This window comes from Lepidochelys kempii, chromosome 1, assembly GCF_965140265.1.
Source record: "Lepidochelys kempii isolate rLepKem1 chromosome 1, rLepKem1.hap2, whole genome shotgun sequence".
Classification (NCBI taxonomy): Eukaryota; Metazoa; Chordata; order Testudines; family Cheloniidae; genus Lepidochelys; species Lepidochelys kempii.
The window spans coordinates 252,633,239-252,895,157 of NC_133256.1; the positions used below are offsets into that span (position 1 = coordinate 252,633,239).

A 261,919-nucleotide genomic window follows, 5' to 3' on the forward strand; every position below is an offset into this window, starting at 1 on the left:
CCTATTACCCCCATCCTGATTTTTCACACTTCCTCTCTGGTCACCCTATCCCCAAACCATGCACAAAGTTTTCACAGCAGCAAACACGGGCAGGCTCCAAAGATTGCTCACACTGGAGCTTGCAGGGCTAGGAATTCAGGGACCGGGGAACCTTGTTTTGTTTTATTAAATCTAATACACTATTTCTATTTTACAGTGTTCTAGTCATAACATGAGGAAAAATAAACTCTGAAGTTGAGAGAAAGGGAGCAGCCAACTATGGAGCCCTGATTCCACCTTGCAGCTGAGCAGGAAACCCCCAAGTAAAAGCCCTGGGCTAACCCCTGCTCTGGTACACCTATGTTTGCGGCAGTGTAAGTGATTGGCCCTGTGATTGGAACAGAGGCCATGTCTACACTACAACATTATGTTGACCTAACTTTCGTTGGCCAACAGCCACTGCGGTTTTTACATCGTTTGTGCACATGAGGCTCCATGGGTTGGCAGTGCATGTCTTCCCAGGAGCGCTTGTGTCGATTGTACTATCAGGGTGGAGTATTGTGGGATGGCTCCTGAAAGCCAGCAACAGTCGAGGGGAGTAAGACAGTGTCTACACTGACGCTACGTCAACCTAGCTCCATCGAGCATGACTGTGCACAGGAAGGGGGTATTACTAAATTGGTGTAGAGAAGCACTTGTGCTGGTTGGAGCCAAATGTAAGTAAAGACGCTTCTACAGCTACCTTGACACAAGGCACCGTACATTGGCCTACCCCTGTGGTGCAGAGCAGGCCTGAGTTAATGATGCTGTGGCTGCGCAAGAAGGAATAGACCCCACCCTCTGCTCCCTCCCTCCCAGTTGTGCTGGCCCTAGGAGCCAGAGGCAGGGCAGAATTCCTTTGCCACTAAGGAGGCTCTGGATGCCCAGAGGGCAGGTCTGGCAGTACAGAAGAGCCAGTTTCACAGTGCACTTTGCACTGGAGAGGAGTCTCCTGGGGGCCTATGAGAGACTGTGGCTGGGGGCTCGCTCTCTGCTGCATTCACCTGTGAGGCCTAAGGAGCAGCGAGTCCTGCAGGAAAGGGGGAGGAGAGCAAGCCCGTCCCCTGCCCAAGCTACAGCTCCCTGATGTCCAGATGCTGGCAGCTGCCCCCCATGTGCCCCACCATCACACACAGGCTGCAGCAGAGCCGGACCATGGATGTGAAATTTTGACCATCTTAAAAAGGAGAAATCTTGGCCCCAATTTTCTCACCCCCACCCCTTTTCACTGCCTGTAAGACAGTTTCTGTGCTGATGGCCTTGGAGCTCCGAGCCCTCATTCCCAGACAGACACCCGCAGGAGACAGGCCGAATGCCCCCAGCTGCTCATTGCAGCATGATCCCACTTTAACCCATCACGTGTTTCCTAGCACACTCCGGCGAGGACAAAAGGCATTCTTCCAAATACAGCTGCTGCAAACCTTTGGGTCTCTCTGGCCCTGCCGCCACCCCCCACCCTCCATTAGCCCTGATCAAAAGAAATGGTCAGTGTCTAAATCATAATTCAACCAGAAGGGGAGGAAAATGACATTCTTTCAAAGGAGGGCAACAACAAGCTGCTGTCTCTAAATTGCCAGATTCGACTTCCCCAAACACGTGGGAGTTCACTTCTTCTTTCAGGAAGAAATAGGGGGGATTTGCCTCTGTGGAGCAACCTAGAGAGACAATCCCCCACCCGTGCCCAGCAGAGGAAAGGTTTGCTTTCTCGTTGCTATTGCAATTCGACCCTCGTTCCCACCTTTCAACAGACATAAACAAGCTGGGCACAGCGCAGTGTATCGTTCTTCTTCACACCAATACGGTGGCCACACTCTGGTTTTACACTGTACCAAAGTTACAGGAATTGCTGAGCCTACGACACTGGGATTTCTCTTTAGGACTCTCCCGATTCCCCCCCCCCCCAAAAAAAAACAAACAAACAAACAAACAAACAAACAACCAGCCCCATACAATATGCTCCTTGTCGATACTGTGTCCCATCACCTCATTATCATCTCATCCCTGGCATTCAATAGTGGCCAAAGGATCAAAGGGGTCAGTTTGTTTAAGGTGTAGGTGATTCCAGCCCGCAATAGCCAACCTCCCCGGAGCTCCGCCGGAACAGCTGCTCTGCCCCTGCTCCTAGGTCTTCTGGGGGAATGTTTTTGCAGCAGGAAGCGTTTGTGAAATTTAACAGGCCAATTTCTTTACCTTTCCCTGAAGGCTTTTTCGATCCCGTTGCTTCAGACGCTATTTTGTCACAGTCTCATTCTTTTGCAACCTCTTATTGAGCCGCAGTTTGCTTCCCCCACAAACCCCCCTTGAGTTTTCCAGGTTTTGCTCCTCACTCCTTTGCCCCAAAGGACAATCTTTGTGTTTATTGTCTTTTAGGCAAAGCTAACAAGTGTGTCAGCATCTCCCTGCTCTGCACAGAGACTTTTTGCAGGAGTGCTCAGAATCCGAGCAGGGCCCCGCGGCAGCCGACTGGCAGCAACGCTTTTGTCTCCTTTCATCTCTTAATATGGATTTGAAGGTACTAGGAGATGTTCGGCTTCCTGTTTAGCAGAAGCGCTGCTTGTTTCGCTGGGTGGTTGGTTTTTTGTTTTTTTTTTCCAGGGGAAGGGAAGGAGGGGGGAAGTCTGGGTGTGGGGGAGAGAGTAGAAAACGTTGGCTCTGTCCATGGTCAAAGTAATTCAGCTGTAATCCCCCTTTCTCTTCCTCTCCTGGAGCTCTATTCATATTCTAATCACAGCTTTTCCTTCCCTAAACCAGCCACTTTATCAGAGCCCGAGCTTTGCACTTTTACTTCCACTTCCAGCACCTAGAACCGCCTTCAGAATAAGCAACTTTCTTTGCAGTCCAGCCCCCTTGCACCCCTAAAGGGAGCCCTACAACGTTGTCCTAAAAACCGCAGGTAACATTTTGTTCTTTTCACGTACCCCGGAGAGCACACACAACCGTCCCTTCTTTCTTGGAAGCGCCGCCTGGAGCTTCCCTTCTCTTCCAGACTTGCACGTCAAGTGCATACAACGTGCCACCGCCCTGTACAACACATGCAGTTTATGTGCAGTCCCTGGCGAGCCAAGCAAAAATGCCTGGGGGTGGGTGGGTGGGTGTGGGTGTGCGCCAGGGACACAGAACTGGACCGTCAGCTCTGTTCATGGGCAACTTTCTCCGTCACCCCTCCCCAGCCAAACTGAGCTTGCAAGACCTGGGGGGAAGGCAGCACACAGCCTCCAACTCCATGTGTGTCTGGGAATGAGCCCAACTTAAAGCTCGGGGAGGGGTCGATCGATGGGGTCTTTACACACACCGCAGACCCCGCACCCAGATCTCCTGCTTGTTTGAGGAGCTGAGCCAAACTTGAGCTCAGGCTGTAATGAACCAAAGACTGGGGGGGGGGGGGGGAGTGGAAAGGCCCCTGGAACTTTAAATCAGAAGAACGTTTCTAATGCTCTAACCGAGGAGGGAAGTCGGAGTGTTGGGATTGCGTAGATCTAAGGCCCCCCTTTTTGGAGGAAAGCTTTTCTTATTCAAAACAGCATCACAATGGGCTTCACATTGAGCCTTGCCACATCCCCATCTGACTAGCAGCCATTCATCAGGCTGGCTGGCCTATCAATGACATTTCTCCCATCAGGGCTCCTATAAAATGATGCTTTTTCCCATGAAACATCCGCAAACATTTTGACGGGTCTGGCTTTGCCCTGCTGGATTACTGAGTGTCCCTCTCTCTCTCTCTCTCTCTCTCTCTCTCTAACCTCCCCCCCTCCCCTCTCTCTGTTCTCGGTGTGCATCTCTGAGCTAGGGGATCTCCAGACCCCGGGACTTTGGGGCTTCTGTACTGCCCATGGGAAGAGCATGCATTGTGGGTTACTGGAGGAACCCGACATGGATTCCACAGGTTAGTCCAAGACTCGAGACAACAGCCTCCCATTGCAGCCAAGTGGAGACTATTCAACTTGACAGTGGAGGAAATATACTAGACTCTAATAGGATGATAAGTTACCCGGCTTCTAATCAAACGTGCATTGGTGTGTGTGTGTGTGTGTGTGTGTGTGTTTTCAGTTCACCAGAAAGAGAGCCCCAAAAAGTTGTGTTAAAAATAGACAGGGCTGGCTGGAGCCCGAAGTTTGCCCTTGCAGCTGAGGTGCAGGCTGGATTTTTCCTCGGGATATCGGCAAACTAATTCCCTCTCTGCTTTCAGTTTTAGGCAGTTGACTAGATTTGAGCGGAGCCTTTCCAGGGCAATACATTACGGTATTAATAAGGAAGGGGTTGTTTTTTTTTAATGACCTCATCCAAATGGCGTCTTGTGGGAATAGCTAGAATTCAAGCCGGTTTGGAAAGCGAGTCCCTCGCTGGGGTGGACTGGCTGAGTGGGAAGTTTTTCTGATTTTTTAAAAAATTCAAGCCAGGGTTAGGTGTAAAGACCTTGGTTGGAATGAAAGGGAGACCGTGAGTAACCTCTTCCTAACCGCGGCAAGCAAAGAAAGCCCCAGGCTTCCTTAGACTAGAGGGGATGGATGCGGAGCTCAGTCAGAGGAGTACACTGAAGTGTATTTGTCCAGCTCAGGCTGCAGCTTCCTGCCAGCCCCTGGCACCGCAGCGTTGGCAAGGCTCGTGCTTTGGAAATCGGGTGGCGGCGGATTGCAGTTTCGGTGGCTGGTAATGTTGTGGACAGGTTCTGAGAGTATCCCCTGAACCACATGCGTTATTAGCTCCCTTAACTTAAGGCCTTCCATTTCTTCCCCACGCCAGCTGTCAGCTACCTTCCGAAACGAATCCACCCCCCTTTTTGCGCCGGTTCACCTGGCGGCCCCCTTTTTTCCCCATCATGAAATCGATTTAATAATCTTGCACCCACAGAAACGACATTTCTAGATTTTTTTCTATGTCCAGCCGGATTTTACACTCGGGCCACACCAGCCTGTCCTGATGCAACCTATGACATAGGAAAGCAATTCCCACTCAGAAGCAGATCCCTGAATCCATCAGTAACCTTTGCGCTTTTCTAGGAAAAAAACTTTCCAAACAGGTCGCTCGCTCGCTCTCTCTCACGGCAAAGTCCTCTTTCGAAATAAGCCCAGCGTGGAATCATTTCCATTTTTCACCTGAGAAATCGTCAGTGGCCATTTGCCCTGATTTGCGGCTTATATTCGCCTTGTGCAGGTTTCTATCGAGTTTTAGGTTTCAGAGTAACAGCCGTGTTAGTCTGTATTCACAAAAAGAAAAGGAGGACTTGTGGCACCTTAGAGACTAACCAATTTATTTGAGCATGAGCTTTCCTGAGCTACAGCTCACTTCATGCATCCGTTAGTCTCTAGGGTGCCACCAGTACTCCTTTTCTTTTATCGAGTTTTAGTAATTTATAATTAATTATAAATTGCCGTGCTGAACACATACTGGGGACCCGATCCTTCCCCCAACGAAGTCAGTCCGAGTTTTGCCGTTGACTTCAGTGGCTACAGGATCCTGCCTTGCAATGTTGACCAAAGAGTAATTATGGGCCAGATTCTAGAGACCTTATGGGCTCAAAACTCCCAGCGACTCCGTGAGAGTTTTATCCGATGAAGACCTACAGGATCCACCCTAACAGAACTAAAACTTCTCTTTGATTTGGCTCCTTCTCCCTGACCGTGCTATATTTTCCACTGGGAATTCTCCTGTGTATGTCTTTCACTCAGATGCAAAGAATCTCTCTCCTCCAGCTCAGTATCTTTAGGCAGTTCTGAGGGAAGGAAACTAGGGGAGACTTATTACCGCTAGCATTTGGAGGACTCTCCAGAAGTAAGTTGTGAGGGGGAGGTGTGTGTGAAAATATTGTAACATTTCAGAACCCCTGAAAGCCTGTCTGCTCTCTACCAATTATCACCGGTTCGGGTAGGAGTCGATGCTGTGTTTTGAAAGGGGCCATCGATGTAAAGAAAGCCTAAAGTCTCCTAACGGATCGTATGCAAGTTTCAAGAGCAAGACGCTTCCTCACCTAAATGTGAACTGCTTTCCCGCATAAGCAGACGCCAGATATTTACATCTTTAATAGAATTTATTTTGTAAATGCAGAGTGTGAGATCATTGCCCGGGGTTTTTTCTGTTGAAGCTCTAATTATTATGTGCATGCATTGAGAACTAAACGCAACAGCTGGAACTCAAAACCTTTCGGGGGGCGCGGGGGAGGGAATAGTCTGGCTGGGGCGAATTTACAAAGATGTGACCCTTTAACAACAACAAAAACAAAAAACCCCGGAGTTTGTTTTCTCAGGATGAAAATGTTTTGAAATGAATGAAGCGTTGTACTCGCTGATTTGCAACACTCGCTCTGAGGCAGCCCACACTGCGCCTAGTTTTCAGTGAAGAGTCGTTAAACAGTAGGATAAAGTTGCCCCTCTTAGCAGGGACGCAATCCAGACTTATTTATGGGCACTGCTTGTTACTTACCGGTGGCACAGGCGATTGGAATCCCCGATACTTTCAATCCCAACGCTCAGACCTGTGCCCTGCGGCCGTCTCTGTGAGCTGCCGTTCTCTAAATGCAGCAGGGTTATGATAAATGGCAGCATGATTGATGAAGATAATATTAATCAGAAAACATTTTAGCCTTGCTAAACAGATGGCAAGAAAAGTGGAGCTTTGCAGTTGTCTCATTCAGACACCTTAGCCTCCCTTTCAGAGGACTTAATCCAATTAGCTTTTCTTCTGAGTTTCAGTTGTTATGTAAAGATCCTAGGGCATTGGAGGAGTAATATAGCTTCATTGAAAAAAAAACAAAAAACCCAGCCATGTTTTAATTTCTCTTTATCAGTTTTATTTTCTTGGGTTTTTTTTTTTAAAAGTAACGGGGGAAACAACCCAACCAGCCCGTAACTTTTAATGGCAAGGCACTGAAATCACTTAATAATCTTTGCTTTATAAAATAAAATATCATCGGCTTAAATCTAGCCTAGCGAATCGTCAACTAAGATACAGCGTGCGTGGAAATTAGTTATTTTAAAACCAATTCAAAGAAGAAATCGATTGCTACAAATCTGGAAGTATTACAAAATCCCTTCTCCTTTTAATGAGATCTTCCGCATCGTCTTGTGACTTTTTAGGAGGATTTTTGTTTTAAATAGCAACGGGCAAAGCTTCCCCGCCCCTTAATATGCAACAAGTGCTCAGAATCAAAGGCAAAATTTTGCTGGAGTGAAAGTGAAGGATGCATCCACACACCGAGGGAGAGATTCCGTTTCCTTTTTTTTTTTTTTTTTTTGTCCTTCTAAAGAAATACCCTTTAGCTGAGGTGTGGACAGGAGGGAAGAGAGATGATGAAGAAGAAGAGAATCACTTCTTACTAGCAGCAGGGATCCAGGAGCTCCGGTCTGGAAACTAATTGAAATAGACAAGAGGAAGCAGCGCCGGGACTGGTGGTCCTGGCTCCTGATAGCTGAAGCGTTTCCCGATTGTCCAAACAAGGCTGTACAGGGGATTGCTGTGTGGAGGGAACCCAACCCGTGTTCAGGAAGGGAAAAGCCCCCAGATTTCTTCGCTTGGGACAGACGGTTATTAGTGTGTCTGCCCTTCCCCTCCCTTAATCGACGATGAAGATAGGCTGTTGATATTCTTGTAAGGGGACCCCTACTCTTGCTGGCGATGCTGTTTAAAGGCACTTAAGGTCTAGCGTTGGGCAAAGACCCAGAAGTTTGGCGGAGTGAGTGATTTTGTTTTCTTCTGCAAGGCGCTGGAAGTTAATGTGTAAAAATCCAGGCCCTGCAGACGCACCGCTAGCTGGCGGCTCACCCTGCCCTTTGTTTTAGACTTACAAAGGAAGAGCAAGGAGTAGGGGGGATCTTCACAGGGGGGTTGGGTTTTATGGCTATAATCAGAGAGAGCTTTTCCCCCAGGGCGCAGCCTGACTCATTAAAACGGACCCCAAACAACCAGCCTAGTACTAGTACCTGTTTGCCCGGAGGAGAAGGAGAGAGACTCATAGAGTCATAGAATATCAGGATTAGAAGGGACCTCAGAGGTCATCTAGTCCAACCCCCTGCTCAAAGCAGGACCAATCCCCAATTTTTGCCCCAGATCCCTAAATGGCCCCCTCAAGGATTGAACTCACAACCCTGGGTTTAGCAGCAGGCCAATGCTCAAACCACTGAGCTATCCCTCCCCCCATGGCCAGCCCCATCCCACCCCGGCAACCAAGCCCCCGCCTAATCCTACCTCGGCCTCACCTCCACATGCCCTTTACCTCCCCAGTCAAAGGGGGAGACCAACACCCACACGCCCTATGGTGGATTTTCCCCAAATCCCTGCCAGTTCCCCCCTTCTCTTCCTCCTGGGTCCCCTTCCTTCCTGCGCTCCAGGCAGTCTCCTTTGCCATCCAGCTGGGATCTTTCTCTGGGGGCTGGAGGGGGAGCCGCTCCCCAGGGCTGCTGGCCAGGGAGGAAGTGACTCGGTGGAGAGCCAGCCGCAGCCTGGCCAGGCTGCATTGCTGCCACATACACATTATGAACCAAGCCAAGGGTCGGATCCTGCCGTCTTTCATTCCGCCCCCCATCACCCACCCTGCATTGCAAGGGTCAGGGCTGGAGGGAAGGGCTGTCATTTCTATACCTCTCCCAGCATTGACTCCTCTGGACACAATTCTCCAATCAGGGACAGGCTCAGACACCATGGTGATGGCTGCACAGCAAGCACCCAGAGAGACAAGGTGGCTGGGGTACTATCTTTTATTAGTCCAACTTCTAGTGGTGAGAGAGACAAGCTTTCCAGATACTCAGAGCTCTTCTGCAGGAAAGCACCTAGGCAGCTAGAAGCCTCCTTATAGAACTGGGCAGTCACTTCTGTGGTAGGGATGTCTCACAATTTAAGGGCCAAAGTCTACCCCCCTTCGACGCAACCCCACTGAAGTAAGCAATGTGTGAGTGAGAACAGAATTTGGCCCTGAAATCATCACCATCTGCTCCTGCTGCTTTGAATAGCCTATTCCTTCCCATCCACCTCTAGGGCCTTTGAGATGGTGCAATTCTCCCCAGGGTGGGCCAGTCCCACTGCAATCCATGGGAGTCCTGGCCAGTAAGGGGCCTGCTGCAGGGAGAGGGCTCAGAGCTACCGCGCCTAGAATGCGAGTTGGCTTCAGTGAGCCTTGCGCGGGCAGAGCGGTGCCTTGTGCGCGCTGATGGTGCCTTGCGCGCCCTGAGCGGTGCCCAGCCGCTGGAACTCACAGGACAGCTCTGCGCCTTCCCGCACACACCGAGAGAAAAGTTTGCAAGGCAGTGGAAGTACTAATAAGATGTTTCCATAGCCACAGCCCTCCCCCCGCCCCCGACATCACCATGGTGACTGCAGGGAGCTGGGGGGGAGGCAGCTCCGGGAGTGGGAAGGGGGTAGCAAAATATTATAAGTTTTCTGGTTTTGGTTCTTTAAAAGGCGTTTGGGAGCAGGGGGCACCAAGAAAGCAGCAGCGAGTTCACAACAAAGGGGGAGTGAGGGAGTGGAAGGAGCAAGGATCCAATGGAGCATGCATGTCCCCCTCATACAATGTAGGAGCCCCTGCAGCTTGCTGTGAAATAAAACCATGCAGAAGAGAAGGGGCGAAACCCTGCTGAACAGCTCCAACAAATCATTCTTAATCACTCATTAACAATCCTGTCCAAACAAACTTGGGAGGGATGGGCATCTAGAACCATCAGTTCTCTGGCCACCTCGGAGAGCAATCTTCCTTCCAGCCAAATGATTAGTACTACCCACTTCCTTGCATCAGCTCACACAACGCAGCTGGATTTTGCATTGCACCTTTGGTTGACATAATCTTCTAGATGCTTCACAGAGCTACCTAGCAAATGATCAGTGACAGAGAGAGAGAGAAAAGCAGAGGTGTAGAGGCAAAGGAGAAAAGTGATGTGTTCAGCTGAGATTTGAAATGACTCTGTCTACTACCTGTTGAATAAGCATGCTAACAGTATTGCTTTTATATTTTCAGGACTGGGCAAAGAGCTAGTTTTCCCATAAGTAAAGGAAATCTCTCATGTCATCTTAATATTGCATGATACACTGTGCGATATTACTGAGTCACACAGACACCAAACAGGCCTCACACCCAGAGATTCCACAAGAAGCAGGGGTCTGCAATGTATGATTCCCCTCCCTCCCCCTAGATGACGTGTCAGAGTTTAATCCTTTCATCAAAACAGTAGCTTTGTTTTGGTGGCGGTCATGATGTGTTTAGTTTATTTATTTTTAAGGCAGTTGTGTGTGTGCTCTCCTCTTTCCTAGGTGGGTAGCTTTACCTCCACATACCTTCAGCCATGTCCCAGAGGTCGAAACCCCCATCACTTCCCATCCTTTTGGGTTCCAAAAGAACAGCATGTCTTTCCTAGGACAGGAACTGGAGACCATGCTAGTGTTGCCATCTTGCCAAGCATTATAAAACCCTCTGAGAACGATCTGTACCACAGGATGTCAGGGCTGGGGGGGATAATGGAAAGGAGATCGTTTTGCAGTAGAATGTTTCTGCTGGATGTATGTTTAAAGTATGGAGACACTTGTTGTTACAGTTTTTTGGGCCCCGTGTTGCTCCAAATGAAATCAATGGCAAAACTTCCACTTACTTCAGTGGGAGAGGGATCAGGTCCTTTTGGGGGTGGTGGGACCTAAAGCTGATACTTCGGGCCTGATCCAAAGCCCATTAAACTCAATCAAAAGGCTTACATTTATTTCAGAGAGTCCTTAAAGCACTTTTGGTGTGAACCCTGAAATGCTTAAATCACGTGAAATGATGAAAGCATTTTAGCATTAGTCAAATTTTGGGATATATGATCATCACTGCATGAGGATTATTATGATTCCCTGTGAATGAAGATGACATTATAGCTACATATCTTTGTTACTAAAACATATCAGTTCATTTTAAACATTCTGTTTTATTCATTTGCATTTTTTCAAAAAAATCTAGAATGTAAACATTCACTTATAATAGCTATAAAGGCTTTCATACATTGATTTTGATCATGAAAATTGGTATAAAGATGTAACCACTTTAAATCTTAACAAATATTAGTGCCCTAGTTGGCAAAGAGATTGATTATAAAACTTTAAAACATTTGAATAATAATACAGTATTTAACCGTAGATTTCCAGATTTTTGAAATTCAAATTAGTGGTTTATTTTGTTGCTGGAAAACTACCTATCTTTTCATAAGAAGTTTCCAAAACAATTTGCATTGTTATCTAGGAGACAAACTGTTTATTATGGCTGAAGCATGTTATATTTCTTTATTGATTGCTTATGCTGTGGTAGAAATGTGCTTGTTATATTCTGTACTTCCATATACATAGTGCATTATGTTCATGGGGCTGATCCTGTATTCTTTTTGCACCTTGAAGTTGATATGGTGTGGATATACAAAGAATAGTGCGTTGAGTCCTATAGGGTCTAAATCCTGTTAACCACATTATCTGATTTCATAGAAATGCACCAGTGAAAGAGGTAGAAGTGGTTTTTCATGTTTACTATTGTGGTGCTGCTGGCATTATTTTGGGTATTATGCTGGCAGAACTCTTAGTGAGAACAAGGAAGGCGCTAGGATCAAGACTTTACATTGTATCCATGAATTTATATTAAACCCTGCTTTTCAGAGATTTTTGGACTGTTAGACATTGACTTTCAGAGTTCTAGTCAGGGGAAAAGATCGTCTACATTTTCTTCAATTGCTATGGAATTATTTCCAAAAGTTCGAGGGAAAGACGTGTTAGTTTTCTCAGCTGTGTGTGTGAAATGAGTGAAGGTGCTTTATTTGCCTGCTGTTTATAAATGGTTGTTTTAAAAACAAAAATACGCACACGAATAGCCTGGAGAGTGGCACAACTGTGCCTCATTTTGCAAAAGTAGAGTGAGAAAATATTTTTTTTTAAGCTACAGTCCTCAAGGTTTTACTTGGGCAAAACTCCTGTTGAAGAAAGGGCTCCAGAACTGGGCCCTCCGGACGTGTGTGAGACTGTAATGGTGCTTCCAGTGGACATTGTGCACTTGTGACCCCCCTGCTCTCATCTGATATACAGAACAGTCCTCCTTTACTGTAGTGTTCTTGTCTATTGAGTTCAATATTTATCAAATATTTAATCTGTTTATACAATGACGACTATTTTAACACCCTCATGCTGAGACACTAGGGTTCTGTGCTACATATCAGTATTATTAAAATATAATCAAGCATAATTTGAAAACACCCTTATTATTTTAACCCCCCCAAAGAATAATCAATCTGTGGGGAGGCGGGATTCAATAAAAATAAGGGCAATATGGAGGAGAGGGGGAAAAGCTGGGTGGGACAGCTGTGTCTGACTGTAGAACACCAGGCTTTCTTGTTTGTTTATAAAGAAGGATGAGAGGAATTGGGGTGAATGTCAAGGGGAACGGGTTCCACACTTTAGAGCCTTCCCCAGCAAAATCCTGACATTAAGGTGCAATGCTGGGATCGCTAAACTTGGGGTGGTGTCTGAATACACATCCCCCTTCAGGTCAAGACTCAAAGAGGTGGGCTCGAGTAAAGCCAGAACTGTAACGACGCCTTTGGAGCAGTGGTGGGCTGTCATGTACCTAATGCAGGTATAAAGTCCACACTTTGAGTGGTATTTGACATTACATGACAAAAAAATAATCAGCTTGCTATTGCATGAATATTGAAGTAGGTGAATTTTCTGATTTCCCCCCTCATGTCTATTTCCATAGATCTGTGCTGAATTTTATACATTTATGCCATTGTAACTGAAAATGAATACTCTCTAAGACTTGATCCCGCTGGAGCCTGAAACTCATAGCAGCTGAGTAAACGGACTGCTGACATTCTAGCTAGGATGATGGGTGGTATAATGGGTTTTGCCACAAGGGATACAATAGAGAACAGTAGTAACGAGGAAGGGTAATTGGTGATGATTACGCCAGTTTGGGCATAGGGAATGTTTTTTAATATGTACATAGTCAAACATTTGTGCATGCACACGTGTGTGTGTGTGTGTGTGTGTCTCTGTGTGTGCATGTCTCATTTGCATTCAGATGTAAGTGTGTGTGTATAGTATAATTTTCTACTTGATAGAGGGTCCGATCCTGCCATTTCCATCCCCCGCGCTTCCATGGAAATCTCCTGTTGAAATCAATGGGAGTTCCTCATACAAAGAGCTTGGCCTATAATGAGTTTTTATAATGCTTGTGAATATGTAATTTTATTTTGCATCCATGTCACATGTGTAACTGGCAGTTGTGGCTTTGTCCCCTTCCTGTTTATTTTGTTCTTAGAGATTTGCATGCAGATCTGTTCATTAGGTACAAGACATCAGCTGCTGTTAGAAACTCTATCAATGGCAAAATACACTGACTTCAAACAGGGCCAAGATTTCACCCCCTAAGTATAATTGATCATGCTAAATGTTTTTGGCAAGTTTTCCCCTTCATATTAAACTTGTCATAGAGAAAGAAAGAGGGGGTCAGCAGGAGGATGGGGTCCACTGGCTTCAATAACTGAGAAAAGGCTCCCTTGCAGTTTAAAGTTCCCCCAACCTGTCCAAGAAAGGACAAAATTCTCAGCTCAGGAATGTTTTGTTTATTTCCCTGTGACTGCAGTTAAGTGTGTGTGGTGGTGGGGTGGGGAGGGGTTTGGAAAGTGAAATTATGTCTCTAAAATGGTCTTTGTTATGTGACTGAAATAGCCAGTTCTCAGCAGCTAGCGCACCAGAGTTCACAATTAACAAATTCTCACCAGGTTTTCTAAATAAGAGCTCCTATATTATGATGGGTTTCAGAGTAGCAGCCGTGTTAGTCTGTATTCGCAAAAAGAAAAGGAGTACTTGTGGCACCTTAGAGACTAACCAATTTATTTGAGCATAAGCTTTCGTGAGCTACAGCTCACTTCATTATGATGATGAGCAACAACAGAAGTACCAGGATAGCAGGATAGACAGGTGTCTTTCCGAGAAACAGTCCCAACTAAAACCCACAGCATTAAGAAAGAGTCATTAATTCTAAAGCATTCAGCTCTTGATATGCATTTCGATTTCATTATTTTTCTATGCTATTCCTGGCCTGATCCTGCAGTCATTAGGTGGACAAAACTGCCATTGAAGACAATAGGAACTTTGGGCAAATCAGTAGTACAGGGTTAGGATCTTATGTTATGTCAGCACATCCATTGTAAACCCTATTCTTCAGGGGGGAGGGTTAATTCAGTTGCAAAGTTGATAGCCAGTCTTGAAAGAAATGGGAGTTTTGCCTGAAGTCAGGACTTAAAGAATAGATGATTAGAAATTGTTGTGGCTTAAGGACAAATGTCCTGAGACACATTAGTATTTGAGTCACTTCTTTTTTCTTTCTTTTTTTTCTTTTCTAATCAGTACTCACTTTTAAAGTTTTTGTAAAACCTGCTCTGGTCAGAATAATACTAACGGGCTTCCGATAGCCAGCTTTCCCCAGCACAGCTATTTCAGGTGATGCAGCTAGTTGGGGTCTGACACCACAAACCTGTACTCGTGAGCTTTCCCATTACATTGGATAGGGCTACCTGCAGGAGTAACAGCTACTCACCTGAGTAGAAGTTTATAGGATCAGGCCCTGAGTAAGCAAAACACTGAAATACAGATGCTGTGAACTTTAGGTTGCTATACAGATTTACAGGGCCTGAACCAGAGCCGAATGGAGTCATTCACTGGGAGTCTCTCCATTGAAGCCAACAGGCACTGGATTCTATCCTTAGTCTGTGGTACATTTATACTGCAGTAAAATGGCAAAGAGAATTACAGTAAGAAATCATCTTGATTACAGCAGATAAAAGAGATGTAGGGTGAATAGTGATACACTGAATGGAATGATACATTAGGTTAAAACATACTTTTCCTGTATTGTATTCATTTCCGCACAATATTTGATGAGTACTAAAGCTACACAGAGACAAGGTGCACATGCTATTGGTGATGAAATCAAGTTGCCAGAGGTAACGCTGGGGGGAAAGGCCTAAATCAGCACAACGTACGTCCAGCTTCCGGAGAAGCCTGTTCTCCTGGACTTCTAAAATCTACCACCGGACATATATTATTGTGCCATGTGAGGGAAGCCCTGGGCCCTGAAAGGGGTTCTGCTTGAGTGGGCCCCTTCACCTGCACACAGCCTCATTGCCCCAGCAGAGCTCCTTGCAGGTTCATGGATTTACTCCACCCACCCCGCTGCCCGCTCTGAAAACAATGGGAGCTGCCGAGTCCTGAACTCTTCGGAAGATCTGGCCCTCTGTTTTGCCTTTCTCGTCAATGGCAATGATAACGGAGCCCAAAGTTGTGGTTGATTCTGTAGCCCAGGGTTTCCCAAACTTGGTGCCAACATTCCTCTCCTAAACACAGGGTGGTAGAGACAATACTTGCCCCCACACCTCAATATAAACTAGGGCTGTCAAGCGATTACAAAAATTAATCGCGATTAATCATGCAATTAATCACACTGTTAATAATAGAATACCATTTATTTAAATATTTTTAGATGTTTTCTACATTTTCAAATATATCCATTTCAATGAAAACACAGAATACAAAGTGTACAGTGCTCACTTTATATTTATTTTTTATTACAAGTATTTGCACTGTAAAAACCAAAAGAAATAGTATTTTTCCATTCACCTAATATAAATACTGTAGTGCAATCTCTTTATCATGAAAGCTGAACTTACAAATGTAGAATTATGTATAAAAAAACTTACGTTCAAAAATAAAACAATGTAAAATTTAGAGCCTGCAAGTCCACTCCATCCTACTTCTTGTTCAGCCAATTGCTCAGACAAAGAGTTAGTTTACTTTTTCAGGAGATAATGCTGCCTACTTCTTGTTTACAAGGTCACCTGAAAGTGAGAACAGGCGTTCTCATGGCACTGTTGTGGCCAGCGTCACAAGATATTTATGTGCCAGATGCGCTAAAGGTTCATATGTCCCTTCATGCTTCAACCACCATTCCAGGGGACGTGCATCCATGCTGATGATGGGTTCTGCTTGATAACAATCCAAGGCAGTGTGGACCGACACATGTTCATTTTCATTATCTGAGTCAGATTTTCTTTTTTGGTGATTCAGGTTCTGTAATTTCCGCATCGGAGTATTTCTCTTTTAAGACTTCTGAAAACATGCTCCACACCTCATCCTTCTCAGATTTTGGAAGGCACTTCAAATTCTTAAACCTTGGGTCAAGTGCTGTTGCTATCTTTAGAAATCTCACATTGGTACCTTCTTTGCGCTTTGTCAAATCTGCAGTGAAAATGTTCTTAAAAGGAACAAGATGGGCTGGATCATCATCCAAGATTGCTATAACATGAAATACATGGCAGAATGTGGGTAAAATAGAGCAGGGGACATACAATTCTTCCCCCAGGAATTCAGTCAAAAATTTAATTAATGCGTTATTTTTTTAACGAGCGTCATCAGGATGGAAGGATATCCTCTGGAATGGTGGCCAAAGCATGAAAGGGCATACAAATGTTTAGCATATCTGGCACGTTAATACCTTGCAACAATGACTGCAAAAATGCCATGCAAAAGCCTGTTCTCACTTTCTGGTGACACTATAAATAAGAAGAGGGCAGCATTATCTCTTGTAAATGGAAATAAATTTGTTTGTCTTAGCGATTGGCTGAACAAGAAGTAGGACTGAGTGGAACTGTAGGCTCTGAAGTTTTACATTGTTTTGTTTTTGAGTGCAGTTGTGTACCAACCCCCCCCCCCACGTTTGTAAGTTGTAGTTCCACGATAAAGAGATCGCACTACAGTACTTGTATGAGGTGAATTGAAAAATACTATTTCTTTTGTTTATCATTTTTACAGTGCAAATATTTATAAGCAAAACTAATATATACACTTTGATTTCAGTTACAACACAGAATACAATATATATGAAAATGTAGAAAAACATCCAAAATATTTTATAAATTTCTATTGGTATTCTATTGTTTATCAGTGCAAATAAAACTGTGATTAATTGTGATTAATTTTTTAAATCGTGATTCATTTTCTGGAGTTAATCACGTGAGTTAACTGCGATTAATTGACAGCCCTAATATAAACATTTTAATTGGTGTGGGTCGGGGCAGCAAAGAGCATTCATGGTGGAGGGGAGGAGGGTTCATGGACTGGGAGGCTGCAGTTAAAAAGCATTTTAATCACATGGACGGAGCAGCCTGTTTACTTCTCCAGCTTGCTGGATCATTTCCACTTGGAGCTCCTGCAAACAGCCCATCTATTGAGCAGCTAGCATTCAGCGCTGAATATTCAGGACTAGATTCTTGTCTTAGCCCTTTTCTTTTTTCCTGTTCCCTGGCCTTGCTTGCACATTGTGGGAAGTGGAGCCTTCTCCAGGAGGTCAGCCTCGCAGTTTGAGAAACTTGTGCTACTTTCTGAGGGGAGAAGGAGCGGAAGGAATTGAATTTGCTCTAGGTTTTTGAATCTCTAATTTGCGTATATTGGGGGCAGAGTGGAGAGCTGTTAAGAAACCTCTCAGAAATATATTTAGCTGGTAAGCTCTGTGGGATAAAACATAATGGCCATAATGGATCAGACCAAAGATCCATCTAGCCCAGTATCCTGTCTTCCGACAGTGGCCAGTGCCAGGTGCTTCAGAGGGAATGAACAGAACAGGTAATCATCAAGGGATCCATTCCCTGTCACCCATTCCCTGCTTCTGACGAGAACTCTTAGTGTGTATATGTACAGTCCATAGTACTGTGGGACACTGATCTTTGCTGGGACCTCTAGGATGGCCTAGAGCACATTGTTTATTAATTAATTAATTAATACATATTATTTTATTTATTATTGATTACCACCCCTTCTAATTTTGTAAAACAAATATGCTCCGGATGCATTTTTAAATTCTAAAAGAAATACTGTTCTCTTCTCTTTTTACCCTTTAGTATATCTTCATTTCTATTGCTTTGTTTTGCTGGGGGTTTTTTTTTTTAGTATTTGGGTCCTTCCATATTGCTGCTGCCAATCCAGATGGCCCATCTGGACTTTTTTGAGAGTCAAGATTTCTGTATGGGTCTGGCAAGTGGTGCTCTTTTTGATGGGACAGATTTCTCTGGCTCTTGTATAGTTTTTCTCTTTTCTGCTGGTCTCCCTTTTCTCTGTTTGTTTGGTATCTTCTCCATCTTTATCTTCTCTCCCTCCATCCTCCTTTCTTCTTGGCTACCTCCTTTTACCAGTCCCACCCCCCCACCGCAATATTTCCTCTTCCTCCCCCTTTTCTTTTCTTTCTCAATTGTCTTCCTCATCCCCCATCCCTATTGTCATTGTTTTCTTGTCTCTTCCCCCTCATCACTTGTCTTCTTGCTTTGTCCTCTTTGCCTGCCTGTCTTACTGATGCACCACCTCAGTGCTTAAAGTGTGTGTAGGAGGAGAGGTCACAAGGGATCACAGACCTGGCAAAAAATAATAATTAAGAATTGAACCATGTCACTGAGGGGCACACTTTAAGCACAGTTTTATAGAAGTTGCACCTCCCGGATTATTATAGACCCCCCACATTTTTTCAGACCACTTTAAGCACTGATCACTGTGTTGGGCCAACTTGGCTTGCTGTTAGATTCAGCAGCGCCTGTTGCAGGGAAGGAAGCATAGCGTGGGCACCTGGTGTAGACCTGCTTCTCATAGATATTGTATCCAGCCAACTCACTTTAGTTTTGTACCCCTGTGGGACTGAATCAATGGTCTGGGGCTTTCATGCCTCTTTGCATGCGCTAGTGGGTTGAAGTTCAAGGGTTATCATGATGATTTTCCCCCAAAAGCTACTAATGAGTGGATACCCCTGCCAGGTGACTGGGACTAAGAAACAAAGACCAGTCTCTTATGAACACTCGTGTGTGTCACACATTGATTACATGGGGTTCAAAGTAAATGGAATTTTTGGCAAAAGTGCAGAGAGGGAGCTGTCCTTCGGCCTGGGAATGAACCTGGCACAGAAAAGGAGGAGGTGATTGTGAACTTTCAAATGTTCCTGGAAGGAAATGTTGCAGAGAAATCAGAGAAGGTAAAATCTTCCATACTGCTATGTGCGGCAGACCCAGAATCACTGGAGATCTACATAATACATTAAAATGAGAGCATGAATGTGGCTGCAAACTGACAAAGTCATCCAAAAAATTCAGGAATACATTCAAGGTATATATTCTTTAAAAAAAAAAAACAGGTGCTGGGGCAGATGATTGACCATCATGTTGCAGAGCTAGGTAATGACTAAGTCAGGTGAATTTGAATAGTTAACAGATGGATCAATTAGATATCAGTTTATTTCTGGTATAACTGATCACTAGGTCAAAGCAAGGCTACTGTGAGAAATGGACTTGACATTGCAAAGAACAGTGCATGCTTACAATGCTGGTGAAAACTACTGCCCAAAATATGTGGAATGCTGGAGAATGGCTGTCATCATAATTCCACGCAGAACATGAGGTCAGATATACCAAACATAAATCACCATGTGGTTCCTGAGGAGGATAAGGACAGAGTTTGAGATGTTCCTGTCTTGCCAGGCATAAATGCTGCTATGAAAAATAAGATCTGTAGTGAAATAGAGGAATCAGAACGCAAATGAACCATTGCAACCACAAAAGATTCCTGAATGTCCTTGGTTCAAGGTTTGGGCCAGTCTTTTAAAACTGAAATATGCCCTCTTGGGTGAAATATTACTCCAGATTTTTAAAACTGAGCTGTTGCACAACACATGAAGTAACAAGGTAATAGCACAGTGTAAACACGATTTGCTCACCATGAGATTCCAGATGAGTTAACAACAAATAATGGGCTATAATTCACAACTCTTTCAGGTGTATCAGTTCAAGCACAGCAGGGCAAGCCCATACTACACACCATAAAATGGGTTAGCACACAAGTCAATACAAAGAGCAAAAAATGAATAAACAGAACAAAAGGGCCCCATTGGATTCACAGGGTCCATACTTGGCATTGTTGGAATATCACAACACCCCTCACAATGCTTCATTAGGACCACCAGTTCAGAGATTTATGGGTGGAAGGACAAAGACCTTTAGCATGTTTCTTTGACCAAAGACAATTAACTCTGAAGTAGTTCCAACAGAACGATAGTCCAAGAAACTAGAACATAAAGAAACTACTACAAGAAGAATGCTAGACACTTACCCCTGTTGCGAGTGGGAAAGAATGTTAGATTTCAAAGAGGCCGTATCTGGCAACTTGCCAAGGTAATGGGCACCCAAGATACTACCAGCAGTGCTCCTGGATGGGCTGACATAATGCACATCCAGTCAACAACAATGAAATTACAAAAAAACAGCAAACCCAGGATCAAGGTAGCAGATCCACCTAAAGAACAAGTGGCCGTGTGATCAGAAAGCCACTGAGCTTGAGAGGTAATCGTTATTGACTAATGGTCCAGAAGAGGCAGAAGAATACTTTCATGTGCCCTAGCGGTTGACGTTATCTACTCTAACCAACAGCCTAAACGTCTCTCCATGTTTTATTAATTGTCCATATTAATTTTTGGTGGTTGGTTTGGTTAGTATATTAGTTGCATTTGTTTGTTTGACTGTTTTGAAAAAGATGTACCATCAGCCACTAGAATTGGTGGCAACTGACCCCTGCCATGTACCAGGCGTGTAATTGTTTGTAACCCAGTCCCACGTCAGGTGGCTGGTGCTAGGAAATAAATCTCAGTGTTTTGGTGAAGTTTTCAGAGCGATCATGATTTTTTTTCCCCTTTAGGGACTCTTTCAAAAGCTTCTAATGCTCTGCTGTAGTCAACCTTAGGACACTTCCAACAGTGCATACTATAGTGTGCTTCTCAGGCGATGGACGCCTTTGGTGTACGCAACAAGCAACTAAACAGCGTGTGTTACAGGAGATAAGGAAGGAGCAAGACACGAGTGGGTTTCTCGTCAGAACAAGTGATGTATAGCTAGCTCTGGCTATAAGCCTGACCATGACTTGCTGCTTCATAATCACCTGTAGTGCACACTATTAGGGAACTAGTCCCAAGTCTGCTGGACTAGCTGTCTGTATTATTGGCAGCAAGGGTTGAACTGGGGGGGAGAATATTCTGGTGGTGCTTGGCTCATGGCCTTGTTACTAAGCTTCCACCTTAGTTTGCTCTCCCCTCAACTCTCCCCACACCACCTTCTTCTGTGGGCTGCTACTTCCTTCACCTTTCCTCTCATAGATGCTGTCCCTCTTCCCTTTTCTCTTTCCCCCTCTTTCTGGAGTGCTCACTCCAAGCCTTGGAATAATAACTAGGAGTAATGGGATGAATTTAAGAAAAAGAAACATTAGGCTGGAGATACACTTCCTAGCAGGGAAGAGTCTATTAGAGTGAATAATAACCATCTCCAGGGAAGCGATGGAACATTTAAAACTAGACTAGACAAAGCCCTAGAGAATGCACAGTAGGGAACAACCCTAGCAGGGCCCCAGAACATGGTTAAAGTGACCTGCCAGATCTTTTCCAGCCTAATTTCCATGCTACTCAACCACAGTGGCTAAGCACAGCTAGATGTTAATGCTCAGATGATTAGCACTGAAATAGTTAAATGCTGTCAATTTAAAACTGTTGTCGTTAGGCTATGCAGTTGACGCCCCTTATGATAAACTAGAGAAGTCTCTTATAGCTATTGGATCAAATTCGATTCAGAGGTAACTCTGTTAAAGTCAGGGGAGTGACGCCAGGGATGAGTTTGCTCCATTGTTTCATCTGTTTGCAGACTCATGAAATAACTATAGACCTGTTACATTCTGGTCCCTGCTAGAGGGTTTTCATCACCACCAGTAGCATTCATAAATAAATAAATAATAAAGACGCTGAAGGCTTAGCTCCTGGAGAAAACGGAGCCACTAGGAAAGTTTTATTTATATATAGGTAGTGCTTTATGGATTTAGCATCTGATCCAAAGCCTGTTGAAAGCAATAGAAAGACCCTATTGACTTCAGTGGGCTTTACTCAGCTCCCTATTCCAGTAATGTTATGTTCAACAATTAGATCCTATCATGTAAACTTTGTGTTTCGGTTGAAAGCTGTTAGGCCCTGTTCCTGCGTCTACTGAAGTCAATGAGAGTTTGTCCTTTGACTTCAGTGGGTGCTGGAATAGACCCTTAATGATTTGCTGGGTATACTCTGGTGAGGCTGTCCTGCAGAGACCAATGGCCAACAGTGTTTTGTTCTGTTACGGAGAGTAGGGCTTGGGAGTTTAAAAGTCCTGACTTGTCCTCTGAGTTAGTATGGTTGATTGATTTGGGTCGTGACAGTGTTGTAATGCGTGGACTTCTTTTTCCCCAGAAGAAATATTAGAATAAGATGTACTATTGTTTTTCCTTTTACTATCATTATTACTTATTTGCATTGCAATAGCATGCAAAGACCCCATACCAGGATTGTCGCTCCATTGTGATAACCACAGTTGTGGAGGCTGAAGTTCTCTATCCACCCACATGGGCAGCAGGAATGCAAGGGTCTTTCATATCAACGTGCTTCAGGCTAGAGATGAGAAAAGTGTTCAGTCTCCATAAACTACTCAGTCAGCAGCATTTCTCCAGAGACTGCTACCACGGGGACCTGTTAGAACCATGTTTTTTCTGATGTGAACACTTACCCACTAGGAACAGGTGTAAGATCACCAAGTGAGTTCACGCAGGGCACTGGGCAGTCTTTCTCCAGTAACGATATTTCGTTAGTAAAGTGAAGGGCTGCATTTGATCTGGAGAACTAGAGATGGAAGATTCCATATCCTAGGGGCAGTCCCCTGAGCTATCCAGTCCCTCCTTATATCCACCATATTTGTTGTCCCAAGCCACACCCTCTTGGCTTGAGATGTCACAAGAATAGCTAATCGTGGCTGGCTGAGTCAGCACTGGGATTGGCTGCAAAACGAGGTGGTGGTGACTGATGTAGTAGATGGAACTCTTCCCTGTGAAAATGTTGAACCAATACCACAGCATAGTAGTGTTGTGGAAAACGAGTCACACCATCTGTTTGGTTCAAACAGTCTGAGGTCCTTTCATTTTTGAATACAAGCATGCAGGGAGAAGGAGACAGAGATGGTCACACACAGGAATTTCCAGGAAAGGTCTGCACTTTGCTTGTGGCATCGTTTTGTCTCAGGGCTTTTGCAGGTTTGGGGGGCGGGAGTTGCATATAATGGACAGCTAGGGACTTGAGCTAGGCTAGAGGTTGGCCTACTTTGTTATCTGGGTCAAAATACCATGGCCCAGCATATGCAAATGCTCTTAGCTTAAGCTAAGTCTTACAGGATGCAGGCCTGTAGGCCTCTTGCGTTACCGCTCTTGCCTATGCTGCATATAGTGCATAGGTCTTGTCACAGAGTGGGATGGGGTCAGGTCAACAATACTTTCCCCCACAGTAGTAAGGTTCAGTGTGTTGCAGGAACTGCCATCTCTCAGGTAAAATGTATAATGAAGTCTCCTTGACTACATCTGGATATTAAATATCTCATGGCACTCTTTGCAAGTGTAATGGTGTGCAGGCCAGTTTCTGCTTTCAATATTCACAATCTGTAGACCTACCTTCCCCTCTACTTCAATTGCTTAGCACGCAGTTTTAAATCTGCTTTGTAGTATTGTTGGAAGGTTATAACTAAAGCGATAAACAGAAAGTAGGAATGGATCGCATTCAGGTTCAATTGCCAAACCATCGGAGTGTGTGGGTGGTTGAATCAAAAGTTTTTCCTTTGGCCCATTTCTAGCTCTAACAGCAGCCAAATCCCACTTCAGAGGTGACTCAGCAATCAGCAAATTGAAGCAATCCATATAGGGTGAATCCTGAGCCCTTGTGCAAAGCTGAATTAAATGGTCCTATTTATTGTTATCAAATCACTTGAAAATTCTGAGTTCAGGAGCCAATCACTCCAGGTTTACAGAGTGGAGAGATTTGCACATTGGCATGATGGATATCGAGACATAACCATACAATGATTATGCCAATCATACAACCACATTCAAATTGCAGAATATTGCATAACTGGTGGAAAATCCCTGCACTGTGATTGGTTGAGACAAAATAAAGGCCAGATTAGATGATCATAATGGTCTCTCTTGGCCTTAAATCTATGACTTTGTGAATTCCCCTTCAGTACAATTATTCACATATATAACATCAACTACAATCTACTCTGGCAAACAGTCATTATTAGCCAGTCAAATGTAGGAATTTACATAACCACTGTCTATCTCAATCTCGATAGCTAGTCTTTGAATATACACATTTACAAAGTCTTATTGGTTACAGTAATCTCTCAGCTCCGATTAGCTGCTGTACTGAGAATTTTTTCAAGCTGTTTGCCAGCAATACATATAAGAACATAAGAATGGTCATAGTGGGTCAGACCAGTGGTCCAGCTAGCCCAGTATCCTGTCTTCCAACAGTGGTCAATGCCAGGTGCTTCAAAGGGAATAAACAGAACAGGCAATCATCAAATGATCCATCCCCCGGTGCCCACTCCCAGCTTCTGGCAGTCAGAGGCTAGGGATGCCCAGAGCATGGGGCTGCATCCCTGACCATCTTGGCTAATAGCCATTGATGAACTTATCCAATTATTTTTGAACCCTGTTATAGTTTTGGCTTTCACAACATCCTCTGTCACTTCAGCGTCTCAATCCCTTTAGCTGAAGCAGAAAAATGCCAACATTTACATGACAGAGAAGGGAAAAAACCAGGAAAGAAAATTATGCTGTCAATCTTCTGTGAGAGAGAATTTAAAAAAATAAAAGCTTGAGTTTAATTTAGAACATTAAAAACGTCCACGTAGAAACAATTTGAGTGTGCTTTCATTAGACACAATAATAAAAATATTTGGGGCTAATAAATACAGTGGTTTTCAGCCTCATTCTTTATGATAAATACCTTGGCAAATTTCATTTAGACCAGGAAATGCTTATTACTTTGAGGAAACACCTTCAAACCGTCTTTATGAAAGTACTCTGAAGTTAATTGTCCTATTCTCAAATTATTTAGCAAGGGAATCAAGAACGAAAAATTACCTCAGTTTTAAGAATCTGCTTCTTTCGGTCATACAGAAATGGTGTAATATTTATAATGGGCTTGTCTTCACTTACATACCAAAAAATATACAATTGCAAAATGCAGCATGTAAAATGACAGGTTGATTGACAGTCCACTTTTAGTCCCTGATATATTTACTTATTATTTAAAGAGGCACCGTCATCTCAAAAACTATATTTAAAAAAATCCTTACCTGTGTTCTTTACTAATAGTGTAACAGAGTTACTGTATTGCGTTACTATACAGAGTCCCCATGGGGTGACTGTGTTAAATATTACTAAGCACACCCACAGACAGCCCATAAAACGTCTGACTCCTCCCATGTGGGAAGGACTTCCGCCTTGGGAAGTAATTATTAGAGGAAGTTTAGGGGCGGATGGGTGTGCATGCTTCCTGTGGAAGGGAGAATGTGAAACAGCCCTCGTAGGAGGAGGGGAGCTGCCTTTGTACTCTATTCCTGCAATAAATAGATGTGCTTTTGTTGTTTCATGGAGCTCATGTTTGCATTGTTGTTGTGGGGACTGTGCCTGGCTATGCTAACCAACCAATATGTAGACCCCAAGGTCACAGAACAATAATTAGGCCTCAATCCTGAAAAGACAACCATACGGTGAGACTCAAGGCCTGCCTAGAGCCCTGCTGAAGTCTGTAGGGGTCTGTGCACATTCAGGGGTCTGCCTATATGGTTGTTTCTATAGGGTCATGGCCTCTATTATTAAGATCTGAAAGAATTTAAAAATCAAACTTACTTTTCACTTTTTAGTTCGTTTTTTATTGTTTTTTTGTTTGTTTTGGTTTGGGTTTTTTTTGCTCAGGTGAGAAACTAAACTAGACCAGCCAGCTTCAATTTTGTTTCTAGTCAGTTTCTCTCTTGCTCCTTTTTTTAAAAATTTTTTTTCATTAGCGCACTGCTGCCATATTTGGGCTTTGCAAGTCCCTGATGGCAATATTTAAATTTCTGCAAAAACATGTTTGTGCTTTTTAAGAAATGCACGAAAATATTCTTATTAGTGTTGGATGTTAGGTTTTGTAAAAACTTTAAAAAAAAACAACTGTTAAAAATAGTTTCCTCCACAGTTAATTTGGGGCCAAAACTACCTGGCAGGTGGGCTCTACAAAACAATCTAATATATATTCTGTCCTCATTTGCAAATCTGTGCCCTGATGCCACAATTAGATCCACATGGGCAGAGTCCTGCTGATTTCAAGCAAAAATACAGCAAATTATTGTTGCAACTTCAGTGAGAACTGGTGGATGCTCAGCCCTTTTGCAAAGCTCATTTAATACAGATGCTAAATATGGTTTTAGGAGCCTAACATTAGGGACCCAATTTTGGAAATCTTGATCCAGGTGCACAGGAAATGTCTGGCTGAATGTCTGAGTGCACCAATTCGCACTGGCTGTGATAGCCAGATCTCCATCACTCATCTCATAACGCCAGTCACATCATTTAAAGAAGCAGACCTTTTTCAGCCAGGTTCTGTAATGTGCTCTGTTATATGGTAAATTTGCCAGTAATCCTCTGAACATTGAGACTCAGGGTTAGTTTCCTCTATTCTTTGCTGCTTGGCAGGTCAAATAATTTTTCATACTGGAAGAGGTTTGATAGACACTTGAATGTGAGACCACAGGGGAAAACCCAGGGTGCTGCAGATAGTGGTGTGTGGGATCTGCCACTAAGTTTAGGGTTGCAGTACATTGTTGAACAGCAACTGGGCCTCATCCCATAGGTGACTGCATTAAGAGGTGGGGGGATTGTGCAAATTATAGTTTGTCAGCCTTCTAAATGAATCTAAGTCATGGTATTGATCGAAGACAGTGGGTTCAGTATGTGTAAAGATATTGACAAGCAAAATACCACCAAATAAAACCTTGAAAAAGCTTTGCCCCCAGTCCAGCGCCAGGCCCAGGCACTGAAGATAAATACAGATGGCTACTGCCAGCTCCCTGTTGCTAGGATGACTCACACAGTTCTTGTTAGAAGGATGAAGAACAGAGGATCAGTCTATCTGCTCAGAGGTGGTGGCAGTTATGTTTGCTTTTAATCCCAGCAGCTGAGCTCAACGCCATGAGATGCGTATAAGCAGCACAGGCTGCTTTCTGAAGAGCTCACGTCAAAGAGGTGGGGTTGCCTTTCTCATAGGCCTCTCAGACCTCACTCTGCTGTAATCCGGAGTGCCTGGTTCCTCTTTGCTGCTGAGGGCCTATCCCTCTGCCCCACTGCACTGAAGGAGCGGGAGGGATTCGCAGCACCACTGGGCCAATTTGAGCATGTGGCAGGAACACCAGATATGGTGCAGAGAATAATGTGGCATATGGCCCTTAGCCAGTGTACTGGATCTACCTGCCACAAAACTTCAACGGGATCTTTTCTTCTGTGAAAGCCAGACTTGTGGTTTGCGATTGGGTAAAGTACAGATTAGTTATCAAGGTTCTATTGTAAGGTTGTAAGCCACTGGGCTCAGGGTGGTCTTCTGTATGGCCATGTTGGATGTGATAGAAAGAGGAATAGCTTTCCGGAGAGGGTATAAACCTACCAGAAACAATAGCTATATGTTGCTGCAGTGTTTGTTTGCTTGAGCTGCCTTCCTGAAAAAGTGTGGAAAATCCTCATCTGCAAAGGGAGTAAATTCTAGGAATGAGAGAATTACGGGTCTGATACTTCTTGGGTGCTCTGCAGTCTAATGGTGAATGTGTTGCCCCTGTGCACAGAACCTGCAAACAGTTGAGAAAGGGGAGGTGGTGCATGCAAATGTGGCCGTAATTAAGGGAATGAAGGCTGCATTACAACATTATTCCTTTCAGGAACCCACATGGAATAGAGAGATGGGGTGGTGCAACATGAAGCTGCTGCGACCTGTGGCTCAGGGGCTAACCAGCTCGAACAGCATGTGCCCAACTATAACTGAAGGCTTATGGTAGGGTCCTGGCAAACATGTGATTTGCTGCTTCCCGTTGCCCTTCTTGAGTACTTCTGTATGGACCCCTGTTGCGTGCGTGTGTGAACACCTGGGCGCATGAGGCTGCTCTCATGGGTGTTGTCTGGCCACGATTGCTTACGTCTTTATTTATTCAGATTCAATTCTGAACCAAAGTTGTACATATCCTGTTTTTATAACTTCAAAGTATACCTACAAATTAGCATTCTAAAACCACAGGATACACTTAGCAATGCAGTGAGCTGCCCGCAAAATGCCAGTGCTCTCATGTTTACCCACTAGGATGCTAAATCTCACAGACAACCATCCCCTGGACCTCCGCCAGCCCATCACTGCACCCTGAAATTAATGTTTTAGGTCTCTCATGTAGGCTGTGTGGTGTAAAGTGAGTGTGTGGTCATCCAGATCCCTTTCAATACTCTTGGCCCTGGCTATCTGCTACATACTTCACTTACTCTTAGTCTTTTCTCTGCAGGGTTGCTACCTGCTGCAAGTATGGGACCACTTTTGCAGCCTTGTGTTCACCCTCTTCCTACCCCACCTATGGCCACGGTCAGTTCCACCAGAGAGGAAGAATTACATTAATTGCAGTAGTGTCCAAAGGTCCCAGCCAGACTCAGGGCTCCATTGTTCTAGGAGCTGTACAAGCACACACATGAGAAGATTCAATCCTTGCCCTTAAGACCTGGCATCTAAGGCCACAGTCCTATAATCAGAGCTCCATGGCCAGACCCTTGTATCTGCTGGGAGGAGGAATTCGTGAGGGGATAAAGTGTCCACCTGAGTGTATCTGATTCCAGGATTGGGCCTCTGTGTGGGTTCTAACCCTGTCAAGACTTGCACACTTGGTTAACTTTATACATGTGAAGAGTCTCATTGAAATCATGCATAAGTCTTTGCAAGATTGAGGCCTAGAAATGTATGCATAGTGCATTTGTTTCAATTCCCTGGATAATTTTGAAAGCATTTCAGGAGAACAGGGCCCTTGATTTGTCTTGTCATATTAAATTATGTGTCAGAGAAATTATTGGTCTCCATGAAGAAGACTCTTAATGTACATGGACACATCTCACTCAGCCTGTGTAGTTTTTTAAAACAGAAATCTGATAGTTGAAGGTGGGAAGATGATTTGGCTTGTATGTGGGTTTGGGCAAGGTTTGAGTGAAATCCAGCCGAAAGGCCTCTAGCAAAACCTGTGGTTCTGTGTTGTATTGAGAAGAGCGAACGATTATCCAGGGAAATGCCTCGTCTCACTGTGATGAGACGGAGGCGCGGTAATGCGACCCTTTATCTAGTCTGCCGGTACTGGCTTCACGCTGTGCAACCCGAGCCATTGAGTCTTTCTAACTTCCTTTGCCTCGGGTAGCTAGGTGCAGCTGCTGCCCTGCATCTTTGCCGCCTGTGTTAGCCATCATTTTCAGGGTTTACACTGGATCTGGCCACCTGGCATAATGCCCAAGGTGATATTTCGGATAAGCCTTCATCGCTGATGGCATAATTCCAATGAGCAATCCCCGACTTCAGATGTTACACCTCCTCTACCCCAATGAGGTACAGGTTGGACTTTGGGGGGAGACCTCCAATACAAGGGTTCATCAAGTCTGTTCCGATGTTGGACTCTCAGGCTGTCAAGCCTTTGCGGTTGTGCAGGAACAGACCAAATGGCAAATTATTGCTACGGCCGACTGTCTGGCTAAGCACTGAAGAAGAAAAGATTCTATTTAGGGTTGCCAAGTGTCCTGTTTTTGACTGGTCGAAAAGGGACCCTGGTGGCTCCGGTCAGCATCGCTGACTGGCCTGTTAAAAGTCTGGTTGGTGGCACGGCTAAGGCAGGCTCCGTGCCTGTCCTGGCTCCGCAAGGCTCGCAGAAGTGGTGACATGTCCCTGCACCCCAAGGTGCAGGGGCGGCCAGGGAGGCCATGCATGCTGCCTCTGACCTGAGAGCCGGCTCTGCAGCTCCCATTGGCCGAGAACTGCGGCCAATGGGAGTTGCGGTGACTGTGCCTGTGGGTGAGGGCCTCGCACAGAGCCTCCCTGGCTGCCACTGTGCTTAGGAAACAGAGGACATGTTGCTGCTTCTGGGAGCCGCCGCAGGTAAGTGCTGCCCAGAGCCCGTTCTGCACTCCCAACCCCTGCCTGCATCCCAGCCCTGAGCCTCCCCCCCACGCACCCCAACTCCCTCCCATTTTCTGCAGTCAGAAAGTTGGCAAGCCTAATTGTATTATAGACTTCAGATCATTCAAAAGATTTGTATTTACACAAAAGACAAAAAAGCAATTTTGTTATTTTGCAGAGAGCTGGATTGAAAGATGTCTCAATGAAAGTGAAAACAAACGGTATTCCAGTCACACCTCTCTGGGGAATGTTTCTAATGATGAAAGTAAGTAATTTTTCATTCCATTTAAGTGAGGTTATGGGTATGCCCACGTGCAGAAGTTAACTTGTTTAAACATGCCATTGTAACATTGATGCTTACATTCAAAAACTATCTTTATTTCATCATGACATTGAATATATAAAGAAAAAATTACATGCCTTATAATGAGGGTAGGCCTACACTGCAATACAAGGGGCGATTGCAGTTCAGGTAGGAATGCCCATGTTGACAGAGTTAAAAATAGCAGTGCAGACATGGGGTCACCGGCTTCAACAGGGGCTAGCAGCGTAAGTACATACCTTGGATTCTGGCATGTTTGTACAGCCCTTGCTAAAGCCTGGGCTACCGCATCTGTACTGCTATTTTTAGCAGTACGGCAAGCACACCTTGGATCGCAGCATAGGTGTAGACTTAGCGGCACTGTGCTGTTTTTCAAGTTGATGATCTGGTAAATGAAGTGAATCTTGTTGTACAGCACAAAAAGGCAGTTACACTATGCACGTGATTTAAAACTATTAGTTATTATTTGTATTGTGGTAGCAACTACGGACACCAGTCATGGACCAGGATCCCACTGTGCTAGGCACTGTACAGACAGACAGCTGCCCCAAACAGCTTACAATCTAAGGACTGTAAAATAGTGTATATTCAGGTTTCCAAATCCAGTCATTGTTGGAATGAAAGAGTGTTTCAGTTGTGTAGTCCAAAGAGCCGGGTTACTGTGATATCTGATAATTTTATACATGTTTTTCATTAGAATGTTTGCCATTAAAAATGTATTGAAGAGGAAGCAGTGTTGTCTGTTGGTTAGATCAGGATACTCGGAGTCGGGGCTTCAGTAGGGCTCTGTGTGGGCACAGGGGTCTGCCTGAATAGAATAGGTTGCAGGATTTGGGGTCCACTGTATAAAAAGTTATGACCTGTAAAATGCAACTGTCAGGATTAGATCGAGAGCAAAATCTGTTTTGTTTTTGACAGGTGACCACCAGACACTTGGAACACAGAATAAAACAATAAACAGTGGCTTAATAAATCCTTCCTAATGTGTACATTATGTGTTTAAAAATTAGACTCTCTCAGGTTACAATCACATGTTAAATATGCCCTTACCAATGCTACTAATACCTTAAGTTATTAAAAGGACAGTGTCAATTTTAAATCTAGTCAGAAGAAAAAATATTTTAATTATCTTCAGTGATAGCAATTTTAGTTGTTGCTTGTAACAAGTTTAAAAATCAGGCAGAAATGATTTTTAAGGTGTTTCCCTTTAAATTTTTTTTTTTTAATTCAGCATTTACTTTTCCCCATTTGGGTTTTTTCTTTTCATTGTACTCAATTTGGGGAGAGAAAATAAACATCATAAGTCATTTTCCATCTCTGCATTTTATGTGTTAGCCCATGCTACAATATATGTTTGCATTTCTTACCCTGCAGGCGATTGCTTAGGTCTAAACATAAACACTCTTAACTGAATTTTTTTAAAAAGCTATTTTTTTTACTATGCTTTTAAAAACTCAGAAAAACAACCCTTCCACCCCATATTTTGCATCCAATGTACCTGACTATCTTCCCCCCGTCACACACACACCCTTTTTGCATTAAGGGAGAATTAAATATTCTGAAGTTATCCAGTTGCTATGGTATTGATGATATGACAGTACAATAATTCAGTGGTCCTTTCTACACAGGGTCTCTGCTCCCCTCTGCTCAGGGCTGTAGGGGGACAACCCTCTAATTTAGAAATATGGGAAGAGAAGAATGGTTGGAACCTCCTGACATTTGTTTGTGACCCCGAAATTGAGAACACATGCTGTAATTCACTGAAGCAAACTGATGAGTTTAGCTGAGGACCACTTGTTTGCCAGGATTTATTTTAGAAATTAAGGAGTTCTTCTAACTGAGTTTCTCTGTAAATAATTCTGGCAGATTCACAACAACCATTTGTTTGCCCATGTTTTATATAGATGGAGATCATTAATATCTTATAACCAGGGGTGGCAAGTTTGTAGAAATTTTGGTGGTGCCCAGAACCTGCCCCTGCCCAAACTCAGCCCCCCACCTGCCCAAGGCTCTCGAGGGAGTTTGGGTGGGGGAGGAGGTCTGGGGTGCAGGCCTTAGGCTGGGGGAGGGGATTGGGGTGCAGGGTGCAGGTTCTGGGAGGGAGCTTGGGGATGGGAGGGGGTTCGGAGGGAGGGGGTACAGGGATGAGGGCTGTGGGGTGTGGCTGCAGATGAGGGGTTTGGGGTGTGGGAGGGGCTCAGGGCAAGACTAGGAGTGTGGCGGGTGAGGGCTCTGTCTAGGGCTGAGAGGTTTGCGGGGTTAGAGATGCTCAGGGCTGGGACAGAGGGTTGGAGTGCAGGGGGATGAGGGCTCTGGCTGGGGCTGGAGATGAGGGGTTTGTGGTGCTGGAGGGGGCTCAGGGCTCGGGCAGAAGGTTAGGGTGTGGGGGGATGAGGGCTCTGGGTGGGACTGGGGATAAATGTTTGGGGTGCTGGAGGGGCTCAGGGCTAGGATAGAGGGTTGGGGGTGCGGTGGGGGGATGAAAGCTCTGGCTGGGGGTGTGGACTCTGGGGTGGGGCAGGGCTGGGGATGAGTTTGGGGTGCAGGCAGGCTGCTCCGGGACAGGGGCCAGAGAGGAGGACTCCCCCCAGCCCTTTCCCTGCCAGCAGCAGCGAGCTCTGGGGGAGGAGCCCCCCTTCCCCTCCCCCCCCAGCAGCATACTCACCCCCACCACTGTCACTGCATGTGCTCCTAGGGCCCCTCTCAGGTCCAGGAATCTCCCTCGCCTCCCCCGTGGTGGGTGCCAGGGGGTGCTGCGTGTGCCTCCTCCCCTGCTGTTGCCCCTAACTGTAGCCTCCCTGGGGGTGGGGGATGGGGCTGCCTCCTTGCCCAGTATGGGGCAGGAGAGGTGACTGCAGGCAGAGGGGCCCCCTGTGCTGGTGGAGGGTCCTGCCGGAAAAGGGAAGGGTCTGAGGTGCAAGGGCAGGCTCAGGGTCAGTGTGCCCTGGCAGTGGAGATGGGGGGCACTAGGACCTTGCAGCAGCAGTTGCTGCAGGGAGGCAGCATGGAGCTGCATGGAAGAGGCAGAGACAGGGATGCTCTGCTCCGGGACCCGGGGGGGCGTGCAGGAGGGCTGGGGGCAGCAAGAGGGGGCCGGGGGACACTCAGAGAAGGCACAGGGGGTGCAGGGAGGCAGGTGGGGCTGGGGGAACACCCAGCCCCAAATATTGGTGGAGCTGGGCCCCTGGGCTCTGAATATTGCTGGTGTTAAGGCACCACATGGAGACGTAACTCGCCGCCTATGCTTATAACATCAATTTCACACTGTGTGCTAAACCTGAGTATAGCCATCTTTCAAGTGACGCCTGATATGACTTAATTCCTAATAGCCAAAGAGTTCAGCGCTGAGCAGTCCTGCTTTTCAGAATGCTCACGGTCTCTGCAGGCCCAGTCCAAAGCCCATCAAAGTCAACGGAAAGACTCCCATTGACTCTGGTGAGTTTTGGATCAGGCCCTTAGTCCAAGCCAGTCGGATTCTTTCTTTTAACTTTGAGCTCCGGATCAGGCCCTGTCTGATGAATGCCCTATAGTACGGGTAGCTCTTACTCCAGAGTTTTCTGTTCTGGATCTGCAAAGAGTATGTTGGTGCTGGGCAGGTTTGGGCTTGTTTGATTGGCTAGTCCTTCCACTACAGGTGGAGTTAACTGGTGTCGAGGTCACTTTGGGTAATGTTCTTTTGCTTTATGGCAAGTATTAAACCTCCTCTAACTCCCAGGTGTCCCTTGAGCATCTAAAATGGCCACTTCATTGGTGAGCCAAGGAAATTCCATTTGTATTGTTTATCGGTATTTTGCAATGGGTCTTCCATCTGTATTCCATTGTTTATCAGTGTATTGTAATGGGTCTTCTGAGAATCAGGATCAGGGCAAGAAGTGCCATATTTCAAGTGTCTCTGTGCTGATTCCACTTCCCGATGTGCCTTTAAATACATGAGGAGTGAAAGGAGCTTGTATGAGTGTGTGTCAGTCACTCATATATCTGGTAGCTTGTTGGGCTGATGTGAAGTCATTGGCTCAGCATCCATACCTAATTGCAGGCTTTTCACCTCAGCCACAGCAGTTTTAAGGGTACTTATTCAGACCGTTGGGACTGATTTCTGAACCTCAGGACTTTCTGTGATGCCATGCCTGCAAAACCCACAGCCATAAAAGTGACATTGACTCAATGCACCTAAATTAGCAGATAGATTTTTCTCATTTTTCTTAAATATCTGTAGAAAGGAATTGCCATAGCTAATCAGAACTGAGGTCCCCATCTAATCCAGTATCATGTCTTCCACAGTGTCTCATATCCGATATCTCCGAAGACATTTGCAAAAAACCACAAAGTGGGCAATTATGGTATAATCCATCCTTGAGAGAAACTTCTTCCTAACTTCACGTTAATTAGAGGTGGGGTTATGCCTTGAAGCAGAAGGGTTTATATCCCTTAAAAGTCTTCCCTCCCCCCCCCCCCCCGCCATGTAATGTGACTGGTGATGGTTTTTGTCCATATAAATGTCTTACTGCCTTTTTTGAATTCTGTTTAGTTCTTGACTTTAGTGATAATTGTGGCAGTGAGTTCTGTCAGCTGATTTTATTGTCACAGCCCCTGGTAAAGCTTCCCCTGCCAGAGACACACCAGGCTGCTGTCTTGGGCCCACACACTGAGCCGTTGTGCTTTTAAGCTTCCTGTGTCTGAGCAGAGCCCAGGTACTGCCTCTGGCTTTGGGTCTCTAGGCACAATCCTGGGGTGCAGATCCTCTATCCAGCACCCCCTTCTGAGAGCTGAGCCTAGGCCCTGTTACTAGAGCCAGCTTGCCCAGGCTCTCCAGTAGCTTAAGCATGCCCCTCCCAGAGCACCAACTTTGAGGGCACTGTGGCTTATGGTTACCCCTTCGGGGACACGAGAGAGATGAAAGCACATAACACACAGACTGTGCAAAGGTTCCAAAACCAATTGCTCTTTACTTTGGATAGCAAAAGAACTATACAGATCCAGCCAGAGCAATAAAATATGTATATGCTATTCCCTCCATCACTTCCCTCCCCATCCTGGAGTATTCTTCAGGGTGTGAGTCAGTGTCTTTGCAGGGCCAAGTTTCCCCTCTGGGATTTCATTCTTCCAGGTCAGGCAGCTCTATGATAAAGAGGAGAAGCCCATCTTGAAGGAGGGGAGTCCTGAAGAGGGGACCTGGAAGTCCAGAAAGATACTGACCCAAATCCTGAAGAACACTCCAGAGTGGAGAGGAAAGTGAGGCAGGAAATGGCATATTGGCGTATTTTGTTTTGTCTGGATCTGTACATGTCTTGTGCTATCTCAAGTGAAAGAATGTTTGTTCTTGTGAGCACCCTGTTTGCCTTTCACTATAGTTTTCCCAGCCTTGTTTCCAAGGTTTTGCTTTTAGTGAGGCTTTGGGCAAAAGCTATACAGTTCATTTCCCCCCGACACATCTTTCCTATAGTTAGATTATGCTCATAAAACCAATACCCTGTCCAAGACCACAGCCTGAGAAAATAGGTCTTTCCCTAGGGGTCTTTCCCCAGCCATTTTCCCTCTTCCCCCACCCTGCCCATCAAGGCTGCTGTACTCCCCTGCTTCTTTGTGGAAGACAGGGATGACTAGTACTAGTCGAACTGTGTAGCTGCAGATTGACCAGCTTCTCTGCCCCCCCGCTTACCCTGTTTACCCTTCATTCAGGGTCTTTTCTGCGCATAGCTGGCACATAGTATTTGGCCTAGCATCAGTGTTCTAGATTAATGCCTTATCAGCTTCCAGTTTTCTAATACCTGCACTCCCATTGTTCAAAAATTCTAGTAAAAGGGAATGGCATCATCTCCTGTCAAGTAAACGAAATGAAATAACTTTTATTGTTTCCTCTGCTTTGGCATATTCTACAGAACAGCAGGATTTGGGGATGGGATATTACAATTTAGGGTTTTCTGAAGGTTTCAGCTTTAATGTTCTGTGGCAGAATTATAGAATCATAGAAATGTGGGGCTGGAAGGAACCTTGAAACATCAAGTCCATCCCCCAGTGTTGAGGCAGGAACAAGTAAACCTAGACCATCCCTGACAGGTGTTTTTAAGAATAGGTTGGACAAACCTTCAATGATGAGGATTCCAGAACCTCCCTGAGAAGCCTGTTCCAGTGCTTCATTAATCTTGTAGTCAGAAAGTTCTAACCTAAATTCCCCTTACTGCAAATTAAATCCATTACTACTATACATGCTATAAAACCACTATACAGAGGTATGTTGGAAATATTCCTTGAGTTGGAGACGTCGAAAATAGGGCCTCTCGGGGCCTCTCCTTCTGCCCCTCCACCCCCACGAACATGATACAGTTCTGTGACCTAGAATCCTATTTTCGACGTCTCCGACTCAAGGAATATTTCCAACATACCTCTGAACAACATACTAATCCACAGAGACCTCCCTACCAACACTACAAAAAAAAGGATTCTAGGTGGACTCCTCCTGAAGATCGAAACAGCAGACTGGACTTCTACATAGAGTGCTTCCGCCAACATGCACGGGCTGAAATTGTGGAAAAGCAACATCACTTGCCCCATAACCTCAGCCGTGCAGAATACAACGCCATCCACAGCCTCAGAAACAATTCTGACATCATAATCAAAAAGGCTGACAAAGGAGGTGCTGTTGTCATCGTGAATAGGTTGGAATATGAACAAGAGGCTGCTCGGCAGCTCTCCAACACCACTTTCTACAAGCCATTACCCTCTGATCCCACTGAGAGTTACCAAAAGAAACTACAGCATTTGCTCAAGAAAATCCCTGAAAAAGCACAAGATCAAATCCGCACAGACACACCCCTGGAACCCCGACCTGGGATATTCTATCTATTACCCAAGATCCATAAACCTGGAAATCCTGGGCGCCCCATCATCTCAGGCATTGGCACCCTGACAGCAGGATTGTCTGTCTATGTAGACTCCCTCCTCAGGCCCTACGCTACCAGCACTCCCAGCTACCTTCAAGACACCACTGACTTCCTGAGGAAACTACAATCCATCGGTGATCTTCCTGATAACACCATCCTGGCCACTATGGATGTAGAAGCCCTCTACACCAACATTCCACACAAAGATGGACTACAAGCCGTCAAGAACATTATCCCCGATAATGTCACGGCTAACCTGGTGGTTGAACTTTGTGACTTTGTCCTTACCCATAACTATTTTACATTTGGGGACAATGTATACCTTCAGATCAGCGGCACTGCTATGGGTACCCGCATGGCCCCACAGTATGCCAACATTTTTATGGCTGACTTAGAACACTGCTTCCTCAGCTCTCGTCCCCTAACGCCCCTACTCTACTTGCGCTATATTGATGACATCTTCATCATCTGGACCCATGGAAAAGAAGCTCTTGAGGAATTCCACCATGATTTCAACAATTTCCATCCCACCATCAACCTCAGCCTGGTCCAGTCCACACAAGAGATCCACTTCCTGGACACTACAGTGCTAATAAACGATGGTCACATAAACACCACCCTACACCGGAAACCTACTGACCGCTATTCCTACCTATATGCCTCCAGCTTTCACCCTGACCGCACCACACGATCCATCGTCTACAGCCAAGCTCTGCGATACAACCGCATTTGCTCCAACCCCTCAGACAGAGACAAACACCTACAAGATCTCTATCAAGCATTCTTACAACTACAATACCCACCTGCGGAAGTGAAGAAACAGATTGATAGAGCCAGAAGAGTTCCCAGAAGTCTCCTACTACAGGACAGGCCTAACAAAGAAAATAACAGAATGCCACTAGCTGTCACCTTCAGCCCCCAACTAAAACCCCTCCAACGCATTATTAAGGATCTACAACCTATCCTGAAGGATGACCCAACACTCTCACAAATCTTGGGAGACAGGCCAGTCCTTGCCTACAGACAGCCCCCCAACCTGAAGCAAATACTCACCAGCAACCACATACCACACAACAGAAGCACTAACCCAGGAACCTATCCTTGCAACAAAGCCCGTTGCCAACTGTGCCCACATATCTATTCAGGGGACACCATCACAGGGCCTAATAACATCAGCCACACTATCAGAGGCTCGTTCACCTGCACATCCACCAATGTGATATATGCCATCATGTGCCAGCAATGCCCCTCTGCCATGTACATTGGTCAAACTGGACAATCTCTATGTAAAAGAATAAATGGACACAAATCAGATGTCAAGAATTATAACATTCATAAACCAGTCGGAGAACACTTCAATCTCTCTGGTCACGCGATTAAAGACATGAAAGTTGTGATATTACAACAAAAAAACTTCAAATCTAGACTCCAGCGAGAAACTGTTGAATTGGAATTCATTTGCAAATTTGATACAATTAACTTAGGCTTGAATAGAGACTGGGAGTGGCTAAGTCATTATGCAAGGTAACCTATTTCCCCTTGTTTTTTCCTACCCCCTCCCCTCCTCAGACGTTCTTGTTAAACCCTGGATTTGTGCTGGAAATGGCCCACCTTGATTATCATACACATTGTAAGGAGAGTGGTCACTTTAGATAAGCTATTACCAGCAGGAGAGTGAGTTTGTGTGTGTGTGTGTGTGTGAGAAAACCTGGATTTGTGCTAGAAATGGCCCAACTTGATGATCATACACATTGTAAGGAGAGTGATCACTTTAGATAACGCTATTACCAGCAGGAGAGTGGGGAGGGAGGAGGTATTTTTTCATGCTTTGTGTGTATATAAAAAGATCTTCTACACTTTCCACAGTATGCATCCGATGAAGTGAGCTGTAGCTCACGAAAGCTTATGCTCAAATAAATTGGTTAGTCTCTAAGGTGCCACAAGTACTCCTTTTCTTTTTGCGAATACAGACTAACACGGCTGTTACTCTGAAACCTGTCATTATAAATTAAGCACTGCTTCCAAGTGTTAGAAAGGAATGAAAAATGATTGCAGGATTCATATATATTATTGTTCTGGAACCAGCAACAGCTCCTTCAGATCTCAGTTTCTTGATTTTACTGTGATGTAACTGAAACCAGTGTGTGGGCTGCAAAGTCTGAAAGGAGGAACCCAGGAACAGACAACCTTAGGAGAAGGTTTTACCTGGGGTTTGTGATCTTATCATTAATTTTTGGTGTTAATAAAATTAAGTGCATTGGAGGAATGAGTTTGGACTATTCATAGTGTATAAATTGTGCTTGCTATCAGATTGGATAAGGCACCTGTTCATAGTTCCTTACATGAAAACACAGCAACTAAATGGATGGGGGTAGTGACTATACTGCTGTATAATTTAGATATTGGTAAGATATTTCATACAGTTCCACGTGATATCCTAAGGGAAAATTAAACCAAGCTGGCATAGATGAAAATATAATAAGCATCTAAAGATAGTCCATTGAACAAAACAGAAAGAATACATTTAAAAGTTGAAGTCTGTGGAGGGAATAGCATCCACTGGGTTTCACGGGTCAGATACTTGTTCCCATTTTGTTTACCATCTTTGTTAATAAATTAGACAATAAAATAGAAAGTACTAAGTTAATGTTTGACCTTACATCTGGGGAGAATAAACCTGAACATAACAGGAAGAGGAGGCTTAGGGACAAATTTTGGCCTCTTGTGCATGGCTCTGAAATAATAACTGAGGCCACCTTTATGCATCTGTTTATAGATTTTATGTCTTAAAAATCAGCAGCATTGGAAAAGACATCGGTGTGCAAAAAAGCTAGATAGTGCCATATTGTAGGGGGACTGGTAGTGATATCTGTACTTGGGTTGCCAAACACTTTCCATTATGAAAGATTCTTGTGATCTGTTCTCTGCAAACTCTCTGACCTCTATTGTTTGCAGAACACTTTTAATGTTCAACGGGAGGGTTGCCCTCCAGCTACAGAAGTGTCTCTTCTTTGTCTCACAAAATTCTGTTTACATTTTGCTGAGATATAAACTGCTAAAAACGGCCATTTCCCTTCTCTCATTCATTTTCCCTCAGGGAAATGTTGGCAGCCTGCTGGAATAACCACACACATACTCAATTCTAAGGGTCTGTCTACACTGAAATGCTACAGCAGCACTGCAGCTGTGTTGCTATATGCCACTGTGGTGTAGACATTTATAACAGCAATGGAAGGGTTCTTCAGTCACTATAGTAAATCCAAAAAGAAAAGGAGTACTTGTGGCACCTTAGAGACTAACCAATTTATTTGAGCATGAGCTTTCGTGAGCTACAGCTCACTTCATCGGATGAAAGCTCATGCTCAAATAAATTGGTTAGTCTCTAAGGTGCCACAAGTACTCCTTTTCTTTTTGCGAATACAGACTAACACGGCTGTTACTCTGAAACCTATAGTAAATCCACCTTCCTGAGGGGCAGTAGCTAGCTCAACAGAAGAATTTTTCCATCGACCTATTGGTGTTTACGTGGGGTTTAGGTTGATTTAATGACATCGAATGGGATGTGAAATTTTTTGCAAACCTGAACGATGTCGGTTAAGCTAACCTAACTTAGTAGTGTAGACCTGCCCTGAGGCTGACCTCACGCTGCCCATGTCAAAGCTGCAGCAGACTGTGTCCTGGGAACGTCTGGGAGATTCCAGAGCGGCTGTCATGGGGGAAAACTAGGTTGGGCTCCCCTTCCCTTCCCTCCCTGGGTGTGGTCCGTAACCCCTCTGCGAGCACCATATTGGGCAGAAACCAGCTGGGTGCCCCCTGAGACCCAGCAGCATGTTTGCTCCCCATTCCCCAGGGGCACCTCAAGGGGCTGGACCTTGTCAACTTCCAGGACAGAGAGAGAGAGAGTCCCTCAGGGCAGACTCCCCCGGTGAGAGAGTTGTTACAGTTGCACATAACAGGTTTTGTTTTCACCCTTTTCCTTTTCAAATAAGCCCCGTGAAATTACCTTTTTAAAAACTGTATTTAAACTTGTGCAGCTGTCCTGTGCGCGGAATGAGGCAGGTGTCCTGTGGAAAAAAGCAGTATGTGGTAATGTAATTAAAGACTGTATAATATGCCTATGCACAAGGGGACAGAATTAAGGTTGCACAGATGAGCATAAATCTGACGTTTCCTAATTTTCAAGTGAGAACATTCCTTTAATATAACCTAAATCAGTCCCCTTTAAGGAAGTTTTAAGTTCAACACTCAAAACATTCAAAAATCACTTTTGAAAATTTTGGCCTAAGTGCTGGGCAGTATTAAGTAGAGTAGTGTTTCCCCATGTGTTTTCTGAACCCGCCTGGCTTAGCTGAGTAGGAGGAAGGGCACGGAGAGAGTCTACAGTTTCTGCTTTCATTTGAAAAAATGTTGGTCTCCTACTATGATGATTGCAAAGAAAACCTTCAAAAGGTGAAGTGAGTGTAACTGAAGGAATGTAGGAGTTTGCAGAGAGTCAGAAACAATAGCTCTAAGATGTGAGCTGAGCCATTCATTTAAGTGGGTGCTAACTGGGATGGTGATACTTTAAATGGCATCATTGTTAATTATTTCACTGCTCATCAAAGCATGTAAGAAAGGAGAGGAAGCAATATTGCCAGTTTTTGTGATTGTGATTTTTTTATCTCAAGTATTGAGGTATCTGGTGTTTTATTTTAATTCCCAACTTCTGGAGTCCTGTGATTATGGGAGGCTCTCCACTTTCAGGTTTTTTTAAAAATCCAAATTTCTAGCCCTTGTGGTACAGCAAGAACCTGGAAAATGTGGCACTTCATGATTCAGAAACCTGGGGGCAAATATTTGTTGGTTTGTTGTTGGTTTTGTTTTGGCCTCTGACTCATGGGTTTTGAACATTAGGAGTTGACAGGGCTGAGGAAGTATTATATTAAGAAGATCTACACCATTTCCCCAAATGGGTGTGGGGGAGCTAGGAGGACTAGCCAGGAGAAGTGTGGAAGATGTATAAAATTAAGCTGTGTAGCAACACATTGCAGAATGGTGCGGGCCAAAGTTCTAGCAAATAGGCTGGCTAACACAGGGGGTGAATGCAGTCCTCAAGAAGTACCCAATAAGATCAGGAACTACCACTAGGTGCCATTCTGGCTCCCCCAGAAAGTGCCAAAAAGGCATTCGAGAGCATTCTGGCATGACTCAATAGTTAGTTAGTATCCATTATGCCTCTGGCATTTAGGGCAGCAATGAAGCTCCTCCATTCCTGTGTGTTTCTGGCAAGTCTTTCAATGGTTCCCCAGGCGTGCCCCAGGTTTTTCAGCTCAACTTCCACAGCTCTTTGCCATGTCATTTTCAGGCAGCCTTGTTTTCGCCTGCCTTCAGATCTCCGTCTTATTGCTATTCTGGTGATGGAATCGGTTTCCATCAGAAGCACATGGTCAATCCGTCTCCAGCGCCTCCTGGTAATGATGGTGCTCATATCTGCTTGGCTGCAGTGTGTGAATAGGTCTCGGTTTGAGATTGTTCTGGGCCAAAAGATTCGGAGGATTTTTCTGAGACAGGTTGTATGGAATGAAGATAGTTTGGACATATACTTTGTCATTCCCCTGCATTCTGCACTCTAAAGCAAGGTTGAAAGTACACAGCTCTGATAAATCTTGAGTTTGGTTTTGGTGTGGTATTTTGATGATTTCCAGAGTCTGTGCCGGGGAGGGGGGCTTTTTGCTCCTGGCAGGTTCAACCAGGCTGGATTGGTCTGTGCGGGAGGGACCAGACAAAACAGACACCCTGGTCCTCCAGGTTGGGGGTTAGGCACAGGGCTAATAACCCTGTCCCATAAAAACCAAAATATATTATGGAAACAGCGCAGAGAAATTGACCATTACTGCATGTGATGGCCTTCAGACATGACTCAAGGGCTGGGTTAAATTGTGAATATTCTGTAGTCAATCCTGCATATTGAGGAGATGTGCTGTCTGATCTATGGTCCATGTACTGTTACAAACTAGGAAATGATGAACCTCAATATCAATACATCTGGGGGTTCTGGTGACAGCAGAGATGTACTGTACATTACTTAAAAATCCCTTCTGAGGGGGAGTCTGATACCATCTAACACCCCTGAGTATGTACAGCCTTGCAAGTCACATTTGCCCAGGAATTATTTTAAATTTATTTTCTAACTGTTATAAGAATTAGTGGGACTTGAGGAACAGTTGCTCCATTATCTCGAGTGGTTGTGTGCTGTGGTGCTGAAGGTCCCAGATTCTGACTCTTCTTATGACCACGTTGGGGTGGGGGGTTTGTTACATATGACATAACAATAATCCCTATACACAATTCCTCTCTAATGGTCAGGGCCTGCTGCAAGCAAAATATGCATAGTTTTGGCAGCATGTATGTGAACTAGTCTAGGGGGACCGTTTTACACATTTCCAGAGTTTAGTCTCTATTTTTGGAAGGCTGTGAAGTCTGACAGAATTCTTTGAATAGATGGTTCCTTATCAGCTCACAAATGCTTGAGCAATTCCCACTGAAATGACATACCATTTTTTATTTCTCAATAGATGAGGAAAAAGAAAATAACAGAGCATCCAAACCACACTCAACTCCAGCTACTCTGCAATGGTAAGACTCCTTTTTTTAAAAAAACCCTTTGATAATTCCTTATCATTTTCATGCTCTGTCCCCAAGTAAAAAGATTGTAGGTCTGAGAAACCTCACAAAGCAATAGTGTTTTCACTGCATGTGGGCATTCTATGCAGTTACACTCTATATGATAATGTGTCTTGCTGGTTGTCCTAATTATGCTTTTTGTACACGGAGCAAGTTCCGATCCAGTTTGCATAAGTCTTTTGGGCAGATGTATTTGCCACCTAAGCAATGAGGGTTTTGGTTTGTTTTGTTTAATTTTAAAAAGATAAAGAAAAATAAATGCCAAGGGTTTTTCAGTTTTCAAGACCCTGATTCAGCAAAGCACTCAACCAGGTGCTTATGTTCATCCCTGTTAGATTTAGGGTTGCCAGGTGTCCGGTAGGGAATGCCTGGTTAAAAAGGGACCCTGGTGGCTCCAGTCAGCACCACTAACCGGGCTGTTAAAAGTCCAGGTGGCGCGAGGCTGGCAGGCTCCCTACCTGGCTCTATGTGGCTCCCCGGAAGCGGCGACATGTCCCTCAGCTTCGAGGCAGAGAGATGGCCACGGGGGCTCCATGCACTGCCCCGCCCAGAGCAATGGCTCCGCAGCTTCCATTGGCCAGGAACCACGGCCAATGGGAGCTGTGGGGGCGGCGCCTGTGGGTGGATGCAGTGCGTAGAGACGCCTGGCTGTGCTCCGCCTAGGAGCCAAAGGACATGTCACTGCTTGCGGGGAGCCGTCTGAGATGAGCGCTGCTCGGAACCCACACCCTGAAACCTCTTCTACACCCCAATGCCCAGCCCTGAGCCCCCTCCTGCATTCAAAGTCCCTCCCAGTGCCTGCACCCTGAACTCCCTCCTGTGCCCCAACCCCCTTCCTCCACTCGGAACTCCCTCCTGCACGCTGAATCCCACGGCCCCAGCCTGGAGCTCCCTCCTATACCCCAAACCTCTCATCCCCAGCCCACCGCAGAGCCTGCACCCCCTGCCCCAGTCCAGGTCCCCCTCCTGCACTCTGAACCCCTTATTTCTGGCCCCACCCCGAAGCCTGGACCCCCAGCCCAGAGTCCATACTCCCTGCCACACCCCAAACCCTTCATCCCCAGCCTGGAGCTCCCTTCTGCACCCCGAAACCTCGGCCCGAGCCTCACCCCAGAGCCTGCATCCCCAGCCAACACCCTCACCCCCTCCCACAACCCAACCCCCTGCCCCAGCCCGGTGAAAATGAGCAAGTGAGTGAGGGTGGGGGAGAGCGAGCGACAGAGGGATGGGAGGATGGAGTGAATGGGAGTGGAGCCTTGGAGAAGGGGTGGGGCCTCAGGGCAGGGGGTGGGGCAAGGGTGTTGGGTTTTGTGCAAATAGGAAGCTGGCAACAATAGTTAGATGCGGTCCAAATGCTTTAAGGTAGAGGAGGAAAAAGAACAGCTGGAGTTTGACTGTGTGATTCACCTCACATGTCATAATCCCACCAGGGAGAAGGAGGACAGGAAGGAGTGAGAGGAGAAATTAGGTGGTGGAGCAGGGAGGGAGGGGGCAAGGAGGGGCAAGGTTGAAAGTAGATGAGAATGCATTAGAGCATTATTGTGTCTTGTACTGTGAATAAGTGAGGGATGGTCCACCTGTCCACACTTATTTACTGCAGCATTTTCATTTGTGTTACGATGACACAATCTTCTGAGCTCTATTTCTGTAGCTTGTGTCTTCTACTTTGGTTGTCTTTTTATTTTTGTTAGTTTTATTTCAGAGAGAGTTGAGGACACAAAGTGCCTTGCAGGAAGTGCTCTGCATCTCATAGGATTGGGCTCTAGAATTGTGATCTGAAGTCAACTGAAACAGTCATTGGACTTTGGATTGGACCCTAGGTACCCTGTTGGAAATCAGTGTCCCCGGACTTGTTTTAATACTTTCCAAAGCAAATAACTTGAGGGGCTATTGTTATCTCCACTCTACTTCAGCTATCAGTAATTTTCAGTATGTCAGGTAACAAATGGATTATTGCCATACAATATCTCACTTAGCAAAATGTTGGAATACTTACCTTGTTGTGTCAGCCTCTTGAGACTCATGTCTTTAAAGGGACATCAAGCAAAGAGCCAGTTTTCAAACAAGAGTACCCAATTTTGCACTTGGACCCTTAGATTGTCACTTAGGCACTCAAATACCCATTTTAGGTTTCTAAATGCTAATTTGAGCACCCAATTGCAAAATTTGGGGGTTCTCATTTATCCATCCCAGTATAAAAATTGGGTTGGTGGTCTACCTCCAACATGCTTCACTGTAGACCTGAATGAATACGTTGCTAAGAATAATCTATCCAATGAATTTGCCTCTTTTCCTGCATGTGGAATATTCATGAGCAGATTGCTGTTTCCTCACATCTGTTGTTTAAAGTTTATTCAATGAAATTTTTCATTTTATTTGACTATGGATCGATCCAGAGCAACTTACTGTGAGTATTCAGTGTTCTGACTGGAGAAACCCATGAACAATTCTGATGCAAATACTCGCTCAGACTTGCAAATTTAAATTGATGTATAATTTGACTCTGAAAATCACTTTCTGCAAGTATCTATGCCAAAGAAATTTAGTCTCTCAGATGTTTGTGGTCAGTGAATGAAAAGGGTGAGTGAGTGTGGCCAAACAGAATTCATTAAAAAGTGAAGAGTGAATATTCATAGGTGTCCTGTTATTATGCATTATTCCCCCAGTCTACTTGACCTCAGTACAAGGTAAACAATACAATGTAGGACACTCCATCTAAAATAAAATAGCCAACAGTACTTAGCAGCCACAAATGCAGGACATTGTTTATTTTGTAGTAGTGCCAGTTAGAAGTCTTTCCCCCCCCCAAAGGAGCAAATAACATAGTAGCCAAGAAGTGAGATTGAATTGGAACACATGGCGGTGATACCGCTCTCAAAAGAAAACATGCAAATACTAGAAACAATATTCAGCCAAACACTTTCAGGCTTCCTCATTCACAAAGGTTAGTAAATCCCTAAACTCCTGGGATATAGAACTCTGCTGGAATGCAGTCTGCACAATAATGCCCGTTCAGAAGCATTTGCCAGAGAATCCTAGAATTTAGAAATGTAAAAGGCTTGTTGCGTCATGCAGTCTATCTGCTTCCTGCTACCTACACATTACGTTATGTTCGCCCATGTTTATCTAGTGCATGCATTTTTGCAGAGCATTTAATTCCCTCTATTGAATATTCCACTGAAAAATATGGGAGGAGAGCAAAATACACACAGCAACTTTCTTCTGTGTTTTTAAAATATCTTTTTTTCTGGTGTCAAATTAAACAATTCAATTAGCATATTGATTGACGCCCCAGAGCTTCACAGTTTAGCGGCTGTGCCACACAACAGTATGTGGTGTTTCTTCCTTTTGTTTATCTTAGTATTATCTCTTTGAATGTTGTTGGTCTCACCTGGAGAAGCTGTGCTACTGGATAGATTATATTGTATACAAGCAGACACTCAAATATCTTGGCCACTGTGCTGTAAAGTGCTAAGCTTTCATGGTGTGAAGATGTCGTTTTGCACTGTTCTAAAAAGCCTAACACGTTAGCATCAGATTAACCATCATATTGCAGTAGCACCTAGGAGCCCTAGTCATGAACTAGGACCCCACTGTACTAGGCGCTATACAAACACGGGACAAGACATGCGTAGTAGTTTTAGTTTCATGTGTTTGTTTGACAGCTCTGCCTGCAATTGCCTTGGACTCTGCCTTTGCATGATTGTAAAAGAGAGAAGGCCAAATTCAGTTGGAGACAGCCTAGTGTATAAACATGTGCAACTGCCATGAAAGTCTGGGCCAAATTCAGCAGTGACATAAATGGTGATATAAATTACTCATCGGGCATAAGTGGCAAAATAATGTAAAAAGGACTAGGAAAGGGGGAAAGAGAGGATGATAAGAAATAGGCCTTCCTTGGCATAGTAATTCCATCAATAAATATAGGAATTAATTGTAGCTACGTTGCAACAGTTGGGCATATTCTTTTGCTTCTCATTTCAAAATAAAAGTCTGTATGATCAACACTTACAAACATTACTCAGATGCAGAATAATCCCTTTTAATCTAGCAGTGCATAAGTAACAAAGGGGAACAGTAATAGGGGCAGATAAAATTGTCTTTCCTATAGACACATTAGGTTTTTTTACTGCAATACCATGAGTGGTACAAAAGCTCTCATAGTGAACTACTGGATTGCTTTATTAGGACACACATATATTTCTGATAATGATTTATTAGGCAGAAGATTAAGTTCATTATCTTTCCACAATACTGTAGGATGAAGCTGAATTCAAAATATGATAAAGTTGTTAAATAAAAGGCAGGAAAATAAAAGAAGTGGAGCAAAATGGGGTTTTTGATCATTTAAAAAAAAAGTCCAGGTATAATGGAGCATTCTTCAGTGTCAGACTAATGACTCCCTGTGAAAGAGGGGAGAAAAAGAAAAATTCATCAGATATGAACAGAAATAATTAACTGCTTTTCTTTCTGTCCTGTCTTGGTCAGGGAAGCTGACATGCCAATTAGCAGCTATAGTATAGAAATGAACTCACTGGGTTTTGAAAAGAGGTCTTGTTAAAGGTCAATGAATTTGGGGAACGATGCCGTGATGATATTCCTGTAGAAACCAAGGAAGAATAGATGTTGCCCTTACAAACCAATTCCATTCATCCAGCCAGATATCTTATTAAAATAGTTTGCAGTCACAAATGGTCACAATAACTGACATGGAGGGAAGGTCTGCCAAGGGCAGCGAAACAGAGAAACTCAGGTTATTTGGAGATCTGAACTTTTACAGGTAACTACTTAAAGGGCCATGTTTGCTTTAAAACCCAGGTTTCCTGAGCAAATATTGATTCCAGCAATATAATTAACCAAAATAATGGAGTGTACCCTTTCTGACCCTCCTTCAGCAAGATAGTATAGTAGGAGCATTGAAGTCAGTGGGACTACTCATGGGTTTCAAATTAGGCATGTGCTTAAGTACCTGGCTGAACTGGGGGCCTCTATTCTTTGGGAAAGATCAGCCTTCAGAAAATAATTTTCAAAGCAACATGTTCTCAAATAGACAGATTTATAATTATTCAGTTATATGGAGAGTCTCCTGTTTTAAAGGCAAAGCGTGTGTGTGTGTAAAATTAAATATATTGCGGGGAATTATTATTTTCTATGAGGTAGAATAGAACAATATCTTAATGTTGCATTCAGCACTTGGTAGATTCTTCTTATCCTGTGTTGTTCATCAGCAGCTGTAAGAAACTGTTGTACTAAACTTGATCTGTGGAGATCCTTACATTGATGCAAATATTTTATTTTTAGCCACTCCTGTTTACTTTATGTAAAGAATCTTGCAATCAGATAGACGTGAAAGTATTTAAAATATTTCAGGATGTTGATGGTGGCACTGGCTTGGACTCATCAGAATGCTCATCAGGGTGCATCAGAATGTTGCCACTTAGTGATTTCTTTATTCTGTGATTGTGCATTCATTCGTTTAACCCAATATGATTTAAAAGTTTTATGATATAATAGTATTAATTATTAAAATAGCACCTAGGAATTTCAATCAAGGATCAGGGCTCCAGTGTGCTAGGTACGATACAGAGAAGTAACAAAGAAGCCCCTGGAGCTCACAATATATATATATCAGATAGAATGCAACAGGTAGACAATACAGACAAATGGGGTGGAGGTGAATTGGAAAGATGAGATAACAATAAAACAGAGGTTAGCTGAAAAGTGAAAGTCACTTAAACATGCAGGTTTGCACACTATTTATAATTCAGGGCAGCCAACATATCTGCAGTTTTCTTTGTTTGGTATTTGCTTTTTAAGGCTGGAGGAGAACTATGAGATTGCAGAAGGCGTTTGCATTCCTCGAAGTGCTCTCTACATGCACTATTTGGACTTCTGTGAGAAAAACGACACGCAGCCTGTTAACGCTGCCAGCTTTGGGAAGGTGAGTCTAAACTGCAATGAGAAGCCTTGCTCCCTAACCTTGCTCCAGTGAGATTTTGATATTTTAAAGGATAAAGGCTCTAACCTCAGGAAAACTGTCACTTCAAGTCAGAGGTGGTGATGCATCAAAGGAATATGGTGTGTATTAAAACTCCAAGAAAAATGTGAAGCATTTTAAACACTCAGGAGGTCAGGATCGCTTTTCATCATGGTTAAAGTGAAAATGCATTTTAAAAAATTGATGATTTTTATGACCTGCCTGTTCGTGGCAACCATTTTGCTTCAAAATGACATTTATGGCATTGGCAATATGGAAGCCAAATACAAGAGAGTGTAAGTAATTCTGTTATTCCTTAATATTGCTTTAACAATAACAATAATTTTAAGAGTTAAACAGCAACAATTCAGGTAATAAAAACAGAAGTGCACATTAATTCTGCAGAAATATTGGAATGCCCATTGACTTCAGTAAAGATACTCCTGATTTACACTAACATGAGTGAGAGGAGAACCAGGCTCATTATATGTCTTGTGCTGGTCTTCTGTGAGTGAGTGAATTTCACCCACAGTACAGATGTGATCAATAAATCTTAGTTGTATATTTCAGTACCGAGTTTCATTGTCTTTTTAGGAGCTCCCTGTAACCCTGAACATTACCAGATGTTCTTACTTTTTGAATTTTCAAATAGGTGGGTGTCTTAAGTGCAAAATAGGATTGTGTCAATCTTTATTTAGTTATTCAAGAGAGCACCCTGGACCTTTAAATCTTGTATTTTGTGATACAACATGCTGAAATTTGCCAACCATTTTTGAAAAGTTTGCAAGCATCCGTCTGAAGCTAATTTCAATTGAAGCTAGTCTCATTTAATGTTTACAACATTAATTGTATAGTAGTGCTATATATTTACAGAATCGAAAATGTTTCCTAAAGCAGAAGCCAAAAGAGGAGAAAACATTTAATGGAATGTTTTCTTTTGTATTTCATGTTTATTTAAGTAGTTTAGTGAGGCAAGTAAAATGCATTGTGTGGCAATGTTTTAGGTGAATTAATTGCTATAAAGCCCTAAGCAGTTAGGTTGACTTTGTGTTAAAGTTTTGTTTAGATATAGTAAATGAAAAATTATTTTTATTCAAACTTCTGTTCATCCTATTTGCTATATCATTGCTACTAAGTGGTTAATATTGTTCCAATGACTAATTTAGAAACAATGGAAATTAGTTACAAATTTCCTACAGATTGACAAATTTGGCACACAGGTAAAATTTTTATTATACCTTTGTTGCCTTTACAAAAATGTCTGTAAATGACGCATAAGCTGTAAAATTTTAAATTGTTTAATCAGGAAACAAACATGGTTTGCCTGTCTGAAACATTACGCCACACTGGTGACCTCTCAAAGTGCACTGGTCTCTCCCGTCATGTCTACATTAGGTGGAGAGGCATTTAAACCCTTTCCCTTCCCTGAAGCACTAGTTGGAGTATCTTGAACTTGCAAAGCAGGTGCAGTTGTCCCAAATGCAGATTTTTACCAGCTGGTTGCAACATCCAAACTAGAGTCAGGGCTTTAGCTCAGATCCAGCGGTTTCTCTCCATTGTAGACAGGAGCCAACACAAATGAGCCTTCTCACTGCATCCTATCATGCAGTGTTTCATGTGTGCAAATTACCCCCAAACCCATGTTCCCAGCAACAGGGATATGTACATCAGGAATCTGAGTGCACTGGTACAGCTATGGTGGTGAGGCAGTAGGCTATCTGTAGGAAGCTGAACGTAGCAAAATGGCTCTGTCAAACCCAGCTGTTGCTGTGCAGAGGTACTAAACAGTTACAAAGACCAGTGAAGCCAACAGTCACTCCATGCAATCAATGACTCTGCCGTCGATTTCTCCCTTAGTGTAGACACACCCTAGAGCTCTGACAAATTACGCTGCTGTAGCGTGGCAGCTGAAAAAGCAGTAATTTTTAAAGTGTGTGCGCCATAAGTGCCTTGGAAGTGGGGCTGTCCTTCCAGGCACAAATGAGTAGTGCCAACTGAGGGGTTTCCATATTTAGCTGGCTGAACAGAAACCCAGACACATTTGCCCTTACTGCGACTCATCAGTGCACTGCAGCTGTCCTCTATTCCAGAGAAAGAGGCTAGTTGTTCTGTGAAAGCTGTTAGTGAAGTTATGGACAGTTCTCCTTTGAGTGGATCTCACTGAATTTATGATTCATCTTTGAACTTTGAACTTTGTGGGCAATGTTAAACATAAGGGCTCCTGCTTTTTGATTGATTTATTTTATTTTTCAATAGATTGTTTTAAAGCACAGAGCTCTCTGTCCTGAACTAAAAATTACCCATGTGCAATGAGTAAACCCCTAGCACACTACCTCTGAGTCAACTGTTTCTTCTCGATTAATATGCCAGCACTGATACCACCAGTACACGTAAGGTTTCATTTATAAATGCCATTTTGGGGGGATCTCTGACTTGCCTATGAATGTTTGGTGTAGATCAAGACTTGGGGTTCAAGGTTTCAGCTCAGAAGTGCCTTTAAAACCTCCTTTAAATGGAATACACATACAATGGAGGCAAAAATAAAGAGAGTTTAAAAAAGAGCAAGAGACGTGATAAGGAGTTGGAGGAGCAGAATTACTATAAGAGGGATGATTAAGAGAGTCCTCAGTGGCACTTAAGGTGTATCCACATGAGGAAAAAGGGTTTGGTAACAAGTAGTAAAAAAACCCACCCTTTTTTTTCCTAGCGAAGGCAAGGCCTTAGGCACGCTTGGCAATTCTACCTGTATAACTTATCTAAGCAATGACTAAAGAAGGCCAGGCTTTGACTGAGGCTGAAATCAGGGCAGTCAATGGCAAAATTACCAATTACATCAATGGAACCAGGCTTTCACCCTAAGGAGGGAGCAGTATTAGTTAGATTGGTACTTGCAGCCAGTGGGAGGGGACAGGGAAGCATTTAACTAGGACCAATGGGGTACAAGTAAGAAAAAGGAATTTGGGCGGCATGTGAGGAAAAGTTTTTTCTGACTGTGAGAGTGTTCAGCTTGTGAAATAGTCCTCAGGCAGAAATACAGGAAACCCCATTATTTGGACAAAGGACTCAGTGAATCAAACATTTAATTAAAAAAATCTTCCCAACTGTTTGACCCATTCCCAGATCTGTCAGTAATCTCAGGTGAGCATTGATTCATACTGTAGGTTTAGAACCACTGCTATAAAGTTACCAATAACTTCAGCCTTGTCCCCTTTCCATTCCCCTTTTCTTCCCCAGTGTCCTCTCACATAGCTGCTTCCTTCCTGTTTCTTTCATGACCCCATATGCTCCTCACTCTCTTAATCCCACCTCCTGAAAATGTAATCTCCCCCCACCGCAACTTTCCGTTTTAACACTTGTCTTGGAGATCCTGAATGTCTACAAAGGGGAACTCTGCAGTGTCTCGTGATGGGTTTATGCTCCCTCCCAGTGTTCTTCATGCAACTCCATTGTGCAGCCTGGAGGTTCTATATCTCCTTCCATTGTTTCCTTATTTTGATGTGATGCTGCTGTGTCTTTGGCCAGCTGCAGCAAATAAATATTTTAAAAGGGAAAAAGAAAGAACTCGGCATCCAGAAGAATGCGAAAAATTATAGGCTGATTCTCATTCATACTAAGGCCACTGTACACCACCCTTGGCAGTGTAAAGCATACGCTGCCAAAGTGGTGTAACGTGGTCTGGATGCGAATGAGAATTAAGTCCCACGTTTTAAATGTAAAGGGGGAGTAGAGTAATGTCACCGATTCTTATGACATTCTACACTGGCACAAGCCTCTGAGTAGATGCAGTTCTACTGGCATAAAAGTCCTTGTGCTGGTATATCTTATTTCATTTGGGGAACTGTATAAACTTCACTAGCAAAAGCACTTTTATTGCTGTAAGCTGCATTTACACTAGGAGGCTTTGCCAATATAGCTGTACCCAGCAAACCCCTTCTAATCTAGACAAGGCTTTAGTGTAAACAAGAAACAAGCCTTCTCTATTTAAGACTTTTTTTATTCTAAGAACTTGAAAAAGTTTTTCAAAATCAAACTTTGCTAGATGATCAATCCACGGTATTGTCAGAGTTCAAAGCCAGAAGGAACCACTGGATCATCTAATGCAGGGGTTCTCAAACTGGGGGTCAGGACCCCTCAGGGGGTCGCAAGGTTATTACATGGGGGGGTCGCGAGCTGTCAGCCTCCATCCCAAACCCCGCATTGCATCCAACATTTATAATGGTGTTAAATATATTAAAAAGTGTTTTTAGTTTATAAGGGAGGTTGCACTCAAAGGCGTGCTATGTGAAAGGGGTCACCAGAACAAAAGTTTGAGAACCACTGATCTAATGTGACCTCCTCTATAATACAGGCTGCCAGTAAATATTATCTCAGTTTTACAGATGGGGAAACTAAGGCACAGAAACGTACCTAAGGTCACACAGCAGTTCAGCAGCAGAGCCAGGGTCTCCTGCAGTGCTTAATTGGTAACGAAAGAGGTGCTGGGGCTCAAGCAATTAGGTGCCGGGGCTCAAGCAATGTTTTTACTTTCATAATTGACACAGCAAGCCTAGAGGTGCCGGGGCTCAGTCCCAGCAAGTCCTGGCACAAATTAAGCACTAGTTTCCTGACTCCTGTGCGAGCACCTTGTCTAGTGGACCACACCGATCCTTAGATTTAAACACCTTTTCCCCCCCTAGTTCTTTTTTTTTCTTTTTTCTCCTTCCCAGTATTGGCTGGAAACAATATCTAATAAAAATGTATCTTCTGTGACAATTGTCCATACCAAAGACTTCAGGTCCAATACTAATGAGGGCAGTCACACACAGTACGTACGTGTTTAGCAAAATATAAAAATACATCTGTGCCGTCTCACCAGTAATGTTTCCTTAGAGTCCTGAGAGCCAATTGGCTTGGGACTCAAAGATGAGGGAAATGCGATTCCCTCATTAAAGCAAATGAATTAGTTTAATCGATCAGAGGAAAGGACTGAAGATGAGTTTGCCCTTGTTAAAGGTTACTTTACAGGCAAGGCCCTGTGTATTAATCAGGAGTATGCATTGTAAGTATCCTCCTGACAAGCTTGTCCTCATGTGCAACAGTTTTCAGACTGCACATTTCAGTGGTTTTAAAGTGCAAAGGCAAAGACAGCCAGGAAGTACTTCCTGAAGAGGCCAGAGCAACAGAACCCTGCGGCTGCCTGATTGGTCCACACCAACTGTTTAATCTAGGAAATTGGCCCAGGGAGCTGTCTGAGCAACAATGCAGATTATGGCTTGCTATGGCTACAAACCTTGTTTTTTGCTCTGTCTTGATCCTGACATTGACCCTAGGCTGGCTTGACCTTGGAACCCGTCTCCTGACTTTGCCTGGTAACAACCCTGGCCCAACAGACATTACTGGTCCAGTTGCCTACACCCTGGCCATTACAGGCAGCTACAACTCAACTGAGAGTCTGGGCCAAAGTGTTCAATGGTTCTTTAATCTTGAAAAAGCAACAGTCTGTTTGATTGTGCTGTGACGGGGTTCCCCTGGCGTGCCATCTGGAACTGGGGTACCACTGAGCCCCTGACCCACCAGCCTGTGCTCCCTCTCACAATGTACTGCTCTGTCAAGCTGCAAAGCCCTCCAGCTTGCACTTTCACCAGCATTCATACAGGTAGGGACACACCCAGCTGCAGTTACATGCAGGCTGTCTAACCACCAGCTTCCCACCCTGGGACCCCACAGCAGTTCCATCCTGCCCTGGTCAAATCTTGCCAGTATATGGGTTTAGTACCTTGTCCGCCTATCCCTCAATGTGAAGAGAACAATGCACACTTGTGGTAACCAAGCAGAGATTTTCCCCAAGCACTCCAGTCAGAGCTCACTGGTTTAGATTAAAGCAAAAACAAATTTATTAACTAAAAAAGTTCATTTTAAGTGATTATAAGGGATAGCAAACAGATCAAAGCAGATTACCTAGCAAATAAAATTAAGATACTGAATAGATGAGATATGAATTAGTCAATTCTCACCCTGAGAAATGATACAAGCAGGCTGCAGATTCTTAAGGGGCAAGCTGTGCTTGCTTTACAGCTTGGAATCCCCAGGTGTTTCATACACAGGCTAGAAATCCCTTTAGCCTGGGTCCAGCACTTCCCCCAGTTCAGTCTTTGTTCCTCAAGTGTTTCCAGGAATCTTATTGTGTGTGGAATGAAGAGCCTCTGATGATGTCACTCCCTATCTCACATAGCTTTAGCATAAGGCGGGAACCCTTTGTTTCAAAACTTGGCTCCCAGAGCAGTCTGTGGAAAAATACTGACATCCCAAGGTGGAGTCCAGCATCTTGTGGCCTGGTCACACATTTGTAGAGTCATAGCAGCCATCACTCACAGGCTGTCTGTAGCATTCTCAGGAAGGCTCACCAGGTGAGAGATAAACCTCTCCTAAGGCCTATTGTTCTTTCTAATGGCCCGTTGCCCTGAATAGGCCCTTCCCCACCCTTTATCTAGATTGAAAGCATCTTGTCTAGTGGGCGTTACCCAGGTGTAACTAAATTTGAAGTACAGATACATAGTCAATATTCAAAACTTCAGATACAAAAATGATACTTGTATATAAATAGGATAATCATATTCAGAAAATCATAACCTTTTCAATGACACCTCACATGTCTTATCTTGTACAAAATGCATCATAATTATGCCATAATCCTATCAATAATAATATCACTGTGAAGAATATGGGGTGCAGTGTCACATGTGAATTAGCCTGAATTTCATCTGGCCGGATGAACTCTTACAGTGGAAGATTTTGTACATACCTGGATTCAAGCAAGGGCTTCACAAACTTCCCTAAAGGACTCGAGCCAGTAGGACTGTTTGCAGGGTAAGATCCTACTGAACAGATAGTTGTCAGAACAAGGGCCAGTGATTAAAGTGGGTGCAAAGAGCCTGCCTTATCTTGCTTGATAATGTCAACTGGGACATAGCAATCCTCAATGTAACAATCTAGATTTAGGGTTGGATTATAACCTCATTCCTCCATTGGAATCACACAGCTTTGGGAGCAGGGGTAAAGTACCTTCCCAATGCTCCCGCCCTCCCCCATCCCTCGCATATAAGTGGGCATGGAGGCAGTGAGGAGTAGGCACAGGTCATGCCTCCTCCCCCACTATGCACGGGACAGCAGAGCTGTATGGACGCTGGGGGCGGGGAGTATTATTTTACATTGGGCTGATTTATCATGCTTCTTCCCACCAGTGGAAAAGGGGTGCTCTGGAGGAATTGCATCTCAGTGGTGTGCTTCTGCAGCACAATGCATTCCTTCTGTTCTTCCTGGGGCAGCACGTCTACATGATGCCCTATAATTAGGGAACTGATCCTAGAATATGTATGTGGGGGGGGTGGGGGGTTTCAGGTGGGATTTTCAAAAGCACTTGGCATTGGAGTGGTAGGTAAAACTTAAATGGGAGCAGAGTTAGGTCACAGCGGCGCACTTGTGAGAACCCCACCTTTCCTGTATAGGATTGAAGGTACCAGTAGTATTTGTGATTCGAGTTTTAACACTAATAGGAAATACAGATAGCCCAGCTCTGAGAGAGTGAGCTCACCCTTGCAATGAACAAGAGGAGAATGACCACCCTGGCAGAGTTGTCTTAGACCAGAGCAATAAAAATAATTACCCTAAAACTGGGGAATAGCACACACTGTGTTTTGTATCTCATTTCACACAAGCAAAGAATGTGCTCTGGGTGCAGTATTGGAAGCCACAGGGAGTGCACAGCTCATCAATCAATGTTCAGTGAATGACGGGCCCTGCTGGGGAAACTGGGGAAACTGAATGGAAGGAATTATTAGCAGGGGTAAGAGAATTTCTCTTACCTTGTTTAGAACGTGATAATCATGAGTTCTAGACTGGCACTCTGAATCTTAGTGGTGGGAGTTCTGTTTTGTTCCGGCAGAGTTCAAGTTCTGGGCTGTTACTATATGAGTTTTTGTTTTATTCTAAATTTATTTAGTTGCCCTTGTTAGCGTTAGGAGCATGGCAAGAATAATTTTCAAATTAGAAGTAGAAAGACTTGCAAAGTATAGCACAGGCTTCTATTTAGCTCAAATGCACTTGTAAAAATGAAATGTACCTTTGAAAAATAACAGTTTAAATGGAGGGGAATCTTTCTTTGAAAAGGTTTTGCAAAATCCAACATTTTAACTAATAAACCAAAAAGTTCTAGAGTCTTCACAAGACCTCAAAGATGGCTGGTCTCTCCCATCCTTAGTTGTCAGTGTGAAGACTGAGGCCTAAGCTGTTTTTGAGCCTCATACCAGGGAAGAATTTAGGTGGAATAATTGGGAAGTAGAAAGTTCACAGCTCACTTGTGAATGGGATAAGGGATGATGGCCCCTGGTGCAGGGGTTAAAGGTAGAATAGACAATACACTTCTCATTTCAAAGATAGAGAGGACCCTGGTTGTGTTTGAGTCTCATACTGCTGAGGCATGTGTGATGCAATAATAGAAATTACAGATGGTATAAATCGGAAGGGCAGGGTGTACCTCGGCAGCATAGTTATATCTTTTGCAGCTATCCCTGGCTGATGCTTACATGGCTCATGCAGAGTACAATATAGATATCTGCACTTTTTGTATATTTTTCTATATTATTGTTTATAAAACTTTTGGTAACTTGCACTGAGCCTTACATATGACTTGTTTACTGTTTATTTCAACGTCTTAAGAGTTACCAAAAGTGCATTTAATTTGATATTTAAATTAGATTTACTCAGGCAACTATTCTAGGTTTCAAAAATACCGCTGGGTTAAATGCTTCTTAATGTAATGGCTATATAATATCAGAGGGGTAGCCGTGTTAGTCTGTATCCACAAAAACATTGTGGAGTCCAGTGGCACCTTAAAGACTAACAGATTTATTTGAGCATAAGCTTTCGTGGGTAAAAAACCCACTTCTTTTCTCATTTTTGTGGCTATGTAATAGCTATTGTATGTTACATTGCAACTGTTTAACCTCAAATGTATAAGAATGATTTGAGGGGAGCCCTTCTCCCATTATCTCTGGTGTCCTTTATAACCTCAGAGAGGAAAGGTCACCTGTCCCCACCAGACATACAGAAAAAAGGGTCCCTCATGTACTTCTCACTGATAACATTAAAACACAACACAGGCGTTCTGTCCACTTTCATAAAACCACATTTCAGGATTAACATCAAAAGGGTTAAACAAACACAGATGTATTTGGTAATAGTCCAAAAGAGAAGAAAAATATACAGCTCTGATTTTTGGATGTAATGCATCCTGCCTTATCTAAATCCCAGGCACTCGCTAATAGGGGCATCAGGTATGACTATTTAATTGTGTGATTATTTTACAAAGTGGTGAGGGAGATGTTTAAATAGCTCATAGGAAAATACACAAGATTCCCTCTCATAAGAAGGAAAGACTAGAACTTAGCTAAGGCACATATGAAAGGGGCAGAGCTGAAGTTATTAAACAGGGAAGGAAATCAGTGGAGCACAGGCTCCTGAGGTGGTGTTGAGAGCACAGATTATCTTCAAGTGAAATTCCTGGGCCTCATCTTCCTAAAAAAGCCCAAGTGAAACTTCATATAAAAGAAAGTTTAGTGTAAAAATGTGGTTTTAGTCTTAATAAGTGACAATGTAAAATGACTCCTCCTTATTCAGCAGAGCTCTCTGTTTTCAGATTTATATTTGCTCACTTTAGGGACATATGGGGTGAAATTCTGACCTCACTGAAATCAATGGCAAATTCCCACTGGCTCCAGTATTGGTACAATTTCACATGATATCTTTTACGTCTGTTGCTACCGCAGAGCCAACATTGCCGTGCGGCATGCAGCTGGATTCTATTCTTGTTCACACATCCCCAACAGAATTATTAAACAAGTTCAAATTGTAGAGTCAGATCTTGCCCTCACTTGTATCTGCAGCCGCCCCACAGAATCTTCTTTACTGGTGATGGGAAGGAAAGAACCTAGCTTAATTTTCAGATCCTAAGCTGAATTTTCAGTTCTGACAGCTAGAAAAAAGCATCTTTACTTATTAAAAAGAGCAAATTTTCTCTGTCAGTCACTGAAAGTCAATAAATATGAAACCCCATATTGCTGGTTTTTATCATCACTTTTCAGAGTGGAAACACATTTTAAAACCAACAATCACACATGTCTGCTTTTCCCATTGATTTCAATGCACAGTGATTTCAACCTACTCAGCCTCACTTCCTGCCACTTGGCAGGGAACTAGCTCCATCCATGGAGATAGAACAAAATCATCTATAACCATATAAATATAAACATTTGAAAATAACAGTTATTTTTTAAATAACGACATTTGTTGTGCTTGAAATTACACCCCCCCCCCCCATACCTCCCCCATAACGTTTGCTGGAAAAATCCTGGAATTTTTCTTTAAGGTTTTGCTGGACTTCTAAAAAAATAATTTATACTGAATATTGTTATAAGCAACACACACTTCAGCAGTGCTCCAGAAAGTATATTTTACTGCTTAACGTACTGGATTTGGGAGGAAAAAAAAAAAAGGCAAATCAGCTGATGTTCTGCTTTTATTTATTCTTTTCTTTTCCTGGTCATTTCTGCCCTGGTATGTAGAAATGTCTGATTTCTAAATTTCAAGAACTCCCACAGAATATGGTTCATAAGGTAACATTTACAGTGTGCATTATAACACTTAATCAGCACTTGACAGACTTTGAAAGTTATTCCATTGCTTTTTTTGTTTGGTTTTGAAAGAAAAATTAGGGTAAAAGTAAAATGGAGTAAGTTTGCTTTTGAATCCACTGCTGTAATATTCAACTTTGGGAGTGGAATGGTACGTTCTGAGTGACGGCAACCACCAAAAGAAAAAAAGGAAAAAAATCCCCAGAAAGTGGTTCTTCAACACTGCCTTTTTTCCCACAGCCCTGTGGAGCCCCCAACCTTGTCTGCAGAAACTGAAAGAGAGAGGGGTGGGATTAATGTGTAATTAAAGGGAATTTGGAAGGTTGAGATGTTGCGGAATGTTAGATCAGTAGCTGGAACAGCATGTGGTGTTCTTTAGGCAGGCTTCATTGAATCCATACAAAAAAAGAAAGAGGGGCTGCTTGCCCGTCTGCTCATTTATCAAACAGCTAGGCTGTGAACTTTCACAGCTCCACAAAAGTGTTTTACTGTTTGCTGAAGTTTTCCTCCAGAAATTAAAGCTGAACAGCCTAGTGAGTGTGAACATACGTAGCATTTTTGACACAAGCCAAAGTGTGTGCAAGGTTCTGAGAAAGAAACACAAATCGATTATCTGTTGCACAAGGAAAACCATTGGTAGATTTGGCAAGAAATATTTGTGAAGAATAAGCCAAATATGTGATACTGTAATAATCTTTATAAAACACCTTTGATCCAAATGCCCGTTCCATAGCTTTTGATCATCAGTCAGGGTTAGATATTGATTGCTGATACCAGTTGTGGTAAAATACAACTTTATGGGAAAAGTCCATATTATGTAATTAATCTTTAATTGACATTTTCTTCTGTTTGAACAGCTCCTTTTATCTTTGTCTTCAATTAATTTTACATGGCTTTCATGAAGTATGAGAAAAATTCAGCAATAATCTAGGGTGGAAAATAGAATGCCTAGGAGTAAAATAAAGGAAGAAATTCCTCCTCCATACCAATCTTTAAGGCCTACTGTTTTCTTTCTTGAATGGCTGTTCTGCTGAAAGAGTTTTCATCATGCCTCATGTGACACTGCAGACTGAGCTCATTCCTGTGAGGGGGTTCCACTCACTTGGACCTCGGTAGGAGTTGGGCAGACCCATACAAAGGGGCTCTGCACTGGTGGAGGGACTAGACTGCATGACGGAATCAATAGTTATTGAAGGCACAATCTACTGTTTGAATTAATAATGATCGGAGTCCTAAATGTTGCTAGCACTGAAGATGTGGTGTTGGTTACCAGTCCTCTTCATTGTCTATTGGGCATAAATCAGTGTTCAAATTCTTTGCTTAATCCTGTTTGCGAGATGGACCTTTATTCTCCATCCAGAGTGTAGATTAAGCCTATGTTAACACTACCCTATCCCTGTAAACACAACTGTGAACCTCATCTAGCAGAATTGTGGCCTCTGGCAAACAGCAACCTCTTTCCAAGGAATCTTCTTGTAGCAGTGTGAGTATTTTAATAACAGGAATGTGGGGGCCCTGAAAGAATTACTGCATTCTAAGAAACATTCTGCTTCCAGAGCCATCAAGATGAGATGCTGCCCACAAATTAATATTCCATAACCAAAAGTTACCTAAATTGCAAAATCTCAGGCTTATTTGACCAGAACACTGAGTAAATTTTCCAGTAATTAGTGTCTTATTCTGATAACATGAAGCCCCTGCTCCTGCAAACGCATACATGAGCAACTTTAATAGTACGCCCAATTTTAGGTGAAACTCTCAATAAGCTTAAGGGCAGAACTGTGCCCTTAGAGTTTACGAATCATGTTTCACTCTGGTATAAATTCAGAGCAGCTTCATTTAAGTGAGTGGAGTTGTTCTGAATTTTATTTGTTATTTTGCCTCATTCAGTAAAGGGATTAAATTAAAACATCGTTTTTTAGAAAAGGCTAATTTGGTCCGATTTCTCCTATCACACTTTACATGTACTTGCAGTGGTGCCCACAGCTCTGTTTGTACACATGGTGCATACCATTGGCAGGGGTGCCAATGGGCGAGGGTACAGCTGCCTAGAGAGGGGAAAATAGGCAGGTTGCCTGGCGCCCCCATTTGGAGGGTCCCAAAACTGGGTGGTGGTGTGACCCAGCATGCAGGGTTGCACTGCCACTCAGAGGGGCTGTGAGTCCAAACCTATCATGATGGAGGGTCGCAGGGCCCATTTCAGTGAGTGGCGTTGCAACCTGGCACCAGGCCAAACCAACCCTGGGCACCAAGTTGCAACACACTGGAATGGGAAACTGGGCCTACGCGCTGTTGCAGGGTGAGTGCGATTGTGCACACTAGGTGACAAATTTCTAGTGGTTCCCCTGATTACGTGCAATACAATTTCTCTTCCTTTCCCTCGTGCTGCCCAAAACAGTCTATATTAAAAATACAGTATTAGCGTATGTGATTTTTTGGATTTGTTAACGTGTCACTATATTTATTTGCAGATAATAAGACAACAATTTCCACAGTTAACAACAAGAAGACTCGGAACCAGAGGCCAGTCAAAGTGAGCAACGTATAGTATTATTTCACATTCTCACCCAGGGACAAATTTTGCCATTTGGTTTCCTGTCACTGAAGATAGGGGCATGACACCAGGGATGAATTTTCCCCTGTAGCCTTTTAGATCCAAACTTTGCCTGAAGATTCTACCATGGAGTTCCCATTGACTTCTATTTCTGTTGCTTTAGAAGCCATTTCCAAGTAATATTTTCTCTTAGTGGTGTAGTAACTAAGGTAATTTATAAATGGTCTAAAAGAGCATCTTTTACTTATTTCACCATTCTGTGCTAACTTTCTGAAACTTTGTAGAGTTATATCATTTATATTTCATATACATTTTATATAGCATGTTTCTTGCCAAAAGGTTCTAGAGCACTTCATACACTATTAGAGATCTTCACACCCACCACTGAAATGCAACCATTTCTGGGGTGCAATGTGACAGTTATTCAACAGCATACAGTTTAGGACATAAATGGCAGAACACTATATCAAAAAGAGGTTCTAGAGGGAATTTAGGTAGAAAGAATCCAATTGCCCAAACTGGAAATTGGCCAGGAACCTGGAGTTAATACCCTCTGCTCTTGTGAGAAGATGAGATCTTTAAAAAACCATAAGTGGTCAGGATATGAGTTTTCTGTCTCATACAAAAGATGAAATTTCCAGAGTAAAGTGCATCCTAACATCACAGGAATTGGTTCTGTACTGATTCAGAAAGAAGAGTGAATGCAACATCACTCCCTGCAACACCTAGGTTTTCCTTGGAGATCCACATATTGTCCAGATCGGACCCTTAATTTGTAAAATATAAAATGAAAGCCCTAACTAGTATGGCTGCAAAATTTTGTTGGTAAAACTTCTCATTCCCACATAAAGCCTACAAGCACAATGTTACTAATCAATAAGAAAAACTTATAAAATGATAATTAAACCTATCTATTAACATATAGTAAGGATAGAAACCAACAATAACTCATGCATTGAAAGATATTCAATCAAATACCATTTTAAAATCTAATTTCACTTCCTTCTCCTTCTAATAAATGGTTCCATGGTGATGCATCTCTAGCAGGTTCTCTTCACTGAGATCAAAACTAACTGTACAACAACCCACCACCGTCTCCCTGAGGCAATTTTTGTGAGAATTTCCTGTGTTTTGTAACCAAACTCTTTTTCCAGAGTGATAACCCTCAGACAGTTTTAAAATTGAGATCTCATCCCAAAGACCCAGCTACCATAATGGTTAATAACCCAAAATATTATTCAAATGAAATTGATGGGCTAGCCCAGCTGCACATTAGCAAAAAATTGTAGGCCAAATGGACATGATTTCTGCACTGGTTCAGCAAGGGCAGTATGTATGAAGATGTGACAGTTTGGTTTTGGGTAGTATGCCGTGAAATTGTACACTGTCTCACACTGGTGTCAACTGCAACATCATTTGGTTAATTGCTTTTCAGCTGAAAGGAAAGGGTGAGTGCTACCATGTTTGACGATAATATTAATTGCCTTTAGAAGACGGTACTTCTGTCACTCGAGTGCTGAAACTAGCCATTCATTTGTGCTATAATGGGGACACTCAAACGTGACCCATTTGAGGGAGCCATATTAGCAGTTTACCAGGAGCCCCAGTTCCATGCTTAATTTGCATAAACAGAAATAGATGGCAATTACACTCCTGTTTAATGCAGAGGTATGAGCATATTTTCACATTTAAAGTTGGTTGTAGCCATAGTCCTGCTGTAGAACTTTGTGGGCAGCATTTGGCCAATAAATTTGGCCACTCCAGTCAATAATACTGCCTTTCAGAGGGAACACCTTCAGGAATAGCATCCAGTTGAACAGGCCAACTCATTACATAGTTATGTGGGTGCATTTCCAGGTAGACGTGGTTATTTTAATATTTACAGGACCCATTCTTGGTGACGTGGAAGTGTCAGTAGGATACCTAGTGGCCATGTGTCATCTCACTGGATTGTCCAGTGAGATTCCCATCCTGTTCAGACTTGGCCTGGGTTGTTGCTAACATCTGACCTTAACCATCTTTCTAAATAAGGAAAGGCAGGCAAAATAAACAACAAAATAATCAGAGCAATCTGCAGGGTTTTAGGCAGTCAGCATAGAAACAAATGCATGGCCACATAGGGAGTTCATGATTCCCACTGTGCTGGATGTCTTTCCCTCTCAAAATTTCACAGCAACAGGAGGGGTGAAATTCAATTCTTTCAGATCTACATCTCTTTTAGCTGTTAGCAGTGTAGGGATCACAGCACCCAGATGAGTAGTTCTGATTTTATCCAATGAAAGGTGAAGATCTACATGCACAAAATACAGTCCATCACAAGAAACACACTCTCTGCCAAATGCAGTACTGCTCTGACTGAGTTCTGTTTTTGTTTTCAAAAATATCCAATCACATTCAAATTAAATGTTCTATAGAGAAATTACTGAAGAACTATAAACTAGAAGGTCGGTCTCCCTCTCAACAATTGGGCAGACCAATTGCTGCCAATATCATTTCACTCCGCTACCCACCTATTGCCAAAAGGAACTCCAGCCGTACAAATGGTTAAGATTATCTAGCTTCACACTGTTCTGCCTTCAGTCTTTTTATAGAAAAAAGTAACATTAGGAAGTTCAGCGCTACAATGTCACTATGCTTCTGGTCATCAGCTGACCAGCTTTCTTCTTTGCAATGGGGTTTATTGCCTGTAAGAACACAGCTGTGTTCTATCTCACTGAGCTTAAAAACAGTTTCACAACAGGTGAGCCATGAGAAGGCAGCTATACATAAAAGCCAATTTCTTTCTGTATGGTACTGTAGCTTGAAACTCTTCAATTATATGAACAAGGGGTTACTTTTCCCAATGGAAACTACATGGTGTGCAGGGAATTTTATTTCTTTCACTGAAGGAGTACTGCAGGTACTCAGCCCATGAAAGGAAAAGTCATTCCGCTCTGCTGTAAAAATGTTTGTGTATGGTTGGCATTTTATTCTCTTAAAGCTCAAACTTTCATATGCTGGCCATTGGCTTAACTCTTTTCCACAGTAACTGATAGGAAAAGTTAGAAAAGAATATTTGCAGAGTGCACTAAGGAGTTTTTGTCCTTTGGAGCAGTAATCCTAATAAGTTAATTTTGAATATTGCCATTTCTTTGATTTTGTGGCTATTGGAAAAACCCTCTTTTGTAGTGTACTGCTAAGTGAAATATGCCAGGAATGAAATGATACAAAATAAAACACTATCAAATTCTTCACACTTTTGTTCAGGTTTTGATTTTGAAACAGGTATAGCTGAGAACAAATTGAGCTTCTGTGAGTTGCTGAATTTATTAGAGGGAAAGGCCTCTCGTAGGATGCCACCTACATTGTCCCAGTAATTCAGCAATTAAACTGACTGTCCTAGATTGTGATCCCCTTACTCATGGTGAATAGTATATACTCCGTGTATAGTCCTAATAGTCCTAATGGAGTCAATGAGGTTACCTTTGGAGTAAAGCGCTACCCAGTGTGAGTAAAAGAATCTAGCCCTAAAGGAATAATTTATTGATAGAACACAAGGGGTGAGATTCTGTGCTGTGCCCCTCAGGCACTGCAGAAAACTTGCAATGCAGGGAAAGTGGAGTCAAAGGTGGCTTTAATCCATTTTTGTCAGGGCCGGCCCACAACATTTTGGCACCTGAGGTGGGGAGCTCAAATGACGCCCACATCCCCCTCACTTGGGCCAAAACTTTGAAACTCTGGGTCCTAGTGTCCCCCCTCTCATCCCCCACTCTGGCACCTGAGGTGGCCACCTCAGTTCACCTCATGGTAAGGCCAGCCCTCCTCATCCTGGGGGCTGGGGCCCTGCCTAGGTTACTGCAGCCTGCCAGGGCTGTTCAGAATCTCTGCAGTGCTGCCTGTTACAGCGTTGCCCCCAACATGCCCTTCCTGCCCTCAGTCCCACCTCTGGCATGCCCCCCGCATCAGGGCTTGCAAGGAGGCTCTCAGGAGGCAGCTTTATGGTTGTCTTCCACAGTGCTTGTGCTGGGGGAAATTCTCCCCCAGCTGGAACCAGGGCTTGTAGAGCCCCTTTAGGTTGCTACAGCCCTTTTACACAGCATAAGGGGACTAGAGCCAGTGAGAGGATCTGACTCATGATATAAAAAATGGAGCACATCAGTGTGTACAGCAGGTGGTAGCTGAGCAGGAGGGCACGATTGTCATCTTAAATATGGAACAGGGTTAGGACTAGAGCTGGTCGGGAATTTTCTGACGCAAGTTTAATCAGAAAATGCTGATTTGTCAAACCCAAACTATTGTGCCGAAATGTCTCAGGTTCGATGATCTTTGCTTAAATCCCAAGCAGAGTTCTGGTGGATCCTTGCCTGGTTTCCTGGCGGGCTGCTGGTGAACATGTGTTTCCAGGGTCTGGCTCTGGGGCAGCCCCACTGTGTGGATTGCTCTGGGGGATCCCAGCTGACTCCCAGGACTTCTGATGGATGGAGCCACCCCAGAACCACAGATCCTGGGAGTCCTGGCAGCTGCTGAATGAAGTTGACATGATTCTTGTCAGTTTATCTGTCGCTGTTGTTTTCAAGTGAGTCCCTTTTGGTTGACCAGTGGAGCATCACTGATGGGCTCCCAGAGGAGCCATACCCCAGAAGGTGTCTGTGACACTATGCCTATGAGAGGACATGAAGATGCCAGACAACTCTCTCTAGGAAAAACAAAGAAGTGAATGAATGTTTCAAGAGAAGGATATTTTTGTGACATTGTCTATTTTCATAATCATCACAATGAGGTAGCGATGGCTGAGTTGCTGTGGTCAAGGTTAGGCAAGTTGATGGAAAGAATCATATTGTCCATCCTGCTTTGATGCAGGGGGTTGGACTGGATAATGAGGGGTCCCTTTATCATCTATGATAATGCTAAGCTGTAGCACAAATTTGCAGTGATTTAAGAACAGTATTAAACCTATTCTGTTTTCCCTATGTATTGTAGCACAGGTGATGTTATTCTGTCATGTAACAGCCCTCATGGGTCTCAGCCTAATGAGGATAGCAATCCAAGCTACAAACAACTTTATCCTGAAATTTACATTCCTGGGATTTGCCAATTTGTGCCATACTTTGTTAATGTTTCTCTTTGAAATTTTGTTTCATCTGAAGTTTTCCAATCAGCTCTATTTGTGATAAAGACTTTTGCTCCCCAGGATCCAACCAGCACACAGCGGCCTGAGAGTCAGGTAGCTGGAAATATAGCAGAGGTACTAGTCCTGTTGGTCTGGCACTCTGTCTCTGCTCATAGCTAAGCAGCTTTACTCTTCCTGATTAGAGCTATTTTTACCAGCAGGATTGATATTTGGAAACTTGATACATTACAATGTCATTCTGCCATTAAATCAGCACTTGTGCACCAAATGTACACTGGCACACATCTGTTTTGCAAGTGAAACCACCAGCAATTGTATATTTTCTCTTCTCCCACCCTTTATTTGTATGCTATATGAATAGGTTGCTTATAAAATGTGTATCTTCATGTGTCAGGTACCATTACTATGGCATTGCAGTGAAAGAGAGCTCTCAGTATTATGACGTGATGTATTCTAAGAAAGGAGCAGCCTGGGTCAATGAAACAGGAAAAAAAGAAGTAACCAAACAGACAGTGGCGTATTCACCACGATCCAAACTTGGAACGTTACTGCCAGAGTTTCCAAATGTCAAAGATCTAAATCTGCCAGCCAGTCTGCCAGAGGAGAAGGTAATGCTTTTGAAATATTTCTTTGGCTTGCCTTGCTTTTTTTCCTGTTGACGAAAGGTTGATCTAAAATACAAGGATCTTAAAAAACAGTGAGTTTAATAATGCCTTGGCTTTATTTATGAGGGACTTAATTGCTCCATGTGCTAGGGGCATGTATTTTTCTCTCACTAAAATGTCTGACAAAAAATCTACTGTAGCTTTTTTCCCCCCCAACATTTCTGAGTTCAATGTAAACTCATTCTGTAGGCACAGTGTATACAGTAAGAAAGGGTTAGCAAAGGGTATCCGTTTATGTCACCAACTGTGATATTCTAGGCCTCTGTTTCTGTAATTGAGTATACCATCTACAAAGTCTGAACTCCCTTGTTTGCAAGCTGAAAGAAATCTATTATAACACTTTCCTGAGGAAAGAGTGTATTTATTACATTTCTCCTTCCTGTAGGCTGGAAAGCGAAAGAAATCTTATACGTGCATATGGCAAAATGTCTTGACTCTTCATTGATCTACTTTGCAGACACTATTCATGTGTTTAGTAAATATGTAGACTCAACAAAATAAATAGGGTTCTCTATATCCTAATTAAGGGCTATGTTATTCCTGTTGATCTCATCAAGGCTTTTTTGCTCATTTAATACTTGCAGAATCTCCATCAAGGAATCCTCTGTAGGTCTCAAAAAGGAGAATTTAGCTTTAAGACTTGCATTGTTCCTAATAGTTATCTAATTGAACTCATCACTTCAGCTGATTTTAGTATTTTTTGCAATTATATATTGAGGGAAACCAACATGTTCCTTTTGTACTGTGTATTTTGATAGTAGTTTTTAAAGCAGAAGTTTTTTTAATTTGATTTGATTTTTTTTTTAAGTAAAATCATCTTTCGTGTGTCTTTCCTTTTCTTTCTCAGGTTTCTACCTTTATTATGATGTACAGAACTCACTGTCAGAGGATACTAGACACTGTAATAAGAGCCAACTTTGATGAGGTATGCTGAGAAAGAAAAGAGCTGTAGTTTAATAACATTTAATGTCTTCAGGATTTCTGGAGCATATTTTGAATGTGATATTTCAAATGATAGATTATCTGGTACATTGTTGTGAATAATAGAGGATATTTGCACTAGTGTATCTATGGTGCTTTATACATGATAACTCTTACTTCTATCGTCATGTAAATTAGAGAAAAAATCTACGAAATTATCTAGTCTACCCCTCCTCCAATGCAGGATTGGCCCCATACTATACTCTAAGTGCTGGCCAGTCCAATTTTATGTGATTCAAAAAATGATTCATCCGTCACTTTCCTAGGGAGATCTTTATACAGTAACATATCAATCTTAGGAAATTTTTCTCGAAGTTCAGTATAAATTTGCCATTGCCCAGTTATAGCCCTGTGCTGCTAGTAACACTTACCATTGATTGCTTGGATATCTGTTAGGAATGGGCATGTATTCTGGATACAAGATTCAGACTGATTCATTGCAGCCAGTCTGAGGCACAACACAGGTTTGACTGGCTTCAGTATATAAACTACCCCCACAAATTTGCAACCTATTTTTCATAGTCTGAGAACTTTCTGGTCATGTACTTACATAGCCTTTGTTATAGTTCAAGAACTGCAAACTCCCAAAATTGCTAATGTGTAAAGTAATTTGCAACTGCATATGGAGAAAGTATTTAGTTAAGGGAAATAAGTCTGAATACACAGAGACTGGGATTTGCAAAGGAACCTAAGGGAGTCAAGACACCCAACTCCTATTGAAAGTCAATAGGAATGGGGCAACTATTCGGGTCGGCCCCTTTGAACATCCGAGCCAGAGTGGGGGCAGAATTCCCTAGGCATGTCTCTCATGCTGCATTATTCCCCACACTTTTCCAGTTTCAAGCTGAGGCTCTTTAAATGATTACATCCAGCCTAGATGTTTTCATTTACCCAAGTGAAATACGAACACTCTCCCATTTTACTATTTTCCTTTGGTAGCTTCCTTGTTAACAATCACCCATTTTCAAATGGGGATCAAGGCAGTTTCTTAATGAGAGTAAAACGGACACACAGCTTATATAAGGTAAATACCCCCTGTTCTAGTCCCATTGACTTCAGTGGCACTGAATAAGCATCTATATAGGAGAGTTTGCAGGATTGGCTCCACACTATGGAGTGTTAGTCAAATATCTTGTTGGGAAATCCGATAGTTTTTCAGCACCTCTGATGGCTATAAATTTTACAGGCCTGATTCTCCCCTGCTTTGCACTTTGTGTAGTTATTTACATCAGTGCAAAGTGGGTCTAAAATACTATCAAACTGGAATACTTGTGTTTTGATTGCTCTAAAACTCATCAAATCCTTTCCCATGGAAAATGGCTTTTTTCCCTAAATGAAAATTTTAACAGAAAACTTCTGATTTGGCTGAAATTCCCACCTACCTTTTTTTTTTTAAAACTGAAAATAGATTTCCCCTCCTTCCCTATTTCTCTCCTCTCCTCCCCCTTTTCCTTTCTAGTGAAAACATTTTCAGTTTTCATTTAAAAAAAAACCCCAAAAAAACAGAAAATTTCTTTCAAAAAACCAAACCTGTTTTGTTCCTTCCAAAAATGTCCATGGAAAATACTTCCCGTATTTTGACCACCTCTAGTCCTCTCCTGGCCTTCACTTTACACATGTATAAATGTCTACACCCGGTGCAAGCTGTGGAAAATCAGGCAGTATATGTTGAAGTCAAGGAGCTGCACTCATAGTGCCTGCTGGTGGAGAATAAAAATTGCGTGGCATGCATGGAACCCTTGGCAAAAGCTTTCTTTAAACTGATCTCACCACTTTATCCTCCTGTGCATTTATCTTATGATGTACCACGTTTATCTAAGTTACAGCATAAGCCTGTCCAGGTAGGGACTCTGTCATGTGAGTTTTGAGCAGCACCATGTACAACTGTGGTGCCATATCAGTAATATGGAATTAGATCATTTAAGAAAAAAATCACATTTGCCATGTTTAATTTGTGTGTGTGTAATTCTAGGTTCAAAGTTTTCTTCTGCACTTTTGGCAAGGGATGCCGCCTCACATGCTTCCTGTATTGGGTTCTTCCACTGTAGTAAATATCGTTGGGGTTTGTGATTCAATATTGTACAAAGCTATTTCTGGAGTTTTGATGCCAACAGTACTGCAAGCATTACCTGACAGGTTAGTATGTTCTGCAGTATTGACCGTTTTTGTTTGAATTGTTTTTGTTAATTGTGTGGATTTGTTTTCACTATTGGTGCAGTTCTTTAAAAAGCATAATTTCCCTACATATTTCCTATCTCCTGAATCCAAGTCAGAATCAGTTTAAATGAGTTTATAGATAGATAGAAATGTCTCATAGCATATAGATGGTCATGTTGCAGATGGCATGTGCGCGAGTGCCGACCAGAAATCTATTGGCAGTGGAATGCCTTCATTATGCCTCCTTTGAAAACTTTTAGAGAGGCTGCTCGGTCACTTCTCCAGGGCTGAGAGCTCAATATTCCGAGTTATGGCTCCAAGAGGAGTTAGCATGGGCTACCTGCATATGCACAATTGCATACACAAGTGCAGAAATCCAAGCATTGGTCTCTGTCATAGTCTCTGACCCAAATTGTTCTTCTATTTACCAGGAGTAGAATGTGTGTGGGGGCTGGGTGTAAGGCTGACCTCTGAGAGAACATGGATGCATTTAAATACTATAGTGGGCAGGATAGAATTGTGCCCATTTGGGGGTCACTTTCTTCACATGGTCCAGAACCAGGCCTACACAGCCTATCTCTACAGGAAAGATACATAGTCTTTCCACACTAGTTTGAGAGCTAAATTCTCCTTTCTGATCTACATGTCAGATCTTGTCTGTTCTCTTCCTACATGTAATTCATTTGTGTCCATGGAGTTTTGCTTACATAGAGACAGCAGGGTTAGGGTCAACAATTAACTACAGAAAGTTTTATTCAACCAGCTTCTTTTTCTCTTTGTGAATTATCTGAAAACAGACTTAGATTTTTATGCATTTGTTCAATATTCAAAATTATTTGACAAAATTCAGCGCAAGATTTGCTAGCAATTTGTTGAGACTATTGCTTTGAGTGTTCACTCTTTGCACTGTACGTTTGGTCACCTACATTTTATTGTAGCTCTAATTACAGCAAACCTTTTCCGGCTTTTGTTCTACTTATTTAAACTAGAGTGCAGTGTTCAGATTGTATGGTTTGTTAAGTAGGTGCAAAGTATCTGTCTGCAACCAGGAACAGGGTACAAGCATGGATTTCTTTGGTAAATCTTGCAAGTTTTTGCAGACTTCAGCTCCCTCCCCTCCCTCCCCCCCAATCTATTTCATCGGAAGGATTAAATTGCATAGCAGCTCTTTTTTCAAGCTGCTTAGTTCTTTCAGAGCAAATAAGGAGAGACTTGAGTGTGAATATGGACTTTTGTAATGCATATAAAGGGCCAGATTGTGGCTGTTAAGCCATGGCCCACACTGGAGGGAGTGCAGAAGGGTCTCAAGCAATGGAGACACAGCAATGGAAGCCCTTGGAGGAAATCTTGCTGACTCAGCCGGAATTCCCTGGGAACAAAAGTTGCAGTGCCAACAAAGCCAACCTTTCAGTGGGGGCATCATGTACTCCCATCCACGCCCAGCCCTCTAAGATAGCCCATGTGGAGGAAGGCAGGACCGTGGCCATGTCTTCTGCAACACACCTCTTCCTGCCCCACTGTGAGTAGCTAGCATCCACAGGAAACTGGCTGTGCACTACATCCAATGAGTTGAGCCCGGTCCCCGCACAGGGGCTCCATAAGGAGTGGAAAAGCTTCTATGTGTCCTCCCCCTTCCATCTTTGTGTACCCATGCAGGGCTGGGCCCAGTAGAGCTCAAAACTCTAATCTTGGGTCTTATGTTCCTTAAAGTGATGTGACTGAGAGTAGGACCATGAGTTTTTTTATGACAGTTGAATAGGTTGAGGCTGATCTGCCCCCACCCCCCGCCCCCTAACTGAAAACAGCAAACACAGTTGTAAGCTTAGTGAAGTATTAAGGCCATCTTTAAAGTTGATTTGAATGAGGAAGATGAATCTGAAACTATTCCTGAATTCAAGGTATTTTGGGTATTTTCCCTTTTGCTTCAGATATTTTCAGATGTTTTCTATGCTGTCCAAGTCCTTGATCCTGCAGGTGACTCTGTGTGCACAGTGGGGCTGCCTACAGGTGTAGGAGCTGCCCAGACAGTTACTTGCATGATCAGGATTCAGATCTGACCTGTTTTGAGAATACAGTTCCCAAAATGTAGTCATTTAAGAAATGGGGCTATTTCTTCCCCTTTCCAAACTTCTAAAGGTCTGTTATTTTTATGCAGCTTTCTATGTTTAGTCCTGTTTAAACTATTCACTAAAAAGCCGTGTAACTGGGCTGCCAGTGGGCCCCATAGATTGTAGTGGGGCGAATTCTGCTCAGAAGAATTATACTAGTTTGAATGCAGAGTAACAACACTGATTTTAACAGAATTTCTCCATATGTATGCTGGTGTAACGGAAAATCGAATCTGGCCCAACAGTCACTCCACCCTCTTGAAGCTATGTCAAAATTTCCCTTTTATGTTATGGGCACAATTGTTAAATGTAAGCAACCAATGAGACTTCTAGAACCCAGATGTGGCTGTTCAAATTGGCAATTAAGTGCATGAATTCCTGTATTATGAACCTTAATGCCAATTTCATATCCCAAATAGGGGATCTAAATGTACTATTAAGATGCCCACATCTGAAAATTTTGTCCTAGGTACCTTTGTTTATAAATTGTAACTAAAAATGATATGCTGGGTGGTGGAACACTGACTTTACATACTTCCAGGCACTGCCATATAAACCACACAGTGTACATTTTCTGAAGTAGTGATTTCTCTTTTCAGCTTGACTCAGGTGATCCGAAAGTTTGCAAAACAGCTGGATGAGTGGTTAAAAGTAGCTCTCTACGACCTGCCAGAAAACCTCCGAAATATCAAGTTTGAGTGTATGTACTGAGCAATCTCTTTTATATATATGAGAAGAATGTGTTATTTATCCGTTACAAATTAATTGGAAGCTAGGGAAAATGTTCTATTAGTCATGAAAAAAGATCAACATTACAGATCTTTCATTCACCAATAATCTCCACTCACTCATGAGAACCAATTTCCTTTAAATGTAATAAAGCACAGCTCTAAGACCAGTTGCCTTTCCTTTTTTGTGGACTCTGATAAGAAATTAATTTGTTGACAGTAAGCAAGCATTAGGCATGATATTAGGCAAAGCAAATTATTAAACAAACCTATAGACTTGCACAATTTGAATACAGCTTGAGGCCCTCACTCCAAAGAAGTGCCAGAGTTAAATATGAAGGGGATCAAATTACCCTGTCACCACAGGAAAGGGCACTATGCCTTTTCAGACATGCTTTGTAGATGCCTGCAGTGCGCATCACCTATTGATAAAGCCTGCTTTATTTCACAGCTCTCCATTCTTTGCTTTTCATGAGCAGTAAATTCCACATCAGAAGTTTAAAAAAAAAACTAATTTAGGAGAAGGATTAACTACTGATCAGCATGGAAAATTAGGAGTATGTTTTGCAGAAAGTACTCAGGACATATATTATAATAATCCACTGGATATTTTTGGTCATTACTTAGTTATTCAAAAATTATGGAAAATGTGTCCTGAGACTATTTTTGTCAGTTCTTTGACAATTCAAAACTATTGAGAATCCACAACAGTGAACTCTGTTCTGCTCATATAAATATTGGGAAATGAACATTCTAATAAATCTGAAAATATATATTTTAACTGCTCGATGGACAATGCAGAAGGAATATGTAATACCAAGAAGTCTGACTTCAAATATCTCTATAGATTATTTGCTTTGATCTGCAGATCTTTAGTGATTATAAAATGAGAATAAACTTGAGAACACACCAGCATTTACTTGTATTTGGTGCCTGCAAATGATTACTTACTCCTGAGCATAATATTTACTCTTGCCTGTGCAGTCCCATTGAAGCCAGTGGAAGTATTGGTGAAAGAAAGCTGTATGGCTGGGAGTGTTTTCAGGATTGGGATCATAGATTTCAGATGCTGTATGTAGAATAAATATTTATAGCCCAAGTTACAAGTATGGATACCTCAATAAGATGCCCAGATCCCTTTTTGGGACACTCAAACCATCATTTAGAGATATAAATAATCCTTATACATACTTGGAACTACTGATTTGAGCATCCAAATGTAAGATTTGGATGTCCTATTCAGAAGTCCATCTTTGAAAACTGGGCAATTAATATGAACAATAAATAAGTCACAAATGTGTGTCTTAACAGAAAGGAAATTCAGTGTATTTAATTGATGCTAGTTTTAACAAAGTACTTTTATAATCAAGTTTCTTTATTTGGAATATTACCTAAATGTGTAATTCTCCTTTCCTGCAGTATCCAGGAGGTTTTCACAAATTCTCCGTCGGCAGACCTCATTAAATCATCTCTGCCAGGTAGGCATTTCAGTGGTTATCCATTCCCGATAAATTTATTCTATGCTGCTTTTGCAGACTGTTGTAACAGTTTGCTAAATCTGCAGGTTGGATATTGCACAAGGAGAAACTCTCTTGGAAGTAACAATGGTATATGAGGCTTTAGTACAGGGGTGGGCAAACTACAGCCCATGGGCTGCATCCAGCCCATCAGATGTTTTAATCCAGCCCTTGAGTTCCCGCTGGGGAGCGGGGTCTGGGGCTTGCCCCGCTCCGGCGCTGCAGCCGGGGAGCGGGGTTGGGGGCTTGCCCCACTCCGTGTGGCTCCCAGAAGCAGCAGCATGTCCCCCCTCTGGCTCCTATGCGCAGCGGCAGCCAGGGGGCTCCGCACACTGCCCCTGGGGCTCCCATTGGCCAATGGCAACTGCAGGGGCAGTGCCTGCCGATGGGGCAGCGCACGGAGTCCCCTGGCCCCGCCTCCATGTAGGAGCCAGAGAGGGGACATGCCGCTGCTTCCGGGAGCTTCTTGAAAGTAAGCGCCACCTGGAGCCTGCACCCCTGACCTCCTCCTGCACCCCAACCCACTGCCCCAGCCCTGATCCCCCTCCAGCCCTCTGAACCCCTCAGTCCCAGCCCGGAGCACCCATTTGCACTCCAAAGCCCTCATCCCCAGCCCCACCCCAGAGCCCACACCCTCAGCTGGAACCTTCCCCCCCACACACCCTGCCCCAGCCTGGAGCCCCCTCCCTCACCCTGAAGTCCTCATTTCTGGCCCCACCCCAGAGTCTGCACCCCCAGCTGGAGCCCTCCCACACCCCAACCCCAATTTTGTGAGCATTCATGGCCTGACATACAATTTCCATACCCAGATGTGGCCCTTAGGTCAAAAAGTTTGCCCACCCCTGCTTTAGTAGTTTTGTTTCTAATATTTATTTATTATGATCTTCCATAGATAAGCTACAAAACCATCCACAAATCAATTACATGATTTGTTAAATAGTGGGGCTGATCCTGCATTCCTTATGCACCCAAAACTCCCAGTGACTTCTATGTAACAAATTCAGGATCGGATCTTAGAAGAGGTTTCAGATCCAGTTCAACCCGTTGAAACCAATGGGAAACTTTCCATTGATTTTTCAATGGGGTTTGGATCAGGCCTTTGATGAGGGAAGCAATTTGTCCATTTTCTAGAGAGAAAACACCATACCTAGTTGTGACATTAAACCTCAAGTGAAAACAAAATACAGGGCAAATATTCACTTATTGTGGTTACATACTTCAGTTTAAAACCGAGTGCTCTCAAATCCTGAACACTTTACTTGTTTTTGTTAATCCAGTCTTTATTCTGGCAGAACTAGGGAGTTTTGCCTAGATAAAAACTGATTAAGCTTGTTATGCAGACTTACCACTTTGCAAAAGATGCTCTCGTAGACATACATGATGGATTTTTTTTCTTCCATAAAATTAACCTGAAAACTCGTAGCAGCATATAAAATTGAACTATTTCAACAGGTGTATTTTGTCTGTCTTTTTTCCCTTTAACATAGGACCCACTCTATTAGTTTTCTTTGTTTATCATTTTGTGAGGATGGCTTGACTATATTTTTCTGTATTTTGGGGGGTTTTTTTACAATGGATTATTTTCTTCTGGGGTTTTGAAATGGTTTATTTATCAAAACTTGTTTGGCATGCCCAACAGTACTTCAGTAGAGATCATTTTATAAATAAAATTACCGTTATAATGTATTAATGTTCTTATAGCTGTGAATATAAGCTTCATAATATCCCATTGTTTTACTGATAAAAATCCACCATGCAGGTCAACATACTATGTCTGTGATTTATTTTTCACTGACTCAGTTAGGCCACATGAACTGTGCAAAATTCACAGGGCCAGATTTTCTGATGGTATTAGTAGGAGCATCTCCCTTGACTCCTGTGGCGTTTCACCCATTGACACCAGCTGAGGGTTTGTCCCACACTGGAGTTTGAGGGGCTACACTTGAAAACTGTATCTAATGCCCCAGATTAACCCCCACAGCAGAAATACCCCCTGACGGAAGGAGATCTCAGTGAGGATGCTTTGTGGAGTTCCTCCTCCTTTAATTCATTTGTGGGGCATCCTGCTGCATGAGCTGTGGGATCTATCCACAAACCTGGTAGATCCCCAAGAATCTGCACAGATCCACGGGAATCTGTAGAAGACCAGATCCATTCACACAGCTCTGTCCCCTCAACAGCTTCCTAAACCAGGGACTCTTCAGGCTGCCATGGCCCCCAAGGGAGACTCCTTGGAAAAGATAATACAGCCCTAATCTGGGTTGTCTTCTCTGATTAATTTACACAGGACTGATGTGTGACCCCGATCCAGCACCACCCACGTTTCTCTCAGCCTACTCCTTCCCTTTGTGCAGGGAGGCCTCTGCATGGTCCAGAGGATGGGCAGGTGGTGGTGTGGGGGCAGGTGAGCCTCCTTTTCATGTGTCAGGGGGAAGATGCACACGCAGAGTATTCCCTCCCTACATAGATTGAGGGGAAGGATCTGGGCCAATGTGTTTTTGTTCTTGGACTGACGTGGACCAAACACTGCAGCTCAAACCTTGTAGAATTAATGGTCTAGGGAGAGAGCAGTTTGATTAGAAATGCCTGTTGAGATTTGTACTTGTGAAAACTAAATACATGCTGAGTAGAACTGGCAAAAATGGCTTCAGAGTTCTCTCTAGCTACTGTGTCCAGTAACTTCGAGAAAGGATCAAGAGGTGTGTGGGGTTTGAGAATCAACTTAGTGAGGCTCACTAAGGGAGCGTAAAAGGGGATGAAGGCTATTTTTAACCTAATAAACCATGAACTAATGAGTAGATTGGATTGGATTATAGGCATCAAGAACGGTGATCCACAGTGCAGACATTACCTTTCAAATGCTGGAGGACTGGAGGAATGTGGATCTGAACAGCATTACCAAACAAACTCTCTATACCATGGAGGATTCACGTGAGGAGCACAGAAAGCTCATCATACAATGTAAGAATAAAATCCTCAAATGTGGTACAGGGAACTCTGAACTGTGTTTCCTGTTGAATGCAAAACACCACAATAATAATAATGTTCAATTTTATAATAATTGCTTTACAGTCAATCAGTTTATTAATTGAGATATTGTAGCAATGTGGTGGCACATCATTACTGGCTATTGCTTGCTTGCTGCTCAGATAAATACTGAAACACGTATCAAAGAGAAAGGTGAGCCAAAACCAAGATGTTCCACTTTGAGACATGGATATGGACAATGTTCTGTTAAAGAGATTATTTCTAGTCTTCCTAATGACTGATGCAGATCTAGGGCCCAATCCAAAGCTTATTGAAGTCAATGGAAGTCTGCCCATTGCCTTTAATGGGCTATGGATCAAGCCCCGAATCATTTTATCTGATAGAGTAGAATGATGGTTGTTTACCCAGTTATACTATTATGGGATAACTGCCTTTTGAATGGCTTTGACAGCAGGGCCATTTTTGTTTGAGTCACTTCCAGAGGCTTATTTTTTTTAAAAGCACTGGTTTCACAAAGCACTTTTATCAGCAAGTTAGTCTCTGATTGGCTGAAGTTTTCTTTGTGAACTTTTAGAAGTAAGTATGTATCCCACATCCAGAAATCTGATTGGCTGACATAGACACTGCTTGGTTTATTGAAGAATGACTTGTAGAAACCCTGGAAAAGTTGTGCTTTCTTAAAGGGGCAAGTTGGTTTTAGGGTAGGGTGACCAGATGTCCTATATAGGGACAGTCCCGATTTTGGGGTCTTTTTCTTATATAGGCTCCTATTACTTCCCACCCCCTGTCCTGATTTTTCACACTTGCTATCTGGTCACCCTGTTTTAGGGGGAAAGCTCATCTATTCCATGTGTAAAGTAGTGACACAAGTTGCCCACAGAATGTGCATGTGATAGCCATTTCTAGCCCATAGAACTCTGACAACAAATGTGTGTGCATCCCTGGGTGTGCTACACTGAGATACTAAAGATGAGTATTCTTGTCTTTAGTAGCAGTCTCAACCTCTACCTCCAGTTGGAGTCCTCCTCCTTTCTTTCCTGAAGACGACAAAAATGCTCCCGTCTACCTCACATCCCTCACTGACCTCTGAAAGAGTCACCCCCAAGCAGGAAGAAGGCCTCACATCTCCTGACCACCTGCTGCTGGCTCCATTTCCCAGAGGAGAACTGTTCTGGGATTCTTGCCAGTTCCCCCAGCCCCTGAGTTTACCTCCTGATATGACCCTTCTGCCCACTGGTGATTGACGGGAGTGAGCCAGGAGCTGGCAGCAGTGAAAGGTTGAGAGTAGTGAGAATTCAGGACAGGACAGGGGTAAAAGATAAGCAGTTCAGGACAAGCTGAAGCCTAGAATCCAGGCTCATCCTGGTTCCCACCAGCCAGAAAATCTCTCTTCTTCTTTAACCATCCTCAGCATACACCCAAAACCCCTAGAAATTATCTAGTTCCCAAAGGGTTAATACGTAATACCAGTAATGTTTCTGGCCCAGATTCAGGAGACCATCCCCATTTAGGAAGGACCCTTAAGCAAGTGCTAAACTTTCAGTGCATATTTAAAAACCATTAAAGTTAAACAAATGCTTAAGAACTTTCCTGAAGAGTGGATGGAATTCAGCATATAAGTGCTTTCCAGAAGGGGCCAGTCATAGCCGGGTAGCAGTTTGCAACAGAAAGGGAGAAGAGAAAGGTGTGAAAGAAGGAGAGAGAGGAGAAAGACCAGAAGCAGTAACCCAACCCAGTGTACGTGTTGAGGATTACATTGAGACAAGGGTATATATGTGACACTGACCTCAAGAGTTTTTTTTCCAACTTTGCATATAGTTTCTACCTCGATGAAGATCATTTAAAGATCTGTAACCAAGGATAAGTCTACAAGGAGCTAGTTCCAAAAGGTGAACCTTCTTTTTGGGGTGGTATTTTCAGCTCCCTTGCAGCAAATTCAGTACTGCTATTGCAAGTCAGTATTACCCCTTCTACTGGAGGGTTTATAGCAGGCTGGAAATTCAGCTTAATTCCTTTGAATCCTCCAGTAGTATCACCTCCTCTCTGTCCTCCTGTACACTCTTACCACTCTTGATAGATTTTTTCCTCTGAATCACCAAGAACTCTAGGATAACTCTCCCATGTCCTGCCATTCCTTATGAGTATTGCAATAGTGCCTAGCAGCCATAGTCTGAATCAGAGATCATTGTGCTAAGCACTGTGTGCACACAGATTGAAAAGGTGTTCCCGGCCCTCTAAAGCTTGCCTCTCTGTCAGTGCTCAGTCTTATTTCAAATCCTGGTTGAAAACATAGGTAAGGGGAAGAGACAAAGACAAACTGTTCTGTACCTCTAAAAGGGGCTGGCGTAGGTTGGAGTCAAGTGTTGGATGAAGATTCGGGCTGGTTCTTATTTCACCCAGTCCACTTTACTTATTTGCAACACACACACACACTCACACATGCATGAAAGTGTCACATTTTTGCAGGGTGTCTCCTCACGTGGTGAAATTGGGCCCTCACTTTAGGATGATGGCATTGGGATTTCTTAATACACATGTCCAATGTAGGTTTCCAATGCTCCTTTATATCCTGCTGGTGCTGGGAAATCCCGACACTCAGCCTCCCAAGGTTACAATTTCCAACTATAATAACTGGAAAAAAATCTTCCAGATTGGCAGATTTCCACTGAACGTGATAGTCGTTTGTTAGTAGAAAGTGGCTTTTCTCGTTTTTAAGAATAGAGCTACTTCTATCATGATTTTTCTCCGGTGCTCCATTCCTTCTGGCTCCTTCAGATGTGTCTGCAACAGCTGCTTTGGGGCAGATGGTAGCTTTTTAATCGGCCCTGACTAAGGGATAGTGCATAGCAGCACTTTCCCAGCAGCTAACCAGACAACAAACTGGGACTCGGAGGATCACAGTTCCACTTGTGCTCCCCAACTCACTCACAGAGAATGTAGTTGAAGCAGCTTACTCCCCACTCTATGCCCAGCCAGGTACTGGATTAAGGAGGCAGAGCGAGGGCTCCTCCTATGCCCTGTTCCGTCCACCCTCTCCCCACTGGCTTGCTTGCAGTGAGAAGTATTGGACAAATAGAGTTCTCCCCTCTGCATCCAGGGTCCTAATACGAGCAGGTCTGAGTGGGAAAGGAAGGAAGGGGAGGCTTGCTCCCCATTGTTCCCCTCGGTGGCTGAATAACAGCTGTGACAATCTACCCCTTTGTAATTAAGTCTAAATGGAATCAATGCACAGTCATTTGTAAGGCAAGAAAACTCTTAAATGCATTCCTACTGGATCCGTTGCTTCAGCTCATAACAATACTTCCCAATCTGCAGAGCCCAATCCAGGGTGGTGTTACAAAGAATGGCCATGCTGCTCAAGTGGAGAACATCCTTGTATTTTGCATTTTTTCTCCATGTCTCCTGCACTCTTCCCTAGCTGCCAACTTTGCGCTTTGCCTCGTCTCCCTGCCCCTAGCATCCACTCCAGTGGTGGGAAATTCCTCTCTCCTGCTGTTTATAATGAAGTATAAATGGATGTGCACAGCGCATTTAAATCACCCTGTGACACAGCAGGTATAAAAGCATCTTTTCTTTTGATTTAGGGGACCATTTTTTGTAGCTCAATTGCAGAGCAATTCCTTGAGATGCTCAGACACATGATTCCTTGTCTTCCAATAGCTTCTTCTCCTAAATAAATTGGAGATTCTCCTATTTAATTGACACATTTGAACAGGCCATCTGAGTTTACTCTCTATATTTTTGAAAAAAATATTTGGAAGAGGATTGCCTGTCTGTAGAAACTCCTTTAGGTGTAGTCAGCATGGCATTTGTGTTTTGGCAGTAAATCACTTTATAAAAGTACACTTTTGTTGTTGTTGCTTGTTTGCTGTTACAACTAAATGACGGTTGCAGCTGAAGCACGTTTTCACAACTAAAGCATTATGCACTGGAGATTTGCTGACGAGAGGCCTATCAACAATGCTCATCCACTGGGTGTTTAAAAGATCCTCTATGCATTTCTAAATCAATTTCATGCATGGCCTTTTTTTCTCATGAGGGTCAAAGCCTAGCTTACTGCTCTGCACCATGAACACCATAAATGTGTTTTACTTCCGGGCATAGACAGCTGAAGCGTAAATCAAAAGATGAATTACAAATGATGGGCCAAGATCCTGCTCCCACTGAAATCCTTTAAAAACTCCCACTGATTTCCATAGGAGCAGGATAGTAATGGTTTCAACCTCTTTTATGTCTTAAGGTGTACATATATACATTTATAGTTAAGTGACCTGTTGTAATTAGCTTAGCAAATTGGCGATGTATTACTGATTGTTTTGTGACAGTTGTTTTCTCTATTGTTATAAAATGGAATTAAAGTCCTGATTTGGAGTATTTTTCTTTGTTTGTTAGTGTATCAGGAGTTTGATCATCTTTTGGAGGAGCAGTCACCCATTGAGTCCTACATTGAGTGGCTGGATTCCATGGTGGACAGATGTGTTGTGAAGGTTGGTAAATAGGAGTTAGGACCCGAGTCACTTAATGTGCAGTATTACCATGTGTAATATTTGTTTTAACAAAGCAATAGGTATTTAGTAGACACAGACTCAAGATGCAAAATCTGGATCCAAATTCCAGAGTCAAAAGTCAGGGAGTGTTCAGATTCAAGGCTTTCATTCATTCCATTCTAAAAATAGGAGCCATTTGCAAAATTCGGAGCTGGATCAGAGTTCAGATTTTCAACACCCCAACGTTCAAGGGTGTATGGATCTGAAGTGTTGGTTCAGACTCCTCTGTAGTGTATAGTGAATAATGTAGCATTGCAGGTGGAGATAATAAATTAATATGCCCTTTTGAGAGTTTAATGAAGATAATATTTAGTCCAGCTGATTCATTTTAGTAAATAAAGGTTAACAACGAGTTTATGGTTCAGCAAGGGATTAAGCTGGGTGATTTTTAGGAGTTGCTCTGAAACACCAGTAATAGAACTCTGACCTCAGTTTTAGTATTATTTGGGTGGACACTTACTGGCTGAACTCATGAGCACTCTTGGCCAATCAGACATCAATACAATTTTATGCAGTATATGTAACTGTACAATTTACCATATACTTTTAGCTTCTGTCTGTGAATGATAATACATTTTGTATTAGCATGTTCTGTTGGAAAATTGCAACTCTACTTCCAGAGTTCACTATTAGACCTGTGTAAATAACTTAAGAACACTTCATTAAACAATATTACCTCTTTTTCTGTTCGCAGAATGTCCACAACTCCCCCCCCACCAAAAAAAATTCCTAAATGTATCAATTGTTTGAAATTATTTAATTTTTTAAAAAGTGTCTTTAGTCTATAGATTGCTGTTTGAAATAACTGTGAGTGCTTATGATGGATCATATTGGACGTGGTATTTTTTCTATTTGCTGACTAGATGAGTATAATTCTTAGGATCAACTGGGAATATAGAAAATTAACGGGTCATTTCACCTTGAATGGTCCCTTGAAATATGTGTTAGCTACTTATACTAAACAATCTGTTCCATCTTGTATTTAGCTGTGACACTCTAAGTTTTCCAGACCCGAAGAAGAGCTCTGTGTAAGATCAAAAATTTGTCTGTCTCACCAACAGAAATTGGTCCCATAGAAGATATGACCTCACCTACATTGTCTCTCTAATATCCTGGGACCAACACGGCTACAGTAACAGTTATAGAAAATGAGCTTTTGAGAGTGTAAACTTACAATATGCTTTCTGAGAAGTATAATTGTGAGTAAAACATGATCATCTGAGTGTTCACAGAAAGAAAATGCAAAGAGGATGTGAACGCACCAAGAGCCAATTAGTTTAAATTAATTAGATTAATACATTATTTTTGCAGTATATTCCCAGCAGTATTCATTATAAATTTTCTTCCTGAACTAGAGAATTGCCAAAAAGAGAGTCAAATTAAGATGAAGACCTGGATGTTGTTAGGCAGTCTGATAAATCCCTTCATTATTTATAATCCAAATGTTACCCTCCAGAAGCATGAGCATTTTCTGTTTTAGAGATTATAATTTTATTGTAAGCTTCTTCTTCCTGCAAACTAATGTGTATAGAATTATCATTACGGGATGGCTTCATGTGTGTCTGTTTTAATTTTTATCCTAATTTTCTTACAGTGGGATGTAGTTTTAGTTAAGGAAATGGATGGACATGGGCAGTGTTGGGCTGGGACAGACAATGGAAATGAAAATGAATGTTTGTTATCCATGTGAAATATATATATTTTCTTGTAGGTAGCTGCCAAGAGACAAGGCTCTTTGAAGAAAGTGGCTCAGCAGTTCCTCTTGATGTGGTCCTGCTTTGGCACACGAGTGATTCGGGACATGACTTTGCACAGTGCACCCAGCTTTGGTACTTTAATTTTAATTTTACGGATTGTTAGCACAGTAAAAAATGCTAGATCAATAGCTGTCATGCACTTTTGAGTGATGATCCCCTCTGATTTTCACATGTTTATAACTTTTTTTAAAAATCTCTTTTTGGGGTTGAAATTTTCAACAAATTTTCTGCCTCTAGGTCATTTTTTCTGTTGCTTTTGAACAAATTCCCTTCAGTTGTTTTTGATGTCCATAAGAGTGGAAGAATATAAACGTACCTCATTTAAAAAAAAAAAGAAAGGAAAAAAAAGGTTGTCCTGTTTCTTTTCACACAGAACTGTGCTTTGAAACCTGGTGTGTAAACAGTCCCTACTGAGGAGTATGTGTATGTACAAATTGAATTAGTCAACAATAGGAATGATGGAAAATTGGCTATTGTGCTTTTGTGTTTTCATAAGTGCACACTTGTCAATGTATGTTATTAGCAGACTAATAATAATGAGGATTGTGAGAGAGCAGCACTGAGCCACTAGCATGTTTTCTTCCAGCAGTGCTTTATTGTGTTTTATTCTCTTAGGTGATGCTTAGATATAGGGGTGCTGGGCACCCCCAGAAGAATGTAGACCTATAGATAGAAAGCTTCCGAGCTTTGTTCAGGTACCAGTAAGCTGAGGGGAGCAGATATTGGAGGCAGGCAAGAACACTATGAAGTCCCACATGGGGCACCTGGGAAGCTGGCCATGAGGACTCAGTATTACTAACCCCAAGCAATCAAAAATTGTGTGTCAGGCCACACAAAATCATGGGACTGGCTTAAAAAAATGTATGTTTTTTTTTAAATGCATTTTGGGTGCTTTTATTTATCTTCTGGTTTTTGAATCTCTAGAGTGCATGTGGGTCACATTTTTAAGTTTTACTCCATGACCATAAAGGCTAGAAACTTACTTTTTTAATGCAAGCTGAGATTCTCACATATTTACAAGCTGCCAGGAGCTGAGGCTTTAAGAAAAACACCAAATACCACACAACTCTTGATAAAATCTCAAGAGCTGGCCTCACTGTCTTCTGAGAACCTTCAGGAGCATTTTGATCTGTGGTTGGTCTTCATGGCTTCCCTGTTGTCAGTTTCTTCTAAGCACAGCTTTTCAGCAAGCACAACAGTGAGTTGCCACTCCTAGCAGGCAGTAGGATAGTGAAAATCCTTAAAAGGCCTCTATGCACAGCTTTTGTATTCACTGGACTGTGCTGAAGTACCAGAGCCCTGACCATGTTTGATATCTATCCCCTCTCATATGCACTCTCCCCCTTATTCACCAAAACTCTTTTCACTGTGGAAATAGAGATTGCTCGCATTGCTGAGCATTGCATACTTCTCTGCACAATGCAGAAACCTCTTGGAACAGGTATTGAGCAAACACTGAGTTCTGAGCGTTTTGGCTCTCTGCAGCACTCAGCTGCAGGAGCAGCCTTTATATGCAAACACTGTGTAAAATGCAATGTTGAGGTCACACTGATAAAATCATGAAACGTCAAAAATGCAAGTTAAGGTTCCAAAAATTGTGCACTCTCTATCAAGCTGTACATAAGCAGTATTTTAAATGCCTATTTAGGCTAAATGTGTAGCCTAATAGAATACTGTTTTTTGTAAAATGTATAAAATAAAATATACAGGATGTGTAGTCACACACGTATACCCCTCTCTACACAAAATAGAGCTATTTAGATAGAAAGGTGTATTAGGAAAGAGCATATCAGCAGCCACATGCGATGTGCTTTCCATGGCATCTGGAGAATTACTCTATACAATTCTAGTAAGACAGATCTTAAATGCATACTCCATCTTAAAAGTATGTTTAAAATCAATTGCTGTCTCTTAAAAGTATTGGAAATTTAATTACATTTGTAGTCACCAGCTACATCTGTTAAGAGTCTGCTTTCAAATTATTATAGCACATGTAAAATCAGTATAAACTGGTTTTCTGAAAGTAATGCATTTTTAAAGGATATAAATAATATAGTATAGAATTTTTTAACGACTTGGGTTTGATAATGCTGCTTGCAGCAGTAGTGAACAGGATTATCATTTACATCTTCATTATGGCACTGTAAACTTCCTAAGGTTTTCTTATAATAAGCCCATGTAAGCTTTCTTTCTTTTTACCAATACACACTGTCTCTGTGAATAAGAGCTTTTAGTTGTTTTTAACGGAACCCTTGAATTTCTCCCCTCTGGGTCCAAAAGTGCAGGTCTATTGAAGTCAGTGGGAGTTTAGAATGAGCAAGGACTTCAGATCCTCACTTTAGATAAGCTATTACCAGCAGGACAGTGGGGTGGGAGGAGGTATTGTTTCATGATTTCTGTGTGTATATAAAGTCTGCTGCAGTTTCCACGGTAAACATCTGATGAAGTGAGCTGTAGCTCACGAAAGCTCATGCTCAAATAAATTGGTTAGTCTCTAAGGTGCCACAAGTACTCCTTTTCTTTTTGCGAATACAGACTAACACGGCTGTTCCTCTGAAACCTGTCAAAGGGGATGAGTATTGAAACCACATCCAGACCCCAGTATAATAAAATTTGGCTATCACTGCTCCCACTTCTCAAAAAGTGACTGACATGTTATTTAACATCATCAGCTGAATTATAATCTCTTGAATGAATGCTGTAATATTCTAATTACAAAGCCATTGTATTGCATTATAGCTGAGCATGTTCCAAAAGTCTAATATCCTCTGAATTTAAACGTATCAGAATCAGACCTGAGGAACTTGTTGTGGGCTTAATTTAACACAGTTCTTCCTCTCTTTTTATAGTATCATGCATTTTTAATGAGTACTGTACAATAGAGGGAACAAAGATGACATTGATATATTTTAGATATTGTCTTCTATATAAATTTGTTCTTATCTTAGATGAAAACTTGTGTATTTTGGCTACATTGATGACTATATAAACAGGCACTGATTTTCGGGATCATTCTAAGCAATAAACAATGCCAGATCTTTATGCTGTTATTGTTTTAAAAAACAAAAAAGCATTATTTGAGAGTGTGTTTGAAACAAAAACATGATAAAAATCACTTGTTTGATGCTGTGGTCATTCTTATATACAGTACAATATATTTGAGCTTTGTCATCATTTCATGATCTGGAAATTTGACTACAGAATGTTTCACAACATGTCACTGGGCTGGTAGTATATATCCTGAAATGACATACAGATCTGACTCTGGGCAAAGCTTTTAAGTATGGTGCATGGCATGGGCAAGTCAAAACGATTCCTGGCAGACAAAAGCTCATCTCTCTCCTTTCTCTCTCCCTCTACCCGTCTTCCGTCTAGGCATATCAAAGGCACAGTCGGTGGCAATGTTTTGGTAATGCATCCTGTGTATTAAAACAACTAATTAGTAAAAGGAGCCTTCCAATCTTCCGCAGAGCTATATATCTCTGTTTTACAATACTTGTACATAATTCCTGGCTTTTGTGAAAGCTGCTGATGTTTACTGTGTATTAGCTGGATAGAACAGCTGTAATAATATCCTGATTGCATTCAATTTGGTCTTTTTGAAAAGAGAGACAAAAGCAATTTATTACTGTAGGTACAGTATCTAGGGGGCTTTTTATCTCTCACTAAATGAATATATATTTTATGAGACACAGATGAATCCTCTTCAGTACCTACAGCTGTATTTGAAAGAGCCAATCGTAGGTCCCTGCTAAATACAGTAGCGTGCAAAACAAAATATAAACATAAAATATAAACAGTTGTACATGAATAGCTGCTCAGTAAGTAACTGATGTGCATATCCTGAAACTGGTTTCATTTTATATCTTACATTTAACTTAATTAATTTAAAATGTAAAATGATTGCATTCATTTGATACAACACCCCTTGATGCAGAGTGTCTTATAAATTCTGTCTCAAACATTCTACAGAATTAAAAAATATCAAATAGTAAAAGAAGAGGAAAATTCAGAGAGAGACAAGGGGACCAGATAGTTTTTTAAATGGTGTACTCAGTATTATCAACCCCAAGTGTTCAAAAATCAAGAGTTAGGCCCCAAATATCATGAGATTTTAAAAAATAATAAATCTTGGGTTCTTAGTATTTGTCTTCTAGCATGTGAGCATTTAGTGTTTCTACTTTCAGGGTTTTCTCTGCAACCTTAGGGCTAGAAACTTTCTTTTATTTTTTAATGAAAGATGAGATTGTCACGTAATTACCTGTCTCCAGGAGCAGGGGCTTGAAGGATGAACACCAAATATCCTGAGACTTGTGATTAAAATTGTGAGACTTGGAAACGCTGAATATTAGGCCTGATTCGCCTCTTGTCCGGATCAGTAATGACTCGAAGTCAACAGAGGTACAAACTTGTGTGAGACGAGAACCAGGCTTGTTCTAGGGCATAATGCTCCAGTTTTTTACGCTGGTGAACCCCAATGGAGTTACATCAGTATTAAACTGGACTAACACAGTGGTCAATCAGGCCCATTGTGTTCATAACACTTCTAAACAGAGTAGGATTCTACAACATTGTAACCGATGTTAAGCATTTTGAAAATAGCTATCTTATTCCATTTGCAGTTTTTACAAGACTTCCAGTTCAAAAACTTTATAAAACTAAACAGCTACAGAGCTTGGCTAAGGCTCTCCACTACATTGCACCTTATTAGTCATTTTAATTTCTGTAAGATGGCTGTGAAGCATACAGTTTTGATTTGCACAGGTGTAAATGATCACAAAAGTAGAGAATCAAGCCCTTTATATTTGCCAGTGGAAGATTATTTGCCCATCACTACGCATGTGTTCTATTTATAAAAATGTCCGATGTTCTTGTTTTTGGTCTTGCGCCAAGGACACAAAGCATCTGTTCTCCCCTCAGTGTGTGTGCATAACTCCCATGAATGACAATGGAAGTTACGCATGCGTGCATTGAGAGAATGGAACACAAAGACTAGAGCTGTTGCAACTGAAGAAGAGTGTGTGCACAGTTGCTTTGAAAGCCTAATTACGAGACAACATTGCATTGCATAATGACATGGGGCCTTTCAGACTGCTTCTCCTACACTCCACTTGTACAGTATATACGAGCAAAGAACAGCATATTTGTGGAGCAGCTGTAGGCACTCGTTAAGGTAGAAACAGGCTTCCCAATATAAGCTCAGCTTTCAACCTCCTCCTCTAACTTCCTCCAAAAAACCAATCATTCTGAAATTATGTATGTAGCATCCCATTCCAGGGAAGGATTTTGTCTCAAAAGTTTGTTAAAAAATCAGTAAAGAAATTTGAAAGTTTTGGGCCAGATCCTGGGCTGTGACCAAGGACCTGCCTATGGGAGAGAGAGCCTCTCTCTGTCCCCAGCTGCCATCTTTGTGAGCAGTGAGCTGACATCTCTTGACTTTTAAGAAAGGGGCCCGTTGGCAGAACATTCTTTTGTGAGGGGCCCTCCATTTTGGAATTCACCCTCCCGTTATCCCTAGGTTTGAAATCGACAAATCCATTGATATTCAGAGCACAACGAAAAAGCCATCTCTTTTTCCAGGTTTTGAGGAGTGATGAGTATATTGAGGGCTTGTATTTGTGGTTGCGGGATTTGGGGTCTATGGGTGTAGCTGATTTCTGATTTCTTTTCAGCTGGCTATTTTCTCTGGTGTTGGGGTGGCTGGTGGGTTTACTTTTATTCCAGTCTGACTGTATTCACTCCTGCCAAAGGTACCTAAAGCCTTTGATAGGCCTTTTTAAATGTACCATGCAAGTACAAATAAATATATCTAAAATTTACTAATCGTTGGTGGAAAGCCAATATAAAAAGAGCAAGTTAAATTTCTCACTAAAGTGACTCTTCATAAAAAAAAAGTGAAGTATTCACCCAGCTCTGTTGTATAATATAGATAATACAGCTGGTTGAAAAATAATAACCCCAAATATCAAAGTTTCTATTTTGCAGTGGTTGATACAGACCCATTTTTCTGTTTTGTACAAAAACAGTTTATTGCAACTTTTGTCTAAAGTGTTATCTAGATGTTTATGCACATTGTTTGTTTATCAAAGAGCTGGTTTTGGTAAATGAAAAATTTTGAAGATATTTTTATTAAAAAATCAATACAAATAGTGATTTAAATTTTTACAAAAAATGTCATGGGAAATTTTTAAAATTACAAAAAAGAGGGTCAACATGTCTTTGTGATTTTTTCATTTTTGCAAAAAGATTGGTTCTGGAAGAAAAAACATTTAGTTTTAAAAATATATATATCATTCATCTCTAGTAGATGCCAGTATGCTCTTCAGACAAAGTAATCTGTCTTGATTTTCTTCTTTGCTTCCTATCTTCTATACACTGCTGAATCTGCCCAGTGATAGCATATGGACATGTCTACTTCTCACACTGAGTCCTTGTATAAATTTTTAAGTCTCTGTCTATGGAGGCTAGAGGAAAAGTCAAATTTTCCCCAGTACTGCTTCCCTCACATCTGTTCTCTGCTTCTTGGCATTTCTCTAATTGAACTGAGACCTGAAACTACACGGGAAACTCTTCTTTCCCTGTCCAGATCCATATCTGTATAGCATGTCTCAAATTGCCTCCTAGGAAGTGGCTTGCCGGGAACCACCAAGAAATGTGCTTGGAACTTCCAAGACTGATGGTTGTTAAAGATAGTGATGCCTGTCCCTCATGCTGGGAGATGGCAGGCAAAGCCAAAACATTCAGGACACTTCCTATTCCAACTATAGTAATGTGGTACGTAATAATGTGACAGATGCCTCATGTGGAAGGGCTGATGCCAGAGATATTGACGCTACTTTGGTTGACTGAAGCCTTTCCATGTGGGGCATCCCACAGTTGTTGCTCGCACGTTTGGGAAGTAGTGGAAACCTCATCTGTCGAATTATTCAAAGATAGACTGGATAAAACCCTCAAGATGTGCCATAGGGATGGACATTTTACTTAAGGAGTCTTTTAGTCTCTCATTGATATCATTGTGTCATATACCTTCTCTGATGTCTTAGGTAGCTTGGAATTGTCATGCCAGAACATGTCATTGGTCTATCCCATTCAGTATTCTACATCTGTCAGTAATCTGATGCTTCAGAGAAAGGCAGAAAAGTATGCTATACTGTTCTTGGCCAATTTTACAATGCTAGGACGTGAGAGCAAAATATTTATTTCCAGCTCTCAACTCAGTGACCAGTTTACATCCTAAAATGTGCTGATTCTTAACACTTGTAATTTTTAACCTATTAGTCTAACCACAAACATAATCCACCTCTGGACGTATAATTATGAAAAATGAGAAAGTTCCTTATTTATAAATTCTTCAGACTGTACCTATCCTGACTGACAATGCTTCCTGTTAAAGCAACTTATTTTAAGGTGTTTGGGCATCCTATCATACACGAATAATGGCTTTGATTCTTGGCAACACTAATGACATTACCAGAGAGTTGGGAAGGAAATGTTCTGGCTTTAAAGGTCCTATATAAATGGTACCAACGCCCAATTGGCTGAAAAATGCTAACAAAAAGATAATCAGACTCTTGCTGGGAAGATGCTGAAAGAAGGTTGGGGTCCAGGTCCCGTAGTTTCTGACCTTCACCATATCCCTCCCTTCATCTTTCTAGTTTAAAGCCCCCATGGACAGTCCAGCTAGCTCAACAATACTTTGTGCTAGTGTATTTGACAGGAATAGATTTTTATATTTTGATTCATTTCCTGCTTTCCCAGACCGCCCCATCTGACTTAGTAAGTGCTTGCTTGGATATAGGAGAGAGAGCTTGGTCCAAAAGGCAATTCTTGCTCAAGATTTATAATTACTACAGAATGATAGTTATTTGTCAGGACACTTTTCTCAAGAACCGGACCCCAGAGACACAAATTTTACTTCTGAGAAATGATCCCAGAATTCACATAAATCTGTATAAATCCAGGTACAAGTACACTGTGGCAAGCAGAACCCAGACACAAAAACACCCTCCCCTCTTAACTTGCCTTTAACATTGACAGATGACTCACTTTTCAGTAAGAGACATGGTTCAGTAGCAGGACTATACAGGGGCCAGTGGTATTCAGTGATTTGGGGTTGTTTTTTTGGTAATACTGTAATCATTTGTGTGATAAATGTATTGAGACCATTAATTGCTTTTATGTTTGTTCATATTATTTCATTCCCAGGGTCTTTTCACCTTATTCACTTGATGTTTGATGACTACGTATTATACCTGTTAGAATCACTGCATTGTCAGGAGAGAGCTAATGAGTTAATGAGAGCAATGAAAGGAGAAGGAAGCACAGGTGAGTTTGTTTTCTTAGCAGTACCTTACATACCTTCTATAATTTTATTCTCTGTGATTCACCCATTTCTGTACATGGGCATTTCCCTATCCCCATTTACCCTAATCAGGCCTTTCCAGAAGGAATGTGTAATTTTTCAGCTGTATTATGTCAGACAAGTCAATTATGAGCCTCTCTGGTTAGTGAAAAAAGAACAGGAATACTTGTGGCACCTTAGAGACTAACAAATTTATTAGAGCATAAGCTTTCGTGAGCTGCAGCTCACTTTACCGGATGCATTCAGTGGGGACATTGAGTGTCCTGAAATTGATTTTTAATTAGACTGCCTGCTTCTTGCTGTAACTATTGAGTTTAGTTATGAAAGTCTGAAAATTTCAACTCCTAAACCTGTATTTGAGATTTCAGCAAGGGAGTTTTATACTGAATGTTCACATCAACTAACCTATAAAACCACAGTCACATTTAAGTGACACGTGTCTTGATTCCCCTCTCCCTTATACTGGCTTTACAATAATATGTCCACTGTCTTTGGTCGGGTTACTCCTGATTTTACACCACTGAGTCTGAGAAGAGAATCGGGGTGAGTGACTTTCATTGGTTAAGATTAAAGCCAAAGCTATGATTTATGATATACCAATGTTCAACTTCCAAAGAAAAAAATCTACATTATCAGTAGAAATACAGATGCCAGATACTCAGTGCTGTATGCTCAGGTACTTCAGTGCAGCCCCAGCGGTGTGGAGATCACCTGTAACCTCCCAGTTCAGGATGCATGTGATGAAAAAGAGTCCTAGCAGGCATAGAGTCAGTGGAGCCAGCTTCCATCCCTCCCTGAAGCTACAATTAATTTAAATGGGAGTTGTATGGCTAAATCCCCTAGCTGGCTTTTGAAAAGCTCACTCATCCATTTTAGCATAGACTAAATATGACACCTAAGGTTTGGAAGGATGATCCGGTAGTTAGGGTGCTAGCCTGTGACTTGGAAGACCCAGGTTCAAATCTATGCTCCACCACAGACTTCCTGGGTAATTCATTTATCCTCTCTGTGCCTCAGTTCCCCATCTGTAAAATGGGCATAAGAGTACCTCACACTGATGTTGTGAGGATAAGCATGTTAATGATCAGGAGATGGGGCCATGAAAATGGAGCCATGAAAATACCTACGATAAAGACAGATTTATGTAATTCCTCCACACACCAGAGTTTACATCTAAAATTAACTTTTCTAAGTGATCTATTTCATAGGGTTCCACGAGCCATATTTAACAACATTTTTATGACCTGTCTCCCAATCTTCAGCAGAAATACGAGAAGAAATTATATTGACAGAACCTGCTCCTCCAACTCCTTCGCCAGTGCCATTCTCTCCAGCTAAATCTGCCACCTTGGTGGAAGTGCCATCTGCACCCTCACCTGTGAGCAGTCAATCCCCAGAGTACGCTAGCATAGCAACTACAACAGGTAGGTAGGCTAAGGATGGCTGGTTCTTGCATTCTTTTTTCCAAAAAAATGTTGTCAAAAAACCAAAAGCCTGCAATAAAAATTGTGAGCAATGTGTCAGTTTAGAGCCACTGTCTCTGAAGTCGCCCTCTCAAAATGGACTCAGCATATGTTCCTTATTTATAATTGTAAATAGATATTTTCTTTATATCTTGCCAAACATGACATGCAGTGCAATTGAAAAAGGATCCAATGTGTGCATGGATTCCTGGACATCAAGATATAAATTTGTAAAAGCAGATGGAAATCTCAATACATTATGGACTCTATGCAGATGTCTGGGGCCCTTGGAAGAAGAGGGCCACAATTTTGTTCCAAAATGTTTTCAAACCTCAGTTTAAAATCGCATATTTCTAGCAATACTTTAAAAGAGCCTTTTCTAAATACAGCACTTTACAGGGCTTCTCGCAACAAATTTTTGGGTGGCCTCAGTGTGTGGCCACTAACTCTTGCTGGTAGCCGCACAGACACTTTTTCCTAAAATTATTTATTTTTCCTAAATTAATAAAGTAATATGCACATATATACATCTAAATCATTGTAATTTATTTATGTAAGGTTTTGGGCTTTTTTTTGCGGACTCAATAATAAAAATAATGTAGTTATCTCTATTCTTGACTGGACCTAACAGAATAGAAACACAAATAAGGTGCTTTGCATGTTCTTGTCTTTTTTTATTATTGTTTCTTTTGCTTTTTTGGTAAAAATGGTTGTACAACAATTCTGAAGTAAATTTTAAAATGCTTTCACATAATAGAAGTCCAAATAATAATGAAAAACATATCTGGGCGGCTTGGGTCTGGGGAGAGGAGAGTCGGGGAGGATGCTCAGGAGGGCTAAGGGGAGGGGAGGACACGCGCCCCCCCTCCCCCCGGCCTCCTCACTCTGCTGCTGGTTCACCACTCACCTCCTTACTCCCCCGCTGCTCGCCTCCTCACCACCCCTTGCCTTCTCACCTTGCTCCTTAAGCGCTGTGTGTCCCATCTGTGCCTCCAGAGAGGCAGCGCATGCAGCAACAGGGAGAAAGAGCAGTGTTCCCACTAATTTTTCCCACCCATGTGCACCAATATGGAGGTGATGTGTGACCTTCACCTTCATATTGGTGCACAAAACCTTCATATTGGTGCACAAAACAAAATTCATGTGATGGGGGTGGGGCCGAGGGGGAATGTGGCAGGGCTGGAGCAGAGGGTTGAGGTGCAGGGGTATGAGGGCTCTGTCTGGGTGTGTAGGCTCTGGGGTGGGGCCAGGAATGAGGGGCTCAGGGCTGGGGCAGAGGGTTGGGGTGCAGGGGTGTGAGGGCTCCAGCTGGGGGTGCAGGCTCTGGGATGGGGTTGGGGATATGGGGCCGGTCCCCAGGCGGGTTCCCTGAGTGCCTGTGTGGTGCTAAATAGGCTGCTGCATGGCCGTGCAGCTTACAGGGAACTTGGAGGGGCTGATGCTTCCCCTCCCCCCAGCCCAGGAAACTGCCGTGGCCACAGGGAAACCCCCTAGTGGCCGCATGCAGCCACTGTGGCCACATTTGAGAAATGGTGCTTTAGAACACCCTCGATGACTTAACACACACTTTCTCTAAAAATGGACACAGTTTGAATGGGCCAGATTTATAAAGCTATACAGGCTTTTAGCGGGATTATCAAAAACACCTCAACTCCCAATTCCCAATGGTAATAGATCCTGTCTGCATCTTCAGGTGCCTAAATCCTTTAAAAATCTGGCTCAGTTGCTCTAGGGTTTGTTTTGTTTTTCTGTTTTAACGCTTTGTTCATACCTTTCAACATCTTACAAGGACAGAATTTAGGAAATGAAGGCCTGTGGCTTGTATGCAACTGCATGCCTATAACTGCACATATAATTATAGCAGTTTCAGGAACACACTGTGTATCAAATGGGCATGTAAAAGTCCTAATTAATCATTTGTGCATGAAGATACTCCATTTGTGACTTGGGATTGCAAAAATTGCAAATGAACTAGTAGGCACGCAACTGGCTTGCAATTTGGTGTATACAAGTGGGCCTCTATACTCTGCATGTGAAATTCCTCTCATAGGCTCTCTGATATGAAAGACAGATTGTACATTCTGAAGGTGGTGGCCAGGGCCAGTCATGACCTTCAAGTCTCTGGGGTCAAAAATATTTTGTTTTCCTAATTTGAGTCTGCAAATGCAGGAAAGGAGTCAGGAACTTGCATGACTGTCAGAAGACATTCCAGGCACCTGATGCTGCCCTGGCTACTCAGTGGTGAAATGAATGATATAACTTTCACTTTTGGAGGACTCTAGAGTAGCAACAAAAGCTTCTAGAAAAATGCCAGGAAGTGGCAATTTACCATCCTAGAGAATCAGACAGTAGTTAAAGGACTAATAAAGGTTTCTGCCAAATCTTTTTCATGCCTTCAAAGACATTCCAGGGAACCACAGTGTGTATTTGTGGCTGAAATAGATTTAAGAGCATTTTAATCCTACATAGCATTGTGGAAACCTCAGGTTTGCTTGTTGTTTGAGACTTTAGAATCATAGTCTAAAGTTTAGAGTGTATTTGGTGTGAAAATACAACAATCCCATGTCCTGAACAGCAAGACCACAAGACCAGAGTCATGTGGTTCTTGGACATGAAGGGTGAGTACCACTGTTCCCTCTAAGCTGTGTGCATGTGCACACAGATCCTAAACTCTGCACACACGGCGAAACACCGCGCACACACAAAATGAAATACTACATCAGAGCCAGGCTGAAATATCATTTACAGGCGACTTTTGACATTGTTCGCCTGCCATCTATCAACACAGCCAGATTCTACTAGCTGGCAAGGGGGGGAAAGGGAAAGGAGGGCAATGAATCCTACCCCTCCCCACCATCATTTCGAATGTGAAACGTTGATCATGTCGGGACAGTCGGGACCCACGCATCTCATTGTAGTCTGTTCGTTTGGCTGTGTACAAACTCAAGTACGTGTGAATAAGTCAAAATGCCTGGCCGTAGTTGCTAAGGAACTGCAAAGATTTCCCAGAAATGAACAAAGGTAAGTGTTGTTTTCGTGACTGAAATCTTTCAAAGGCATTGGACTTCATACATTTTCTCGTGATGTTTTACCATTCTCCTGCATTTTTTTGCCACAGATGCATGAATGTGATCGGAGCTATGCACAAACTTCCGGTATCCTGATCTGAATGATCTCCCATTTGCCCTTTTGTCGAGTTACGCTGTTAAGCACATTGAAATAGTAGCCATTTCTTAGAAGTATTAATTTTAAATAAACCAATCTGGTAAAAAATCAATCCCAAAAATGTCACTATCTAGAGGTCTAAAGCATAAAAGAACAGTGACTTCATTTAAATCTGGATAGCTGGATGAGACTATGGAGACGGTTACACCAAAGTCATGTAGGCCTGGGCTACACTGGCAGGGGGTGGGGGGGGGTGGGGGTTGAACTAAGATACGCAACTTCAGCTATGCTATTCATGTAGCTGAAGTCGAAGTATCTTAGTTCGACTTACCTGGCCAACCTCATGGCAGCGAGTCAACCGCGGTGGCTCCCCCGTCAACTCCGCTTATTCCTCCTGCCAGGGTGGAGTACAGGAGTTGATTCAGGGATTGATTTATCATGTCTAGATGAGACGCGATAAATCGATCCCCGATTGATCACTACCTGCCGGAAAATGTACCCATAGTATAATGCTTGTTAAACTTTGTGAAATATTCACATATAATGAGGACAATGGAGTGGTTTATGTATATTGTCGAGATGCCAGAGCTTCGGGAGAATTTTCAACAGGAAGAATGTGGAACTATTTATGGAAGTTGGATTTCTTGAAGCGTCATCTGTCAAGTAAGTCTCATATAGATGGTATAACAAGACTTAGGCCTGGCCTATACTGGGGGGGGAGGGGGGGCGGCGTTCAAACTGAGATACGCAACTTCAGCTACACTATTCACGTAGCTGAAGTCGAAGTATCTTAGTTCGACTTACCTGGCTTTCCTCACGGCGGCGAGTCTACTGCGATGGCTCTGCCGTCGACTCCGTTTACTCCTCCTGCTGAGGTGGCATACAGGCATTGATTCGGGGATCGATTTATCGCGTCTAGACAAGACACGATAAATTGATCCCCGATAGATCGATCACTACCCTCCGATCTGGCAGGTAGTGAAGACTTACCCTTTAGAAACAAAACCTGTCCTTACGGAGCGGATTGCTTAGCATGATTCTTGAAAGTCCCGCTGAAAAGCAGAGGAGGCAAATTAATCTTGAACACAAGCGCTCAAACCCAGAAGAAATCAAGGTACTTATTGACAGTGTGTTGTTAGCTATTAAAATTAACAGCTCAATGCTTTCTGTTCAGGATATTAATGACCATATGGAAAAGTATGTGCGCATACCAGCGAGCTGGAGAAGTAAAAATTATGCTTTTGAATTTCTTGAAATTGTCAACTGCATTGTCCAAAATGACCTCATGCATGAAATAGCATCGGCAATGTTTCATACTCTAGCTGTTGGTGAAAGCACTGATATATCCATTAACAGACACTTGATACTCTACTTTAAATATAGATCCATAAATTCTGCAGACTATAAAACTTCATTTGGTGGACTATTACAATTGCAAGAGTGTGATGCTGTTTCAATAGTGTCTGCAATCAAAGAGTTCTATAAAAAACACCAACTTGAGCTCATGAAAATGGTGATGTTCATATCTGATGGTGCCTCCGTGATGTTGGGCAAACTCAATGGCGTGGCGGCTCATCTGAAATGTGATATTCCATACTTAGTCCAGCAACATTGTGTTGCACACCGGGAAGACTTGGGGATTTCCGATGCATTGAAAGAGATCAAGCTGATAAGAGACATCGAAACCTTAATGAGAACTGTCTACACGGTGTTCTGTCGGTCATCCAGGAGAAAATGCAAATTTCAGGAAATAGTGGATGCTTCTGAATGTGAGTCAGTGGCTTTCAGGGCACTCAATGAAGTGCGCTGGTTATCTAGGCACTTTGCACTTCGAGCAATTATTCGCAACTATAATCCTCTTCTGGAATATTTTGAGCAAGACAAAGATACTGATCCAGTTTCTAAATACTGCCACAAAAAGCTGAATACCATGGAATACCAAATAACATTAGAAGTTTTGAATGATGTTTTGTCGGAGCTGACTTCACTATCCACGCTGCTCCAGAAACGGGGCCTTACACCTCTTGAAGCATTTCACCTTGCCCGAGGTAAACTGAACAAGATCAGAAGACAGTCCCTTGGAGATTCAGTCTATGGAGTGACAAAGTTAAGGCTCTCTCAGATATGAGCTCTCAAGAAAATAATGAAATTGATACCAGTTCCATAATAACTTTCATAAACTTCTTGTGTGCACATTTAGCAGACAGGTTTCCAGAGGATGAAGTCCAGGAGTGGTCCGCTTTTGATTGTGCAGCAATAGTTAAGTGTGACTTCAATTTTGGAATTCATCAGGTGAAATCTCTATGTTCAAAATACAAAGACTTTCTTGCTGAAGAGATTGTTATAGTCAGTCAGTACAATGACTTCAAGTTTGCAGTAGCTGAAAGAATCAAAAGCCAATTGATTTTAAGTTTCCCAGATATGGTGACATTTGCTCACCAGAACGAACATTTCAGGATCTTGCAAAGTTGACGGATATTGGAGGAACATTCCTAGCATCAAGTGCAGACTGTGAGCGTGGCTTTAGCTTAATGAACACTCTAAAAAACAAACTACGGAATCATTTACAAGTAGATCATTTGGACATGCTGATGTGTGTTAAGAGTTACCAGCTGGATGGAGGACAGAGTGAAATAGATAGGACAGATGGATAGATCTGGACAGAGTTTATATTGAATGGGCAAATGAAAAAGATCACAGGGAAAAACAGTAAATAGCAGTCTTTGACATTTCGACCAATAAGGAAATTAAAATTTATTTGTAATTACATATCTTATTCTTGGCTGATAATGATTTATTGATATTGTTTAGGAAAATTTTAAATTTAAAACACAAACTCTTGTTTTTCTTTTTTTACTTATGATGTCTCTTTCTGAAAACCCATACGAATTGACATAATGGCATACTTATTAAATTGTATTTATTATATGTTTATCAAAATCTTTTCGGACATGTGTATAGAATGAAAGGTGAAAGTGGACACCAACTGGCAGAAGCCTATGGACTGATAATGATCATGATTAATATGTGCTTGATATATGCTCGTGATTGTCTATAAAAAAGATCATGAAGCGTAATGCTTAAAACTAACTTCTGCTTCATGAAGAATGGTTAAATTTCCTTTTTCTAAGTATTTAAAAACGACATTTATAAAATAACATGGTATAAAACTATTATTATCACAAATTGCAAATTAAAACTTTTTAAATGTATAAGCATTTTACTCGCTTGGATGCATTTGCCTCATGGCGCACAAATTTGAACTCTACTTCAAAAATTTTCACAGAAGAAATGTTTTGCGCACTTGGCCTGTCAAAAATTAGAGGGAACATTGGTGAGCACAAAAGAAAATACACTGTTTGAATGAAGCAGCATGCTATGTGCTCTCCCCAGTAGAAACTTGAGACACAGATTTTATGAATAATTTGATTCGTAGATTTTAAGGCCAGAAGGGACCATTGTGATCATCTAGTTGGGCCGCCTATGTAACACAGGCCAGAAAACCTCCCCCAGTAACAAGAAATTGAAAAGCAGGTAACTGTGTGCTGCCCCTCAAAGGAGAGACCTACAAAATGAGAATGGTCTGAGGTTGTAAGAGTGGGGAACGTGGAAGGGACTCACACTGGCATTATGTTAATTTATTTGTACTTTAATTATGTTTACTAGGGTGCTTGAGTGATTGTCTCTCTCCTGCTATGGCCCTCCAAGGCTGAGGGCTGCTAAGGTGAAGCCTCAGGATGGACATAGGGACTATGGCTAAGGAATCCTCCCACCTGAGCATTTCTACCACAGCCTGTCTTAGCTAAACCTCCATGGAAGACCTTTCTGCTACAGTTCATCTTTGATCATTACAGTCCTCCTTTTTCACCAGCTCTTCATTTCCCCTCCTCCCCCACCTCCCCCATTTTCTCCCCATATTCTTTTGTTTGGCAGAACTGCTGCTTCTCTCTGGCCATTGAGCTCAACTTTGTTTTAATCACCATTATCTTAATTTTTGTCTAGAACGCAACTTATATGAATAAGAGTTCATATAAGTAAAGTAATCCAGAACCAGAAACATTGCAGCTGCAGGAATTGGTTGTATTTTACTTTGTGTGTGCTGAGGACATATTATAAACCATCTTGGCTAATCAACCTGCCATAGTTCTAGGGTATCAATTAATAGAGGGTATATTCTGCAGTTTGTAGAAAAATATAATAGGAAGTTTTTAAAAACATTAGAGGGGACATCAAAAAAATTACCCAAAACTGGTGGTGATGTCGATGCAGATAATATTCCAGACATGTGAAAAATGTAAAAGGCATTTGTGTGGAAAGTTCATGTACGTTGATGATAAAATAAAAAGGGGAGGTTTTTTAATAAAAATGTAAAAGATGCTTCTTATCCATGTTTTTCTTGATTCTATGGGCTGGTCTACACTAGAAAGGTTTTCCTCATTAACTACACTAGCATAGATAAAATAGCAAAATGCCCCTCGTGTGGATGCAGTTATTCCGTATAAAAACGCTGATTTTTAGCTATAAAGCCTAAAGTTTATTCCAGTTCAGGAAGGGGAATAAGATATACTGGTGGGTAGGTGTACACTACAATGGCACAGCAGCTACACCACTGAAATAGAAACACTTGCTACAGCAAAGGAAGGGATTTTTCCACTGCTGTAGAAAATTCATCCCCTCAAGAGGCTGCATGTACAGTAGGGGTTAGGTCAACCTAACTACATTGTACAGGGCACAACATTTTTCACAGCCCTGAGCAACATAGCTAAGTTGATCTACGTTTTAGGTGCAGTCTCACCTTTATATCAGTCTAACTGAATCCATGCTAGGGCTTGCACTAGTACAACTATGTTAGTAAAAAAAAAAAATCACACCACTACTCAGAATAGTTGTATTGATAAAGCTTTCAAGTGCAGACCAGGCCTTAGTGCTTACACAGCATGTAAAGTAAAAATCAAAATATTTGAAAATGTAAGTACTCCAGCTCAGTGAAGTTATGCATATTTATACCAGGTGAGGATTTGAGGGATGAAGTGTAAAATTCTCAATGTATTTTCTTTTGTTTGTTTTCTAATTCTGTGTATTTTCTCCAGATAAGTGGATCGAACCAGCAATTCTCTTGAGATATATTTAAAAATTACTGTGTTGCCTTTCTTTAATTTTTTTTTTTTAATTTAGGTAAATGTAGCAGTGTGGAAATGCATTGTACAACTAGAAAACTAATCTGGTTGGTTGCCAATAGCTTGCAGTTCCCCCATTTGAGGTGTCATTAAGTCTTTGCTGCTTGTGGCACTGGCAATAAAAGTTAACTATTAAACTTGCTTTTTAAACTTCCTGCATGCACTCAATGGTCAAACACAAAAGCAGCAAATTAAATCACTGCGATTAGATGACACCTAACTAAAGTAAGGTAAATCCTATATAGATTGCTCTGGTGTAAAACATCTGGCATGCCCAGTTAACGTTTTATTTAAATTTTTCTGTTAAATTACTGAAAGTTTAAAAGGATAATTAGCCCTAATTCTTTCTAAATTACAAAGGCCAGATTAATGATTGGTCAAATTACAACAATATTGTAACAAAAGTGATGGTTGACTCTGCAGTCCTCTCTTAAAGCCTGGGATTACTCATTTGCTAATGCAATTGCTGTTAGAAGAACCTGAACTGGTTTACAGAAATTCTGCATTGTAAATGTTTGCTAATAGATAACTAATCATTTCTCCACCTCCTTGTCATTGCCACCTCCACTGTTTTCCTCTCAGTTACAAGGGACTGTATATTTGAATTGAAGGTTCATTTCAATAGTACTGTACACTATTCCTCAGGGTGCTGACTTGGTAGTAATGCTCCCTGGGGCTGATCTTGTAAACTCTTAGTGAGTGTTACCAGTTCTCATGATTTTATCAAGAGTCTCATGATATTTGGTGCTTTTACTTAAAGCTCCAGCTCCTGGATTCATGAGAATGCTATTTTTTGTTTAAAAATTAAGGTAAGTTTCTAGCCCTCGAGGTTGCAGAGAAAAGCTTGATGATGCAAACCCTGAAGGCTCCAGCACCAGAAAGCAAATGAAAAGAACCCCAAATGTCTGGTTTTTAAAAATCTGATTTTTAAGCCAGTCTCCTGATTTTGGGGCGACTGAGGGCTTGTCTGCATGCACAGCGATGCAGTGGCACAGCTGCACCGATTCAACTGCAGCACGAAATGAAGACACTACCTACGCTGACGGGAGAGCTTCTCCTCTCGCGGTAGTTAATCCACCTCCCCATGAGGCAGTAGCTATGTTGCCAGTAGCTATGAATCCCTCCCATCAGCATAGCACCATTTACACTGGTGATTAGGTCGGCACAATTGCATTGCTCAGGGGTGTGGATTTTCCACACTCCTGAGCAACGTAGTTATACCGACATAAGTCTGTTGTAAACATTATACCTGGTATTGTATTGTTTACTACCAGGTATAATATTTACTATTGCGATTCCTACTGACATCTGTGGGCTTGCTTCAGTGTTGCCATGCACCTTTGCAATCCAGTGCAAAGTGGCTGTAAAATGTGAAACCATGTGTGAATGTGTGTACCATTGTGAAATGGTAGCATTTTACATCCACTTTGCATTCACTTTGCACAAGAGGCAGGACAATAGCTAATCAGCCTGGCTATATGGGACTATTCACAGCCGTACACACACACCACCAAGTACAGTCAGGGTTTGTAGTACAAATCACGCGTCCGTGAATGAAATTCCTTTGGATTTTTGGCTTTGCTGTGTGAAAGCACGACAAGGCTGTTGTTGGGCTTTTAGCAGAGCTATTTATACATTGTGCTTCCTACAGAGGGCCTCTTGCTGTCGTGTCTTCAACAATGTACTCAGTCTTAAAAAAGTAAAAAATAAAGTGAAATGAAGTAAAAGAACTTTCTATGTTTATTCAAACCCCAAAGGCTGAAATCACAAAGAAAAACAAAGTGTTGTCAAATCACTCAACCACTACTGTTTTATGTTTAGTTTGGTTCAATTCAGTGGGTACAGCAGCTAAAAAAGGCTGTCTTCTGGATTCCAGTCTTGCGGCCCATTGAAATCAATGGGATTGATTGTATAAAAACTGTGGGATTGGGATTCTGGTGTTTTAAAAATCGAAACAATCACAATCTCTTCAATTGCCTCTCCTCCTACCTTTTGCCCTACCACAATGTATGGAAGGGCTCTGATTGGTGCCCTCCCTTAACACATACATACACACGTGTACCCTGCACTCTTCTTCCTCCGACAGGAAATTGAGACCTTCCAAATCTGAGCCACTCCTTCCCCTCTCTCTTCATGTGCAGATCACTCTGTGAAAGCTACTGCATTCCCTCCACAAGGGAGAGAAGGGGTGAGTAGTCATCCTTTTCCAGTCCAGTCTCAAATGCAAGAGAGGCCTCCTTGATACAAAATCTTTCAATAGTCAGATGCTCTGCAAATCCAGAGACAAGTCCACCACATGCAAACTGCTAGTCTTCAGACGTCCCAGAAAGCAAGCCTTTCCTAGAGCAGTAGCCTGAGGTGCTGCTGTCTGGCATGGTGAAGATGTTCTGACGATCGTCCTGGGAGATTTCAGCAGCCATATTGACAACCCCTCCAATACAATGGCCTAAAACCTCTTCGCCGCATTTTCCATTTTTAGTTTCTCATAGGTAACATCTGGCTCTACACACAGAGCAGGTCATGCTTTGGACCTGAATTTTGAATGGGACTTGGCTATGGATTCATCAATTTTTGAGGCCAGCAGTGACTACTAGATCATTTCCTCTCACTTAAAAGGGGGAACCTAACCTGATATAGAGGACACAAGAAACGGCCCCCTATGCTGGACTGACCGTCACTTCCTTCAGGCTGGTTTCCAGACAAAAAGGAAGGTAACGTAATGGCCTGGGCCCAGTCAAGTCCAAAACACACTTGCAGGTAATGCCACCCCACCAAATTGCTGTAGGATAGACGGTCTGTTGAGTCACTGTGACCACTCATTAAACACAACCATTGATGTTCTAGTATTGGAATGCCTGCACCCTCCTCATTGCTCCCATAGATCTCAGTGGTTCTCTGCAAACCTGTAACAGAAGGAGTAGAAAGGAAGAAAATTCAAGTGTTAGTGATGGAGAACAGAAGCAAATGCAGACAGGCTGTAGCACAAGCAATTCTTGTGAACCTACTCTCAGGCATGTATCAGGGGGTACCCGTGTTAGTCTGTATCCACAAAAACAACAAGGAGTCTGGTGACACCTTAAAGACTAACATATTTATTTGGGCATAAGCTTTCGTGGGTAAATCTGTTAGTCTTTAAGGTGCCACCAGACTCCTTGTTGTTTTTACTCTCAGGCATGAAACATGCAAAGTACTCCCACCTCTTCTCCACCTGAGCAGCCATAAAGTCACAGCCTACCGGAGATTTTGTCTATGAATCACCTTGTTTAGGACAGGGTGTCCCACTTTAGTCCCAGAATTGAGCACTTTCCACTACAAAGAACTATCTGCCTGACTTTCTGAAGAAAATCACCCACATCTGAGATTGCTTCTCCATTCACCAAGAGCCATACAATGAACACAGAGCTGACAACACAGTAACTTGCCTCTCTGAATTAGGTCCTTTGACAAAACAGAAAGTCCTAGAGGTGCTGAAGGAAAATGTAAGTCAGCTCCTGAAACTCTAGGCCATTCCCTTTTTTAGCTGGAGAAAGAGAGCTGAGAGCACCTGGTGACCTTTATTCTGCTATCTTCATTGGCTCCCTGTTCTATACTGGGTCAAATTCAAGATGTTGGCCCTCATCCGCAACAGCTATGTTACCCCAGAATTATGGAACCACCAACCTCAAGAATGGGAGTCACGTAGAGAGGACAAGTTTTCTCAAGAACTGGCCCATAAATCTGGAGTTCCCACCTGGAGGAGATCAGGCTGACTAAAAACTTCAGCACCATCAGAGCAAAATGCAAAACCCACTTCTTTGCCTTAACCTTCCTAGAATAGAACCACATTAAAAGTCGACAACATCTGGTCCCTGCTGACTAGTGGGAAGAGAGAGGAACGTCTCCAAGTGTGCACTTGTTATTATTTTGGGAGCCAATCTGATACCACAATGATGGGGACCACATAAGAACTTAGATTGGTGGGTAGATGAAAGCCAAGTCAGGCAGCAGGGAATTCATTTGCCTGAATCCAACCCTCTTCTATGCCCACAAGGGCCCTGACTGTTTTTCCTACCACACCAGCCCTGATCATCCTGAGGATCAAGTTAGGCCGGCACGGAGCTCCATTCTGTTGCAGAGAGGGGCTCAGGATTTGGCCCATAATGTCTATGGAATGTTTTGTGCTAGGGCTGTTCTCCCAGCTCTAAGCCCTGTCCTGTATTTTGTATATTATATTATATTATATTAATTATATATTTCTATTTGTATTACTGTAGTGCCTAAGAGCCCTAGTCATGGACCAGGACCCCAGTGTGTTAGGTGCTGTACAAACTGATCAAAAAGACAGTCCCTGCCCAAAGGTTTATAGGCACAAATTACAGCATTGCATTGATTATTCCCATCCTGCTATGTTTCAAAAATACTAGTTGTGTCTGGGTTGTCTCCCAGTATCTGATATTCTAGCTCACCTATTTGTGCCTTTTGAAGTGTTCTTCAAAAATGGGTGTTTTACTGCTTGCCATTTTTATCACCTCCTTTGGTTGATGTTCTTCATAGGCATCACCTTATTAGATTGTTCTTTACTGGCTGTTTCAAAATGGATTGTTTCAAAGGACTACAGCTCATGTTAACTATGAATATCAACTTTGTTTGTTCTGCAGGGGCTATGCAGTCCTATACATGGTCACTCACATACACTGTGACAACAGCTGCTGGTTCACCTGCTGAGAACTCGCAACAGCTGCCCTGCATGAGAAGTCCTCATGTGCCTTCTTCATCTGTCACACACAGGATACCTGTTTACCCCCACAGAGAGGACCACGGGTAGGTCACTTTCCAGTTTGTTTATTTGAGTTTTAAGGACTCGTCTAAATTTGCAATAATTTTTTTTTCAAAAGCAGTTGGAATCCAAGGTCTGTTTCCTGAGGGAATAGATCGTCATTGCAAATGTGATAGCGTTGTATGGTTATATGGTCTCTCACATATTTCCATTTATTCATTTAAAACATAATGCTAGTCATAAACACAAGGAAACCTGGAAAATAAGTTCTAAAGGGAGAAGGACTGGATGGATGATCTAATTAGGTTTCTTTCTATCTCTGATTCCTATTATTCTATGTCAATGGCCTAGATATGTCAAGAAAAGCTAACCCTCCTTCACCAAGCTAGTTGCTAGTCTCACAGAGCAACAATTTCCAGGGTTTGGAAAGACAGACAATTTTTGAACTAGAAGGAGAATCCAGCATAACAAATGTGTAAAAGCCTCGGAGTAATGCTGACCAATGAAAATAGTAAACATTGACATAGCACAATTTATTAAAGATCTTGGAGCACTTTACAAACTTTAACAAAGCCTAACAACACTTCTGTTCGAAAGCAATAGCCATTCTGTATATTCCCAACTTATAGGGCTCTGTATCAGGCTCAGAGAACTCCTCTGTCCCTTCCACAACTAGCCAAACACCATAACAAAATCACCCATTGGGCAGGCCCATGCATGTACCAGGATTAGGAGTGTGGGAGATGTTGCTGATAGCCTGCGTGCAACACAAGGTGAAGACTTCTTACTGAATTCCTCAAGCTCTGTCCACAGTTTCCATGTGTGGAAATGCATACTCCATAGTGGAAGATAAGAGATTCATTGCTTTGTGGAGAGCCAGCACAATATCTATGCACCATTGAGGGCTTTGGTCCTCGATCTGGGCTGAATTTCACACAAAATGCGGATCCTCAGCCTGCCAATATATCTGAATGGAGAGAACCTCTTCTGGCTTTTCTAGAACAATTTCTGCTGGAGCTACTACCAGTCATCACTGAAGATGGATACCCTCTGGAATGCAAAAACTTTGTAGAGTACTGATGAGGAGAGCACCTTAAAGGGCTCAAGAGTTTTTACACTGACTTTTATTTTACCACATGACTGGGCTTAAGACAGAATCAAGCTCAGAGTCATTTTGAGTCATGCTCAGAAAATGTAAATGTATCTTTTTGTACTTGAGGCCGGTTGTGCAAAACAAAATGAAAGCTTCATGATAAAAGCAGCTTTCATGACCATAAATAGTGAGGGATCATTACTGCTTCCCTCTGAATTTGAAGTGGTGACAATAATAGATAATATAAGACTCCAGACCTTCCTGGGAAGATGCTGAGATAGTGACATTCAGCTGTGTTTTAAATGAGGGGATTTATCAGACATTTCTTAATTAGCTTGATTGTACTGGTGAAAATATTATTGAAAGTGGCAGGAGTGTAACTTCTTGTTGTGGCCTTTTCTTTTCTTTTCTTTTCTTTTCTTTTCTTTTCTTTTCTTTTCTTTTCAGAGGCTATGTAAAATTATTTACTCCTAAAGCCCAGTTAAACTGTCCAAGATGGGAAGGGGTTAGTGAGACTTATTCTGGAGAGTAGGTGGAAAAGTCGGAAACCTCGAGCACCTAAGCCCGATGTGCACAAGTGCGCAAACATCCTTTAACACAGTCAGAAAACATTCTTCCAAAATACCAAATGAAGAAATGTATATTGTGTATATCAATGGCACCTCCTAGGAGATAATGGAGGATAACAAGACAGAAACTGCTTACCTTTCTTCTACGAACTGCAAGAGTCACGCTAACAGCAGCATGGAAAACCTTATAATTGTCCACCCCTTGGGAGGTCTTGGCAACTCTGCAGTACCAACCTTTGTCCTGAAATCATCCTTAGTGGCGTGGTCTGTGTGCCACTTGCCAGACAAGTGCTATAGGCACCTTAGGTGCCAGGCCTGAAGGCACTGGCAGGTTCCAGTTAGACTCTGCTAGCTGCCTCCAATCACTGGAGGGGCCATGAGAAAGCTTGCCTCTGTGACCTAATGCCTTCAAACTGCCCTGGAACCTTCCCTTTCTGGTGACCTATATCCCTTCTGAGCAGGAGGAAAGGAGCAGCAGCAAATTCACCCTCATTCACACTGCCCTCTGTTGGCCTGTTACTGCACAGGTGATTAATCACAACCTCCCGATTACCCAGGAATCCAGATAGCTTCAGGTGATAGAATCATAGAGTATCAGGGTTGGAAGGGACCTCAGGACGTCAACTAGTCCAACCCCCTGCTCAAAGCAGGGCCAATCCCCAATTTTTGCCCCAGATCCCTAAATGGCCCCCTCAAGGATTGAACTCACAACCCTGGGTTTAGCAGGCCAATGCTCAAACCACTGAGCTATCCCTCCAAATCCTGGTAACAGAGAAGTGCAGACATCAAAGACTGTCTCTCTTGTGCTCTCAGTGCCTATCTTGCTGGGCCCAGGCATCATGAAAGAGGAAGCTGCCTGTTTCAAATGCAGATGGGGCCTGGAATGGGGCAGGGAGATTAGGGCAAGGAGCCTACATGCGTGAGACTGAGACTGGAGGTTGATGGTGTGGGTGGGAGGGGAAATTGGGAGTTGAAATGGGGAGAGACGGGGATTAGATGAGCAAGAAGACTGAAACTGGTGCAGGGAGTCCAGAGGGGTGAGACTGAGGGCTTGTCTACTCTTAAAATGCTGCAGTGGCACAGCTGCACCTCTGCAGGGCTTCACTATAGACACTACCTAAACAGAGAAGCGGGATTCTCCCACTGATGTAGTTAATTCACCTGCCCTAGCGCTGTCTTCGTGGGGATTTAGGTCGGCTTTGTTACACCGCTTAGGGGGTGTGGATTTTTCACACACCCCTGACTGACATAGTTAAGCCAAACTAACTTTATAGAGTAGACCGGGCCTAGGACTTGCTGAGCAAGAAGATTGGGAGTAAGATGAGATGCCTTAAGAGTGGAGACTGGTACTGGCTAGTTGAGAAGAATGGGATTGGAATGAGGAGCTGGGGCGGGGAAGACACAGGACTAGGACAGGGTTGCATTGGAGGGCATGGGACAGAAGGGATCAAGTTTGGGGGAACAGGCAGACGAGTCTGTGCCTACTAGAGCACATTCCCCTACAGAATTTGAAATGGAAACCAAGATTCCTGAGGCTTGTCTACATGGCGTGGCAGAGCGCACCAGAGGGATGTGATCTGCAAAGCGCCCAGCTGTGCTGTGTAGACCCTGCTGGCACGTTCCAAAAAGTACCTAGTTTGCATTAACGTGACCTAGGGACTTTTTAGAATGCACCAATGGAGTGTACATAGGGCAGTTAGAGTGCAATGTGTCTGAACACTTTAAAAACATACCCCTCTATGGGCGAGCAGCAGTGACCACCAATTTGGGCAACTTAATGTACTCTCTCTACACACAATCACATCATACATAATTTGAAAGCTTATTATGTCTACCTTAAGATGACATGTGATGGGGAACTGTCAAATGGTGCCATTATCATAGAAAGAGGGTAAACAATTACACCATCAACACATTAAAATGGCCACTTTGAAATATTCGCATTTGTTTCTGTTATTATTTCAAGACATAAAAATGGATTTCTTTGGATTTCAGAGCATCACGACAATCAAAAGAGTAAAGCAAAATCTAATAAATTAGTACAGTTATCATTGAACTGTAATAGCACTGGTGACATCTCTAGTCAACATCATTATCATCACCTTGTTCCTTATGATTTCTGTCAAGAGTGTATTGGTTACCCAGTCTTCATTGCCTTTGTATACACACAGTTCTGTGCAGGAAAGATTGTTCTGACTACAGACAGTTGATTGTGCGGTGACGCCTACTGTTACAGGCACAGATAAGGTCTTGTAGAAGCTCAAATGCCACTGGCCCTTGAAGAATACAAGAATTAGCTCATCATCCACATTTGCCCATCCATGTTGCAATGATGATCCAATATCTGGTTTACCTGTGTGTGTGAAGACGTCCAAATCTTTGTCTGCCAAGATGCTCTTTTGACCTGCTCTTCAAAACTGTGGTCGTGTGGTGGGAGTTTGGCCGATGCCGTGTCCTTTCTGATGGCTACATTGAGCCAAAAGCAATGTGGGTCTTCTTTTTCACACTGGTCATACAGCACTGCTACCAACTTCCTTATTGCAGAAATTGTGGCTTGTTAGTCACACTCTCCCAGTTTGGCAAGATCTCTGATGAGGTAAGCTCCCTTTGTTTTGACAAACTAAACACAGATTTTTCCCCTGAATCCCAAATAGGGATGACACAGATGCATCCTATCAATGCAGGTACAGCAAGAAGTATATTGCAGAATTCAGGAGTGTATGAGTGTGTCACAAACTGCATGCACAGATATGAAGTGACACTAGTCAGTCATGCTTGTAATGGTGCCTGGTTTCAGTCCACATGCTATCTATGTGTTCCATTTATGGAAGGTTGTGAACAGCAGGACCAAAACCTCTGTATCAGTTGACCTAATTGCTATGGTTCCTTTGACACTAAGAGACTCAAAAGCCATATTGGCACATATAGCATGCAGAAGCATCCTTCTGTCCACTTTCTCTTGAGTATTGTACACGGCTTGGGCTTCTTCAACATCTCTATTGGTGATGGACTTTGCTACCTCACCACTGGAAAAGTCTCCAGCAAGAAGGAGTGTTTGTGTTGGGTATGCTCCTACACACTTAGGTGCATTTTGAACCATGTATTCATAGAGGAATTTTACAATGTTTGTAAAATGTCAAGTTTAGAAACTTTTTCCAGGGAGGCACAGGGCATCCACCAATCACCTAGTATTTCTTGCGTCCAACCTTAGATCCTGTCCAGCGCTGTCTTTCTGCAGTTTTAATAGTGTTACTGTTGTCATATCTCTCAAAGACTTCAATTACAGAATTAGCTTTGTGAAATCCCAGGGCCTTCCTCAAGAACTCAGCAGCCAGTTCACTGAATGTGTGGAATTTATTTGTCTCCAGCCATCATTGTATGACAGCCATGGCATCTCTGATGTATACAGTGGTTTCTTTGTTGCATGCTCTTAGCTCATGGATTCTTTCAGCTTGAGCTTCCAGCTGATGCACTAATTCAGCTTTGTCTGTTCTCATTGTTTCATCAGCATGAAAGAGGAACATAGGCACAGGTCTTATTGGGTGACTAAGAACAATTGCCATTGAAACATCATCTCTGCCTCTTGCTAAAGATAGGGCTCTGTGGGAAACAGTTTCTGCACTTATAGCTGCTGTAAGTGTCCCTCCTTTGCCAGACTTAAATTTGGTCTTCTTGGCCATATTAGCAAATGTTTTGATGCCAGTTTTCCTGCCTGGGCTGAAGAAGCTACATGACCCATCAGAATCAAGGGTACCTCTCCTAAATCTCTCCATTTGTTTTTCACCAGCATCTACTATTTTCAGTAGAGACTCTTGTACATCCATTGTTACATGAAGTCTAGTAGATACGTTGATAAGCACCTCTGGATGTGACTCAGGGTCAAATGGGTTTATCATATTGTTGATGACATAGTTAGTAAGAGCTGTAACATAGTCTTCATCCCTCTTCAGTGCAGAGGGAAGAACTTGCTTTGTGGACTTTGCTTTGTCTTCACTTCTTTCTCCTGTAGCTTTTGCTTATTCACTCAGGACATGTTTTGTGAGGGGCATCTGACGAGCTGGCTTCTTTATTCTAAGTCCTACAACCCCACTGCTGCTTTTTGAGTCTTTGATGACAGTTTTCTCTGTTCCCATGTCACTCCAAATTCTTTTGGAAGAACCAGGAGTCTGACACACAGCAAATTCCCCAGATTAAAAGGCACTGTGTACTACTTCAGGAGAATTACCATAACAAGAATGTAGATTGGTATCTAACTGGCATAGTTGGGCCTGTTTGCAGTAAAGAACTATGGAAGCCGGCATGCTGTGTGTGTAGGTGAAGTTTCCAATCCTCCTGTCAGCCTGCATAGAATCATAGAATTGGAAGGGACCTCGAGAAGTCATCTAGTCCAGTGCCCTGCACTCAAGGCAGGACTAAGTATTATCTAGACCACCCCTGACAGGTGTTTGTCCAATCTGCTCTTAAAAATCCCCAATGATGGAGATTCTGCCACCTCACTAGGCAATTTATTCCAGTGCTTAACCACCCTGACAGTTAGGAAGTTTTTCCTAATGTCCAGCCTAAACCGCCCTTGCTGCAATTTAAGCCCATTGCTTCTTGTCCGATCCTCAGAGGTTAATAAGAACAATTTTTCTCCCTCCTCCTTGAAACAACCTTTTATGTACTTGAAAACTGTTATCATGTCCCCTCTCAGTCTTCTCTTCTCCAGACTAAACAAACCCAATTTTTTCAATCTTCCCGCATAGGTCATGTTTTCTAGACGCTTAATCATTTTTGTTGCTTTTCTCTGGACTTTCTCCAATTTGTCCACATCTTTCCTGAAATGTGGTGCCCAGAACTGGACACAATACTCCAGCTGAGGCCTAATCAGCGCAGAGTAGAGCGGAAGAATTATTTCACATGTCTTGCTTACAATACTCCTGCTAATACATCCCAGAATTATGTTTGCTTTTTTTGCAACAGCATTACACTGTTGACTCATATTTAGCTTGTGATCCACTATGACCCCCAGATCCCTTTCCACAGTACTTCTTCCTAGGCAGTCATTTCCCATTTTGTATGTATGCAACTGATTATTCCTTCCTAAGTGGAGTACTTTGCATTTGTCCTTATTGAATTTCATCCTATTTACTTCAGACCATTTTTCCAGTTTATCCAGATCATTTTGAGTTTTAATCCTATCTTCCAAAGCACTTGCAACCCCTCCCAGTTTGGCATCATCCACAAACTTTATAAGTGTACTCTCAATGCCATTATCTAAATCGTTGATGAAGATATTGAACAGAACCGATACCAGATACATCACAGTGCTAAAGGCAGGAATAACTGAGACAAGGTCGTCACCACCAGCAAGGGATAATCTCCTAGCCAACTGGAGATGGTAAAAAGCATTACTCGTGGATGCTCAGATATGACAGCTTAGCCTCAGCAAGGAATCCAACAACATTCCTAAATTATGGACTGACTTGACCAATTGTGGGTGTAAACCTTCCGCAAAAGGAGACTGCACCATAGAATAACGTAAGAAAGCCAAGGCTTACCACTGACCACCAGAAAATCTGTTGTTGGCTTTGAGCCTCGTGCTTCCCTGCAAAGGGGAGCAAGAAGCAAAAAGACTCCCCAAAGGTGGGTTGCAGTAGAGTGGGTGACAGCTCCATGGCATGCCCCTGCGTGTCCTTACAAGGAAGCTGAAGAAGCCTTGTCAAGTGGACATCACATGGTTGAAAATATGTGAGTTTGGAGGAGTGAGGGCAGGGACAAGGAGCTGCTACCATATACAGCATGCTGTCCTAGGACCCTGCTTAATGCACCGCTGAGCGGAAATGCAGTGCTGGTCGAACTGACATTATCTGCCCCAGAGAGAGAGCACAGTCATGGCAGGAGGAGTCATGCTGCCATCAGGAGGAGTTGTTGTGCAGAGGCCTACACTCTAAGATGTCCAGGGTAACAAAAGTCCAATTCAGACTGTTCTATAAAATTCTTTGGAAAAAGGTATAAAAAGAAGACAGAATAAATGAGTCCAGACAAAAAGGTCTACTGAAACCACCCAAGAACGGTGTTGAAATCATGACCACTAAACAAGAGAATGGAATTGGAAATGAATGGACCAAAATTGGTGTGTCAGCAAGCAGGCCTAAATAGCAAACACAATGATGAGGGGATGAGCTATTATTCCTATCACCCCCTTTCAGCTCATTAAAAAAGAGACAAGGAGGGGGGAAGGTATCAAAACACGAAGGCTGGAGACAGGTGAACTGAAAGGAGTGAGCTCAACCATCATGGTTGCCACCCCAATCTTCTCCTGGAACCCACCCTGACACCACTGGGCCTTCATTGACCTGATCCTGACAGATGCCCTGACCACACTGAACCAAAGAGAGGGACACAGCTGACATCACCACCTCTACCAGGCTAAATCCCAAATGTCTGTAGGGATGTGAGACTTGGGTTGTAGCTGTCATGCCCTCCCTTGAATATCATTTTCCTTTCCCCACCTTATTTCTTTTCTTTCTTCTCTTTTTGCCTTCTAAAACGAGTCTGGCTTAGCTGGCTAAGATTGTATCTTTCACAACCCTGTTGCGAGCCCATGACAAGAGAGGCAGATAAAAGCAATGGCTTAAACAGCCCAACACTGGAACAGCTTGCCAGATCTGGGAGTAATAGATAGGACTGTGTGCTCCGGGTTTCTTCAGGAGTGAGATTACAAGCAAGATTGAGCACCAGAGACAGAAGCTGCACTTTGTCTTCACTGTGCTTTTCTCTCCCCTCGTATATGTTTTTCTTGTTTTGTTTTGAAAGGGATCAGGATTGGACTTTAACAACAACAGCAACTTCAGCCCATTTCAACTATCTTTTTCTCTCCCCCCCCCAAGACAGTTATTACATCTTTAATACCATCTCAAAGACTGTCGGGCTGGGGTTTGCTAAAAACTCTACAGCTAAAGGGAATGAAGAAATGCTTCCTTTAATGCATTACATTTCAAATGCTTTCACTGCTTTTTCTTCTTTTTCTGTAGCTTTAATAAAAGTTTAAAATGCTTTTAATAGTGGTTGATTCCATGGGGCTAAGCAGGGCGAGGTCTCTGTACTCAAAACCATGAATCATGTTTAATGTTGTATAGGGACAGGGTCATGTTAACATCTTTGACTCTTGGGCCATTTATTCCATTCCAATTAACAGAGAGTGGAGGACCCAGTGACCCACCCAGATGGACCAGTCCCACATATGGAAAACCTCCCTATTAATGCTTGAGTCCCACTGTGGTCCATCCTCTTCCCCTTTGCTTTGCTCCACCTCACGCTTCTGAATGAAGAGAGGCCTCTGGCCCCGGTTTTTGAAAGCAATCCTTTTCAGATTGGGTGTCCTCCTGTCATTTATAAACGTACCTGTTCGTTTGACTGGTTTACAATATAGCGCAGTATCTCTAGTGTGCTAAATTGAAGACTAATAGGAGATGGTTGAATGTACCCAGACTCTAGATCTATCCTGTGCACCTTATAGTAGTCTGTTTAAAAGATGTTAAAAATAAATAAAAATAAAATGTAAATGAGCCTCATCCTCCTTCCCCTGCCCCCCCTCTCCCATCCCTATATCAGTACCACGTCTAGCTAGTGTACATTTTTAAAGCCTAGTACTTTAGAGGTAGAATAGCATGTAGCATTTACATGGCCATGCAGAGGCAGGGAGACTGTAGAGTCTCCATCCCTTACCCCCTCTTGTGTGACCCACCTAAGGATTAACCAGAAACATTCAGAAAAGTGCAGGAGCTTCTCCCTCCCCCATTCTGACCTGTGCTGGAACAGCTGTCCCAAAAAAAAGGGGTAAGGAGAGAAGGGGAGTAGGCAGAGCCGTGACTCTGTCCCTCTGCTCAGCTGCACAGGAAGAGTATGCTGTACCCCTTTAAGGGAAGTAGCAAATTACTTCACCAACCCCATCATCAGTGGGGAGCACCCCTTGCCCCAGTGCAAGGCTATGGCTACATTTAACAGTTTAGCTCTCAAGGCCCAGTTCTACCATTCTGGCTCATGCTGAATAGTACTTCATTGTGTGAGTAGCCGCAGGAACCGCCTCCCTGAATAGAGGACTATGGAACACTAGTAAAAGTGGCCAAACTGGACGCTTAGAAAGCACAACAAATGACTGATTACAAATCACGCAGATACATGGAGTCACTCTATTTGCTCAATGTAGAGCACATAATTACACTAAGTGACATTTGCATTTTCGAGCTGAGTTGGGGTAAATCTTCGTACAGATTGTTCTTCAGAGCATCTCTCTCCTATGGAAACAAATGCAAATATATCTGGCATACAGCATTAGAAAACTACAACAGAACTCGTAGCTGGAATGCCATTTTTATGAGTACTAAATGTGTGGGGGGGTTTCATTCATTTTAGGTACACAGGAAGCTACAACTATGGTAGCTATAGCAACCAGCACCCCTATCCAATGCAGAGTCAATATCCATCTCTATCACATGACACTACTATTTCTGGACCACTTCATTACTCAGCTTATCACAGAAGCTCTTCACAGGTAAGTCTGTTGTCTTACTGCCAATGCATGATTTAATGTATTAAATAAAGATTTTAAACTATCTGTAATCAGCATTCAAGCTATTTTAAACTGTCTTTAATACGTGGTGTTATATGCTATGCCCTGATTTTTACTCTCAGCTTTTATAGACTATAGCGGTCTAAAATTCCTCATAAACATTTTTATCATGGCTGCAGATTCTTTTGCCAAAAGTGACTTTAATCTGTGAAGTTGTTTTTGAATGCTATGATCTTAAATGCAATTGATGGGATTACAAAAAACGTTTCTTTGCCAAGCACCAGTCTAAAATATCAGTTTAAATAACTGAACATTTGCATTAGCTGTTCTGAAGTGAAGGAGACGTCTCATTTGTAATAAATGTTTTAAAATAGCAGACATAATTCATCTGATGCTAGGATTGTAGTCCATTCTTTTGGAACCTTTGCCTTTGAGTATTGATTTTTATTATTATTATTATTATTATTATTATTATTATTTTATTTTTGGCCCTGAGCTTGTAACAAATACTGCTTGCATTTCAACTCGTAAAACAGAGGCTCAATATTTTACTGCATTTCTGAAACTTATATTGGCATCTAATTAAATATGCTGGGTGAAATCCTGATCCCACTGAATGGGAGTTTTGCCATTGTCTTCATGGAGCCAAGATTTCATCCCATGTTTCTCATAAAGTTGCTTTAAGAACTTTTGTAACTTGCAGCACAATTTGGACTCTATCTATCCATCTATCTAATCAATCATGTAATATTAAAATCATGTCCATTTATTAAAGCTGTTTGTCTGTATGAGCCCCATAATGGCTTGAGATGATATAAAGCCTATGTGCTGGCTGTTTCAAACATATGTACTGGGCTGTTATGCACTTCATATTTAGGATTTGTATCTGGCTGAGTCAGTCATTTGATTGTAAATAAAAACTATGGGTCTCACTCCCGGCCGCATTACTCCAGTTTTCATTTAATTTAAATGGAGTTACATTGGCATGAAACTAAAGTAGTACAGTGGTGAATCAAGCCCTGTGTCTTCTGACTCAGGTTTAGTTTCACTGATTGGGAACCACTCGCACTTTGTTTCTGCATGTATTGTGAAGCACTTTTGAATTCCATTGCATGAAAAGCACTATCTTAGTCCCCTTTCTATTCTGCGCCTCATACTGTACATTAACTACACTATTTAGTCATTTCAGTTCATAAAACTGTGCCTGTCAGAACCAGCATGGGATTTAGAGGTGCAGGCACAGCCGTTGGCAACAGGACTAGTATGGATCCACAAAGCCGTGAGGTTCTGGGGGATACACAGATGGTGCTGACCTACTGCACAGTGTGGAGCACAGCTCCATGAAGGCTTTGTGTCTTGGAGCATGCAGGAAGCAGGTAGGGGCAGGATTCTGGAGGAGGCAAAGTTGGGAGTGTCCATCTGAATGGATCCTCCTATCTTTCATCTATAGGGAATTTAGGGAGACACATAAGGGGCCACGGAGCCTACTCCAGTCATTAGGCTGGAGCAGCTTTCACGGAGGATGCAGTAGGTCCTAATGAATAGAGCATTGGCCTTGGACACAGGAAACCTGGATTCTGTCCCTGGCTCTGCCACTTGCCTGCTGGGTCACCTTGGGCAAATCACTTCCCCTCTCAGTGTCCCAGTTTCCCCTTCTGCAAAATGAGGATAATGATACTCTGTAAAGCACTCTGAGATATATGAATGAAAAGTGCTGCATAAGAGGTAGGTATTACTAACAGCTTGACAGTGACTCAGTGGCCTGTGTGAAGAGATTCCTCCCACAATTTCCTATGCATCTTCCAAGCACCTAGCCCAGACAGTTATGCCAGGTGCTGGGTAGAGACTCTAACCTTTAGTGCAACAGCTATATCTACAGTAAGAAGAATGAGTGGATATTTAGGTTTAGTAGTGCAAGACAAGTTTGTATGTATCCGTTTTTCACTACAGTATGTATTTTTATGTTCTGTAACAAACCTTTTAAATCAAAGACTTTTCACCTTTTGGAAATCAGTTTTCCATCTCAGTTATTAATTGCAGAAAATATATAATAACAATTGCATGAAAAACAATCTAAATATGTGATCTAAGGACACATGCACTGGCTCAGAAATTATTGAAGCACATGTGTCTGTGTGTATAATAGAGTGTTTGGCTGTTGCTTTTGTTGAGAAATTTTGTCCCTTACTCAAATTTCTTATCCTCTTGTGACAGTCTTCAGTGTCAAACATAGCATATTGTTATGCAAATAACAATAAATAGAGATAACTACTTTGAGTGCACACTAATTTCATGGTTAAGGCAACATATGCAAATAAAATAAATTAAAATCATGCAACCATTTCGAGGGAGATTTCTTTTGCAAGCATTGTTGCTGTAGTCGACTGTCTCTTCAAGTCCGGGTTTCAAATAACTTTTCTGCCTTCTTCAGCTCTTGAACATTCTAGAACAAAATAGAACAAGTAGATGTGTCTTAACTGATCATATTTCAGAGCAGTTACCTCAGCTTGAATTGAGTATGTTCTTTCTTACCCTGCTGGTAAACTGAGATTTTTTAATGCAGAATATAGTCAGCAAAAGCCTATTAATGTGCTAATTTTACATTTAAAGGAGCTATAAACTGCACCCAAAGATGCAAGAATGCTTCCAAGAGTTTTAATATGACATTGGCTGAAATCAGGTGTTTTTTTTTTAAAGTTTAATGGAATGCTGTAAAATCTCTGCACTGATAAATGTTGTCATTTTATTAGTCACCCTTAATGCATAACAACTTAATTATGTGTTCTGCACTGAAAAGGTAAAAGAGGTATTATGAAGCCACATTTGTAAGGGAAACCTGCTGCAAGGAATCAGAGAGCAGAAGTCATGACTTTGCAAAATCAAAACAAAATGGGCCAAATTTGCAGGGCCCTTTGCAGACACAATTCCACTGAAGTCAGGGGAGCTGCACCCATTTATGCCAGGGGTGAAGTTTGTTCCATCAGTCTGCATGGGCTCTTCAGTCAAGTGGCATATATTTACCAGTGGGTTTTTTTTCAAAAGAAATATTTTTCCATAGTCCACATTTGGTTTAAATAGAAAAGCCTAGTTGAGCATTATTTAGTGTACTGCTTACCATGTTCATTACAGTAGTGCCTAGGAGCCCATCAAGAACTGGGTCTCATTGCACTAGGCCCTGTACAAACATAAGAGACAGTCCCTGCCCCAAAGAGCTTACCGCCTAAGTCAGTGGTTCTCAACCTATTTACCATTGTGGGCAGCATATACAGCTCTCTATGTTATGTGGGCCGCATTCAGAAAATATATATACTACCTGTATGGCACTGAGGATGTCACATGGGCCGCAGCTGTGTGCTGATTGGGCTGCAAGTGGCCCGTGGGATGCGGGTTGAGAACCATTAGTCTAAGTGGACAGATCAAACAAAGGAGCGGGGAAAAAGGGTAACATGCAAGCAGAGTGAACAGTGTGATGGCTGCAAACATCAAGTTAGTCCCAGGATATTTTTGTTGCTTTTGTTTTATTATGTAAATCATTTTGATGGGCTTATGTTAGGAGAGGATTGGTTAGATTGAAAGACAAAGGAAGAGTGGGGGTTGAAGCAAACAGCCAATCAACACAGTGGAGTGAATGTTCAGAGGGAAAACTGCAGAAAGCAATCTGATGACTAGAGCTGGTGGAGACTTTTTTGACAAAGTGGTTTTTTGTTGGAAAATGCCAATTTGTCAAAACCAGAATAGTTCATAGGAAAGAGATAGTTTTGACAAAACTTTGTTGGGAAGGTTTCTCAGGTCCAGGGTGGCGAGTGGGGAGGGGAGGAAGAGCCACCCAGGATAGCCAGTAGTCAGGTGGTTTGGGTACTCACCTGGACAGGCCTGCCGATGGTGCCCAGACGATTTAAAAGGGCCCAGGGTGGCAGCCAAGAGCCCCGGCCCTTTTAAACCTCCCAGGCAGGCCACAGGTCTCCTAGGTGCACACAAGCCCTCCGGACCCCGTGCTTTGAGGGGCCGGCGCAATTGGCCAGCGCGGTTGGTCCCAGAAGTGATGGGTCGATCCCAGAAGTGACGGCTTCGTCACTTCCACCCCGGTCCCTGCAGCCCCCCTAGGGATGGCCCTGGCCTTGGGGCCCAGAATTGCTGTGGGCAGGCCTGCACCTGGGAAACATGAGTTGAAGTCCCTGATCTGTTTGATTTGGAGCAAGTTGTGTCTGTTTCTCACCTCTCTCTCTCTCTCTCTTTTATCAAATAACTTTAGAAGGTCTCGGTTTCATCTCAATGCAGAACAGGAAACATTTCCAAAATCTTGAAAATATTCATGGGACAGGAAAACCATTTCCCACCCAGTTCTACTAATGACATCATCAGTAGCTGTGGGCTCCTGGTTGAACTTCTTTCTGCAGCTGCTGTGCTGGCTTCAGTCTCTTGCTGGCTCCTCCCCGCACTATCGGCTTGCTCCAATTCCCACTTAAGTCAGTGGGGGTCTTTCTATTGACTTAAATTGGAATTAGATTGGGTCCTTTATGCAGAATCTCTCTAGATGTATCTTAATCTTAGCCTGAATATTTTTAAAATCCATTTGCCTTCTGGTGGCATCTGCTGATAGTTCTCAGAGCAGCTGCTTCCTATTTATAATTGCTCAGATTTAGCACTCCAGGTCTGGCTCACCAGCAAGAAGAGCATGGTGCATCAATGTGAAATGATCTACTGTGTGAATTTGCTAACTATTGTCTCATTTTCTAGGCAATAATGCAGAACTGCATATGATCATATGTGACTCCTGCAACTAGTGAAGTGTGCAATGTTTATACATAAACACCTGTGTATTGCAGGTTATACTTCGTAAATTAGCCATCTACCTAGTTTTAGCTGAGATGCTGCTGGTGTTACCTCATATTTAATAGGTCATTGGCAACAATTTTGTCAAAGAACGTCTGAGCATTTCCCCTAACAATTCATGGCACAGTGATGAGATGTATATTTTATTCATAATGTCACCGCCTAGCCAATCTGTGTTGTCCAAAGTCAGCTGAGATTTGATCAAAACTTTTGTCATGAGAAATAGAAGAGCTTTACCCTGTAGCAGACTATGACCCAGTGTATCATTCAGTTAAAATATTATTCCACTTTCTTTCTAGACACCCATCTTCTTCCTTCTCAAACTCCAGAAACTGTTTGCTGCTTAACTGGACACTGAGTAATTTAGGCTCCAACATTTTTTGTTTTGTAAAACATCAAGTACTTTCACTACACTTATCTTAATATGAAGAGCTGTGTTTTCATGAACACGAAACCATATTTGTCTTTAATATTTTTAAATGTCTAGTAACTGAACATATGACACAATACATTCATCTCCAAGACAGACAGATCAAACTGATTGATTTAAACTTTCCCCTATGATGTTGGAACCCAAACACAATAGCATTGCATTAATGTATAAGAACTAGGAAGTGACTCTGATTGGACACAGAATGCACAACTCACATCTCTAGTTTCACTGTCCAAAGAAAATGTCATGTAAATATAAGGACAATCCTCTTAAACCTGGGACCGCCAGAGCCAAGAGCATAAGCCTCTGTAGACTGAGGTAAAGGACTGTGGCCCTGATGCCAAAAAAACACTTACGCAACTGCTTAAGACCATTCCTATTTAGGACAGCACTTTTAAGCATGTGTTTAAGTCTTGTGCTGAATAGCGATATGTTCCAGAATTGGGACCTACTTCTCATAGTTAGAAGCTGAATCAAAGTCATATGTTCTATAGATCTTCATGGATTAGGCAGAGAGGGAAAACAACACATGTTGAATAGTGGATGACACAAACATTGCCAGGCCAGTGCTCAGCACATGTGACAGACCATGAAAAATGTGTCCCATGAGTTTCAGGAGAGGTGGTAATGCTAGTCTTTGATCTCCTCGTTGTGTTTATAGTGACAGCAATTTGGGGCAGCACATGGTTTGTTCAGTGCACACTGATGACTGGATCTCTACAAATGTTTATCTCTTTAAGGCCACAGTTCCCTTGGAATCCCAATATGACAGTAGTTTAGTTTATTGCATGAGTTTAATGTGGGCAGCGAAGTGCCTGGAGGTCTACTAATGAAACAGGATTATAACCCACATGTCTGTGGGTATATGTGACTGGACACACCTTCTGCTAGATAGCACACATGCATGTTTACCTGTGTACCTTCTCATAAATAACCTCTTCGTTCCTGCTAATGCTCACTGTGGTGTGGGATACACTGGTAGCACTGGTAACTCTAATACTACTATGCTCCTTGGGTGAAATTTGGGGTTGTACCTCTAAGAAGCACAGCAGAGAACTCACGCCCTGGGGTTGAGCACAGAGGTTAAGGTTGCTTTAAGCCATGGTTGCACTTTGCATGGGCTGTTCCAGGACTGGAGAGGCCCCCAACATAACTTAGTCCTGAAGTCCTGTCTAAGTTACAGTAGCTTTGCAGGGCTGCCCTATGGGCTGCAGCACTGCATGAGCAGCCCTGCCTCTGGCATTCCCTTCACAACCACTGACATGCCCCGAGGCCAGGTTTTGTGAGGGGTGGAGAGGTCCATGGAAGGCAGTCTTACTCCTGTCTATTTGCGATGCTTGCTCCAGGGGAGTTCTCTTCCACCTGGAACTAGTTCTTTTATACTCCCTTTACACCCTTCTTGCCTGCCTTAATGGGGCTAGAGAAGGGATGAGAACCTCACCCCAAGTGTACTATATCCCTACACAATAGCTTTCCCTTTTCCATATGTCCTCATCCCCCAATAACCACATTATAATCCTGGAAACTGTAATACCCATTAGAATCAGCCAGTTTCCTTATATTTAGTCATGACATTAAGAATAAATAAGGACCAATATGTCCAAATCCCATTTAAGAAACTTGAATTATTGTTCTAGAAGATATGAGTTCATAACTGTCCATCAGACTGTTATTTACTCAATTGAAATAGTCATGTACTTCTATTGGAAAGCAGAAAATGACATTTTAAAAAGTAAGCATTGGTAACGTTTTCAAAAGCCCCTAAGTCCCATTTTCAAAAGTGCCTAAGTCACTTACCCTACATCTGTGATGGGCCAAGACACACCAAATCTAGCTTTGTACAGAAAAGAGTCAAATTAAAGGTTAGAAAGGAACAACCAATCCATAAATAGCTTTTATTATTAAATTCCATTAGATGTTACTGTACAACTTTCCAAAAAGTTCATTTGTAACCAGGTCTTTAATACAGATATAACTTTTGACTAGGTACTTATGAATCCTAAAGATAATGTTTGACGTATATAATAATGACTTCCAATGCTGCTCAAAAGTGTGAGCTAATGCAATATAAAGTTAGAGCTGCGTTCATAAGGAAAATATTTTGCTATTTGGACAGAGACACCTTTCACCTTCTTGCATAATCAACCGGCTTGCTAAAGGGTAAGGATAAAGAGATTATTCTTCAGCCTTGCTCTGAAGGAACTCAGACTCCTTTGTTGGGAGAAGACACTTAACATAGTATTTTCTAAAATAATACTAAAAGAAATTGAGTTAATTTAAAATTTTTGCGGAAAGGCCTTAACAATAATCAGCTTAAAGTCACCCAAACTTAAAGGAGTTAGTGTTTCTTGTCTAGTTTAAACAGCAGTGGTAGCAGCGAGTGTGAGTTGACCCAGAAAATAGTAATTTCCTGTCAAGAGCCCTCCAACAAATGTCGCTTTTATATCTGGCAAAGATCACTAGGCCCCAGTGTTTTGAGTTCAGCATGCTTAAGCACTCTTCATTAAACCGGATGTAAAGTGTGAAAGGTGATTCAGGCAGCCTGGGCAGGCATCCGCGCAGATGGCTATGCTTTGGACACTCCAACAAGGCTGAATAGATGCTTCATTGGTTGAGTTAATAGTCAGGCAGGGGCCAATGGGTACTTTAAAAATATTGTCTTTCAATGGTCTCTTCACTGTAGGGAAAAAGAAGTCACTGACTCATTTGCAATTAGCTGACCTACCATTACAAAACTTTCCATGTTGGATTCAGTCATAACAGAATTTATTGTAAAACAGTAGATATTTGGAGTCCATATTATTTTCAGGCAATTATTCTTTTTATATTCATGACACATTCATAAACACAGCTGCATCTGGGGTATTTGACTAAACAGAAAAGCAGCATACTGTATCCTGTCCCCTTATGCTCAGTCATTAGCCCTTGCTCTCAAGTAAGCCTCACTGCGACATATTAACTGAAAGTGGGAAGGCAGATTAGCTCTCCCTTTCAATGCATTATGGAGTTTGCTCCATAGGCTAAAGCTTAAATCCAAAAATGGCATCTTTTTCATATGTTCATCTACTCTACCTGCCAAGTGAACTGCATTGTGTGACTCCCTCATACAATGATGACATGGCATGATCTGGAGAACCTGTGAGGTTTCCCTAGAGACCGTTCGGTTTCCCTTGAACGTTGTTGAAATTTTAGAAGCCTGCTGTACATCCCAGAGAGAGCTTCTTCTGGAGTGTATAAGGTCCTCGTTCTCAGTTCATGCAAGGAGGTGAAGTCCTGGCTTTGAATCCCAGCCTTTGCCTCACATCTTCCAGTAGGAAATTGTAGCATGTCGGGATGGCAGATTGTTCTAATCTGATTAGCAAGAGGGAAAGTTGTTTAGAACATCAGGAAGAAAAGATTTTTTTAAACCAGAACACTGGCTCCAAGTGTAACAAAACTTCAAGTTAACATTAAATTCTAATGTGAATTAAGAAATAAATCCATCACAATGTTTATAAGACAAGATCTTGATTCGGCCAATATAGTATTTTCCCAATTTAGCTCTAGTTCAGGCCAAGCTTCACACAGTGGGCCCTGGAGAGTACACATTTTTCATTTAAATTATTCCTGAAGCTTTTACCTTTTCCCATATGGTTCATCTTTATCCTTGCACCCAGTGACATAGGACAATTTGTGAACATTGCTCCTAAGGGGCTTCTGAGGCTAGGAAGGAGAACAGCTCACAGCTTTGGCCACTATAGAGTGGGACATTGCGGTTGATTTAATGACCTCCTCTGAACAGCCCTAGCCAACACATTAAGTTGGCTACAGATAAGGCCCTTTGTTTTAAGTTTTTACTGATTTTTACTGAAAAATTCCCAGGTTTTACAAAAGCTGTTATTCTGTTTTTACTATTTTCACCCAAATTTTGGACCACACAAGTACATGAGACTACTGATTGTTACATTACATTAGGTAGATGTGTTTATTTTAATAATAAATTAGTCTAGGGTGAATGAGAGGCTGTCTGTTAAAGTAAGGCAATGCAGTGGAAGACACACACATATATGCATGCATGTGCATATGGGTATGTACTGTTAATGTACAGTTCATCAAATAAACTACAGCATTAAACTGCTTTACTTTCAATACTCTGATTTTTCTCTATTTGTTGCTTTTTTCTAGACTCCCATCCCCCAATAATAATCTCAATATTTACCCAGAAAACTGTGAAGTAAACTTTTGCACTGATTTTTGCCCATTTTTAAATTTTTGTAATAAACACTGACATTCCTGTGAAATTTTAAACAAAATAGAAACTGAAAACAAAGGGCCTTAGTTACAAAGTATTGTTTGACTGTACTCTATGGCAGCACATTTGTACAGCTGGACATATGGTAGAGGTGGTCTATATTTCCTAGCATCCTCATATGATTGACTGAATGAATTTCAGAGGGATTTTACCTTCCCACTTCATATATTGCTTATGTGGTCCAAGAAGATTTAGTTCTTGAGCATATTAATGGAAAAGATCTTCCAATGAGTTTTTCACCTGACACTTTAAAGATATGAAAAGTTTTTAAACTTTACCTGGAACTACTTAGATTTTATTTAAATATTTATAATTTCTTTGACAGACTGCTCTAAAATCTCCAATCTTTACCAACCAGATTACTATCCCATTAAAGTAGACTGCCATGGTCCTAAATTCTAAGCCTGATTCAGAGACTGACTCCCTCTGTGGCCTTAAGTCCCTTAATGTAAAATTTCAAGACTTGATTTTCATTGGTGTTGAGCACCTGCAGTTCTCATTGTCTTCAATGAAAGCTCTAGGTACTCTGCATTGAAAATCAAGGCCTTTAGGGTGAAATAACGGCCTCCGAGTTTTCCTGTCAAACATTGTACAGGAAAATATAATATGCTACATGTGTAGAGATGAGAGCCATGTGATAAAGTGATAAGCCATGTGTTAAATGAATGCATCATGCATCTCTGACCTCTTCACCTGCCCTCTGCTAACTAATCCCTCTCCCCAGGATTTAGCTTCAAACTGCTGCTGCCATAAAAAGCAGCTTACAACAGAAAAGTTTCCCTCTTTTCCTTCTAATGTACCCCTACTCAAAATTATTACATATATCACTACATGGTCCATGACTTGTTTTCTGCCTCCCAGCTATAGAGGGCAAACTCTGCTCTCTTCCCTTCTGTCCTGCCTTCAGCCTGTCTTCTTTTTAGCAGGAGGCAGATATCATCCCCCTCTGTTCTCCTGTTTCCAGCTGTCCCTTTAGACAGACGGAGTGTAGAAAGATTCTTTTCCGTAACTCACCATCCCACCTCTTTGTAGAAGCTCTCCAGTTAGCAGGGCTAGTCAGGAATTTTCCACCTGAGTGATTAGCTCACAGAAAAAGCCCTTTTTGCAAAATCAAATTGTTTTGTGGGAAAACTTCCCATTTTGCTAAAGAAAATTATTTTTCTGGCAGGGAAAACTGAACTCTCCAGCTGCCTGCCTGCAGAAAGTAAAATGGATAAGAGTCTTCCAGGTGGGCAGCCGGCAAGCTAAAAAAATCCATTTCAGTTCTCCCAAAATGGGGTTTCCCATTTGTGGAAAATTTTCAAATTGGGATAATTTTTTTTTAAATGTGATATTTTTCACAGAAAGGGATCTCCGGATTTACCAGTTAGTTCCCTTCTAGGTGGACAGACCTTAGCTCCTCTCTGCAGAGGCTGGGAGACAGGCTTGTAAACATTTAAAGGGGACAGACCGCCTTTTTCTAAAGGTCCTTTTATCTTTCCTCTTTGGAACGCAGTAGAATGAGCAGGAAGTGTGACATTTTAAGACCTGCTGTTTATTGGATAATGAGTTTCTTGATCTGAGTTGTGACAAATTTGGCTTATTTTCTGCTTGTGGACTATCTTGCAACAGTTATTGTTTTCCTGACTGTATTTGAAGTTTGAATTTAATGATTTGTTTGCAAACCATTTCTTATTCTGTGGATGAATTGCAAACATTAGTATTTAATACTCAACCTATTAAATATAAACTCTGTTGATGTGATAGATTAGATAAGTCACATGGTTTTGTTTGGCTCCTGATTGAATAGGTAGGCTTACACTTCTAGTGCATGTGTTCACATGTGCAAATTTAGGCTCCAATCCTGCTATCTGATCCCTGTGGGATGACCCTACCCTTATACAGAGCCCCACTGACTTCAATGGGACTCCATATAGGCATAAGGGTCCACTCATATGGATCAACTTGCAGGATCAGGGCCTTTTAAATTCAGTTTCAGAGAATATTAGTGCACGCAACTTTAAAATGCACTTTACCTGAACATATGTGTGAATAAAGCTTGAACATTTTGAATGTTTACTAAGAGTCTCTTATAGAGAGTTGCTATGGTTTTGGCTGTCATTGCTGAGTAATGGCATAGCATTCATTAGTAGAAAATGCTCCGTTTAAGGCTGAGAAACCTCTCATCTCCCTGTGTAACTTCCTACTGTTTTTCCTCTCTCTTTATCTCAAGATTTCACTTATCACTGCCCCTTCTTCTGTTGCCTACCCTGGTATGTCTATTCCCATATTCTTTTGTAGTTAGCACCAGTTCTTATCCATAATACCCTCTCTCTTCCTTCCCTTATTTTCCCCAGTATTGCTTTCCATTAAAACAAATCTCCCTTCTTCCAAGGCCTCCAGCCCCAAATGCTGACCTTCCTCACAAAACAAGTTCATCCACTTTCTGCTTGGTCTTCATCTTCCTGCGGCTGCCTTAGGAGTCTGCCTCTCTACTAGTCCTCCTCTGCACTATCCCTCTCTCTGTCAAGACAATGCATGTGGCACCAAACCACCACCTGACTCTCTCCAGAACATCTGATCTGTTACTATGCAATCTTTACCTCCTTCTGGATGATGACTTTGAAATTCCTCAGGTGGCTTAGACCTGATTGTTAAACCCTAGTTTCTCTCCACTCAGTGAGTCTATTCCCCATTTACAATGGAAAAACTCCGTGCCTCTAAATATGGAGGGTGTTTGGCTATCATTGCCAACCCTGCATTTAAATTTTTCCCTCTTTCCAGCAATACCTACTCATCTTCCAAACAGTGTTCCCCATCTTCCATCACCATCCAACCCACAACTCTCCATAATCTGTAGGCTATTTTGGATTAATAATACGTATGCTCCTTTTTCTCCAGGAAGTAGTACCATATTCTCTCATTTTCTGTCTGCTTAATTGGCTTCCTCTTCATCTCTGAAACTAATTAATTACAATTTCCTTCATTCTCTTTAAAATTCACAATGGCCTCCCACAAGTGGTACTATCATCCCTCTCTGTCTTTCTGTCCACCTGCTGCCCACCTACTTGCTCCGCTCCTCCACTCAGGAGTTCCTTTCTGTCTCCACCACATGATTCACCACGATTTTGTATTCCTCTTCCACTTTCATGCCCAGCCTGTCCACTGTTGTCAAACATCTACCAGTGTGGGACAGACTTTTATTTATATTTCCCATTATGAAAGTTACTGAACTCCTCAAACTTGGTCAGCCTTGGTATAATCGAAACATGCATTGCTGGTCAATCTGTTCCCCATTCTGTTCCATCTAAGATCCTCCATCTAATCACTTCCTGTCTTTGAGCCTGATCTCCAATGCCCTGCACGTAGTGTAGTTAAATCAGAAGGGTGGAATATAACACTCACTTTGCCTTGCTGTAAATGACCACGCAAGGTGTAGGGCGATGAAGAATTCGGCCCTTTAAAGTCTGATGTTTCAACATTTGTTTTTCTTTAGCTCTCAGTTAACAGTCTGTAGAACATCTCAAGTGGCACACTATAAATGTTCGATAAAAATAAAAGAGAATGTATTGCTAAGAATATTTACCATTATGAATTTACTGATGACCTTTATAGCTCCTTAACAATAGTTCCTACTACAAAGGCAACATGTATGCTATTGCCTGTTCTAACTTTTTTTTAATGTGTGTGTTTAACATTTTTAAAATTTGTTTTTATTTCTAAGTACCCTTTCAACAGCCCGACATCCAGGATGGAGCCCTGTTTGATGAGTAGCACCCCAAGACTGCATCCAGCCCCTGTAACTCCTCGCTGGCCAGAAGTCCCATCAGCAAACACGTGCTACACAAGTCCATCCATGCACTCCACAAGATATGGAAACTCTAGTGACATGTACACGCCCTTGACAACTCGCAGGAATTCTGAATACGAGCACATGCAACACTTTCCTGGCTTTGCCTATATCAATGGAGAAGCCACCACAGGGTGGGCTAAGTGAAAATGACTCGTACAGCATGAGCCCCTATATCTAATAAAGACAGAAAAACTTTATATCTGGCTATTACATGGGACTTTATCTGAACATTCGTTAACGGACTTGAAGATAGAATCGATCCTGGACAGATAATTTTAGTTCATAATCTGAACATACTGCAGACCAGTGTGACGGCGTGTTCCTGTAACAAGATTTAACTGTTACTATAGAGCATTATATTGGCCAAGCTGTGCCTTTTTTTTCTGCTGTGGTATGGTCTGGCGCTGTTGTGATGTCAGTTTCACTGAGCCATTCTCCCCCTCCCCCCTTATTGACAAATGTTAATTAGTCTTTAAGGAAAGATGTTAGAGAGAAATCTATTTATAATTTGAGATAAAGACAAAAAGTTGACCATAACAAAGCTCTGGCACCTCTACTGGGTTCTTTAGAGACATTCTGTCAGGTCGTTACTTGTTGTCCTAAATTCCTTTTTTGGGCTCCTTAAATGGTATGTGTTGTTATAGGCTTCAGTTTACACATAACTTTGTATATTGATGCACCTTTCTGTTGATCAAATAAGTGTTATCCGTACAAAAGAAAGACATGTAGCATTGAATGATACACTGCCTTAAGTTGACTGTGGTTCTTATTATATATGTATTTGTATTAAGTTTGCACAATCTGGTTAAATGCAACAGCTCTGGTCTGTAACATCAAGGTTAAGAAGGGATTTTTTGAGACTGGTAAAGTGTTGGATTCAGAGCCACTTATGTTAAATACGATGATACTAAGCAATTATATAAAAGTGACAATACAAAACAAATTATTCATTTCATTACCTATCGACAGGTATGAAAACCACTCTTCTGATTCCTTCACAAGATGACAACTCAATATGTGTCTACAAAAAAATAATTCAAAGCTGTGCCTTTGAACTTATTCTGTAATGTGTATGTGTGGGAAAATGTATTGTATTTTTGGGAGAATTTTTAGTAGACATTTTCTGTCAGATTTGTAGGTATTTGTGAGTTTTTGTTAGAATTTATTAACATAGGTTTTTCTTCTTATTATAAAATGCACCAAGCAATTATGGTGGACCTATTACCCTATGGGTAAGAAATAAATAAATGGAAATATGACATCGGGCATTTTAGTAATTGTTATGTAAATAAAATCTTTGATAACACCCAGTGTGATGATAACCATGTTTATGGCTAAAATGGAAATAAATATTATTTGTACAGTTGTGCAAGATATATGAAGGATTTTCACACTCAGATAAAAAAGTTTTTGAAATTAAATATATTTTATTTTAATTTATTTGTACACAGTGACCTTTACAGGCTGACAACTCTTTAAACAAATCTTAAATGTGGTGGCATATGCCCTTATCCAGCAAAGCACTGAAGAATGTGTGAAACTTTAAGCTCTAAATAGTCTTATTATCTTAAATGAGATTGCTGGGTTGCTTAAAGTTACAAATGTGCTTAGTGCACTGCTGGATTGGAGCCATATCCAAGCCAAAGTCTGGTGACATCGTTCACTCAAGCAATCGCACTGATGAAGGGAAGCAAGATTTGTCTCTATATAAATATAACTTTTATAACAAGGCCAATGCCAAATAGTGCTGGAAAAACAAAGCCTTTGTTTTCTTAGAACAGTGAATAAAGGGGCCAAATGTTCAGTCCATGCATACCCAATGTCCTGTTTAGGTCAATGGGGTTATCACAGAGTTACTGGCCACTTTAAGAGGGAGCAGGATCAGTGCATCTGCTGGAGCAATTTTCGTCTGCCCAACTGGGCATAAGGGAAAGCACCTGGGCCTTTTGAAGGGGAACAGTGGGTGGTGGTGTTGGCATATGCCTATGCATACTGCAGGGAATAAGATGGCTCCTGCAGGGCTCTGTGTGTGCAGGCGAAAGGCCTGTGGAGAAGGCCAAACTCCAGGCAAGAGATACTGGGAAAGCAGAAAGACGGATCCTAAGGGAGGAGGGGCTGTTCCCAGCTTGAAAGTGGAAGGATGGAGTGTTTGAACTCTGAAAGGGAGATAGACACTCAAGAGGAGGGGCTATGCCCAGCTTTGGATAAGGGCAAAAGAAATTGACTTTAAAGAGAGGTCAGACCCTCAGTGGCCAAGGGCTGGGCCAAGCTGAAACTGGGATGACGTCTTCGGCGGTTTGAGATCTGCTATGAAAGATTTTGTGCAGGACTTAATAAATGGGACCCCAGAAGGGGAATGTTTTGAATATCTGGACTGTGTGGACTTTTTAAAAGGCTCTGAATGAAGAGGAAAGTGAGGCAGGCCTCCGTAGAGCCACCTCAGGCCATGAGGGGGGCACTTGGGAGGTGGCCAACCCTTTGACAGGGGTACACATTGACTGCAGAATTGAGTTGAAAATTTGCATGAAATGAGTTTTTGCTAATTACAAATAATGAGCCTGTTGGCTAGATTGTTAAGGGTATTTCGGCACTTTAGGATACAGATAGTCACCTAGTGAAATTTTCAAAAACACCAGCACTTTTGAAAATCCCGCTGGGTGCATATCTGCATCTTTAAGTGCCTAAATATCTTTAAAATCTGGCTCTGGTTCTCCATTATGTGGTTACACCAAGAGAAAAGCGGAGGTAAAATTCTACTAGATCAAATGATATTCTTTTACACTCAGTCTACAGTCATTTTGCACTGGTGTAAATGACTACAAATGGTGCAGGGAAACTGAGAATCAGGCTCAATGTATCAAATCCTCCTTTGTTATAATTCAAGGTATCCACAAAAAATGTCAAAATATCACATAGTTAAAATGTTTGGTGAAGTTTATAAGTAGCTAAGCTTTAGCAGCTACAGTTTTGAAGTATTTGGTTTGGATCAAGGTCCTGATTTCAGTGTTCTTTCTGTGTTTGTTTAATCAAGGCATTGAAATTGTTAAATATAAAATGCATACAGATATGTACCTACAGCCAGACTGCAATCAGTGCACTGCAACTCATAGGGAAAGCAAATGCTGCCAAAGAAATAAAATTTGCCTTTTCTCCCAAAAGCTCTCAAATCATTGAACAGCAGCCCCTCTGCTTAGCCAAGCAGGGCCCACCTGTGACCCATTCTGTTCACTGACCCTCCATGAAATACTTTGTCAAATTCAAGGTTTTGGTCTTTTCAATGTCCCCTACAGAGGAGTGGCCTAAGTTACCCAATAGACTGCTGATTCTGACCTGGCATGACAACTGCATACCATCAAAACAGTCTGCCACGAGAGTGAGGCTCATGTGGGCAGAATGGAGCTTTCTCCGCCACTAGCACTAGAATCTGGAGTGGACTCTTGGAAGAGATCCAGGTGACCTGAACCTCAGCTGCTTCTAAGCAAAGTGCAAAATCTACCACTTTGCCTTTCCACAAAAACAGCACGTTAAAATCAATAAACAAAGCCCAGTCCCTGCTGACTGGAAGGAAGAGAAACAGAAATATATCCTTATGTGTACACACACATTTTAGAATCTGGGGGATGTGCTCAGATACCATGATGATGGGAGCCATATGAAAACCCATGTGGGTGGATAGATAGAAATCATATACAGTGTATATAGTACCATTGAAACGCAACCATCTCTGGGATGGAGGACTGCAGCCAGCCAGCATATAGCACATCAGTGCTGGGGAGAGGGACTTTTGGTCAAAGACACCACAGCAAACATCTGCTCTTATGAAAAGAGCCACAGGATCTTTAATGACTACACAGATTAGATAGGACCTTGGTTTCGAAGGTCTCCCCCAGAACACACACACTCATTTCGTCTAATTTAGAAGGATGAAAGGCAGAATTGTTTCGATAGGGATTTGAATCTGTAATTCTAGGAATTATTACAGAGCAGATGCTTAGACCACTCAGTGACCTCCCCTGCCCGCCCACCTGAGCTCCTTGACCATGGCAACTAAAACTGTTGTGATTTCATAGCCACAAATTTTAAGTAAAGTGCAACTATACAAATGTCTCTGGGGAAGTCCACTGTCTTTTTTTTCCCCCTTGAGACCACTACAAATGCATTTTCAAAATGCTGCTTTTGTCATTCTGGAGTGAAACCCCACTACAACTTTGCAGGATTTTCATTACCAGGTAGAAAAAAGACTCAGCAGGGGAAGAGCAGTGAGAACTACTTTCACTAGAATGAATCCAATTTTTTGTCAGGCTATCTCTTGCTGCTAGGGTCACTACCCTTTGACAAAAATGGCCTCTGACCTCGCCAACCTCACAATTCTGTTGTGACTGACCCTGAAACCCATGAAATTCAGGGGCAGACACTGCTTTGGAAGGTTTAGATAAAGTAACAAACATGGAAAGAGCTCATGGTATGCGCCCTCTGAAAAGGTCTGGCAGCTCTTTGGGGGAAGATGCAAATTATTCTGTCCACCTTTCATTGAAATCCTAATCTTTCATATGCTACCTAAGATGTAAACTCAAATGCACAGATGATAAATGACAATGTGCCTTCAAAGTGCCAGTAACTTTTTCTAGAGTCTATCTTTTAGGTTTTAATAAAAAGGTATGTAAGTAATTTGAACATTTATTATTTTGGAGAGAGAGAGGTGTAGAAAGGCTTGTACTTTATTATATGGTATGTAGATAAAAAAACTATCAAAGGATTATTTTTGCTTAATTTCTTTAAGAAGGTACTATGAAGGTGATATGTTTGAGTAAAAAAAAAAAAATCAGATTAGTGTTTAGGCTTGGATTTTGTTCCTCTATGTCCCAAAGGTTGGATGGTGTTCTGATTTTGGGTTTCAGTTCAGCCCACTGTGGATCAAGGCCCTAATTAGACATTCAGAGCCACATTTGGATCTGGATTATTCATACACACATGCACAAGATGTTCAGGAGTGTTTCTATTTGGAGGTCCATTAGTAATTGCTAATGCCCTGGCCTCAGGATATATTCAGCTATGCTATCAAATATTTGAGAGCGAGAGAGAAGTATTCTTCAAGCTTTCTAGGAGAGTGAGCACTCCTGGGAGTCAGGAAATGAGTCTGTGTTGAATAAGTAAATTCCTCTTGAGGGAGACAAGTAGCAGACCCCTCTGAAGCAATGTTTTATTGTTGATCACAAAATAGGCAATTTTCTGCAATCTGGACAGTACATTTTTATTACAAAATGCTCTGAATATGTAAAATACTGTTCAAGTTTGAAGTGTTTTTTTATTGCTGTAAACCTATAGATGTGTATAATGCTTCACAAAAAAATATAGGAACACAAGATCTCTGCCCTTATGTTTTGAGAGCTCATCCTGAATTTTATGCACACCCATAACTCCTGTTGATATCAGATTGCCCTCTTGCTCTTTTAATGCAGCACGTGACATAGTGGGCAGGGGAGTGGAGCAGGGAGCTGGTTGTGACATGCTACCATTCCATGGCACTAATGCTAGTCAGGCCACTATAAACTCCCACCACATCATTAATCTATCTGCAAAAGGATTTACTGTGCATAGGCAACTTTGGAGAGCCAACCATGTTGTCACTTGAGAAGGAGAGCGTAATTTTTGTTTCTAAATGGAAGCTAAGATTCTTGCATAATAACATGAGTCCAGGAGGTGGGACTTGAGGAAAAACACCAACTATACTGAACTCTTGATAGTCACAAGAGATGGTAACGCCGCAGGTATCAGACTTATCATTCACTGACAGTGACACTGCTTTGTTTTCTTACTGTAGAGCTGTGGTTCTCAACCAGGGGTACGTGTACCCCTGGGGTATGCAGAGGCCTTCCAGAGTACATGAACTCATCTAGATATTTGCCTAGTTTTACAAAAGGCTACATAAAAAGCACTTGTGAAGTCAGTACATAATAAAATCCCATGCAGACGATGACTTGTTTATATTGTTCTATGTACTATAGACTGAAATGTAAGTACAATAGTTACATTCCAACTGATTTATTTTATAATTCTATGGTAAAAAATGAGAAAGTGAGCAACTTTTCAGTAATAGTGTGCTGTGACATTTTTGTGTTTTTATGTCTGATTTTGGAAGCAAGTAGTTTTTAAGTGAGGTGTAACTTGAGGCTATGCAAGACAAATCAGACTCCTGAAAGGGGTACAGTAGTCTGAAAAGGTTGAGACCCATTGGTGTAGAGTGCACACAGAATTCAAAGACTGTCCAATTGTGTAGTGTGCATATTTGCCTCTTGCTTTTTATAAGTTTTTGTAGCGGCTGCCTGACCACCCTGACTCTTCAGCTGTTCCAGGCAGCTGTGGTGGCTCCAGCTTTTCTCAGGTGGTCACCAGAATATTTATTTTAAGCTTTATCTCATGCCCAATACCAATGACTGCTCTCTTCTTCAGCTACAGGCTAAGAGAAAGTCAAAAGAGACCTCCTTATCCGCCTTTATGGCTGGAACCTCAGGACACACCCTCCTCATGGCACTTGCCCACCCAGTTCCCACTTACATAGATTTTCTCACCCTTGGACAAAGAGTCAAGACATTGAAGTGGCATCATTGTGCACTTGTATGATGGAACACATATGTTGCATCCAATGAAGTGAGCTGTAGCTCACGACAGCTTATGCTCAAATAAATTGGTTAGTCTCTAAGGTGCCACTAGTACTCCTTTTCTTTTTGTGAATACAGACTAACACAGCTGCTACTCTGAAACCCATCATATACTAATGGCATATCACCCTATGCTGCAATATCGTCCTGCAGGGGTGCAACCAGAATTTGCCTGGAGGGCAGGATAGAGCTCTCCCGCCCCCGCCCCCCCCGCCGCAAGTTTTCTCCTCCTGTAACTCCCCCACACCCAGTTCTGAGCTGTCTGTCACCGTCACTTTGCCTCTAAACCCAGCTCCACGATCTCCACACTGCACCCAGCTCAACACTCCGCTCTTGAGGCCCGCTGCCCCACGCCTAGTGCCCAGTCCTGTGCTCTCTGTTACCCCTCACAGCCCTCCTGCACTAATGTAACTAACTCCATATGATTCGAGGGCATCAGCCCACACCGGGCCAGCGTTATGACCCCGAGGCACAGATGCTGCGACGTGCCTGTCTGGCCCATTGGGACGAAGGGCCACAAGTGGTAACCCCCATAGCGGGATCTGGTGTTTGCAGCCTCCTGCAAAAGGACATAAATGGTTGAGAGCCTGCGGCTGGGGCCGAATGCATGTTGTTATCAGCTGTATTAGCCACCACAGTAGGGACATGTCGTGATGACCATCGGGCCGCTGGGGAAACTGAGGCACGAAGGAGTTGCGGGGGACAAGACACACATTCACACACACAGCACGTCAATGCTTCCAGTGGAGACTGTGATAATTAAAAGTTTCTCTGCCCTCCCGCCCCCGCTAACTCCCCCATCGGCGTAGACCCTAGGGACTACAACTCCCAGCATGCAACACATCACGAACAGGCGGCAGGTCCCGCCATGCATGGCCGTGTTGCTGACGCACTGTACGCTGGGAAATGTAGTCTCTACCAGCCTCGGCCTTGCCTGAGGGGGCGCCGGGGGCTTCTGCCCTGAACTGGGGAGGGAAATAGAGCGCAGCCAATAGGAACGACGAAATGGGCACGAGCCCGCCTCCCCCAGGCCCGCTCCAGCCAACAGCGACCGAACTCTCCCTTCGCCCCGCCTAGCCGGGTGGGGCCGGGCCGTTGGTTTCCAGGGCAAACGTGGCGTCATTGGCGGTGAAGGGTGAAAGGTCGGGGAGCAGCTGGCTGGGTGTTGGCTGCTGCTGGCGGAGGCGCTGCGGCTGCGGTGCCCGCGGCTCGGGAGCGCCCCGCAGGCATGGAGTTGGAGACGGCGCTGGAGGCCGTGAGGGGGCGCGGCGGGGCCGAGGGCCTCGAGCGGGTCCTGGGCCGGTACAACGAGAAGGTAACGCGCCCCCCGCCCCCTCCCAGGCCAGCCCCCCCTCCCAGGCCTCGGTATAAGCCGCCGTCGCCACAGCCCCGGACCTCGGTATAACTCCCCCCGCCCCCGTTAGCTCCCCTCGTGTAACACCCTCGAGCTCCCCCCCCCCCTCCGCCCGGTGTGCTGCCCCGCTCGCGCAGCATCCCCCCCTCCCCCCCCCGCCGCCGCCGTGTAACTGTCACCCCCGCTTCCAGCTCCCCGGGCACAGCGCTGCCAGCAGCCTCCTCTGCGCCCCGGCCCGCCCGCCGGCCCGCTTCCCTCGCCGCCCCGCGTTCGGACCGCGCTGACCCCCCAGCCCCGCGGGAGCCCTCGTAACGCTCTCCCACAGACACCGCCCCTCGGGAGTGCTCCGCGGGCACCCGCGTAGCCCCCCGCGGCCCCCGTTACTCCCCGCAGCCGCCCGCTTCGTGACTCCAGGTCACGGGCACCTGTTATCTCTGTGAAATCCCGCCTTACTCCAGCTCCCCCTTTAACCCCTGCTTCCTGCCGACCCCTTTCCCTCGTGCATCCCTGTCCCTGCCTCAGATACCTTAGTATGTTCCCACTCTTTCCTGCTTCCTCCCGTAATCGTTGTTCTTTGCTGGAATGCCCCTGGCTACTGCCTGTAAACTCCCCCCCACCCTTTTTTTTTAACCTTGTAAATTTCCACAAATTAACAAACACCAGTTATCTTTCTTAAGTGATCCCAAAATACACCTCCCTGAAATAACCCCCTTTGCTCCTTCACCTGGTCTTCACGCCTCTCATTTCATGTGCGTTCCGCCTTCTCTACCACAAATACCTTAGTTTTACTTGGGAAGATATGAAATTAAGCAACGCTTATGTGACTTTCTCTCTCTCTCTTGTTTTCCAAGTATGTGTGTGTGTATGTATGTGTCTGTCTATATGACACCCATGCAAGAAATCAAATCAACTGCAAGATCTTTTAAAAAAAAAAAAGTACGTGTGGCACCTTAGAGACTAACATCCGATGAATTGAGCTATAGCTCACGAAAGCTTATGCTCAGACAAATTGGTTAGTCTCTAAGGTGCCACAAGTCCTCCTTTTCTTTTTGCGAATACAGACTAACACGGCTGCTACTCTGAAACCTGCAAGATCTTTGTTACCCTCCTTCCCCACTCCAATCAAAATCGTGCAGTTACTGGTATTACAGGCTGATGACAGAGCTGAAAAAAATGGTATTCTTATTTCTGAGTGGGAATTTTATTTTGTGAGGGATCAGTAATGAGGCAATTTCAGGGAAGGTTAATATTTACAAGTGTGTGGTGATTTATAGCTTCTCCTCCTCCACTCCACCATTTGTCACTCCTTAGGTTTAGGGTATGCCATGTTTGTTCAGTGCCTAGCATGAAAGGGCCCTGATCTTGACTGGGACCTTTAGGCATTATCTTAATGTATAATTACACCGTAAAATAGTCTGACCTGAATGTCTCTTCACCTTGCCTAGGCTATAAATCACCATGCACTGTATGAATGCTAGGTTTCAGAGTAGCGGCTGTGTTAGTCTGTGTTCGCAAAAAGAAAAGGAGTACTTGTGGCACCTTAGAGACTAACCGATTTATTTGAGCATAAGCTTTCGTGAGCTACAGCTCACTTCATCGGATGCATAAAAGTGGAAAATACAGTGAGGATATTTTTATACACACAGACCATGAAAAAATGGGTGTTTATCACTTCAAAAGGTTTTCTCTCCCCCCACCCCACTCTCCTGCTGGTAATAGCTTATCTAAAGTGATCACTCTCCTTACAGTTTGTATGATAAACACCCATTTTTTCATGGTCTGTGTGTATAAAAATATCCTCACTGCATTTTCCACTTTTATGCATCCGATGAAGCGAGCTGTAGCTCACGAAAGCTTATGCTCAAATAAATTGGTTAGTCTCTAAGGTGCCACAAGTACTCCTTTTCTTTGTATGAATGCTGTATGACTATTAACCTTCCCTGTAATGTCCTCATTATTTATCCCTCACAAAATAACAGCCACGCTCAGAAATAAGAATACCATAATGATTTTTTTAGCTTTGCCTTCAGCCTATAGTACCAGTGACTGCAAGGTTTTGATAATATGGCTGCAGAGTTGGTCAGGGAGTGGATGGGATTGCACTTGAGTCATTCCATTCCTTTCTCTTGGAAGATGGTGATGGGTAACTTCTCATCCACCTGAAGGACACTCTTGGCTAGGGTTCGCTTGTCACTCATCTTGCTTGGTGTATATGTGAGGCCACTGGGTGATGTGGAGACCATGTGGTCTGTGACTGCTGTCAGCATGTGAATAACATGGAGCGCTGTCTCTTTCATAAAATCCAGGAGACACAGCTTATTTAATTTGCTTGTATACCTGGCCAAAATAAGGGCATGAGTGTGCAAGAGAGCCTGCTGAAGCTCAGTTCAGAAGAGGCTGAGCTGAAGATGCTGGCAAGAAGCATCTAGTGGGTGGTGGCAAAGGGCATGTCAGCTTCCATTACCACAGGGGTATGCCCATGTGTAGTCAAGGGGCTTGGGGATATGTTTGGATTCCCTGGTAGCATGAGAGCCAGAAGTTTAGTTTTTCACTTGTTGGGCTAAATTAGGGGTTCTCAAACTTCATTGTACCGTGACCCCCTTCTGGCAACAAAAATTACTACACAACCACAGGAGGGAGGAATGAAGCCTGAGCCCCACCGCCTCAGAGGGGACAAAGCCAAAGCCCGAGTCCCTACTCCTCCAGGGGGTGGGGGGGCCAGCAAAGTCAAAGCCCAAGGGCTTCAGCCCTAGGCAGGGGGGCAAGCTGTAACCTGAGACTTGCTATCCAGGGATGAAACCCTCAGGCTTTGGCTTTGACCTCAGGGGCCTTGGGATTTGGTCCTGGGTGGTGGGGCTTGGGCTTCGACCCCAGCAAGTCTAACGCCAGCCCTGGTGATCCCATTAAAATCGAGTTGTGACCCGCTTTGGGGTCCCAACCCACAGTTTGAGAACCGCTGAGCTAGATGATTGGTTCCATTTTTGTCTGATATGGACTTCATGACATTTAGATTGTTTTGGTGGTGTAAGGTTGCCAACTGTCTAATCGCACAAACCCAGACAGCCGTGCCCTGCACCTCTTCCAAGGCCCTGCCCCCTACATCTTCTCTTCCCTTCTTTCCCCCTCCCCTCCCAATCGCTCACTCTCTCCCACACACTCACTCACTTTCACCAGACTGGGACGGGGGTTGGGGTTCAAGAGGGGGTGCTGGGGGTGGGGCCAAGGGGTTTGGAGTGTAGGAGGGGGCTCCGCGCTGAGCCTGGGGCAGGGCGTTGGGGTGCAGGAGGGTGTGGGCTTTGGGACGGAGTTTGGGTGCAGGAGGGGGCTCAGGGCTGGGGCAAGGGGTTGGGGTGCGGCAGGCTCCCAGAAGTGGTCGGTCAGGTTCGGGGTGGCCAGGCGGCTCTGTGTGATGCCCCTGCCTGCAGGTATTGCCCCCGCAGCTCCCATTGGCTGGGAACCTAGGCCAATAGGAGTTTTTTGGAGTCAGCACACAGGGTGGGGGCAGGACACAGAAACCCCCCTGGCCACCTCTGCGCCTAGGAGCCAGAGGGATGTAGTGGTTGCTTCCAGGAGCCACATGGAGCCAGGGCAGGTAGGGAGCCTGCCTTAGCTCTGCTGTGCCCTGCCCACCGGACTTCTAATGGCCTATTAAAATCTCCCAGATTGCTTTCAATAGCCACTGGGAGATCGAGGCTGATTCCGGGAGACTCCTGGCCAATCTGGGAGGCAACCCTAGGTGGTGTAGTCTATCTTTGAAGATCATTTGACATAAAAGTAGATGCCTTATTCTGTCAGACTGCTGTTACTTCAGACTTTGGAGAACAGCTGTATCTTCTAGCATGCTTTTGGAAGCAATTAAAGGCTTATTTTGAACTCTAAATCTGCTAGATTTGAGTACTAGCTTCTTAAGTTGCCACCTCTTCTTTCTTGTGCTGTTGCAGCTGCTCATCTCAGCACAGTACCAGCTCAGTCTGAATCTTGGCCATAGCTTGTATCCTGTACCAAGGCTTCTGGGTGGCTTTGTCTGTTTTGTGCGGAGTAAGCTTTTCATTTCTTTACATTTCTAGCCCTGTGATTTGAAAGGAAAACCTTTATGAATGGGAATCAGTTCATGGTTGTCTTCCTAGGTATGAGATGGATAGAAACGTATCTCAATTTCTTATTGAGTGATGTTTAATGATGACAGTAGCAGTTTTACTGTTGATTATTTTAGCAGAAGCCTCCAGCTACCTGGGGTTTTGTTGGAGATTGAGCAGAGTATCTCAGCATGTTCTTGCCTAATTGCTGATAGACTTGATTGTATCCGTTAGGGCTACTGTCAAGGTATCACCTGTGTGTGAATTTCTGCTCTGGAATTCACTTGCCTGTGGCCCAACAGAGGGTTTAGATAACTGTCACCTGAGGTATGGGGGTTTGTGCCTGAGGGGCAGACTGCAGGAATGTAAGGCCGAGAACTGTATTTTTGTTAAATTCCGTATATGCAATCAGTGTCTGAATGCACATAAATATCTAATACTTTATCTCTGTTTGTCCCCCTCCCTTCTCAACAACCCCACCCAGCAAAAAATCCCTCACTTGGTCAGACATGCCAACCCCTACTCATTTGGGGCAGGGAATGGCTTGGGAAGCTTTCCTTAGTAGGATTTAGCATGTAAGCTGTGGTTAAAGTTTCTCCTTCTGATGACTGGAGGTTTTGCTGTGTATTCCAGAAAAACTTGGGCTGCAGGAATGAATCTCTAAACATGTTCCCAATCTGACCCATCCCCTGCCTATTATGGTCCTTACAAAGAAGTCTTACCACAGTGTTTCTGTGTCTCATTTATTTAGCCTCTAAGGCATAATCAGGCAGAAGCAGAAAACATCGCAGTGTCTAGGTTCCATTACAAACTGATAGTTAGCTAGATTTGTTAAGGCACGTGGAAAAAACAACCTATTACCCTGGGCACACTTTTCAAATTTTTAAGAAAAGAAAACCCAGCAAATTCTAAAAGCAGCAGATAACTTATTTCTTTAATAGAAGGACCCAGTTCTGTGTGTCTAACTTTTAAGAGTTGTTTATTGGTGGTTGCAGATGGCTGTTTAAAAGAGCATTTATTTAGATACTCATTCCTTCTCTTCCCACTCCATGGCCCCATCTGCCATGGGCACACCAAATGTGTTTGTTTTCTCTCTTGCTCAAAGATACCTTACCCCCAGTAAAGGTTTCTCTAGTCTTTTCAAGGCGTCGTATCAATAAAAAGATACTGCCAAGGTCTGGGCCCCTTTCTTTCACTCTGACATCTGTGATGAGGAGGTGGTGAACTCTTCCCATCTAGCCCTAATAGATGTTCTGCTTGGGGGAGTCCCACTTAATACTGAGCCAGATTTTGTTTCCTAAAGACATATCCAAAGCCTGTCCTCTGCGTCTTCCTACCCAGAGACTTTCTGCTGGTACCTTCATGGTCATTAAGTGTAGTTAAAAACAGCTACCACAGCTTTACAGATTCTTTTTACTCCCCTCACATCAGACCTGCCCAACAATGCAAACAGTAAAACAATCCTCATCTGACCTTGAGAGCCTGTTACTTGAAGAGACTGATGCTGATAACTTTTGATAGTGAGTCCAGATAGTGACATCTAGTCCAGTTTTTGCCAACGTAGGTGCATGCTTGGTGCCGTGCAAGGGAGAGTGCCTGTAGATAAGCCATGTAAGGCAGTCATGCTTGACCTTTGGATCATTTGTATGAAAGGTAGCAGCTTGTCATTTTTTCCTCTTATGGTGTTAAAGGACAGAGATAGTAAAGATCAACGTTCACTTCATTAGATAAAATTAAATAGCTTAGCAAGAGTCTTACACTCTATTGCTTTCCATCTCTTTTTAGCATTCTTAAAGACCAAATATTGTTAAATAACTAATTGCTGTTCTCAAGTTTAAAAAAAAAATTCTAACAATATTTTTTGCCACTTGAGTGCTGATTAATACAGTTCAGAATTTTCTAAAATAGAACTAATGTCCATCACTAGCTCAAGTTCTGTGAGACCACACCTTCCTCACACTTAATTGTACCCATAACAAAAGAACACTAGGTAATGCATTTAGACAACCAGTAAAAATTAAAAATTGAAGAAATATATCAACAGATCTTGTACTGTACTCACTCTTATTTGAATCAGCATTTTCTGGATGAATTATTTTAAAAATACCCAAACTGGGAAAATCAACCTAAAGCAGAATTTCCCAACCTACAAATGAGATGCACCACTTACGTTTGTAAAGCCTGAGTAACTAAATAGCCTTGCAAAAAGAAAAGGAGTACTTGTGGCACCTTAGAGACTAACCAATTTATTTGAGCATGAGCTTTCGTGAGCTACAGCTCACTTCATCGGATGCATGCCGTGGAAACTGCAGCAGACTTTATTTATACACATATTTATTTGTATTCTTTTTGCGAATACAGACTAACACGGCTGTTACTCTGAAACCTAAATAGCCTTGCTGATTTACACATGGAACTAATCCTCAACACCTGTATAAGGTGAAAAGATGGAGATAACTGCAGTTTCCCTTGTGTGTAAGTAGGTATTATCTTGCTGGCCTGATTCCATTGCCCATTGAAGTTTGACAAAAATATCCCTGATTTCAATGGGGTCAGTCTTTGGCCCTAAGTGACTTGGCCATGACAACAGAGGGAGTAAAGGTTAGCAGTACATAGCTCCAAGATCCAGGCTTATACTACAACTATAGAGGTAATTGGGGAACAATTTAGAGGCACTTATTGCAAGCTTACTGTAGCCTCACAGTTGGATGCAGTGGGTTAGATTACATGATTCAAGAAAGTCCTTTGCACCATATCAACTGAGATTCATGTTAAAACTGAAATTTGTTCTAATCAGATTATGGCAATTATTTTACATTTAATTTATTTCTTTCCCCAGAATAGGGCCACTTTCAAATTTGATCCTGCAGATGAGGACAAAAGAAAGGTAAGCAAAACAAACCTTTCTACTTGTGCATGCCCCCTTTCAGGCAGTCTTTCCTTTGCTCTGTGTTCAGAGTCCACTACCACTGAGGTGATACAACTGAGTGTAGTTTGTCACGCGATGACATACATGTTTTGCCTTGCTGTGCTGTCAGAAAAAGAAACTGAGTTCCAGAAGAACTGATAAAGAAAAATAACAAAAGAGCTAAGTAATCTTGTTGGAGGTTCTGATTAGGAAAAATAAATTAAGGGACCACTAACTCAACCGGAGGAAGAAGCAAATGGAATTCCCCATTCTTGGAAGACTTGGGTTAATAGAAAATTTTTCATTTCCCATTCATCAGACAAGACATCTGCCTACTTAGTGAGTACACAATACCATTTTTTCTCACAGGAAATGAAGAGCTGTCAGACTGATGTGCTTCTCAATACACCATTCTGAAAGTTTTGTGGCTTCTTGAAAAAGATGGTCTGATCTCAACCTCTGTCTGTATAATATGTAACTGTAGAATTGTCCATGAGAACTTGAATTGAAGAGTCCTTGATGAAAAGCAGAAAGGTTTTGCAAGCTAATCTCACGGTTCTCAGTTCTAGTATGTTTTATGTGAATCGTAGGTTCTAGACATGACCAGAGGCCACGAGGACAAAAGTAATATGTGCATCCCAGCCTATTTTGGATAAATCGGTTATCTGAGCTTCAGACATGACTAGAGAAGCAAATGGAATTCCCACACATACATTTCCCTTTGTCTATCATTCCATCAAGGTTCCAGGATTTGATCAGGAATCAGTACTTTTAATGACAAATCATTGAGTGTTGGTTTATAAGGTGACTTGATCCATGCTTGAAATGGTCTGACACATAATCTGGCAGTTGGATTTACAAACATATACGAAGCCATATGGCCTAAAAGTTTTCAACTCTTTCTTATTGTAGGCAGAGGGTAAGTACAGATGTGAAGGATAAAATTTTTTTTATTTGAAATACTTTCAGTAGAAAGAATGTCCTCACTGCTTCTCAATCTAGAATTAATCAGAGGTCTCCTATAGACCGGGACAGATCCAGATTTGACTTTGTTGATCCCCAAACCCAGAGATAAAAATAAATTAATCACTTTGCTTGCTGCTGCTATGACTTGCATTCGTGACTTCCCCTTTACAAGCCAATTGTCCAGATAAAAGTAAATGTACAATGCTTATAAGCATAAATGAGCTGCTAGTCCTGGCAGGTGCTTCATAAACACCTGCAGTGTCAATGACCTTCTGAAAGGAAGTGCCAGAATGGATAATGACTCCCCAGAGCCATAAAACTTGGCATTTGTGAGTGCACTTGCACATCAAAATAAATGTCCTGCAAGTTGAGGGTAATGAACTAATCCATGGTATCTAGTGCTGGGATAATTGAAGTGAGAGCTACCATGTGGAATTTGGTGTGTTGAATGTATTTAAGGTTCCTGAGGACTAACTGTATGTTTGGTATGAGGAAATAAAGAAAATAGAAGCCATTCTGATGTACTAATTCTAATGCTCCTAGCTTCATGTGCTGATTCTAATGTTCCTAACTTGATGAGGTCCTCTATCTGCTGGCATGTGGCATTCTCATGAGAATAGTCCCTGAAAAGGAACTGGGAAATGGGGCAGGAAGGAAGAAAAGGTTTGAAATTGAATGGCATAACGATCCTTGCCTACTTGATGGACCCATCAATCTGTGGTGAATGGCATCCAAGCCTGCAGGAAAAAAAATAGACAGGAATCAGAGTGTGAAGTAAAAGGGCATAGATCTTTGTTAGATTAGTACAGACGCTCCCCGGGTTACGCAAGACTTGATTTATGCAAATCTGCGCTTCTGGAAGAAGCTCCGTAAGCTAGAAATAAAGAGTGTTTTGGGGTTGTTTTTTTTTGTTGGCGTAATGTCAGATATATGTTTCTGACTTACACAAAACTCGAGTTACGCAAGGCGTTCCGGAATGGAACAATTGCATAAGTCGGGGGAGTGTCTGTAAAAGATCCTTGACCACTGCTTCGAATCTGATGTCTCTGTGCCTGATCCAACTGAGTAGTACAGGAGAGGGTAATGGAGCTGACTTCTTTTAATATGTAGATCTTTCTTTAATTGTACAGAAGGCCTCTGGTGTTGAGAACATGGAAAAAAGAATATTGAGCTTTCCTATATCTGGAGACGGAAGACTGAGGACAAAATTCCTTGTTTTTGAAATTCTATAAAATCTGAGCTTGGATCTTGAATCTTGTAATGAATGCAGAGATTATCAATATTAGAACTGAACAGATTCTGACCATTTGAATGGCAAGTCTTCAATTGCTGCTTGAACTTCTTTTGGTAAAACTTAAGGCAGATAACCATGACTAGTGTTGCATTACAATACCTGTAGCCATTGAACAAGCACCAGAATCGGCAGCATCTAATGCAGTTGGGCTGCGGATTGTTGAATATCAAATAGTTTATATGCTTTTTCCTGAACTATATCCAAATGAAGAGTGAGTGTGTGTGTGTGTGTGTGTGTACTATATGCTTCAGTAATTCCTGAAAAGTTTTAAAATTATCAGGTGAAAGTGGAGTAGCCTGTGCAATGATTTCATCAGGTAAGAAAGAAGAATCAAGTATAGGATCAGAATGATTGTCCCGATGAGCAGGTATTTCATCATCACTTAAAATATGTTCCTTTGTGTCTCCAACTAGACAAGGAAAATGATTAGAACTGAGAGTCTGCAGCCTGAGAGTCACAAATAGTTCCCATATATTGTGGGAGAACTTGCTCCTGAAATTGAGTATTGTGGCCATATGGAAAGAGATGTGGCCAATTCAGAGGAAACCAAGGAGCATAGTGAGAATGAGCATCTTTAGATGTAATAGGAAGCTTCTTCTCATTATTATTTTCTCTCCGTTGATATTTCTTTTTAATGGAAGACTCCTGTCAGAAGCTGCAGAGGAATTGGTGTCTTTGGCTGAAGAAAACTGATGCAGGAACCATGACAGGAGACTGAAAGATAAAAGTGGGACTTGCATCCTTTAATTTTACTGATGTGTTGCTTCAAAGAAGTTTTCATAACTGGTACCCTTGTTTCTTTTTGTGGAGGGCTCAAGTTACAGTCCCCTCTTCCAGGGATGAAGCCCTTGGGCTTCGGCCCCCTCTGCCTGGGGCAGCAGGGCTCTGGCTTCGGGCTCGGGGTGCAGGGCTCAGGTTTTGGTCCTCCCCACCCAGGGTCACGTAGTAATTTTTGTTGTCAGAAAGGGGTCGTGGTGCAACAAAGTTTGAGAACAGCTGATTAAAGCTTCCCTCTGCAGTTGCACTGGAGCTGATGTTGAGTCAGAACTATTCAGTCCTTGGAAGCAGGACTGTTTTGATGGATCTTCCTGAGTTTGCCTCAGCTGCTTCCTGGCCCGTGAGTTTGGTGTCACAACTTTGATAGGAGAATTGGAAGACTGTCTCAGGAAAGAAGAAGCTTTTGTCTATGGTCAGAGCCTAACATAGCTTTCATGGTTTTTTTGTGGCCCCTTCCCCCCTCCCCCCCGCCCCCTGAGGAAAAAGGTTCAGTCTAGACTGCTTCTCCCTTTGTGTCCACTTCTTGAAGGGTGTGAAAATGGTACAGTTATCTGGGATAGCTGGGAGTTCCTCAGCCATGACATATGCCTTTATTGTCTGGGTATCAGTGAGAGGAATATTTCCTTCTCCCCTGGTCCCGCCCCCCAGGATTGGCATGATTTAAAACCTGGGAATTTAGGCTCTACCGAAAGCTGCACTCCTTTTTTTTTTTTCCCTAACCTGCTGCTAACTGAAACAGTAAAAAGTAACCAACTATAAACAAACTGTTTACTGAGTATTTAGGCTGGAAGTTAATCAATAATACAGTTGGACACTGGTGTTCCAACTCATTACTTAAAGCAGTTTGAAGGAACTGAATGGAGGTTGAGGTTGCTGTACACTTTATTCCCTGGGGACAGGGTGAGGAGGGGTGGTGGGAGCACATGCATGACCGCTATTAGTCACTGCTAGAGAAAACATTCTGAACTGCTATTCTGGGGAATGTGGACACCATAAGTGGGTGCAGTTATTCAAAGAACCAGTTGCCATGTGCAGTTACTTGAAGAACAAGAACATTCAAGGAAATTAAGGCTCTCAAACTTCATTGCATTGTGACCCCTTTCTGACAAGAGAAATTACTACACAACCCCAGGAGTGGGGGACTGAAACCTGAGCCCCACCATGCAGAATGGGGGGCCAAAGCAGAAGCCCAAGGGTTTCAGCCCCAGGCAGGGGGCCTATAACCTGAGTCCCACCACCCAGGGCTGAAACCCTCTGGCCTCGGCCTGGGCAGTGGGGCTTGGGCTTCAACCCTAGGACCCAGCAAGTCTAATGCCAGCCTTGGCGAACCCATTAAAATGGGGTCCTGACCCACAGTTTGAGAACCACTGATCTAGACCACTTATACAGGAACAATCTAGCTTCATGAGTCAAGCGCACAAATGGATTCCAAGGCAATATGTGAATTTACCCAACACATAAAAGCTAGAAAAAGGTATTTTTAGTATCAGTATAGTGGGATGTTTAAGGGTACAGTGGGTTTAATATCCAACATACTTCCACTTAAAACTAGATTTGGTACCTGAAGATGTTAATTTCTAACTATCAAAGTTGTTAATATATATTGCAATCTTAATCATAGTTCTAAACTATATAAATAAAAACCTAAGACGACTTGACATATCTATGAATAAATAACACACAGTTCTATTGAAAATGTTTTAAATATATTGTGACTACTATATACACTGACATTCTAGGTCTCTATATAAACTCAACTAAAAATCAAGAACTTTAAATAATACACAAGTCCCTCTATATAATTAGTTCTCTGATTCCCTTCCTGTTGACTTGGCTTCTGTTCCATGCTCTCAGTAATTTTCTGGTGGTGTCTCGTCTTCCTTCATTCTTGACATCTTATATGACACCCTTCCTTTTAGCTGTGAAACTTGTTTCCAGCTGTTCATCTAAAAGCTTGTTTAAATAAGGATTCAGATATTCTTTTAACTTGTGGTAGCATTGCATGATTTGAAACTATAACCTGTAGTCCTGTGGAAGGGATTGTTAAAAGTGTATTAAGTGATTGCATATTCAAATATAAGCATCCATGTTCGTCACCAAAATTCAAATAACTGCAGGTATGTTTGTATTGATTAGTTCAGATAACTTTAGAAGTGTTAATTTGAATTGATTAGTTCAGCTCAAATAACTTTAGAAGTGTGTAACTAGATCATGTCTTTAAGTTTTTAATGTGCTTTGTTGGCATCATGCTATATGCTGCAGGGTTGTCTGAGTGCTTTACAGCATTTTTTTTGCAGTCCATTCTCCTTACTATTACACTACTTTCAGCAAAATGGTGTTTAGTCAGGACCTTTATTTAAAATGTTCTATCAGAGAGCCATCTTTGAATCCTCTTAACAGACAAGGTCTTGAGGGGAACATAATCTTTAAACTTAGGGCTGGTCTACACTAACGCTGTAAGTTGACCTAAGTTACACTAATTCAGTTACATAATTGAAGTCAACGTAACTTAGATCAACTTACAGGGTGTCTACACTGCGCTATGTTGATGGGAGATGCTCTCCTGCCCACTTACCTCCCGCCTCTTAGGAAGGTGGAGAACAGACCTCTATGGGAGAATGTTCTGCCATTGACTTAGCTTGTCTCACCAGACCCCTAAATCGCTGCCGCTGCATCGATTGCAGCAGTGCTGATTTAGCAGAAAGTATAGACAAGCCCTTAATGTTGCAAACATGGCCACAGTGAGGCATGATTGGGGTCATTGATTTAATATGCAAATTTATTAGTACGTATTTGAAGTATTTTTGGTGTCTCCATGAATCCTTTCTCCTTCTCTCTCCAGTCTAGGTGTAGGGGGGGGTGTGCGCGCGCACATGATGGGAGACAGTATGAACTAGGGCTTCTAGGAGCAAAGTTCCTTGGAAATCCAGTTTCAGGAAAACATGCACACACTTCTTTCAGTTGTGGCCATTAACTTTAAGGCAAATTATGATTTTTTTCATTTTAAGTTTTGTGCTATTTGGACTTGTCCTACAAAATCTTGTGAGTAGTCCTTGAGGAAGGCATGGCAGGATTGAACCCTTTATTTGCATACAGAAGAAAGAAAATATACACAGAGTTTAAAAGGTGACCTGGAGGATAGGCACTGCATTTTCATTGGGTAAGCTGTTGAAGTTGCGTTGCATTGCATTGCATAGCATGACAAGTGCATAAAAATTAGTTGAGAGATTTGGAAATACTATATGTACACATTTACCTTTTTTTACAGAGGAGTCCATCTGTCTAAAAAAAAAAAAATAGAAACATGATAGAAAACTTGATTTTTTAAAGTTTTCAGCTGTTTTTCTTGTCTGTCTTAAAATCATCCCAAGCGCGTACGATTTAAAAAAAAATTTTAAACAATAAAATAAAATAGCCTATCAAACAAGGATGGCATAGAAACATGGGACTCATCTCAGTCAGTAATTTGGTTTTATTAACTCTTTTAAAATCTAATCATTACTGTGCTCTGGTGTATATCGCTATCTTATAAGTACTTAGGAGCTAGAGGCACTTGACTTCATCTCACGCAGTGTACTCAGTGCATGCTGATATTGCAGAATTACACATGCCCGTTGTGAATGGAAATAAAAAATAAAGCATATCTGTAGGGCTCTTAACAAATCTGCTTAAAGGATAATCAGACCCCTAGGTAATGCCACACCTCAATTTAAAAAAAAGTTGTTAGCATAACCGAACTGAAAATGAAAATTTGATCTTCTGGGATCATAATTTACCTGTTTTGCCTAAGTATTATAGGACCCTCCAGCCAGAGGATGACTTTACAGTATCCTAGCGGTTGCAGAACCTAGGCCTGCTGTCTCTTACTGAAACGTGTTTTTTTTTCTTGTGTGGGGTAGTGAACTGAATTGGGCTGGAATTGTAGAACCATTCTGTTGAGTATTTCAGTAAAACAAATGACCAGCCTGATATCCTAATGTTGTTGTTAACTTGTAATGGGCCTGGAACCCCCTCAGGAGGTAGCAATCTTAAGGGTTTTTTTTGGTCAACAGTGACATTTTTTTAAAATTGGGAAAATGGCAGCATTTTTGTGGCTAGAGCTGTGGTCTCCTAACATGTTGTCATATTTCTCAGTGACTTTTTACGACCAGAAGTTGTTTGTAAGCTTAACAATACTTTTGCTGAAACAGAGGAAGTAAATTCATCAAGGTAGGAAGGAAAACTGTTTATATTAACACACAAAAAAAATTGAGCTTAAATAGTCAAGGAGCAGCAGCCAAATGCAAAAAGAGCTCCAATAAGTTATTTTTTTGTGGTCCCAAAACTTCAGCAGGGGAGTAATTTCTGCTTTTCTCTTAATTCCTTTACGATCAGCTATTCAAACTTTGGTAGCATTGTTTCTCTAACCATGGATTTCTCTCTTCCTCTGCTTTACTTTTTTGTGAATTATCAGCTGACTTTTGTATGTGATGGGTTGGTTAGCACTTAATTTTTTCCACATGATTATCACATTTGTAAAAAAAACAAAAACAAAACCAAAGCCACTTCTTTAAACCATAACCCCTGTGCTTCTTTAACTCTTGTCATGCACTCCATGGTAGAAATGACCCTGTCTCTCTGCATTTTAATTCTAGATTTTTTTTCTTTCTTGCTTCCCCATCTCTAGGCTCCCTATCTCCCCCTACTTTATGTTAGAACTGTTGCCCACCCAGCTTCCTCCAGACAGTGTCTTCCTCCTTCCTTTGTGTGCCAGCCCCACATGGCCTGTCAGGTCCCCAGATCACTGAAGAGTCTTGCCCTCTCTGCTGTCTTGGGGGGCAGGGGTGGGTCGCTGCAAGCATGGTGGAGCAGAATCCTCATGTCAGTGTGTTTTGGGGCTTTAAATGTGCCCCTAGCACCTGCCAATTACATGTTACCACAATCCCCTTTAACCACACACTCATATGAATCTACTAACTTCACCAACAGCTCAGCAGTTCTATATTCTGTTCAGCGTTTTCCATTTCAGAACCAACTGGAGTTTTAGTTTAACTCAGAATGTAGTTAATTCTCAGAAGCTCTCAGAAATCTAGAATGCTGTATCTCTATATATCTGTGGTTGTCATCCAGGGGTATGCAAAGGTCTTCCAGGGGTACATTAACTCATCTATATATTTGCCTGGTTTTACAACAGGCTACATAAAAAGTTCTAGCAAAGTCAGTACAAACTAAAATTTCATACAAACAATGACTTGTTTATACTGCTCTATATACTATACACTGAAATGTAAGTACAATATTTATATTCCAATTGATTCTCATTTTTACCATACAATTATAAAATAAAAAGTGAGCAATTTTTCAGTAATAGTGGCTGTGACACTTTTGTATTTTTGTTAGCAAGTAGTCTTTAAGTGAGGTGAAACTTGGGATACACGTGAGAGATCAGACTCCTGCAAAGGGGTACAGTAGTCTGGAAAGATTGAGAGCCACTGCTGAATATATACACTATGATTGACGTACATATATGGAAGCTGGCACCATTGAGAAAACATGCAAGATAATACAAAAAAAAATAGGTGTATATGAAGAACTCATGCTGACTGAATTAGCTGCTGTCACAACGTTTGACACAATGCTCTGTGTAAGTGGATTTACAGATATAAAATGAAACCATTGTTAAACATTTTAAAAATAAGAAGTTGGGGCCTCTGTATTCTGCGACTCTGCAGCCACAGAATTTGCTGTGAATGCTAGCCACTGTTACAGAATTGTGCTCCAGAATCTAAGCTTTCATGTATTATTTTTGACAGAACTATGAAAATAACTTGCACTGAAAGGAAACCAATGCAATACTGACATCTTGAGAATACACTGAGCTTAAAATAGTACATGTAAAGAGTATACACTTTCTCACTCAGACCAATAGATGCTTCGCTCCAAAACCTAATGCCATAAAATGCTGGTCATTTTAGCAGAAATAGCCAGCTATTCAACTTATCCAGCAATCCCAAACAACCTTATTTGATGTTAAAATCCCTAACTGTCTCCTAGTTGATTGCCAGAAACTCCGAACTTCTTTCTTTGACAAATTCTATAATCCGTTATGCGTGGTCAATGCAAAACTGTGGGGCATATATAGAATGAGGTCTACTATACTTATTTCACTGTTTCTTTATTTTTAATTCACTAGCCTGTCTCCCACCACACCCCCTTTAAAAAATATTTTTTATGGGACCCAGTTTTGCATCTGTTTTTTGTGTGGTGTTCCTAATGACTTCATTGACATTCTGCCCTCTGAGCAGCTGCTAAAGTAGGTTGTATTAAATAAATTAAAAACTTGCCCATCTCATGAACCCCCTACTGAGAGCTTAATTAAAATCAACTGAGAATTTAAAACTATGAAAAACCTTGGTTAGAAGACACAATGAACTACAGAGACTTATGTCAGTCCAGGAGAAGGCAGAATGACTTGATGCCAGTTACCGTTTATTCAAGTGACTGGGAACATCATGTGCTCTGGCACATAATCCCTGAGGCCAAAGATGCGGGTGCTGCCAGCGCTCTCAACTATAAAGCTCATGAAACTTCATAGCAAACCTGTGATGTGACTGATTTCCTCACCATCGCTGCTCTCCCCCTCCCCTTTCCAAAAAACAACTTGGACCATGATTTAGCTGTTTGAGGCCTTTTTAAAATGGACATTTTCTAAAAAACCAAAACCATATAACTGTGTAAATTGTTAATCTTTTTTTAAAAGCAGGTGGATGTTCCATCACCCTCCCAAGTCAAATCCTCTGCCTCTACAATGCTGCATTAAAATCATGAATCTTTAAGATTGAGCCAATATCAATTTAGCTTTAAAGCAGAAGACCTGATCCTTGAAGTTACTGGTAATCTAGATTAAAAATTCAACAAAGGTATATGGCTAGGCTTGAGTTTGGGAATTTTCCACACACCTACCAGGATCCTAAACTGCATTCCTTAGGCCTGCTGAACTGCCATTGGAATTTAGGGTGCGCAAAAGAATGCGGGATCGGGCCCAACTGCATTGCTTATAAGAGGCAAGATAAGTGAAGATGGTTTAAAAACACATTACTTTGGGGTAACATTCAATTACTACTTTTTGCTGGATTTTCCTTCATTTTTGACAGTGTCTGCTCTGGTACAGGGAAATAGGATCAGCAAGCAGTTCAGAGTGAGGTAGTTGCAGAGGCAAATTATTTTCTTTAATCTCGCATCAAAGTAGAATAATATATAGATGTGTATTTGAAAAGGGTGCCTCTCTATGCTTTAGGTCCCTTGGTTGTAACTCAAAAATGCAAGTACATTGTATATAAGAGAACCTAGCAAATTTTGGAAGCAGATACTTATTTTTAGCAAAACTCTTGCTGTTCACCCTTAAATTCCAGTTAGTTCCTGTAACAGTGAACCATCCATAGTCACGCTGTTATACTCAATAAGCTAGTGGTGTTCAGCTACTGGTTTGTATATGGCAGTAATGGAAAGTATATTTTTCAAGTTCATGATATTATCCAAATGGAAAGTGATTCTCTAGGGGGAACAGCAAAAAAGCCCCTTCCTCATGTCGCTCATTATGTTTTTTTGTTCTCAGCATGTTTGTACACTAGCTACAAGAAACCAAACTGAGCTTGCATAGATCAGAAAAAGCCAGTAGTGGGGGGTAATTTGGAGAGGGAACACATTGAATGGGTCAGCAACATGGCTGGGAGATGTGCTAAAACAGGGCTAGTGGAGCCTAGCTGATGTGTGGAGAATGGGCTAGCTGGCTTGGTATTCAAATTGTGGGACATAATATGTACAACTGTCTAAATGACTACTAAGAACATATATTTTTCCTGATTGAAAAACTGGGAAATTCAGTGGCAAACTGTTAATGCAGAGATAAGGTTGCTAGTAGTCTTTCCTTGCAGAACATTGAGTTGAGCAAAGCTCAAATTTCTGAAAGCCAGGAAATGCACAGTTAAGGTTGCCCATGCAACCTTAACTCTACCATCTTTCAGCAATGCCCCCAATATGTCCTGCCAGTCCCACAGTTGTTGAAATTGCTGTTCACCTCTTTTTACAACCTATTTATTCTCATCCATGGGATTCTATCTACCACTATTAAAGAACAAAAAGGGGGAAAAAATTGCCCACACTTGGTTATCTCAGAGACCACCTCTCCTACAATGCTGTTTCACGGTGGCAGTTTGGATCAGTTCACAGTTTTTCTGCCACTGTGAATTACAGTACTCTGTCAGCAGAGACAGAGCTTTCTTGACTGAATCACTCTAGCAGAAAAAGGGTCAATTTATTCTGTTCCTGCTATTAGCAGGTTTGTGTTTGTAGTCCCCAGTGCTGCCCACTCTCTCTTGTCTGGATTATTTATCAAAATCTAGCAGGTTCAGTAACTGCTGCTTCTGATTTATAAGCAAAGATAATTATACAGAAAACTTTTTAATTGAATTAAAATATTTGTGAAAAGTCAGTTGAGCTGTAGAGGTTGATTTGACCATTTCTCCTGAACTATGATCGTTTTTGGTTTGTTTTTTATTTTTAAAAAAAAAAAACTTTAAGGGTGAGATCTTCAAAGTCTTCAGCATTGGCCAACTTTTCCCACTGAAGTCAAAGAGCGTTTTATCACTAACTTCAGTGAAAGCAGTTAGGCCAGTGTTGAATGCTTCTGAAAAGCCCACTCTTAAGCTTCCTTTTTTTTTTTCTTTATGTGTCTTGTTGATTTCCAGATAACTCATAGCCATGGTTTAACAATACTAAGTATTTCAGAGAGACTGAAATTCTGTGTTTTAGTGACTGTCTCTTTTGGCATACATGATATAAATATAACCCCATCTGTGCTTATCAAAAATGATTTCCAGATAAATTTTTAGAGGCGAAGAATGCAGCAGACTGGTAGGTCTTTAAACCAAAACATCACCAGTGTACTAAGTAGCTGTGTGTGACAGTCAATAACTAACTTGTCTCACGTTTTGCTTATAATATCATATGCTTTCCTGTTTGACAACGTGATGTATCACACAGCATTGTACCACAGTTTGACCTGCCTAGTTTAGTTGAATAATATGTTTTAACATGACTCTTCATTTTCTTAATCATTACTGTAACAAAACTCCCTCGATCGCGTCCAGTGAAACTTTCCTCTCTAGCTCTCAGTCTGGGTGGTGAGCATTTGTTTTAGTGCTGAAAAATCCAATTCCTGCAACATTTCCTTAAGTAGGAAACTGTTACAATATATTTAGTATTAATTAAAAAACTGAAGTGTGTGTACATGGCGCATATTTCTGATCATAAACTGATTCATACCGCACCAGTGGATGTCACTAAGAACTACCCAGATTAGTGACTACACTGTTTCACTAGTAACTAACGTACGTCAAGGGACAAGAAGCAGAGGAAGATTTAAAGGGCAAAAACCAAAGGATCTGGGTGGTATAGGGTGCAGTAAATCTTTTATTGCCACTTATTTGCGAAGACTTTCATAACTAGACTCGTGACTCTGCCATCCATGAGTAATATTGTCTTCCTGAATTTGTAGCAATAAAAAATGTATGGAGCCCTGTTCGGTCATGCACTCTCTTCTACTGTGTCTTTCCTCTCTCTTGGTTGATTTGTCTGAGTTTGTTTTAGGTTTTTAGAAAATAGTGTGTTTAGAATCTTTCTGTAATTGAAATGTTTTTCTGACCTTCTGATTCTTAAATCACTTACATTTTTCTAAGCAGCAATGCAAATTAACAACTGCTTGTAACATAAGTATAGCATTCTGTCTTTTGATCACTGGACAATCTTTGAGTCTCTTGATCAGCTTGGCCTGGCACTATATTTTGCAGGTAGTATTGTAACTCTCCTAGCTATGACTGCATATTAGTTACCTTAATTTACTAAAAGTCTACATTCCACTCTGTCTCATCTTGCTAGTTTTAATATGCCCTCTTTTGTCTGTCAGCATATAGACTATTAAATACCAGTTTGAGTTTGCCTCAACTTTGAATCTGACTGAGTCATTAAATCTCAAATAAGAGAGGTGTATGCACATGAAGAACCATTTAGCTTCAAGCTTAGTAGGAGAGGTATGTACTATATTCCAAATATTTAAGACGACTAGAACAGGATTGTCAAGGTTCCTTCCCCACTCTGAACTCTAGGGTATAGATGTGGGGACCTGCATGAAAACCTCCTAAGCTTGCTTTTACCAGCTTAAGGTTAAAACTTCCCCAAGGTACAAACTATTACCTTTTGCCCTTGGACTTTCGCTGCCACCACCAAACGTCTAACCGTGTTTATTATTGGGAAAGAGCCATCTGGAAACGTCTTCCTCCCCCAAAATCCTCACCAAAACCTTGCACCCCCCTTCCTGGGGATGGTTTGATAAAAATCCTCACCAATTTGCATAGGTGACAACAGACCCAAACCCTTGGATCTTAAGAACAATGAAAAGAAGCATTCAGTTTCTTACAAGAAGAATTTTAATAGAAGAAAAAGTACCATTTCTGATTTTACAGAGGGCATTCTTTTTAAATACCTTACAGGGTAATTAGATTCAAAACATAGAGAATCCCTCTAGGCAAAACCTTAAGTTACAAAAAGACACAAAGACAGGAATATCCATTCTATTCAGCACAGCTTATTTTCTCAGCCATTTAAAGAAATCATCATCTAACGCATCTCTAGCTAGATTACTTACTAAGTTCTAAGACTCCATTCCTGTTCTGTCCCTGGCAAAAGCATCACACAGACAGACACAGACCCTTTGTTTCTCCCCCCTCCAGCTTTGAAAGTATCTTTTCTCCTCATTGGTCATTTTGGTCAGGTACCAGCGAGGTTATCCTAGCTTCTTAACCCTTTACAGGTGAAAGGGCTTTTCCTCTGGATTTTAAAGGTGTTTACCCTTCCCTTCCCTTTATATTTATGATGTGGATGATTTCTTTTTTAAACTAAAAATGTAATGGTCTATTATAAGGACCTCTGTTTCCATAAAAGTAACCAAAGTCTTGCTGTGACCCAATAGGATTAATGTATAGAACCCAGGTGAAACTGGCAGCATGCTTATGACTAGGAGATGTGCTGTCATCTCTATCTTTATCCATTTATTTTGGTTGTGTGTGTAAGAAAACCTTTAAAGATATTCTCTGAATATTTCTGTAGCAGTTCATATTTTGAAAAGCTAATAATGACCTAGATAAAATATGACCAAAAACAAGTTCCTTGAAGAAAGTGGCTGAAGTTTTTATGATTTGATGGATGACAGTAGTAAAAGATTTTGCATTCAAATTCACAATGATTAAAATTTTGGGGGGTTTTTGTATGTGTCCACAGAAACTGTGTGAAGGAATCTTAAACATCCTCGAAAAAGACACAAAAACTTCATGTCGAGTTGCTTGTCTTGAAGCCCTTCGGATTCTCTCCAGAGATAAGAAGGTTTTAGTGCCTGTGACAACAAAGGAAAACATGCAGATCCTGATGAGGCTGGCAAAGCTGGACATGACAGAAGATTCTTTGGAGGATGTGTCCAATTTCCCTGTTATAGTGGAAGCTTTAAAATGCCTCTGTAACATAGTTTTTAATAGTGCCATTGCACAGAAGCTCAGTTTGGAACTGAACCTTGCAGCTATGCTTTGCAATCTACTGAAAAAATGCAAGGACCAACAGTTTGTTGATGCCATTAAATGTTTTGATTTGCGCCTTCTCTTCCTCCTGTCACTTCTGCACACAGAGATTCGGTCACAGTTGCATCATGAGCTACAAGGGTTGCAGGTTTTGACTCAAGCCTTGGAAAGTTCATTTAGCATAAGATGGACAGACAAATACAAAGCTGCTGAAGAGCATGATGGATCTCCTTTATCGCTACAAGAAACAGATTGTGCCATTGAGGCACTCAAAGCTCTCTTTAATGTGACGCTTGACAGTTGGAATGTTCACAGTGAGGTAAGGTCTGAGTTTAAATTCTTTGATTGGGCTTATTTTGTCTGCAAGAACCATAGCCACCTCATACTTAAATTGGAGAAGCAATTGCCCAGTCATCAGAGCAGGGCATTCCCTTGTTTAGGACAGTACTTAAAAGCTAAACACATGCTTAAGTGCCCTTCTGAACTAGGGCCTCAAAAAGGTGGTGAATCCTTAATGTTAGGAAAAAACTTTGAGGTCCTCAGAGGAAAGTAACTACACAGTGGGGGTTGGATGGATGGTGTAATACAATTTTTTATTTTTTTTAAGGTTTTTATATATAAACTCAAATATGCAGTTGAATGTCTAATGAGAATGAGGCTGGATGAGAGTTTAAGGTTTCCAAAGGGAAATAAGCACTAGTTAAGCACATTAAAATATATGTTGGTTAGGATAACTTTTTTCTTTAAATGTGTGTTGTTCAGATGACCATCTCTCGGGATTATAGCCAGCAATTAAGGCTGTGGAACAATGACTTGATTGTTTTTCTGTGGACACAATTACAAACAGATCAGCTTTTTTTAAGAACAAGTAATTGTTTGAGGGAAAGAGGTGTGCTTTTTTCCTTAAGATGTTAAATGATGAGAAGCAATACATGCACCTTGTTGGTATAATTTTTAAATAGGATTTACCTTTTCTCTTGCTGAATGTCAAACCAGTTGCCTCGAGAGAACCTATGGCACCTGGAATATGATACATCAGCCTTCCTGTCCTCCCCTCTTTTTTGTTGTTTACCCCACTTGTGTCACATCTTAAAATTATATTGTAAGCTCTTTCAAGTCAAGCACTGTAAATATGATTACAACTGGTAAGTCTAAAGAGAAGGTATTTACACTATAGTAATTTTGCCATATAGTTAAACCTCAAAACAAATGTCTTAATTATCAAGCAGAGATTCTTTTGTGTAAGGTCAGTGTGTTAGACTAATCTGCAGAGAGGTTAACAATCCTAAGAACATGAGAGCCCGGATATGAATTACTCACCCAGGAATGTGGGACTTGAAAAGAGTTTTGAAATTAACAATTCAGTTAAAAATTTTCCAAAATTATGGGGCCCTGAAGAAAAATGTAACTCCCAAAATAGAAAAAAGTTTAGGTCTGAATGTCACAGTAGATAGCATAGTCTTCAGACTCTTGGATAATCCACAAGAAAGCGAGGGACTTTTCTTGCTCTTGCTTTTGACTTACAACCTCAATAATTAAAAAGTCTCTCTTGACAGGAAGAGATGCCTTACCTTTGTCTAGACAAACAGTAGCATTAAATGTGTGTGCTCAGGGGTGGAAAATATGACCTCCTAAGTGTAAGTGTGTGTATAATATGCATGCATGTATATGCACTTAGGAGGTCATATTTTATTTATATATAAATGCATGCTGTATAAATGTATGCATTTGGAAAGAAGTTGGGTGAAAATAAATGACTTTATTTCCCTCAGACAGAATTACCTGGTCATAAAATCAAAGATGTTAAACTGTAGACTCAAGCCATGTTATGTGTTTACTTCATGGGTAGCAACTCCTTCTTCTGAAACCTAAGTCTTGATGCTGATAAGTTCTACTTCTCCATCTCTGAGGGTTTCCAGTAGCACCAGATGAAGGTTTTATCTCCTGACGAAGGGACTACAGAAATTATGTAATATCCTTTTGAATATAAAGCAACTACCTCTCATGGACATGGGCACCTTGCTTAAAAATATCTAAATCAGATGACACCTCACATTAAGCCTGTATAAGACCTGATCATACTGGAACTGGTTGACTTGCAGGGAACTGCAGCTGTCACAAAAGGGGGATGTCTATTATAATTTTGATCACCAGATCTTTCAGTATATTTTCAAGACAGGATAGACCACATACTCCTGGGTCTTGCCTATCTGTTAAAATATAGAGCAGAATTCACTGAAGCTATCACTTGCCCTGGTAAGATGAATTTGTAGCCTCAAGCATTTTTCTCCATGCAACGTTTGTTTGGTTTTCAAAATAGTGACTGTGCAGCAAGTTGGGCTTCCTGTGTTTTTTGAAAGGGGAGTAGTTCATCACTGTCTTCTTCCTTGAGAACATAAAGATTGAAGCTGAATATGGTATCTCTTAGCAGTCACAGCGCACTAATGTCTGCACCTGTATCTTTTTAGGTAGGTAGTCTGTAATTAGGGACGTATCGCATGAAAAGTAGTCTTACCTCTGATCTAGGCCACTGAAGTAAGCTCTTAGAAACTGTTTGGTTCCTTGAATTTTTCCAACATGAGCCCATTTGATATTGCAACAGACTTCCCAAAGTCCTGTGGACTATCAAGTGAAACCATGGTGCGGCTGAACTATAGGGAAGGATCAACAGTTAGCTATCTGGCCAACTCTTGGTTATTTTGTCTTCGTTTTCTGACACCTGAAAGGAAGGGTATGATTACAGATACTGTGGAGTTTTTAAGAAGGTTGAGACGGCATCTTTCCCAATGCTTTCTCGCACTGAAACCTCAAAAACGATGGAGTTTTGTGCGTGTGGGAACTGGCAGTCTCAGCAGTGGCATTTCCTACTGATTCAGTTGGGGGAATATCTTTAGAAAAGTGGAGGTTTCATCTCAGAACTTTGCCCCTGGACAAGCCAAACAAGCCAGTCTGAACTGAAGAAACAGCTTATGCTGAGGGAGCATAATGAAGAAGGGAAAAGGGAAGTACTGTTGCATTGGGTCACTCTATTTTCTATCACATGAGTATTGGATCTCTTCTAGGCTTAGAAATTTTATTTTGTATTTCAAGATAGAGCTTTTATAGTAACTTATTTGCTAAAGGTTTCCAAAGCCAAACAACACTTCAGTAAAAGCTATTCTCTCTAGTTCTAAACTTTAACATTCCCCAAAGGATCCTTGTTGGGCAAAGTGTTGTTTAACATCCTTTTTAATGATCTAGGAAAAGAGGTAAACAGTACACTAATTAAGTGCGCTGGCGATGCAGAATTAGGAGACGTTGCAAACATCCGGGAGGATGGAAAAATTATAAAGGGATCTAAAGAGTTTATTCCTATGAGCTCAAAATGAGATTCAACCTCAACCTGTATCTGAAACACCAGAATTCAATGGCAGGAAATAATTTCAAAGTAGCAATGCCAGAATAGAGTTGATCTTGAGTATCAAATTGGAGGACGAGGTGGTGATGGTTTAACGTTTATATTACAGTAGCACCCCAGGGCCCAATCAGAATTGGATCCCATTGTGTTAGGTTCTACAAACACTTGAGATCTTCATTGCCAAGAGAAACTAACAGTCAAAAAGAAAATAAATAGGGAAGGGGACAGGGATAACCCATACAACTCAATGATTGTGGTGGTTATTGGCACACTTTAATTATGTATTTTTTTTGCTCCTGTTTAGGGCTTTTTGGGGAGGGATGAGTGGGCGAGGTCATTTTTAAAAAAAAGGGCAAAGATAGGGTGAGTGGGAATGGGAAGAGTAGACAAGTTAAATAAGGGAGAAGAGAAGGACTGAAGGGGCAAAGAAGAGAGTAAGAAGGAATATGGAGGACAGCAGATTGAGATGTGTTTTAAAAAGACTGAGGAATAGGGGAGGGAGGAGTTTGGCTGTTTGTCCCAATCAGACTGAGGAATGTATGTAGTCTAAACTTTCAAAAGCAGTCAGTGACATCATTGATGCCCAGGAGCCATGAAGGAATGTTGCTGCCACTGTCCCTGATTACTGCAAGGGACAAATCTCTGGCACCAATGGCTGGCTCCTCTTCTGGGAATTTTGGCGCTGCCAGCTTTCAGAGGAAATAGATCTAGTGCCCCCAGGATGAGATTGCCCTCTTCTCCTCCTCCCTCCTCCCCCCCCCCCCAAAAAAAAAAAACCACCAACCTGCAGTGAGATACAGGAGTGCAAAAAATGGCAGAGACATTCTGGGTAGCTTACAGAGAAGTGACACCTCACAGAATGAGGAGGGCTAAGGGTAATGAAACACATACCAAAATTTGGTATGTGTAAATGGCAGGGAAAGGGAGAAGATAGTTGTGGAGTTGAAATTGAGCAAAGGATAACTTAGTCTGAATATCAAGATAAATTTCCTAATTATGAAATGTTAGACTGGAAGGGCTAGATGCACAAAAGGACTTGCATGCTTAACTGACACTTTAGGCACCTAAATCCCAGAATCAGGCCCCAGTGGGATTTACAAAAACCTCACTCCGCTGCTGCCAAACCATGTAGGCCCCTAAACTTCCTCTGCTCCTAAATTTTTACTATAAATGTTCCCTATGCCTATATTTTGGCCTCTGAGCATGCTCAGTGCAGCCCCATGCTGGGCATCCAGACACCTAAGCCCCAGTGCAATTTGGGCCCTACATGCATTCCTATATCTAACTTGCCTCTGGGGCCTGATCTACTATGCGTGTTTAGAGCTCACCTCTCAGATTGCCCCCTCTAGATGAGTTTACACAAAACAGCTGGAGGAGGAGGACCTTTGTCATAACTTTTAGCCCAGTGGTCTAAATGTAGGAGACCCTGGGCTCAAGTTCACCCTCCACCTGAGGAGGAAAAAGGATTTGAACAGGGATCTGCCACTTCTCAGGTGAGTGCCCTAACCACTGGGCAGTGGGATAGCCTGATGTGGGGTCCCTCATTCTCTCTCTCCTACTGAAACTGTTCCATTGTATATAAATAATTAGTCATTGGATCCTGGACCTCCCACTGTCCAGGTGAGTACTCGAACCACCATGCTACAAAGTCATTCTAGAGCTTGTTCTCTTTCTGGCCCAATGATGCTTTCATTGTTTATCCACAATACAACAGCTTCAACACCAGAGACTGAGGGAGCCCCACCTCAGAATATCTCCCCTTCAGGTGAAGGGGGGAGTTAAGTCACCAGTCTCCCACATCCCCGGTGAGTACCCTAACCATTGTACTAAAAGTTATGAGGAAGATTCTCCTGCTCCCCCAATTTTCTGGCAAAAATGGCATACGTTTCCTATGCCAGGAGGAGAGAAACTTTTTTGTAACTGCCAGCCCCGCGAAGGGAGGCACCTCCCTGCATCCTGGACTTAGAGCCAAGCTCCTTAAGAGGGGCAGGGGCTTAGGACAAATCCCTTACCTTGGTCTCTCCCATTGGCTAACTTGAGTGGAAAGCCTCCCCATGTAGTAGCTTGTGTGATTCCCATTCTGAGGCTTCTGTCTGTCCCCATTCATTGTATAGGGAGGCTAGGTGCCTAACTCAGGCTTCGTGAATCCCAATGATCTATTTTCTTTTTTTTAAAGGTGCATAAAGTTTGTGAATCTAGCCCAAACAATCTCCCAGAGGAAATAATGGATTTAGAGTAACTTAAAACTAGACTGCACCAAGCATTCAAATGAACTCTGAAAGAGCAGTCCTTTATTGGTAGGAAATAGATTATATGATCTAATGGGTGTTTTCCGTCTTTAATTTTTATTATTCTAGTGACCTGAAACCCTCATTTGCAATCGTCAAAATGAAAATATCTTCATAATTTATATTTATATAGAATGAATCTCATCAATTTCGTTATATGGCTGCCATCCTTCGCCACTGCTTATTAACCGTGGGCCCTACTGAAGACAAAACTGAAGAATTGCACAGGTTGGTAGAATTAACAGAACCAATATATTTTTGAAGGATAACTTCTTTAGTTAGAGCATTAAATATTTCTCTTTAGATATTAGCAGATCAATATAATGTCTAAAAATAATATCCACTATCCAAAAAATAGATTAAAAAGTAATCCCTGAACTGCATAACCCTTAAGACTGAGAGAATATACTGAAATGTAAAATGTACTTGTGCAAATATTGAGGATAAAATTGTTTACAGGAATTCTAGCTGCAGCACTCCTTGAAGTTATCTTTAACTGTAATTGTCTCAGCCCTGATCTACACTAGGACTTTAGGTCGAATTTAGCAGCGTTAAATCGATGTAAACCTGCACCCATCCACACGATGAAGCCCTTTATTTCTACTTAAAGGGCTCTTAAAATAGATTTCCTTACTCCACCCCGACAAGTGGATTAGCGCTTAAATTGGCCTTGCCAGGTCGAATTTGGGGTACTGTGGACACAATTTGACGGTATTGGCCTCCGGGAGCTATCCCAGAGTGCTCCATTGTGACCGCTCTGGACAGCACTCTCAACTCGGATGCACTGGCCAGGTAGACAGGAAAAGGCCCAAGAACTTTAGAATCTCATTTCCTGTTTGGCCAGCGTGGCAAGCTGCAGGTGACCATGCAGAGCTCATCAGCAGAGGTGACCATGATGGAGTCCCAGAATCGCAAAAGAGCTCCAGCATGGACTGAACGGGAGGTACGGGATCTGATCGCTGTATGGGGAGAGGAATCCATGCTATCAAAACTCTGTTCCAGTTTTCGAAATGCCAAAACCTTTGTCAAAATCTCCCAGGGCATGAAGGACAGAGGCCATAACAGGGACTCGAAGCAGTGCCGCGTGAAACTGAAGGAGCTGAGGCAAGCCTACCAGAAAACCAGAGAGGCGAACGGCTGCTCCGGGTCAGAGCCCCAAACATACCGCTTCGATGATGAGCTGCATGCCATTTTAGGGGGTTCAGCCACCACTACCCCAGCTATGTTGTTTAACTCCTTCAGTGGAGATGGAGGCAACACAGAAGCAGGTTTTGGGGACGAGGAGGAGGTTGTAGATAACTCACAGCAAGCAAGTGGAGAAACCAGTTTTCCCAACAGCCAGGAACTGTTTCTCATCCTGGACCTGGAGCCAGTACCCCCCGAACCCACCCAAGGCTGCCTCCTGGACCCGGCAGGCGGAGAAGGGACCTCCGGTGAGTGTACCTTTTTAAAATACTATACATGGTTTAAAAGCAAGCGTGTGAAAGGATTAATTTGCTCTGGCATTCACGGCTCTCCTGGATGTACTCCCAAAGCCTTTGCAAAAGGTTTCTGGGGAGGGCAGCCTTATTGCGTCCTCCATGGTAGGACACTTTACCACTCCAGGCCAGTAACACGTACTCGGGAATCATTGTACAACAAAGCATTGCAGTGTATGTTTGATGGCATTCAAACAACATCCGTTCTTTATCTCTGTGTTATCCTCAGGAGAGTGAGATATCATTCATGGTCACCTGGTTGAAATAGGGTGCTTTTCTTCAGGGGACACTCAGAGGAGCCCATTCCTGCTGGGCTGTTTGCCTGTGGCTGAACAGAAGTGTGCCCGCTGTTAGCCACGGGGAGGCGGGAGGGTTGAGGGGGTAGCCACATGGTGGGGGGAGGCAAAATGCGACCTTGTAACAAAAGCACATGTGCTATGTATGTAATGTGAACAGCAAGGTTTGCCCTGAAAGAGTGTAGCCACTGTTTTATAAAATGTGTCTTTTTAAATACCGCTGTCCCTTTTTTTCCTCCACCAGCTGCATGTGTTTCAATGATCACAGGATCTTCTCCTTCCCAGAAGCTAGTGAAGCTTAGAAAGAAAGAAAAAACGCACTCGCGATGAAATGTTCTCCGAGCTCATGCTGTCCTCCCACACTGACAGAGCACAGATGAATGCGTGGAGGCAAATAATGTCAGAGTGCAGGAAAGCACAAAATGACCCGGGAGAAGTGGTGGCAGGCTGAAGAGAGGGCTGAAGCTCAAATGTGGCGGCAGCGTGATGAAAGGAGGCAGGATTCAATGCTGAGGCTGCTGGAGGATCAAACCAGTATGCTCCAGTGTATGGTTGAGCTGCAGCAAAGGCAGCTGGAGCACAGACTGCCACTACAGCCCCTCTGTAACCAACCGCCCTCCTCCCCAAGTTCCATAACCTCCACACCCAGACGTCCAAGAACGCGGTGGGGGGGCCACCGGCCAACCAGCCACTCCGCCACAGAGGATTGCCCAAAAAAAAGAAGGCTGGCATTCAATAAATTTTAAAGTTGTAAACTTTTAAAGTGCTGTGCGGCATTTTCCTTCCCTCCTCCACCACACCTCCTGGGCTACCTTGGTAGTCATCCCCCTGTTTGTGTGATGAATGAATAAAGAATGCATGAATGTGAAGCAACAATGACTTTATTGCCTCTGCAAGCGGTGATTGAAGGGAGGAGGGGCGGGTGGTTAGCTTACAGGGAAGTAGAGTGAACCAAGGGGCGGGGGGTTTCATCAAGGAGAAACAAACAGAACTTTCACACCGTAGCCTGGCCAGTCATGAAACTGATTTTCAAAGCTTCTCTGATGCACACCGTGCCCTCCTGTGCTCTTCTAACCGCCCTGGTGTCTGGCTGCGCATAACCAGCAGCCAGGTGACTTGCCTCAACCTCCTGCCCCGCCATAAATGTCTTCCCCTTACTCTTACAGATATTGTGGAGCACACAGCAAGCAGTAATAACAGTGGGAATATTGGTTTCCCTGAGGTCTAAGCGAGTCAGTAAACTGCGCCAGCGTGCCTTTAAACGTCCAAATGCACATTCTACCACCATTCTGCCCTTGCTCAGCCTGTAGTTGAACAGCTCCTGACTACTGTCCAGGCTGCCTGTATACGGCTTCATGAGCCATGGCATTAAGGGGTAGGCTAGGTCCCCAAGGATAACTATAGGCATTTCAACATCCCCAACAGTTATTTTCTGTTCTGGGAATAAAGTCCCTTCCTGCAGCTTTTGAAACAGACCAGAGTTCCTGAAGATGCGAGCATCCTGTACCTTTCCCGGCCATCCCATGTTGATGTTGGTGAAACGTCCCTTGTGATCCACCAGAGCTTGCAGCACTATTGAAAAGTACCCCTTGCGGTTTATGTACTCGGCGGCTTGGTGCTCCAGTGCCAAGATAGGGATAGGGGTTTCATCTATGGCCCCACCACAGTTAGGGAATCCCATTGCAGCAAAGCCATCCACTATGACCTGCACATTTCCCAGCGTCACTACCCTTGATATCAGCAGATCTTTAATTGCGTGGATTACTTGCATCACAGCAGCCCCCACAGTAGATTTGCCCACTCCAAATTGATTCCCAACTGACCGGTAGCTGTCTGGCGTTGCAAGCTTCCACAGGGCTATCGCCACTCGCTTCTCAACTGTGAGGGCTGCTCTCATCTTGGTATTCATGAGCTTCAGGGCAGGGGAAAGCAAGTCACAAAGTTCAATGAAAGTGCCCTTACGCATGCGAAAGTTTTCGCAGCCACTGGGAATCGTCCCAGACCCGTAACACTATGCGGTCCCACCAGTCTGTGCTTGAACGCCGATTCTGGGCTCGGGAAACCACAGCATGAACCTGCCCCATTAGCACCATGATGCATGCATTGGCAGGGCCCATGCTTTCAGAGAAATCTGTGTCCATGTCCTGATCACTCACGTGACCGTGCTGACGTTGCCTCCTCGCCCAGTATCGCTCTGCCAGGTTCTGGTGCTGCATATACTGCTGGATAATGCGTGTGGAGTTTAATGTGCTCCTAATTGCCAAAGTGAGCTGAGCGGCCTCCATGCTTGCCTTGGTATGGTGTCAGCACAGAAAAAAGGTGCGGAACGATTGTCTGCCGTTGCTCTGACGGAGGGAGGGGTGGCTGATGACATGGCTTACAGGGAATTAAAATCAACAAAGGGGGTGTCTTTACATCAAGGATTATTTCAGGCAGAACTTCACAGAGGGCTCCAATAAGAAATGGTGCACCTAAGTAATTGTTCTTATTGGAACAAGCAGGTTGGTCTCGCCTCTGATTGATACATGGCTAGATTTACCTCGCTGCACCTTCTCTGTGATTAACTGCAGTGTGACTGAGAGGAAGGAGTCCCCTAGATGGGGGAGAAGGGGGAAAGCAAATGAGTACAAAACAGAGCTGGGTTATTTCTTGTTTTGATCAACTCCATGTATCTTTTACATCTTTGGCTGGCAGCAGATGGTGCAGAAGGACTGCAAGCCATCCACATTTCATGGCTGCTCGGCAGAAGATGGTACAATAGGACTGCTAGCAATCCGTATTGCCTGCCTGCTCACCATAAGATGGTTCAATAGGACTGACTGCAGGACTAAAGAGAGTGACCTGGTCAAGTCACTTCTAATGTAGTCCCTGCACCCATGTCTGCCCAGGCGCTCCTGGCTGATGTGGCCAGGAGCACCTCGGACATGATGATGACAGCTACCACTCCTATTGTACCGTCTGCTGCCACAAGGCAATGAGTTGCTGCTGCTGTGTAGCAATGCCGTACCACGTCTGCCAGCACCCAGGAGACATATGGTGACAGTTACCTGAGTGGACTCCATGCTTGCCGTGGTATGGCATCTGCACAGGTAACTCAAGAAAAAAGGCGTGAAACGATTGTCTGCTGCTGCTTTCACGGAGGGAGGGAGGGAGGGAATGGGGGACTGATGATATGTACCCAGAACCACCCGCGACAATGTTTGAGCCCCATCAGGCATTGGGATCTCAACCCAGAATTCCAATGGGCAGCGGAGACTGCGGGAACTGTGGGATAGTTACCCACAGTGCAACACTCCGGAAGTCGACGCTTGCCTCGGTACTGTGGAAGCACTCCGCCGAGTTAATGCACTTAGAACATTTTCTGTGGGGACACACACACTCAAATATATAAAACCGATTTCTAAAAAACTGACTTCTATAAATTCAACCTAACTTTGTAGTGTAGACATACCCCAATAAATATCAGTAGAGAAAGAAGTTAGAAATATTTCTACAACTTTGATGCACTAGTCTGGAACTGTTCTGTTGGTGTTTTATGTCACCATTAGCCCAGCATTTCTACACTGGTATACTAGCGGGGCAAGTGCCATATACATGTATAAATTCTAATTTGTCAAAAGGTGAATCAGTTGCAATAAATTCATGCTCTTGGATCTGTGCTCCTGCATTTGACTGGGTTTGGAATAGTTAAAATTCTAAATTGCCTTCCCACTGTCCTACCTATTTATGTATAAATGTCATTAAGCTGCCTTAGTTATCAGGTCATCTTCCTGTGCTATTTGGGGAATCTGCAGCTTCCTCGAATGTTGCTTTTGATCCCGTAAGGAATTTGTTCTATAAAGTTTTTCTTTTCTTTCACCAAATTCTCTTGAACTGTTTGACTGCAGGGTAAGCACACAAAAAATTCAAATTAATTTTGATAAGGGTCCCACTCTTGTGCATTTAGAATCGCTAGAATTTTATTTGGGATATTTATTTTTTATTTTTGTCTTCCTCAAAGTAACAGACATCCAAAGACGCACATGAGCCTAGTAGATACAAACACTGTCCCCAAGTTGTCTAATGACAGACACTAGTGTTGCCTATTTCAACTTGGAAAGGCCATATTTCTAGCTGCAAAACCTTCTGAGGACGTTGCTTTGAGCCAACAGTTCTCCGAAGAATGCTATAGGTTTCACCCCCTTACCAAAAAGAAAAGGAGAACTTGTGGCACCTTAGAGACTAACCAATTTATTTGAGCATGAGCTTTCGTGAGCTACAGCTCACTTCATCGGATGCATCCGATGAAGTGAGCTGTAGCTCACGAAAGCTCATGCTCAAATAAATTGGTTAGTCTCTGAGGTGCCACAAGTTCTCCTTTTCTTTTTGCGAATACAGACTAACACGGCTGCTACTCTGAAACCCCCTTACCACTATCTGTAAATTTGACTGAAAGTTATCAAAAGCTACAGTGCCAGTGGGGTTACTTGCTGGGAATCTAGATCTTGCATCAGAGCTGCGCTCAATTGGTGTAGATTAGTCTGGGACTATTTAAGGCATATCTGCAATCGGTGCCTAAGCACCATGTAATTAAAGATAGTGCTGGGTGTGCCCTAAAGGGCAGTATATTCTCTCTCTCCCTTGTTTTTGTTTTTTGCTCTCATCCTCCCCTGAAGTGTGTGGGGGTGGGAGAGGAGGGGATTAGTGGATTGTTGGGAGATACTACTACTGGAGGAAGGCATTATTAAAGAGATGGGTCTTTGCATTTAGACCAGTACATTGTTAGGGGCAGGTTCTGTCTGATCTCTTCTGGTAAGTTATTCCACAGTTCTACTTCATACACCCAAGAGTCTAGGGCCATGCGTATCTATGTGTATCACCCCCGTAAAGTATAGCCATCTTGGACTGTTGTGGTCTTGCTTTGTTGTAAATGGATAACTAACATGTAATGTGCTTTGGTCCCAGCCTGCTAAGTGTTTGATAGACAGGGCCGGTGCAACCACTAGGCAAACAAGGCGGTTGCCTAGGGCGCCAAGTGGTTGGGGGCAGCCAAAAGCGTGCTCCGGGGAGGCGGTGGAGCGGAGGTGAGCTGGGGCAGGGGGGTGCGGGGAGGGCCGCCTGCAGCAAGTAACGGGGCGGGGGAGGCAGCACCATGCTGCCCCAGCTCACCTCTGCTCCACCTCCTCCCCTGAGCATGCTGCCCCGCTCTGCTTCTCTCCCTCCCAGGCTTGCGGCACCAAACAGCTGATTGGCACCGCAAGCCTGGGAGGCGGGAGAACTGGAGTGGCAGCGGTGTGCTCAGGGAGGAGGCGGAGCAGAGGTGAGCTGGGGTGGGGAGTTGCTGCACGGCTCCCCGGACCGATGGGAGGGAGGGAGTTGCCGCACAGCTCCCTGGGCCGAAGGCACGAAACATCCTTGTACCGGCCCTGTTGGTAGATCCAAACTGACTTGAAACTGAATCTGAAATAGACAAGCAGCCATGGAGTGAGCACTGTATTGGAGAGATTGTCACATCTGCCTTTGTCAGTTAGCAGACATGCTATTGGTGGACCTGGCACATGGCTTAGTGGTCTATACTCCCCTCTGAGTGCACCACAACATGTCAGGAGCTCCTCCAACTTCAGACTAGGCTCCCCATATCATCTGACAGCCCAAGCATGTGGCTGAAGTAGCTTATCCCCGTCTCTCTGGGCTAACAGCCGCCTTCTGTTGCCAGTTAACGTAGCTAGTCCTGTAGCTTAAGTAATAAAAAGTTGTACTGAAGTACTGACTGTTCAAATCCCGCTGATATTGCGTGATGAGGGGAGGAGGTGATATTTGTCTGGTGGGGCACCACCCCCTAGGAAACTGCATACAAAAAACCTGTTAAAAGAACATTTATTTAAGTTGCAAAGTCAGGCACTAGAAAGTCCGGACTTAAGACTGCCTGCAGAACATCAGTTCTGTCCCCTTGTGCATATGCATTATGATACAGTCTTTAATTATGTGATTTCATGCTTCCTTCCCCCGCAACCCCGCGGACCTCCATCTCATCCAGTGCACAGACTGGACACACAAGGGGGCAAAGTTAAGACTTCATAAGCAACCATGAATGTGGCATTTCCTCACTCAAATGTTTGTGTAATAAAGCAATTTTGGAACGGGGTGGCTTTAGCCCAGGGGGATTCCCCTCATAAACCTCTGGGAGCTTGAATACCCCATTAGTCCGCTATGGGTGTAGTCGTAATTAAACACAAATGTTACTTTCCAGATCAGAGTTTTCAATTATTATTATTATTTATTATTAATAATTATTTATTTATTAATAATATATTTTATTTATTCCTCTTTAACTTCTGATAGCACTGCTGAGCCAGTTTAGGTATAAAAAAGTATGAGCTGGTTTATTTTCAGGTTTATGTTTCAGCAACAGAACTCTGAACTACAGTAGACTCTAATTGTAGAATCTTTATTGCTGGAAATGAGGCACAAACCAGAGAGAAGAGAGCTTGATTTTTAGAATCCAGATTTCAGATGGAGTCTGCAGGCCTGGCAGTTACAAAAAAGTTTCTATTTGAAAATTGAGCACATTTTGTATGGCATCTTTGAGGCACAAACATATTTTTATAGTCCCTCTTCAGGGTATAAACAACACTTTCAGCTGAGTGTCCCACTTTTCAACAGTGGTTATTTTTAAAAGGATGAGTAAATCCCACATGTGGATGCTTAGATCAGTATCTACTGTTGGCATGTAAGTTTGAGTGTTACACCTATAAATGTTGATTTTTAGTGTCCAAATGCAGGACTTGGACAGCCTGTTAAGGAGCCCTTGTATGAACATTTGAGCTCAAAATAAACTTATTTTATACTAACATCAAATGAAATACCAAACCTGAAATATGGTTTGGTTTGCTCCCTCATCATAAGCACTAACCACAACTTGATTTTTTTTAACCAATACGTGAAAGTTTTTCTATAGAAAATACCTTAACTAACTTAGTACCTGTATTGTTTTGTTGCTGTTAATACAATTCTGTAATATCATTGCTTCTCACTTTAATATGAGAAGCTTAAAGCACCACATATTAGAGCGAGTGCCATTTTAGCCCACTAACAAGGTTTTAATCAAGGCATTCAGCCATGCTCAATAGTCCTTTGCTTTTGAATTTGCATATCAGGAGGGGGCTGGGAGTCTGAGTGGGTGGACGTCATGTCCCAGTGATTAATGATCTCTAGGAAGCTAGAAAGGGGAGAGTAATATACGCAGTATTTCTACCCCCTGGAGTAGGAATGCAAACGCTATTGTGCAGATCTGTGCATAGTCACTGACTTCCTGGTAGCTGGAGAATTTCATACACTCCTCTACCACAAATAAAACTGTCAGTGAAGTGACAAAGATCAGAAAGCTGGGCTTCATTTATTGAAAAGAATAGCTCAGGCACAGTGATCCAGAAAATTAATTTTGTAGGTGTTTGGGAACTCAGTTGTTTAATAGGAAACCAGTAAAAAGGGGACTTTCTATGAAAAGGCTGAAGCCACCAAATATTTGTTGAATTGAGTTCTGTTTTGTTTCTTGCTGTATGAGTGGCTGGAAACTGGATACTTTTAGATTGCTTAAAAGAGAGAGCTGCTTTGAAGGAAAGTAAAATAATAGAAAGACTATCAAAATTTAGAGAGGGAGCTAATATTGTGGGGGAAAACGGTCATTTTTTTGCAACAAAAATACAATTTCTAATACAAATTCACAACAATATTATCTGATTATTTGAAAGTTTTAGACAATAGACTTTTCACTAGAACCACAATATCAAGTAGCAAGATACTATGGAGATGGGGGGCAATAGTAATACCTAGCTAGATTTGTGTTTGTTTTTAACTTCAGTAGAGGCTTCTGAAAGCTTTGAGGACTCTGAGGCCAAGATTATTCACTACTTTTCAAGCACTGATATTTATGATTAGCAGGACTATAAGGGTACAACTACACAGCAAAAAAAACATCCTTGCATGGGCTGAGACTCAGTGTCCTACAGACTCAGGCTTGCGCCACAGCACTAAAAATATCCATGTAGACATTCCTACTCAGGCTCTGAAACTCCCCCTCTTCCCTAGGCTTCAGAGCCTGGGCGAGAACATCTGTACTACTATCTTTAGCGCCGTAGTGCAAGCCCCTTGAGCTCAAGTCTGTAGACCCAGACTCTGATACTCACTGCCATGGTTGTTTTTTGGCAGTGTAGTCTTCAGAGTCTGTGTTCTACAATATTTCTTAACTCTTTTCTAGATTTATCTGTTGTTAACTTTGCTAAACGCTGGTTAGTCGTCAGTAAATATGGAGAGGGTGCTTCTCTTTCAGCACCTACTATATAGCAATGTATTGGGGAAGTTTATAAATACAATCTAACTTTTATTGTTCTGTCAAAAGAGCAGAATAAGGCTCTCTGATTGAAAAGGTAAATAAACCAGACCATAAAGCAGAAATTCATGAAGTAAAACTCTGACGTGGTTTCCCATAACAAAAGGACCCTGTGGTATAGTTTCTTGAATTAAATAAATATTAGTCTCCATTAACTGACTTAAATATGGTTTTAAAAATCAAGACACAGTCCAGTTCACTTGTATTGAATAGTACCTTCTGCCACAAGTAGTCTGCTTGAAGTCAGTGGGGCTATTTATGAAGTAAGTTACTACTCAGCATGAGTAAGGGTATTGCAGTCTGACCCTCGCTGTTTTGGGGATTCTAAAACTATCACTTTTTAAAATCCAGCACTTGATGAAATGAACTCCAGTTGGCTTTTTTTTTTAAAAAAAAAGCCTTAAATATCTCCCATACGTGAGAAGTCAAGTAAAGGTGCTGATATATGAACAGCATTTAAGACTTCCTCCCCTGCCTCTTCAAGGAGGATGAAATAACTGTTTTTAAAATATTCCGATAGTCATTATTGTAACTTTAAGTATTGTAAAGCTAAAACTTGTAAATTTCAAGGAAAAAGACATTTTATGTGACCTCTGGAAAACCAATGTGTGGGTTCCCCCTACTGGGTGCAGCATCAATAATGTAATAAACACAGTTCTTCTAGCTATGCATATACAGTACCTGCTGACATCAGGGGTGCTGAAGCAGCCAGAAGTAATGAAAAGCAGCTATATTTGCCTCTCCTCCTTTAGAAACACAACATGGGTAATCTTGTAAGAAATTAGAAAGAATAGAGAATTAAGAACTAATGTTAAGTATCTTAAATAAACTGTAGGTGTTTATGCATAGTTAGTATTCTGCTTTACATTTTCAGTTCCTTACACTGTCTATTTTTAAGCACATAAACAGTGTTGGTAATGGCATATACTTTTCAGTCAGTGTTAAAATTACTTATATGATTTGGGTACAGCATGTAATATGTTATCAAAGCACTAACTAGATAAAAATCTCTTTCAGTAATGCAATCAACCTTTTAAGCAATATTCCAGTTTCTTGTTTGGATGTTCTCATTAATCCATCAACCCAAGAAGAAACAGTTTTGAAATATAATGGTATGAATATGGATGCCATTCAAGTGTTGCTGGATTTCATGGAGAAAAGAATAGACAAGGTATGTGTGACACTGAAGGACTTCACAAAAGGAATGCCTCTTAGTAAGAGTAGAAACGAACTTGAATCAGAACTCCAGATCTCTACTCCAGAACTTTAAAACATTAAGGGGTGAGAATGATGTGAAATTCAGTAATTTTGCAGGTCAGACTCATTCTGGAATTTGAAAGTTCATGTGATCATAATTATATTAATGTAGAATTCTTCATAAATTTATGAAAAATGTCAAGAGGCATGTGATGTAATAAAGAAAAACCCATTTCTCTCATTACATCAATATTAAAATAACAAGGAAAAGCAAAGCTAAGAAGAGAATTTTCCACTCAATCAAATAGAATTTATTTATCGATGATAAAACCATACTGATTTCCAACCCAGTTTCTAATGTGATGTTGATTCTGGATCCCTTGAGTACAATAAAGTTTAAAACATGGTTGTGGTTATAAAAAGTGACAACTGTGTGTGGGCAGTAGATGGGAACATTTTGCCTCTTGTGGCTGAGATGTCTTCTTTTACTGACAACTTTTTATTTCTGTTAGCATTGCAGAGAATACCATCTATGTATAGAAAAGCAAGGTCAGCAAAACTTGATCAGGGCCGAGTTCAGCAGATAATTTAAATGTATACTTAAAATTTTCATCCAGTGCCCACTGGGTTTTGGATTAAGCCTAAATGCTTTGCTGAACAAAATGTGTTGAAGTAATGTGAATCCAAAATCCAAAACACAAGGAGAATTGAAGGCTGAAACGCCACCATTAAATTGTGCACTGCACATAATGTTCAAAATACAAAGCAGTTGTAAATATTTTTATGACCTCCAAGGGAACTAAACTAGGTTGTCTTAAAAGCTAATTTTAGTCTGAAAATTTGCAGTTTATGTAACAGTCCCTTTGGAATTACTGAATGAATTCCGAAATTATGAATTTCGGGGAGGATTTTGGTAGTGTGTTTACATAATCATTTTTTTCAAATTGTGTATAGTAATGTATTTTCATGATGAGATATTCTGTGCAAAGATTTAATTTAGAGAGAAACTTTACGTAAGATTATTATAAACCCTTGAAAGAAAAGATTTTAATGGAAATGCTGTCCCTGCAGTGAGTGGTGAAACTAGTAACAGTTTATATGTTGGTGACATTTTTAAGAATTTTTGATTATACTGAGAAGGAAAAATCTGTCATTGCAGACATAAGAATTATTCTTTTCCACTTGACTGTATACTAAATTAGCCACATTAATTATTTATTGTAAAGTTTCAAGCAAAGCACACCCATACTGAATGCATATAATATATAAAATATAATCTTGTCTGACTCTTGTAATTCAGCCAGTGTTTGGTTTGTTTTTTTATAATTCCACTTTAGGGAAGCAGCTACAGAGAGGGTCTGACTCCAGTTCTCAGTTTACTAACAGAATGTTGTCGAGCTCATCGGAACATCAGGAAGTTTATCAAAGCTCAGGTAAGATTCAGATATAAATTTAGAAATCTGAAAATAAAATATGCAGCAAAATCTTTCAGGCTTCTACAGCACAGAGAACATTGATGTTTGAATATTAAGCAACTTGGATTTTAAAATTTCTCTTAAAGATGTCTACATCCGTAAGCAACTGCAGTGTCTTTGTTACCTTCTGTCAGCTCAATGACAAAAATATTGATCTACATTAAGTGTTTTCAGTGCAATGTCATGATTTGATTTCAAAGTAATATAAAGGGAATGAACATTAATGTCACCCTATAAATGCAGGACAATGACTTAAATTATTGCATCAGCAAATAAAAATCCAACAATAAAATATTTGACAAACTGAAGAACTTTAAATTCTCCTTCAAATTAAAAATACAAAATGTAAGACTTGGGATGTAACCACAAGGCACCTCTGTAATGTTAAAATATAGAGGGGAACTGGACAAATTGTTTCAGTTACAAGAAGATGCCATGGGTCCTTGGCTTAATTCAATTGCATGGGCCTAACTTCCATGGCTTATGCCAAGAGCCTTCAATTCAGCAACATTAGGGCGGAGTCTGAAGCTGTAGTGTATGAGATAGGAGGACTTTTTCAAAAAAACCTAATGGGACTTGCGTGTCTAAATCCATTAGTCACTTCTGCAAATTTGCCCCATAATTAATAAAATAGCACTACAACTGTATGGAAGCCAGTCAGTCCATCCGTGTTTTGGTACCCTTCAATTGAGCTTTAGTCATAAATTACAATACATCAGCAGAAATGAGTCAATGGTGTTGGAGCTTTAAGACTTAACTGCTGTGTGTAAATTGTATAACCAAGGTGAAATTCATACCTATGCAGAGGGCTAGCTCAAGGGTTGTGCACCATTTAAGCCCTTAAAATAGGTCTTAAGTGGAGCATGAGCTCCATGCTGGCCCTCTGCCTAGGGGTGAATTTCATCCCATGTTTAAAAAAGACTTCTGCAATTTTAACTATCTGCTAAAGTGCAATGGAAAAACTTTTCAAAATGCCCCCCTGCCAAGCAAGGAGGAAGCAGAATAGAAATTGAGTCCTAGCTGCATCACTGATTCTTAGTGTCTCCTGTGGCTACTCCTAGGATGATGCAGCTTCCAAATTACACCCTTCTCAGGGCTGTGCCTGAAATCATAGTCTAGCTCTTTGTTCTACCACATATCTTCTCTGCATCTTTTCTTCTTCCCTTTTTGTTGTTAGGGACCTTTAAATGAAAACCTGATCTTTTACTTTCAAGAAATCTGTACTTGCTGCATATTCCCCACCTGAACCCATATTCATATGACAGTCATTTCCCTATGAACATGTTTTGATTATTACACACACACTACATTAAAAGTGCAGTACTGAGGTTGTGTCAAGCACTCAAAAGTTAGGAAATGCCAGAATTAAGATTGTCTTAATATGGCCCCCTCATGTGTATGTATTAGGATGCAATTTCTAATTTCATGATCATAATGCGTATGCCCAAAAGGGCCAAATTAAGAATGCACAGGCAACCTTTATTATGGCATTTCCCAACTTTTGAGTGCTTGACTTTGCATCCTTAGTATGTTCTTTTAATGTTTTTTTTTTTTTTTTTTTAGTTTTTTGTGTGTAATTCCCATGGTTCTTAAAAATAGCAAACTGAAAAAAACAAATTCTCTCATGTGGAATCCTATTGACACCCACATGGCTCGTCAGCAGGGTTGGAACCTTTGGATCCACTGTGCACATCTCTGCTACTTGAGCAAACAGAGTAACAAAGTTGTCATCCTTCATGTGGATCAGCACTAGAGGGGGATGAGACGCACATTTTACCATTGAGTTTCACAGATATTTGCTGATAGCAGAGGGATGGTGAGAATCAGGAATCTTGGATTCCATTCCAAGGTCTGGAAGAATGTTCGCTTGTTCTAGTGAGCACAAGCTCTTCTGCCCATTTCACCCTCAGCCCCATCCCCTCCAACCTTTTGTTGTCTGTGCTGTCTTCTCATTCCCTGACATCTTCTTCTAGTCCCATTTTCCTTGCCTTCCCAGTCCCTGTCTCCACTCCTCAGGCTTCTCAGCCCTGTCCCAGTCTCCTTTCTCAGCTCCTCATCCAATCAATCTCTCACTCTCTCTTCTCTGTCCCGCCCCCCCCTCCACCTTACTGGCTCCCAGTTCTAGTCTCCCTCACTGATCTCCTCATCCAATCTCATTGTACCCCTTCTCTGGCTCTTCTTGGCAAGAAGACTATTTGAGACATAGGCTAGAGCCCTGATATTATTTGGGATAAAGGTGGCAGAAGGAGGAAACAAATGTATTCTAAGGCGGGTGTCTTGTTCAGTTGTCTGCGGAGGTCCCAGGAAACCCATGCAGCTAGCTGGGCTCTAGTCACCTTTGCAAGATAGGCTTTATATTGTAGATATCCTACTTATAAACTTGCAGCTGCTTTGCATGGGTGGGATTTTAAGCTTGTTCCATACATTATTTTCCAAGAAATCAAAGTTTGCAATGTTTTTCCTTTCCATGTACTGTATTAACTTCTGCCAGGAATGTATGGTTTTCACTTTTTCTTTTTGTAACACTAGGTATTGCCTCCATTAAGAGATGTATCAAATCGTCCTGAAGTTGGCACAACAGTGAGAAACAAACTTGTGCGCCTTATGACACATGTCGACCTTGGAGTAAAGCAAATTGCAGCAGAATTCCTTTTTGTCCTTTGTAAGGAGAGAGGTATAAAATCAATTTTGTTCCTTTCCTTTTATTCTAATTACAGCAAGACTTTTGGAGGATCTTCTTATTTCTGTAACCCTTCCAATTCCAGATACGTCCTTTAGTTTAAAAGTACTGTTTGTGATACTGCTAAAATCATGCCTAATGTTTTTCATCATTAATCAAATATTAGATAATGGTTTCCATTTTCTATCTACATGTATATAGTTACTGTGCAATGGGACATTACATAGTACTAACATCATAATTAATGTATACTGACAGAATTGAGCTTCATTTTTGGGGTCTGGCCACTCTAACTAAACAACAGTAATTGTAAATTATTGAATTTTTTTTATGCTACTTTACATATTTCCCCCCAGCTTCCCTCTTGCAGGTCATTTAGTTCAACACAGATCTTGCAACTGACTAATTGTTCTGTCTGCTTCCAGACAGCACATACACCTACCATGCTTCTGTGTAATATTAAATAGATTTTATTTCTACTCTTTAAATGAAATTAACACCTTTTAATGGCCAAGTTAATTCTGTGTTGGTGAAAGTGTGTCCTTCAAATATCTTCTTTAAAAAAGACTGAAAATAAAATTTTAATTGCCTTCCAGAGATCTGTGGCTTCAGTTAAGAACTGGAGTCCTAATTGACAAATAAGATTCTAGCCTTATTTATTTAGTATCAAAAATGTGCCGGGTGCTTCTGAGACAAACAGGAAGACAGCAGTCAATGCCTCAAAGATCTTACATTCTAAAGATGTAACATAATTTACTGGAAATAAATTGTGATCAGTTCAGACTAAATACCTTGATTATCCAAACTCTTTCCTGACATATATTTAATGGTTATCTTCCTTTTCAGTAATATACTTTATGAACTCTTCAAACCATAAAACATTGTTTTCAAAGTTTGATATCTAATGAAAAATCTAGTACCAATCCAGTAATAATGTTAAAGTATAACTGTACTTCCACAGCCTAGTCTATAGTACAGCAACCTACAGTAAAAAATTACTTTAAGGGCTTTTTTATCATATAAAAAAATCATTTATAAATCTATCATTTCTTAATCTGATAAATGTACCCAAAATTACAAGCCAGGTGACTAGAATTTTCTGTTTGTCATGGAATTGATAGAGTGGCAGAACAAGCTTTTGCACACAGCCCTGCTGGGTGTCAGAATTATTTAGGTTGTCTGCCTTTTTCTATATTTGACCCCTCATCTAAGAATGCCAGTGGCACCAGCTGTAGTAGTTCTGTCTGTAAACTGTCTGCTGTAGCTGTTCCATTCCCAAAACTCTCATTGACTTGAAGCAAAGTATCTTATTTCATTTCAATGGGAGTTCCATGTTCAGAGCAGCTACAAAACGGGTACCAGGATCTGGACTGAGCAAACCAATTCTTTTTTCTTACCACTAGGCCCCAAAATATTAATATGTAAATTACTTCTGATCACTACCAAGTTCGACTGGATTTCACCCCAGTGCAGAGGGAATGTGCAAGGTCCTTCATTAAACCTTGTACAAAGGGCTTAAGTGGGGGAGGAGAGGGCTCCTGTACTGGTGCAAATTTTACTATTTACCTATTTCAAGATATAGCCACGATCTTGGAGTTTCTGTTGCTAAGAGCATGCCAGCAATTGCTTTTATAGCTTAATTTCTTGTTTAATACCAGACTTGGGCATAAGCATGCTTGTGGAGTACCTTTGTAAGATGTAGGGACAATCACTTTTGTAATTCTGCATTCAGAGAAGGTGATTCTCAGAATTGCTGCTTGAAAAAAGAATTTTTTTGAACCACCATGCAAAGTCTAGGCCTTTGCCCTTGTAGAAGTGTCCTGCTTTTTCTCCTGGGAATATACTGTGGCATCTCGTGCTCTTTCCTTTTTTTTTTAATGCTCATTCTCCCTTAAGACCCTACCTTTTAGTGACCTTATTTTGAATACGGAAGGCTGAATGGACTCCATTAGGAGAACATCAGGATCTGTTCTATTGTATATTAGCCAAAGGGGTCACTGCATAGCAATGCAGCATAGTCCCCATAAGGGATGAGTAGACTGTATTTGCAGTTCTCCAAGCCCCTACTGGCCTGATATGCAAGAGAATGGATTTGGAAACTGACTTCTTGTAAGTGCCCTACATTTCAAGTGATGATTCTGTGTTGATAAAGCTTAGAAACTGATTTTCTGTCTCCCACATCAAGTTCTCATTCTGCTAGTGTCACACACAGAGAATTTGTGGGTAAAAGTAACAATCTGCTGTAGGTTTAAAATACCACTTGTTTTTTTTTTAAAAAAAAAAACAAGAAAACCCTTGTTTGTGCTTGGTGAAAAATGCTTTGTGCCATGTGGTCTTTCTTTCAGATGGCTGTACTGAGAAAAGTGACTGACTGTTGTTTTTTTTCTCCTATACTGGCTGCATAAATTATGTGGGTTTTTTCCCCTTCTAACAATGGCCAGCTTTAATACTACAGAAGGAGAGGCTAAACTCTTCTTCTCTAACTAATAGGATGGCCTTTTTCCAGAACATTAAGCATGATACGTTCTGCGATTGCTGGACTATGTACTCTGTAAATAGTATATGCATGGTGCTGTGTACCAGAAACATTTTTTTTTTCAAGAAAATGTTATCCTTTCACTGTCACTTACCTATACTATCCATAGTTTGAGAAGCATTGAAGCCAAATCCTGCTGTCATTACTCACTGGACTATTCCCACTGAAGTCACTGGGAGTAGGGTATGTCAATTGAGCAGAATTTTGCCCATAACTGTGAACCTCAGATTAAAAAGAAACCACATTTCTCAAGGAAGATAATCATTTTCAAAAAATAATTTCCACATCACATGGAAATACGTGAAAGTTTCAAGCAATAATAATGAAAACAAAATTCAAAAACATGAAATTTTGTCAATGGTACCAACCAAGAATTTTCTAGTTAGCTGCCATAAATAACAGTAGCACAAATATAAACAATGAAGAGCACTTTGTCTGTGAAGATGGGGGTTGGGAGGGTGGAAGGATGGTTGGAAAACAGAAAGTTGACCAAATATGAAAGGATTCAGTGAACTTTCTAGATCATTTAGGAAAATGTTGCCAGTAAGTTGCATCTTTGGTCAGTGGATGTTAAAAAAATTATTTTATTCTTTGGGTTTGCATAGAAAATAAAACAAGCTGTTCTAATAGTGGCTGCAGTAGTAATACTTAGCATTTACAGTCAAGATTTCCACACGAAAGCTCATGCTCAAATAAATTGGTTAGTCGCTAAGGTGCCACAAGTCCTCCTTTTCCTTTTGCGAATACAGACTAACACGGCTGTTACTCTGAAACCTAAAGAAGTTAGGTGACTCAATCCCGTTGCTTTTCAGTGGGAATTGGGAACCTAACACTCTTAAGCACTTTTTGAAAATCCCAGCCTACGTTATTTATCAAACCAAATAAAGCCCTCTTTTGGGGGGAGGGAAAGCACTTCACATGAGCCACAAAAAGAGCAGAGTTTAGAGCCAGGATTAGAATTTCGGGAGTTCCTGGGTCCCAATCCTGATTCATACCACTGAACCCCACCTTCCTGTCAAGAGTTCAAATACACACTTTCACTTATCACAGCTTTTCAGCCTCCTGAAAATACAAAATGATATAAAACAGGCAAACTTAAATTTGCCATGTTTATGGCTTATTAAAAAATCAAAAGCGACTGACTGCGGGACTGAATTAAAATGTAGTACCTCACTTCTGCCTTTTTCAGCTATTTCATAGGGCATACTGGTCACCATATAAATAAGTTAGATTTTAAAACCCATTTTAAAGATGATGCTAATGTTGCACTTTGTACTGTAATTAAATTAACTTCTAGCTGAATAAATTGATCTTTGTCTCTTTGCAGTTGACAACTTGTTAAAGTATACAGGCTATGGTAATGCAGCAGGCCTGCTGGCAGCAAGGGGCCTGTTAGCAGGAGGAAGGGGAGATCATTGGTACTCGGATGATGAAGATACAGACACTGAAGAATATAAATCTGCAAAGCCAAAGTACAGTACTATTTTTTTTTCTTCCTGTTACTACCACCCAGTCCACTGTGTTTTGAGTTAGTTTCCTCCTCTCTGCCCTTTGTCAAAGGGGTCCATCATAGCTTACAACTTTGGAGTTGTGTGTATTTACATGGACTGTTGTTTTTCACAGACTTTATAAAGGTTTTCAGTGTTGTTCTGATCTAGTGTTTCTGGGGTTCAAGTGTAACTTCGTCTTTGTTATTCATCCTTGAATGTTGCCTCCATAATTTCATCAATTGCAATGAATTTGATAAGTGATAGAGAACTTCCTAGCTCTAGGCTGGGATGTTTCCATATTAACCAGTTTTAGATATATGATGGGTAGGGCCCTACCAAATTCATGGTTCACTCTGGTCAATTTCACAGCCACAGGGTCTTAAAATTGGTCAGTTTCAGATATTTACACCTGAAATTTCAGGGTGTTGTAACTGTGAGGGTCCTGATCCAAAATTGGATCATTGTAGGGGGGTGTGTGTGTCCTAAAGCTGTTGTGTGGGGGTTGTAGGATTGCCATACTCACTTCTGGGCTGCGGAGTTTCCTGCAGCTGGAGGAGGCTCCCAGAGCTGGAGGTAGGTCCGATCCCCCAGTGCTGCTGGGAGTGGCCCAACAAAGGGTTCCTAGCTGCTAGTCAGGGCCAGTGGTGGATTAATGCATGGGCCCCCCACAATTTGAAAAATGGGTGCCCCAGCCCTGGCAGGAGCCATGGGGTGGAAGCCCTGAGCCACAGGGGAGTGGGGGTGGCAGCCCCAAGGCCTGGCAGGAGCCATCAGGGACAACAGCCCTGAGCCCCGGTGGGCGGCTGCCCTGAGCCTGGGCAGGAGCTACAGGGGGTGGAAGCCCCAAGTCCCAGTTGGAGCCCGGGCACTTCCCTGCAGGAGCTACCGGGGGGAGCGGAAGGGGAGCGGCAGCCCTGGAGCTCGGGCATCCTGAGCCCCAGCAGGAGCCAGACAGGAGAGGGAGCAAAATTCCCAGAGCTTGGATGCCCTGAGCCCTGGTAGTAGCCATATGTAGGCGGGGGTGGAAGTGCCAGAACGAGGGTGCCCTGAGCCCAGGCTGTGGGGCACAGCAGGCCCCAGCCCAAGCGCCCCGAGCCCTGGCAAAAACTTCAGGGGGTGGCAGTCTGGAACCCACCTCTGAGGCTGCTGCAGCGCACCACACTCACTCCTGCACTGTCTGTGGAGGTGGATCTGGTTCTTTCCCTGCATGGCTGTTATATAGAAAAATAAGTCCTGTCCCTTCCCAGCCCAGTTGATTTTGGGTAGATGAGATTTCACGGGGCAGGGCTTATTTCACAGTCTGTGAATGTTTTTCATGGCCGTGAAATTAGTAGAGCCCTAGTGATGGGATACTATCAGTAGGCATAGTTATTTCAAATGCCCATTGTAGTGCTTGAGTAGGGTTTACTTGTTATATGGCTTTGCTCTGCCTTGCTTGAAGCTACTAATCTTCTCAATGGAAGAAAGATACAAATATATGTAGGGTTATTTGATTTTAGTTTCAGACTCTCTCAAAGACACTGTTAAAAAATGTGCAGATTCAGGCCTCTCTTGGCCCTCCTATTGGAAAATCTCCTGGAGTTCAGTAGGTTACAGCAACAATTTTTTTCCCCCTAAAGCAACATATACCACGAAGAGAAGAAAAGAGACGGAAGACTTCAATCTCCCTATAGTTTGGGGACATCTTCCTCTTGGTCTGTTTGTCAAGAACCTGACCTGAAAACCGTCCTGTCATCTCCAGATAATAAATGATGGGCATCTTGAATGTAAAAGATGTTTGTGAGCATGTAGTCTGGGATTTGCCATTTTGTTTATGTGAAAAGGTCTTAAATATGACTTCCTCTACTACTTTTATTTTTATTTTATTGAATATTATTTTTCATTTCATTTTTGGAAGTGTGATTCTGCTCTGAAAAGTCATACTTTTTTTTTTTAAAGCTGTGGTGTCCAGTCACAAAACACAGATTTCCATATCCAATTGACTCTCAGTTTACAAGTAAAAATTGCGTGGGAGAAGGGGGTTCCTAACAGCCAGTACTGTAAATTCAGCCTCTGATCTTAGTAAAGCTTGGTTCAGTAAAAATGAGTGTGAGAAGGAAATAAAGGAAGTGGTGATGCCATTTTAAGGTACCCGCACCATCACTTTGTTGTTGTTTTTTTTGGGGGGGGGGCGGGGGGAGGATAAAGTGCACCATCAGAACTGGGCCATATGTGCCAAAAGTAATAGTTCCAGAAAATTTAACTCAAAATGCCTACCTTGAATAGAATTCCTCTTTTGAGTCTTGACCCATAGGCATAATGAGTACTCGTGAAACTTGGGTATTTGAGCACTTAACATGGGGCTAATATAATAAAAAATTAAAAAGCCAACAATATGGAGGAAGGCCATCCATGAAAAGAACTGCAGAATTCTACTTGCAATTCTGTCTGAAGGAGTTAAACCATTTTATAATGCTACCAGGGAGCATTAACTTTTAAAACAGTTATCTGTCAAAATTGAAAAAGAGAAATTTTGTTGGCAAATGTAAAGATGTAAATGCTACAGCCATCTTTTTTTTCTTTTCTTTTTTCCCCCCATCACAGCATTAATCTTATCACTGGCCATGTAGAGGAGCCAATGCCCAACCCTATGGATGAAATGACAGAAGAACAAAAAGAATATGAAGCCATGAAACTTGTCAACATGTTTGATAAACTTTCCAGGTAATGTAACACTATCCAAAATACTACAACCAAACAAAAAAAGTGGATGTTTTTAATCATAGCTCCTCTTAAGAGAGAGGTTTAGGCCCCAGTTCTTCACTCTGTCAGAGGTGTGTATTCATGTCGGTGGGACAATTTGCTTGCTTTTTAGTTATCCACATGCTTAAGTGTTTGGTTTTTTCCCCCGTTTTGGCTACTTTCACTGGACAGGAAAATGATGCTTACACTTGGACAGATAGCAAGAACTTGTATTTAACACTGTTCCATCTAACTCTATGTAAACTGTAATGTGTATGGGACCTTTGGAAACGGTTGGTTCCCTGCGCCAAAGCAAAGGAGCCAGGGTGGAGAGACAGGTGCACATTGAGTTGCTTCAGAAATCTGGTTTAAAACATTGCGCAACATAATAAAACACCCTGAAAAACCAAGAGTCTCTAAAAACCTACTTGCTTTTTGACAGGTTTGCTGTGTTTTCCAGTCTCACTGCTGTTACTTTTAAGTAGCAGTGATTATAGACAATGTCTTTTTCTTGATAGTAGTGTGGGTGTGCTGCTCTCACTTCCTGACCTTGGAGGGGAGAGCAAGAGTCGGGGACAGAATGGCAGGGACTGTGTTCAGAACAGATTAGGAGGAAGCTGCTGTGACTAACAGAAGCAATCAAAGGTTGTGTAGAGAAAGCAGTAGTGGGAGGGTTGGGGAGTGTATGGACAGAACATAAGAGACTGTCACATTATGGAATGAATAGGGGTGGAGAAAAGGTGGGGAGTATACAGTGTTTGCGGAGTAAAATATACCAATGACTAAGGATCAAGATGAGACGCAGCAGTGGAAGACACCGTAAGGCACTAGGTGGCTTGGCAGACTGCTAATGACAAAATTTATTATTTCTAAGTTGCTGGATAAAATCTAGCCCTGGTCACACAAGTAGTGAATAAAAGTTGTTATCATCTGTAGTCTATTGGATGGCCTGTGGGAAATGAATTTATATTAACAGGTTTACAAACTGAGACACAAATGGAAAAAGTGGCTTAGATTTACACTGCTGTGAGTAAGCCTGAGAGTTTGCAGCTGTGATTTGCTGTAGTCCAAATGAGGATAAATTGAACTTCAATCTGTATAAGGATAATAGCATAAAAGAAAATGGTATTAAAATATAAATTAATGCAGAAGAATTGAGTTGATTTAACATATTGGCTCTCTTTACCAAGAGAGAACAGATCTATTTTAGTGATTATAACTATCTGCACCCTTGACTTAATATTTAGGAATTGGTGCATCATCCTTGGATGTCTCAGAAACAGTTTCTTCCTCCACTGCCACTACATGTGAATATTGGAGCAACTCTTTATCTAAGTAACATAATCCCCTATAAACAAACAAGTATGGAGTTCTCAAGTACCAGTTCATACCTAATATAACACTGATTATGTTTATTAGTGGCTTGGGCCATAGGAGTTTGATTCACCTAAAAATATTTAACGGCGCTATTCTCAAATGCATAAAAGCCCCAGTCCTAAAAACACTTACGCACATCAAACCCATTGAATTCAGTGGGATTGCTGTCATGTATAAAATATTCGCATTTGCAGGACTGGAGCCAAAGTTCATAAAGGCACAGAATCTAAGTATTTCTAGGAAATTTAAACTACAAAGCTATCTGATAGGCGATATATGGTTTGCTGCATACATCTTCATAGATCTTTTTATTTAAGAATAACTTTTTCAAATGGTCAAGAACGCAATGAGAGATTAGGGTTGCCAGGCGTCTGGTTTTCAACCAAAACGCCCTGTCGAAAAGGGACCGTGGCGGCTCCAGTCAGCAGTGCTGAATGGGCTGTTAATACTGTGGTCAGCAGCACAGCAAGGCTAAGGCAGGCTCCCTAGCTGCCCTGGCTTTCCATGGCTCCCAGAAGTGGCAACATGTCTCCCCTCTGGCCCCTAGGCTGGGGACTCTGCGTGCTGCCCCTGCCCCAGCTCCCATTGGCCGGGAACCAGGGGGCCATACCTCAGGCAGCTCCCAGAAGCAGTGGAAAGCACTGCCTGGAGCCTGCACCCTAGCCCCCTCATACACCCCAATGCCCTCCCAGAGCCTCCTTCCACACTCCAAACCCCTTGGCCCTGGCCTCACCCAAGACCCCACACCTCCAGCCAGAGCCTGCACCCTCTCCCGCACCCCTGCCCCAGCCCTGAGCCGCTTCCCATACTCCAAACCCCTCGGCCCTAGCCTGGAGCCCCCTTCTTCACCCGGAACCTCCCTTCCCTGGCCCCACCCCAGCAAGAGCCTGTACCCCAGCTGGAGCCCTCTCCCTCTCCCTCTCCCCCTCCCACACCCAAACCCCCTCCCCCAGCCTGGTGAAAATGAGAGTGAGAGAGGGTGGGGGAGAGCGAGCAATGGAGGAAGGGGGGATGGAGTGAGTGGGGGGCAGCGCCGTGGGGCGGAGGGCAGGGCAAGGGTGTTTGATTTTCTGCAATCAGAAAGTGTGCCATGCTAAGAGAGAGGATGGCAACATTGGATTTGGTATTAACAAATACACTTAATTAAATCCAGATGTGAAGGAAGGGAAAAATTGAGGTGCATCAGTCTGGAAATACCAGTGCAGTAACTGAATAATTGTTTCCCACATTTGTTTGTATTAAAAAGACGCATTTGTCTATCATCAAAAAATAGTAAAATATGTACAAGCGATGATCACAAGAAAATAGCTAACTTTAATAGAATTACATGTGCAACAGTGAGGGAAAATCAGTGAATAGGATAGAGTATTAAGATAAAGAGGGGTAGTAAAAAGAGAGGTCATTTTAAGGAACATCATAATAACCCTACCTATTGTCCGAAACTTAAAAGGGAAACTTTGTACTGGAGATGAGAAATTATTTAAGACTGAAGGCTTTTGAGTTGCTATCATTATAGCTGTTCAAAAATACATTTAGATAAAATGTGAATGACATTACTGTGACGAAAGAGCCTTCTCAATTCACAGGGTTGGAGGCACCTGTCATGATGCCTACAAAAAGCGTAACAGTGGTTAGGTAGCTGGGCGTTGTCTGCGCTGCTTATGCTGTTGACCAATATCCTCTCGCTGTTACCTTGTGCTTCCCTCTGTCTGTCGTATCTACTTGTTGTCTCCTGTTCATTACTACCGGGAGATCAACACTTCTGCAATTGATGCAGCAGGTGTCGATTTAGCGGGTCTAGTGAAGCGTCTCCTGTCAACACGGTGCAGTGAAGACACCGTGATAAGTCATCCTAAGCTACGTCAACTCAGTAGCGTAACTTAGCTCGACTTACCCCCATAGTGTAGACAAGGCCTTAGATTGTAACCTCTTCAGGGCAGGAACTGTTTTGATATGTGTTTGTACAGTGCCCACTGCAAGAGGTCCTGAGTCATGATTTGACCCCCTGGGCACTGCTGTAAAACAAATTAAAAAAAATCACTTCCCTTTTTTTTATTTATTGTAAAAAGATACCACCAGGAAGAGAGAACTAAAAGAAATGAAGCTTGTTTACAGGAGACTGGAGTGTTTTTTAACCAAATGTAACTTACTGCAGTTGGTCAGTTTGTAGAGAGATTAAATGGAAACCAGAAGCTGCCAGTCTTGCATTCAAGAAGAGGAACTAATTTTAACAGGATTTGGATTTTCTCCTTTTTATTTGGAACTGCACATATGTGCCAGCACTCTGAGCCTTTCAGTGCAGAGACTTTTTTCATAAAGTTAACGCTACCAGTTGACTACAGTGGGTCCCTGGTATACGTCTTCCCCCTTATCCGTTGTTTCATATATCTGTTGCTCATCAATAGATGAACGTGTTCCGATTCACATCTGTCCCGATTTGCATATCTGTCCTTTGAAGTACTGTACTGGGAGTTGCAAACGACAGATTTGCTCACCAGCGTGAAGCGGAACACGTTCCCCTATTGATGGGCGACAGATATGCAACAGATATGGGTAGCCCCACTTAATAGCCAGGCCCACCCCCCCCCACCCCAGTTCCAACTCTGCTCCCATCCCAGCGCTCGCCTCACCTGGTGCTCCAGCCACGGAGCGGGGGTCGGGGGCTTGCCCGGCGCTCCAGCCACAGAGCCCCAGATGGGCAGAGCAGGGTGAGCCCCAAGCACACGGGGGGAGCAGGGGAGCACATTTTTCCAGGCACTCCTGGCCAGAGTGTCTATTGCACCCCACACTGCAAGGCCAAGTGGAGGGGTGGAGAGGCCGCTCCTACCCCTCTGCCTCCCGTCATTGCCCGCCCACCCAAGTGTCCCCTCCTGCCTACGCCACTGCTGTACGAGCGGGTCCCCGGTATACGTCATTTCGGTATCCATGGCCCTTTTCAAGAACACAACCCTGACGTATACCAGGGACCGACGCTAATGTTTTTGCAGTTGTTTGTAAGTTACAAATTAAACTGAAAGCTGCTTTGCTACAATTCTTGAAAATTAATCAGAAGTTTTATAAAGTCTAATATTCTTCTATGCTGGAATTACACGTCTAGGACCACAATCTCTTAGCTTCTTTGTTTCTTGGTTCTGAAGCTCATGGCCTTGAAGCCGATCACTAATGGCAGGTGTACTTCCTTCTAGATAGACTTGCTAATTCTGTTGTCACTATAGGAAGTAACACATAAGGAAGCTGGCTGTGGAAATATTGCCATACTAAAAAGTTATAAGTAATCAAAAGTAGCAGAAATGCTACTGCAATCTTAATGTCCATTGCATTTCTCTTCTCTGCTAGAGTGTTAATCACTTTAAAGATGCCAATAAATGATTATCACCTTCTTCCAGCACCAGCATGCTTTTCATCATTTAGGGGGAGGGTTTTTTTAAAAGGGAAAGAAATTGAACAGGAAAACGTGGGGTGGGGCATGTAACCTTATGGCATGTAACCCTTTAAGAACTAGCATTCTCACAGTAAAGAAAAATATAAAGGATTGATAAGTCCCTGACTGACTGAAAATGGCAAAAATCATCCCATCTGATTACAGACCTTTCTAGATCTGATTTTATTTATTGTTTTTAAAATGCGTTCTCTGACCGATTGCACTCCTAGGAAATAAAAACATGGCACCATTTTTTAAAAGGGCACAAACTTTCACAAGCAGTCATGTGTTTGGACACACATGTTGTGAGCTGTGAAGCTGTCCATTTTTTGATTACTTTAGTATTTGTAGTGTATTAATATTGAAGAGTGCCTGTTGTAGGAGATAATTGCATGCAACAAGGAAATATCTGAAACCATTTTATGGCATTTTGTAACACTAAATGATAAGCATGATGGAGCTGGAAGGAGGTGATAAGGATTTATTGGCATCTTTAAAGTTATTAACCCTCTAGGAGAGAGAAATGCAATGGATATTAGACTATAGGTAAGGTTGCAATGGCATATCTGCTATTTTCAGTTACTTATAATTTTTCAGTATGGCAGTTGTGCTTGAATGAATCTTTTGATGCTAACGCTGATCTAAGTTGATTTTGTGAGAACGAATTATTATTGCCAAGTTTGGGTAGAAAATTAATTCATCCAGTTTTATTGCATATAAATATAGGTAGTGTGAAGGGGAGGAGTGAATATACATGTTTGTGATGTTTCAGACTCTTTTGCACATAACTGAAAAACTGCTTTGTACAGGCTGAGGGTTTTTAAAAATATTGAGGTTTTTATGGTTAAACTGCAGTTTTTACAAATGAAGTGTTATCTGGAGTTTTGTAATCCACAAAAAGGGAAAGTGGCATACAGAATGTGAACTCATTACTCGTCAGAAGTCAGGATACATACAAGGATAGCATCCATAAAATACATAGGAATGAAGTATTTAAAAAAAAATCTGATATAACCATAACAGCCTATCCTAAATATAAATCATCTTTTGATTTTTAAATAAGTGTGTGGTCTTGGTTTTATAAAAGCTCTCTGTTCCGTTCACAGTAACTAAACTTTGGTACAAATTTAGCCTGACAAGAATGCTTTCCTGTTGCTGTTGTTGTAATATATGTATTTCTAATAATTTTAAATGCAAGGGAAAAGGAAGACCTTGAAATCTCTACAGCACTCGGGAACTTTCAACACTACTTGGGCAAGGTGTTGGATAGGGTGTTGGGTGGCTGGAGTTAGCCCTGAATTTGTTTCAAATAAAACCTGTTTGTAAGTAAGTAGTATAACTCATCTTGTTATAGCAATGAGAATTGTTGGGTGCGAATCAGTTCACTCTCCATAGTAAGTCGTATGATTGAGCTTCCAAAACCTTCTCCAATCTGTACAAAAAGATTTAACATAACCTTTCGGAGTTGCAAAGGACTAAATTTAGCCACATTAAATCACTATTGTGCAATTTTCCATCTGTTTATATCCAACAGTATTGGAAATATTCCATGCTAATTAAAATGTCTGATAAATATACTAACACTTTCTCCATTATAAATTATGGGAGAATTATATATTAATTGACTAATTTAAAATGTAAGGGTGCTTTTTCCAAGCCAACCTTGTATTAATAGCAGGAATTCTTTTGCTGATGGAAATGGTCCCCAATTATCACAGCTTGGGTTTTGTTGTACATTGAACAGAAGTCAACAAAACAAGTATGTAACAGAACCTGCCTAAATAGCAGCCACACTCATTAAAAACACAGCATTAATCAGGGGGTGAATGAAGAAGGTAATGGTGTATAGATTCTCCCCCCCCTCCTTTTCTAATCATAGAACAAAATAATGTTATATGAAAGGATTGGAACTATTATGTAGTACTCAATTATAGGGAGGTGAATAGGTCCCAAACATGCCATGTTATCAAAGGAGCAGACTGGTGTTTGCATGACAGTTGTTTCGTTACAGACACTGTCATTAATTCCATGTGTCAATACTGCCCTGTCATACACAGAGCAGACAAGAAAGAAGTACCCTTGAAAACAAGGGAATGATTTTTTGAATCGTTATTAAGCTAAGTGGCAAGCAGGAAGCTGAAACTTGTATAGGTAAATTTGAAGGGACACTTGGGAGATCTGCAAGTGGAGAAAAGAATGCATTTTACCAGCTGCTTAATTAGGGTGTGTTTTCTACTTGTATACTTGAATAGAATGCTTTGTTTGTGTTAGGAATATGTGTAGTGCAGCCAAGAGTCTTTGATCTTGTTAGGGGTTACAAGGATGTTCATACACACTTAAACAAATTTTATTAATATGTACATTCATATATTTGCATTTATAATATATATTCAATTGATACAGCAAAATTCATACTGCCACCCACTGCATGTGGGAAGTAAGATCTCTTTCCTATAATGTGGAGTGATCACACTTCACAGCTGTGATAGCATAGATGTGAAATTATTTTCTTGGACGTGTGTGCATTTGTCAGGAGAACCCCAAGATGACTTTTACCTTACTTTAAACAAAAGGGTGCAGGTCCTCAACTGGCATAAATTGTCATAGCTCCATTGAGGTCTCTAAGCAACCAGTGCTAAATTGGTGACCTCCATGGACCTATGACAGTTTACACGAGCTGAGGATCTGCATGAGGATTGTTGTATGCAAATGTCAAAGTCGGCTTTATTTCAATTGGTGGAGTTACTCCTCTTGCAAACCTACCCAACGAGTTCTGTTTTGAGTAATGTACTCATTCCAGACTCATAAAGTTAGCTTTGTGGCATCCCAAACATCACATATTTTGTTTGCTAATCATTCTCTTTACTTTTAGTCCTTTTTTTCCTCTCCCTTCTCATTTTACCCTTTTGAAGTACACAAGTTACTGTGGGGTGGTTTGGAACTTTGGATGGTCAGGAGAGGCCGAGAACCCATACTGCCAAAGTGAGAAGGGGAGGAAGAATCAGTCCTAGTCCACGGCTAGTTATCTCTCCTCCATGAAGAGAATAGCCAGTGGAAGTACATAATTGCACATTCCCTCCCCCTGCCAGCTCCCCCTGGAGACTCAGATGTGTAAGGAAGCCATACTGTCACTGGTCTGCATGCAAGGGTTGCAGACCTCTTGCACAAATACCTAGAAGTCTGCCCAGCCCAGCTTGCAAAACCACACTGGTTTCCTTGAGTTCAAGGTGTCTCAAGCCACATAGTGCAGCAAATACATTTTTCTAAAATGCCAGAGGAGAAAACACTCTGAGTTTGTGTCTGGTGCAAATAATGACTGTGATTTGAGTGCCTCACTTATGCAAATAGCTTCCCTTTCTCTATTGAGAGAGATGAGACTCTTCAAAACTAGGGTTTCTGGTATCTTGTTTGAACATTGGTCATCTTTATAATATCTGAATTATTGTTCATACCCTGCAACTAGCGTGTTGCTTTTCTAGCTGCTTCTGTAACAGTCATCATTGGAAGGAGGGATTGTTGACTCTCTGTACAAAGCCCTTCTCGTTTGTCCTAAAGAGAGAGTGAGGAGCAAGCAGAATGTTGGGGGAAATAAAGCTTTTCCCCACTGAGAGTAACTAAATCCTGCTCTTTAAGTTATGGCTGTCTTTGGGAACAACAAACAAGTTTCAAGGGATTCCCTTTCAAATTGGAGGTAAATTAGGGTCCAGCATCCACACCATTTAGATGAAATCATGAAAATTAAAAATAAGGGCTTTTTAATGGAAAATTAAAATGTTATCTTTGACCTTACAGCCTTTTCCATAATCCACATATAATAAATGAGGTGATAAAATGTGAGGATTAAATAAATCTTTGCTAATACTTTTTGATTGGCTTAATCAATAATTAATCATCTTTAGATGAGGCCGTGGCTTGTGGAGTAGATATAATTGGATTAGCTGTGGAGAGGCCTTTGGAGCTTTGAAGAGATTAAAATGACTGTCAATCCCTGTAATTAAACTGCTACAAACAAAAGCAATAGTTAAAAAAAAAAAAAAAAAAAAAGCTGACTTTCAAAATGAATCAACAAGTACTTAAGCACCACTAGAGGTTGTGTAGGCAGAATGTGTTCTCCTGAATGATTTATTTCACCGAATGAGATAATATGTATCAAATCGTCTATTTTAATTGTGTGTTGCCCAGAATGCCAGGTGAAACTTTGGCAACCATTTCTTCTTAAAGAATTCACAGAAGAAAAGCTAGTGTATGTATTTAAAACAGTGAACCTGCTCCTTGTGGTGAGTCTGTCAGGCATTGACTTTTCCTGTATCTTTTAATTGGCTTAATAGGTTGGCCTACATGAATGAAGTCTTTATCTGTCCTCCCCACCCCCGTTTTGGATTTGTTTTGTTCCCCTTTCTTATTCAAAATGGAGATCTTCATTAAAACGTTATTTTAAAGACTATAAAAATATAGTTTGTGTGTATATCTCTATATATAATAAAACAGTGGATTGATGCATGTGTGCATATGCTAATTAAGACTTTTAAAAAATCTTACAGGGATGAGGTTATAAAGCCAATGGGAGTTCGACCAGATGGCACGATGACTCCTTTGGAAGAGACAATCTGCCAGTACCAAACCAATGAGCAAGACAGTTCAGATTCAGACTAAAGCATCACCTGCTTCTGTCAATATCTCCTTTAATCAGCATCTTCCCTCAGAGCCTCGACATCTTTTATCTACACATTCTACCCTCTCATTAGCCAGCATCACTTTAAGTCTTATTATTGGGATATTTGAATGATGGATCTTGTGGTGTAATCTCTGCATTTTTATTAATCCATTTATATAGGAACAAATTATCAGTTTATTAATTGTAAAGCAAATTGTATTTCAGTGAGATGAAAATAAAAGATTGCAATGCAAAAAAAGTAAATATTTATTGTAACTTGCTAGATTCTTCTCTCCCATTTCAATAGGTTTTTTCCTTTTCCTGTTGTTGTTGGTTGTTGTTTACAGTGTCCTACCCCAGCCCCGTCCCAAAATACAATTTCAGCTAAAGAAGCAGAATGACTTAATTGCCCTAGGAATAAAGGATGTTAAATGTGACATGACTGACCTAGTCAAGCCATCAGTTTGCTTACACGGTTTCTCAATGTTTCTACAACCACTTTAGAAGAACAACATGTTAACCATCAAATTTGATCTCCCCATTCGTTACCATGGTTAACCGATCTGTTTCAAAATTTACCCTCTGTGTCAGTCAGCTACCGCTTAATCTACTTTTATTTTATTTTATTTTTTTTAAATAAGCTGTATTTGGTTGTTCTCTGAATTGGGGCCACAGAAGTAAAGCCCAGCAAGCCTATACTATTTATGGCCTTGATCATGGGTGGTGAATTGTATGAGCCCATGGTGCCCAGGCTCCACCAATATGAGAGCACGGGGGCCCGGATCCACCAGAGTTAGGGGCTGGGTCTCTCCCCTGGCCTTGCCTGCTGCCCCCGCATGCCTCCCCTGGATCATCCCCTGCCTGCTGTCCCCGAGCAATTTAAAAGGGCATGCGGCCCCCACCACTGGCAGTGCAACAGGGCTAAGGCGCTTCCTGCCCGCCCACTCTGCTTCCGGAAGTGGCCGGAAGGTGCTGGCACGTCCCTGTGGCCCCTGGGGGGGGGGGTCTGCACGCTGCCCCACCTCGAGCGTCAACTGCGGCCAATGGGAACTGCAGAGGCCGTGCCTGTGGGCAGCGGTGCGTGGAGAGCGATCCGGCCCCCCCACCTAGGCGCTGCTGCCAGAGGGGTGTGCGGGTCACTTTTGGGAGCTGCCTGAGGTAAGCACTGCACCCCTCACCCTCTCCTGCACCCCAAACCCATGCCCCAGCCCAGAGCCCACACCCAAACGCCCTCTGAGAGCCTGCCCCGTGCACCCCCTCCTGCCCAGAGCCTCACCCCACCTCAGCCCAGAGCCCGCACCCCACACCCAATTCCCTCCCAGAGCCTGTTCCCGTGCCCCAGTCTAGAGCCTGCACCCAAACTCCCTCACAGAGCCTTAGGCAGGTGGGGGACGAGACTTGGACCTGTTCTGGGCACCATCAAAAATTATACAAAGCTGCTGCCCCTGACCTTGATTCAGGAAAACATCCCTATTCAAACAGTGCTTAAGCATCTGTTAAATTGTTGCCAGGGATGGACTTCAGTACATATTTAAGTGCTTTCCTGAATCAGGAGCTACTTGTTGAAAAGTAACAGATGTGTTAATTGAGGGGAAGTCATGTGAAGAAAGGAGAAGGGTTTTTTTGGGGGGTGGGGTGGGGGGGGTAATTGAACTTGGTGGAGTTGTGGGACAAGGCTTGTCATACTTAACTAATGCTTCTTTACTCTTTAACTTTACAATTCTGGACCCTTAAAAGATGAAAAGTTTTAGAAGTGCTGCATTACTGCTGTTGCCTTTTTGCCTACCTGGTCTCTTTACCTGTGTGTCTTTTGATATCCATATGTGAATTACAATCCCTGCTACCTGTCCTAGTCAAGTGTGTTTCTATGTTTTGTTCAAGTGCTCATCATAGACATCTCTCTCACAATTTCAGGGGGAGGCTGGCAGAATCCCTCCTGCAACGACTACTCCAAGCATGGTTTGTCTCAAGGAAGCCAGCAGCCCTTTAGCCTTTTGTTTCCCTCAGTTTAACATTGGTCGCATACAGAGCTTCTGGACAGCCTATAATGTCCATATGTTTTCCTGAAGTGTAAATGTGCACACTTCTGTCCACATGGCTCCCTAACCTGAATGATTTTGTGTAGCAGGGGAAATGGGACTTGATTTCATAGGGGTGTGTTACCCGGAGGTGTCTCCTGAGCATCCCTTATACTTCCTAAAGGACTGGAAAGGAAAAGCCCATTGATGCCATCTCAGAAGGTGTGAGTTTCACTCACTTCAGAGAGAGGTTAGCCAAGAGCCTTCCCTTTTACTTTAAAGAGCACCAGGGATATAAAAATTAATATTATAGAATTTTTGAAGCTGAGACCACTAGAAATGTTGTTCATGCTAATCCATGCAATTCTAGATTGCCTGGTGAATCTATGGCTTCTCTTCACACTGCATTGAAACTAGTGGAGTTCAAGCCACCTTGCAGAAGTGAAGCCAGCCACTGCTCCCGCCCGGAGTTGGAGGCAGAAGGCAACTGGCCAAAGCAAACACATTTCTAATGCACCAATAATATGTAGGTGCCACGTACAAAAGTAAGAGTGGCCCCAATTCTGCCACTACAGGACCCTACTCCTCCATCTTGGGCAAGTTTCCTGAATGAGATTGGTTTTGGTAGTTGCCTTCTTCCAGATAGTTACTTCTAGACTGATTTGTGGTGTTTTCCAAGAGTGGGAGTCTGACTGTAGAAGAGTCCACCTGTGGGCAGTGCTTGCTCTACACAAATTGCCATCAGCTCTCCACAGACAATAAGGTTAATGGTGTAGAAGATGACGACCGGAGAATTCACAAATTCTCTCCCTCAGGAGCAACAGCTCACGAGCTTCATTAATGAGGATTTGAAGGTCTCTTGGTATCCACTTCAGACATTCTTTCCTACAGAGGTAGGAGCTGTTGCTCAGGAGTAGAGTCCCATAAAACATACACAGGCTGTAAGATTTTGGACACCAATCAGTGCTGCAGCAAGACCTCCTGCAAAGTGGAAGGGATCAACGCAAGATTATTTTGACTAAGGAGAAAGATCACACTTTGCCCGCTGAGCGTATTCTACCAACTCTAAAATGATCTTTCCCAGAAGGCCGGAGGGATGAAATTATATTGGCTCAAGGGATCTCAATATAGACAGCACAACACTCTGCTTCTGCCAGTTTGAATAACACAACCATTTGTTTTCCTGTTTAAAGGTTTATTTTGCAAAATAAGAGTATATATTCTTCAGACACCCACTGGACACTGCTTAAAGTGACAGGCAGAAATGAAGACTCCAAGTACCTGAATCTGGCTGATGTTCCAGCTCTGAAGTAATTCATGTAAATTCACTCCTCCTCAGTAAATTGAAACATGGTCTCGTTAAGTGTATGGAGTAACTTTCTACTAGGGCAATGTCCCAAAACCTCACTCCATTATTCTATTAACTTTACACAGCAAGATTATGGGGAGTGAGGGTGAAGGTTACTGCAGACCTGGCAGCTCCTCCTGTGGAAAAAAACCCAAGCTTTTCTCACTCCCCACATGTCCCCTCTCCTTTCTTTGAGATGGCTCTTCGTCCTACCTCACCATTTCATCCCTCTTACAGCATGGAAGCATGGATGCAAAAAACTGCCTGCAGGCTACCGGCAACCCACACTGTGCATCAATCTGGCTCCCCTGATAGGTTCAGATTCTGTGGAATTTAAACTTTTGGGAAAAAAGTGGTATGTAGTCTTTTAAGTTTGACAGAAAACCTGCAGGTGCTGGGATGCAGTACTGTCTTCCTCAGTTTGCAGAAACTGGTAAGGAACAGTACCACAGAGACTGCAGCAGGAAGAGGATCTGCTCCTTACTCTCTCTCAGGAAGACCTGAGGTAAGGAGGAGATAGGAGTGTAGGTCAGAGAAGGATGGCTGTGAATAACTGGTGGGCTCTCAGTTTAAGCCCCCTTAAATTTCAAGCAACTGCACTGCTCAAAGAGGGAAAAGGGCCAAGAGGTACTAGCCCAAATAGAGGCCAACCTTGAGATGGGGAAAGACACGGGCGAAGTGAGGAATAAAACAGCCATTGCAGTGGCCCTAAAGAGGCAATAGCTAATTGTATTAAGGGCCTGAGTGAGGCTACCACCCCCATTTCTCCTTGACCAATGGGTTTGCAGTTGCTCGGCACTTCAGGTCATAATACTAATTATTGTGGCCGTCCATAGTCTAACTTCAGTTATCCCAAACTCCCATTGATACGTCTGCTGTGCACTGCAAGTGCGTATAGGGCCCTTCATGACTTCATAGCTCTGCCCCGTGGGCTCTAATTAAAATAAAATTCAGCCCTGTCTCCCTAATGAGTTTGACACTCCTCCCCTTGCTCCCCGGTGCTGCACTTCTTTCAGCTGCTGCATGCTACATTTTGGTGTAACTCACAGAATATTGTTAAATGAGCCTGGAGGCTGTGCTTCCCTTTTGAGTTAATTTGTATGACAATAGCTCCTACAGGCCCCCAGTCATGATCAGGGCCCCATTGTGCTAGGCGCTGTACACACACGCACAGTAAAAAGACAATCCCTGTCTTGAAGAGCTTATAGTGTAAGCTGAAGTGAGGCATTTCTAAGTTTTTTTTTTTTTTTTAAAAATGTGTCTGCTGTCAATGAAAACCAGACATTTAGCAGTAGCTTCAGTCACTTTTTAAGGACAGATCTTGGAACCCCTGCACGCCACCCGTGCTGAGCCCAGCCAATAGCAGTTGAATATATGAGAAAATATTAGGACAATATTAAGGAAACAAGATGAAAATAAACTTGATTCAGGAGAGTGGTACAGTTGCTTAGTGGCTCTCTCGCTCTCGGGGTGTAGGAACGCACACGGAGCTATTGGTAATCTCATGTGGGGATGTAAATGGTATTCTTGTAGCTGTATTGGTCCCAGGGTTCTAGAGAGAAGGTGGGCGAGGTAATATCTTTTATTGGAGAGTCATGCCGGAGGAGAGCTGTAAAACACATGTTAGGGTGACTAGAACGTGCTTGTAGACCAAGATTATTTTAGCATATTTTGTGGTCCCATGGCCTAGTTTTTGCTTCTGCTAAAAGTCTTGAGGCAGCCATTGGACATTATTCAAACCATCAGCCTGCTTCTGAATTTAATAAGCTTTAGTTCTACTGTATGTAATTGTGTTGGATAATAATGATGGGCTCAGTCAATCCACCCAGCCAATGGAAGTTAACTGGATTCGTCACTTTCTGATATTGGGTAAAACGTTCAAAAGCACCTAAGTCCCATTTTCAAAAGTGATTTAGGAGCTCAAATCTCACTGAAAATCAAGGGACTTAAGAATCTAAGTCACTTCTGAAAATGTTATTATAGTGAATGGAACATAGACAGTAAGGGGTGATTTCCCTGTTGGCAATCCTGTGACACTAGATTCTTCGTGGTACTTTGCCATGATCTAAGTATCGTCTCCACTGTGACATAGGATACTTTGCATATTGTCTCTGTAAAACCTGCTCTCTGTATTACCAATTTCTCCATGATTCCTCGGGGACAGAAGAGGAGTTGTTTCACTGATTTTTCTCAGCTACCATGAAGAACATCTTGTGGTTTCTGATTATTCGGCTGATAAGCTGATGAAACCAGAGAATCGTCACTGTTAGCTACACACACAGCTCTTGCTCCAGCTGTTGCTGTACCTGTGCATTGTGGCATCAGTTCTTGGTACAGCTCCCAAAAGCAGGTGCTGATTTAGACCTGAATGGTACTTTGGATTAAGTTCTATGGATTCCCCAGGCCCTGCCACGGTCTTGGGTTCCACTAACATTTTGTACATATACACACGCACTTCCTGACTACTTAGCTTGTCAGCTATTCTTTCAGACATGCTTCCCTCAAAGGCTCCATATAGCACTTTTCAGTTTGACAAATGAACATGGACAGCTGCCTCTTCCTTCTATTTGCTACCCAATTTGCCTAACATCCGGCCCTGACCTGCAGAAAGCACCTCCTTTGTGCAGGTGGGAAGAAGGGGATGTTCCTTGCTAGTAGTAGAGTTGGGCAGGACAGCTAGGGAGGCTCCTATGACCTAACTTTGCTGTTTGGGGCTGGAGCTCTGAAGTCTACCTCCTGTCTATTGATTATGCATTGCTGGAACTGCATCCAACACACTCAGTTATGCAGGACACATGTCCTCTAGCCTTAAAGGGCCGGTAACCTGTTACATGAACAAAAAGCTATTTTTCATTCAAAAATAACCGATTTCTAAAACAAATTTTCATGGGAAATTGTTGACACTATCTAAACACAAAAACCTCATGCTTTATTCTGCTGGGAGGGTTTAAAATTTTAATTGAAAGCATTTTGTCAAATATTTTTAAATGGTGGTTAAAATTTTACATTATCTGAAAACCAGATTTTTGGCAAGGGAAAGTTTTGAAAAGACACTTTTGAAGGAAGGGTGACTTGCATAAAAAAAATCACAAAAACCTTCAAAATGATGAAAAAGGGTTAGTTTAGAATATTTTGACTTTTTTTTTTTTTTTAAGAATAGACTTTTGTTTAATCAGATCTTACTTGCATTAAGAAATGACTTCCTTCTGGACTGCCAATGCACTTAATATTAAATCTCCTTAAAATGAGAGTCCCTTTCCCCGGAACAGTTTAAAAAAGTGGTGAATGGGCAGTATTATTTGGGTTTTCTTTTCTTTTGAAAGTAGCTTTGGCTTATCTAGGTGAAGTAGTTGTCAGAGAGCGCTTCAAGGTAGAGAATATTACAATACAGCAGGCTAACATATTAGTCCATTGCCAGGCATCCTATCCAGAAAGAGAAAAGTGAACTCCAAAGTATACAGGAATTCAAGAGCTTCCAAAGGAGCATTCCACTACATTCTCCTTAGTCTTATTAACACAAAACAGCTAATAAAATCCGGCACTTTAATAAGGTTGGCTGTAAAAAGACTGTTCCGCTGTTCAAATAATTGAAAAACAGACTTTTTAGATCTTTGATGAGCAACAAGTTAAACAGTTAGCTGGCCAGGAAAGATTTTTTTTTTCTTCTTTCTGATCCATGTGTGTAAAATGCTAATTAAAAGTAGTACAAAGGCACAGCAGCTCTGAGGAACAAGTATAAGCACAGTGTAATCTGGCAAACGAAAATCATTGGTTAACATCTTAATTACCTGGTGTGTTCAGCGCTGTTAGAAAAGGTATCCCAAAACGATAGGGACCATTATACTAGTTTAACTGAAAGCGTATATACAATAAGACAAAACAAATCAATCTTTCCTATGTTGTTTTGTGCAGCCTTTACTACTGAAGTCAGTTATCTCTGCAGAATGCAGCTTCTGGCTTCAGGGATCATGCAAAGTTTAGCTCAGCAATCTCTGACCTGTCAATTTGTCTTGGGTCCTTTGACTTCTGCTAAATGTCCACTGATACTGAGCTACCTCAGTACCATTTAAAAAGTAATGTATCCATAGGCCATTGTGTTAGGCAAAGTATTTGGGGGTGGCAGAGGGGTGCAGGAAGATGCTTTTAAACCCCATTGTGCTTCCTGAAGCCAGCTGGAGACCAGTCTGGACCCTGGCATAATGTAATGCAACCTCAAGGCTGCTTTAAGTTGTACGTGGCTGCCAGTTGTACCTGTCAATTGCCAACAGCCCCCAGAACCTATGCAGGCACATCTCCTTTCCCCTGCCCTTTACAAGCCCAGAGCAGGTCTGGGGGAAGAGAAGCCCCGTCATAAGGCCTGTTGGCTGGAAGGACAGAGGGCTGAGTAGTGGGAAAGGTTGGACTAGCTTGATAAGCAGCCAAATGTTTAACATTTTGTGAGGTTCCTCCAACATCAGATGGTTTGTTTTACTCTGGTACAGTTAGTTTACTCTGTGCTTTTAAGTAGCAGTTGGCTCTGTTGATGCTGGTGTTTGTATGCTTATCATTTCATTTTCTGTGTAGTCACAGTGTACAGATTCTAAGAAACGCTGTACCCAAAACAATATCAAATCTGCCCATAATTCTGACATAAAATCACCAGCCTCCTCAACTGGCTTCCTTCTTGAGACCCTTCCACTCCCCTGCACTGGGAGGAAGGACCAGAAGAGGAGCTCACTGTGGCAGGGCCATTTGGAGGGTCAAAGAGAAGTGTACTATGGGCTACGCTTCAGAGGAGGTGCCCAGGTTGACTGCCTCCACAGTCCTGGGCAGCCTAAGCACCTGTCTCTGTAGCTGCATAACTGCACAACGAGAAGACTGCATGGACTGGAATCTCCCACTAAACAGTCACAGCTCACAGTTCCTCCAGAATCCATTCACAGCTCACGAGTGTCCCATTGTGCAGAGTGAGAGCAGCTACTGTAGTTTGGTCACTACATGTTCTTAGTCAATGAAAAGAGCTGGCTTCTGCCACCCGCCAGCCTCTTGCATTTGCTGATGTTTTGGTGTCTTAGCTCAGCTTTCCATGCTAACTGGAACAGGGGGTGAAGGACTTGGAAGAGGTTTTCATACTGCTCCTGGAGGCAGACCCAGCATGCAAAAGCTCTGGGATGGTTCTGTCCTCACCTGGGCTGTGTGTGAAGAGTGACAATATACAGCGGACATTTACCATCTCCAAACGTACTATTTCACATTCTAAGCACCAAGAATACTGTAAATCATACAGAAAAGGTGAATTCTGTGGTGCTCTAAGTTCATTTTGTAGTAGCACCCCCTGTATATAATATATTGTAAGGGTGCGTGATTGGCTATACAAAGCAAGATGGCCAAAGATGGCTGCCATGATACTGGCATGTGATGATTTCGGTGGACAATATTGCAGCAGCCTGTGATTCCAAGCCAGAAGTGGATCTCACAACTTGATGTGCAGAGAAACTCGGTGCTTAATTTCACTAGAAGTGACATTTCAAGGACACGCAAACTCAGTGAGATGACACAGTTAAATAAATACCTAATTAGATAGATAAATCAAACATAGGAGGAAATTATTTCCAATTTTCCCCCAGGTTCAACTGGAATATGTTGTAAATAAAAAGCTCCACATGGTATTTATCTCATTCCAGGCCAAATTGTGGCTTTATACTCTGCTCTGGAGAAGGGGTGTGCCTCACACAGGCCGGTTTCTTCCCTGCTCTCTTTCTGCTCTGGGGTATTAAAATCTTCTAGTGCTGAGGAGTAGCAGATGCTTAATTCCACCCTGATGGTCAGTTTTCAGAAGGTGGAACCAAGGTCCTGAAGATGGGTTAACGTATGGGAGCACATGGGGATTGCATCTTCTTCTCTCCCTGGATTAAGGGAGAAACACTCCCTCCTCCTCCTCTGGTGTGGCTGGCCCTCCTCCATCTCGTTTCAGTATAAGACTGGCCTCACTCACCTGCTTAACAGGAGTAGTGGGTGCTGTGGAGAGGCTTCTCCTAATGCCCCTGCTCCAAGAAAGCCATACTGGAGACAGGATGTCCCACTCAACATCCCTGTGCACAGTCCAGACTCTGATCTGGCCCTCAGTGTTCACTTCAGAAGATCACATTGCAGGAGGCTGAATTACACTCATGTTACTACCCAGTGAATGAGGCAGGGATTTGGGGATCACATCCTTCACTATGTCATTTCCTGAGTCGAGTGCTACACTTTGCAACCCTGCCATCCTTTAATGTAGTGTTTTAATATAATATGGATTGGCTCGGTATAAGCTACCTTTGAACTACAGTACTTTTTTTTTTAAACAAAGGAAAGCTAATATCAGAATATGGTGTTTTCTACCAATATTTAGCACCAGGAGGTCTGATGAAAAGGATAAAGGTGCTGTTCTGAAGTTTCAGATTTTATTCATCGTGGAAAGGTTTGCAGTCCCTGATCTAAGCTGGCAGCAGCTCCAAGACCTTTTCTGAGAGTGACATAGATGCAATCGCACCTCACTAGTAAGCTCCAAGAAAATATGATCCTGTTCTGACTCCTCTTAGCCTTGGGAAAGGAGTGCTAATGGTCCTTTAGTTGCTGCTGCTGTTAAAAAGCCATTCTTCATGTGGTATATAAATCTATAGGGTGCTACCAAATAGGGATCTAGAACTTAATGAGATTTACAGTAGGATTGTAAGGTATTTGGGGCAGGACCCTCTCTCTATGATATGTTTGTACAATGCCTAACACAGTGGGGTCCAGGCCTCTAGGTACTACCACGATACTAACAACAATAATTGTGTTAACTCTTTTCCCCAGGATTTTATTGACCGTTGTTGAATTAGATATTTTCAAGAAGTTCTGCCTTTGGAAGGCTGGTTGGATGACTGAGTCTACCAAATGGTCAGGTCATATATTGCTCAGGTTGACACACGCTTTCAAATTTAAAAAGCAAAAGCAAACCTTGGGGCAAGAATTGTGAATAGGAGGCTACAGCTAACATGAGGGAAAAATTAGTGCAAACTTTCTTCTGATATTCTCCTAAATGAGAAGCAAGTTGATGTCAGAATCCATTCTTAATTCAAGCTTTTTTCCCTCCTGCCTGATGCACTGTGATTGCAGTTTAAAATGAAAATGATTGGATTATACATACTTCAGCACATCCATAAATCCCCTTTTACCTTTAAAGTGCAGATTAGATGCTAACCACAGACAGTAGGTCACTGGAAATACTGAAAAGGTTGCCTCCCCCACCCTCCATTCTGCAGTCTTTGTCAAAAACTCCGGTGTCATAACTTAAAAATAGATAAACAAAATTCATAGCATATGCAGAGATTTGAGAGTTCTACCTTGAACCTAAAATGCTAGGAAAGATTTCACACTGAGTTTATTTCTTAAAATTCATCTTGTCGAGTAAATCCCAGAGCCATATTACATCTCAGTTCCAAAGGCATTTAGGAAAAAGAATACTTCATTATTTTGAAAACAGAAGACTGGCTGTTTCCCCCTCTTTATTTCTTTGTGTCCAAACATTCATAACACCCTGTTTGGGGAGGAAAAATTCCCATCCAAGTTGTAAAACACACTTATAAGTAAATGGAAATATATGAACAGAGCTGTACTGAAAACAAAACCTCCAGGAACAAGATCTTAGTTTGCATGCTTCTCACTGTTGTATTTTGTCCAATTTGCATATTTTAAAGACAAGCCTTTTAAAAAAAAAATTCTGATATCAGCCTGAACTATTCTCAAGCTTTGAACTTTTCCATTCTTTCTCCTGATTATGGCCAAGTGACCCATATTTAAAAAGCATTTACAATAAAATTATAGCACTTTCTTTTGTGCTGCTAGCTTTCCCAGTGAAAAGCCGAAATGTTTTAAAATTGTCACTTTTTGACAGAGGTAATGGCTGTAATATATTTAGTCTCTTCCCTCTTGTTGTGTTTAGAATGGCTATGCTAATAAAGGGCACAGCTGTCGATACTTTATGGCCTGCTGGGGGGGAAAAGGGGAAGGAAGGCAAAAAACAGATTGACTGTGTGTCAACAAATGCAGCTGGGAAAGAAAAAAAGGAGCCCCTTGAAGGCCTCTGCAACTTAAAGTCCAAGATAAATGATGTTCCTATGTTTAAAAAAAAATGGAGGTTGGAATTCAATAAGGGGAGGCTGAAAAGAGAACTGCTTAAAACTAAAAGCCTTTCTCTGCTCCGAGACAGCCTACAAGAGAAATGAGCAAATCTGACTACAGAAGAGGGTGAGCGGCCAAGAGAAAAAACAAAAAGCCTATCCTGGAAAATATATTGCATCAATGAATGATCTGAAGTGCATTATCACCAGCAGGCAGAGAGAATACAGTTTAATGGAGACGCGATGGCAAACTTTTACACACTGTTGCGGTTTGGGGATAGGCTTGTGTATGGGGAAGAGGGGGTGTCAGCAGGCACTATAATTATTCATAACAAATAAATGAAAATTAGCCATTTGGAATAAAATACACATGTGGTGCCTGTTAAAGCTACTGATGGTGAGTTGGGCCTGCCTGCATTCAAGGCTTACTTTCTAATGTTCTGCTGTGTGTTTTGCCCTCACATGACCCACCTCTTATGGTTTTCACCCTCAGATCTGAAGTCAGCAGGTGATCACATATTTGCTGCAGTAGGCTACAGGGAGTGGGACATCCTCCTTGCAATCTGATTCTGCCTCTCTTCTCTCCCCCCCCCACCCCCGCCCATCCTCTCACTCAGACCTACCTTCAGAAAAAAAGTTTTTTATTTTTAATGTTGAGTCCACATGTAGAACCTTTCCCCCTTCCTTTTATATAGGACCCCTGGTACGTGTGTTCTTAATGAAGGTGTTGTTTTTTCCTCGTTGTTGTTTGTAATTTGTCAAAATTAGTATTAATACTATTAACATTATAATAGAGCAATCTGAAAGGCAAGAAACAGATTCTGGGCCAGATCCCTGGTTGATGTAAATTAGCACAGCTCCATTGACTGGAATGGAGCTACACTGGCTGATTCACCTCAGTCTTGGTCTGCTCCTATTTCTTTCATGGGAAGCTGTCTTGTCGCTGGAAAGCAGGCACTTCTCCCCTTACATTGGCTTTCTTGGTGAGCCTGATGACCTGCTGCAGGAGAAAGTTTCATCTTCTAAGCACCTGTTTTCAGCCACCAACATCCTCCTGTAATTAAATGGGGCACAATGAACAAGCTTGGAAGGGTGCGTTGCTTTCCGGGGCTTTGTTTGACAGTGTTAGTGCAAGAAACAGCTGTTACACTATAATCACTCACATTTCTTAAACGTAACAATTAAAATGGCGATACGACACCATTTTTAATATGTGGTTCAAGGAGATGAGCTGTAGAATTAAGGCTGTGAAATTAAGATATTGCGTGTGGTCCAATATCCACTGAAGTCAATCGCTATCTTTTCACTGACACCAGTGACCTTAAGTGATGTAACCACGCGCAGTAAAACCTTATAACAGCTCTTGGGAAATACGCAGGGGATTTCATTGCAAGTGGTGGTGTGACCATATGTGAACAAAGTCTGGACATAATCTTGCTTTGCTGCATGGCATATTGACGTGACTTGCTGATAACAAGCTTGTACTCGCTCCCTGACGTTGAGGAGCACCTCTTCCTGTGCCTGGCTTGTGGAGCACAACAGTAAAGTGAGCTCAAAGAGCAGAAAGTAAGAGGAAAACAGTGATCCATCCATGAGCAACACTGCAGTCACACATACCAAGTGATACAGGATGTTCAACTGAGCTCCCATATGAGGAGAGATTAATAAGACTGGGACTTTTCATCTTGGAAAAGAGCCAGCTATAAAATCATAACTGGTGTGGAGAAAGTAAATAAGGAAGTGTTATTTACTCCTTCTCACAACACAAGAACTAGGGGTCACCAAATGAAATGAATAGACAGCAGGTTTAACATAAACAAAGGGAAGTATTTTTTCACACAACTCCTAGTCAACCTGATGAACTCTTTGCCAGAGGATGCTGTGAAGGCCAAGGCTATAACATGGTTCAAAAAGGATCTAGATAAATTCATGGAGGATAGGTCCATCAATGGCTAATAGCTAGGAGGGACAGGGATGCAAAACCATGCTCTGAAATGTACCTAGCCTCTGTTTGCCAGAAGCTGGGAGTGGACAATAGGACAGAGCACTCGATGATTACCCTGTTCTGTTCATTTTCCCTCTGAAGCACCTGCCATTGACCACTGTTGGAAGACCGGATAATGGGCAAGATGGACCATTGCTCTGACCCAGTGTGGTCATTCTTATGTAATGAGGCTTACAAATGTACAGGCGATACTAAAATTAAAGGCAGAACAATTAACATGGAATAATGTAACTGGAATTCAAAGGTTTAGGTGATGGGGTCCAACAGATGGCAAATGCAGTTAATCATAGAACAGTGTGTATGAGCCATGAAGCAGTCTAGCAGACATGTACTGAACCACCTTTTGGTCATTCTCAAACTTACCGGACTCAGTGTTTCCATTGCACCTGAGCTCTGCTTTGACAGAGTGGAAATGGGGATGAGCAAAGAGCTACTTAAAGTTGCCTGATCTGAAGCCACCTGTTCCAATGGGAGTTACAGCTGCACAAGTTAGAACTGCTGCGCCCCCTAAATCTCCTTATGCTGTGGGTTGAGGTGGCAGTGGGCTCAGGAGGAGGCTACCCCAGCAGACTGTTTCCCTCCAAAAGGGGAATTCTCTGAGGGCATATCAGGCTGCTTTAAGTCTGTTTTGTGCCACAAAGTGGCCTTAGCAGACTGGAGAATCTGGCCCCATTTCCAGATAAATTTTCCTCATTTGGTGTTTTATTTCCTCTTCCCAGGTGTATGTATTTACATGTATTTCTATCGATTCTCACTTCACGTGTGAGCCTCCTTTACAATCTCTCCTGGCCCAGTTGCAGTTTGCGTCTGTCCCCCACTGTATTTGATATCTTTCCAGTTCTGATGCTGTCAGCAGATTTGTTCATACTTGAATTTACATCATCTTCTCGATCCACAGCACTCGGTTCTGAGGAGCTCAGAAATCAAGTTGGTCTTTGGGTGGAATCCTAGAGAGAGACAAAATATTCACGGTGCAACATCTTGACAATGTACTACCATATCTGCATCATCCAAGAATGCATGGATGAGAGTGCTAATACTGAACAGTTGCCCAGTATTTACGTTGTGCCACATTGTGACTATAGTTGATACATTAGCTCCTCACTCCCCTCATCCTCTCTTGACTGCTGAGAGTGGAGACAGAAATTCTTTGTAGTTTCTTTTCTCCCCTGAGTGGGGTGATAGTGAGCAAACATACATCATCACTCCTTGTTGGGGGGTAAAAGTTGGAAACAAGTCACAAGTCCACCCAATTTAGACTTAATCAATTTCCCCCTTTATTTATACAATTTCGGACAGAATTATTATCACTTATAGTGTCAGGACATACATTTATGCCAGACAAATAACGACAGACAAGACAGAATTGGTAAATGGGCCAAAAAAGTTCTTTCATCTTCCATAAAAAAAGAAAACAAAAAAAACAACAACAAGGAGTACTTGTGGCACCTTAGAGACTAACAAATTGATTTGAGCATAAGCTTTCATGGGCTAAAGCCCACTTCATCAGATGCATGCAGTGGAAAATACAGTAGGAAGATATAGATATACAGAGAACATGAAAAAATGGGGGTTGCCATACCAATTCTAATAAGAGTAATTGATTAAGGTGGGCTATTATCAGCAGGAGGAAAAAAAACTTTTGTAGTGATAATCAGGATGGCCCCATTTCAAACAGTTGACAAGAAGGTGTGAGTAACAGTAGGGAGAAATTAGCATGGGGAAATAGTTTTTAGTTTGTGTAATGACTCATCTTCCATGATACTCATTGCCTCCTCTGATCCCTTGGTCTGGTCCTTTGGTCCCATTCTTTAGTTTCTGGTCCAGTGTTTTTCAAGTTTGGAACCACGTTCACTTACATGTTTTATACATTTCTGCATTTCAGATTACTTAATCTTTATCCAATCATCTTTTAGCACATCAACCTTTTGGATTTTAGGTAACCCATACATTATGCATGTGCAAGCTTCATTTACCCCACTTCTGTATTTTTCCTATTTGTTTTGCAGCTTCTGGATCATGTTGTTTTGTGACACCCTGCCCTGGGTCTTCCCAGAAAAAGGGGAGTTTTTACTTATCCTTGCATGTTTGTGTATCTCTTACTTACATCTTCCAACACGTTACCTTTGTTCTGTCAGCAATGACATTTTAAGCAGATTAGTAATTCTATGTAAAAGAAGAATTGGCAAAGCCACAGTTACTCCAGCAAAGTCATAGCCTTAATGTTTCATTCACTATACATAATTACATATCATTAATAACACAGGCTATCAAAGCTCTTAATCTTACCATTAACAATTCTTCATTTTATATTTCAGTGTTATATAGTGTCATATTTTATTCTGGGCTACCCTTAATCTATTAGGAAGGGTAGGGGAGTTTTGGAAAACGTGATGATTCTTTAATTTTTCTTATCTTTTTTTAAGCATGGGTTTTTCATTCAAAGTTTGAGGGGGGGTTGTTTGTTTTTTGGGGAATCCATTACAAAAAAAACTGCATTAGAAATTTCCCTATGAATGCATTTTGTGGGGTGTCTCAATTTTAGGGCCTTCATATTTAGTTGCTTGGTACCCCAACACTCCTCATGCTTTCTTGCTTGTGTCAGACAGGCCATGGAGTACTCCTACAATTGATCTTTTGCTTGCCCTGTTTTAAGAGACAGGCTGAACAAGTGTTACTGCTCCATACCATTAATTCAGTTGTTGAACTGTGTCCACTACTGACCCCTGTGGTGTCCCATTTGGTACCGTTCCCCAGGCAAAAATCTTACCATTATAAATTACTCTCAGCTCCTGATGATACCAGCCAATCGGGAGTCCATGCTGTGCTTTGTTTTGTTTTCCCAGTATAGAAAACTGACCAGGTTTTTGGAAATGTAGGCCCATATTTTGGGATGCTTAAAGTTAGGCTCCTAAATCCATATCTAGACTTTAAATAAAAGTGAACTAATTTTCATATATCCATATGCACAATATACAATCGCTATTTACATAACACTGTCAGTAACCAAACACCAACAGGCAACACACACTTATTTAGGGGGGTTTTGTTTTTTGTTTTGTTTTTTCAGAAATGCCGGTTACTAAAAGTACATAATTTAAATATAATCAGCATAATATTGTAAACTTAATTTTTAACAGCTTCACAAAGTATCAAAACTGACTAATGACAGTAGTCATTACTAATCCCATTTTTAGTGTAATTTCTGGTATTATTATGGAAGCTAAAGTATTTATTTCCATGTGTTCTAATGTACTTTTGTAAACATCTTTTCAGGTTTCCTGGAAGCGTGCTCTAGTAGTACAGATTGTATCATTACATTCATGGTGTCTGTAACAGGGCACGCTCAGTATTGCCAATCTCAGCAGATTAAAAATCAGTAGTCCTCCCCCTCCCGCAGTTCAGCCCCCCAGCCTCACCTCTGCTACTCCAGGGGCTCTTCACCCTCCTGCCCCTTCCCAGGCCAGATGTTGCAGAGGGAAGGAACAGAGGTGCTGTCCTGTCCCCCTTGCTCACAGGAAGGGAGGGGTAAAGCTATGCTGAGCTGTCAGGCTTTTTCTGTTCCCCCCACCCCTCCTGTGAAAATGGTTAGCAAAGGGGAGGGGAGTCCGCTGGCTTCTTGCAGGGCTGAATTGCAGGAGAGAGCTAAAGCTTCTAGCATCGTCCGAAGATGAGCTCCAGAGCCCTCAGCAATCCTATCACTCATTAAAAAAAACCCCACCAGAGCTGGCTCTTCTCAGGCAGGCTATGAGGCCAGCACACCTCTGTACTGATTTTTCTGCCCAGAATGGAGGCATTCTGGGGACTGTAGTTCCCAGCAAGTATGGGAACTGTAGGCCTGACAGCAAGGAATGCTGGGAAGTGGGCCAGGACTACAAGTAATCTCTCTTTCCTCCAAGTGAGGGTGACTGAGTGAAACCTGTGGTAGGGCTTCTAGCTAGGAGGGAGTTTTACATTTAGTTATTTTTTCCATTTTGTTTGTTAGTTTTTCCACTTTTTCTCTCACTGGAAAAGTGTGAAAAAGTTAATAAAAAAGTTAAACAAAATGTAACTTTGTCACCCTCTAATGTTTTGTTTTGTTTGTTTTTATTTGCTCCCTCCCCCCCCCCCTTTTTCTGGGATTGGGGAAAACCAAAATGAAAATAGCTTCTAATCAAACAAGTTTAACTGCAGTTCTTTAAATCAAAATCAAAGAAATTCCTTAATTTTCAAATGGGGGGGAAGAAATCTTTCATTTAAATATGCTTTTGTTGTTGTGAAAAATAAAAAAACAAGAATTTCAACAAACCCTAGGAAACTGTTCATTTTGTGAGCCTTGGCTCTGCCTTGCCCCAAAGGTGAAGGTTTTAGACTTGAGTTGAAATGACCTTTTTTTTCATTTAATTTTATTTATTTATGGACTTTTATTACACCGCCAGTGATGGAGTTTGGCTTGGCCAATGAACTGAACTACTCACAGCAAGAGAGAAAGTAAAACAACAGCTACTCCAAGGACAGAAAGGTAAGTCACTGTGACAGCAGCCATTATCATGTAGCTATATTTTGATTTTAATGGAACATAACTCCTTTGCTTGTGAGTATGGCCCAGGTCTCCAAAAGAATTTAGGCTCCTGACTTCCATTGAAATCAGTGGGAATTAAGGGCTTTAAATACCTTTCAGGATCTGGGTCTATATGTCTCTCCCTGTGCAAATCACATGAATATTTTGTAATTGATGGTTGAAAAAACAAATGAGGCCCACTATCTGGGTTGGGAATGTGAAGCACAGGACAATTACAATTATCAACTCCATTCCCCTTCCTCACCGCAATCATTATATCTCCTTGGGTATCTTGCATTCCTTGAACCCACAATGTCTTTTCTCTCATGTCCACATTCCATGCCCCCTCCCCCTGGGGTCTCATCCATCTTCCTTCCTTTCTTCCTTCCTCCTTCTACACCCTCCCACCACTGCAGCTTCCCACTCTGCTCCATGTCTCTTCTCTTCTTGCCTCCTCGAGATACTCCACCATTTCCTAGACTCCAGCCTCAACACACACCCTCTTAGTCTGTTACTCCAATCCTCCAGCCAGTAGCACCTTTACCTCAGCCCAGCTAAGGGCATCAGAAGGGGGTTAGTTTGTGAATAGTTATACTAGAAGCATTATTCTTTATAAATGTAAAATCATCTCTTCCCTTGATAACCACCCTCATAAAAAATAAAGGATGGTAATATAATGTCAATCAGTATGGATTTATGGAAAAGAGATCTTGTCAAACAATCTTTCTCACTTTTTGATGGGACTACAAGCTTGGGTTGATAAAAGTAACAGATGTAGACTTCTGCAGGACATTTGACATAAAATACAATGTTCTAAAGAAAATTATCATAATAGAAAATCAATGCAGTATGTATTAAATCGACTAAAAACTGGCTAACTGATAGTTCTCAAAATTGTAATTGCAAATGAAGAATTATCCTTCAGTGGGTATGTTTCTAGGGGGATCCTGCAGGGATTAGTTCTTGGCCTAATGCTATTCAATATCTTTATCAATGGTCTGATAGAAAATATAGTCATTGCTGATAAAGTTTCCAGATAATAAAATTTGGTCAGGTGTAAATAAAGGTAAGGACAGGTCAGTTGTACAGAACAATCAGAATGTCTTGATAAGCCTGGTGCAATCAATCAATACGCAGAGTCATAGATCTAGGAAAAAAGGGTGTAGGCCAAATTTACTAGATAGGGGACTGTGTCTTTGAAATCTGTGACTCTAAAAATGATTTAGGGGTCATGGTGGGAAACAGCTGAACATGAGTTCCCAGTCTGATGATGTGGCTAAAAGGGATAATGTAATCCTTGGATCGGTTGGTTGTATAAACAAGGGAATATTTGATAGGAGTAAGGAAGTAGTTTTATCTCCATATAGCATTGGTGACGCCACTGTTAGAATACTGTGTCCAGTTCTGCTATCCACACTTCAAAGACAAGGTTGAAAAATTGGAGTAGGTTCCGCAAAGTGCCATGAGAATGATTTGGGGACTGCCTTACATGTCTTTGATTGAGTTCCTTATGTCTCTCACTGAATCTAACTTACAAAAGAGAAGGTTGAGGCGACTTGGTGATGGTCTATCTCAGGGGTGGGCAAACTTTTTGGCCCAAGGGCCACATCGGGGTTACAAAATTCTATGCAGGGCCGGGTAGGGAAGGCTGTGCCTCCCCAAACAGCCTGGCCCCCACCCACTATCTGCCCCCTCCCACTTCCCGCCCCCTGACTGCCCCCCTCAGAACCCCTGACCCATCCAACCCCCCCTGCTTCTCGTCCCCTGACCACCCCCTCCTGGGACCCCCCGCCTCTAACTGCCCCTCCGAGACCCACCCACTATCCAACTCCCCCTGTCCCCTGAGTGCCCCACCGACCTCTATCCACACCCCTGCCCCCTCACAGGCCCCCTGGGACCCCCCCCCATCCAACCCCCCCCATTTCCTGACTGCCCTGATCCCTATCCACACCCCTGCCCCCTGACAGGCCCCCTGGAACCCCACCCCCTATTCAACCCCCCCGTTCCCCATCCCCTGACTGCCCTGACTCCTATCCATGCCCCTGCCCCCTGACAGGAGCCCCCGAGACTCCCACGCCTATCCAACCCCCCCCCCCCGCTACTCCCCATCCCCTGACTGCTCCCCGGGACTCCCTGCCCCTTATCCAATCCCCCCACTCCCCGCCCCCTGACCATGCTGCTCAGAGCAGCAGGAGCTTGCAGCCCCGCCGAGCCAGTCCCGCTGCCCGGCAGGAGCGGCGGGCCAGAGCGCTGGTGGCGCGGTGTGGGCATCGCTGCGGGGGAGGGGCCGAGTGCTAGCCTCCCCGGCTGGGTGCTCAGGGGCTGGGCAGGACGGTCCCGCAGGCTGGATGTGGTCCGCGGGCCATAGTTTGCCCACCTCTGGTCTATCTACACAGGGAGATTCTATGCGAAAGTAGAGGGCTCTTTCATCTAGCCAGCAAAGGCATAACAAGATTGAGTGGCTTGAAGCAGCAATGTTCAAATTGGAAATAAGACACATTTTAACAGTGAGGCTATTTAACCATTGGAGCAACTTATCAAGAGATGTTGTGGATTTTCTGTCACTTGAAGTCTTTAAATCAAGAGGGGATGTCTTTCTAAAAGATCTGCAGTATTCAACCACAAGCTCTTTGGTTTGACTGCATGAAATTCTATGGCCTCTGTTATGTCACACTCCCTGCAGCTTTGCACTATTCATTGGTTGCCTGTTGTGCGGATTTTAACATTTAATGCCCAAAATATACTGGTCTCAGCTAGAGCTGGGCAAATAATTCATAGAAAATAAGTTGACACATTTTGTACTTTTTTATTCAAACTGCCCATGAACAATCACAATTTTGTCAAATTTATTCAAAACTATTTGTCAAATAATTTCTCTGACTTGGCCTTGGCTGCACTGGGATTTCAGCCATTGGTGGCCAACCTCAGATGTAGCTGGACTGATGAAAACTCCAACACGACACCAGGAAAGAAAAAGCTTGCACGAGTGGAGCTTACTCGTGCTTGAAGCTGGAATATTGGAGAGAGTTTCTTGTTAATTTGCCCTATTTTTTTAATCAGGGATTCTTAAACTTTTTCATTGCATGGATCACATCCTAATGTAGAGGCTGATTCTTGGACTACCTCCCATTCACAAGTGCATGGACCATCTTCCCTTTTTTTCATGATCACACAATATCTCTGCCAATAGCAACTGCATAAATGAAAACGTAATATTCGGAATTACCTGTTTCACAGCTGTCCTTATTTGATAAACGTTCCGTCCTTTTTTGAAAAAGTTAATCATATCGTCTACTTTTGCTGTTTTCGTCTACTTTCATCTAAGGCAGAGTTGGGCAAACTATGGCCCGCGGGACAGTCCTGCCCAGCCCTTGAGCTCCCGGCAGGGGAGGCTAGCCCCTGGCCCCTCCCCTGCTGTCCTCTCCCCCCCTCCGCCCCCCTGCAGCCACAGCTCACCGTGCCGCCAGCACTCTGGGCAGTGGGGCTGTGAGGCTGGCTCTGGCCAGGCGGCGCGGCTGCCGGTCCTGGTGCTCTGAGCGGCATGGTAATGGGGCAGGGAGTGGGGGGGGGTTGGATAAGGGGCAGGGAGTCCCGGGGGCAGTCAGGAGACAGGGAGCAGGGGGCGGTTGGATAGGCATGAGAGTCCCGGGGGCCTGTCAGGGGGCGGAGGTGTGGATACTGGATAGGGGTCGGGGTAGTCGGGGATGGGGAGCAGGGGGGTTGAATGGGGGTGGGGTCCCAGGGGGTGGTTAGGGGCAGGGGTCCTGGGAGGGGGTGGTCAGGGGACAAAGAGCAAGGGGATTGGATGGATGGGGGATTCTGAGGTGGGCAGTCAGAGGGTAGGATGTGGGGGCCAGGCTGTTTGGGGGGAGACAGCCTTCCCTACCTGGCCCTCCATACAGTTTCAGAACCACAATGTGGCCCTCAGGCCAAAAGGTTTGCCCACCCCCATCTAAGGCCTGTGTTATGCAGGAGGTCAGAGTAGATTATCATAATGGTCCTTTCTGGACTTAAAATTTATGCATCTACAGGTAAAATTTAATTCAGCATATAAGGCCAATGCATAAGTCCCACTTAAAACCTATTTTTGAGGGCGTAAGTGGGACTTACATGGTTCATTAGGTTCGTGCTGGCCCCATGTGACCAGCCAGCTCTCCAGGGATCACTGGGTGTCCACAAACTGCTCTCTTTAGATTAAATTGTTGATTCAGCTGCAGAAGAACCTAAGGATAAACTTGTCTTCGTGAATGGTGGCTTCCAATTTTTTCTCTGTTTTGTAATTTGTAAGTTTCTTACTATTCTGCAGGTTAGTAGTAGGTGTTACAGTGTGGGTCTTACTCTGAAATGTGACTATATACAAATGACATGTCTTTCTCCAGTAGAACTGTATTTCCAGTTCAACTTGCTGATATTTCTTTTACTATTATTGTTAACAATTCAGAGTGCATTGTGAGACTACGGTTATGAGATATGGAGAGGAATTTTATTTAGGCTGGTTCATCAACAATAAAAGTGTTATCCAAGTTCCTACAAAGGAGCTATACAGGTGAAACAGAGGGCAAAATCTTTATGAACCTGTTTGCTCTTTGTTAGAGATGGAATGCACAGTGGAAGTCAGCATCAGAAATATGCGCCATTCACAGAGCCCTGAGTAACCCCAAAATAAATTGGAGCAACTTCCCAGGGCACAATGGTACAATGTGGTACCTGGTAGCAGTGAAGTAATTTTTCATTTGAACCCCTAAGAAGAGACAGAAAGCCGGTTGGAGATTGAAAAGAGGGACATCAGTATAAAGCCACTGCTAGATTTTGCTATTCCTAGGCATTTTATTAGAAGCCCTGATAGGATCAGGCATTTTGAGGAAATATATACAAGTAACGCAATAAAATATTCAAGACCTCACAGAGGACTTGCAAATCCAAGCAAGGGGTTTATGTAAAAAGGTACAGTTTCTCTGAGCAGAAATCTAAACTTGGCGCTCAGTTAAACCTCCACGACCCTTGTCTGATTTCTCCCCCACCCCCATCCCCGCCCCCCTGGGTTTTCAATACAGCCAACAATGCAAGTGAAATCCAATCCCATCCAATTAGAGGAAAACGAATGGCTCATCTACAATAAATGGGCTCTGAATAACCGTAAGCCAACAAAAGAGCAATGAACTGGAGACAGAGCACAATCTTCCTGGATGTTAATCAGCAGCTAACTCCACAAGCTTCTTGGATGTGGAAAGAACTGGGGGGAACCAGCTGAAGGAACCTTTCAGCACACATTGCCTTTTAACTAGTTAGGCCTCACAGTTTTACCGAAATATCAGAATGTTTGTAATTCTGCCTGTTACAGAAGGGCGTGTATGTTCTCGACATTGCTTGGTTTGAGTTTATTTTTGAAATGGTGGGTCCTATAGTGCCTACTCAGATATCATTTGTTTTGCACAGCTAAATCTATTTCAAAGTAGCTTTAAAAACCAATGAGCTCGAGTAAAGTACTGGAAACCGCAAAGAATAGTTTTCGCTTGCAGAGGTAAGTAGGCCCAGGAATTTTGGAGAAGAGGCAGTTGCCTTCAGAAGGCATGATGAGCCTAAAGACACACGTGAGACAAAGGACAAATCATAAAGAAACTACAGAAGCAATCTGTAATTAGGCATCTGAACATGGGCAACGCTTTCCACATCTTGGCGTACACAGAGGAAGTGACCGCTTAATGGCTCTAACTGTACCCTTCCCCCTCTTATATTCCTTTTCACATTCGTCTGAATGATGCCTGAAATACTTACACAGTGACCCAGATGTTATTTGCTCTGTCTTTAGTCCCGTAGATGATCTTTGGAAAGCAAGGACAAGCTGCAGCATTACTTACATTGTCAGAACTAAACTCTTCACTAAAGCCTCACGTGGTGTGAGCATACTACCAAATCTGAAGACATGGGCCACCAACAGGAGCTGTATTGCTACCCAGTCCACTTCCTTAACACGTTTTTGCCCCAGGCTGGCAGAGAGGTCATCCATCTGAACCACTGCAGAATCCAACTTGGGCTGCCATCCCCTATTGCCTACTTTAATCCATGCAGTACGGGGCTAATCCAAAACCCACCAAAGTCACTGACTTCAGTTGGCATCAGATCAGACCCCAGAAGATTACCACTTCATTTTATTGTTAAAAATTTAATTTATTTTTTCAAATGAAAGCTAAGGTCTTGTCTACACTGGCACTTTACAGTGCTGCAACTTTCTCGCCTAGGGGTGTGAAAAAACACCCACCTGAGCGCTGCAAGTTTCAGTGCTATAATGTGCCAGTGTAGACAATGCAACAGCATTGGTAGCTGCACCCCTTGTGGGGGGTGGGTTTTTAGAAAGCTGGGAGAGCTCTCTCCCAGCACTGCACCACGACTACACAAGCCATGTTAAAGTGCTGCCGTGGCAGTGCTTTAACATTGCCAGTGAAGGTGTGCCCTAAGTCTCTAGCTGTTATGGCTGTGAAGAAAATCCTTGCAAATATGACCCTATGTAAAGTATGCAGTGATGTCTGTCTGAGTTTGCAGAGAGCCTGAACCAATAGGCCTGAGCGTGAACTCCATTCTTTTCAATGGGTGCTAACTCAGGTGACGATGAATATACTATAAATGCCTCTGTTGTTAACTATTTCACTGCTCAGCAACGGTGAGAAAGGAGAGGGAGGATCATATTACAAACATCTACACAATCTACTCTGAATGACCGCTCACTTTGGGTAGGACTAGTAACAACACATGGCCAGGCTGCAGGGTTTTATTTTCACAATTGGTTTTATTTTCCTGAGGCTGATAGCTCAGCTTTCACAAGTTTGGGAGGCACTGCTGTGGTCCTTACTCTCTTGAATCCCATGCTCTACTCATATGCGTAAGGCCCCAATCCTGCAGCTCTTAAAAAGTCAACCACTGAATCTCACCAACACTAACTGCTTAAAGACATAAAACAAAAGAAGAAACTGAATAATGTAAAATGTCAAATTATATAAAATAATATTGAAATTATACGTCAAACACTTTAATAGAAATATCTTTCTTGTGCCTGATCCATAACACTAATGTTCAGATAATCCTATTCCTAGAGATGTTCCCAAACATCATAATATCTCAGTCCAGATAAAGCAGCCAAGTTTACCTATATAAAACCTATGTTACATGTTTTCATTTTATGTATGGAAAAATGAGAGTGAACAGAAAAGGCCTAGTCCTCCCCTCCCCCACCCTGCCCTGCTAATCTGATGTACAAGCAAAGGGTTAGTGTTTGTATGCTTTGAGAGGAGCAAGAATTTGGCAGGCATACAGATAAACTATTAAGTAATATCTGGGAGCAGCTAAAGGGGATTTGGAGAAGAGAATTATTCATTTGTTAAATTAAATAACAATTTGGTCTCAGCAGCATTAAAATAAATTTTCAAAGGCCATTGTTTGTTTGAACAAAGAGGGGAAAGGAGCTGTTAGAAGCAGTTTACAGAGTGCAAATAAGGGCACAAATAAGAAGGGGCATGTATATTAATGAGGCAGGGGTTGGGGTTCAGCATGGAGTGGCAAGCACAAAACCCACTTTCAATCTAATGTAGTGTACACCCATTGGCAATAACTTTGAAACACAATATTCCACCCTGCTGAAACTTAGAAGCTTAAGCAAGAGGTTCTCCAAATAACTCCAAATGTTGATATATGTCTAACGTGCTCGCTCTGGAATATCTACCCCTGAATGTCAAGCAAGAACAGGGCAATCTCAGCGCCTGACAGCTGCACACGTCCCCTTTCACTGGCAATAGTGTTTCTTGGTGCTTCTGTAACCCACACGCCTCCTGGGTGTGGTGTTCTAGCCCATCTAGTGGCACCAAGACCACTTACAGATTAATGAGTCTGCTACAGCCTTAGTTAAGGGCCATGTGGCTTTTATCTCATGCAGTAAAGGCTCATGCATTTAGCTCCAGAGGTCCCAGGTTTGATCACAACAGCAGTCTGTTGGTGTTATTCTTCTATAGCACTTTCCCTCCAACAATCTCAAAGTGTCTTACAAACATTTAGGCATCCTTAAGAAGGAGGCAAGTACTATTAGCCCCGTTTTACAGATGGAGAAAAGCAGGCACAGAAGTCAAGTGACTACCCCAGAGTTTCACAGGGCCAATGCTGACATGCTTACTTACCTTGATTAGTACTTTACTCCACAAATGGTTCCGTTGAAGTCAGTGGTACCACTCAAGGAGGAAATTGCTACTCACCAAAAGTAAAGGCATCAGTGAGGACTGGGTGAAAATTGTGAATCAAAACTGTTTTTTTAATGGAAAACTGGGCTTGAGAGAAAATTGTTTTGCAAAAAGCATCTGCTTTCTTTGAAAAATCTTATTTTTTTCCATCAAAAACGCAAACATCCAAAAACCAGAAAGTTTTTAGTTCTTGGCTGAAAACAGAAATATTTCTGTTTGGATATGATGCCACAAGGCCTCATGGGATTTATAGTCTGGTTGGCACATGTCCCCATTCTTGTCTATGGGCTGGACTCCGCAGCTGTACTATATGTTCCTTGAGACACCACAGCCAGGGACTCCATGATGTACTGCTTCCCCTCCCCATGACACAGGATGCATCATGGGAAAAGTAATCCCACCAGTGAGCTCAGTCTACAGGAAAGATTGGGAGCATGAGGTACTGAACTACAACTCCCATAAAGCACCATGATGGCATTTCCAAATGACCCTGGAGCCATTTTTTGAATAAGGTCCTATTCAATATGAGTAAAGCGTGTCAGAATCTGGCTGTGACCTTAACAACATCCCAGTGCAAGAGGGCAAGGAGCTCACTAGTATCTGACAGCGTTTCAGCTGGTCTGGCCAGTTCAGTGTGCCCCAATTCATTAATTAATTCAATTCATTCATTCATTCATTAATACATAAACTGTATATGATGCGTGTCATGTAAGGTATCTCTGGAAAACTAACAACACACTGATAATTAATATTCTTTCATAGTGTATGTATGGTAAATGGCCAAGGGGCCATTCAAATATGAGGAAAATGTGGAACTATTCTGTGTTTACCAGACAAGTCTGGGGAGCGGGTAAACAAGCTTCTCCCAGGCAAAGGACACGCCAACGCCTCCAGCCAGGTGTCCTCAGAGTCAATTAGCAATCACATCTCAAGTGGCCATTCATTTGCATTTTAGCAGACACTAGTGAGGGAATAAACCAGCATGGAATTTCCTTTACCAGCACATTCCATGTCTCCTTCCTCACAGCTTGAATGAACTTTACTATGGTGGGGGGGAAGGAGGAGGAAGAACCTTCAGAAGAATCCATTTCAAAGGTTCATTGGCCTATAAAAGAGAGGGGCAAAGAACCGCAAACCATTTTTCATTTAAGAAAGCAAAGGAACTGAGCACAATGGACCTTGTAGGAGATGCTGACAAGACGGGTGGTCAGCCATGTTGCTGGAAGGCAGTGGTGTAAGACTCTTACCTTGAACCAAGACTGTAATTTCATTAAGTATTCTAGAAAGTAATTCACTTTTATTTGTCTGTAACCATTTCTAACACTATCCTTTATACTTGGACTCACTTAAAATCCTATCTCCTTTTGTTCATAAACATATATTACTTCTAATCTAAACCAACCCAGTGCTGTGTTTGAATTGAAGTGATAGTTAATGCCAGTTAAAGTGACAAGCTGTGTAGCTTGTCTCTTTAGAGGAACAAACAAACCTTATTATTCCTCTGAATGGTCCAGGACAGGGCTGGGCATTGTGGAGCACATGAATTTGGGACTGGGAGTTGCTGGGGTCATCTTACCAGATGTAACCAAGGTCAGTGGAGCCCAGAGTGTTGCTGTGGTATAACAAGCAGGCTGCTGGAGTCAGAGCTGCTGGTCCAGGGTTACTGATCACACAGACACTCAGTGTAGGCTTGTGTGCAGGCTGGGAGCATCCAGACAAGGGTGCTACAGAAGCAGAGCTGCTTCTTCGAGTGATTGCTCATGTGTATTCCACAATAGGTGTGCGTGCTCGCCATGTGCACCAGTGCCAGAAGTTTTTCCCCAGCAGTACCTGTAGGGGGGGAGCACCCCCCACGACCCCTGGAGTGGAGCCTGCCTGGCACGGTATAAGGGGAGCTGCGTGCTCCCCCACACCCTCAGTTCCTTCTTGCCATCAGTGAAGGTGTGTCGGAACTGCTCTGCTCCAGCTTTGCTGTAGCTCGTCCCCAGAACTGTTCATTTATTCAGCGTTAGTACCTGTAGTTAGTTAGCTGTTAGATAGTTTAGTTAGTCAGTGAGCCTGGGCCGGAGCATGCCCCGCGCCCTGGGGTTTAAGTCGTGCGGCTCTTGTAGGCCTTCTGTGCCAAGAAGTGACCCACACACAGACTCTTTGCACTGTTTGGGAGAAACCCATATCAGCGAAAGGTGCAAGATTTGCAAGTCGTTTAAGCCTCGGACCAAAAGAGAAAGGGACATTAGGCTCCAGCACGCCGCTCTGAATCTGCACCACGGCATCAGTACGCTGTGATCCTCCGGTGCCACTGACCAGTCGGCACCACACTCCATCCACGGGGCATGCCAAGAGGGCCAGGAAAACTCCCTCTTCGTAGCAGCACCGAGGGAAGTCTGGGACAGAGGCTAGGCCCATGTTGGGCAGTCCTCAATCTCCACCGGGCCCCAGGCCTCCAACTCATGTTGAGCGGAGTAGCCCAGCCCCTTCAGAACAGGCCTGTCCGGATGCCATCCACGCCTGAAGCCCTCATAGAATATCAGGGTTGGAAGGGACCTCAGGAGGTCATCTAGTACAACCCCCTGCTCAAAGCAGGACCAATCCCCAACTAAATCATCCCAGCCAGGGCTTTGTCAAGCCTGACCTTAAAGACTTCTAAGGAAGGAGATTTCACCACCTCCCTAGGTAACGCATTCCAGTGTTTCACCACCCTCCTAGTGAAAAAGTTTTTCCTAATATCCAACCTAAACCTCCCCCACTGCACCTCCTTGTTCTGTCATCTGCTACCACTGAGAACAGTCTAAAACCATCCTCTTTGGAACCCCCTTTCAGGTAGTTGAAAGCAGCTATCAAATCCCCCCTCATTCTTCTCTTCCACAGACTAAACAATCCCAGTTCCCTCAGCCTCTCCTATAAGTCATGTGTTCCAGTCCCCTAAGCATTTTTGTTGCCCTCTGCTGGACTCTTTCCAATTTTTCCACATCCTTCTTGTAGTGTGGGGCCCAAAACTGGACACAGTACTCCAGATGAGGCCTCACGAAAGTTGAATAGAGGGGAACGATCACGTCCCTCGATCTGCTGGCAATGCCCCTACTTATACAGCCCAAAATGCCATTGGCCTTCTTGGCAACAAGGGCACACTGTTGTGTCCCTGTCCAGCTTCTCGTCCACTGTAACCCCTCGGTTCTTTTCTGCAGAACTGCTGCCGAGCCATTCGATCCCTAGTCTGTAGCGTGCATGAGATTCTTCGGTCCTAAGTGCAGGACTCTGCACTTGTCCTTGTTGAATATCATCAGATTTCTTTTGGCCCAATCCTCTAATTTGTCTAGGGCCCTCTGTGTCCTATCGCTACCCTCCAGCGTATCTACCTCTCCTCCCAGTTTAGTGTCATCTGCAAACTTGCTGAGGGTGCAATCCACACCATCCTCCAGATCATTAATGAAGATATTGAATAAAACCGGTCCGAGGACCAACCCTTGGGGCACTTCACTTGATACCGGCTGCGAACTACACATGGAGCCATTGATCACTACCCATTGAGCCCGACAATCTAGCTAGCTTTCTGTCCACCTTATAGTCCATTCATCCAGCCCATACTTCTTTAACTTGCTGGCACGAATACTGTGGGAGACCGTGTCAAAAGCTTTGCTAAAGTCAAGGAACAACACATCCACTGCTTTCTCCTCATCCACAGAGCCAGTTATCTCATCATAGAAGGCAATTAGATTAGTCAGGCATGACTTGCCGTTGGTGAATCCATGCTGGCTGTTCCTGATCACTTTCCTCTCCTCTAAGTGCTTCAGAATTGATTCCTTGGAGATCTGCTCCATGATTTTTCCAGGGACTGAGGTGAGGCTCGTTATGTCCATGCTGTGCCTGGAGCGCCATCGATGTCAGCCCCACGCTCCAGAAGCAAGCTGCCTCTGGGATCTCCGCAGTTGCCTCAGGCCCGGTACTGATCTCGGTCGAGGGAACATTTCCAATGCTGTTCACCACGCAGTGGCCGTTCGGGGCAGAGTCCATGTGGATCTCTCTCTACACCGACCAGACTGTCTGGCTGGATTCCGTCCGGCCAGGACTCTCTGCACCGCTTGTCCTCAAGGAGCGAATATCGATGGGACCATGGCAGGTGTTGCCAACAGTCCTTGTCTCTGAGGGGTTATTGCAGTTGGTCACGGCACGGTCACCGACACTGTTCCCGCTCGGACTCCCGCTCCAAGTCTCCGACAAGAAATCGCAGCCCTGGGCATCAATTGCCAGTGTCTCGCTGTCGTGGGTCTGCCCATTGAGGCCATTCACGGAGCAGCTGTTACGGTCGGTACTGGTCCTGCATGTCAAGATCACGGTCCCTCGGCCAACATAGATCCCGGCACCGCCGCTCCTCCCAGCTCAGAAACAGCAGCAGCCCTTATGCCAGCCCAGCCTCTATTCGTAGCCGTCCTTCGGTGGGCTGGGCCAGCCAACCCAGCCAGCAGGTGCAGTGGCACCAAGCGTCGTGGCCGACCCACTGCTACCACTGGGCACCGTGGCCTCCGGCGCAGCCCCTGGTGGGAGCTCGCTCGGTGGCTGGAGCTTTGGAAACACCATCGGCCTCCCTCCCCAGACCCCTGAGAAAGGAGTCGGCGGGACGTATGTCCTCGGCACTGTGCCCGGAGACCGAGCAGGTGGTGGACCCTCCAGTGCTGGCCGACACCCAGAGCACCGCACGGGCCTCTTTGCCCTGCCCGGAGGAGGCGATTGCGGTCCCGCCCCACAGGAGGACTTCAGGGCCCATCAAGAACTTTTAAAGAGGGTGGCAGCAAGCCTCCACCTCCAGGCAGAGGAGATGGAGTTGCCCTCAGACTCCCTGTTTAATGTGCTGTCCCCATTGGCATCGGGTAGGGTGGCCTTGCCTCTCCATGAAGGGGTGGCTAAGATTTCAAATGCCCTGTGGCAAACACCGGCCTTGTTGGCCCCCGTCTCTATGAAGGAGGGACGCAAGTATTTTGTACCCACTAAGGGACATGAGTATTTGTATACCCACCCGGCGCCCAACTCCCTGGTGGTTGAGTCGGTCAACCACAGGGAACGGCAGGGTCAGCCAGCCCTGACCCCAAAGAACAAAGACTCTTGGAGACTGGACTCTTTTGGAAGGAAAATGTATACATCTTCAAGCTTCCAGTTACAAGTGGCAAAACATCAGGCTATCCTGGGCGGGTAAGAATTCAATCTGTGGGGCTCCCTGCCCAAGTTTGAGGACTTCCTCCAGGAGCTTGATAGGAAGGCGTTCAAGGCGCTAGTGGAGGAAGGGGCAGCAGCCGCTAGGGCATCTCTGCAGGAAGCTTTGGACGCTGCGGACATGGCCACACAATCCCTGGCCTCCACGGTGTCCATGAGATGGGCCTCATGGCTCCTGCTCTCTGGGCTGTCCAGCGAGGCACAGTCTTACACGCAGGATCTCCCGTTTGACGGGAAAGCTGTGTTTGCGGCAGAAATGGATACAAGGCTGCATGGCATGGAAGACTCCTGCACGACCCTCCAGATACTGGGACTCTATGTCCCAGCTCCGACAAAACCTAAGTTCAAGCCACAACAGACTCCCACCCAGGCCACCCTCCCAAAGTATGAGGCCGCCCATAAGAAGCAGTGGGACTATAAGAGACACCCTCAGAGGCAGTCTTGGCCTGCCCCCCAGCTTGGGTTCTCCAAGGACAAGCAGGCGGGGAAAAGGCGCTTTTGACAGGACACTTGGGGGCACCCTGCCAGTCCTCTTCAGGGATCCACCCCCAATAAAGCTCCCCTTCTCCAACCAGTTGTGTGCTTTTCTCCCAGAGTGGTCATGGTTAACCTCAGACTGATGGGTCCTCAACACCAACTCCCAGGGTTACACCCTCCAGTTTACTTCCTCCCCACCCAACCACCCCCTACTCCCATCCCTCTTGGGGGACCCCTCACATGAAGCTCTGCTCGAACAGGAGGTGGGGCAGCTCCTAGGACTAGGAGCAATAGAGGCAGTGCCCGAGGAGTTCATGGGCAAGGGTTATTACTCCCGTTATTTCTTTATCCTGAAGGCCAAAGGGGGGCTCAGGCCCATCCTGGACCTGCAAGGTCTGAAGCAGTACATGGTGAAACTCAAGTTCCGCATGGTTTCCCTGGCCTCCATCATCCCCTCCCTGGATCCCGTGGACTAGTTTGCTGCCCTTGATCTACAAGACTTGAACGTTCACATCCAAGTATTCGAGGGGCACAGGCGCTTCCTCCATTTCGTGGTGGGACAGAATCATTACCAATTCACGGTCCTCCCATTTGGTCTGTCCACTGCCCCCAGGGTGTTTACAAAATGCATGTCAGTGGTAGTGGCCTACCTCAGACTGCGGTGGGTCCAGATATTTCCCTATCTGGATGATTGGCTTGTCAAGGGCACCTCCCGGTCGCAGGCGAGGTGTCACATAGCACTCTTCCTGTCCACGTGCACCACCTTGGGCCTGTTGGTAAACAACACCAAGTCCATGTTAGTCCCGGCCCAATGCTTAGAGTTTATCAGGGTGCTCCTGGACGCAGCATCGGCCAGAGCCTCTCTCCGCCAGACAGATTTGAGACCCTGAAAGGTGTCATCGACTTGGTCACAAGGTTCCCAGTGACAACAGCCAGGGTTTGTCTGCAGCTCTTGGGTCACATGTCAGCGTGCACAGACGTGGTCCGTCATGCCAGACTCAGGATGAGGCCTCTCCAGCTCTGGTTGGCCTCGAAGTTCTCCCACGCCATGGACAGGATGGACAAGGTCCTCACCGTGCCGGACTCTGTGATCACCTCTCTATGGTGGTGGTCCGCCCCAAACAACATGCTCCAAGGGGTCCTGTTCAGGGACAGGGCCCCGTCATTGGAGCTGGCGTCCAATGTGTCGGACCTGGGTTGGAGGGCCCATGTGGTGAACTTTCAGACCCAAGGCCTGTGGTCAGCACAAGATCTGACCCTACATATAAATGCCAAGGAACTCAAGGCGGTGTGGCTGGCGTCTATGGCCTTCTGCTCTCACCTGGAGGGCAAGGTAGTCAGGGTCCTCATGGGCAACATGGCCTCAATGTTCTATATCAACAGGCAAGGCGGGGCCCGATCCTCTGCCCTCTGCCACGAAGCCCTCAGGCTGTGGGACTTCTGTGTAGCCCACAACATCCACCTGAAGGCCTTCCACCTACCGGGCGCCCGGAACAAGAGGGCGGATCACTTGAGCAGGGACTTTTCCTCACAACACGGGTGGTCCCTCCACCCAGAAGTGACCCACTCGCTCTTCTGAAGGTGGGGAACTCCTCAGGTGGACCTATTCACGACTCTGCAGAACTGGCGATGCCTCCGGTTCTGCTCCAAGTGGGGCCTGGGGAGAGGCACTATCTCCAATGCCTTCCTCCTGCCCTGGTCAGGCCGGCTTTTCTATGCCTTTCCCCTGTTCCCTTTAATCAGCAGGGTCCTGAAGAAGATAAGGATGGACAAGGCCTGGTTCCTCCTGATTGCCCCGGCATGGCCCAGGCAGCATTGGTACAGGACCCTCGCAGGCCTGGTAGTAGCTCCACCGTGGTCGTTGCTGCTCTGTCCGGACCTGCTCTCTCAGGACCATGGCCACCTCCTCCATCCCAACCTAGTGGCTCTTCACCTCACGGCATGGCTGCTCAGTGGTTAGGTGGAGAGGAAATGACATGCTAAAAACACGTTCAGCGTGTCCTTCTCGAAAGTAGATGGCCCTGCACTCACTGCGCTTATTTGGCGAAGTGGTCCTGGTTTTCTAGGTGGGCGGTGGACCAGGGTGTCTCCCCTGTTGCCGCCCCAATCCAGCTTATCCTTGATTACCTCCTCCACCTGAAGGCCCAGGCCCTGGCACCCTCATCTGTCAAGGTGCACCTGGCAGCCATATCAGCCTTCCATCCGCCGGAGCAAGGGCACACGGTATTTTCCTATGCTATGACTGGCTGGTTCCTTAAGGGTTTGACTGTCTTCTTCCATATTCTAGACCCCCAGTCCCGCAGTGGGACCTAAACCTGGTGTTGGCTCATCTCACGGGGAACCTGTTTGAACCACTGGCCACGTGCTCCTGGTCTCACCTCTCGTGGAAGGTGGCCTTCCTGGTTGCAATCACATTGGCCAGGTGAGTCTTGGAGCTCAGGCCCTGACCTCCAAGCTGCCGTACACGGTCTTTCATAAGGACAAGGTCCAGCTCCGCCCACACCCCGCGTTTCTCCCGAAGGTGGTATCCACCTACCTCATGGGTCAGGACATTTTTTTACCAGTCCTCTGCCCCAAGCCTCATGCATCCAGTGAGGAGCGCCATCTCCACACACTCGATGTGCGGCAGGCTCTGGCTTTCTACCTCGAGCGGACCAAGTCGCTCAGGAAGTCCTCGCAACTGTTCATCTCCGCGGCTTAGCACGCGAGGGGCCAGCCAATTTCCACTCTGCGGCTTTCCAATTGGATCACTTCGTGCATCCGTTCCTGTTATGAGCTTGCGGGTGTCCCCCTGCCACCATTGTGAGGGCACACTCGACTTGGGCTCAGGCCTCATCAGCTGCCTTCATGGCCCACGACCCCATCCAGGACATTTGTAGGGCTGCCACATGGTCTTCGGTTCACGCGTTCACCTCGCACTATGCTATCGTCCCTCAAACCAGGGATGACGCCGGGTTTGGCAGGCTGTCCTCTGTCCTGGGAACTTGTGAACTCCTACCCACCTCCAACAGATATAGCTTGGAATCACCTATTGTGGAATACACATGAGCAATCACTTGAAGAAGAAAAGACAGTTACCTTTTCCGTAACTGGTGTTCTTCGAGATGTGTTGCTCATGTCTATTCCACACCCCGCCCTCCTTCCCCTCTGTCGGAGTTGTCTGGCAAGAAGGAACTGAGGGTGGGGGGAGCACGCAGCTCCCCTTATATCATGCCAGGCAGGCGCCACTCCAAGGGTTGCGGGGGGATGGGGGCTCCCCCCCTACAGGTACTGCTAGGGGAAAAGCTTCTGGCACCGGTGCACATGGCAAGCACACACACCTATTGTGGAATAGACATGAGCAACGCATCTTGAAGAACACCGGTTACGGAATAGGTAACTGTCTTATTTTAAGGCACCCATTGTTACGGGGCAGGTGATGACACAGCCCCTCACTGGTCTGGATTGTACCACAAAATGTGATACTGGCCCTGTGAAACTATGGACTAGTTACATAACTTCTCTGTGCCTCCTTTTCTCTGTCTGTAAAATGGGGCTAAAATACTTATCTCATTCATATGGATTCTAGAAGGCTTAGTTCAGTTTTCAGGTTTTAGGGATTTTTTTGTTTTGTTTTTTGTTTTTTCCTTCAAAAAAAGTTGAAATTTGCTGCAGGGGGAAAAACCCCATATTCTAACCAGATCTAGTATCAGAGTCTGGCCCACAGTGAGTCAGCAGCAGAGCACGGAATAGAGATCCCAATTCAGCAAACACTTTAGTACACAGTTAAGTCTCATTGTCTTTGATTTGCTTCAAGTTAAGCATATGTTTGCAAGCTTTGTTGTATCAGGGCCAAAATCCAGGGGTGGAATCCTGGCTCCACTGAAGTCAATGGCAAAACTCTCTTTGAATTCAATGAGACAAGGATTTCACCCCAAATCTCCTGGATCCCGGGCCTCTGCTCTAACCACTAGACAGTGTTCTCTAAAACCCAACGCATTCCATCCTGATGGTTTTATGTCTCACCATCAGACTGCTTGCTAATCCCACAAAGTCAATGGTTTCTTTGTTTACCTCCTTCCTGCCCAGTGCTATGACATAGATAGGACATTTTTAGATTGTCCTCTAGAATAATGTCAGAACAGGCAATCTCTGTCCTTGGAAAGACTTCCTGTAAATACTGTCTTCTTTATTGCTTGTGATTAGTTCAACTGTTGTGTACGCGCCCAAGGTCTCTTTCCCCAGATGTATTAATCAGGAGATCTGCTACTAGAAAAACCCATTGGAATGCAGCACAGTTGGAGTCAACTGGCTCCAGTAACTGCCTCTAAACACACTTTTCCATTACAGTCATGCTCAGTTTTGTAAGATTGTAAAGCTCTAACATGATTTAATTCTTGAAGGTCTTTGCTTTCCATCCACCGGTCTCATTTCATTTTGCACTGACACATCCCCAAACAGGCAGCTGGAGTGGCCAACCCAGCCTAGAAGGGGAATACATGTAGTGATTGCTCCCATGATGACTTACACCCTTAGTGCCTTGGAAATTTAAATCTTGACAAAAGATTGTCATCTGGTGCCCCAAGAGTAAAGTGATTAACCAACCTTCTCATTTAGGAGCACTCTCACTGCTACCTTTGGCACAACCATCCTGTTCCGGCCCTCTGCCAGCTGACCTAATACCTCCCCTTTTCCTTTCTAGTCAGTTGTAGGCTATTGATTAGACAATCTTACCCATCCTGAAAACTACTGCACATGCTCCACCAATGGATAGGGGTCATTTGAGACTGCTGAGGTTGGCTACTAGCCCATTAATTCTAGCTTCCCTCAAAATGTCCACAAAATTGCAGTGTACAGGCAGGTCTCTTGTAGGCACTTTTATACCATCTTTAAAGGCCTTTATCTGCTGGATCAGTATTTGGGGCAGACACTCATCCTTTTAATCTTACCTAGTCTCAGCTTCAACCCTTTATTACCCTCTATATTACAAACAGATCTATCTTGTTTCTTTGTCTGTTGGTTTAGAATATTTGGCAGGTTGTTTAGATGAGACATAGTGATGACAGAGGGTCCAACTCTTTCCTGTAGCTCCACCCCCACCTGTTCTCCCTGGCCAGTGCCCTGCATAACCTGAATGCTTTTCTTTTTGCATTTGAATTTTATTTTATTTTTGAAGATATTTAGTTGTTTTTTGAAAATGGAAATTTTTGCCAAAACATTTAGCTTTTTCTCATCATGTACCCTTTTATGGCAAATTCCCAACAAACTTGGTTTTTTTGTCTGTTGACTTGAGCATTTGCCTATATGGGTTGACAGCTCCCTCCCACAGCGGAAAGTCTTTCAAAACTGAATGTTTTTTATTTTGAAACTGAAAATGAAATGAAATTAATAGGCAGCAGGTTTAAAACAAACAAAAGGAAGTATTTCTTCACACAATGCACAGTCAACCTGTGGAACTCCTAGTCAGGGGATGTTGTGAAGGCCAAGACTATAACAAGGTTCAAAAAATAACTAGATAAATTCATGGAGGACAGGTCCATCAATAGCTATTGGCCAGGATGGGCAGGGATGGTATTCCTAGCCTCTGTTTGCCAGAAGCTGGGAATGGGCAACAGGGGATGGATCACTGAATGATTACCTGTTCTATTCATTCCCTCTGGGACACCTGGCATTGGCCACTGTTGGCAGACAGGATACTGGGCTAGGTGGACCTTTCGTCTGACCCAGTATGGCTGTTCTTATGTTTTTATGTTCTAGGTGCTGTACAAACACAGAACATTGAAAAGTGGCCCCTGCCTCTGGGAGCTTACAATCTAAGCATAAGACAAGACAACAGATGGATACAGACGTACAGGAGAGTACAAGGCAACAATGAGACAATACTGGTCAGCATGATAGGCTGAGGTCTCAGCACACAAGCAGCGCATAACAGTGGGATCTACACACTCAAATACATGAAGAAGAACTGTCTATTTAAAACAAAAAAAACAGAATGAAACAGCCTCTGACATGTTTGTCGATTTAAGGGTGTGTTTGTTTACCAGCTTTTTCTGTCTGGTTAATTCACAGAAATGAAGTCAGCCTAACAGTTCAATAACTTAGCTCAGGTTCTCCGTATGCCAGTTCCCTTAGGCACCTCATCTGTTTTGTCTTCCATGGGCTCATGGTTCTGGGAACTTCCCTAGTTGGTCAGTGGCCTCCACTGTTAGCAACCTGAAAATGGCACAAAACCGCGGCAATCTGATTCACTGGGGCCCGTGCATGTTTAACTCTGTGACATGTTAACACCTAGGCACTCAACACTAGATGTCTTTCAAAATGGCACATAATTTGTTGACTGGCAATGAACAGGCAACTACCCATCTGCTCCATCACTTCTCTTACCAGATAGCCACAGCCAGGGAAAATGAGCTATGGGAAGGAACTATACTTGTGTTCTACTCTTCGAGCTATTTAATTAACCAAGAAACTAGCCCTGGATGCTTCTTGGAATAGTTGGAAGCCCCTGTTTCTTCAATCTAGCTATCCATGCAGGCATCCTATAACAAGCCCATCACAGTAGTATTTGCTGGCTGGCTCGAAGATCTTGGCAAAAAGCTCTTATTAAATTGTATAATAATGAATGAATTATATTTAAATATTGATGTATGTATTAAATAATACATATAAATATAAAATAGCATTTATGTAATGCTTTTCATCTAAGTCTCAGAGCACTTTTAAATGTATGCAGGCATTATTATTTCCATCTTACAGATGGCGAAACTGAGGCACGGGCAAACTAAATCATTTGCAAATTGTCATACAGTCAGTCTGTGCCACCACCATCAAAGCAGTGCTGAATTGTCTTCTGGCTGCTTTCTTAGGCTCAGTCCCAAAAGCTCATGTTCTTGGACAGGCCTGCACTCCTAAGAAGCCCAAGTGGAGTCTTTTGGTGCATCTCAATATGTAGGATTGGGGAAATAATTGCATAAAATGTACACCTTTCTGCATGCTGTGTGTATGAGCTCTGATCATTGCTCCTGTGTATCAATATAGCGAAGCGAGCTGTAGCTCACGAAAGCTCATGCTCAAATAAATTGGTTAGTCTCTAAGGTGCCACAAGTACTCCTTTTCTTTTAGCTCTTAAACTGAGATTCCAAGGTTGAAAATGACTGTATAGAAATGGCATCTTAAGTGATCTGCTTCCTGTGTGTGTTCAGTCACATCTGCTAACTTTAGTGTTACAAATGTTTCCACTCATTTTTACTCCTGTTTGCACAACACAATCAACATGCTTATGGGAGAGTGAGCTGGCTTCTATTGCTTCTCACGCACTAACAGAATTGTTGACTAAATTCCACTTGCAAGCCCAAATTCTACCTCAACCTTGAAACCCAGCAACTTAAAACAATTTGGTGCACTTGGTGTGTATTAGGGCTTGTCTATACAATGCTCTAGTTTGTACCAGAGGGGTGTAAATTCGAGTGTGCACTAGCTATAATGTGTTCTGCACTAATTGGCCAGCATGGACCCTGCGGACATGCACTAAAAGTTCCCTAGTCCACGTTAACTTAATACCATTTAAAACTGAACTACATTAATGTGCAGTAAGAAATTTTAGTGTGCATCAGCAGGGTCCACAAGGGCCAATTAGTGTGCAACATGCTAGTGTGCACTAGAATTTACACCCCCTGGTGTGGACTAATGCACTGTATAGACAAGCCCTTGTTTAGGAACTGCTCTTGCTGCTCTCCCTGAGCATATAAATGACCTGACCAAGTGAAACACCATTCAGGATCAAGCATTCTCAGACTTTCCACTGGAGAAGGACAGATCTGAGTCAACCTGAATTTACTAGGCCTCCTCCGTTAGGTTTGACACCCTAAAGGAAAAATAAACGTGGCAATATATGTCTAGTCTGTGCCATGCTGTGAACGGAATTAGACTGTAGACCTGATAGGATCATTTCACCTGCTGCCAGTGTAGGGGGTGTGGCTTCAGAAAAGGGACACTTGGATGCTCTACTGATGGCCTGTTGCTCTTTCAGCCACTTGCTATCATTCAGTTCCATATGCCAGGGGACTGGATTGGCCTAGCCCAGCCCAGAGTGGACTCTGGATCAGGAATATGCCATTTTAGCAACATCCTCCCCTTGATTTGCACCTTGTGCATTTTGGCCAGCTCACCTCAGGATCTGGCCCAGTCCTCAGAATGCTGGATAGGAAGGTTCTGTTAATAGACCATCTGGACTATACACATTTCACTTCTCGTCTATTTATCTCATAAAGCCCCTGCTTTCTACCTTCCTAACTTGAGGTGCTTTGACATGTTCATGTTCCTTAGATTGTTTTTCAAACCCTCACGATAAACCTTGCAATAAGAAACTTGCTTTTGCACCAGGGCACTGACCTAGCCAGCAAACATACTGTTTAATTAGTGATGGACCCTTCACCATTCTGCTGCCCCCATCACATACCATGTCCTGCTTCCTTTTTTCCTGCATCTGTTTGTAGCAAGCTAGTCCCTGTGAGAGAGAATTGAGGAATTGTAGCTACTCTGTAGCAGAAGCCTCAAAGCTGTCATCAGTCAGAACCAACTTCTCCAGAAACACAAACCTTGGCTACTTGAGCAAAGGGAAATCTTTATTAGCTGTAGCAGTATTAGAGTGAATGGCTCAGATCTTCAGGTGTGCCCAACAGTGGCATGCTGTGACATTTTTAGTAAGACACACAACGGTTCAGTTCTAAACTTGAATGGCTCAGGTGGTCCAACCTTTTTAGTGATGTTCCACAAAATAGCATCCTCCATGTGGCGTGATCTTGTACGTAGGGCGCATACAAGGTCACACTGTGAGGAGGATTCCATTTTGTTCTATAAAATAGCATTCTCCGAGTGTGTGTTTGGGGGTTGGATGGGATCTTCCTGTAGGCTGGATCTGGCCCATGGACCACCGGTTGGACCATGTTTTTGAATTCTGGGGTATGAACTTCATGTGTTGCATACCTAGATGGCATGCTACTAATACCCAAGTTCTACTTGATGTACCTGAGAGGAAGGTGGACTTCAAAGTTAGGTTACACTCTCCCTACCCTTGTGGCAGCCAGCCAGGGGCTAGTTTGTCAGCCTCAGGCCTTCTGAAACTTGCGTTGGATTGTATGGGACTGCTAGGTGCTGTAACATGGCTGAGAATGCCCAAGCACGGTGCACACTAACTACCTCAGAAGTGCCCTTGCGTTGGTGGGGAGAGGAAGAGGCGTAAAACTGACCCTACTGGCCTCTCTCCCAGTTGAAAATACTACTATGCAAGGGGAATCCCCAGCTCGCCTGTTAAGGCAGCTTTCTGGCCCCAGTGCACTGTTGTTTCAGGGGAATTTTTACTTTCGCTACTGAAGTCCATTTGAAGCTAAAATTAAAAGCAAAGTTCAAGGAGGGCAACTGCAGATGAATTCGAATGCCAGAGAAAGTTCACATCAACCACTGCAAACAGAGCCTGCCAAGTTTTGCACATCTCCACTTATATCCTCTGGAAACCAGGCACTAGACAATGAATTCTCAGTGAAACATAATAGTGCACAAACCAGAGCTGATTGCAATAGTTTTGTCAAAAGGTTTTGTTGATGAAAAATGGCTTTTTGGTCAACATTTTTCCACTTTTTTATTCAACCAAATTTATTTTTGGTGAAAATGTTTGGGTTTTGGTCAAATGTTTAAACTTTTGTTTTTTAAAAATTGGGTTTGTTTGTTTTTTTAAACAAAACCCAATTTTTTAAATCAAAAGCAGGTATTTTGAAAACTTTTGGGGGTTTCATATTTTTCATTGAAAAACAAAAAAATGTTCACTAGAAATTTTGTAAAAAATGAGGTTTATTTCATAATTTCCTGTGGAAAAATTGGCATTTTTGACCATACCATTTCAAATCCCTTTGACCATAAGAGTAAACAAAGGGAAAAATCCTCCTTGTCTTAATCTTCACAAATTTTGCCCCTCCCCACATAGCTGCTTGTGTCCTGTGTCATGTCATGCTCAGACATTCCCTTCCCTCTCTGCACAGCCAATGATGCCAGTCTCCACAGTCCTACCTGTTTCCTTCTCACACAGTCATCTGTGTTATCGTCCACACTGCCCCTTATGTCCTGACTGTTCTTTTGAAATGCTCCATAAAGCCACCCACTACTCTGCATTGTCACCCTCTTTCAGCCCCACTTCTGACACAAAGCCTACAAGAAATCAGCCACCATTTAATAGCTAAGCTGAGGGGTAGTTGGGAAGCATCAATATTTATGTAATTGCCAGACTACAAAATATAGCAAATGGATCTGTTTGATTGTCTCCCATAGCTCCAGCCTTCATATGCCATTCCTCTTCTTGGACAGTAAGCTCTTCAGGGTAGGAACTCTGTCTCCATTTGTTTGTACAGTGGCTGCCACAAGAGGGCCCCAGGACTGATCCAGTCCTCTGTAATATAAATATTAACTAACAATCAAAACTGCCTTCAAATGAATTCAAAATGAGGTGTTCTTTCTAAAAGAGTTCATCCATCTTCTACTGAACTCAGTGGCAGTCTCTCCATTGGCTTTAGTAATAAATAATATCTAGTGCTTTTACAGCACTTCTCAGCAGCAGCTCCCAAAGTACTTTACAAAGGAGGCCAGTATCATGATCCCCATTTTACAGATGGGGAAACTGAGGCACAAAGCAGGGCCGTGATTAGTACAAGGTCACCCAGCAGGTCCAGGGCAGAGCAAGGAATTAGAACCCAGGTCTCCCAGATCTGACTTCCAATAGGTGTTAGATCAGGCTCCAAATAAGCAAAACTTGCTAAGTGATCATCCTCTACCGGAGAGCTCCAGGAAGGAGGTCAAACCAAACCAGGCACAATATAAGCATCAGTTATAGATGTCTTCTCAGTAGATAATTACTACCTTTCAACCCCTCTTGCAGGGATTATCGAACACAAGAATAAGGTATTCATTTCTATTACTGTCCGCTCATTCCTGGACCCTCCTGTACATGCAATAGTGGAGTTTTTGAAATATGAAGCTCGGCACTCAGGCCAGATCCTCAGCAGGTGAAAACTGGCACAACTCTGATTGCAATGAAACCATGCCGATTTGCACCAGCTGTGGATCTGGCCATTAATACTCCCTAGGAACAGAGTTGGACTGTTCTAATTCTTCACCCTTGTTCTGCCCAATTTTAGTTCTAAAAATAAAACTACCACCCAAAGGTTACATTCAAAAACTAGCTAGAACTATTTATACTTATACTACTTAATTTTAAGCAAGTTAGACAAGCTCTTTGTAATAAGAGCTTCTGGTATTGGTGCCCCTTTCTTGTACATGCTTAAAACTGACTTGCAAAATCGCCTTGTATTTCTTTGAGATCCCTAGGGAAGTTTTAGAAAGTACTCAGGCTAACACTCCCCCATTTCATTTTAAAGGTCAGGCTTAGAGTTGGCAGTTGTATAGGAGCTGTCTTCTGTAAAGAAAGTCTTAACTAGCCAGGCAGAGCCTTAACCCCACCGTCGAAAAACTAACATTGTCACTAGGATATGGAGAAACCATGGTGAAGAACTAGCAACAGCTAGACCACGGCAGAATGAGCAGTCGGCATCTACTCTGTGGGCCTTTATCATGCAGTGTTGTATGTACGATTCAAAATGCACAGAACGATTGTTGAAATGATGTAGACAAATTGACTCAAATTAGTTTAGCATGGGCCGTGCAAAGTTTAAGCTTGTTGAGCCCAGACACATAGCAACAGGCCACAGCACTTTTGGAAGACAGTCTGTTGGAAGTGCTAAGAGAAAAAATGTATTTGGACCCAAACAAGTAGGATTTTTAAAAATGACTGGCTCTAGAAGACCTTTGCAGAAATTATGATCCTTACTAAAGACTCTAGTAGAATAAATAAATTGTATAGAAATACTTGAGTGATTTAATGTCATTTTATATTCCCTTCAGCTTTTGACTGTTATTTAATGACAAACAAATCCCCAAAGAACTGCAAAAAGATTAAAAGGATTTTGAGATTGTGTTCTCTGCTTTCAGTCAAACTGTCCCAAATCCTGCCAATACATCCTTAGTGCCCCGTGACACCTACAGACCACCACGAGTGAGCTTCTTATTGTATTTACAGTAATCTAATTACACCAGGTCTTCAATTCACAGACAGCTTTGGTATACAGGCTTTAGTGAGAACTTTACTTTCAGAGCAGATTGCAATCTTTAATCTTTTAAACTAACATACTCATGGAAAAACTTCAAAAAAGAGAAGTTTTGAAACTCCTTCTGTAACCTTTGAGCTGTGTTCTTTCCCCCTTAAAGTTACTCTGAGTATTTTTGGAGAGCTGTTGGGTTTTGTTTTTGTTTTTTGTTTTGCCCCTTCTAATTACCTTAAGGCAATATTTGAGCTCCCGAGAAAGCATTTCATGTAAGGTTATAAATTGATGATCAACAGCTAATGGCCAATTAAAAAATCTTTAAAAAAAACAACAACTTCTGAATTAGTAGAGTCACACAAACACTTTTGAATGCCTCGCTGCACTTCTACCATAGGGGAAATAGAAATATATTGTGGAAATAGAGACTAGACTAAATATTTTATTTAAAAATTAAATGAGAGAATAGAATTTGCTTTGCTCATACTTAGTGGACACCAAGCTTCAAGCATTTTTTCATGCAATAAGAACTACATGACAAACACAGATGGATCGCTATACACATATCAGTACTGTACACAGACAGGCAAAATTGAAAATATGGCATGCTAAAAATAAAAAGTTCCAGCTTTAATATATGTAAGAAAAATATAAATCAAAAGAAGAATCATCAATAAATTAACAAATCTAGACATTCTTCGTGTGTCATTACTGCCATCTAGCTGCAGACAGTGGTATTAGACTATTCCCATTTCATTTTCCACTTCGGCTTCACCATTTGAACCTTCTCAAATTGCACCGGGTTTACCAGTACAATTCTTGTGCTAGTTTAAGAGAGAAATTCTCTTATCCAAGTTGCACTATGAATGTCTTAAGGACATACTTCTAGGAATCAATGCTTGGAAATCCCAGCAACATCAGCAGAGGTCTGCTCACAAATGACCTGATCTAAAATACATTGAAATCAGTGGGCTTTTAGCCCAGAACATCAGGGTGGATAAATTTGGATCCAGCACTACTATAAATATGTAACCCAGATCCCCCCCCCATCACTACACCTTTTCTAGCTGTGCACCAACCAGATATAAATAGTTATAAACTCATATTTCATGTGATAGCACTAAAAATCCGTATGTGGACTTTTACTACTGCATATGATTCACAAATCATTTTGTATTTGAAATACAAACACTTGTCTGCCATGTTAAAAATCAACCAATATTTTTGCCATTATTGAGATTTATAGCTATGTAAGATCAGATTATATAGAAAGCCAAACTCGTGTTTCATAGTGTTAGCTGAGAGCCTGAAAAAATCTGGAAATATTCCTCAGAGCTCCTGTCTCATGTTTACCCTTGAACAATTTGTTAGGATGCATCTTATTATTGTTTTCCTCTGAACAAACTATCCATCAGACTGGATTAATGAACCAATGATCTGATTCAATGTGTTAAACTTTATGTTCCTATGCAATGGCCTGTGCTATGCAGGACATCAGACTAGATGAGCACAGTGATCCCTTCTGCCCTTATTATCCCTGAAACTATGTGTATGCTGTATTCAGCATGAAATTTTGCAGCATATTAAAATGCCTTCTAAAAGGGCATATGAAAAAGTTCCATTGCCACCTATAAAAAGACTACATTTAATGTTTTAAAATTCAAGTGAGAGCTCTGGGGAAATAGTTTTAAGCCTCAAAGTTAAGTCACTTACAATTTGGTACAGCATGCAGGAAATATTTAAAAAACTACCTTTAAAAAACCATTAGCTACTTTTTTGGAACATGGTCATTTGCAGAGCTAGTCGGTCTCAACAATAAAATGAAAATGTGACTAGGACCCTGTAAAACACATTAATGGTTGGTCCAGTGAAGGATAAAGGGTAAGAATGCCATCTGCTGGTTCATTAAAAATATGACCTCTTCTCAAATATCCCTGCTGTCATTCAGCATGAAGTCAGAGCGCCCAATTCTGATTTTACACATATAAGCCAATTAAATTATTCCAGCTGTACACTAGTATTTGGCCAGCTTGTGTGAATGATACCTGTATTTTACTTGTACAACATCCATATTGATATATAAAATAGCCTAGTTTATGCATTGTTTTATGCCACTGGGACTCACTTGGTTGCTTCCTGTTTTGCCCTCAAACTGAGAAAAGACAAGGTGAGAGAAAAAGGATTTGCACTTGCTGTTCGAAAGACTACTTTTTCTGAATAGTCTCTATATTTGTGTTGATACCAATGTGGGTTTGTACCCCTTTGTCTATTTGTAGTTGAGACATGCAATGCTATGTAACAAGAGCTCTTGCTGTTAAATATACCAATATCACCAGAATAAAGTTTTATTTTTTAAAGTGACCTCCTTAAACAAGGAGTGGCTAAGAGTGCCTTAATTCTGTGCAGCAATTTTTAAACATTACTAATTTAGAAAGTATGTTACAAGATGTCGCCAGTTTCACATCTGAAAATGTTTGAGGACAGGAGTGGGGTCTGACATTTCAGCCTGAGGCACAAAAGCATTATTTCAAAAGGTCCAAGGTTACAATCAATACACTGGGGCAGATTCTCTGCCCTCTTCCACTCTCTTTGCACAGCACTGGTGCAAATTGGTGCATCCCCTAGGCTGCTCTAACCTGCTCCAGGGCTGAGCCAGAGAATTAGGGAACCTTATGGTTCTGGTTGTTGGTTCTTATCTTCTATTTTTCCCATCTTTTGTGCTGCCCTGGATGACTGTGGTGGGAAGGGAGGCATTCTTTCCTAGATGCTCCCCTCTGGTCAGGCAGAGCCAGCTGAGCTCTGATCCTGCTCTCTCTGGGGCTCCTGTGGTCCATCAGGGAAACAGGCAATGGAGCAGTGAGAGCTACTCCTTCCTTCCTTGTGATGCAGAAGGGGAGAGACAGCAGCCTGGCGTGTTCCCATGTCTCATCAGAGCTGCTCCTGGGGAAGTGGTGGGAGGCAGTTGGGGAAATGTGTTCCCTACTTCAGTATTGGTAACCCAAAACATTCAACATCCTGAGATTGGCTTAAAGATCACAAGGGCTTTTTAAAAAAATAATGTGTCTCTGGTTTCTGAGCCTTTAGGGTGCATGGGGGGGTCACATTTTAAAACTTTTCTCCACAATCATGAAGGTTAGAAACTTACTATGTTAATTTCACATAATGACCTGACTCCAGAAGCTGATGTTTTTAAACCCCTCCTCCCCCCCACCCACACACACCAAATAGTGTGAGATAAAATAGTGAGAGTTGGTGACACAGCTACCTTGCCCACTAGAGCTGGGACTGATTCAAACACAACAGTTTAAAAATTGCACAGCATGGTCCAGGGAGCACACTTACAATTCACAATCAAATACACAGTTTCTTCTTGACACAGGGGGCCTTGATAGACACACTATAGAGCCCAGTAGGCCACCAGCTGGGTGCTACTGATGTAGAAGAATGGTGAAAAAGCAAAATACTACTGTTATCTTCACAGCCAGCAGTGCTCGCCCTAAAATGTACCTCACAAAATGTAATTAATCTGAACACTGTTCAGACCGTTAAAAGGCCTTGTTAGTTCTCTTGAACATTTTCTCTTTTATAATGTATGGGGACCCCTCCTGGAAACAGAGAGATGAAGGGGAAATGGAGCTGCTAAGGAGGGGAGCCAGAAGCGGGGAAGGGTGGGGGAGATTTGAAGAACATTTATTAAAGCCTCCTTTTCACTCCCTAACTGCGCTGATGACTTAGCCTAGCTCAGAATCCTCCTTTCCATCATCCTCCCCCAGCTGAACTCCTGTGAGGGATCCTGCAGTCCCAGCGCAACTGGATAAAGCTATCAACAGCAGAGCAAAGTATATTAATAGTCAAAATTGGGGCACTTGAAAAATAGCCAGATAGTTGGTGGAGGTGTTGACGAAGCTTTGGTAATTTAAGGAAACTGTGCAAATGTCTGAGATACTTTGTTGGAGTGTCTTGGGAAAAACTAGGGTTGGTAAATGATGATTTAAATCATGTTTGTACTAAACTTGGGCCAAATTCTCTGTTCTTCCTTTTTCGTGTGAAAAGGGGTGGCAAAGGCAGCTTTAAAGCTATCTGTCTGCTTCCTGCAATCTGGTCCTGCCCGGTAACAACCCTCAGTAGGCTTTGATGCTGGCTAAAGACGAGCTACAGTACAGAGTGTATCATTCGCACCACCTCTCATTCCCAGTGTGTCGCTACGCCAGGGGCCACAAGCAACAGCTGTGTATGACTAGGGTGACCATATTTCCCTATGCTGAATACAGGACACCTGGTAAAATTACTTGTATTCAAGTGAGTTCAACAGCAATCAATCAGAACTATGCAGTACAAACATTCAAATTAACATAAAGTTGACTGAGCCCCTTTTAAAAAGAAATACTGCGTTGGTTTCTTTTTATTTTACCTTCTTCTCTTTGAGGCTTTAGGGTTCACACGGGGATGGGTGACACACACACACCTACCCTCCCCACACACACACACTGGGAGAGGTGACATAGACACACTCCTGTACCTCTCTCACATGGGGGGGTGACCGACCAACTGACCCTTCCTGCCCGGTGCTCTCCACCCTCCATGTCTGGCTGGGCCCCCCAGGATGGACCCGCCTCTCCCAGTACCTGGCGCTGCATCTTCCCAAGGCGACACGTGGGGGCACGCAGGGTCATAGCCCCCCCCCCCCCAGATTTCTGCCAATATTCACACCAGAATGTGGCCAGCAGCAGCCTTTTGGCACTGTGCAGGAGGGAAGGGACGGGAGCTACTTCCAGCCTCAGGGGAGAAGGAGGAGGGGAAGGCATGACCTGGCCCATGTTTTTGCAGCTTGTCCCTTCCTGACCACATAGTGTCGAAAGGAACTAACACCTCCAGGCTGCTGCTGGCCACCAACATAACCCAGCTGCCTCTTGTCCCCCGCCCTGGCTACAGTGTGGGCAGGAAGGGTTTAAGCCCTAATGGTACATTGTGCACCAGGGCCCAGGGAACCTGATTGCAGGGGCTTCAGCGAACCCAGCCAGACAGGTGGCTTAGCAGGGAAGGGTGCCTGGGTACGGAGCAGTGCCACGCCCCCTGGGGCCAGGACCCGGGGCCGGGGTGGGGGGTGAAGAAGGTGCTAAGCCCCTGCCCGGGGAGCTGCTGTGGAGCCTGCAGGTTTGGGGTGGGAACAGGCTGGAAATTGCTCCCCCTCCCACTCCAGAGTTGGCACACAGCGGGGGCTGCAGTGACAGACCAGCAGGGGGAGAGGCCTAGACCCGTGTGCTGCAGATTTGTCTCGCCACCAGCCTTGCACACCCACCCCCATTGTGGGCCATTGGATCACCCCACTCACAGCTGGTGGGCGGGCAGCTGGTGAGCAGGGATCCAGGCAGCAGCAGGACCCAGCGGTACTGATGGGGGGGCGGGCGTGGGAGAGAAAGGCAGAAAATATGGGACAGTTTGCCCATTTTAAAGAAAAAGTCAGGACACCTGCAGGAGGGCTTAAATATGGGACTGTCCGGTTAAAAAACAGGACATCTGGTCACCCTATGTATGACGGTTACACTAGACTCTATGCAAGCAGAGAACTCCTTCCTAATAGAGATGTATTCTCCTGGGGCTAGTTTCGCACTTTCTAAGACCCTTTCTGCTGTAAGAGTGGCATAAAATAGCTGCATCATAGGGGAGAATCAGCGCCATAAAATGTAGATGTGACATTGAAAAAAATTAACAGTTCTGCTCCTTTTTAATTTCCCTGAAGAAAAAAGGAAACTTAACGGAGGTGCAGGGCCTGCTCACAGCCCAAAGGAAGGGGGGAGATGAGATGGAAGGGCATTGTTGAGTAAATGATCAAACTGATAGGTGAGAAGGAAGCCTAACAAGTGACCACAGCATATATTTTAGGACTGGATTCTGCAACTGCTTATTCTCGTAACTTCCAGGGGACTACACTCACTAGTGTTTTCAAGATTAGGCCTAGGGTCTGCAACATTGATAGGTTCCCTTTACTTTTTAATGCGTCCCTTTCTTGCTCTCAGTGTGTGTCAGCTATGAGTAGGAGGGACTCTGCGAGGCAAGAAGAGCTCCTCGAAAGCCATATAGTCTCCTTATAGCAATGTTAAGGTCAGTTTATTTTACTTTTGAAGTAAGTGCTTACAATTAAAACTTTAAAGAAACGAGACTATTTTCTTCAACCACGTCCTCAAGTGTGTCCTCGGTTTTAAAAAAAATATTTTTCATATGAATGTTTTTTCTTTCGAACGCAATACTTTATTATTATAGTCAGATGCTCCAGGACGTATATTGTAACAATGTGTATGCGTTGTAATCACGACATGCCTTGGTGGTTAATGGCAGGCAGCCTTTGGTCTTTTGCCTCAGTGACTATTTCATTACTACACTATAATACAAACCCTAGAGTGTCTTATTGTTTAATTATTATATCTATCTGTACCTATAGGTACCTATAAAGCACTCTTCGCCTTTGTAGCTAAGGTAGCTGTGACAGGATATGGAGACACCTATCTAGTTTTCCCCAAGCTTCAACCTCTCCAACGTTGTGTAATGATGAGGCAGGACTAGGGACTGAACAGCCAGTCAGGCTCTTGAGGGTGCAGAAGAAGCTCTATAACAGCTGTTTGGCAGTCAAAAGGGGAAAAGACCTTTGAGAAGAGAGGAAAGGAGAGTGTCACTGTTACAGGCTTGAGTTTTGCCTTTGGTTGGTTTCACATACAACCAACAGACTCTCTAACCTCAAAATGTACAGGGACTTCCCGTTTCTTTTTATAATAGGCTGGAGGCCTGGTAGAGGTTTAATCATGGTATGCTGTCACAATGCTGAACACTGCTTTTCCTGGTCTACATGGGTCAGAGTCATCACCTCAGCTAACCCGACTTTTCACAATCATGTTTGAACACAACAACATTTTGTACAGTAGACAAGCCCTCAAAGGGAAAACACAGAAAGAAAAGCTAAAGAGTCTGTAGCTCAATCGCTAGGGCATGCCTGTCCTCTAGCACTTTCTGCTGGTCAAGTGTGGCTCTGTCTCAGTTTCCCCTTCTCTCAGGACTCTTAGGAATTCTATGCAGGTTAAAAGGTATCGGACAAAAATCCCCTGCTGGGGTTCTACTTTATTAAGTCCAAATAAACTTGAAATAAAGCGTGTCACACCCAGACGCAAAATAAAGTCTCCCTGACCAGTAGTATTTCCCCTCAGGTTCAGGCGGTTGCACATCCCTTCTTCCTGGGACTGTGTTTCTGGGCTCTCAACAGCTCCTCCAGCAGCTTCTCCAAAGCTGCTTTCTTCAGGAACCCTTCCAGAAGCTCTCTATGGAGTTCCCTGGGAATTATCTTCCTGGACTGAGGTTTACGGGTTGGAGAGCAGCAGAGGGAGTCACCTGCTGATTTCGAAGCTGAAGGACCAGCGTTGAGGGTCAGAGAGGTCTGAAGGTGGGGGAGTAGCGGAGGGGTGTACCCCGGTGACATCTCCATGCTGGAGAGCTGGAGCCAGAGGGCTGGAGAGGGATGAGGGCCAAGGGAACAGTGGATGGGCCTACCTGATGGAACTGTCTGAGGTGAGAAAGGTTAATGGGACAGGGGAAGTGATTGATGCTCCCCTGATGACGATGAACTTCCAGCAGAGAGGCTGGGACAGTTTCCATTGGGAAGAGGTTGTACACCAGCTGGAAGGTGGCTGACCTGGCAGAAGGATAGGAGAGGACTGACAAAGAGTCTAGGTGTGGTGAAAGACGCTGGGGTGTGGTATGTGAGGTGTTGAGGGACTAGATGATGTGGGATTTTAAGGACTACATGCGCTGGGGGTGATAAATGGACTATGGGGACTTTTGTCATCGACTATTTACACTATGTTTTTTGTAATAAGAGGGAGAATTATTGAAGCAAGAGAGCTTGATGCGGAGTTACTGGAGTCTCTGAAGGAGGGAAATTGAGGCAGGTGTGACTGTTTAGCTGCAGCCTGCCGTGAGAGGGTGCTCTGAGTGAGGTCACCCTATCCCAAAGGGATGCATACAAAATAGCAGAAAACTGCTTTTACAAACCAAATAGTATGTGTCTTTTGAGATCTTTCCCACCAATCTTCCCTGGTGAGACTAATTAGGAAATTAATAGTCTTATGAAATAGTATTGTTGAAATCCATTTGTTCCAAACTTACTGCCATTGATTTCCATGGGAGCTCGGCAGCTAAACACCTTTGAGGACAGTAGTGCTGGAACTGGGGGTGCTGCTGCATCCCCCCAGTTTGAGGTAATAATAACAAACACCAAATACATGGTTTCCATCAGCAGCATCCCCACTATAAAAATTGTCCTAGCACCCTCGTTTGAGGATATGTTTGCTGTGTTGGTGTAGCCATGTTGGTCCCAGGATATGAGAGAGACAAGGTGGCCGAGGTAGTATCTTTTATTGGACCAACTTCTGTTGGTGAAAGAGACAAGCTTTCGAGCCACACAGAGCTCTTCTTCAGGGCCTACGTGCATGGGCAAGAGAAAAGACAGTCAGTCCCTGCCCCAAAGAGCTTACAACGTAAGCAAGAGCTTAAAATCTACTCTCACTACCTTTTGATTTAGACCACAGTAATTCTGAAGTTATTGATTGTGTCAGGAGAATTAGGCCCACCTGATTTCTGGCCTCCAACAGCAGCACTACCTCGTTGTTCTACCTGTTACTATGTGCACCATCCTTGGAAATCCTACACAACCCGTCTATCTCCTTTCCCAATGTCCCAACACAATTTGCAACGGTCTCCCAATTCTTCTTCCAGCATATGAATAACTATATTTGGTTTCAATTTCTATGAAATAAGCTGGATCTGAAGGTAAGAGAGAGGAGCAAGATAAGCATTTCCTTCCATGTGCAGCAAATCAAGATGTTCTGGACATTGGAGCAGCTCTCGCCCAGTCTTTCACACCCAGCTGTTCTCCAGGCTTTTCACTCCAGTGCCTTTTCACTTCCTATTAAAATATTGTTGCCCAGTGGTGTCATTAACTAAATTATTGTAAAATTTGGAAATAAGTTTAGCTCTTATTTTCTTGCAGTAAAATATTGGAATATCTGTCCAGGAAAGCAATCTCTAGACCCCAAGTGGATGTACATTTTTAACTTGCAAATAGTAATATGGAAATACAGAGTCCAGTCTAATCTTTTTGCTCAGTTCCTCAGAGATGTGTATCTACAATGGGACTCTATTCATATTTTGGTGTACTTTATTCACTCAAAGATTTCACTCCATCACACCCAGAAGTGACTATGGCTATTTATGCAGCTGTAACCTCCAGGGTTGATCATGCAAATGTCGTCTAGACATGAAATTGTACGCTCTGAAAAAGCTCCAAGAGTTACAAAATGTTGAAGCCAGTCTGCTTAATACAGGATTGAGCACTCCCCCCCCAGTACACAGCTCGCTGCTCTGATTCCCTGTTCAACTGAGAGTCCAGTCCAAGTTATCTGTCCTGATATTCAAAACCATAGTTAGTTGAGAGACTGCTTTTCCCTCTGCAACCATGACCCCCTGTAGTGGGGCACACCCTCACTGGCAGAGAAAAGACTAATGAGCTGCTCTGGGCCTGTTCAACACCAACAAGGTACACCTGCAAGCTTTGTTCTGCCTGGGGGGCATAAAAGGGAAAACCTGCCACAGATAGGGGTGGTGAACTGGAAAAAGGTTGCCCTGCCTCAGATAGCTGAAACAGGCTCATGGAGAGGAAGATAGCAACATCACCCCCCACTCTGAAGCTGCAAGACCCAGCCTCAGAGCAGTATATCCCACAAGGAGGTGCTGGAAGTGGAGCCCATTTAGGTCCACCCAAAGGGCTGACCCTGGGTTCCACATGACCCTTACATCTCTCTGTTTTTCCATGGACTCCCCTCTCCCAGAAGGGAAGAAAGAGGGGAGAGAACTTTTGTTTTGTTTGCTCCAAGAACCTCCTTGGGTGTTTGCCATGGGGGAGAGAGAAAGACAGTATAAGGATCTGAAGTGGGGTCTGGAGAGAACCCCTGCCCCCCACAACAGCTACCTTCCACTGGAAAAATGAAACTGTCAGTTAGAAGGGGAAGGCTCAGAGGTCCAGGAGAGGAACTTTCATTGTTGAACTCATTTATGTAAGGAGAGAAGAATGATCATCTTTAGCATAAGCACTGTCTCTTACTCAGTGTTTGTACCACACCCAGTGCAATGAAGCCCTGATCCTGAGTGAAAAGCCTTGAGTGGTACTGTGATATAAATTTTAAAAAATCACAGAATTTGCTGCTTACAGAACTAATACAAAACTTCTTTCTTTGACTTGAAGAGGAATACTTGTGGCATCTTAGAGACTAACAAATTTATCTGAGCATTAAAATAAATAAATTTGTTACTCTCTAAGGTGCCACAAGTACTCCTTTTCTTTTTGCAAATACAGACTAACATGGCTGCTACTCTGAAACCTTTCTTTGACTTGGCTTTCCTTCAATTATTTCTTCACACAGAATCAAATGACTTCTAAACTAGTCACACTGTACCTCCTACATGCTTAGAAGGGGAAGAGTATTTCTATTTTTAAATACTTGGCAAGGTGCTTATATACTACTACAGTGATGGAAGGTCATGCAATTAGCACACAGATTAGAGAAATCTTTACTGAAAGCTTTCATCGTGGAACAAGTATGTTTTAAGGAGGCATTTGAAGGCTGGGAAGGAAGTAGATTAGTGCATGAAAAAAGGGAGCTGGTTACAATGAGCGAAAATAAGAATCAACTTGCATGTTTACCCAAACTGAAATTTTTTGATGTGCAAAAAAAGTTTGGCTACCTTTTTAATCCCCCCCCCACACCTTTTAAAAGTGCTGCATAGAAAGGTTAAAGGGACACTATCAATTTGTAATCTAGTCAATTTGTAAAAGCAGTTACAGTTACTACACCTGTTCCTACGGCCTACCTGCCAACTTTTGTGGTTTTACAAGCACTTTTTTTTTTTTCCTTTTTGCTGTGTGAAAAAAGAACACAACCGTGGGAATCTGATGACAGTAAGTTTCTTTTTTACAGTGAAACCAGATGTTTAAAAATAACTGAAAAAAGAAATTTTTTTCCCCTGTAATGACTTACATTTATCGAAATCTTAAAGTGTTATGTGTAACAATAGTAGGCAAAACATTTGCAGACAGCCCTTATCCTAAAGCCTATCGACAATTAAAGGCTTCAAGAAGAACACACCTCTTTTGGCAGCAGCCTGATCATTTGAAGACACAACTCCCTCAGAGCCTCAGGCTTACCTATCCCAGAGAGGCTGCGCAATATATCTAAAGAAACCGTTATATTCACCTCAGTCTAAAGGCTCAGAATGGACAGAAAAATACATTTATCTCAAACAACTGAAACGAGATTCACCAATAAAGGATGCAGCGGAGCAGTTGAAAGGCAGATTCCTGAAGAGCTGGAGCAGCAATGGATGCAGCCCGGCACACAGTTCCTGGGGGGAGCTCCTTCACTGACTCTGGTCAGAGAGGGACTGATGGAGAAGGCTGTCAACTGAGGGAGCTGTAGCAGTTGGAATGGGATAAGGGAAGGGGCTTTCTCCCAACTGCCAACACATGCTAATAGCCAGGAGAGTTCCTGACCGGTCTCGCTTTAAAGAATAATAATAATTTGCATCTCTGATACCATTTAAATCCAGAAGGATCTCAAAGAGTCTTACAAACTAGGGGCCTTACTCTACCCTAGCTGGGATTTTCCCATGCAGGGGTCCGGAAATGCTATAAGTTCCCTTCTCGAAGCTAAGCTACCTTGAGGGATAAAGTTTGTCTCCTCCCATGCACTGTGCAGGGATTTTAGCTCTTTAAGCCACAAGGCTTCTTGACACCCAGGCAAGCCCGTGCTTATGCACAGCTACCCCACCACTGACTCCCACGGCAGCTTCACAACAGCAGCCAGGGAAGGAAGTCTCTGGTTCTAGCAACAGTCTGTGGCACTAGCAGTCTAGTCTGACTGGATTTCACATCAAAAATCTGAGGGGTAGCGGAGAGGAGCATGCTGCAAGAGATCCGATCCTCACCAGCTTAACCCCCATCTGCATTATGTCTCCCTGCAAATCCAGGGGTAAGCTAATGGAGCTGCAGTGGAGAAACATCTGGAAGGAGGCCTCAAGCACTCACTTCTACACTCTTCCATATACTTAGCCAGGAGCTAGTGGTTTTGGCTCTCCTCTGTTTTCAGAAGCAGAGGGAAGAATATTGCACTACATAGATAAAGCATAACTGAAATGCAACCCCTTTGGGGTGGAGGGTGACAACCAGCACTCTGCACAACACTGGAAACCTACTCTAACAAAAAGTCGCAGGGTCTATTTAATTTTCTTGCAGGCAGACAGAATCCCTATTTCTAAACGTGTTCAAAGCTGCATGGTACTCAGCTCTTCATCTTTAGCCAGCACTCAGAACAGTGATTTGCCCCGGTGGTGTTGGCTAACAAATTCTCTCTTCCTGAGCCCTGTGCTAGTTGGCTGCCGCTGTCCTCCTTACAAGTGACATTTCAGGCGTGCTGCACATACATACCATATCTGGGATAAAAGGCACTATATAAATGTCAGTTTGCACCACATTGCAGGTGTAGAGCTGGTTTATCTGGCCCAGCACGCTGGGGGTGTAGAGGCTCCTGTGCTTCCCTTTGTTGGCAGTACAGGTGGTGTGGCTGGAGGAAGCATGACCTGGCTAGGACCCTACTAACGTGTACCATTCCATGGCTTTGGTTTTGGCCTTTTGGGGCTGTTAGCAGCACAACTAAGGGGGAACGGTCCTTGGACTCAGCACAGTGAGACCAGGCCTGCACACAGTGGCCCGTGGGACCAGGAGAGTACCAAGCTGAGCTGTATGTCATGTAAACACAAACACACCCTGGCTTGCTTTGTGTAATTTGGCTGGACCCTAAGACCTGGCCCATTATAGCAAAGAGAGCTGTGCCTGGAACAAGGTCTCTGTATGATCCTTTATTTAGTCACAAATTGTTTTGGATGCATGGTATGCAGTCTGCTGTATGTTGGCTGCTGCTCTCCATCTAACAGGAAAGGGGCTGTCCTAGGCCTCTGATCTCAGTGTCCTGCTTGGTAGGATATGACCTGATCTACACTACAAACATAGGTCATTGTAAGCTGCCTGGCATCTACCTAGTTGTGCATGTGTCTACACTTAAATTTGTCTCCCATCGATGTACGCGACACATTACAGCAATGCAGTAACACCACCTCCCTGGGCGGCACTGAGCCGTGGTTTGTGTATTGAGGTCAATGCAGCACAAGTGTAGACACAGAGTTACTCATGTTAACCCTAACAGTTCTCCAGCAATTGTCCCACAATGCCTAACACTGACTGTTCTGGTCACAATTGTGTACTCCACTGCCCAGGGTTCACAGAGATCAGAAGGCCTCCTTACCCCTTTAAAACACCACACATCTTTGAAATGCCTTTTCCTCATTATCTACCTTGGCAAGCACACCTAGCAGCTCTCCATTGTTGTGCACAACTGTCTAGTGGACCATGCCGGCAACATGCTCCAGACATGCTCCAGCTTGGAGTAGTCGGGAGATATTGGATCTCCTGGGCTTGTGGAGAGAAGAGGCTGTGCAGGCAGCACTACGGACCAGCCATAGACACGTGGACATCTACAAGCAGATTGCAGGGGGGGATGCAGGAGAAGGGATACAACAGGGATCACCAGCACTGCCACATGAAAATGAAGGAACCGTAAAAAGGCATGCAGAAGGCCAGGGAGGCAAACAATTGATCCTGTGCAGAGCTGCTGCCTTGACGCTTTAACAAAGAGCTGCATGCCGTACTTGGTGGAGACCTCACCACCACCCTGCACACCACCATGGATACCTGGGTCACAGGCTCTTGGCACGAACAGCGAGAACATGGAGGAGGAAGATGGGGGCATGCAGTCAGGATCCAGCTATGCCACAAGGAAGGACCTGTTTGAGACGCCACTGCCGTCTCAGCAAAGTCAAGCTCAGGAAAGCGCGATGCAGAGGAACTCCAGGTAAGTGTGTAATTGTATTTCCCGCTACAACAATGCACTGATCGGCACCCTCAACTTAACAGGACACAGCTATTGACTTTTCATTAATTTACTCAGACTAGAAGCTGTAGTGGTACAACAGAGAGAGGTAGAGTTGGTAACTTCTTTTCATTCCCTGGTAGAGTCAGGCAGGTTGGGCTATGCAGAGAAGGTTGTGTGCGTATGCAGTGGTGTCCCTTGAATCCTCCTGAGAGATCTCAATGAAACTTTCATGGAGCTACTCTGCAACCTTCTTGTGAAGGTTTCTAGGGTGGCAGCCTTGTTTCTTCCTCCACGGTAGGACACTTTTCCAGGCCAGTCAGCAATAACTTCAGCAGGCACCACTGCAATACACAGGCTAGCAGCATATGCACCAGGAAGACTTCGGACACCAGCAGCAGCTGTGCTCTGTGTCTTTGCCACCATCATGAGTGAGATAACAGCTAAAATCACCACTACCAGTGGAAAATGGTGCCAGTGTTCAGGACCATTGCCTTATACTCAAAGCTTCATGCAACTGAGGAATTTCCTCCTCATTACCCTCCCCCCAGAAGGCCATACTCACCATGCCTGGTGCTGTGAGTGGTGCTGTGCACAAGCACTCCAAAACAGAAGTGTCAATGCTATCTCTGTGTGTTTTATCTGTAGCTGCTGCTGTTGCAGCCTTGAAGGGTCTGCTGTACACACCCATGGAAACCTGAGCCAGGAAAGAAGGAGAAAGAAGAGGACTTGGGATGACATGTTCAGTGAGATCCTGCAAGCGGGTGCTGCATCAGACCATGAGCAAAGGGCCTGGAGGGTGAATACTGCAAACAGCCTGGAAAAGGAAAGAGAAGACCGGAGTAAGACCCAGGAGTCCCCACAGGAAAAGGAGAGGGAGCTGCACCAGGACATAATGGGTCTTCTTTGGCAGCAAATGTAGATGGTGCAGACTCTTGTGGACCTACAAGTTCAACAGTCATGGGTTCACCTCCCTATGCAGTGCGTGGAGAACTCCAGTACAGCACCACCCTATATCCTTCCTCAACATTCCATGTGGCATTAGGGGCCACATGCCTACCCCTACCTCAACCTCCACCTTCACACTGGGGGACATTAAGGACCAACCACAGCTTCACATACACTGACCTATGAGAGCCACAGTTGCTTTATGTGCAGGTAAAAGGGACATAAATGTTCTTTCTCCTTGCTAAATTCTTAAAATACATTAAAAAATAATACATTAATGTGCTTTTAAATTGCACAGATTTTTCTTTGCACTGGTTTTGTTACTGAATAAAATTCTATTATTTGGAAAATAATTCATCTTTAATAATTCACAATATATGCTGCAGAATGCCTAGCAGCTCTGAGAGCACCCACTTACTTGTTGTTGTACAGTGTGACACAACTCATAGGATCAATGACAAACAGTGAAATAATTACAAATGTACATTAAGCACCACAAAATTAATAGGTGCATTGACAGTGCTATATTCACTGATGTGCACCAAGCACCACAGAATTCCTAACAGGACCCAAAACAGCAGGGCCAGGTAGAGCACAGTATACCGCAATGCATTATTGTGGGTCATTGTTAAAGTGCTTTTTCAAAGCTTCCCTGAGCCGAATAGCTCTGCATTGAGCTCTTCTAATTGCTGTGTGTTGCCTTGTTCAAACACAACATACAGCTGCTTCACCTCTGCATTCCACCCTGTCGGCAACTTTTCCCCCTTTGCTTCACTGATATTTTGCAGGACACAGCAGGCAACTATAACCATTGAGATTTTTTTTCACTGAGATCCAATCTTGTGAGTAAACATCGCCAGCAACTACCGAAAACACATTCAACTGTAATTCTGCACCTGCTGAGCCAGTAGTTGAATCTTTCCTTGGTGCTATCAAGGTGGCTAGCATACAGCTTCATGAGCCAGAGGAGAAAGGGGCATTTCAGCACCACCAATGGTAATCCGCTGGTTGGGAAAGAAAGACCCTGCTTTTAGATTTCTGAACAGCCCTGTGTTCTTAAAGATGAGAGCATCATGTACCTTCCCTGTCCAGTCCACACTAGTGTCAGCAAAGTGTCCCAGGTGATTCACCAATGCTTGCATAGAAAAATTGCTCTTTCTGTTGATGTACTCTGTGGCAAAGTGGTCTGGTGTCAAAATAGGGCTATGTGTACTGTCTGTTGCTCCATCATAGTTTAGGAACCCCACTGCTTCAAATCCATCCATTATGTCCTGCACATTGCTGAGAGTCACAGTCCTGGGTAACAGGAGACATTAAGGGCCCTGCACATTTGCATGACAGCAGCCTCCGCAGTGGATTTTCCATCTCCAAAATGATTTCTCACTAACCAGTAGCAATCCAGCGTTGCAAGTTTCCACAGTGCGATCGCCACTCACTTCTTCATTTTCACTGCAGCTCTTCTTCTGGTGTCCTTGTGCTGGACAGGGCAAGCTCAGCACACAGACCCAGGAATGTGGCTTTGCACATCGAAAAGTTCTGGAGCCACTGCTCATCAGACCAAGCCTGCATTATGATGTGGTCCCTGCTCGTGTCTTGGGCCCAGAACAAGAACTCCACCATCTGCAGCTACTCTGTGAATGCCACCAACAGCCTTGAATTTGTCCGTGCTATGTCCCACAGCAATCTGTCCTCCAAGAAATTGTCATGTTCCATGCTGAATTTGTTCTTCTTGCGGCTCTGCAAATACTGAAGGATAGTGCATCCTGTGCTTCCAACATTCATGACAATAATGCAGGGCTGTGCAGACTCCATACTTCTGTCAGAGATGGCAAACAGCGAGAAGGGCCATGCAGGTTCATGGGATTTTTTCAAAAAGGTGCAAAAATTATGGGATATAGATGATATTATGGGATGGAGATAATTGCACGCTGGGAAGTTGACCCCTTGCTATCAGTCACCTTTGTGTGACTTCTTTCTCCCCCACCATGGAGTGCCAAAAGACAGGGTGCTGGACGGCCACAGGTTGCACACTGGGATATGTACCCATGGTGCACCGCACTGGGCATTGATTCAAGTATTCCTGGTGAGTACGTGCAGCACCGATGCAAGGAGCCAAGTGTGCACATACACAAGCAATATACTAAGGGCTTGTCTTCATGTAGGGCACTACAGTGGCACAGCTATGCCACTGTAGTGCTTTAGTAAAGATGATGCTACACTGATGAAAGACTTCTCCCATCCACATAGTTAATCTGTCTCCCTGAGAGGCAGCAGCTATGTTGATGGGAGGCACTGTCTACACAGTGGGTTAGGTCGGTATAACTATGTCACTCAGGGTATGAGAGGTTTTGCACTGTAAGTTTCACTGGTGATAGAGAACCGGTGAAAGTAAAGCACTGGTTTGTGTACTCACTTAATTCCTCAGGCATCAGAGAGTGTTTACAGTAGCAGAACTTCCATCCTGAATGAGAGCAGTGCTCTAGGGCAGCTATCCTACAGTGCAGCTATCTCCAGTTTCACGATGAGTCTTGTGGGAAGGGGGTGGGGGGATGATCGTGGGGCACCCTGGGTCCCTGCACAGCCTCCTCTCCCCAAACACTGATAAGATCCAGTGGCTCAGCATTGCTCCTAGCAGGGGATCATTTGCTCCGTGGAGCAGGCATTGTCACCTGGCCAGATAAGTGAGCACTTGCCAAGAAAAGAGGAAGGGGAGTTTCAAAGTTCCCGGGGCTTTACAGGGGGAGGGGTGGATGTCTGTTTACCTAGCATCAGAGCAGCAGAGTTGCTGGCCAGACTGGTCACCTGGGCACTGTGGCATATCCTCTGGAGGCTAAAAGCTGTGTAAACAGGAAGAATGTGTCTTCACTTGCACATCACTGCAAAAGCATCACCGGTGGCAAGAGCTGTATGCGTCTTGTGGAGGTGGTTTTCTTTTTGTGGTGAAATTTATGAGTGTAGACACAGCTTATGTCTACACAGTGACACGGCTGAAGTGCTGCAGCTATGCCGTTGCAGTGGGGACACTTACTACAGCAATGGAAGGGGGTTTTCTGTCACTGTAGTAGTGCTGCGGACCTGTGGGATCACGGCCTCATGGTCTCGGACACCATCCGATGGTCCAGGGACATTTATATCTAACACATCGCCGGCCACCGACAGTACCAGGAGGTGTGAGCCGGTACGACATTGTGCATCAACTATGGGAAAGGGACTGAGAGACTTTTTCCATTGGACCTTATGAACTGGAACCATAAACTCACTTAACATTAAATCCCACTAAATGAGGGTAAATCCATCCTCATCATCGTATCCACTCATTATACTCCACACCTGAACATAGCCATTATATGAACAACATACCCCCATATCTCAATGTCTGTACTTTGACCCGTTAACCTTTTGCTCCCAATCGGGGAGATTGCAGATTATGTATTCCTTACGCCACCCGTTCCTAAACCGAATTTCGCACCCCTTGATAATCTGTACCTTATTCCCTGATAACCAGAAACTTCTGTGCTTAAACTCTGTACCATTTTCTTTTTACTTCAACATCATCTTAATACAATTATTAAATCCGTGCCATCAAGAGGTGGTAGGGAGCATGGTCGACAGAATTATTCTTCTGTTCATCTAG

General features: G+C 42.9%; 2 protein-coding genes across 6 annotated transcripts; both read left to right on the forward strand.

Moving 5' to 3' along the window:
- The first annotated feature begins 3,708 nt into the window (after positions 1 to 3,708).
- Positions 3,709 to 133,633, forward strand: RFX4 (regulatory factor X4). 5 transcript variants are annotated; one of them, XM_073324380.1, is made up of 18 exons: positions 3,709 to 3,901; positions 30,270 to 30,356; positions 43,849 to 43,909; positions 49,775 to 49,898; positions 63,073 to 63,134; positions 68,660 to 68,873; positions 69,778 to 69,855; positions 71,884 to 72,047; positions 74,776 to 74,876; positions 76,324 to 76,382; positions 79,238 to 79,382; positions 83,802 to 83,896; positions 85,668 to 85,785; positions 93,919 to 94,038; positions 95,338 to 95,499; positions 108,518 to 108,680; positions 118,696 to 118,834; positions 132,113 to 133,633. In XM_073324380.1, exons 1-18 carry the CDS (start codon positions 3,859 to 3,861, stop codon positions 132,383 to 132,385), a joined length of 2,208 nt encoding a protein of 735 aa, XP_073180481.1. In that variant the 5' UTR covers positions 3,709 to 3,858; the 3' UTR covers positions 132,386 to 133,633. The 5 variants fall into 5 exon arrangements, with proteins under 5 accessions (XP_073180481.1, XP_073180491.1, XP_073180500.1 ...); XM_073324390.1 differs by having other exon boundaries at positions 95,341 to 95,499; XM_073324399.1 differs by lacking the exon at positions 95,338 to 95,499.
- A 6,383-nt stretch (positions 133,634 to 140,016) lies between these two features.
- On the forward strand, positions 140,017 to 199,698 carry RIC8B (RIC8 guanine nucleotide exchange factor B). Its single transcript, XM_073324456.1, has 10 exons — positions 140,017 to 140,215; positions 147,170 to 147,217; positions 161,589 to 162,197; positions 167,697 to 167,791; positions 178,723 to 178,876; positions 180,240 to 180,335; positions 182,907 to 183,051; positions 186,921 to 187,065; positions 189,667 to 189,786; positions 199,144 to 199,698. The coding sequence occupies exons 1-10, from the start codon at positions 140,129 to 140,131 to the stop codon at positions 199,253 to 199,255; spliced, it is 1,611 nt and encodes a 536-aa protein (XP_073180557.1). The 5' UTR covers positions 140,017 to 140,128; the 3' UTR covers positions 199,256 to 199,698.
- Positions 199,699 to 261,919: the final 62,221 nt, after the last annotated feature.

Coding starts and splice junctions, on each gene's coding strand:
- RFX4 (XM_073324380.1), top strand. CDS start 3,859: ATGCATTGTGGGTTACTGGAGGAACCCGACATGGATTCCACAG. Junction 3,902..30,269: donor ACCCGACATGGATTCCACAG/GTTAGTCCAAGA, acceptor GTTATTTTGCAG/AGAGCTGGATTGAAAGATGT. Junction 68,874..69,777: donor CCAGTCTGCCAGAGGAGAAG/GTAATGCTTTTG, acceptor TTTCTTTCTCAG/GTTTCTACCTTTATTATGAT.
- RIC8B (XM_073324456.1), top strand. CDS start 140,129: ATGGAGTTGGAGACGGCGCTGGAGGCCGTGAGGGGGCGCGGCGGGGCC. Junction 140,216..147,169: donor TGGGCCGGTACAACGAGAAG/GTAACGCGCCCC, acceptor TTCTTTCCCCAG/AATAGGGCCACTTTCAAATT. Junction 189,787..199,143: donor ATGTTTGATAAACTTTCCAG/GTAATGTAACAC, acceptor AAAATCTTACAG/GGATGAGGTTATAAAGCCAA.